This window comes from Molossus molossus, unplaced genomic scaffold (assembly GCF_014108415.1).
Source record: "Molossus molossus isolate mMolMol1 unplaced genomic scaffold, mMolMol1.p scaffold_m16_p_19, whole genome shotgun sequence".
Taxonomy (NCBI): Eukaryota; Metazoa; Chordata; class Mammalia; order Chiroptera; family Molossidae; genus Molossus; species Molossus molossus.
Window position 1 is genome coordinate 28,905,399 of NW_023425354.1, and position 251,860 is coordinate 29,157,258.

General features: G+C 46.8%; 8 protein-coding genes, 1 long non-coding RNA gene and 2 pseudogenes across 21 annotated transcripts; 8 read left to right on the forward strand and 3 right to left on the reverse strand.

Annotated features, from left to right (window-relative positions):
- The first annotated feature begins 12,779 nt into the window (after window positions 1–12,779).
- LOC118633952 lies at window positions 12,780–20,537 on the forward strand. Its single transcript, XR_004960316.1, has 3 exons — window positions 12,780–12,912; window positions 17,072–17,099; window positions 20,443–20,537. It is a non-coding gene; the product is annotated as an uncharacterized LOC118633952 (long non-coding RNA).
- MED1 (mediator complex subunit 1) lies at window positions 15,896–47,286 on the reverse strand. 4 transcript variants are annotated; one of them, XM_036268231.1, is made up of 17 exons: window positions 46,980–47,282; window positions 44,149–44,255; window positions 39,723–39,801; window positions 36,420–36,474; window positions 36,181–36,313; window positions 35,465–35,493; window positions 33,829–33,900; window positions 32,712–32,786; window positions 31,896–31,969; window positions 30,930–31,019; window positions 29,001–29,112; window positions 28,155–28,279; window positions 27,800–27,918; window positions 26,735–26,936; window positions 24,594–24,689; window positions 24,370–24,475; window positions 15,896–22,262 (listed from the first exon to the last, which is right to left on the reverse strand). In XM_036268231.1, the coding sequence occupies exons 1-17, from the start codon at window positions 47,002–47,004 to the stop codon at window positions 19,025–19,027; spliced, it is 4,737 nt and encodes a 1,578-aa protein (XP_036124124.1). In that variant the 5' UTR covers window positions 47,005–47,282; the 3' UTR covers window positions 15,896–19,024. The 4 variants fall into 4 exon arrangements, with proteins under 4 accessions (XP_036124124.1, XP_036124125.1, XP_036124126.1 ...); XM_036268232.1 differs by having other exon boundaries at window positions 18,776–22,262; window positions 28,155–28,252; window positions 46,980–47,283; XM_036268233.1 differs by lacking the exon at window positions 36,181–36,313 and having other exon boundaries at window positions 18,776–22,262; window positions 46,980–47,286.
- A 9,959-nt stretch (window positions 47,287–57,245) lies between these two features.
- On the forward strand, window positions 57,246–150,761 carry CDK12 (cyclin dependent kinase 12). Of its 7 annotated transcripts, XR_004960277.1 has the most exons (20): window positions 57,246–58,340; window positions 64,744–65,628; window positions 74,126–74,302; window positions 75,100–75,239; window positions 77,005–77,175; window positions 84,139–84,328; window positions 88,916–88,972; window positions 89,299–89,400; window positions 92,822–92,899; window positions 93,828–93,944; window positions 94,414–94,545; window positions 98,674–98,885; window positions 100,301–100,753; window positions 117,400–117,508; window positions 117,988–118,133; window positions 121,595–121,693; window positions 126,463–126,510; window positions 137,795–137,885; window positions 144,006–144,106; window positions 150,179–150,761. XR_004960277.1 is itself a non-coding variant. In XM_036267993.1 (14 exons), exons 1-14 carry the CDS (start codon window positions 57,292–57,294, stop codon window positions 105,609–105,611), a joined length of 4,473 nt encoding a protein of 1,490 aa, XP_036123886.1. In that variant the 5' UTR covers window positions 57,246–57,291; the 3' UTR covers window positions 105,612–109,093. The 7 variants fall into 7 exon arrangements, 2 of the variants coding, with proteins under 2 accessions (XP_036123886.1, XP_036123887.1); XR_004960275.1 differs by lacking the exon at window positions 126,463–126,510 and having other exon boundaries at window positions 150,179–150,759; XR_004960278.1 differs by lacking the exons at window positions 121,595–121,693; window positions 126,463–126,510 and having other exon boundaries at window positions 150,179–150,760.
- On the forward strand, window positions 147,372–155,376 carry LOC118634100 (annotated as a pseudogene).
- A 2,769-nt stretch (window positions 155,377–158,145) lies between these two features.
- LOC118634102 lies at window positions 158,146–163,062 on the forward strand (annotated as a pseudogene).
- An 8,945-nt stretch (window positions 163,063–172,007) lies between these two features.
- On the reverse strand, window positions 172,008–175,175 carry NEUROD2 (neuronal differentiation 2). The gene is made up of 2 exons (XM_036269336.1): window positions 174,984–175,175; window positions 172,008–173,832 (listed from the first exon to the last, which is right to left on the reverse strand). The coding sequence occupies exon 2, from the start codon at window positions 173,825–173,827 to the stop codon at window positions 172,679–172,681; it is 1,149 nt and encodes a 382-aa protein (XP_036125229.1). The 5' UTR covers window positions 173,828–173,832; window positions 174,984–175,175; the 3' UTR covers window positions 172,008–172,678.
- Window positions 175,176–194,383: 19,208 nt separating this feature from the next.
- PPP1R1B (protein phosphatase 1 regulatory inhibitor subunit 1B) lies at window positions 194,384–203,410 on the forward strand. Of its 2 annotated transcripts, XM_036268956.1 has the most exons (8): window positions 194,384–194,497; window positions 194,856–195,025; window positions 196,774–196,834; window positions 197,146–197,168; window positions 197,600–197,675; window positions 200,911–201,111; window positions 202,444–202,563; window positions 202,651–203,410. In XM_036268956.1, the coding sequence occupies exons 2-8, from the start codon at window positions 194,945–194,947 to the stop codon at window positions 202,698–202,700; spliced, it is 612 nt and encodes a 203-aa protein (XP_036124849.1). In that variant the 5' UTR covers window positions 194,384–194,497; window positions 194,856–194,944; the 3' UTR covers window positions 202,701–203,410. The 2 variants fall into 2 exon arrangements, with proteins under 2 accessions (XP_036124849.1, XP_036124851.1); XM_036268958.1 differs by lacking the exons at window positions 194,384–194,497; window positions 202,444–202,563 and having other exon boundaries at window positions 194,786–195,025.
- A 549-nt stretch (window positions 203,411–203,959) lies between these two features.
- STARD3 (StAR related lipid transfer domain containing 3) lies at window positions 203,960–227,205 on the forward strand. 3 transcript variants are annotated; one of them, XM_036268662.1, is made up of 15 exons: window positions 203,960–204,058; window positions 216,732–217,004; window positions 219,921–219,998; window positions 220,359–220,436; window positions 220,556–220,609; window positions 220,997–221,114; window positions 221,314–221,412; window positions 221,629–221,684; window positions 222,053–222,145; window positions 223,306–223,368; window positions 223,496–223,591; window positions 223,914–223,993; window positions 224,085–224,189; window positions 225,193–225,286; window positions 225,710–227,205. In XM_036268662.1, exons 2-15 carry the CDS (start codon window positions 216,783–216,785, stop codon window positions 225,812–225,814), a joined length of 1,341 nt encoding a protein of 446 aa, XP_036124555.1. In that variant the 5' UTR covers window positions 203,960–204,058; window positions 216,732–216,782; the 3' UTR covers window positions 225,815–227,205. The 3 variants fall into 3 exon arrangements, with proteins under 3 accessions (XP_036124555.1, XP_036124556.1, XP_036124557.1); XM_036268663.1 differs by having other exon boundaries at window positions 203,979–204,058; window positions 216,873–217,004; XM_036268664.1 differs by lacking the exons at window positions 225,193–225,286; window positions 225,710–227,205 and adding an exon at window positions 224,346–224,580 and having other exon boundaries at window positions 203,980–204,058.
- Window positions 227,206–229,024: 1,819 nt separating this feature from the next.
- On the forward strand, window positions 229,025–230,217 carry LOC118634400 (titin-cap). Its single transcript, XM_036268896.1, has 2 exons — window positions 229,025–229,165; window positions 229,386–230,217. Exons 1-2 carry the CDS (start codon window positions 229,056–229,058, stop codon window positions 229,777–229,779), a joined length of 504 nt encoding a protein of 167 aa, XP_036124789.1. The 5' UTR covers window positions 229,025–229,055; the 3' UTR covers window positions 229,780–230,217.
- A 1,770-nt stretch (window positions 230,218–231,987) lies between these two features.
- On the forward strand, window positions 231,988–233,610 carry PNMT (phenylethanolamine N-methyltransferase). Its single transcript, XM_036269346.1, has 3 exons — window positions 231,988–232,219; window positions 232,755–232,962; window positions 233,090–233,610. The coding sequence occupies exons 1-3, from the start codon at window positions 232,018–232,020 to the stop codon at window positions 233,529–233,531; spliced, it is 852 nt and encodes a 283-aa protein (XP_036125239.1). The 5' UTR covers window positions 231,988–232,017; the 3' UTR covers window positions 233,532–233,610.
- Window positions 233,611–236,539: 2,929 nt separating this feature from the next.
- PGAP3 (post-GPI attachment to proteins phospholipase 3) lies at window positions 236,540–246,954 on the reverse strand. Its single transcript, XM_036268775.1, has 8 exons — window positions 246,769–246,954; window positions 245,445–245,542; window positions 244,518–244,670; window positions 238,484–238,546; window positions 237,796–237,857; window positions 237,382–237,518; window positions 236,935–237,139; window positions 236,540–236,763 (listed from the first exon to the last, which is right to left on the reverse strand). The coding sequence occupies exons 1-8, from the start codon at window positions 246,947–246,949 to the stop codon at window positions 236,700–236,702; spliced, it is 963 nt and encodes a 320-aa protein (XP_036124668.1). The 5' UTR covers window positions 246,950–246,954; the 3' UTR covers window positions 236,540–236,699.
- Window positions 246,955–251,860: the final 4,906 nt, after the last annotated feature.

Genomic DNA, 251,860 nt, shown 5'->3' on the forward strand with positions numbered 1-251,860 from the left:
TCTTTCTCTAACCTTGTTTAATGTCTGCTTAAATCTCTGAGGGATGTTGCTTTAAAGAGGCGCAGTTCCTCTGATTAGCTCTATCATTAATAGTGCTACTGTTTCACTTCCCTAAAGATATAGCAGTAGAACCAAAGAATTACTAATAAAAACCTTGGTCCTTCCTTGTAAACTTGTTGAGAATGTCACAAAGGATAATTCATATTCATATGTTTAAAAATAAATCCTTACACCTGAGAGTAAAGTACTAATATGTATTTTTTTAAAATATGGTTTTATTGATTTTTTGAGAGGGAGAGAGAAAAAACATTGATTGGCTGCCTCCTGCACGCCCCCTACTGGTGATTGAGACCTTGTGCATGTACCCTGACCAGGAATCAAACGAGGACCTCTCAGTCCATGGGACAGCGCTCAATCCACTAAACCACACTGGCCAGGTAGCATCACATTTTATAGATGAACAAACTGAGGCTTGATCACTTGCCTGAGGAACACAGCTAGTAAGTGCTGAAACTAAGATTTCAATCCTGTTCTGATTCCAAAAACTGTATTCTTTTCTACTTTTTGGGGGTAAAATATTTAGTTTTCAAATTCATGGTATATAAATTATTTCCCCATGGAATTCAGATTGTAAATATAAGTTACCTGTGTATTCCTTACCCAGAAATTCCTTGACTGAAATTTACATCACTCTTTTAGGAAACTTGCATGCCCACATCTATTCCCATTCAGTGAACGCCAATTGTTTCAAGGGATTAGTACTGTGCAAAAACTTCACTAGTGATTCTGATAGCCATTCAGATTGCTACTTACTTATCTCTACTACAGAATTCAGTTGCCATAAATAAAATTTAGTTTCATTTATTCCTCCTTAATAATTTCCATTTAACTCAGGGGGAGTATTGTTAAAAAGTAAGAGAAGAGAGTTCTGGGTTTAATCTTTTTTTCATATATGTGTGTGTGTATCTCTATCTATCTATCTATCTATCTACATTTTTTTTTAAATCCTCACCCAAGGATACTTTTTTCCATTTATCTTCATGGGGGTAGAAAGAGAGGGAGAAAGAGAAACATCGACATGAGAAAGACACGTAATTGTCTGCTTCCCATACAACCCCCGGACCAGAACCAGGACTGAACCACAATCAAGGTACGTGTCTTTGACGGGAACCAAACCCTCGACTCTATGGTCCACGGGCCGATGCTCTAACCACTGAGCGAAACTGGCCAGGGCCTTTTATTCTTTTAACTGAGGTACAACTAACACACATTATATTAAGTTTAATCTTTAACATTAATCCAGTTTGTATTAAGATAAATAGACACCAGAAATCTTATTTTAGAGCTATAAAGATAAAGAGAGGTAAATGGTTTTCCTCAGTAGTGCCAACATTAGGTCCGTGTAGGTCTTGATTCCTATATTTAAGAGAATCTTTTCTGTCTGGACCAGAGACTGATGAGCGCAGATGAAATTTATGTCACTTAGGGCCTACAATCCACCTTTTGAGGATTTTGTTATGTTAATCCTCAACTGAAGATAATTTTCCATTGATTTCTAGATAGAGTGGAAGGAAGAGAGAGAGAGTGGAAGGAAGAGAGAGGGAGAAACAACAATGTGAGAGAGACACATCAAGTGGTTGCCACCCAAACAACTACAACCAGGGCCAGGGACAAACTGCAACCCAGGTACATGCCCTTAGCAGGAACCGAACCCGGGACACTCTGGTCCATGGGCCAACGCTCTAACCGCTGAGTCAAACTGACCAGGGCCATATTTTGAAGATTTTAATCTAAATATAATTATTTTTTTCTAAGTGTATTGACCTCAGTAAAACTGCATTTGTTGTTGTATAGATCTAGATTTCGGAAAGCTTTAGTATAAATCAAGTCAGCTTACTGACAAAGAATACTGAGTATCAAGTCCCTTACTTTTCTCAAGTTATCATTCATGATGTTAGAAAAAGTTTTAGTATTAAATAGATGTTTTAACTTATGCACAGAGAATTCCAAAACATATCTTGTTTCTTCCCTGCAAATGGGTTGCATAAATAAGTTATGATGTGATTTTTTTCAACATAAGCTTTTTTGTTTTTTATAATCCTCACCTGAGGATATTTTTCCATTTACCTTCAAATAGAGTGGGGGAGAGGGAGAGAGGGAAACATCGATGTGAGAAAGACACATCAACTGGTTGCCTCTTGCACGACCCTGATGGGGCTGGGGACCAAACCGCAACTGAGGTATGTTCCCTTGACTGGAGCCCACGACTCTTTGGTCTGCGTGCAGACACTCTAACCACTGAGCAAAACGAGCCAGGGCAACATAAATTTCTTTACATGAAGAACATATAAACCATTTTCAAAAACCCGATAAAGGATGCATGTGGAAAAAGGAAAAATGCAGTGCTTTAAAAAAAAAAAAAATGCCTCTCTACTTGTGTGTGTTTAGTCATATCATAGCTTAATTTTCTACAAATCAGAGAATGAAGTTTCTGGGCTAAAAGCTGACTGACCTAAGTGTTTTAAATGTCAATTTATAATTTGGTGCCAGATTCTCATCTTAGGAGAGATTTATCCACATCTGCCTACCAATGAATACAATAATGGCTGCAGTATTAACTCCGATTAAAACACTGCTAAATTATTAGCATTTAACTAGCATTTAATTAGATTTAACTAGATTGATTAAAATTCATGGATATTTCTGTTTAATAAACCCAATATATGAAACAGAATCAGATGAATAGAGATAATTAGTTACATTCTTTCCTTTAGAACAGAAATTTCCCTTTAAACAGTAAAATTCTCTAAAGCATTTATTTATTTTTTTATTTTTTTATCCTCACCCGAGGACATTTTTCCATTTTTTGTTCAGCTAGAGCAGGAGGGAGAGAGAGGAAGGGAGAGAGAGAGAGAGAAACATCGATGTGAAAGGGACACATCGAGTGGCTGCCACCCGCACGACCAACCAGGTCCGGGGACAAACTGCAACCCAGGTATGTGCCCTTGGCGGGAACCGAACCCGGGTCTCTGTGTACCGCAGGCCGATGCTCCAACCGCTGAGCCAAACCGGCCAGGGCAAGCATTTAAAATGATTTACAAAAAATCTACTTAAAAACATTTCTACTCGCCCGGCTGGTATGGCGCAGTAGTTGAGTGTCGACCCATACACCAAGAGGTTGCAGGTTCATTTTCCCGGTCAGGGCACATGCCTAGGTTGTGGGCCCAATCCCCAGTGGGGGGGGGGGGGCATGCAGGAGGTAGCCAATCATTGTTCTCTCTCACTGATATTTCTATCTCTTTCTCCCTCTCCCTTCCTCTCTCTCTGAAATCAATACAGGAAAGAAGAAAAAAAAATTTTTACTTGACAACGTAATATAATAATAGTCATTATTTATTCAGCCCTATTGTACAGTAGACAAATTTGCTAAATGCTACACAAACATTACAGAATTGAATTCTCACAATCCGGTGCAGTAGGTAGAATACCTATTTTGGATGGAACATTTGAGACTTGGAGAAATTAAATACCTTGTCTAAGGTCACACAGACGGTAAATGGCAAAGACAGGGTTCACACTGACTTCAAAGCTAATGCATTTAAACTGGTTCTATATATAAAACTCCAGAAATCCTAAGAAATTCAACCACAGCACACTATAAAATGCAGGATATCACACAGCCATTATATTCATTCCTCACTCCCTTGGCGAAGGTGTTCATTTAGACAGGTATACCGTAATTGTTTTTTCTTCCAGTGTTCACCTCCATTTTTATTAGAATTCAAGGCAAAAAAAAATAAGCAGGAATCTAAAGCAAAATACAGGTTAAGATCAAAAAGGTTGCCCTGGCCAGTTTGGCTCAGCGGTTAGAGCATCGGCCTGCGGTCCGGAGAGACCCGGGTTCGGTTCCCGCTAAGGGCACGTACTTCGGTTGCAGTTTGTCCCCGGCCCTGGTTGGTCGTGCGGGTGGCAGCCACTTGATGTGTCCCTTCACGTCGATGTTTCTCTCTCTCTCTCCCACTCTATCTGTACAAAAAATGGAAAAATATCCTCGGGTGAGGATAAAAAAAAAAAAAAAAGGTTAACTGTTTTGTGTTTACTAGCAGTTGTATGCAAAGAAATATTAAGAACACTAGCAATAAACTGAGTACCTAATTGCTCACCTACAGAAAATCGGGGGACTTATTTACAGAGAAGCACAGAATTTTCATGCTGGAAGGAACCTCAGAGTTGAGAAGAGGTCCAAAGAGGTAACTTACCAAAGGTCACGTAGATACCAGTACACATATACCCATATGTATTAAAAAATATAAATATATATGGGACTACTTATTTCTTAGTTCAGAACTGATTTCCCTTTGTAAAATCCTTAAGACAAGGCACTTTCATTCTCTCCTCAAATTATTGTCAAAATTAGAATATTAAAATATACAAATAATCTGTTCAAAAAATAAGATGATGAAGGATGACATCTTCTAAAAGAGAACTCTGGAAAACCTTACAGTTAACATTTATAGTTAACATTAAATTGTTAACTTTGCAGGGAATTGCAAATCCCTTTTTTTCTTTTTTTCCTCCCCATCTACTTCCAAATAGGAAAACAAATAACAAAACAGGCTCTTTGTTGGTAACTGCAATTCAGGATATAGTGAGTTGGCAATGACCTTCCCTGGGCCTAAACTGAACCAAGAATGACACATGCATAAGAACAGGTACTCCTCTACATTTAAAAACCTGCCCTAATCTAAAATTTTAGTATTTTCTTTTTGCCTGTCCCTCCTGCCATATAAATTCCCTCACTCTGTAGACAGTAAAACAAATTCAAAGCACCCAGAATAGCTATACCTATGGCATCTTCTCCTTATTGAAAAATATAACAAAAACTGGTAACGCTTTTCCATTTTTTTTACTTTGCTGTTGTTGTTGTTAATCCTCACCCAAAGATCTTTTTCCATTGATTTTTTTGAGACTGGAAGGGAGGAAGGGAGAGGAAGGAGGGGAGAGGGGTTGGGGGAGGAGTAGAGGGAAAGGGGGAGACAGAGAGAGAGAGAGAGAGAGAGAGAGAGAGAGAGAGAGAGAGAGAAAATGAATATGAAAAATTAATATGAGAGACACACACAGATTGGTCGCCTCTCAAAAAGATCCCAACTGGGGCTGGGGATCAAACACAAAATGCAGGTACTCACCTTTGGCCCTCGGGCTAACACTCTAACTATTGATCCAAACTGGCCAGGGCACCATTTTTTTTTTTTTTCTTTTAATTGATCATGAAATTTTTATCTGCCTGCATCCTACAGTTCATCAGAAAGCCACACTCACCAATAAATATCATAATAGTTGTACATCTGATTACATAAGGAATTTGATATATTGCCAACCTTCACCTCCATGTTGTTAGATATGATTTCTGTCTTAGTACCAGAGTAATGCATGAGAGCAATTTACTACTTACTTTCATGGTGTTTCCCGTTTTTAGTTTTTATTATAAATTCCAGAGATCAAAGACAGAATGACAGAAGACATTGCTAATATTTGTTTCAAACCTGATTAGCCTGGCCAGTATGGCTCAGTGCTTGAATGTCAACCCAAGAGGTCGCCTGTTCAATTCCCAGGCAGGACACATGCTCTGGTTGTGGGCCTTATCCTCAGTTGGGAGCATGCAGAAAGTGGCCAATCAATGTTCTCTCTCATCAGTGTTTCTATCTCTCTCCCTCTCCTTTCCTCTCTCTCTAACATCAATAAAGAAAAAAAATTTTTTTTAACTGACTAAATCCTTACCTACCATGATTTATTTTGTTTTATTATTTATTTATATTGTTGACAGTATTACAGATTTCCCCTCCCTTTGCCCCCTCCATCCAACCCCCACCCCATCCCTGGACTTCCCCACACTATATTATCCGTGTCCATGGGTTATGCATATATATCCTTTGGTGTTAATAGGTGACTTTAACCTCACAGCAACTTAAATTGAGCAAGAGTGTATTAAATTAATTACATTTCCACCTGATTACAACTGTCAGATATGAGGCCTATTAAAGCCAACAGAATATCATAAAATCAAAGTGGAGTAAATATGATTAGGGATTAAAGAAAGTTCCTTACCTATACCTATAACTCACATGTCTGCTAAATAGTTATTTGATATGTACTGAAAATAACTGCCCAGCAAAGCCATTCTTTGAACAGAAACAGTCTTCAAAAGCTAGTGCATATTTGTTTTCAGTTTATTACACTTGAATACATATCTTTGTTTTTTAAAGTTATATAATTAAGTAAGATGACGCACAACTACTTTTGCATAGTTCAATATCACCACCTATTGTTAGTTGCTATTAAGTTAACATTTTCAAATTAGTCCATGTTCATTAAGACATAAATCTGTAAAACCACAGTTGATCCAAGAATTCACTAAGTCTGGAAGATAAAACAGGAAAACAGTGTAAAGACAACTATGTGCAAGCAGCTACATTTGGTCAATTTAAGGGCACTCTTTCTTCTTCCTCCCTCCCTTGGATTTTCCTGGTAAAATGGAATATTTTCAACATCTAAAAATACCCTTCCAAAACTGCAGTAGTAGTTAGATTACTGAAAATTTTAATTTAGTTTCCAATCTGTCAACTGTTGGGAAACGGTAATCTAAGGGCTAGGAAAGGAATATTTGCCCTGTAAAAGAAAAAGTACTTACTAATTTGTAAAAATGTTTTTAAATTATAAAAAGAGACCAAGATTTGAAAAGAGACAACTCTGGATGTGAAAATAGAAGAATTTTAAAATTTATGAATTAAAAAGCAATACAGACAATAACAGCTTAAAACTAATGACCTAAAACATAAAATATAAAACTTTAGCCCTAGTCGGTGTAGCTCAGTGGTTAGAGTGTAATCCAATTCACCAAAGGGTCGCTGGTTTGATTCCCAGTTAAGCGCTCGTACCTGGGTTGCAGATTCAATTCCTGGCCCAGGTAGGGGCACGTGTAGGAGGCAACCAATCAATATTTCTCTCTCACATTGATTTCCTCTCTCTCTCTCTCTCTCCCCCCCTCCCTCCTTTCTTCCACTCTCTCTGAATATCAATGAAAAAAATATCCTTAGGTGTAACTACTTCTTACATAAAGTGATTTAATGAATGAAAACCTTCAATGTAGAAATAGATTACATCTAAGAATGTAGGACTTAGATATCAAGAATACTTTTTAGCCCTGGCCAGTTTGGCTCAGAGGTTAGAGTATCAGCCTCACACAGAAGGGTCTCAGGCTGGATTACAGGTCCAATGGCAGGGTCAGGGTGCATGTGGGAGGCAACCAATCAATGTATCTCCCATCATGTTTCTCTCCCTCCCTTTCCACTCTATCTAAAAATCAATGGGAAATATCCTAAGGTGAGGATTAACCAAAACAATAATAATAATACTTTTTATAGCCCAGGCTGGGTGGCTCAGTTGATTGGAACATCAGCCTGTATACCAAAAGGCTACGGGTTCAAGTCCCAGTTAGGGCATATACCTAGGTTGTGGGTTCAATCCCTGGTGGGGTATGCACGGAAGACAAACAACCGATGTTTCTCTCTCATGTTGATACCCCTCCTCTAATCAATAAACATATCCTTGGTTGAGGATAAAATAAAAAAAATGTTTTGTAAAGTTTTTGCCAAACTAAAATATTTTAACAACTTAATGGAAAACATAATTTTCAGTGCACAATGGTTCATCTCTGTAATGTCTACAAAGATACAAACATGTTGATTTTTAAATAATGAATGACTACTATATAAATACATGACATACTATATCGTGCTTCAAAAGTAAAAAAGGACCCATGATTATACAAGAAACATCAGTAACACTATTTAAAAAGGACAGATTGTCTGAATGTGTCTAAAAAGTGTAGACCTCTAATTTATATTTTCTATAATATTAGACTGCTTTCAAACCAATCTCTGAAGTGTTAAAAACAAAAGTCCTTAGTATTACTAATACTCTTTCTCATGGCAAGGCCTTTCAAACAGAGTGAACAAATGACTCTCACCCACTAGAAAAATATAACATTTTCCCCATGTACCAAACTGGAAAATATGGTGATTTACTATGCAAAAATGCTCTTTTGTTTGTTTGTTAATCCTCACTCAGGGATATTTTCCCATTGATTTTCAGATAGTGTGGAAGGGAGGGAGGGAGAGAGAAACACTGATGTGAGACAGATACATCAACTGGTTGCCTCCCCACACTACCTGGATCAGGGCCGGGATCAAACAGAAACCCAGGCACATGCCCTTGACCAGGAATCGAACCCTCAACCCTTCAGTTTGCAGGCCAACACTCTAACTGCTGAGCCAAACTGGCCAGGGCACAAAATGTTCTTTAGATAAGAAGATAAAACTTTAAGGGGGGAAAAGGTCATTATTGCAGCCTTAATAATACTGTGCAACGCAGCCTACAAATGTTAACAAAATACCACAGTGGCCATTTGTTTCAGAAGAAAGGGCCAAAGAAATATGGTACTCTGCTTTTAATAAAAAAATTATAGATTCATAGGATTCTGGAACAAAGGAACCTTAATAATTGATTCTAACGCCCTCGTTTTGCAAAGGAGGGAAATGATCAAATCAGAGAAAAGAATGACTAGGCCATGGCTGGGTAGCTCAGCTATTTAGAGTGTTGGCAAATGCCAAGGCTGTAGTTTAATTCCCAGTCTGAGCACATACAAGAGTCAACCAATCAATGCACAAATAAATGGAATAATAAATTGATCTCTCTCAAGTCAATTTTTTAATATTGATTTTTAGAGAGAGAGGAAGGGAGAGGGAGAGAGAGATAGAAACATTGATGAGAGAGAACAGTGACTGGCCACCTTCTGCACGTCCCCCACTGGGGATTTGGCCTACAATCTGGGCATGTGCCCTGACCTGGAATTGAACTGGCGACCTCTTGGGGCATGGATTGATGCTCAACCACTGAGCCACACTGGCCGGGCTCTCTCAATTCAATTTAAAAAATAACCAAAATTAGCCCTAGCCAGTTTTGCTCAGAGGCTAGAGCATCGGCCAACAGAGTTATGGGTTCAATTCCAGTCAAGGGCACATACCTCAGGTGCAGTTCGGTCTCTGGCCTGGTCCAGGGCGTGCGGGAGGCAGCCAATCAATGTGTCGCTCTCACATTAATGTTTCTCTCCCCACCCCCACCCCCGTCTGAAAATAAATGAAAAAATATCCTCAGGTGAGGATTAAAAAAAAAGACCAAAATTATAGTTAGTTGGTGGCAAAATCACGACCAATATCTAGTTCTCTTACCTCCCAATGTAATATATTCTTTTTGCCATACTGCACTTCAAGATTTTTCTTATTTTGGACAAATTTGCATTAATAAAATAAAGCAGGCTGCCCTGACCAGTTTGGCTCAGCGGTTAGAGCGTCGGCCTGCGGTCCGGAGAGACCCGGGTTCGGTTCCCGCTAAGGGCACGTACTTCGGTTGCAGTTTGTCCCCGGCCCTGGTTGGTCGTGCGGGTGGTAGCCACTCGATGTGTCCCTTCACGTCGATGTTTCTCACTCTCTCTCCCTTCCTCTCTCTCCCTCCCATTCTATCTGTACAAAAAATGGAAAAATATCCTCGGGTGAGGATTAAAAATAAATAAATAAATAAAGCAGGCTATAATATTAAAGATTTATCAGACAGAGTAGCAGTGAGGTATAATGAAAAAAAATAATAAACAATACTTCAAAATACCCAAATTAGAGCTTATTAATTCCAAACTGTATGAGTCTTAACATCTCCAGGTAATAAATAAACTGTAAAATGATATCTGAATGTCAGTTAGTTATCATTATAACTATTTATTTATTTATTTTTATCCTCACGCAAGGACATTTTTCCATTTTTTGTTCAGACAGAGTGGGAGGAAGAGGGAGGGAGAGAAACATCAACGTGAAAGGGACACATCGAGTGGCTGCCACCTGCACGACCCAACCAGGGCCAGGGACAAACTGCAACCCAGGTACATGCCCTTAGTGGGAACCGAACCCGGGTCTCTCCGGACCGCAGGCCAACACTCTAACCTCTGAGCCAAAACGGCCAGGGCTCATTATAACTTTTTAAATCTTGGACTTTTTAATAAACTAAAATAACATGGAATTTTTCCTCCAAAAGTACTGCGTTCTCATAATGGAGCTAGCAAAGAGCATGCCAAAGTAGAGAGGTTTAACTTAAAAACAAAATCTAAATTTACACGTCTGTCACTAATCTCACTGAGTGTTAAGATAACATTGGCTATAGAACTTAAGATGGGTAGCTTCATTCTCTTGATAGCAAAGACAAAATAAAATATACTAGCTAAAGAACTTTAGGAAGCTCTTCTCCACATATTTTATGAGATTTTATGCTGCATTATGCTAAAAACAGAGCAGAATGATAGAGTGGAGTCAAAAAATGCAGAATGGAATCTTGGCTCCCCTACTTACTAGCTGTGCGACTTGAATGCTCCTCATGCCCTAGCTTTCCTCAACTGTAAAACAGAACTGTGAGAATTAGAAGTAACTGAGGTAAAACACCTCGTTTAGCCCAGCCGGTGTGGCTCAGTGGCTGAGCGTCAACCCATGTACCAAGAGGTCGCAGGTTAGAGTGCGTGCCCAGGTTGTGGACCAAATCCCCAGTGCGGGGCATGCAGGAGGCAGCCAATCGACGTTCTCTCTCACTGATGTTTCTGTCTCTCTCTTCCTCGCCCTTCCTCTCTGTCTAAAATCAATAAAGAAAAAAAAATTTTAAAAGCAACAACACCTAGCTTAGTGTCTGGATATATAGGAAGCATTCAATAACTATTATTAAACTTGAAATTATCAAAATTTGCTGAAAAACAAAGTTTACTATAAGTAATAAAGTATTTGAATGATGAATTTCATTAAGAGAGCAAAACAATGGGCACACATTATGTTAACTTTTTTTTTCTTTCCTTTACTGAGTAGAGAGAGAGGAAGGGAGAGGGAAAGAGAGAAAGAAACATCGATGAGAGAGAACATCCACTGGCAGCCTCCTGCATGAACCACTGGGGATCGGACCCACAACCTGGGCACGTGTCCTGACTAGGAATCGAACCGGCAACCTCTTGGTGCATAGGTAGAAGCTCAACCACTGAGCCACAATGGCCGGACTATGTTAACTCTCAAGGGTTATTATTGTATAGATTTAATGCCAAAGTGATACAACAATGAACAACAATAATTTTCAAATCTATGTATCTTTTTAACTCTTTTATCCAACAGTCATCTACTTTGGCTATTTATTTACGGGATACTACATATCTGGCTAACAGGTACTCTTTTGTTTTGATTTTTAACCTTAAATTTTTTTCTGTAACTCTCTACCCTTGAGTGTGGGATTTAAAGTGTGTGGCCTCCAGTCACAACATCCTAAAACATAATAAACGAGATATTCCTTACAAAAAGATTTTAATGAATCAACTATAAAAAGATAAGCTTAGGTTATCTTCCCTCTCTCAGAAAAATATGTAACCAAGAAAAAGAAAACAATCTTTCACATTTTGTATTAATCAACACTAATTTGAAATTAGTTATTTGCTATAAAATGTTCCTGCACTCACAAAAATTCTGAGAGATCAGCTCTCTATTTACAATTATAAAATTATCAGTCCTTTAAAAAGCATTAATAAAATAAAAAGCATTCTGAGTATTTTGAGAATTTAAAAAATTTTGATGTAAATGTTTTAAATTTGAAAAGCCTGCTTTATCTTATCTACATCTTCTACCTACTGAAACTAAATATTTAAAATGTTTTCAATAAATTAGCAGTAAGTTTATTACTTCATGAAAAATCAAATAGTTTATTGTTTTACTACTTATAAATTAGGACAGTAAAGAAGTAAATGACTTTAAGAAATACTCAGATGAAAAAAAAAGAAAAGAAAAAGAAGGCAAAAAGGAAAAAACAAAGGAACAAAAGTAAAGAAATACTCAGATAATGAAGCTCATTAACACACATCATTTCCAGCCCTTCTCATTTGTATTCTAGCATGGAACATTTCACATAATAAAAGATTAGCTTTTGGTTTATAAACACTTAAAGCATGAACACTGTACAAAGAGGGTCCCCCCCCCCCGCCCCTTACTCTTTTTTTAATCTTCTAAGAAACGTTTAGAAAGCTGTAACTGCCAGTTACATACCAATCACAGTAAACAGACATGCTTAATAAAGCAAAAGTCTTATTATTTTAGTACCACTACTAGAGATAAACTACAAATTGAAAATAAATTATAAAAATAGGATATAACAATGCAATCTTAAAGCACATACTACAAAAGAACTCTTTCCAACAGTTACTGGCACAATCTAAAAGTGAATAGCACAGTGATAAAGAGCTGTCCCCCACTCAAATCTTATTTGAGTACTTTCAAGATTCCTGTTAACTGCTAAATGTCTGCTCAGTAAGTATAACTACAGTCCCAACTTTTACAGCAGTACTAAATATGAAAACACCAAAAATTAAGCTCACTGCATCTCTCTACGCTAGGACAACATAATGTTCTATTAAAGTAAAAACAAATGATACCCAGTATGCTTTCTTCCTGTGATGAAGTTAAATATGAAAACCTTAAGGAGACCAATTTCATAATTTTTCTCCACTACTCTCCTGCAACAACACTAGTTTTTAATTTAAACTCCCCCCAAACACTTCCTATCTTGATATTTTCCCCATAAGCATAAAAAGAAATCAAGGAATAGACTAAACTGAAGACTTTCAGGTAACAATTTCACCCTCTGCACCTAGCTGGCAAGTTTCCTGAAACTTCTGTCTCACCGTCTTACAATTTCATCCTTCAAATGGAAATGAAGAAAAACACCGAGTGAGATGTACACTGAGCTGTGAGAGATCCCAGGTCAGCCCAATCCTCTGCCAGAAAAGGCCAGGTAACATTTTCTCTAATTGTTGTTTTGGAGAAGTTTTTCTCTCACCCCCTTGATAAACCTTCTTGTAAATTACTCTACTACTGTAATTCGTTTGTAGTTACAATACTTCTTTCCAAAGGAATCATTTCCCCACACGGTGACTACTCTCTGAAGACGCTTTTCAGATGTTTCCTTATTTCCTCATCCATTTCTCAATTTCATGACCATAAATAAACCTCTCTTGTTAGAGTAGTTCTTAGAGACGAACAGACTTGAATGGATTTTCTGAAATGTCTCAGATCTTCGTCCCAATCTCAAAACCTGTACACGTCTAAGAGTTCCCCAAAACAATGAGCTACAAAAGTACAAACTAAACGGGAAAGAAGAGGAAGTATCAGAACAATACCCAACCAAACACGGCACCGAAAACCCCTAGCCGTCTCTCTCATCCCACCCTACCACCCACTTCCCCCGTTTAACCAAGGTCTCTCAAACTCGGACAAATGGCCCCCTGGCCCATAACTTCCCCCTCGCTCCATGAACAAGGTGGCAGAAAGAAAAGCAAGTTCCGGTCAATCCGAGCTGTGATGCTTTTTCTGCCGGGTTGAGGGGAAGCAAGCCAAGGGTTGTGTAAAGAATGAAAAGCCGAGAGATACTGGGGGGAGGGGGGAATTAGGGCGCCAGAACTAATCCCCTGCCGGGGTCCGCGAATGGAAGACGCAGGAAGCGACCAGCGAGGAGGACTGGGGAAGCCGAGCTGCACTAGGCTTTCGGGTCGCGAGGATGGGGGAAGAAGTCTGGTAGCTCCAGCGGCGGGTGGGTGTCGGCGCCAGGCAAGGGAGGAGGCTCCGAGCGGAGGGAATTTTCGGGGCACGAGAGCGGGAATTGCCTTCCTCACGCCGCCCTAGCCCCACCAAGCTCACACCTCAAACCTGCTCTTGGTCACTCCGTTCACGTCCCTCCTCATGAGGCCGGCGGGTGCGGCCCGGAGCGGGCGCTGCGGCGAGCGGAGTGCAAAGACGCGGGGCCCCGGGCAGGCCCGGGAGTTCCGGGACAGGGAGGAGGCAGAGGAGCGGCGGGCAAGGGCCGTCAGCGGGGAGGAAAGACCTCTCAACTCCGGCTGGGCCTCCTCCTCCTCCCCCCGCGGCGCCGTCGGCGGCGACTGCTCGTCGCTAGCTCTTCTCTCTCCTCAGCCTCAACTTCAACCCAAAACAAAAACACTCTCCACCTGCCAGCAACGCCGCTCCTCATTGGGCAGAGCCGCCCGGGCCTCGGAACAGCGTGGGGAGGGGAAGGAGGAGCGCGCGGCGGCGCGGGACCACCCCTCCCCCACTCTCGGCGCAGCCGAGGCCGGTCGGCCTGGGAGCGGCCGGAGTGCGGCTGAGGCACAAGCCCCCTCTCGCCTCCCAGGCAGGCGAGCCCACCGCGAACTGGAGAGGCAGGGAAGTGTCTATGTGTCTGTGTGTATTTGTGTATGGGAGGGGCTGTGGGGCGGGTGCTAGTGCGCGTGTGCTCGCGGACCCGGGAGAGAGAGGAAAGCAGGACAACTGCACGCAGCACCGGAGCCCCCTGTTCCCCTCCCGCGGGCATGGAGCACGCATCAACCCACCAAGCACTTGAGCTTTCTGTCTAGTTGCCCCCAACCCGCTAAGTCTAGTCGCTTCTTCCCAGATTGCCTGTGCTGCCACACACGTCCTTCCCGGCCACCCAACTCCCTTCCCCTATCACTCACTGTCGCCTTGAACCCAAAGTGCAGCAGGCGGTCCCTGCTCGGAGCCATTTTCCTCTTTCTGGTTGCCTCTAGACTGGGGCAGTGCTGCTGTTGCTGCCGTCGCCGCCGCCGCCCCCGTGGATTGCATTACCAGGTGTTGCAGGGAGGCCTGGAGGGCCGCTGCGGGGCGTGGGTCTCCCTGTGCATGGATCAGGCCAGGGAGATAATTGCGCTGCCCACTGCTCCGGGGATATGCAGCGAAGCTGCGCCTCGCGCCTTGGTGTCAGGGGGTGCAGTGCTGGAGCTGGGCGACTATTCTTTTAGCTGGGGGAGGGGTGCGTTTAGGTGGAAGTGGGGGCGGGCGAGGCAGAATGGCCTTTGGCTTCCCCCCGCCTCTCCGCCACCGGACCGCCTCTGGCGTCCAATGGGCTCTACTGCCTGCCTGTCCTCCAATCAGGGTTCTGGTTGGTGAGGACCTGATCCTGACGCCACTTTGGCGGGAGAAACAAGCGTGTCTGGACGAGTAGGCGGGGGTGTTTGTGGCAAGGAAACTATGACGTTTATCTGACTCAGGTTGTCATCACGTTATTATTCTTTAGCAACTCCAGTCCACAAGGTCTTGAAATTTGTGATCGAATTTACATGAATTAGGAATAAGAGTTTACCCTTAAAACAGAGACAAACTACATAATCACGTCCCAAAAATAAATTAGAAATTATCATAAATTCCAGCAGATATGAGTGTCTTGGTACCTCGTTTAATTCGCAGTTGTAGTGGCTAGCTTGTTATGAATCTCATTATGAGCTTAAGAACAAATAGTACTGGAGAGCTTTAAAAATGGGTATATTTTAGCTATAAGGCTTATTATCCCACCCCCACCCCGCATTATCCTAGACAAGAAACCTAAGCTTCGTAAAATTTTCAGGCCCACAAACCCAGGTCTAGATGTTATATTCTTTCCCTTTGCAGATACTTTTAATGTTATTGCTTCATTTCAACCATATAAAAACAGTTTTTTTGTTATGTATCACCTAAGAGCAGTTTTCTCCAAGCAAGAACTAATGAATTTGGTGACTAGGGCCTGCAGAAAATAGTAAAACTGGCTGGAGTAGGTACATCAAATGAAACTTTCATAGTTGTTTATTTCAATTATCTTTCCCAGTCAACCTATTTTGAATACTTACTGGAGGGAGACTTTTACTTTTTGATAAAATTTTAATCGACCAGATTTTTTAAAAAGCTGAATAAGTGAAAATTATTCAAAGGTTATAAACTTATTACACATAGGCATATTACTTTTTATCAAAGTTTATTTGCATGTAAATAATCAGGTTCTTTTGTAATGTTATGGGGGGGAAAAAATCCCAGATTTTGTCTCCTTTCAAAAAAATGAAAAACCCCAAAGTATTTACAGAATGGCCATACACACAGAAAATCAAATTTCAAAGATTTTAGAAAAGACCCTCCCCAGCTGCTCCTGATGTACATTTTTAAAACTCAAAATTTAAATCCCAGTTTTTACAGCTGAACATGTTTCCCAACCTAGTTTCTGAGATGTTAAGTACTTCCTACCCTTCAAAAAACTAACTTAAGGGTAGAAATCAGGGAGAAGAATTTAAAAGAAGGAAAAAAATATAAGGTAAAAGAAAATGAGATTGCTCGGGGGTTGTGAATGTTTCCTATACTGGCATCTGCTTTCAGTAATTTAACTTAATACTGTGTGACTCAGGCTCCCTAAAAGGTGGTTATTGTTTTTCTGAGAATTCATGATACTGCTGCACTAAATTTTTAGATCTAGGCCTTAAGGAAAATCTTTCCAAGAGCTATCAACCTCAAGCCTGGTTTTGGCAATTATATCCTGCTTCATTCCCCCACCCCCATACTTATTTTAAAACACACTGATTTTGAACCTGAAATCTTCATGTACATCAGAGCAGGTTTTAACCAAGAACCCCTAACATGAAGCCAAAAGACAGAAGAGGAATCAAGTCAAACAAAGAATACATAAGACACCAGCAGCAGAAGATAGGTAGAAGTTGACTTCATGTCCTTGCCGTCTTTTGAAACAGGAGAATGAGTACACCTAGACAGGAGGGAGGTGTCCCAGGCTTGGTTTAACTCTGCCTCTTCTCCTCCACCCTGTGGAGAAATGCAGTGCTCCCTGGTTCTCAGGCAGGGTGAAGCAGTTTAGCCCCGGCTCCCTGTTAAGCAAGTTCAGATGCTGGGTCAGTGTGTGGGGTGTGCCCATCGACAATTCAGGGGCTTATCCTTCATCCAGATCCTAACTCGGGATCCTTTGATCTGGGATGAAGACAGAAAGAGAGAAAAAGCTTCCCAGTTTACTCATTTTGGTATTTGTTGGCTCTGCTTGGGGGAGCTGAGCCCCTGATACTATGCAGTACATTCCCCATAAGATATCCCCACCCAGAACAAACTTAAACACCACATAACTTTTTTTTTTCCTGCAGAAACCAATGGGATAGGATTCAAAACTAGGTGAGAAACTTGTGAGAAATCCAACCTGGTTGTATGTCTGAGAGGCTGCTACTGTATCAGCATCACAAGATAAAGCACTCTGGTATCACCTTGCCCATGTCCTCCTTAGTGTCACCCAAGACATTTGACTCTGATACGGTAACCGATAACTTTTCTTGCTCCACTTTGCAATGTTTCGTTTCCTACTTCTTATTACCTTGGGACACAAAAGTGGCAGAGTTGTCGAGAGCTGATGACCAGAAAAGGGAGAACACTAGAGGAAATCAGAGACAGTCAGGAAAGAAGCCAAAGCTGATTTTTCCAACTCTATACTAACTCCACCTGCAGAAAGAGCTGAATATAGAAATCTTCTTCAATATCTGATGAAGTCACTCCATTTATCACACACATATACAAATGAATCACCTGGCTTTTTTTTTTTTTAATCCAGAAGAGTTGTGCTGGGGACTGTGCCCCGTCCTGCTGATACAGATCCTGAATGGAATCATCAGGAATGGCACAGTGCAGGTGTCAAAAATCAAAGTAAGGCCGCAGAATTTTGAGAGGACCCTCCGAATACTGAGAACTTGTGTTGCACTCAAATGGTCTCCTGGATTTTTATATTTATGAGAAGGGCTTCTTATTGATGTCCCCCAGAATCCAGACTCAGACCTATTCCTCCAAAAAGGTCCAATTTTGTTGCTACACAGTAGCAAGGGTTTATCTTCATGCCCACCTAGCATTCCAGGCCCCTTTATTTCAAGTGAGCTTGAAATTGTTTTAAGTGAACTATGGCTGAAATTTTTTTACTGTTTTATCTAAGGGAGCATGAGTGATTAAAGTCTGGACTCCTCCTTGTGAAGAAAAAGGAGCCCAGCTCTCAGGAATGGCATTTGTTCTCCTACAAACAAAATGTTGGGGTGTGGACTTTTGGCACATTGTGGAAATAGGAGAACAATTAATTCTGCAATGGTTTTCATGCCACTGGGTCAGGAAGGTTGTCCCACATTAAACCTTACTGCATCTGAAAACATGTTTACATCCCAAAAAGCCAGCCCAGCTTTTTTGTAAAGGAAAGAAAGATTATAAATCAATACCTCCACAGGGAGGTAACTCCTAATATTCCTATGTCTGAAACCTATGAAAAACCTCCTAAAACAAAAAATACCATTTTGGTTTCTTCTTAACTTCAAAGGTGGGCTCTGACTAATTTGCTTGGGCTTGATGCTATAGTACCAGCACAAGCTACAAGCTCCCTATAACCAAATAAACCTTGTTCTTCTACCTCCCATCATGTTGAACCCTGAACCTCATAGAATTAGAAAGAAATACTGTATAAAAACAGATAAAGGGTTAAAATATTACAAATAAATAGCTAAAATGATCTTCCCTCCCCAAAACACTCCTAAGAACAGACACCAAACATTACTTAAGTGTCCAAAATAACCCAAGTCCTTCATTTGTCCATGCCTCAAATGGACAACTACCCAAACAAAGGTCAACAACCTTCATGCAAATGCATCAAGGAATGTATTGCTTTTTCACTTTCAACCCAGCCCTTCACATACATGCACTAAAATTGAGTTTAAATCATGGCCTAAAAATGGAAAAAGGGAGAAAAAAAATATATGAATATTTCCCACAAAACTGATTCCCACCCTTCCCTCGCCCTATGCCCCTCCCACCCACTCCCTTTCATAAGCAAGTATTTTAACTTTTTTTTCTGGCAAAGGAGCAGTGATTCTTAGTAACCAAACCCTAGAATCAAACCTCTGGTCTCTTTAGTAGGGTCTGGCTATGTCTTTCTAAATTCACCCAGCTCAGTGTCAAAGACATGCCATTTAACATTCTTAAACACAACCTGTCCGACTCACCCCTTATGGTGGTTTGCCTCTAAGCTTATTAGTTTTTCTCTGCCCATGTTTTTTTCTTAAAAAGTAAGGTTCCTAATTGCCAATCAGGGCCACATCCATAAGATCATCATCTTCCTCCCCAATCATAAAGTCAGGGCTGAGCCTTGAGGGCCTATCTGTAGATAAGATTGTGTTACTTGTCATAGACAAGGACTGATCTGAAGAGATGGGTGATTTAGACCAACTCTCTGGCTTGATGCTATGAGACTTTTTCTTGTCTCGTTCTTTGTCCCGATCCCGGTCCCGATCTTTATCTTTTACTTTCTTCTTTTCTTTTTTGTGCTTCTTATGCTTTTCTGTGCTGTATTCTGGAAGTGGTCGGATGCCATCATCTGAGCTGGGACTGTTCTGATAAGATTTCTCTGCTATGGAGGAGCCTGACTCACTTTCACTGTCCAGATTCTGGGGGGTATATGCTGGTGACTTACTATGGCTGGGAGAGCCACGCTCATGCTTTGGAGTGGAACCACTGATGAGTGGAGAGCCATAGTTTTTGGAAGAGGCCATCTGAGGCCTAAGCCCTTCTCCACTACTTTCCCCAGGTTTCTGCAAAGTCACTTTGGCTTTAATGCTGGGGGATCCCCCATCATGCTTACTGATAATAATTTTTGCCACACCCGTGCTCCCCACATTTTTTGACTCTGAAGTCTTCTTAGATGAATCCACTGAGCCACCTGAGGTGGAAACCTTTGATTTATCTTTATCACTTTTCTCACGCTTGCCCTGAAACTCTCCTCCTGACATGTTATGTTTGGAGGACATAGGATGGCTAGAAGAATTTGTGCTCACCCCCATCTGGCCATCCATTGGGTCTTCACCTCCAGGGCCACTGGTGACAACCCCATGCTTCAGTTTATCTATGACAGCTGTTAAGGACGGCTTCTTATTTCTGCTGGGAGATTTCCCTTTGGAACTCCCATGCTGGTTCTGAGAGGATGACATGGAAGAGCCACTTGAGGAAAAGGAAGATGATGATGCTGTACAAGAATTAGATGATGGGGGAGTTTTCAATGAGCCTGAGGATCCTAACCCTGAAGATGACTTCATACCAGTGCTTGAACCAGTTCCAGACATATGAGAACCACCAGAACCTGAACTGATAGGGGACTTGGCTTTAGAGGCTGGTGGAGTCCCAGGAACAGGTTTCATTGGAGAGGCAAGCTTATCAGAGCCTCCAGGTGGCCTTGAATGAGAAGGGGATATGTTTGGTTTACTTAAAGGATTCATAAGTGATGATGGCTTCCCTTGAAGTTTCATCTTGGTGCTGCTGGAGCCACTGCTCAGTCCATGCTTGGTAATGGGAGAGGAGCCTGGCTTCCCCCCAGACTGGGATGAGTTTTTGGACTGGCTAGACCCAGAAGACCCTTGGCTAGAATATATACTGCTACTTAACTTAGAACTTGATGAACCTTCTGATTTACTGTTTTTCATCTTGCCTGAGTTGGAAGCAGATGAGGAAGAAGAGGAGGAAGAATGGCTATGGTGGCTTTTACTGCCTGAGGAAGACACAGAACCACTGCTGGTATACTGACTATGAGAAGAGGGCTTGCCCACCATCACAGTTCCCTTAGGAATCTGAATAGTGATTTTGGGAATGGGTGGTGTGGCAACACCTGGGGGAGTCTGAGACCTTCCTGAACTGCCTGGAGATTTGGATCCACCTGTACTGGTAGGTGGGGTGAAAGGTCGGTTAGAACTGTGAGATGGAGACTTTCCTTCAGTGTCTGCCTTTTTCCGCTTTGGGGGCTTATCTTTGCTTTTGCCATCATTAGAAGGGGTCCGACTGCGCTTTCCTGGTTTGCTATCTAATCCTGGCCCTGACAAACTACTATTACTGGTGCCATTGCCTTCTTTTACTCTCTTTTGAGTCTTTTCTTTTGCTAAGTCCCCAGTGGTCAATAAAGGACTCTGGCTACCACTGTGATGCTCCATAAGATCTGCAGAACCCAGAGCCTTACCAGCCACTGCTATAATACTGAAATCAACCGTGTCAGCTTGGCTATTGCCTTTAAACTTAGTCTCCCCATTATCACCTCCAAGCATTGGCACCCCCAAAGTATTTAGTGCCTGAGATGCAAATCCTTTGAAATCATCATTATCTCCACTTTGGCTGCTTTCATCAAAGTATTCTTCTACAAAATCACTTTGGCTCTGGCTATTCAACAAATCAGGATTGAAATCTACTCCATCAGAAAAAAAATGATTGGTAGGAGAGTCACTACTGGGGCTTCCAGCAGCATCTGCAATAAGATCTGCCGGATCAGTGTATGGATTTTCATTATTATTGGTTTGAAAGACATCAGGGTCAAAGAGGGCACTCTGAGAATGCCCAGAGCTTGAAGAATCTCGAACAGGGGTGCCAATGGGTGGGCAATCATCACTAGTGCTGGGAAGTTTAGAGGCTTCTTCTGCAATGTCTGAAAGGATATCGGTTACATCTGGGCCAATGCTGTCTGAACTGGATAGTCGGACCATCCTTTGAATACTGGGTTGGGGGTGAGGTACTGGTTGTGGGTAAGTTGTTGGGGGAGTGCTACACTGGCTTGGAGCTGGAGTGATGTGTGGTGTATCCAGCGTGTCAGCTGTCATATTGACATCAAATATAGGGTTCTGTGAGTCAACATCCATTGAAAACAGCTCCCTCTGAAAGTCATCTTCAGTCTGATGCTTGGGTTTGTCAGGTAGTAATCTTGATGACTTCTTCTTCTTTGTCTTGTTGCTTCCCGAGCACATTTCCATCCGGGGTGAGCCGGAAGAGGAGTTCTGCCTTTCTAAAGGACTGCATCCATAAAGGGTTGAAAAATCCTGGGCAGGATTATCTTTAAGAAGGTTCATGAGCATCGGGTGATTCTTGGTGTTGCCGGCCATCGAAGAGACAGGTGGCGGCGTGTGATGAGGAGGGGTCGGACTCGAGCCAATGGTAGACCCCCCGTTCCCTGTGATTTGCAACAAACTGGTAAGAATTGGGTTCTGAGACACCTTGCTGAAGTCCTCCCCATGGCCCACCGACTCATGCCGATCTTTGATGCTCATGCTCATATTAAACAAGGTGGTAATGGGACCCCCCGGAAAGGTGTTGGTTGGTGTAGTGGTACCACTCATTGGGTTGTTGCCTGTGGTCATGCCATACCCTGGGCTGCTAGCCGGGGGCAGGTTCTTTTTCACCATGTCTTCAACTGTCTCTGCAATGAGGGACAGTGCTGGGGTGTCGGCCTGAATGGTTTCAGCCTTCCTCCGAATAGCCCTCATCGTCACAGGGATGGACATACATCTGTAAGATAAGATGGAAAAAACAAAGTTAACATTGCAGGAGCTACTGAATGAAACCAAGTTTTCATCAGAGAAAACAGGCTTTAATTTTTCCTGTGATTTAGATATGTCCTTAGAGGTTTACAGTAATGCAGTTTTCAGGGAAGGCAAATAACCCCAAATGAAATGCCAGAGCTTTGGGTCAATTTATTCTAAAAAGAATCTGGACGGGGCCTAGCTGGTGTGACTCAGTGGTTGAGCATCAGCCCATGCATCAAGAGGTTGTGGGTTTGATTCACGGTCAGGGCACATGCCCAGGTTGTGGGCCAAATCCCCAAGTGGGGGCATGCATGAGGCAGCCAATCGATGTTCTCTCTCACTGATGTTTCTCTCTCTCTCTCTCCATCTCCCTCTCTCTCTAAAATCAATAAAGAAAAAAAATTTTTTTTTAAATCTGGACTGGTAGACTATTGTCAACCTCTTTGGAAGCACCACCAAAAACAAACCATAAACAAGAGTCCAAATAATTAGATATTATAATGCATTAAAATAAAACTGGTAAAACTTAACTCAGTAACTAAATGCCCTCCTCTTTTGGAACCTGACATGTGATTAATGGGATATATGATTTTATCTTAACTAATGAATCACTAGAAAAATATCTTGACCCATCAAGTTCTAAACCTTAATGGTTTAGATCACCCCAAAGTTATACCATGAAAAGTGGTACTACTAGTATGAAATCTTGTTTATTTAAAGCAAAGCACTTTCGCCCTGGCCAGTTTGGCTCAGTGGTTGGAGCATCAGCTTGCTGTCTGGAGAGACCTGGGTTCGGTTCCCGCTAGGGGCACGTACCTTGGTTGCAGTTTGTCCCCAGCCCTGGTTGGGTCATGTGGGTGGCAACCAACCGATGTGTCCCTTTCACGTCGATGTTTCTCTCTCTCTCTCCCTACCACTCTATCTGAACCAAACACTGGAAAATGTCCTCAGGTGAGGATAATAAATAAATAAATAAATAAAGCAAAGCACTTTCTATCTTGTACATATATATTTATAAACCCGTGTCTGAAAACATTTTGCTCTAGAACATGTCAGCAACCTTTCTTAAAGGGCCAATTAGTAACAGTTTAGGCTCTTGAAGATCATATGGCTTCTGTCAAACTACTCTGCCATCATAGCTTAAAAACCACCACAGACAATATGTAAACAAACACGGCGTTCCAATAAAATTTATTTACAAAACAGTTCACTAGTACCTTCTTAAGAAAACCTCGCCCTGGCCTGTCTGGCTTAGTGGTTAGAGCGTCGGCCTGCGGTCCAGAGATACCTGGGTTCGGTTCCCGCTAAGGGCGCGTACCTTGGTTGCAGTTTGGCCCCGGCCCTGGCTGGGTTGTGCAGGTGGCAACCACTTGATGTGTCTCTTTCATGTCGATGTTTCTCTCTCTCTCTCTTCCTCTCTCTCCCTCCCACTCTATCTGAACAAAAAACGAAAAAAAAAAAAAGAAAGAAAACCTCAAAATTACATTTAATGTTTCTGGAAAGCTGACTGGCTTAAGTATCTTCCCACATACTGCCACTGACATGATACATATATTAAAAAGTGACAGGATAAGCCTGGCCAGTGTGGCTCGTTGGCTGAGCATTGCCCCATGTATCAAGAGGTTGCCGGTTCGATTCCCGGTCAGGGCACAAGCCCAGGTTGTGGGCCAAATCCCCAGTAAGGGGCATGCAAGAGGTGGCCAATTGATGTTCTCTCTCATCGATGTTTCTCTTATCGATGTTTCTCTCTCTCTCTCCCTCTCCCTTCCTCTCTAAAAATCAATCAAGAAAAAAATAAATAAAAAAGTGGCAAGATAAGTGAAAAAAAAATCTACATCTTATTTCAGCTTTCCCTCCTACAAGAACCCTAATGCTGGGCCTGAAGTTACGTACCTTACTTCCTATTACTCTCATAATGATACTTTAAAGGCCAAAGCTCATACTGTTTTTTAATCCGAAAGCAGAGAAGAGTGAATTCAAAGCAGTGAGTAAATGCTTTCCTCCTCAATTTCCAATTCACTCTAATACTGAAAAAAAACATTACTTATACACCTGTTACTGGGACTCTGATGAAAAAGGGCTAGTGCTACCTTTGAACAACTTTGGCAATGAAGTCATCTGTGCAGATGAGTGCATCTGACAGCCCCTTGTAGAGTTTACAGCTCACATGTGTTGAGTCCTGCACATCCATGACCACTGAAAGACAAAATATATAGGAGGTATTTGAGTTAGATTCAGCTTCTGACTTTTCAAAATGAAATAAAGGAACCAAACTGCTGCCCTGAGAGAGGTGATAATCACCCATACAACTCACCACACACCAGGGAGTCATTCACAGGGTGTTGAAAAGATACACTGAAACGGGACTCTGAGAGGGGACACACTTCAAATTGGAGGAGCCCGGGAGAATCTAAAAGGCAAAGAAAACATCAACCAAATATAAGACTTGAAAACATCAACCAAATATAAATATTATTATAAATAATAATCCCTAAACGTAGAGAATGAAATTTTCTTTCCCTTAGAAACTAAATCCCACACCTACTATATCATCCACAGGTGAATCTGCCAGTTTATGTTATAAATACTCTAAAACAAAGATCTAAATTTCAGTTTTCTAAACTGAAGACATTTAATCCCTAAATTGTTAAAGACTTCAACAGTGAATTCTGAATATAAATGTGGCCAAGAGGAGTTTCTCATTCTGTTTGATAAGCAGACATCCAGAAGCACTGCCATAAACCCTGCTTTCTATCAGTGTTTGCAGCTGTTAGCTGTGCAACCTATAATCTGATGAGCAAGGATATAGGGCTACAATCTAAAATGATATATACACATAAATACAAACATATCTATCATATGTTCCTAAGCCAAACATGCTGGCAGCCCAGAAACAAGGATTACATACTTTCTTGGCAGAAAGCATCTCTGAAGGACTAAATTCAAACTACCTCACAAAAACTCATTTTTGGACGCCCTGAAGCTATTTGGAAAATTCTAGGATTCAAATACATGAAATAAAAGGACCATGAGCATACTTACTTATGCGCTCTAAAATGTCTCAATTCAAAAGCAATTCTTATTCTCATAAAAGTATCTCCTGATTTACCTTCCCTGTTTCTTCTTGCCTACCATTTGCACTGGTCTATCTCTATCACTGAAGTGCTTTACAACTAGGGTAAAAAGTAAGCATAGTTAACTACAGCAGCCAAAATTCACATCAAAACATCTAATAGCAAACGGCATTTGAAAAATACCAGCATCCCAGAATCCTGGGAGAAAAAGAAAAGGGCACAGTTCTCGCCCCTTTTTATTTTTAAAATGTTTTTATTGTTTTTGTTTTTTTCCTCACCCAAGGGCATTTTTCCATTTTTTGTTCAGATAGAGTGGGAGGGACAGAGGGGAAGAGAGAGAGAGAGAGAAACATCAACATGGAAAGGACACATCGAGTAGCTGCCCCCCACACCATCCAACCAGGGTCAGGGACAAACTGCAACCAAGGTACGTGCCCTTAGCGGGAACCGAACCTGGGTCTCTCTGGACCGCAGGCCGACACTGTAACTGCTGGGCCAAAACTGCCAGGGCTTTATTGGTTTTTTAAAGAGAGAGAAACATCAAGCAGCTGCCTCCTGCACACCCCTCCACTGGGGATCAAGTCTGCAACCCTGGCATGTGGCCTGACTGGAAATTGAACTGGGACCTCTCAGTCTATGGATGACACTAAATCCACCTAGCCACACAGGTAGGGCTCACTCCTTTTTAAACTGTATGATTAAGTTCTCTAAAGAATGAGGAGAGGAAATATACTCAGGACTAAAAACACTGTCCTAACAACCTAAAACTTATTTGTTTATTGTTAATCCTCACGTGAGGATAATTTCCATTGATTTTTAGATAAAGTGGAAGGGCGGGAGGGTAGGAGGGAGGGAGGGAGGGAGGGAGAGGAAGAGGGAGAAGGAGGGGGGAAAAGAGAGAAAGAGAGAAGCATCGATGTGAGAGAGACACATCAATTGGCTGCCTCCCACACGACCCCATCCAGGGTTGGGGATCAAACCCCCAGGTACATGCCCTTGACCAGTAATTGAACCCAAGTGGTCCAAGTACAGACACTAACCGCTGAGCCAAAATGGCCAGAGCCCAAATATCTGTATTTTTTAAAGTTCCATAGGTACTATGATGGGCTACCAAATTAGAAAACCACTGAAGTTATGAGTTTCCATTTACTAGTAAGTATATCAAAAGGAAAGACAGGCCTGGCCTGTGTGGCTCAGTGGATTGAGCATCATCCCATATAGACTGAGAGGTCCCAGTTCAAGTCCCAGTCAGGGAACATGCTCAGGTTGGGGGCTCAATCCCAGTGGGAGGCATGCAGGAGGCAGCCCATCGATGTATCTCTCTCTCCCTTCCTCTCTAAAAAATCAATAAAAACATTAAAAAAAAAGGGAAAGACAGTACCTTCTTTCAGAATAGTTCTTTTGACACAGCTTCCAATTAGGGTATTATAGGCCACTTGGTGTCTGATCAGATTTAGGATAAGAGGAACACGGCCAGGGTGCTGAAAGGTGATTTTGCTAACAAGGGTTCCCTGTAGACTTTTGCCATCTGGAAGAGGAGCATCCTTGTTGAGGAAATAGCAGTGCTGCTGACCTGGAAGAGCCTAGGCAAAAAGAACAAAGGAAATGAATGTTATTTACTCACCCTCTGTACTCCAACCACAAACTATCCTAAAAACCTATACCTCAAAACTCAGCAGCAATTTCTTGGTGAATAATAGAACTCCACTGTGAAGTCTTTGGTCAGCTGATGTTATAAATGTCAGTTCCTCACTAGGCTGAAAAGACACCCCCCCTTTTTTTGGTAAATGTTCTGCTAGTGGTTTCTTAACCTAGCTAACATAAAAATTACCTCAGAAATCTATATACAAGAGGTTGCTGAAAAATAAGTGAAAAATCTATATTTTTACTAAAATACTCTATATATGACTATAATGCAGCCAGAATTTAGAAACTACTACTTTAGACTATCATCAAACATTCCAGTAAGTTCAAATGCAGATGAGGTTTTGGAACATTCTTTAATATATTCATTCCAACACTTTCTTCTCTGTATGTACCTGAACGAAGGATCTTTCCAGATTATAAGCTCATGGCACTTGAAAAAATTAAATAATAAGGATACTTAACTAAACCTACTTATAAGCTTGTAAAAGTTCAAGATACTACTAAGAGACTATCATCTGAAATTTCAACAATGAAAATGTATGTTGTTTCCTGACTTAGAAGCTCATGCTCTCTCTTCAGTATGTCCAAGATTTCTGTAATTTCCTGTCTGACTGAGGAAATAGGATATGATCCAGCACTCCAAAAGAATGTTAACGTAAACCTGCGGAAGGATCATTAAATAATTTAAATTAAAAAAAAAAAAGAATGTCACCTGACCTCAGACCTCAGTAATCCTATAAAGAAAGATTCTCATTTTGGGTCCAAATATAACCTACAGTAATCCATAGGCCTTACTTACAGCATAAAATCGCATGTTGTGATTCAAAGGTATGGAGTCAGGGTCCTTTGACAGCTCAAACTGAGTGATCAGTTCATAGAGGGGTACATAAGTTGGTTGAGTTTCAAACAGTGGAATTCCTGGGGGGGAAATATAATGATCACAATAAGATTAAAACATTGACAGCTCAGTTTTCCCTTCATGACTTCTACTTTGTTTTTCTATTTATTCAAAAAGTACTTTAGTACAAAGCACCATAACATCTATACCCATCAGTACTTTTCTGAGGAAGACCAAAAGAGGTCTAAGATGATCTGAATTTATAGTTTGTTTTTCACATTTATAACAAGATTAGCTCCTGATACTTAAAACTCACCTGTGCAATTCTGAAGTTTCTGAACAAATGCTCTAGATACTGGGATTGGCTGGGGAAATTTCAAGAAGAAACAGGCAGGAAGATCAACACTGTTGGCACTGGTGATTGAAGAGAAAGAGGGGGTCCTTCAAACAAAAGAAGGGGGAGGGTTGGATTTTGACTTGATATGAAAATGGAAAATCTAAACACCCATTCTTAGACATGTCTGTATTGTATAAACACATACTCCCAAAGCCTATCAAAACTCTTAGAACTTGCTTCCCCCAATTCTGAAACATCCTATTTGTTAACCCTAAAGTATTTAATCGAACATCTGTCCTAAGGCATGTTCTCTAGTTATCACTCCAGTGTAACTCCAGATCAACATAAGTCCCATGAGAAAAAAGGAGCAATCTTTAAACCAGAGGTATTAGCACAGTTCTCTTCTTTCTCTCTCAAGACAGAGAATGTGTTCTATGAGCAGACTTCAGAGAGGAATATTAAAATAGACATTGAAAAAAGAAATTAGCCCAGCTGGTGTGGCTAAGTAAATTGAACATCGTCCCATGCATTAAGAGGTCACCAGTTCATTCCTGGTCAGGGCACATGACCTTGTTTTCGGCTCAATCCCCAGTAGGGATCATGCAGAAGGTAGCCAACTGATGTTTCTCTCTCATCAATATTTCTATCTTTCCCTTCCTCTTCTATCTAAAAATCAATAAAAACATATTTTAAAAAATTAAATGGATAAAAGAAAAAGCCAATCTCTAGAAAGCCAAGTGAGGGAAAAGCCAAGTGAAAATAATAAACGGCTTGAAGGTGAAAAACTGGACTTTGCTACCCTAGAATTAATTATATATAACTTACCATTTGTTGTCAACTGGATGTGACCCCATAATTAATGGTGCAATTGGGAGTTTATACATAGCAGATGTTCCTTCGATTGTCACTGATGCATTCATGCCCAAAGATCGAGGAACTGGGAATAGGAAAGAAAAGGGATATTCTCCAAAGCAACACAAATTATAAGGATCTTGACATTTTTTTTAAAAAGCCGTGGCCGATTTGGCTCAGCAGTTGGAGCATCAGCCCAAAAACCGAAGGGTCAAGAGTCTGATTCCCAGTCAAGGGCATCCCCAGCTCCGGTCGGGATCTCTCTCACATCAATAATTCTCTCTCTCTCCCTCTCTCCCTCCCTTCTACTCTATCTAGAAGATGATTGGAAAAATATCCTCAGGTGAGGATTAACAACAACAAAAAACAACAGGCTAACTTCTGCATGATTTGTCAGCCCTGTTTTGTCAGATACTGTAATATATATATAACTTAGAAATGCTAGAAGTCGCCTGGCCTATGTGGCTCACTGGTTGAGGGTCGACCCACGCACCAAGAAGTCGCTGGTTCAATTTCCAGTCAGGACACATCCCCAGGTTGTGGGCCAGATCCCCAGTGGCGGGCATAGGGGAGGTGGCCAGTCAATGTTCTCTCTCATCGATGTTTCTCTCTCTCTCAAATCAATAAAGAAAAAGAAAAAAAAGGAAATGCTAGAAGTTACCTTGCTAACCAACCACTATTTCTGTCTGTAAATAAAACAAAATAAAAATTTTTTAAGCCCTGGCCAGTTTGGCTCAGTGGTTGGAGCGATGGCCTGCGGACCAGAGAGTCCCGGGTTCGGTTCCCGCTAGGGGCACATACCAAAAAAAAAAAAAATTTTTTAAAGGCTCATTACTGATATTTACTTATTTTTTCAAACTTCAAAATGTATTTAAATAGAATTACGATTATAGGATAATCAACAATTGAAGTTATAAGGGGACCAAATGAGGTATTAGGACATTTTTCATTTTGTATATTAAAGTGCAAATAGAAAATAACATCACCTAATACATGGTTATAACAAAAGATAAATTGACTTTGGATGGTAGGCACACACTGCAATATACAGATCTTGAAATATAGAAATCCACACCTAAAACCTATATGATCCTATTAACCATGTCACCCCAATAAATTTAATTTTAAAAAGATTTAAGTCCGCCCCCGGCCGGTGTGGCTCAGTAGTTGAGTGTCAATCCATGCACCAAGAGGTCGCTGGTTCGATTCCCAATCAGGGCACATGCCCAGGTTGTAGGCCAAATCCCCAGTGGAGGACATGCAGGAGGTGGCCAATCGATGTTCTCATCTCTCTTTCCCTCTCCTTTCCTCTCTCTCTAAAATCAATAAAGAAAAAATATTAAAAACAAAAACAAAAAAAACCCTTGCCGGTGTGGCTCAGCAGTTAGAGCATCAACCTGCAGTCCAGAGAGACCCAGGTTCGGTTTCCGCTAAGGGCACGTACCCCGGTTGCAATTTGTCCCCAACCCCAGTTGGGGTCGTGTGTGTGGCAACCACTCGATGTGTCTCTCTCACACCGATGTTTCTTTCTCTCTCTTCGTCCCTCTCTCCCTCCTGCTCTATCTGAAGATAAATGCAAAAAAGGTCCTTGGGTAAGGATAAAAAAAGAAAAGTAATTATTAAAGGGTATTATTTCAAGTCAGGGTTTTTATATCTTTACATTCACTCATTTACTCATTCAGCAGTACTCATTAAGCTTTTATTATGTATGTATATGGAGATATGTATGCATATGTGTGTGTGTGTATGTGTGACTTTATCAGGTGTAAACTTTAATAGGGATGGCAAAGTTATTAGGGAGTAGCAAACCAGAAAATATGAGCAGGCCCAGGCATCAAATTTTTAAAAATATTTTTAAAACAATGAACAAAACCTTGAGTTGCTTTACAGTTAAAGTCTTACCATTATTCTCATGCAAAATGATTGGAGATGTAGTCTTATCATCTAGCAGGTCAGAAGGAGAGGCATAGTACTTCAAGTTCATTAAATGACCTATGAAAAATAAAATGTATCACTACATCTTTATCAGGTGAATTAAAAATAAAGAAAAACATTCCCATTTCTATAAAAGTATATAGAAGGATATAGTTTTATTTTATTTTTTTTTCCCTCACCCGAGGACATTTTTCCATTTTTTGTTCAGATAGAGCGGGAGGGAGAGAGAGGAAGAGAGAGAGAGAAACATCGATGTGAAGGGACACATCGAGTGGCTGCCACCCTCACGACCAACCAGGGCCGGGGACAAACTGCAACCGAGGTACGTGCCCTTAGCGGGAACCGAACCCGGGTCTCTCTGTACCGCAGGCTGACGCTCCAACCGCTGAGCCAAACCGGCCAGGGCAAAGGATATAGTTTTAGAGATATGAAGACTCATGCTCCAAAGCAGCTTATGAAATATGACAGAAACATAAATATTGATTCTAGTGGCACCAATTTACTGCACAATTAAATAAAATGCAGAGAAGGCAGGTGCTAATATCTTAGAAATCATTAAAAATACATAAATGACTGGTAATTTTCTCCCTCTGCTTATAAACCCAAGGTGAAATTTTAAGTAATAACCCCTCAACTAAAATTAACCATTTTTCTTTTTTGTTGTTGTTAATCCTCACCCAAGGATATTTTTCCATTGATTTTTCAGAGAGAGTGGGAGGGAAGGAGGGGTAGAAAGAGAGAAACATTGTGAGAGAGACACATCAACTGGTTGCCTCCCACACACGACCTGTTATACAAACTGCAACCCAGGTATGTGCCCTTGACCGGGAATTGAACCTGCAATCCTTTGGTTCATGGGCTGACGCTCTAACCACTGAATAATATTGGCCAGGGCTGGATATTTTTCCAAATAAGCAAAGTAGGATCACATACCCCCACTTCTTGGAGTGAGATAGCCAACACTTCCATGAAGAATCTTATCTAAGGGACCAGCATTGGTTGCTTTCCTGCAAGATAAATGATCTATGTTTGCTTGTATTTAAGCCCTGAAGGTATTAGTGCACAATGTGAAAATGAGTTCAGTCCTTAAAAGAATTATAATAATGACTCTGTCCTATAACTGGGCATATAACAACTGTATTTCAGCTTCAAAGTGAAGGGATCATTTCCAAGTATATAATGTGGCAGCCAAATATTACAACTAGGCTATTAATTTACTAGGTTTGATAAGAGTTCAGATGGGAGGCCAGGTTTGACAAGACTTCAGATAAAATCTAGGGAATACCAACAAACAACTTATGGATATTGACACTCAAAAATAGGAATGCAATCATCATTTGGGAAGTGAAAGGAGATGGACAAGATGTATAACATAGGTAAAATATAGATTTATAATAATATACATCTATCATATAGATATATACAGGGTATGGCAAAAGTAGATTTACAGTTGTGAGTATGTGAAACACAGCGTTTATTCTTTGTTTTTGTGTTTTTAAGTGCCCTGACTGGGAATCAAACCTGGACCTCAAGGTCCATGAACCAACGCTCAATCCACTGAGCCACACCAGGTGGGCCACAGCATCTATTCTTATTTATTAATTATATTATTATTTTCCATATGAACAACTGTAAATCTACTTTCATCCAACTCTGTATAATAGGGCCCTGGTAACACCCTATATAAAAAACTTTAAGAACAAGGTACTCAGAAGGGTCATATAGAATTGACACCTTAGTAAGTCTTACCAATACATGACTGCCATTTTAGATAGATCCTGTTCTAAGGATTGGAGAGCCAAGTACATTTTAGTCTTCAGTTTGCTAGAAAGCAGATGAAGAGAACAAGAGTTAAATAGTTAAAATACACACACACACACACTTAATACAGAAAGCCTAGAGGGCAAATCTATATTGGAGGCAACTAAAATATCCATTGAAAAGAAAACAAAGTTTTAAAATGTTTTTTATTTAAATCTAGTGATATTCCCAGTGCCAAAGGTTCAACTCAATGTCCAGTGGTTCTCAACCTTCCTAATGCCACAACCCTTTAATACTATTCCTCATGTTGCGGTGACCCCCAACCATAAAATTATTTTCATTGCTACTTCATAACTGTAATTTTGCTACTGTTATGTCTTAGGCAACCCCTGTGAAAGGGTCGTTCGACCCTCAAAGGGGTCACGACCCACAGGTTGAGAACTGCTGGTATATATCCAAAAACCCATACATTTGTGCTCTTTTTTTAATGGTGCTTGAGGTAAAACAGCCCATCCTCTGCAAGTCTATCTGTGTTGTTCCTAGGTATTCTATCTTTGCTCAAATTGTTGAAGGATGGTGGTTTGTCTCATGGTTGTTGTATTTGAGTATAATGCACATTCTAACATGATAGAGGCAAAACATTATTGTGTAGCCATGGTTTCCTGGAGAAGTCGATATTGTAGGAATTGTATTTCAGATCTTAAGGAAAATGTGTTTCTACATTTAAAAGCAAAAAAAAATCTATAGTGATCTATCAAACAAATGTTTATCTCTATTTAAAAAGAGCCAAGCAGATTAGCAGAATCCCAAGTAGGATAAAAGTAAAAATGACAAGCCAGTTCTATAACTAATTTCTTTCAGCCCAGAAATCAGTATGTTGAAGACATCTCAAGGATTATAGTCTCTTTTAGCATGATAATGCATTAATGCAGATATTATTTAAAATGCATTTAAAAAACACAGAATTGAAAGCTGAGCCATAGATTGTCAGTAGTATTAGAAACCACAAATGAGATAGGGCAAAAGGCTTGGCAAATTTCTAAGCACAAAATAGTTTATAGAATTATATTGGTTTTTCCAACAAAAGCAAAATAAAAATACTTACTTGTCTCCTGGAAGGTTATAAAGATTAACAAGACCCTTAAGATGCTTAGAAAATTCATCAAAGTTTTTTTCCCTATAAGGAATTCAGGGAAGAGGGGAGAGGGAGGAAAATAAAACATAAAATTACTACTCAATCTTAAGAGCAACATGCCAAAAGACATGGCTATATAAAATTAATTTTCATAATTTGCTCTACTATTTTCTCCCCCAGTCAGTTTTCTAGATCAATCAAAAGTAGCAAATGAGGCCCTGGCCAGTTTGGCTTAGGGGTTAAAGCATTGACCCAAAGACCGAAGGGTCTCTTGAGTTCGATTCCTGGTCAAGGGCTTAAATACAAGCTAAATGTCCACCTTTCTGGACAAAGGTGATAATACAGCTTTGCTAAAATTAATGATTTAATTAAATCATAAAAAGGCTATTTTTATGTTACACTGCTGTTCAAATGTGGTGTATTTGGCTGTTAAGCACACTAAAGTGATCACTGAGAAATTGGAGTGTAAAATTTAGTTCCTCAATATTACCAGCCTTTTTAGAACATCTCCATGTAGCACCTGAGAACTTCACTTTATCTATTTTCATTGATGAGAGAGACAGAGAGACAGATAGAGAGACAATGATTTGTTGTTCCACTTATTTATGCATTCATTGATTGATTTTTTTTTTTTATGTGCTCTGACTGGGGATTGAACCCACAACTGTCAAGGCAACTTCACTATATTTAAAACTGATGTAATGACTTTCTCAAATTCCCAGAAAGTTAATTCTGGGTTTAAATTTAAGTATGGAAATTTCTACTCAATTCAAAGGGAAAAGATAAGCCAGGAGGGAAAAAACCATCAACTGCTAAAAGAGATTCTTCAAGCCTAGCACTATACTATGATGGGAGTTTATCACACATATGCCTTAAATGTAAAACAATTTTTCTCAAAATTAAAGTGAAAAAGGTTATTATTATTATAGTCTGGACTCAATTTTATCAAGCCTTCTCTGATTCAATAATTAGATGCTATTTATTTTCGTACCATACAGAATTCCAAAGGCTAGATCAGTAGTTCTCAAGCAAGAGTGACTTTTGCCCTCAGAGGGGGCCATGTGACAATATCTGGAGATATTTTTTATTGTCACAACTCAGAGATACTACTGGCAACTAGTGGAGAGACACCAAGGATGCTGTTAAACATCCACAACACACAGGGCAGCTCTTTAGAGCAAATAATTTTCCAATCCAAATTGTCAACAATGCCAAAGCTGAGAAACCCTGAGCTAGACTGAATAGGGTTAAGAAATCAAGCTAAGTCGCCCTGGCCAGTGTGACTCAGTTGGTTGGGTGTCATCCCATTCACCCAAAGGTTGCCAGTTCGATTCCTGGTTAGGGCACAAGCCCAGTCTGTGGGCTCAATCGATGTTTCATACTTTCACAAAGATGTTTCTCTCTCCCTCTCTCTCTAAATATCAATAAAAATAAAAAACAGAAATCAAGCTACATCAATTCTGAAAGTGAACAAGTATAGACTATGAAAAATCTTGACCCAAGAAAATAAATTTGTTTTTTAGAAAGATAACTTTGACCCGCCTCAAAACCTAAGTAGAAATAACAGCATTGTCTGCCAATATCAGGGACTATGTTATGTGCTTACCTTAGCTGCTGTACAAGCTCTGGACAGCTCTGAAATTAAAGAAAGTATGTTAAAACTTGAAACTACTTTAAGATCTTTGAAGACACCAAGAATACTTCCCTTATTAGCAGCACATGCTTTATAATAAAAACATTAAAATTATAGAAGGTCCTTATTATTAAGGACCTTTTTCCTACTTGGTAAACCATGGGTTTGGGGTAGGAAATTAAAGATAAAAATATATGAAATAGTTAATAAAAGAATCAACTTTCTGTAGTTTGTTTAATACATTACAACCTCTCTTTAATGCCATCCTTGGAATCCATATCCAATTGTTTGGTTACACATATTTTAGATTAATCTCTTTTACGGCATTTTTCAGAGACATTGGCTATATAGAAGATTATCTGTCCATCTTGATAATAAGTTCTTTGAGGATAAGAATTTTCTTATTTATTTCTGAATCCCCAGTACCTACTGTTCAATTTCGGCTCATATTGGTTTATATGAAATAGAAAGGGTTCCTCTGGTGTTTCCACTTGTCAAGCTTTTGGATGATGTTAGAGATGGACCCATGTTACTCTAAATTCCATTCTATAGCTATTGATGTTGTAGCCCATCACATCACCTCTATAAGTGGCTCATGAAAAAATCTAAACCCAAGCTATTTCAAACCCCAACAATTCGTTTTAAAATTAATGTCCCACAGATTCCAGTGAAATATCGACAACACATACCACAGGATTCTCCCCATGGTGAGCCACTTTTACATCACAAAGCTGTCCTGCAGGATCTAACTGTACTTCCACATAGAACATATCTGACGTGATGTAACATTCAGTGCCACTGGCACTGAGATGAGAGCCCAGTCTAGCAGGAACAAATCAAAACAAAAATTAATAGAAGACATAAATAAAGCCACCCAAAGTCAACACTAAGTTAAACATTTCTGCCTGCAGATAATCTGTATACTTACCCATTCTGTCTTGCTATAGACTCCAAACGATCAGTCATTGCAGGTAAAGATGTTACTATGAAAGGGTAAAAAAAAGAAAATCACAAAGGATGCACCAAATAAATTATATTCTTCTAAGACAGAAATATCCTGAGGGGCATATCCATCCATTCAAAGCAATAAATACAATCAGTAGTTCAAATGGCCTGGGTGGTTTTCTCAGTGGTTAGAGCAAGGGCACATACCTCTGTTGCGGTTCAGTCCCCAGCTCCGGTTGGGGTCATGTGGGAGGAAACCAATTCATGTGTCTCTCTCATTGATGTTTCCCCCACCCCCACCCCCACACCCCCTCTGTCTGAAGATAAATGTAAAATATCCTCAGGTGAGGATTAAAAAAAAAAAGTTCAAATGTTTATAATTTGCACAAAAGTCGATTGTAAAGGTTAGCTGTGGCCTACACAGTAATAAGGGTCAAAACAATCTATTTGAGCCCTGACCAGTGTAGCTCAGTTGGTTGGAATGTTGTTCAGTACACCAAAAGGTGGAGGGTTAGATTCCCAGTCGGGACACATACCCAGATTGTGGGTTAGATCCCCAGTCAGGTGCATATGGAAGGCATCCTATCAATGTTTACTGATGTTTCTCTCTCTAAAATCAATTTTTAAAAATTTATTTGAAAGCCTAGCCAGTGTGACTCAAAAAACTATTGGACCTTACTCTTCTCTCTTTTTCATTACTCATTTGGGACAAGTTAACTTTATCTTAAGAAAGACATGCCCTGGCCGGTTTTGCTCAGTGGTTAGAGCGTTGGCCCATAGACCAAAGAGTCTTGGGTGCGATTCTGGTCAAGGGCATGCACCTTGGTTGCGGTTCATCCCCAGTCCTGGTTGGGGTCATTCGGGAGGCAACCAGTCAATGTGTCTCTCTCATATTGAGGTTTCTCTCTCTCCCTCTTTCCCTCCCTCTCCTTCCCTCCCACTCTATCAGAAGATAAACAGAAAAATATCTGTGGTGAGGATTAAAAAAAAAAATAAGACAGTTATCTGCTAATGCTTTAATAAGGAAGAATAACATCAAAACTAACATCAAAACTAAAAACAGGCACTGTCCCTCAGGTGGGCATCTCCTAAAATCTTAGGGTCCCTCAAGACTTGCAACTGGCCCTGGCTGGTTTGGCTCAGCAGTTAGAGTGTCAGCCTGCGGTCGGTCCAGTGAGACCCGGGTTCGGTTTCCACTAAGGGCACGTACCTCAGTTGTAGTTTGTCCCTTTCACGGCAATGTTTCTCTCTCTCTTTTCCTCTCTCTCCCTCCCACTCTATGTGAACAAAAAATGAAAAAATTTTTCCTCGGGTGAGGATTAAAAAAAAAAGACTGTAACCAGGGGAGCAATAGCAACAGCAGCTTGTCCTGAACTAACCCCCTGAACCTGTCTCCAAGGCCCCTTTTCTCTGATTTCCCAGTGAACCAAAGTAGCCCCGCCTAGGCTGATTTCTTTCCTATAACATTTCTAGAGCATAAAAGCAGCCCCACCTAGGCTGTCTCCTGTTCCTTCTTCTATCCTAAGTCCTTCCTTGTTTCACTGTCCCCAGCCTTAACAAACACACTCTCAAAATAAATAAAATAAGCAACATAAAAACAAACACTCAAGTATTTATAGCAGCATTATTGCAATAGCCAAAAGGTAGAAATAAGCCTTGAATCCATCGATGGATGAATCAATAAACAAAATGTGGTATACACATAAAATATTATTCAGCTTTCTTAAACAGGAAGTAAAATCTGATACATGCTACAAAATGGATGAACCATGAAGACATGCTAAGTGAAATAAACCAGTTACAAAAGGACAAATAATTTATGATTCCACTAATATGAGTAGTCAAATTCTTACAGACAGAAATTAGGATGGTAGTTGGCTAGAAGCTGGAAAGAGGGAGAAATGAGAAGTTATTGTTCAATGGGTACACAGTTTCAATTTTGGAAGGTGAAAAAGTTCTGGAGCTGGATGGTGATATTGGTTGCACAATAATGTGAACATAGTTAATGCCAATGAACTGTACATTTAAAAAACATTAAAATGGCCCTGGCCGGTTTGGCTCAGCAGTTAGAACATCGACCCACAGACCAGAGAGGCCTGGGTTTGGTTCCCACTAAAGGTACGTACCTCAGTTGCAGTTGTCCCCAGCCCCGACTGGGGTTGTGTAGGTGGCGACCACTCTATGTGTCTCTCTCACATCGATGTTTCTTTCTCTCTCTCTCTCTCTCTCTCTTCCTCTCTCTCCCTCCACTCTATCTGAACAAAAAATGAAAAAAATGTCCTCAGATGAGGATAATAAAAAATAGCTAAAATAAGTTTTATGTTATATATATTTTACCACAATGATAAAAAGAAACAATATTCAGCTAAGTTTCATTGGTGGTGCAGCAGAGTAAAATCTGTTTTTACTTTCATTTCTCACAAAAATCTGAAGAGGCCCAGCGGGTGTGGCTCAGTGGTTGAGCGTTGACCCATGCACCAAGAGATCGCCGGTTCAATTCCCAGTCAGGGCACATGCCCAGGTTGTGGGCCTGATCCCCAGTGGGGGGCATGTAGGAGGCGGCCAATCAATGTTCTCTCTCATTGATATTTCTATCTCTCTGTCCCTCTCCCTTCCTCTCTCTCTAAAAATCAATAAAAAGAAAAAAAATCAGAAGAGGTCATTATAAGCATGAATAATCAAGCTCACAATTTAAAATTTATGTTTGCTTTCTTGAAAACACTGTCCACAAACACAGTAAAAATCTTTTAGCATTAAAATGTCCACGTTGCCCACCAGTGTGGCTCAGTGGTTGAGCTTCAACCCATGCACCAAGAGATCGCCGGTTCAATTCCTGGTCAGGGCACATGCCCAGGTTGTGGGTCCAATCCCCAGTGGGAGGCATGCAGGAGGCGGACAATCGATGTTCTCTCTCATCAATGTTTCTATCTCTCTCTCCTTCTCCCTACCTCTCTCTCTAAAATCAATAAAGAAGAAAAATTAAAGAAAAAAAAGTCCATCTTTTTATTGAGAATTAGAAGAAAACATGTAAACAAAGAAAAAAGAACTTGCCCCTACTATCTATAGTTACACTTCATCAATTATCTTTTGAGTCTCTACCAGCCTCTAAAATAAGATCAAAATAAATGTTTCAAAAGTTCAGGTAAAAGCTCATCTCAATTCCACAATGAAAGCAAAACAAACACCTAGCATAGAAAGTTTACCATACTTCTAGTGTAAGTGAAAAATAGCCTTTCTTAAACAGGGGGTTTTCAGAAATCAGCATATTTCAAAGATGATCACAAACCTTTGAGAGCTTTTTGCAGTGTCTCCAAACAGCTGACCAAATGTTGGTGCCCTCCAGAACTCATCACAACCCTCTTCTCCTATATTAGGTGGAAAACATTTGCGGTAAAAAATTAACAAGCCAACAGCGTTTCAGATCAATATATACATTATCCTAATAGTAATATTTCAGGATACTCTATAGACTATATCCTATAGTCTTTATACTCTATATTCTCTATATACTGTAGATAGTCTAGAAATTTTTTAAAAAAACATTCTTGCCCTGGCTAGTCTGGCTCAATGGTTAGAGTGCTGGCCCTTGAATCAAAGGGGCACAGGTTCAATTGCCAGTCAAGGGCACATACCCAGGTTGCAGGTTTGATCCCCAGCCCTGGTTGGGGTCATGTGGGAGGCAACCAATTGATGTATCTCTCACATTGATGTTTCTCTCTCTCTCCACTCTCTTCCCTCCCTTCCACTCTATCAATGGAAAAATATTCTGGGGTGAGTATTAACCAAAAAAAAAATCCTTAACTGTTACTCTGTTCATCCAGCCAAAGGAGGAAAGTTCATATCGTACGTGGATATATCCATATCCATATATATGAAGGTAGGAAAAGGTATCCCCGGATCTAAAATAAGATAACCTTGTCCTGGCTGGGTGGATCAGTTGGTTGGAGCATTGTCTTATAAACCAAAGGTTGCGAGCTCGATTTCCAGTCAGGGAACATACCTAGGTTTCAGGTTTGGTCCTTGGTCAAGGCACGTACAGGATGCAACCAATCAATGTTTTTCTCTCTCTCACGCTCTCTCAAAATCAATAAAAACATATGCTCAGGTGAGGATTAAAAAAAATAATAAGCCCTGGCCAGTTTGGCTCAGCAGTTAGAGCACTGGCCTGCAAACCAAGGAGTTGCAAGTTCCATTCTGGTCAAAGGCACATACCTTGGTTGTGGTTCAGTCCCCGGCCCTGGTTGGGTTGCGTGGGAAGCAACCGATCAGTGTCACTCTCTCACATCAATGTTTCTCTCTTTCTCTCTCTCCCCCCCTCATACTCTATCTGAAGATACATGGAAAAATATAGTTAGGTGAGGATTTAAATAATAATAATAACAACTTTTTTAAAAAAGATAAACTTCAGGGAAAAATTAGGAAGAATCAAAATGTAATAAATGAGATCAGCCTCCTGTACAAGTAACTGCATCCTAAGATTTACTCAGTTAAATGGGGTGGTTCACAAGATTTGGCAATTCCCAAATTAATGTAAGAAATACAACCACACAGTAGACAAAGTAGGTTGACTCTGAGAAACAGATTATACAGTCCAGAAAAGGGATTCCCAAAGAGAAAAAAATTTAGCATAGATTTTTCTAATCCCATCCAGGGAAGAAGCTTTTCTCTGCACAACATTCTAATCCCCAGAAATGTGAACACTTTTATGATATAAGGATAGTTTTTCAGGCTTTTCCATGCTGTAAATCCATCTCTCCTTAATCTAATTCCAACCTCACAAAACAAACATCTGATTAATTAATAATCTAGCTTCCCTTGTACTTTGAATAGGTAAGGGGGTGCTCTAGACAATGGATACCAATATTTCGGTAACTGGAAAGACAGACTCTCTGTTGTAAATGAATAAACTGGCATTCTGATTTACATGTTAATCTATTGAGATTTTGTTAGTATGTCAGTTGTTGAAAGCAATTCAAAGTCTTGATATGACAATAAAATTACATTTCTGAATCTGCAAAAGTAAAAAGTAGGCAATAGAAATTATGGTGACCAAACCAAGGCACTGGTACCCAAAACAAAAGGGTGTTAGTAGCCACTTGAAATTCTTCTATTTAATGATGTCTCTCTAATAACAACATCATTTATAGAACAAATTTCAAACTATAGAACATGGCTGCCTTGTAGGATAAAATGACAATCTCTAAGTTCCCAGACTGTAAAAATTCCCATTCTTTTATTTAAAACATTTTTAAAATATTTTTACTGATTTTAAGAGAGAGAGGGAGGGAGAGAGAAACGATGTAATATCAATTGGCTGCCTCCTGCATGCCCCCAACCAGAAATCAGGAATCGAGCAGGCAACCAGACATGTGCCCTGACCAGGAATCAAATCAGCAATCTTTTGGTGCATGGGACAAGGCCTAACAGAGTCACACTGACCAATTTAAAACATTTTTAGTACCTTTTATGTATACAACCCTGAGCCAAAAGATGCACATACATTTGTAGAACTTAGTTACGAAAATATTTTAGCAACGCAACACTTTAACATCCATTACCTGATCTGATCCTTACAATAGAACTACAGCAGGTCCTCGAATAATTTCATCTCATTATAATGATGAGAAAACAGAAATCGATTCCTGGCTGGGGCCACTGTCTGTGTGGGGTTTTCATATTCTACCCATATGTCGATGTAGGTTTTCTCTGAGTTTCCTCCCATGTCCCAAAGACATGCACATTAGGTTAACTACTATGTCTAAATTGTCCCAATCTGAGTGTGAGTGTGTGTGTGTGTGTGTGTGTGTGTGTGAGTGCACCCTGCAATGTAATGGTGTGTTGTCCAGGGTGGGTTCCTACTTTGAGCCCTGAGCTGCCAGGATAGGCTCTGGCCACCCAAGACCCTGAACTGGAATAAGCAGGTTGGTAAATAATTATCTTACTTGTCGTGGTTGTTGTTTTAATTTTTTTCCTTTTATTGATTTTAGAGAGAGAGGAAGTGAGGAAAGAGAGAAACATCGATGAGAATATCAACTGGCTACTTCCCACATGCTCCCCACTGGGTTGGGCCCACAACCTGGGCATGTGCCGACCAGAAGTCAAACTGGCGACCTCTTGGTGTATGGGTCAATGCTCAACCACTGAGCCACACCAGCCGGACTATCTTACTTGCTTTTATTACTATTTCTTAAATGTATGCATAGGTTACATTTATTTCAATGTTTAATATCAGAACTTTTTTATTCAGAAGGTCAGTAATGTTTTTGTGACCAGACTATGCCACAGGAACTTAACTCTTGTGTATATCAATTAGCCTATGGTAATATTGGTTTTGCTATACATTATTTTGCTTAAAGTTGCAGTTTCCAAGAACCTACAAACATTAAGTAAGGACTTAATGTATGTAGAAAAGCAAATTGGTATTGTGTGCCTCTACTTTCCAAATGAGAAAACAAACTCAGAGATATTAAATATTTTGTCCAAGGTCATCTAAGTAGTAAGCACTGGTGTCAAGCCTAAAATGCTGGTCTTTTGACAACAAATTCAATCTTTTCCTAGTGCTATACTGATATAATTTTAAATGCTAATAAATCTATTAAACTAAACTTACTCTGGACCAAATTAAGATTTGGTAGGGAAGTATAACATATATAAAGAGAAGTATACAAATCTGAAGAGATCCATGAATTATCACAAAGTAAACAAACCCATATAACTATTGCTCAGGTGAACTCACAGACATAGTTTTCCTTCATCACTTGACTACCACTGGAATCATATGGATGAACTTTTAACATCCAGCCCCCCATCCTCCCCAACTCCCTGTCTTCCATTCAACTAAGGGCTCGACATACTGATGAATGACTCAGGAAGGAGTAGTGCTACTTTAGAAAAAGAAGTTGACGGGCCCTGGCCGGTTTGGCTCAGCAGTTAGAGCGTCGGCCTGCGGTCCAGAGAGACCTGGGTTCGGTTCCCGCTAAGGGCACGTACTTCGGTTGCAGTTTGTCCCCAGCCCTGGTTGGTCGTGCGGGTGGCAGCCACTCGATGTGTCCCTTCACGTCGATGTTTCTCTCTCTCTCTCCCTTCCTCTCTCTCCCTCCCACTCTATAAAAAAAAAAGAAAAGAAAAGAAAAAGAAGTCGACGGAATGAACACATGAAACTAATTAAGAACGAATTGCAAATTCAACTCCTAGTATAGATACAGGATATGAAGAATAAATGTCTCTATCCCAATCTATTACGTGTGTCTCTTACTGGTATATTTCTTAGAACTTCTGCCTGAAGTGTCACAGTATACTATAACTCATGATTAATACAATTTTATAAATATATCTACTTCTTAGATACACTCTTAAAACACCTGGCTATCAACTTTACGATAAATAAAACTAAAGACATACTACAATAGCTGGTTTGAAAAATGTGACACAGGGAGCTTAGCTTATAAAATAATTATCACGCCCTGCCAGTGTGGCTCAGTTGGTTGAGCATCAACCTATGCACTGAGCAGTCACAGGTTTGATTCCCAGTGAGGACACATGCTCAGGTTGTGGGCTCAATCCCCAGTATGGGGCACACAGGAGGCAGCCGATCTATGTTTCTCTCTTATTGATGTTTCTATCTTTTTCCCCTCTTCCTTCCTCTCTATCTAAAAAAATCAATTAAAAAATATATTTTAAATAATTATCACAGCACACACCACAATCCTCACCATGACTTGACGCACAAGCTTAATGGTTTCACTCCAAGGCCTATTTTGGTTAAATTTTGCATGGAGCCGTTCCAAGAGAGAACTCATCTTACTCAGTTTTTCCGACTCTATGATATAAATCAGAAGACATCGTTAGAAACTCTTCTTTCAAGATCTTACAGTTTTTCTTGCAAACAAACACCCCCCTCCCATACGTCATCCTGGTAAGAATTCAAATAAAATAGTTTTCAATATCATTTACTTCAAAACACACAAAGCATTTATTTTTAACAACAAGAAGACATACAAATTATGGATCTAATCTAATGAACACCACAGAAAGATACTGCTTTCTATTGAACCTTTTAATGAGAACCAGAGAGAACCATCTCTAATCATGTTTCAAGATCAAAATCATTTCATAATATGTAAGAAATCCCTTAATGAAATATATAGAGCACACATTTGAACATGGCCTTACTTTGGATAGCTGGTTTTTGATGTGAAAATATGGACTTTCTTAATCTTTTTACATAATTTTAAGAAATCAATTTATAAGTATTATCAAGAAAACAGGCTTTATTTGTCATTCAGATTTCTATTTGAATTCAAACTAAAACTATATAGATAGGGAAGATGTCAATATCTAAAGGATTAGTTTCCAGCAGAGGTTAAGAGAAAGGCAGAAAATACTGGTTCCTGAACTGTGTGAACAAATCTCCTATGCCCTTAAACCTTCCCTCTCATTCTTGTACTGCTTAGTATGAGCAAGGACCTGTGCCAGAGACCACTGGCAATGCAAAAACACAATATGCCTGAGATGACATCTGTGAAAGGGTATGGATAAGTTATTGTGGAAATAACCATCACACAAAGCAAAATGAGATATGCTTTTAAAAACAGAGACACAGCCCTGTCAGTGGCTCACTGATTAGAGCATTGTCCCTCAGTTTCAATTACAGTCAAGGGCATGTACCTGGGTTGCAGGTTCAATCCCAGGCCCGATCAGGATCATGTGGGAAACGACCAATCGATGTGTCTCTCTCACATCCATGTCTCTCTCTCCCCCTCCCTCCCTTCCACTCTATCTAAAAATTAATGGAAAAATATCCTCAGGTGAGGATTAACAAAGAAAACAAAAAGAGAGAGACCACAACTGATTTCCTTCTGGGGAGAAGGCCCTCAACTTTCTCTTCTCCTTTTTCTCCCCCCAGGCCCATTATCTTTGCCTTTCCCGCTCCTAAGCTCCAAGGACCCTTCTTTGGCTTCTGTAACTTGTTTCTTAAGCCTAGCAGCCCAGCTGGCTCACTTTTATTACTTCTGTAACTTTCTAAATAAAATTTCTCTCATTAAAAAAAAAAAGGCAGCCCTGACCAGTTTGGCTCAGTGGTTGGAGCGTCAGCCGAAGGACCAAAGAGTCTTGGGTTTGATTCCTGATCGAGGGCACATACCTGGGTTGCAGGTTCAATACCCACCTCCAGTAGGGGCTCATGCATGGGGCAACCAATCAATGTGTCTCTCTCACATGAATGTCGATGTCTCTCTCTCTCCCTCTCTCCCTCTCTCCCTCCCTCCCTCCCTCCCTTCCACTCTATCTAGAAGTCAGTGGAAAGTGTCCTCTGGTGAGGATTAACAACAACAAAAAAGTAAAAACACACAGACACACATTACTAATTGAAATTCAAAGGAGGAAAGTTAATTAATTGCAGGAATGTTACAGAAAAGGTATTATTGAAAAATGAATAGAATGTCAGCAGAGTTGAGGTAGTGACATCTTCTAAATCAAGATTCAAACTCCTTCCTCCAATGCTCTCATGTTCTGGAAAACTAGTTTTGGGATATTTCAGCCAATTTATAGTTCTGGACACACTTCTGAGATTTCCTACTTTCAAGACTCATTCATTCAAGCACTATTGTATGTGCTGGGGGATAAGGCAGTGGGCAAACTAGACAAAATTCCTGGCTCGTTTTACACTTGTTATTCCTCTGCACCCACGGAGTCAACCTTTCTTCGTCCTCTCCTTCAAAACGCACCCCTCTTCTTTTTCTTGAGAAGCCTGATGATAAATAACTTTATTATGAATGCTCAAAACAAACATATTTTGAGTAACTATTTATGTCCCAGGAACTATACAACGGTTAGTAAGGCAAGGTCCCTGATCTACAAAGCTCAGAATAAAGTGGAGAACACAAGTAAAAAATAATATGGTGAGCTGCATTAGTAATAGAAAACTATGACCAAAATACTAAGGAAGCATTTAAACTGGAGTGTATAACTTTAGAGAATCAAAGTAAGGTTCCACAGAAAAGTTGTTTTTCAGTTCTGAGTTAGTCCAGTCATCTAAGGATAAAATTCAATGCATTTTAAAAATATATACAATAGTACAAGATCTGAACACGGTGACGTTCTAGGGAGCTGCTGGCTTTTAATATCACAAGCACATAATAATTTCAGTTATGCCCAAACATCCTCCAGTACTTTGACACACAGCTCTGTATTACTGTTCTTATGCCACTATTCAGCCGTCTCTTCTGGAACAAGTGTAAACAAGGTTTTAGATTCACTCGCCTGGTCTTCCATAACTTTAAGATAAAAGTGCCCTGAGGCCCAACTGATTGCCCCTAGCTAAGCAGGAAACCTTCAAAGAAGTTGGGAGCCCCCGTCACCCCAAAGTCGGAGCTGTCCACCACCAGAGAAGGCACACTCAGAATCAAAAACTCACACAAATCCCGCCTCCTAGGCTCTGCGCCCGCGGGTGAGTGGCCTCTGCTACAGCATCGGACCCCCAGCTTCTCTCAGATTGGCTCCCCCCAGGTGTGTCGCGCCCCGCTGCTTTCCCCTTGTCACTCACCCTCTGTTTCCCCCTGAGCCTTCATCCTGACAGTGGGGTAGGCCTAAGTCCTACACAAGAGGATAAGCCCTTCCCCACCACTAATGGGGGAATCAAATTAGGTCGGGCTCCCACGACGCACAGCACCAGCAGTCCCCACTCTTCACAGGAAGGCTCAGTCTGATGTCCCTGGCGGCAAGAAGAGAAGGGTGCTCGCGGCCGCCGCCATCTTCCCCAACGGAACTTCCCAAAGATCGCGAGATTAGCCGTGATCCTGCGAGAGAAAGAGAGAGACTGAGAGGGAGACAGGGAGACAGGGAGACAGGGAGGGACACTAAACTATCGCGAACAAGTGTTAATACCGTGCTTCTCGCGAGATTTATCCAACCCAGCCTTTTCTTAGTTTTCGTTTGTCTCAGATTTACCAACGTCAGGTGTGGTACTTGGCAGGTGGTAGCAATTGGTTCCTCGTTTGAGACCCACATTTCGTTTTGGCATTTAAGCAGTTCGCAAATTAAAATCTCCGGCTCTCTTTACTGAAAGACTAGTTTTTCGAAGAATATTGGTATCAGGAATATTTAAATAATACGCTTTCTTGAGATACTAAATGGAATAATTATGCAATAAAAAAAGATGATGGTTCTTTGTGACACGACGTTACGAGCCAGCCCAGTACACTTAATTCCCATTTCCCCCCCCCTTTTTTTTTTAATTTTATAAATATTTCTTGACTAATTCCAATATTTTTGAAGATCTAGGAGATTTTTGATTAAAGTAACGTTTGCAGCAGCAGTCAGAGCATACGATACTATTAATTATATTTAGGGTCCCTAGAGACGTGGAAGTAGGGTACAGACTGACAACCCTCAGAAGAGGGAGTGGGGAGAGAGGGAAGAGATAAACCACAGAACTTATATGCATGTACGCATAACTGATGGACATGGACAATAAAGCTGGGGATGGGGCGGCGGGGGTGGGGAGGTGGGTGTCAATGGGAAAAAAAGGAGAAACATCTGTAACAAAAATAAATAAATAAAATAAAAAGAATTATCACAGGGGAAAAAATTACTATATTTAGGGTCCCAAAGATGTTTGATTGTGTCCCTTTTTTGTAATCATAGTGAAAAAAAGGAGTTTAGCTTGTACTTTACACTACAAGTCACAAGGAATGAACAGTGTATCTCATATCAGTAAATCCTCACAAAGAGAAATTTGGAGTAATGCTGAAGATGTTAGTTCATGGCCACTGGAATTGAAGAACCAGGCAAAAACACAACAGTACTAGCTAGCATTGGGTGTACGTTCTTAACATAATTAAGGCTTCTTTTTCTTTCAGTGTTCTTTTTCCATACACATCCTTGAAAATAACCAGTGAAAAGTTTGTTTTTATCTAGTTTGCGGTAGGGATCTTAAGCAATGGATTTTTTCTGGCTCTAAAGTCTCAGACTTTCCCCACTTTTTTTTGTTTGTTTGTTTTTTTATCCTCATCTGAGTACATTTCTTCATTTTTTGTTCAGATAGAGTGGGAGGGAGAGAAAGAGAGAAACATCGCCTTGAAAGGGACACATTGAGTGGCCGCCACCCACACGACCAACTAGGGCCGGGGACAAACTGCAACCGAGGTACATGCCCTTAGCGGGAATCGAACCCGGTCTCTCTGGACCTCAGGCCAGTGCTCTAACTGCTGAGCCAAACCGGCCAGGGCCAGACTTTCCCCACGTCTTAAAAATGCTGTTCACGAAGCCATTTCAGTAAATAACGATGGTTCAGGTGAGCAGGCATAGCAGCATAAATGAAATAAGAACAAGTCTTTGAAAATGTCTGGAAATACGTTTTTGTTTTGTTTTGTTTTGTTTTAGTAAGTTTTTGGTTTTATTAATTTTAAGGAGAGGGAGGGAAGGAGAGGGAGAGCGAGAGAAACATCGATCTGAGAGAAGAAACATTGATCAGTTTCACCTATAGCACCTGACCTGAGATGGCACCCAAACCTGGGCATGTGCCCTAATCAGGAATTGAACCTTCGACTTTTTTTTTTTTTTTTTTATCCTCACTTGAGGACATTTTACCATTTTTTGTTCAGACAGAGTGGGAGGGAGAGAGAGGAAGAGAGAGAGAGAAACATCGATGTGAAAGGGACACATCAAGTGGCTACCTCCCGCACGACCAACCAGGGCCAGGGACAAACTGCAACCGAGGTATGCGCCCTTAGTGGGAACCGAACCCTGGTCTCTCTGGACCGCAGGCCGACGCTCTAACCGCTGAGCCAAACCGGCCAGGGCTGAACCTTTGACTTTTAGGTGCACAGGATGAGGCTTAACCAACTGAGCCATACCAGCCAGGGCTAGGAATATGTTTATTGCCACAAAGTCGTCTTTAACCATACTCCTTGAAAGTAGAGTTCAAACTTTATTTCTTGTCTATCCTTCTGATTTTCACTCCTTTCAGTCACTACTTAGTGAGTTTCTTGGGGCAGGAATTGCCCCTCATTTTTGCCACTATTTTACACTGTACCTGGGCTTAGTAGTCAAATCTTGTCCTGGGCTTACAAAGCCTTGTGAGACTCAGCAATTCTCCCTTGGCCAATCCCCATCTACACTGGCCTTTTTTTTTTTCTTCCTTTATTGATTTTAGAGAGAGTGGAAGGGAGAGGGGGCCCCCTCCCCGGACTTGGCCCCCAACCTGGGCATGTGCCCTGACTGGGAACTAAACCAGCGACCTTTTGGTGCATGAGTCCACACTCAACCACAACCACACTGGGTGGGCCACACTGGCCTTTTTTTAAATTATTATTTATTATTTATTTTTTATCCTCACCCGAGGACATTTTTCCATTTTTTGTTCAGATGGAGTGGGAGGGAGAGAGAGGAAGACAGAAAGAGAAACATCGACGTGAAAGGGACACATCAAATGGCTGCCTCCTGAACGGCCCTGTTGGCCCTGGATAAGTCAGGGTCGGGGAAAAACTGCAACAAAGGTATGTGCCCCCTGCGGGAACCGAACCCCAGTCTCTCTGAACCACAGGCCGATGCTCTAACCACTGAGCAAAACTGGCCAGGGCTGGCCTTCTTTTATGTGCAGAAAATGCCTGCACTCCTTTCTCTCCCAAGATCCTTGAACAGGTTTTTTTTGTTTTGTTTGTTTTTTTTTTATCTTCACCCGAGGATATTTTTCCATTTTTTGTACAGATAGAGTGGGAGGGAGAGAGAGGAAGGGAGAGAAACATCGACGTGAAGGGACACATCGAGTGGCTGCCACCCGCACGACCAACCAGGGCCGGGGACAAACTGCAACCGAAGTACGTGCCCTTAGCGGGAACCGAACCCGAGTCTCTCCAGACTGCAGGCCGACGCTCTAACCGCTGAGCCAAACTGGCCAGGGCGAACAGGTCTTTTTTTAACTGGTAGGAGGCCTTTCTCTGCCCACTCTCTTCACCTCACTAAGGCCCTCTCATTCAGATTTCAACCTAAATGTTTTTTCCTCTAGACTACAGAAGCAAGCCTTCTCTAACCTCTGACTTGATCAGGTCTTCTGTTATATTATCATCTCTTTAAAAACAATTTGAACATAAAAATTAATTAAGTCCATGGTGATGTGTTCAATGCCTGTCTTCCCTGCTAGACTGTCAACTCCAGAAGGGCTGTATTGGGTCTTTCACTACTGTCTAGTGACATAACCTAGCCCAACTCCTGACACATGTCATAGATTCAGTGCATATTGTTGGGATAAATGGATGGGTTGCCAGATAAAATATACAGAACACTCAGTTAAATGTGAACTTCAGAAAGTCAGTGAATATTTTTAGTATAAAAGTATGTTCCAAATATTATATAATATAAATCTAGCAATCTTAAAATTGATGAAATACAGAGAGCATTTATCCAAGTGAGAATTTTCAAAGATAATTTTATTTTTGAGAGTGCCTTTGTTAAAGCTGGGGACAGTGAAACAAGGAAGGGCTTAGGATAGAAGAAGCAACTGGAGAGAACCTAGGTGGGGCTGCTTTTGCTCTCTAGAAATGTTATAGGAAATAAATGAACCTAAGCAGGGCTGGTTTGGCTTACTGGGAAGTCAGAGAAAAGGGGCCGTTGGAGAAGGTTCAGGGGGTTAGCTCAGGGCAAGCCGCTGCTGCCCATTGCTCCCCTTGTTGAAAGTCTCATGGGGTCCCTGAGAGGGGAAAAAGGCATGGGTGTGCCTCCAGGAGGGACAGCGCCAATAATTCATATTTTCAATGCTGATTCCTTTTCTGTTGTCAAAGTGCCCTTCATTCAACAAGCATCTATAGAGCCCTAATACTTGTGTAGTAGAAACTGGCAATATAAACATGAAAAACCAGCTCTTGCCTTTGATGGGCTCATCTGATTTAGAGTTCTGAAAATACCATTAGTCACAATAATCATAGGTACGCAAAAAATTTTTTATTTATTATTATTCCAAAAATATCAATGTTAGATACACAGCTATGCTTCCTCATGGAAGCTCTCTGTACAGATGAACAATAATGTTTGTACTAAATATAAGAAAATTTTAAACCTTACAAAGCTTGAAAATAGAGTAAACTTTACCAAATTTTGTTCACAGAATATAACTTTATAATTTCTCATCTAAAAATGCAAATGAAATGACATTGTTGAAAATCTGTACTCAAGAAGATCAGAGAGATCTTCTTGTTTAATGGCATCATTAAACAAGAAAAGCATAGGAATAGCCTTCCTATCTGGCAAGAAGGGGACAATGGGCAATTTTTATTTTATTTTATTTTATTTTATTTTATTTATTTATTTTTTTGGTGGTACGGGCCCCTAGCGGAAACCTAACCTGGGACTCTGGTCCGCAGGCTGACGCTTAACTGCTGAGCCAAACTGGCCAGGGCAATGGGCAACTTTTAAATGACTAAGCTTTGAGGGTGATCTCAGAGACCTCTTTAAACCTAAAATCTAAACTAACAAATTGGTTTGTGGGGGATAAGAAATTATTGTAACTTTATTTTTTAAATGTGTCATTCTGGCATATTATTTTATTTTTTATTTTTATTTATTTTTTAGAGAGAAAGAAAGGAAGAGCTAGAAACATCAATGTGAGAGAGAAACATCAATCAACTGCCTCCTGCATGCCCCCTACCAGAGATCGAGCCCACAACCTGGGTATGTACCCTGATTGGGAATCAAACCGGGTACCTCTTAGTCCATAGGACAACTCTGAATCCACTGAGCCTCACTGGCTGGGCAAAATTTTTGTAACGTTAGTTATATATTTCCTCTGTGTACAGCATAAAGAAGCTTTCTGACCTGCTTTGGGGATTTACAAGGAAAGTATAGTCATCACCTGACTGATCATCTTGGGGTTCATAGAACTGCCCTGACTCCCAGACCTGGGAGGTGATGCCAATAAACTAAATCATGCAGTCTTGGAATTTCTGAGTTTAAGTTTTTCTGTACAGTGAAGCAACCTTTATTTAACAAAAGCACTAGTCTCCAGCTGTTGGGCCAAACCATGCAGTTTATTTTTATTTGTTTGTTAATCCTCACTGGAGGATATTTTTTCCATTGATTTTTTTTCCTTTATTGATTTCAGAGAGAGAGGGAGAGAGAGATAGAAACATCAGTGAAAGAGAAAATCAATTGGCCCCCTACAGGGGATTGGCCCCACAACCTGGGCATGTGCCCTAACCAGGAATCGAACTGGCAAACTCTTGGTGCATGGGTTGATGCTCAACCACTGAGCCACACCAGTCAGACTTTCCATTGATTTTTAGAGAGAGTGGGAGGGAGGGAGGAAAAAGGGAGAGTGAGGAACATTCATGTGAAGGAGACACTCTAACCACTAAGCTTCACCGACCAGGGCCAAACCATGCAGTTTAGAGTAGATTTTGTATTTTTAAATGTGGACACAATCTGAGATTTCCTAGAATAGACTTTTCTCCACTTTATTCAGATATAATTGATAATAGAGTAGAATTTTATCCATCAAAAACAGAAAGTGTAGTACAATAGAAAGAGTGCTGGCCTAGGCTTGCAGAGTGTCCTTGCTCTTGATGCTAACTATATTTAGTGTAAACATGCTCCAACTCCTTCTGAGTGTCAATTTCACCCTTAAGTAGATGCATATAATAATACCTTACCAGGCCACTACACCAGGTAATTTATTTGTTCAGTTGATGGGCTTAAAAACTTCTATAGAAAACTAAGAAGTGCTATAAAAATATGAGGCCTGGCTGGGTAGCTTAGTTAGTTGGAGAGTTGTCCACATACAATCTCTGGTGGGGGCGTATAAAGAAGTCAGTCAATGAATGCATAAATAAGTGGAACAACAAATTGATCTCACTCTCTGTCTTCCCCCCTTTCTCTCTGTCCCTTAATAAATAAGTGGTTAGAGCGTTGGCCCACGGACAGAAGGGTCAAGGGTTTGATTCCCGATCAGGGGTACATACCCGGGTTGCAGGTTCGATTCCAGGCCCTGTTTGGGGTGTGTGTGGGAGGCAACCAATCGATGTGTCTCTCTCCCATTGATATTTCTCTCTCTATCTGTCTCCCCCTCCCTCCCTTTTACTATCTCTAAAAAACTAAAACTAAAAAATATATAAGGTATAAAAATTTATTATTATTTTTGTATCCCCACCTGAGGACACTTTTGCATTTTATCTTCAGGTACAGTGGGAGGGAGAGAGGGAACTAGAGAGAGGGAGGAAGAGAGAAACATCAACATGAGAGAGACACATGAAGTGGCTGCCACCTGCACGACCCAGCCAAGGCCAGGGACAAACCGCAACTGAGGTACATGCCCTTAGCGGGAACCGAACCTGGGACTCTCGGGTCTGCGGGCCAACGCTCTAACTGCTGAGCCAAACCAGCCAGGGCAAGCTATAAAAATTTAGTGCAAAGCTTCATTCATCCATTTATTTATTCATTCATTGCGGGGGGGGGGGGTGTCTCTATTTTGCTTCAAGAGGTAACAAACAAATAATTAGTAATTATAAATATAATTAATGCTGTTTAATTTGGATAAGGAATTTTATTTTTTAAGATTTTATTTGACACATTGCCATAATTCCTTCTGCCATCCCCACTTTTCCATTTTACTGGGGGTGTGGGTGTGTCTGGACAAAAATTTGATCTCAAAAGAAAAACATCTGAGTAATTTTGCTGAACTCATGCCAGTGTTTAATAAGGTAGGCCAGTCACTTCACCTAATTGGCCTATTAAATCTCATGCCATCTGCTATCATGTCAGACACTGGTGGGGGTCTTTATATCCAGGACCTCTTGCAGCAATGATGGGAAGTTACCACACCTGAGTTCCAGTACCTAATTCTATTCTTTTTCTTGATAGCATTAATTTGACTACTTTCATAGGTGATTAAAAAGTTGTCATGAAAAGCTTGGTCTTTTTCATTTGTGGTGAAGATTTATAGACTCAAAACATTTAAGTAAAAAAATAGTTTTAGCCCTGGCCGGTTTGGCTCAGCTGTTAGAACGTCAGCCCTCAGACCAGAGGGTCCAGGGTTTGTTTCCCTACTTTGGTTACAGTTTGTCCCCGGCCCTGGTTGGGGTCGTGTGGGTGACAACCACTTGATATGTCTCTCTCACATCACTGTTTCCCTCTCTATTCCTCCCTCTCTCCCTTCCACTCTATCTGAAGATAAATGCAGAAGTGTCCTTGGGTGACGATAAAAATTTTTTTTTTTTTTTTTTTTTTTAGTATCCATGTGGCTGAAAGCAACAAGACCACTTTCAGGGAGTAATTTTGAGAGTGGATCCTTCTATCTTCATTTAGAATGTTTTCTGGCTCCTAATTTACTGGTTGATCTTCTCATCTTTGCATAAAGAAGTCATATCTACTCTTCTTGGCCCAACTCAAATGCCCTTCATAAAGCTTTCTCTTTATTTTATTTTTTTTTAAATATTTTTTCTTTATTGATTCTAGAGAGAGAAAAGGATGGGGGGGGGGACATCCGATGAGAGAACATCGACTGGTCGCCTCCCGCATGCCCTCCACTGGGGATCGGGCCCACAACCTGGGCATGTGCCCTCGTCAAGAATCAAACCAGCAACCTCTTGGTGCCTGATGGGTCGACACCCAATCAGTGAGCCACACTGGCCAGGCCATAAAATTTTCTCTTAACACTCCCAACCTCCTTTTGAACCTAGGCGGTACACTATATCCTTCTTATGACATTTATCACCTTATATCTTGTGGTATGAATATATTGTCTGCATCCTCTTTAAGGATCCTGAGTGGGCACTATTCCAAAGAGAAAGGCCTTAAAACCTCACAGATGAATTTATTGAACAAAAGAATGAATAAGTTTGAAAAAGTCATTTCTCTGTGCCTTAATTTCCTATGGTATACAACCCTATTTCAGAGGGTTGTTGTGAAAATGGAATGAATGATCTAATGTGTGCAAAGGAGTTTCAAAAAGTAAAAAATTAGAGGCAGTGTGAGATACTATTTTTTCTTGTGCATAAATATTATGCTTTTCTCATTCATAATTATAATCTTCTGTATGAAGATCAAAGGCTAAATAACTCCAGAAGAGCCATAGATGATCCCAAGAGGTAATGAGCTTTCAGGTTCTTAGGTTTTAAGTAAACTGGAGAGAGTGCCACACAATGAAAGAATTGTTCTTCAGTGTCAGACATGAATGTGAATCTCATCCTTAGCATTTCCTGGACTAGCTTTGATACCCCGAGTAAGTTAACCTCTCTGAGTCTGGGTTTCCTTATCTGTAAAACAAAGACGAGGATATTGTATTTTGCAGGATAGTATGAGAATTAGAGATAATGCATGTATTATACACCATATAAATTGTAAGCATTGCTAATACTAGGGACATTTGCTCTTTATCCTGTTGACAATATTTTTATCCTTTTACCAAACTCAACAGGCTCAGGTTTGGCTTGAAGTGGTCTTCAAGAAGAGAGGTGGTGCCCTGGCTGGTTTGGCTTAGCAGTTAGAGCGTTGACCTGCGGTCCAGAGAGACCCGGGTTCGGTTCCTGCTAAGGGCATGTACTGCAGTTGCAGTTTGTTCTCGGCCCTGGTTGGATCGTGCACGAGGCAGCCACTCGATGTGTCCCTTTCACAGCGATGTTTCTCTCTCTTTCTCTCTATCCCTCCGACTCTGTCTGAACAAAAAATAGAAAAATGTATTCTGGTGAGGATATAAAAAAAGAAGAGAGGAGGTTTTCCCAAGGTGGTTTTATTTATTTACTTCCAGCAAGTAAAGAAGACTTTTGGGATTCATATCCCAAAGCTCCTGCCTCCCCCAAGGGAGACTTAGCCATAGTTTATATTCACTATTTTGTCAATTACACTGTTGATTTCTTTTCAGTTAGCTGGTTGAGTTCCTGTCAAGCTCACCCTGTTTACAGCTGGTTTGCAAAATACTGTGTTACATTTTAACAGCAAGAATAGCATTTAGTAAGAACCACCCAAACCTTGAGGCCCTTGTCTTATCTAACACTCCAGGTAGTTGAAAAAACAAAAAAGTTTGCGAGGGAGCCTGAGATTTGTTCAGTTATCAATAAAGTTTTGAATAAAAAAAAAAATTCCCCTAGCTCCTTAGCCATAAAGCTTTGACCAAATGGTGGCAGTGGGGAGCTTATCGCGAGAATATGGAGGATCGCGATTGGTGCTCGGGAGCTGTTCTCGCGTTGTTGATCCAGCGGTAGAGAGAAGTAAAAGGGAAGCACGAAATACCGCGAGTTTAGTATTCTCGCGACATTTCCTGGGATTGCCCCCTCCCCCTCCTCCAAGTGCCGTTTCGGTTTAACCTAGTGTGGGACTGAGTCTGTGTGAGGGAGCGAGTGAGTGTGTGGGGTATTGAGGTGAGGCGGAGGCAAGAAAAAGAGCTCCCTCAGGAGCGAGGGACAAAGAGGGTGTGAGGCACCTAGGCCGCGGTACCCGAGCGACAGGAAGCCACCCCGAGCCAGGCAACCGGGTAGGGGAAAGGCCCGCGCAGTCTTCACAGGGCTCCAGAGCCGGAGTCGGCCCCACAACCCCGGCCGTCGGCTTCCTACTTCCTCGACCTCCCCGGCCCTCGGGCCCTCGGATTGGCTCCGCGAGGGGAGGAGAGCAAACAGACTTGAGCGGCTGCCCGTTGTCTCGCAACTCCACAGCTGAGGAACTCTCAATTTCTCCCTGGCTCCTTCACCCCCACCTCATGTAGGAGGGTGCCGAGGAGTCGGGAGGGAGGAGGAGCCTGCGCTACGGTCCCTTCCCTCCCCACCCCCTTCTAGGGGCGCTTTGGTAGGCGTGGGGCTGGGGTTGGGGGGAGGGTGGGGGTTACTTTTTGGAGTGCTGGGGAACTTTTTTCCCTTTCTGAGGCCAGGGGAAAGGGGATGCCCAATCCAGAGAGACATGGGGGCAAGAAGGACGGGAGTGGAGGAGCTTCTGGAACTTTGCAGCCGTCATCGGGAGGTGGCAGCTCCAACAGCAGAGAGCGTCACCGCTTGGTGTCGAAGCACAAGCGGCACAAGTCCAAGCACTCCAAAGACATGGGGTTGGTGACCCCCGAAGCCGCACCTTTGGGTACAGTTATCAAACCTTTGGTGGAGTATGATGACATCAGCTCTGATTCAGATACCTTCTCTGACGACATGGCCTTCAAACTAGACAGGAGGGAGAATGATGAACGTCGTGGAACTGATCGGAGTGACCGCCTGCACAAACATCGTCACCACCAGCACAGACGTTCCCGGGACTTACTAAAAAGTAAACAGACGGAAAAGGAAAAAAATCAGGAAGTTTCCAGCAAGTCGGGATCGATGAAGGACCGGATATCAGGAAGTTCAAAGCGTTCAAACGAGGAGAATGATGACTATGGGAAGGCACAGATTTCCAAAAGCAGCAGCAACAAGGAATCCAGGTCGTCCAAACTCCACAAGGAGAAGGCTCGGAAAGAACGTGAGTTGAAGTCTGGGCACAAAGACCGGAGTAAAAGTCATCGGAAAAGGGAAACACCCAAAAGTTACAAAACAGTGGACAGCCCCAAACGGAGATCCAGGAGTCCCCACAGGAAATGGTCTGATAGCCCCAAGCAAGATGATAGCCCCTCAGGAGCTTCTTATGGCCAAGATTATGACCTTAGTCCCCCAAGATCTCACACCTCCAGCAATTACGACTCCTACAAGAAGAGTCCTGGAAGTACCTCAAGAAGGCAGTCAATTAGCCCACCTTACAAGGAGCCTTCAGCCTACCAGTCCAGCACCCGGTCACCCAGCCCCTACAGTAGACGACAGAGGTCTGTGAGTCCCTATAGCCGGAGACGGTCATCCAGCTATGAAAGGAGTGGCTCTTACAGTGGGAGGTCACCCAGTCCCTATGTTCGAAGGCGATCCAGCAGCCCTTTCACCAGCAAACGGTCTCTGAGTCGGAGTCCACCCCCCAGGTGAGCTATTTGTCTAACAGTCATTTCTTTCTTAGGATGGGTTATGAAGAACTGGCAATTAGGAATGTTTTGTTAAAGTTCCCATTATTCATTGACTAGAACACTTTACTATTGGCTAGTCATTCAAATGAGTGAATCTGGTTTCCTCTTAACCCAGAATTTGAAAAATGGAGAGTTACATACCTAAAACTGCTAAAGGTAGGTACAGGACTTCCAGTGGCAGGATCTTCAGCTGTAAGGTCCTGTGTGAGAAAAATCATGCATACAGTTGATACTGGTTTCCAAAGCTTATGTACCTGTTCCTGTTGCTTTGTTTTAAATTTTTTAAAAAATCCCCTTGGTATTAGTGCTTGAGATCTCATTGAACCTGATTAGATATGTAAGGAATTACAAATTTTCATTTGTTATCTTGAGGCTATTTGTCTAGGTCTTTTACCATTTGTTCTGCCCACTCACTGAGTCTTCAAACTTTGCCAAGTTTACTTATTTCCTAATGACAGCATTTTGATAACTTACAAAAGACGTCTGTCTTTTCATAGATATCTCTAATGGAAATTTTCCTTTTGATGGTAGAGCCTAGCAGAAATTGGTTCCAGTGATACTTTGATTTTCTTTACAGCACCATCAATGACCTACCCTGTGACCACTGGCAATTTTTAAAATCTCTAAAAAAAATGGTAATAGTGCCTTTACTGTGTTATTTTGGCAAGAAAGGCATGTTAGTTTGAAATTTAATTGTGGGAGTGAATTATCTACTGGGAACCGAGTTCTTGTTCGTAGATGATGAGATATACCTCTTTTTTGGTGGACTCTCCTTTGTCCACAAAAGCAGAACATGGGCTTTGGAGTTATACCTGAGGGGAATCCTGATCTTGCTTTATGTCCTTTGGCAAATAATTTCTCCATGCCTGAGTTTTTTCAAGTGTAAATGGGAATTAATAACTACCAACTTCTGGAGTTGTTGTGAGGATTAAATGAATAAATATGAAGAGCATAGCACAGTGCCTGGTACCTGAAGCCACTCAGTAAATTATATGAGTAAGGAAAATGTTGTTGTTGAATTCTAGTAGAAAAATTACTCTAATTTGAAAAAAACCTATGCATGTCTTCTGTATGTCAATGTAATTTTTGTTGACTTAAAGTTATAATTATTCATAAAGTATTTTGAATTGATCAAGCTGCCAAATTCCTAGTTGTCAGGGTCCAACGTTCCTTAGTCTTTTCCTCCATTTTATTACAATTTTTCACACACAGAAAAGTTGAAAGAATTGTAGTGAGGATCCATACACATACCACCTACATTCTACAACTAACATTTGCTATATATTTTATCTCTGTCCATAGATTCATCTTTTGTTTTGATTTATCTCAAAGTAAGTTGCTGACATCAGTGTACTTCACTATAAACGATTAACTAGAATTCATCAGCTAATGAGGGATGAAATTTATATACAGGGAAATGCATAAGTCTAAGTGTGCCATTTGTAAAGTTGCTTAGTGTTTTAGAGAACCCTAAGAAATACTCTGAGGGTATTTGTTTTCTTTCCTTTTTCTTAAAAAAGTTTTTTTTTGTTGTTGTTGTTTAAAAAAAATATTTTTTTCTTTATTGATGTCAGAGACAGAGGAAGGGAGAGGGAAGGAGAGAGAGATATCAATTGGCCACCTTCTGCATGCCCTCCACTGGGGGTCAGGCCCACATCCTGGGCATGTGCCCTGAATGGGAATCAAACCAGTGACCTCTTGGTGCAGGGGTTGATGCTCAACCACTGAGCCACAGTGGCCGGGCTCTTTATTGATTTTTGAGAGAGAGGAAGGGGGAGAGAGAGAGAGAAACATCAATGACAGAGAACATCAATTGGCTACCTCCTTCAGGCCCCCCACTGAGGATTTGGCCCACAACCTGGGCATGTGCCCTGACTGGGAATTGAACCGGCAACCTCTTGGTGCATGGGTTGATGCTCAACCACTGGGTCACACTGGCCAGGTCTTTTTTTTTCGTTTTTTTTTTTTTTTTTTTTATCATCCAGGATATTTTTCCATTTTTGTTCAGATAGAATTGGGGGGGAGAAACATCAACATGAAAGGGACACATCGAGTGGCTGCCTCACCCACGACCCCAGCCAGCAATCAGGACAAACTGCAGCCGAGGTACGTGCCCTTAGTGGGAACCGAACCCAGGTCTCTGGACTGCGGGCCGACGCTCTAACCGCTGAGCCAAACCGGCCAGGGCTCTTTTTTTTAAGTGAAAGAGTTTATTAGTGAAACAGGGAGACAAAGTGGCTACTCCACAGAGCAGCTAAATATTTGTTTCCTTGAGGGAGTAGTTTAATAAGGCTGTTCTGAGAATTTTTATTGTTATGGAGTTTGGGACTATAGAAGTGCATTGAGGTTAAAAACACTAACACAAGTTTCAGTGAGAACTTAGCCTTTGCAGTGATTCCTTTTGGATTTATATTTCAAGTTCTCTCTTCCTCTACTCACTTAATTGGAACTACTGCAGAAATGGTAAAAATAAATCAAGACAGAATTGGAGACATGCTATGATAGTATAGGACACAAATATAAGCACTACATAATAATCTTAGAGTAACATGCACATTTTCAATTGGTTTGTAGTTGTATGTTTGTATTGTGCATTATATATTTTTTCTTATTTGTTGGAATTCCAAACATTAAGTACAAACATTTTTTAGAGTTAGAGTAGAGGAGCATACAGATTCCTTCTGTGGTGTTCTCTGTGTTTTTTCCTTGGAAAAGAGTCAAAATTAAACAAGCAACGTTGTTGGTTTTTGTTTTTTATTTATTTATTTATTTTTTATCCTCACCCAAGGACATTTTTTCATTTTTTGTTCAGATAGAGCGGGAGGGAGAGAGAAACATCATCATTAAAGGTACACATCGAATGGCTGCCACCCACACTACCCAACCAAGACCAGGGACAAACTGCAACCGAGGTACATACCCTTAGCGGGAACCGAACCCGGGTCTCTCTGGATCGCAGGCCGACACTCCAACTGCTGAGTCAAACCAGCCAGGGCTGTTTGTTTGTTTGTTTTAATCTGACTAGGGCTGGGGATTGAACCTGCAACGCAGGTATGTGCCCTTAATGGGAATTGAACTCGTAACCCTTCAGTCCTCAGGACGATGCTCTAATCGATGCTCTAACTGCTGAGCCAAACCGGTCAGGGCGCAACATTGTTTTAAAAGACAAAATGTTGCCCTGGCCAGTTTGGCTCAGTGGTTAGAAAGTCCACTTGGCTCGCGGACCAGAGTGTCCCGGTTTCGGTTCCCGCTAGGGGCACGTACCTTAGTTGCAGTTTGTTCCCAGCCCGGTTGGGGTCATGTGGGTGGCGACCACTTGTTGTGTCTCTCTCACATAGATGGTTCTCTCTCTCTCTCTTCCTCCCTCTCTCTCTCCTGCTCTATCTGAAGATAAATGCAAAAATGTCCTCTGGTGAGGAAAAAAGAAAAGAAAAGAAAATGCTTTGGCAGAAATGTAAGGTCTTTACAATTACCAAATTAGTAGTGTTTAATAGTAGCAATTTCATTTCACATGGGTGGGACCTAACTTAATTCAGGGGGAAAGTACATTTGTTTTTTAAGACAAATTTTTTTTTTTTAATGTTTGTAAATTTTTTTTAGAGAAAGGAAGGGGGAGAGAGAGAAACATCAGTTTGCATGCCCCGCATTGGGGCTCAAGCCCACAACCCAGGCATGTGCCCATGACCTGGAATTGAACCAGGACCTCTCAGTCCTTGGTACGACACTCACTCTACTGAGCCACATGGGCTAGGCTGAAGACATATATATATATTTTTATCCTCACCTGAGGACTTTTTTTTTTTTTTTTTTTGCATTTATTTTCAGACAGAGCAGGAGAGGGGTGGGGAGGAGAAAGACAGGAAACATTGCTGTGAGAGAGACACATCGACTGGTTGCCACCCACACGACCCCAACCAGGGCCGGGGACAAACTGCAACCAAGGTACGTGCCCTTAGCGGGAACCAAACCCAGGAGTCTGGTCTACAGACCGATGATCTAAGCGCTGAGCAAAACCGGCCAGGGCTGAAGACATATTTTTTATTATTGCTTGAATTTATCTATTTTTAGTTTCCTCCTCTTTTTTGCCCTTGAAAAATAGGTCTGGATCTCAAATATAACATTTGTATCATAAAAACACCTTATGTATTTGGCTATGCAAGTATGCCATTAACAATAGGCTTCTGTTCAGAAATTCAAGGGTTTTTAACAAAGTTCTTCAGGAAGATTTAGTCATGCTGAAAGATCATAGAAACGATGCTTTGTATAGCATGGTCTCTGACTTTACTTAGTGTTTGGACTTTTAGATATTTTTCCCTGGGATAGAGGTGTTAGTTTTATACTAGCTATAATTCAATCAGCCATTTTTTTTTTTACAAGAGAAGTATTAATTTTCTTAAGGGTAAGTGGATAGTTGGTATATCCACTTAACTACATTCAATAGTTTATATATACAGAGATGTTGTTATTGTTGTTTTGAGTACTTTGATTCTAATAATGACTTTATATTTTAACTAAGTTTTTGGAGCGAATTTCCAAAAGCAGTATAGGTATAAGAAAACTATGGCTAACATCACGTGAGTTATTTCCCTACACATATGTGCTATTTGTTTTGAAACGTTTGAGTCATGTCATTGTTATCCGTGATCACAGATAAAAGAAGATATTGAAGATCTCGAATAAAAACAGTTTGTTTTAGGATATCGGGCAAATTATGTTTTTTTTTTTTTTATTTTATTTTTATTTTTTTTTTATTTTTTATTTTTTTTATCCTCACCCGAGGACATTTTTCCATTTTTTGTTCAGGTAGAGTGGGAGGGAGAGAGAGGAACAGAGAGAGAGAGAGAGAGAAACATCGATGTGAAAGGGACACATCGTGTGGCCGCCACCCGCACGACCAACCAGGGCCGGGGACAAACTGCAACCGAGGTACGCGCCCTTAGCGGGAACCGAACCCGGGTCTCTCCGGACCGCAGGCCGACGCTCTAACCGCTGAGCCAAACCGGCCAGGGCTCGGGCAAATTATGTTTAATCCGGTTACACTTTTGCTGCTAATTCCATGCCCCTCCCCCCCCAAAGCCTAAGCACATTAGGCTTTATTAAAAATCAAAAATAATTAAGGAGGGTTGGGTTTCATTTTAGAATAATCTGCCACACAGATTCTAAAATTTTACTTCCGAATCCTTAATAATGAAAAGAAACCGAACATCACTAATACTGTGCTTTACGAATTCCTAAAAAGTTGACTAGAAATTCTTATTTCTTTATATATATGTGTGTGTGTGTGTATGTATATATATGTATGTATACACACACACACACACACACACACATACATATATATATGTTTGTTTGTTTTTTCTCACCCGAGGACATTTTTCCTTTTTTTGTATAGATAGAGTGGGAGGGAGAGAGAGAGAGAAACATCGATGTGAAAGAGACACATCAAGTGGCTGCCTCCCGCAAGACTCAACCAGGGCCGAGGACAAACTGCAACCTAGGTACATGCCCTTAGCGTGAACTGAACCTGGGTCTCTCTGGACCTCAGGCCTACACTCTAACCGCTGAGCCAAACCAGCCAGGGTTCATTTGATATTTGAAAGTACCAGAAGCCGTTATAGTTTTGAGAACTTCTAATAAATTATTTTGGTAAGACAGTTTCTTCAGTGTATACATTTTGTTAAGTCCTAACTCTTGTTTATCTTTGGGGTTTGTTTAGTGTAGGCACAACTTAATTACAGACTGAGGATACAAGGAACAAGATCTTTTCCTGGACTTTGTCAATTAAATAGTTCTTCAGTTAAACACTTAGATTTTGGTGAAGCCCGCTAATTACATTTAATGTCTTGTATGATATAACCCACCTTTAGTATAAAGTATGACTTTTCATGTCATGTTTTCACTTTGTCAGAAATTTAAGCCAAAATTCTAAAAGTAAATATTGTGAATATATAGGTATTTTCAAACATGGGGGAGAGTATTGATCTGTCTTCCTTGAGTTAAATAAATTTTAGTGCTCTATGATTGAAATGTATTGTCATACAGGATTTAGTTCTAACCTATTTTTTAAACTTTTTTAGAGTAGTTTTAGATTTACAGGAAAATTATGAAGATAGTGCATAGAGTTCTTATATGTCCTGATACCCAGTTTCCCCATTATTAACATCTTACATTAGTATGGTACATTTGTTACAATTAAACCAATTAATGAACCAATATTGATTTATTATTATTTGATACCTAATTTTAAAATTGCTAACTTAAAGTGTTTTCTTTTTAAGTTACAGTTCTTCATAGTTTAACTGATCTCTTTTCCTTTATATTGCTATAGCCTATTTATTAAATTGCCTTTTTTTTCCATTAGGAAATCCATGAAGTCTAGAAGTAGAAGTCCTGCATATTCAAGACACTCATCTTCTCATAGTAAAAAGAAGAGATCCGGGTCACGCAGTCGACATTCCAGTATCTCACCAGTCAGGCTTCCATTGAACTCCAGCTTGGGAGCTGAACTCAGTAGGAAAAAGAAGGAAAGAGCAGCTGCTGCTGCTGCAGCAAAAATGGATGGAAAGGAATCCAAGGGTTCACCTATTATTTTGGCTAGAAAAGAGAATAGTTCAGTAGAGGCTAAGGATTCAGGTTTGGAGTCTAAAAGGTTACCCAGAGGTTTAAAATTGGAAAAATCTGCCCCAGATACTGAACTGGTGAATGTAACACATTTAAATACAGAGGCCAAAAATTCTTTAGATACAGGGAAAATAAAGATGGATGAAAACTCTGAGAAGCATCCTGTTCTTAAAGATTTGAAAGTACAGGGAACAAGAGACTCTAAAGCCATGGCATTGAAGGAGGAGATTGTTACTCCAAAAGAGACAGACGTATCAGAAAAGGAGACCCTTCCACCTCTCCCCACAGTTACTTCTCCTCCACCTCCTTTACCAACTACTACTCCTCCACCTCAGACACCCCCTTTGCCACCTTTACCTCCACTACCAGCTGTTCCACAGCAACCACCTCTGCCTCCTCCCCAACCAGCATTTAGTCAGGTTCCTGCTTCTAGTACTTCAAGTTTGCCCCCTTCTACTCACTCAAGGACATCTACTCTGTCCTCTCAGGCAAATTCTCAGCCCCTTGTACAGGTTTCTATGAAGACTCAAGTATCTGTAACAGCTGCTATTCCACACCTGAAAACGTCAACATTGCCTCCTCTGCCCCTCCCACCTTTATTACTTGGAGAAGATGACATGGATAGGTAAGTCCCATGTTAACAGAAAACGTACCCTCTTGATCTAAGTGGAAAACATTTTTCTCAAACTTTGTTAAAACTGCTCTAATGCATGCTATTTAGAATACGTTTGTGAATAGGAAATGAAGCATTATGAAGAATTACAATTTCAGGCCTGGTAACCCTTTTTCTCATAAGTTTGTTTACTGACAAGGCTAATTTTTTTTAAATTAATTTATTTTTGTTAACAGATGTTTCTCCTTTCCCCCACTGATACTCCCCTTCCCCTCCCTCCCTGCCCTGTCTCCAGCTTTGTTGTCCATGTCCATGTCCATGCATATAAGTTCTGTGGTTTATCTCTCCCCCCCAACCCCCTCTTCTGGGGATTGTCAGTCTGTACCCCACTTCCACTGGGACTACTTCATTCCTCAGACTGTTATGTTCATTATATCCACAAATAAGTGAGATCATGTGATATTTGTCTTTCTCTGCTTGGCTTGTTTCGCTTAGGATAATACTTTCAGGTTCCTCCATGTCGTCTCAAAGGATAAGAGATCTTTCTTACAGCTGCATAGTACTCCATTGTGTATATGTATCACAGCTTTTTTATCCATTTGTCTACTGATGGACATTTGGGCTGTTTCCAGATCTTAGCTATTGTAAATAGTGCTGCTATGAACATGGGGGTACATATATTCTGTCTGATTGGTGTTTCAGGCTTCTTAGGGTATATTCCTAGAAGTGGGTTCACTGGGTCAAATGGCAGTTCAATTTCTAATATTTTGAGGTAACACCATATTGTTTTCCATAGTGACTGCACCAGTCTGCATTCCCGCCAGCAGTGTATTAGAGTCCCCTTTTCTCCACAGCCTCCCCAACATTTGTTGTTTGATGATTTGTTGATGGTGGCCATTATGACGGGTGTGAGGTGACACCTCATGACAAGGCTAATTTTGATTCAAATTTTAAAAAAATCAATAGCATTTTTCTTTAAAAAAATTTTTTTTTTTAATCCTCATCCGAGGACATTTTTCCATTTTTTGTACACACAGAGTGGGAGGGAGAGAGAGGAAGAGAGAGAGAGGGAAACATCGATGTGAAAGGGACACATCGAGTGGCTGCCACCCGCACGACCAACCAGTACCAGGGACAAACTGCAACCGAGGTACATGCCCTTAGCGGGAACTGAACCCGGGTCTCTCCGGACCGCAGACGGACGCTCCAACCGCTGAGCCAAACTGGCCAGGGCTTCTTTCAAATTTTTATGTTGAAAATTTTAATAGCTATAGAAAACTTAAAAGAATGATACAATGAACATCCTTAATACTCTTCACCTGGATCCATCAATGGTTAACTTTTGGCCACATTTGCTTTAACTGTAGATATTGACACTTTTGAGTACTTTAGTATGTCTCTAATAATATCAATAACACAATGTAAGTAACAATAATAATATTGGATATCTTCAATGATCCCCAAGATGTTTTTTATAGCAATTGTTATTATTTTTTCTCCTGATCCAAAAGAAAAATAAACCAGGTTTATTTTTTTAAAGTTCTGCTTTAAAAAAAATCAATTATTGCCTTGGCCAGTGTGGCTTAGCAGATAGAGTGTCGGCACACAGTCCAGAGAGACTCGGGTTCAGTTCCCGCTAAGGGCACATACCTCGGTTGCAGTTTGTCCCCGGCCCCGGTTGGGTTTGTGTGAGAGACAGCTACTCGATGTGTCCCTTTCATGTAGAAGTTTTCTCTTTCACTCTCCCCACCCCTCCCCCTCTCTCCCTCCCTCCCACTCTATCTGAACAAAATGGAAAAATGTCCTCAGGTGAGGATAAAAAATGAAAGAAAGAAGAAAGATTATTCTGTGGGAAGCAAAAGAACAATATGTAAAATCTTTACTAATTAGAATATAAATTGACAATGAGATGATGGGAAAAAGTAATTTTAATGAGTCCTCTGAGTATTGAGAACTGATTAAATAATTAGGAAGCATGAATATGGTTTTATGGAAGACATTAGGAAATATATTTAATTTGTTGGCAGGACTAGCTAGGCAAATACAACCAAACATGATTTAGCAGTAACATATACCATGACAATATTTATGATACTATTTTTTCTACTGAGATACCCTCTTATTCTCTAGGTTATGAGTTTAGTTTACTGCACTGAATTTTTGTTGTAAACACAAAAATAAGTACCACTGATTTTTGCATCCTAGACCAATTCTCAACCCGCCATTACTTTCTAAAGTGACATAGGTAATTCGAACAGTGATACATTTTAGCCCTTTAGGTCTATATATTTCCAGACTACACTCTTTGCCTTTGGGAATGTGGAAGTACGATCAATGGAGGGGTTGGGGGAGGAGAAACTATTTATTTATGTATTATTATTATTATTAATCCTCTCCCCAGGATGTTTTTTCCATTGATTTTTTTTTTTTTTTTTTTTTTTTTTTAGAGAAAGTAGAAGGGAGGGTTTGGGTTGGGGAGAGAGAATCATCGATGTGAAAGAGACACGTTGATTGGTTGCCTCCACACATGCCCCACTGGGGCTGGGAGTGAACCTGCAACCGAGGTCCGTGCCCTAGACTCGGAATCGAAGCCGAGACCCTTTGGTCTGCAGGCTGACCAAACCGGCCAAGGCTGTTTTGTTTTGTTTTGTTTTGTTTTTATCCTCAGTGGAGGACACTTTTGCATTTATCTTCAGGTAGAGTGGAAAGGAGTTGGGGGAAGAGAGAGAGAAACATTGATGTGAGAGAGACACATCGAGTGGTTGCTACCCACACAACACCAACTGGGGCCGGGACAAACTACAACCGAGGTACATGCCCTTAGCAGGAACCAAACCGGGGACTCTCTGGTGTGCAGGCCAATGCACTAACCACCGAGCAAAATTGACCAGGGCAGGCCAGGGCTGTTTTTATAGTTTTTGTTGGAAAAGGAGCATAGTCAGTTGAACATCATCTAAAGGGACCCTAGGCCATTATCTACCCACAAGAACCTCAATTAAATATTAGTTTATATAGTGGCTAGAACACTATCAGTGTGGCCAAGAATTTTTATTTTGAAATGTTTATTTAGATATCCAAATAACTGTTGAATCTATCTACCATGGGTCATATAGAGTACAGATTTTCAGAGGTGGAATGATGTTGATAGATGGCACATAGGGATTTTTATATTTCAGATTGGGGATGAAGGGTAAAGTAAGACCATTCAGTGCTTATTTAATTAAGTATGTGTGGCTATCTTTAAGAATGTGTGTGAGAGCCTGGCCAGTGTGGCTTAGTGGTTGAATATCAACCCATGCACCAAGAGGTTGCCGTTTTGATTCCCGGTCAGGGCACATGCCCAGATTGTGGACCTGATCCCCAGCGGGGGACATGCAGGAGGCAGCCAATCAATGTTCTCTCTCATCGATGTTTCTATCTCTTTCTCCCTCTCCCTTCCTCTCTCTCTAAAAATCAATTAAAAAAAGAAAGTTAAAAAAAAAAAATTAAAAAAAAGAATGTGTGTGAGAGTCCTGGCTGGTTTGGCTCTGTGGTTAGAGCATTGGTCCGCTGACCGAAGGGTCATGGGTTCAATTTCCGGTCAAGGGCATGTACCTTGGGTGCAGGTTCCATCCCCAGCCCTGTTCGATGTGCCTCTCTCACATCAGTATCTCTATTTATTTATTTTATTTACTTATTTTTAAAAAATTTTTTATTGATTTTTAGAGAGAGAGGAAGGGAGAGGGAGAGATAGGAACATTGATGAGCCCTGGCCGGTTTGGCTCAGCGGGTAGAGTGTCGGCCTGTGGTCCAGAGAGACCTGGGTTCGGTCCTGCTAAGGGCGCATACCTGGATTGCTGTTTGTCCCCAGCCCTGGTTGGTCATGCAGGTGGCAGCCACTCGATGTGTCCCTTTCACATCGATGTTTCTCTCTCTCTCTCTCCCTCCCTCCTTCCCTCCCACTCTATCTTTCCAAAAAAAATGGAAAAATGTCCTCGGGTGAGGATAAAAAAAAAAACATTGATGAGAGAGAACATCAATTGGCCTCCTGCTGCATGCCCCCCCCCCCCCACTGGGGATTTGGCTCACAACCTGGGCATGTGCCCTGACTGGGAATGGAATTGGCAACCTCTTGGTGCCTGGGTCAACGATCAACCACTGAGCCACACCAGCCAGGCTCCCACTCTATTTAAAAATCAATGGAAAAATATCCTTTGGTGATAATTTAAAAAAAAACAAGTGTATGAAAGAATGAAATGAGCAAATTATTTTTGTTAAATATCAATTCTGATTCTGAAAGTACAACTACTTTTATTTCATAGTCCAATGTAATTATTACTTTTTTTTTTTTTTTAATCCTCACCTGAGGACATTTTTCAATTTCTTGTTCAGATAGAGTAGGAGGGAGAGAGAGAGAAAGAGAGAAACATCAACGTGAAAGGGACACATTGAGTGGTTGCTACCTGCACAACCCATCCAGATCCGGGGACAAACTGCAACCAAGGTACGTGTCCCTAGCGGGAACCGAACCCAGGTCTCTCTGGACTGCAAGCCGATGCTCTAACCTCTGAGCCAAACCAGCCAGTGCTAATGTAATTATTTTTATTTTTATTTTGTTTTAATCCTCACCCGAGGATAGGGAGGGAGAGAGAGAGAAAAACATTGACGTGAGAGAGACACATCAACTGGTTGCCTCCTACACGACCCCGTCCAGGGCTGGGGGACGAACTGCAACTAAGGTAGGTGCCCTAGATCAGAATCTAACCCACAACTCATTGGTCTGTGGGCTGACGCTCTAATCACTGAGCAAAACCAGCCAGGGCAATGTAATTATTTTTTAAAGTATGATTATTATCAATTATTTTTCACACATAATACAAGTAAATTAGCGAAGGTAGAAAAATAGAAATGAAGATTTCTTTTACTATCAGTTTTATTTTTTCACTATGAACTTTAAATTCAAGATGACTGTTTTGGTCACATGTAAATACACACACGCACCAATGCGCGCACATCACTCTACCCATGTACCAACTATACCTATTTTTCACATGTAAAATAATTTAAAAAAATTTTTTTTTTTTAATTTTTTTCTTAATTGATTTTAGAGAGAGAGGAAGCGAGGGGGAGAGAGAAAGAGAAACATCGATGAAGGAGAACATTGATTGGCTGGCTCTTGTATGCCCCCCCACAGGGGAAATGGCCCACAACCTGGACATGTGCCCTGACTGGGAATCAAACCCGCGACCTCTTGGTGCATGGGTCGACGTTCAACCACTGAGCCACACCAGCCGGGCAAAAATTTAGATATTTTGATTCTAGTGAAGCAGAACCAAGAAGTAATAATATATTTCTGAATCATGAGGAATTGAAATTTATAAAGAGTATTTTGCTCACCATTATGTTGTACACCTGAAACTAATACACAATAATATTGAATGGAAGCTGTAATTGAAAAATAAAATTAAAAAAATAATTTCTCACGAATAAAATAGATTTTCTGACATTAGTTGAGAAATGAAGACTTTTCTTTACCTTAATGTCTTAAGAATTGGGAAATTAAAAAAAAAAAAAAAGTCTGTATTGTATCATGACTCAAGGGAGTGTCCTTGGTAATAAGCTTTGTTCCCAAGGTAGAAAAATGGTAGTGCAAATTGTAATGTCATAAGTTCACCTCTATCAATAATTTAACGGAATGTTTTATGTGACCACTTTGCACACAATTTCTAGGTGTTATGAGTACAAACTAATCTAGATTTGTATTCTGATTTACAAGAGATTAAAATGATGAAAATTGGTAAGAAGTAGTGGCTTTTGAGGTTGTTTCATACGTAGTGGGCGGCAATATGCTTCAAAAAGTACATTGCAAGAGATAGAACTGTTCTTTACTGTTCTGTAGAAGTGTTCATGAAAGAATATGTTTCATCTTCTAAGATCTATTTTTAAGATTTCCATCTCCAGTAGTTATCAACTCCATGTACGTGACCTCTAGAAATTAGTATGTTAAACTGAGCCAGCTTAATGGGAATAACTATCCATAGGACTTGTTTTCCAAAGAGAAGTATTATTTGAAGTAGCAAAATTATAAGCCTGTTTAAGCATGTTGTCAAGCTATTTAAAAGTAACTCAGAGCAAGTTTCGTGAGTGGAAATGTAGTGCTCAAGTCACAAACTGCTTTAAAAAGAAAAAGTATGTTTTTTATAGTCACTTGTGGCTGCTTCTACTCTGGTTAGGATTCTCAGATCCTTTTCAACCTTCTGATATTGTGATGGAATAGAAAAAATGGCTTGCCCTGGCTGGTTTGGCTCAGAGGTTAGAGCGTCCGCCTGCGGTTCCGAGACACCCGGGTTCGGTTCCCGCTAAGGGCATGTACCTCGGTTGCAGTTTGTCCCCGGCCCTGGTTGGTCGTGCGGGTGGCAGCCACTCGATGTGTCCCTTTCACATCGATGTTTCCCTCTCTCTCTCTTCCTCTCTCTCCCTCCCACTCTGTCTGTACAAAAAATGGAAAAATGTCCTCGGGTGAGGATAAAAAAAAAAGAAAAAAAGGCTTACTATCTAACATGGTTTTATTTGTAGGCAAGAAATAGTATGCTGCACTGTCTTTTTTGAGGACATGCATGACACAAAATTCTTCCTTTACTCATAAATTAAATTGATATAGTTAAAAATTTGGATCTCACCCTGGCCGGTTTGGCTCAGCGATTGGAGTGTCGGCCTGCGAACCAGAGAGTCCTGGGTTCGGTTCCTGCTAGGGACACGTACCAAAAAAAAAAAAAAATTTGGATCTCAAAACAGATTTCTTATCTATTCCATAAAAGACAACCCCCCTCCCCCCCCCGGTAATTTGTTGATTAACACGAGAGACCTGCTTCACCTATTTTAAGATTCTGAAATAGTTGCTTGGATTCATTCTTCTTAGATTTTTAGTTTGAGGGTTGTTTATTTTGGCAGGTCAAATATGGTTTCCTTTTGCTTCCAAACCAATAGAATAAGTCAGTATATTTTTCACTAGTTTTGATTTCCAGCTTAGCTTTCTTTCTTTTCCAAGTTCTAAAATACTGCTTCCTTTGTCCAAGTTCTTTCCACGTCTTTAGCAATATAGTAGTGTTTTGTTGTTGAGCTTTCGTTTGTTACTTAAATCTTTGCTGGTTAAAATATAGAATAGATTTGATGATTCCATGAGTTGTAGTGATACTTTGCAAATTTAAGATGATTACTTTTTGCATTTTATTTACTCTCAGTAAAAACCCAAATAGAATATTGGAAAGGACTTTAAAGAAAGAATTTGTTAAAAGGACTACAAGTAATATTTCAACATTTTTATTGTTTCCTTATTTCTATTTATTTAAGTATATTTATTGCTATTGATTTTTAGAGAGAGAGGAGGGGAGAGGGGAAAAGAGAAACAGATCAGTTGCCTCCCGTATGCACCTGGCCTGGAGATAAAACCCCCAACCTGGTTATGTGCCCTGACTGGAAATCAAATCATTGACCATTTTGGTGGCACAGGACGACACTCAACCAACTGAGCCACACTGGCCAGAGTTATTGTTTCTTTAATATGCTATAGATTTCTCTTCTCAAAATGCAAGTATCTAACTTTGATAAACTTTTCTTAACTTACATTATGGGGTTTTTCCTTTAAAAGTAAAATCTTTTTAATTTTTTATTATTTTTATTTATTTACTTATTTTTTAAATCCTCACCAGAGGACATTTTCCCATTTATCTGCAGATAGAGTGGGAGGGAGGGAGAGAGGGAGAGAAACAGCAATGCGAGAGAGACACATCGACTGGTTGCCTCCCACATGACTCCGACCAGGGCCGGAATGGACTGCAACCGAGGTACATGCTCTTGACCTGAATCAGACACACAACTCTTTGGTCCAGGGGCTGACACTCTAACCACTGAGCCAGACCAGCCAAGGCTTTATTATTTTTTTATTTTTTAGTATGTTTTTATTGATTTCAGAGAGAGGAAGGGAGAGAGAGAGAGAGACATAAAAATATCATTGAGAGAGAAACATCAACATCGATCTGTTGCCTCCTGCACTCCCCTTCTGGGGATCAAGCCCGAAATTGGGGCATGTGCCCTGATCAGAAATCGAACCAGTGACCTCTTGGTGCATGGGTCAACACTCAACTACTGAACCACATGGGCCTGGGCAAATCTATGCAATCTTTAATAGCCAGACATTACACTCTTTGAAAGTTTTATTTGAGCCCTGGCCAGTTTGGCTCAGCGGTTAGAGCGTCGGCCTGCGGTCTGGAGAGACCCGGGTTCGGTTCCCGCTAAGGGCACGTACTTCGGTTGCAGTTTGTCCCCGGCCCTGGTTGGTCGTGCGGGTGGCAGCCACTCGATGTGTCCCTTCACGTCGATGTTTCTCTCTCTCTCTCCCTCCCACTCTATCTGTACGAAAAATGGAAAAATATCCTCGGGTGAGGATAAAAAAAAAAGAAAGAAAGAAAGTTTTATTTGAATATATTTTAAGTAATTGTGATCTTTTTTTCTCTTCATCTTGATTGTTTAGTCCAAAAGAAACTCTACCTTCAAAACCTATAAAGAAAGAGAAGGAACAAAGGCCACGTCACTTACTCACGGACCTCCCTCTTCCTCCAGAGCTCCCTGGTGGGGATCCATCTCCCCCAGATTCTCCAGAACCAAAGGCAATCACACCACCTCAGCAACCATATAAAAAAAGACCAAAGTGAGTTTTTGGAGGGACCTATTCTTAATTACAGCTTTTATTACAGTGAAGAACCTTGGGGGTTAAATCTCACATTTTCTTCTACAAGTCACACCAGTAGGATCATAGAAGATTGGGCCTAAAGTATATTTGTTTTATTTTAATGGATAAAAGTCTGCGTAGAACATCTATTCATTTGCATCCACAAATACTTAACTGGTTTTGTTTTTAGAAAAGTATAATTTCCTCCATTCAAATATACCATGAACATTGATCCCACTGTATCGTTTTAGTCCACAATATTTAGAGTATTGAAGATAAAAAAAAATATGGCCATTTACTCAGGGTGTGTCAACCATGTACACATTAATGAAAGTTAATTTATATAGAGTTTTTTCTTTAACCACATACATTTTCATGCCATAAATGGAGTAGAATCTGGATTTGATCTTCTGATTGTTAGCATTCCTCCCTTAATAAAATGTTACCTCTATTGAGCAAAATTATCGCCAAAGTTTTATATTTGTATTGTACCCTATGATGTAGGGATTCTTTTCCCATTCTATAGTTGAGGAAGCAAATACTCAGAGGTCAGAAATTAAGCAGCAAATCTCTTACTTTATTTTATGTGTTCCTGAATGAAGTAAAAAAAAAAATCTGTCTTTAGCCATTGTGAGAGACCACTTAAACTATTTTATATTATTTAATTCCTGCCTTTTTAATAAAAAAAAATTCATAAAAGATTCAGGAGTTAGAGAAATCATAAAATAATTGTTTTCTTTGAATAGACGTAATATTTTTTGTTTTGCCGTTTTTAGAATTTGTTGTCCTCGTTATGGAGAAAGAAGACAAACAGAAAGTGATTGGGGGAAACGCTGTGTGGACAAGTTTGACATTATTGGGATTATTGGAGAGGGAACCTATGGCCAGGTATATAAAGCCAAGGACAAAGACACAGGTAAATATTGCCATGGAATTCTAGATAGGTTAAAAAGTTGGCAATACTGATGTCTTAAGTGGATTTAGCAAAAGTAAATTTTGAGTTCTGATTTGGTCTCTAAAAGTTACTAAAGAGACTAAAATTTTCCAAAAGAATAGTATAATTACTACAATTTAAAAACCCTCCTTTTTTTTTTTGTTTTTTGTAAATGTTTTTTAATAAGTTTACTTGAAATTTATGAGAGGGTAAAAATAAAATGTGTAAGTTGCTGTTTGTTTGGTAAGGGGCTTAGTCCTTGAAGATAAAATGATAGTTGAATTATTGGTGTATAAGATATATTGTTGTTGTTGATGTTAATCCAGACCTGAGAATATTTTTCCATTGCTTTTTATTTTTATTAAAAAAATTTTTTTTTTTAAATTTATTTTAGAGAGAGAAGAAGGGAGAGGGAGAGAGATAGAAACAAAAATGAGAAAGAACATCAATTACCTGCCTCTTGCATGCCCCCCCACTGGGGATTTGCCCCACAACATGGGCATGTGCCCTCACTGGGAATCGAACCGGCGACCTCTTGGTGCATGAGTCACACCGGCCAGGTTCCATTGCTTTTTAAGTAGAAGGGAGAGAGAGAGGGAGAAAGAGAATGAAATATCGATGTGAGAGAGAGACAGTGATTGGTTGCTTCCCACACTACCCAGATTACAGCCAGGGTACATGCATGCTCTTGATCAGGAATCAAACCCGCAACCCTTCAGTTTGCGGGCAGACGCTCTAACCTCTGAGCCAAACCAGTCGGGGCAGAATTACTGGTATATTTTAGTTTAGTTTAGTTTATTTAGAGAGAGAGAGAGAGAGAGAGAGAGAGAGAGAAACATTGATGTGACAGAGACACATCGATTGGTTGCCACCTGCACAACCCCAGCCGGGGCTGGGGACAAACTGCAACCAAGGTACGTGCCCTTAGTGGTAATCGAACCCGGAACTCCTGGGTCCGCAGGCCGATGCTCTAACTGCTGAGCCAAACTGGCCAGGGCAATTATTGGTATATTTTGACAACCAAAATTTTTAGGCCTAACTAAATATGGAATTTAAAATTCAAGTCTTAAAACCCTAGCTGGTTTGGCTCAGCGGTTGGAGTGTTGGCCTGCGGTCCAGAGACCCGGGTTCGGTTCCCGCTAATGGCATGTACTTAGGTTGCAGTTTGTCCCCGTCCCTGGTTGGGTCGTGTGGGTGGTAGCCACTTGATGTGTCCCTTTCACATCGATGTTTCTCTTTCTTCCTCTCTCTCCCTCCCGCTTTATCTGAACAAAAAATGAAAAAATGTTCTCAGGTGAGTATAAAAATAAATAAATAACTAAAATAAAATTCAAGTGTTAAAGACAAGAAAGGGAACTTAGGATTTACTTATTTTTTAAAAATATTTTATTGTATTTTTTTTTTAAGAAAGAGAGGAAGGGAGAGAGAGAGAAAGAAACGTTGATGAGAGAGAAATATCAATCAGCTGCCTCCTGCACGTCCCCTACTGGGGATTGGGCCCACAACCTGGACATGTGCCCTGCCTGGGAATTGACCCAGTGACCTCTTGGTGCATGAGTCGATGCTCAAGCAACTGAACCACACAGGCTGGGCTGGGATTTATTTGTTTTAAGATATTAAAATATCTGGCATAAAGCATTAAAATAGGCATTAAATCTGTCTTTCAGAGCAAAGGCATATATTGGCTGGTTCATGATGGCCAAAAAATGTTAATTGATACTATAACAGTTTTAATTTATTGTGACAGGAGAGCTAGTGGCTCTGAAGAAGGTGAGACTAGATAATGAAAAGGAAGGCTTCCCAATCACAGCTATTCGTGAGATCAAAATCCTTCGTCAGCTAATCCACCGAAGTGTTGTTAACATGAAGGAAATTGTCACAGATAAACAAGATGCACTGGATTTCAAGAAGGACAAAGGTAAGGTACAAGCAAAGAACTATGTACAAAGTAGATTAGTATATCTTATTTTTTTTCCTTAGCATATTTGCCTGTTTGCATTGTTTAACAGTTTGTGGGTTAACTCTAGCTTCTTTCTTGACACTATACTGGAATTAAGATATTAGTTAGCAGATTGCTCTTGTGCTGAATAGTGCTTATTTGATCAAATGTTCATTCTTCATCAGTGTACTCTTATACTTTTAGAAATCATTGTTAGTTATTAAAATTAGAGTTTGCTATATCACCTAATATGGCCAGCATATAAACAGTTACAAGATTCTCTTCCAACCAGTGTTTTAAAGTTTTGTGTGTTTTTTTTTTTTTTTTACAAATTATAACCACAAAAATTAAAACCCAGATATAGCAATTGCTTTCATTTAAAAAATTTATTTATTTTTAAAATGTTTTTACTGCTTTTTTGCTAATTCTGACCCGAGGATATTTTTCCATTTATCTTCAGGTAGAGTGGGTGGGAGGTTCGGGGAGAAAGAAAGAAAGAGAGTAAGAGAAACATTGACGTGAGAGAGACATATCCACTGGTTGCTTCCTGCACGACACCGACCAGGGCAAGGACCTACCAACAATGAGGTATGTACCCTTGACCGGAATCGAACCTGCAACTCTTTGGTCTGCAGGCTAACGCTCTAACTGCTGAGCCAAACTGGCCAGGGTTATTTTATTTTATTTATTTATTTATATTTTTCAATTTTTATTTTTTAGCCTCACCTGAGGACATTTTTGTATTTATCTTCAGATAGAGCAGGAGGGAGAGGGAGGAAGAGAGAGAAACATCGAGTGGTTGCTACCCACATGACCACAGCCGGGTCTGGGGACAAACTGCATCTGAGGTACATGCCCTTAGTGGGAACTGAACCTGGGGCTCTCTGGTCCACAGGCCAACGCTGTAACCGCTGAGCCAAACCTACCAGGGCCGGCCAGGGTTGTTTTTATTGATTTTTTAGAGAGAGGAAGGGAGAGATAGCTAGAAACATCAATGTGAGAGAGAAATTGATCGGCTGCCTCCTGCATGCCACCAACTGGGGATGGAGCCCACAACCCTGGCATGTGCCCTGACCGGGAATCTCAGTCCATGGGACAATGCTCAATACACTGATCCACGCTGGCTGGGCTAAAATTTATTTTTAATTGTAGTTTACAAACAATATTGTATTACTTTCAGTTGTACAACATAGTGATTAGACATTCATAACCCTTATGAAGTGATCAACACAAGTTTAGTAACCATCTGTCACCATACATAGTTATTACAATATTACTAGCTATATTCCTTATGCTGTACGTTATATCTCCGTGACTAATTTTATAACTGGCAGTTTGTATTTATTTATTTATTTATTCATTTTTTTAAAACATTTAAAAATTTAATTTATTTTTATTATTTTATTCCTCACCTGAGAATATTTTTCTATTTATCATTAGATAGAGTGGGAGGGAGGGAGGGAGAGAGACAGAGAGGAACATCGATGTGATAGAGCCACATCGACTGGGATGAATCGCAACTGAGGTATGTGCCCTTGACTGGAATTGAACCTGTGACTCATTGGTCTGTGGGCCAACTTTCTAACCGCTGAGCCAAACCGACCAGGGCCAGTTTATACTTATGAATCTCCTTCCCTTCACCCCTCTCCTATCTAGCACCATTAAGCTTTATATCTATGAGTTTGTTCCCTTTTTTTTTTGCAATTTTTATTAACTTATTTTTGTTACAGACGTTTCTCCTTCCCCGCCCCCCCCCCCCAGACACCCTCCTCTTGATCCCGCCTCACCCCCATGAGTTTGTTTCTTACTCTCATTTTAACATCATCCCTTGTGGTTATTGTTTATGTGCCTCCATATTTACATCGTTTTGCACTGGTACAATTTAGAATTCAAAGCAGGTATTTCTAATTTTTCAGGTTTGTTATCCTGGATTTGTAACCCTTGTCTTTATTTGGGGGATAAAATTGTTTTCGTACTTATGATTGAAGTAGTCTATATATGACATCTAATTTACTTTTATTGAAATAAATCTGAAGGTTTAGAGATGGGCAGCTATGAAGAGATGGCATTTGTGATTATAATCTGGAATATTAAGAAAGAATATGATTGCCCTGGCCGGTTTGGCTCAGCGGTTGGAGCATTGACCTGCAGACCAGAGAGTCCCTGGTTTGGTTCCCGCTAGAGGCACGTACCAAAAAAAAGAAAAAGAAAGAAAGAATATGATTGGGGGGAAAGGGGAGGAGAATTAAGAGTATATAAACTTCCAATTATAAAATAAGTCAGGGGGTTGTAACGTGCGGCATAGGGAATATAGTTAATGATAATGTAATAACTGTGTAGTGACCAATGATTACTAGATCTACTGTGGTGATCACTTCATAAACTATAAAAGTTGACTTTCACTGTATTGTTTAACAAAAACTAATATAATATTGTATGTTGACTATAATTAGAAACAAATTTTACAAATAGAATATGACTGAAGTACATCAATTTAGAATGTAATGGTAAATTAAGCTGGATTTATTTACAGAGCCTTAAAAATAGCACTAGGGGAGTAGCACATCTTGAGTTTGGTAGTAGTTTTAAAGCAAATAAAAGAAAATTTTGCTTAAGTCACTATTTAGATAAATTCATGAAAGTTAGATCTAATACTAGGTTTATTTCCTGGCATGTCTTAATTGTTTCTGATTATAAATATAATACAACAACATGTAGCTAGTTTCTGTAAGGATGCACATGAAAATCATGGTTGCTTCTCAAGAGACTTTTCATCTGTGCCATTATGTACTACTGTTTAAATAATTTACCATGTACTATTTAAATTCTTTTTTTTTTTAACAATAAAGTGATGGATCTGATGCATGCCCATTGTGAAAAAATTGAAAATCTAGAGGAATAAGAAAAAGAAAATGGCAATCACTTCTCTCATATCATCCCAGTATACCATCATCCATAGAACCACTGTAGTATTAGAATTCTCTCTAGTACTTTATAGTAAATATATTTTAACATTACTGAGATCAAAGTATAGTTAGTATTTTATAACTTGTAATAGAGCAATTTATTATATTATTAACATGTCTTAATGACTGTGCATAAAGATAGATGAATTTACTTCACCAGTCCCCGTTGAGCAATTACTTGCCAGTTTAAAAATATGTATAATAGCACTGCATTGAGCATCTTTGTGCTTAAATCTTTACATTTAGATTTATTTCTTAATATAGTTTCTGAGAAGTAGAATTATTTAGTCAAAGGGATTTTCATATTTAATATTAGATTGTTTTTAAGAGAGTAATAATTTATGTCCCACCAGTGAGTATCCCATTTTATATTAACATTGAGTACATATTTTTTTTTAATTGTCATCTTGATAGGTGAAGTATATTATTATTTTGAATTGCATTTCTTATATTACATCTGAGTTTTTTGCATAAGTTTCACATGTTTTTTTATTGATATTTTAGAGAGAGAGGAAGGGCGAGAGAGATAGAAACATTGATGTGCGAGAGATACATCAATCGGCTGCTTCCTGCACGCTCCCCACTGGGGATCGAGCCCAAAACCCAGGCATGTGCCCTGACCGGGAATTGAACCAGGACCTCTCAGTCCATGGGATGACGCTCAATCCACTGTGCCACACCAGTAGGGCTTATTTTATCTTTTTTGAGTTGTCCTTTTATGTCCTTTGTTTCTTTACCTTTTGCAATTTTTGTGCTTTTTTTAAAATTAATTTGTATGAAGTTATAGCTAAATCTCTCTAAGATGTTCCTTTATAAATTTTTTAAAATATACTTTTATTAATTTTTTTTTTTTTTTAAAGAGGACGGGAGAGCCCTGGCTGATTTGGCTCAGCAATTAGAGCATCAGCCCACGAACCAGAGAGTCCCGATTTCGGTTCCCACTAAGGGCATGTACCTTGGTTGCAGTTTTCCCCCAGGCCCAGTTGGGGTCGTGTGGGTGGCAACCACTCGATGTATGTCTCTCACATTGATGTTTCTCTCTCTTGCTCCCTCCCTCCCTCCCGCTCTGTCTGAAGATACGTGCAAAAATGTCCTTGGGTAAGGATCAAAAAAAAAATGAGGAAGGGAGAGATAGCAATATCAATGTGAGAGGCGAGAGATACATCCATTGGCTGCCTCCTGCATGTCCCCCTCTGGGTATAGAGCCCAAAACCCAAGGCATATGCTCTGACTGGAAGTTGCACCAGGAACTCTCTGTCCATGGGACAACAATCCACTGAGGCACACTGGCTGGGCTGATACTCCTTTAATGCAGTAGTTATTAACTTTTTGGAGGTCATGCACCTCTTTAAATATGGATCTATTTTTCTTTTCTTTTTTATTTTTATTTACTTTTTTAATCCTCGAGGATATTTTTCCATTTATCTCAGATTGGGGGTGAGGGTGGAGAGAAACATAGACGGGAGAGCAACACATCAACTAATTGCCTCCTGCACAACCTCGACCAGGGCCAGGGACAAACCACAACTGATGTATGATCCCTTGACTGGAATTCAACCTGTGATTCTGGTCTGTGGGCTGATGCTCGAACTGCTGAGCCAAAATGACCAGGACTGGATCCATTTAAAAAAAAAAAAAAAAAAGCTTTTAAAATGTTGCATACTTCCCTGCTGGTGTGACTCAGTGCTTGAGTATCAAGCCATGCACCAGGAGGTTGCTGGTTCGATTCCTGGTCAGGGCACATGCCCAGGTTGTGAGCTTGAACCCCAGTAGGGGGCGTGTCGGAGGCAGAGGATTGATGGTTCTCTCTCACATTGATGTTTCTATCTCTTTCTCCTCTTCCTTCCTCTGTCTCTAAAAATGAGTAAAAATATATTTAAAAAAAATAAATAGCCCTGGCCGGTTTGGCTCAGTGGTTAGAGCGTCGGCCCGTGGTCCAGAGAGTCCTGGGTTCGGTTCCCGCTAAGGGCACGTACCTCGGTTGCGGTTTGTCCCCGGCCCTGGCTGGGTCGTGCGGGTGGCAACCACTCAGTGTGGTTTTTACGTTGATGTTTCTGTCTCTCTCCCTCCCTCTCACTCTATCTGAACAAAAAATGGAAAAATGTCCTCAGGTGAGGATAAAAATTAAAAATAAATAAATAAAATAAAATGTTGCATACTGCCTTGGCCAGTTTGGCTCAGCAGTTAGAGCATGGATCCATTCACTGAAGGGTTGAGGGTTCAGTTCCCCATCAATAGCTTCTACCTCGGTTGTAGGTTTGATCCCTGGCCCCAGTCAGGGTCATGTGGAAGGTGACCAATCAATGTGTCTTTCTCACATCAATTTTTCTCTCTCTATCTCCTTCCCTCCCTTCTATTCTATCTAAAAATGGAAACATATCCTTGGGTAAGGATTATTAAAAAAAAATTGTTGCATACTATTTCAGAGAGTTCAAAGAATGCTTGAAGCCTATCCCCTAGATTGAGAATCATTGACTTTATGTTACTAGGAGACAGACTTTTAGACTGGATGGCTCATTGTTTAGTTCGCTAGTATTTCTTTTTTCTTTTTTTAATTAATTAATTAATTAATATTGAAAAAGCCTCACCTGAGGATATTTTCAATTTATCTTCAGATAGAGTGGGAGGGAAACAGAGAGAGGATCATGGATGTGAGAGAGACACATTGATTGGTTGCCTCCCACATGACCCCAGCCAGGGCTAGGGACCGAATTGCAACTGAGGTATATGCCCTTGACCCAAAACTCTTTGGTCCTCGGGCTGATGCTCTAACCACCTAGCAAAACCAGCCTGGGCTAGTATTTCTTTCTTTCTTTCTTTCTTTCTTTTTTTTTTAAATCCTCTCCCGAGGACATTTTTTCATTTTTTGTTCAGATAGCGTAGGAGGGGGAGAGAGAGAGAGAGAGAGAAAGAGAGAGAGAAACATAAACATGAAAGGGACACATTGAGTGGCTGCCACCCGCACAACCCAACCAGGGCCTGGGACAAACTGCAACCGAGGTATATGCCCTTAGTGGGAACTGAACCCGGGTCTCTCTGGACCGCAGGCCAACGCTCTAACCACTGAGCCAAACTGGCCAGGGCTGGGCTAGTATTTCTTATGTTATATTTGTCTCCATCATGCACTCTGTTGAAAGTGGCATGATAGCCCTGGCGGATTTGGCTCAGTGGTTAGAGCGTTGGCCTGCAGTCCAGAGAGACCCGGGTTTGGTTCCCACTAAGGGCACATATCTTGGTTGGGCAGTTTGTCCCTGGCCCTGGTTGGGTCCTGCGGGTGGCAGCCACTCGATGTGTACCTTTCACATCAATGTTTCTCTCTCTCTCTCTCTTTCTATCTTTCCCTCCCACTCTAGCCGAACAACAACAACAAAAAAGTGGCATGATAGCATGGATTTCAAATCTTTTACAGTTCTCTTAAAGTACTTTAAAAAATATACCTCTAAATTTAGGGAATTTAATTAGATTCACCTTTCTTTCAATTCTTAAATTCTATGACTTTTACTTACAATTTATATGAAATAGACCGTGCTGCCTCCCCACCCTTGAGCATATTATGAGTCCTATTAACCAAATAGTCATAGACAATGTGTAACAAATAGGCATGGTTGTGTATTACAAATAAAACTTTATTTACAACAGACAAGCAGATTGGATTTGGACTAAGCTCTATATAGCCAATAGAATTAGATCATAAAAGGCTAGTAATACACCATAATCAGGGCATTTGTCCTCAAGACATATTATTCTAAAGAGTAGTGGACTAAGAGTCAGATGATTAATTCAAATAATAGTTCTGTTAATTATTATTAGAAAGGACAAGTTAATTGAACTACTCTTAAGTTTCAGTTTCTTCATCTATAAAATAAAGCAGTTGTTCCAGAGAGCCTTATGGTCAACTCCAAAATTATATAAAATTTGAAGCATTGTCATTTCATAATCCTTTTTTTAATGTTCTTTTTTTTTTCATTCTATGTAGGTGCCTTTTACCTTGTATTTGAGTATATGGACCATGACTTAATGGGACTGCTAGAATCTGGTTTGGTGCACTTTTCTGAGGATCATATCAAGTCATTCATGAAACAGCTAATGGAAGGATTGGATTACTGTCACAAAAAAAATTTCCTGCATCGGGATATTAAGTGTTCTAACATTTTGCTAAACAACAGGTAATATAGTAAAATCAAATGAGGTTAAGCATTGTCTCTCTTCTGAGCTCTTTAATTTCAGTTAGCTAATTTGGGTTATAAGTAGACCCAATAATACAATTTTTTACATTTACATACACATCTGATATTTGTACCTTAGGAACAACTTATGTTAGGGGTATGCTGATCAGCATCTCCAGACTCAGTGTTGATTGGAATTAATAGAGGTAGGTTGTAAATGGCAAACATTTTATAGAATCAGCTCACATCCTACAGGAATATTCAGAGAGCTTTTGCCATAATTAGTAAATAATCTTGTTGTGGTCCTAGGCAAATTCAAACATACTTTGAGTTCTTAGCAAAATTCTCCCTTGTTTAGTGGGAAGAAACATGCTTGTTCTTTTAGCCTCTCTTGAGACTTTCTCAGTTACTGAATTTCAGAGTAAACAAAGGTGTGTAGTTGGTGATTAACCTTTCTGACCAGCACTTACTTCCATGTTTTAATTGTAGGCAGATACAAATTTGGTGATGAACAGTGCTAATTCTTCAGAAATTTTTGTCATCTGCTTTCTTCCTCTTTGACTATTTGCCTAAACCTAATTGGTAATATCAGATATGTTATGCACAGTGGCAGTAGTCTTTGGTGATGGCGCTATCTGCTGAGGAATAAAAAGCAAGTTTGGTACTACTGAAATCAGGCCAGTGTTTGGTTCTTTAAGAATTTGGGCTGTTTACAGCCGTCTTTGTCTGAGTCACCCATTGTTTTAAACATTTCTGGTCAATTATATTTGACAAACATTATCTAGATAGGTATATGAAATTATCATGACATATTTTCTGTCTTTGTGGCATGAGGTGACCAACCATCCAGGGTTACCCAGGACTGTCTTGGTTTTAGTAATGAAAGTCCCACATGGGATGATTGGTTAGTCACTGGGGAGTTTCTGAGTTTAGTAGGGGAGCTAAACAAATACATTGCTCAATTCAGTAAATATTAAGCCTAATTTTTCCTTTGAATTTGGGAGCAGGTGGGAACATGCAGCTATAGTAATGAATAGGAATTTATCAAAAAAACTGACAACAGAGGGCTGAGTTTCAAGGCAAAAGAAATTGCATGGACAAAAGCACATAAATGTGAAAATAATATGTCTGGAAAAGTAAAAAGTCAGTATTGCTAGTACAAGAAGGATAAAGTTGGACAGTTGCAAGAACCAATTTAAGGACCTTGTAGAATTCACTAAGGAGCTTAAACTTCATAGGTGACAGCAACTGAAAAATGTTGGTTCAGTTAATTCTTTGTTTTTGTACATTTTTTTTCTTTATTGATTTTAGAGAGATAGGAAGGGAGAGGGAGAGAGAGATAGAAACATCAGTGAGAGAGAACATCTATTGGCCACCTCCTGCATACCCCCTACTGGGGATTAGGCCCACAATCTGGGCATGTGCCCTGACCAGGAGTCGAATCTGCAACCTCTTGGTGCATGGGTCAACACTGGCTGGGCTAATTCTTTGTGGGTTTTTTTATTTGTTTTTTTGGCGGGGGAGAGGGAGAGAGAGAGAGAGAAACATCAACGTGAAAGGGACACATCAAGTGGTCACCACCCACATGACCCATCCAGGGCCAGGGACAAACTGCAACCAAGGTACATGCCCTTAGCGGGAACCAAACCCGGGTCTCTCTGGACCACAGGCCGATGCTCTAACCACTGAGAAAACCAGCCAGGGCTCTTTGTTTTTAAATTAATGCATTATTTTAAGTTAAAACATATATAAACTGTATTTTTATGAGACAAAACATGGTTTTAAGAGATTACTCATTTCTGTTGCTATCTTGATGACTGACAATACTCATTAAAGCTGGGCTTGATTAATCTACATCCATTGTAGTAATGCTTCAAGAACTTGGTGATGGCTATCAGCTTACAGCTTTCTGGACCATAGTATTATCATTCTTTTTTTTCATACATTTTTTTTTCCCCTTTTGCTCCTTCATGGGAGATGTCTCAGGCCAGGGAGTAGCTGCAGTCCTGCTCAGTGTTCTTTCTGGCTGGTGGGTCAAGCCCCTCCCTGTTTCTGACTTCCCACATTCAGGAAATTCACAAAGCTGGGCAGGACATAGGTGTCTCATGGTCTCATCTCATCCATCTAGTTTTTGCTCTTGCCCATTTAAATCTGTCTACACAGAGACTTTTGGGTGAGATGACTTGGAGGGAATGGTAAGGAGTCCTCAGCTGGACAAAAAAGAGAAAGCAGTTGTAAGAGAGGGAGAAGAACAGGGCTAATAGGTCACTTGGGAGTTCCAAACTAGCAGTATTCATAGATTCAGGAATTGTCAAGCATAGAAAAGATGTCAGAAGATGCAACCTAAGGGAATGGTCAGAGAAAGAGGAAGAAAATAAAGAATATCTTGAATGCAAAATAGGCAAGTTAAGAAGTGAGTGGTCATAGATGTCAGATGATATAGACAGAGTATAAGACAAGAATATGAAAATTAAAAGGTCAGTAGGCACCCTGGCTTGTTTGACTCAGTGGTTAGAGAGTTGGGCCCCTGGACTGAAGGGTCCCGGGTTCAATTTCCAGTCAAGGGCACATACCTGGGTTTGATCCCCAGCCCTGGTTGGGGCACGTGGGGGAGGCAATCAGTCGATGTGTCTCTATCCCTCTCCTTCCCTCTCTTTCTCTCCCCTCCTCCACCCTCCTTTCACTCTTTAAAAATCAATGGAAAAAATATTCTCAGGTGAGGATTAACAACAACAAAGTCAGTGATGACAGTGTGGGGTAGGTGGGTGGGTAGCACAATTAATAGGAAGGTGATTGTAGGTATGTCTTTAATTTTTTTTTATCCTCACCCGAGGACATTTTCCCATTTTTTGTTCAGATAGGGTGGGAGGGAGAGAGAGGAAGAGAGAGAGAGAGAAACATTGACGTGAAAGGGACACATCGAGTGGCTGCCACCCACATGACTCTAACCAGGGCCCTGGACAAACTGCAACCGAGGTACGCGCCCTTAGTGGGAACCGAACCCGGGTCTCTCTGGACCGCAGGCCAACGCTCTAACCGCTGAACCAAACCAGCCAGGGCTAATTTTAAATTTTTATTTAAGGATGCAGAGATTTGAGCATATTTAAATGCTAGTAGGGGGGAAAATCAATGAAAGTTGAAGATTCAGGAAAGAGCCAAAACAGTTTAAAGGACCAAGGTTCTAGAGAAGTTGGAATCAAGGCCACAGGTAGTAGTAGCCAACAAGTGTAGTTTTGATTATTCTTGAACAAGAAGAGATTGACACACTTATTCTGTAATTGAAGGAAAAGAAGCAAGGATGATTATAGATGCAAAATGTGTATAGGTAACCTGATGATGTCTGTTTTCACTGAAGGTCATTTACTGAGAGTGAGCAAGAAGGGTATGGATTAGGATATATGCTAGGTGCTAGTGGTACATAAAAATTAGTCTAGCCTATTTTTCCATAACTATGTTTTATTGCCATTTTAACTTTCAGTCTGCTATGTGCCTTGAGTCTTGGATCATCTCAGGCTCTCAGAGTAAGGATGCCAAGAAATTTGAGGAATCCTTTTTGTCTCAATATGAAAGCTCAAGTCAGCTATTCCTTTCCATTTTGCTTTTCTCAGAATTTGCTTATAAATTGAACTTTAAAATATAATGATGTTTGGAGCAAGTAGGTAAGATGCCCATAATCTTTACTAGGAGTGATTAGAGTTGATTTAATGTGAAATTTTGTTGTTACAGGTGTACTTTGGAAATATTGCTAGTTTGGTACCAGACCACCACAATAAAGCAAATATCGCAATAAAGCGAGTCATACAAATTTTTTAGTTTCCCAGTGCATATAAAAGTTATGTTTGCACTATACTGTGGTCTGTTGAGAGTGCACTAGCGTTATGTCTAAAAAAATGTACATACCTGAATTTAAAAATTAATTTGTTGCTAAAAAATGCTAACCATCATGAGCCTTAAGTGGGTCCTAATTTTTTTTTTTTTTTTGCTGGTGAAGGTATTGCTTCTATGTTGATAAAGGGCAATAAAGAAAACAGCAGTAAAACACAGGATGCCTGTAGTAGTTACTTTTGATCCTAAATATCCTGACAAATTTATTGCCTAGTCTCATACTCAGTTCATGTATTGTATTTTTTCAGTTATGTCAAAAATGTCTTGTGTATACCTAGTTTGTTCAAACCAGAATCAGTTAAGGATTATGAATTGGATTTGATTGTTAGGCCTCTTAAATCTCTCTTAAACTAGAATAACCATTTTCCCCCTAATAATAAGTATTTAAATCTTGCAGGTTCTAGCCATTGTTGTTTGCCAGGAAATGAAGGAAATATTTAGTTGAGTCAAATCCAAAAATACAGTAGTTCCCCCTCTCCCCCCAATAAAAAACCCTAAGGCTTGGTAAACCTTAAACCTTTGTAAACTGGAGTAGTCAAAAGAGGCTTAACCTGGGAGGATGACCATTAAGAGGAGAACTAAGAGCAGAGATTAAAATTAATTTTTGTAATTCTTTTAACTCCTAAAGTAATGCTTGACTTTTTCGGTATAATTTGGAGGTTACTACTGTTACTTATGAAAATAATTGTTTTTGTTTTACAGTGGGCAAATCAAACTAGCAGATTTTGGACTTGCTCGGCTCTATAACTCTGAAGAGAGGTGAGACATCAAAATTATATGGGACTAAGAAAAAATGCTTTTCTTCTTGGATATCCTAGTATCCTGCCTTATTTTCTAAATGTGTTACCACCTAGATTATAGGCTAATTCTTTCTGAATTCTTGGATCAGCTTTATATTGAAATAAATCAGCCCAAATTAGAATGGAACACCTACTTTTAAACTATTAGGTTGCCACAGAGCTGTTTTGATAGTTCCATCTTCAATTGGCAGCCATTTCTATTTGCATTTAATTGTACAAGTATTTTGTATCAGAAGCCATTGTAAATTTATGTCATGTTTGTTTTTTGTTTTTTTAATATTTTAGTCGCCCTTATACAAACAAAGTCATTACTCTGTGGTACCGACCTCCAGAACTTCTGCTGGGAGAGGAGCGTTATACACCAGCCATAGATGTTTGGAGTTGTGGGTAAGGCTCCCTTCACTTTTTCTTTTCTTGTAACTCACAAAGAACTTGTCTCCTGCTCTCTCTACATTGATTTTTGCAGCTTTTTTTTTTTTTTTTAAGTTTAAAAGAATGGGGATAAACTTTTAGCAAGATTTCAGAGAAATTTGTTGAATATTTCTTAATATCTGAGATACTTTCTTAACATTCATCAATTGTCTTTTTTTTTAAATATGTTTTTATTGATTTTTTTAGGGGGAGAGAGCTAAAAACATCAATATGAGAGAGAAACATTAATCGGCTGCCCCCTACACACTCCCTACTGGGGATCGAGCCCAAAACCCAGGCATGTGCCCTGATTGGGAATTGAACTGAGACCTTTCAGTTCTTGGGACGATGCTCCATCCACCGAGCCACCCCAGCCGGCGGGTCTAATGCTATTTTCAAGATAAAGAGGTGGTTTTCTAGCATTCTCTAAAGATGACCAAAGAGAAAGATTGGGGGACTTGTTTTTTAGTTTCATTACCAACTCATGGAATTAAACATTTGATGTGTTTTAATCCATTATGGTTATCATTCTTATTCCTGTTCAAACTGTCCAGTTTTTGGCCAGTATGAGTTTATTTAGGTTAATTCTTTTTTTTTTTTTTTTTTTTTTTATCCTCGCCCGAGGACATTTTTCCATTTTTTGTACAGATAGAGTGGGAGGGAGAGAGAGGAAGAGAGAGAGAGGGAAACATCGATGTGAAAGGGACACATCGAGTGGCTGCCACCCGCACAACCAACCAGGGCCGGGGACAAACTGCAACCGAGGTACATGCCCTTAGCGGGAACCGAACCCGGGTCTCTCCGGACCGCAGGCGGATGCTCTAACCGCTGAGCCAAACCGGCCAGGGCTATTTAGGTTAATTCTTGAGTCTTTTTGATACATTCATAGTAGTCTTTGATAGCCTTCCTTGTTTTTTCTGGTCGCAGGCTCATCCTGTTCATTTCCTGCCTCAGACTTGTATCAGCCATTTCTCTAAGTAGTTTAAGTTCCATTGCATTGAAAATGATATTTACAATTTGTTTGTTAGGGGAATAGATGTTTTAATTAATTAATTAATTAATTTACTTATTTATTTATTTATTTTAATCCTCACCCGAGGATATTTTTCCATTGCTTTTTCAGATAGAGGGAGGGAGAGAGGGAGGGAGGGAGAGAGAGACAGAGAAACACCAATGTGAGAGAGACACATCCACATCGACTGGTTGCTTCCTACACCACCCTACCAGGGCCGGGGATTGAACTGCAACCAAGGTATGTGCCCTTGACTGGAATCGAACCCAAGACGCTTTGGTCACGGGCTGACACTCTAACTGCTGAGCCAAACCAGCCAGGGCAGGGAATAGATATTTTAAAAGGTCCATGGTTCATTAATTGTTTCTTATGCTATATGACTTATGCATACATACACTGTCGTCCTTGACCTGAATGCTTTAGGACTCTGACATAACATACTTGCCAGTGGAGCATGTCAATTTCCCCCGTTCTTTTTTTTAAATTAATTTCTTTCTTTAAAAAGAGCACTGCAGGAGTTTTATTTAAAAATTCAAAAGGGTGAGGGAGATAGCATAGTTTCTGTGGTAGCTTACCCAACTCAAATGAAACTTTAGTTAAATATTACTGACTCAGACTGGGTGTGTTTGTGTTCTGGACTATTTGCTTTAACAGTATTAGCATTTAAATAGTCACAACTAGACTCTAAAGTTAATGCCCCATTAAGATGCAGAGGGTGGGTGGGGGGAGTTCATAGCTCTGTTGGTACTATTATTTCAGTCTCTGCAACCTGCTACCTTAGTGTAACAGCAAATTGTTGAATACATAGTGATGTCTTCCCCACCAAAGAACTGGTAACTGGAATTAAAAACACAGCCCTGGCCGTTTTGGCTCAGCGGTTAGAGCGGCGGCCCGCGGACCGTAGAGTCCCAGGTTCAGTTCCCACTAAGGGCACATATTTCACTTGCAGTTTTTCCGGGGCCCCAGTGGGGTCATGTGGGTGGCGACCACTTGATGTGTCTAGGAATATAACATTGATACACTATCTTTATTTAATAGAGTACTTTAGCTTACATTTTATATTCTCATTTTGTCAGTACCCTAATAATGTCCTGGAAACAATACCTCACCTGATAGAAGATCCAATCCAGTATCATGTATTACATTTAGTTGCCATTCTTTAATCTGGAACAGTTCATTAATATTTCTGTGTCTTTCATGACATTTACATTTTTTAAGAGTACAGACCCGTTATCAGTAGGTTCAGGCTATGAATTTTTGGCTGGAATGCTCCATGAGTGTTCAAGTATCATGTTTGTTTGCCTCTTATTAGTGATGTTAATTTTGGTCATTTGGTTAAAGTGTTGTCTTTCCCTTTACTAAATAGTTACTAATTTTTTTTTTTTTATCCTCACCCGAGGACATTTTTTTGCATTTATCTTTAGATAGAGCGAGAGGGAGAGAGGGAGGAAGAGAGAGAGAGAAACATCAATGTGAGAAAGACACATTGACTGGCTGCCACCCACACGACCCCAACTGGGGCCAGGGACAAACTGTAACCGAGGTACGTGCCCTTAGTGGGAACCGAACCTGGGTCTCTCTGGTCCGCGGGCTGATGCTCTAACTGCCGAGCCAAACCGGCCAGGGTACTAGTTTTGCTTTTGTAATTAACAAGCAATTTTTGGAGAGAAATTTGGAGACTATGTAAATATGTCAGTATAGGTTTTTTTTTTTTGAGAAACATCAACTTGTTGTTCCACTTATTTATGTATTCATTGATTTATTCTTGTACATGCCTTGAGTGGGGATCAAACCCTCAACCTTGGTATATTGGGATGATGCTAACCAAGTGAGCTGTCAGGCCAGGGCCTGTCAATATAGTTTTGAAAGGTCTTTTCAAAATGATAAAAGTGTGTTAGCATAATGTATCTGAAAGTCCTATTGAAACTGATCTTGGCTGATGGCAATGCATTTTTTTTTTCACGAATAGTGCCAAAGGGACTATAGTATAGTGCACATTCCATAGAGCAGATAAATGAACAATGCTAATATGTATTCTCTTTATAGGAACAATTGAGCATCCTTGTAAAATTGAAGTGTGGGTTTTTTAGTTTTTAGTTATTTTCTTAATTTACGATGGAAATGTTAGAAAAGGACTCTTGACTCCCTTTCTTTGCTTATAGATAGACTGTCCTTGACAGGTGGCAAAGATTTGATCTGCTGGTAAATTTAAATATTTTATATTGTCCATTTTCACTGCAAGAAATATTTTCTTTTATGAAGTTCAGACACTGCAGTTTTGGGCTAATTTACAACATAATATATATACTATAAAAGTTTATTGAGACACACTATAAATAGGCTTCAGGGATTTCTCTTCTGACCTCTCAATTTTACTCTTTCTAGATGTATCCTTGGGGAACTATTCACAAAGAAGCCTATTTTTCAAGCCAATCTGGAACTGGCTCAGCTAGAATTGATCAGGTACAGCTGTGTGTTCTCTTTGTGCTCTGGTGTGATAGGTAATCACATCCTCTAATTTCTAACACTTTTCAGTCCTTCTCCTAAATGATTTTATGCTCCTTTTATGTCCAAATAAGTTTCTCTTCTCTCAATCAGGTTTACCATATATTTTGTCATGTGCTATATATATGTAAAGAAGTTGTATTCCATTTTCAGAATAGTTATTCCATTCTTAGGTTGGATTAAGACCAATTTATTCAGCACACATTTTATTGAACCTGTTTTGTAACATTTCTTTCTCTGTTAAACTTTAGGATTCAGAGATAAATAAGATAGGTCCCTGGCTTCAAAGAGCTCAGAGTTTAGTAAGTGATACAACTGGTAAACAGATAATTATAAAATGGAACCTGTAATAGAGGGTTACAGGAAGGCCTGGGGTTGGGATGGGATTTGGATTATTTTATTCAGTAAGATTAAAGGAAAGAATACAGCAGTCTGTCTAATGTAGAATTTTTAAAACATGGTATATAACTCATTTGTTATTGCAGTAAACTCAATCTGCCATCAAAAATTTCAATCTTAGGCTCTCTGCTGCCAGTTTTTCCTATAGGGACATTATAGGACCAGCTCAGCCATTTGTAATTAACACTAATTGAACTGAACAAAATTGGTAATGAAAACCTTTGTGGAGGATTAAAAACATGTTTTACAAAACCAAATACATGGATCATTTTAGACTATTGTGCCAGTATTTTTGCTTCATTATCTTGTAACCAGTCTTTTTGTCCTATTCCTTCTGTCCTTAGAGCAGTGAGGTCAGGTTTTCCTTTCTGCATGCCCTCTAATTTAATAAGCTCTCAGGAGGTAATGATTTCTGCTTCTAAAATCTCCAGAATTCATGATGCTGACTCACTCACTTACTTGTTCTTGCTTTCTTCTTTGGTTTCAGTCGACTCTGTGGTAGCCCTTGTCCAGCTGTGTGGCCTGATGTTATCAAGCTGCCCTACTTCAATACCATGAAACCGAAGAAGCAATATAGAAGACGTCTACGAGAAGAATTCTCTTTGTGAGTTTGGCAAAATGTACATCTGTTTTCTTTGTTTGACTGGTGTTTGATTTGGACTTGGCTTTTTCCTGGCCTAGGGAGTTAATGTTGTCCCGGTTTATTATGGCAACACACCATAGGAAAACATTTTGTTTTTGAACAAAGTTCTGTCTCAGCCTTTTGGTAATTTTCTCTTGAAGGCTTTAGATGATAGAAAACGATTTTATTTTGAACAGTATATAAATTTTCTCAGTCTTTTTGATCTTCCAAGACAGAAAGAGAATGTAATTGCTGGCTTTATATTTTCTGCCTGCTCTAAGTACTTCTTAAATCCTGTGTGGAAGAAAATCTCTTTGCTTGTTTAGCTAGCTACCAACTCCCTTTCTACATTTTTATGTAACTGGAAATTCAGAGACCTTTGACACAAGGTTACAAGTTTAAGAACGATGCAATCATTGTGAACTTGTTCTTTATCTCTTCCCTTCCACAGCATTCCTTCAGCAGCACTTGATTTACTGGACCACATGCTAACACTAGATCCTAGCAAACGTTGCACAGCTGAGCAGACCCTACAGAGTGACTTCCTTAAAGATGTTGACCCCAGCAAAATGGATCCTCCAGAGTAAGTGCTGGTGGCCATGTAGTGACCCTAAACCTCACCCTCCAGGCCTAGGAGATGAGAAACTCAAAATAGATTTTAAAGAGGAACTGCAAATGGCCATGTCTTAAATGGAGAGATATCTTCAAATAGTATGATGATTGCTAAGAGGTTTTATTGCTTTATGGGTTTTTTTTTTTAAACAAGGAATAGTTAGATACGATAATTTGTTCTAATTTGACTCAAGCTATCTTTTGTTCCTGGATTCCCAATATATTGCCCTATAGAACCTCTTGGTTTTTGTTTTGTTTTTTTAAATATTTTATTTATATGTGCATAATTATTTATACTAGCTTGAGTTTTTTTGTTTTTTTTTTGAAATCCTCAACTGAGGACATTTTTCCATTTTTTTGTTCAGATAGAGTGGGAGGGAGAGGGAGAGAGAGAGAAACATTGACATGAAAGGGACACATCGAGTGGTTGCCTCCCGCATGACCCAACCAGGGCTGGGGACAAACCTCAACTGAGGTGCATGCCCTTAGCAGGAACTGAACCTGGGTCTTTCCTGACCACAAACTGATGCTCTAACCACTGAGAAAACCGGCCAGGGCTATAGAACCTCTTTGAAGGCGTTTCTTCTAGTTTTTGTTCTTTTTTTTTTAAATCCTCACCCAAGGACATTTTTGCATTTATCTTCAGATAGAGTGGGAGGGAGAGAGGGAAGAAGAGAGAGAGAGAAACATCGATGTGAGAGAGACACATCGACTAGCTGCCACCCACACAACCCCAACCGGGGCCGGGGACAAACTGCAATTGAGGTACGTGCCCTTAGCGGAAACCGAATGTGGGTCTCTCTGGTCCATGGGCCAATGCTCTAACTGCTGAGCCAAACCGGCCAGGGCTAGTTTTTGTTCTTAATTATTCCATCTGCTTGAATCCTTTATGTCTGTGGTGACCATGTATAGCCCACACTTGCCAGAAGGGCAGTCCTAATTTTATTTATTTATTTATTTTTGTTAATCCTCACCTGAGGATGTTTTTCCATTGATTTTTTTTTTAGAGAGAATGGAAGAGAGGGTGGGAGGGAGAGGGAGAAACATTGATGTGAGAGAGACACATCTATTGGTTGCCTCTCGCACAACCTTCACTGGGGGCAGGGATCAAACCTGCAACCCAAGTATGTGCCTTTGACTAGAATTGAACCTGCGACCTTTCAGTCCATGGGCTGATGCTCTAACTGCTGAGCCAAACCTGCCAGGGCAATAGTCCTAATTTTAAATAGTTTGCATTACTGTCAGGTCATATGTCCTGAATTGTTGTTGTTGTTTCTTAATACTCACCTGAGGACACTTTTTTTGCATTTATCTTCAGATAGAGCAGGAGGGAGAGAAGGAGGAAGTGAGAGAGAGAAACATTGATGTGAGAGAGACACATCGAGTGGTTGCTACCCATACTACCCTAACCGGGGCTAGGGACAAACTGCAACTGAGGTATGTGCCCTTAGCGGGAACTGAACCTAGGACTCTCTGATCTGTGGGCCGAAGCTCTAACCACTGAGCAAAACCAGCAGGGCCTGAGTTTTGATATAGAAAATGCAGTCTTTGAATGTGTGTCTCTTTCTTCAGAGTTTTATGAATTTCCTGTATTTAAGATCCTCGGATTCTACACTCCTTACATTCCGGCAAATAACTCTTTTATCTTCGTATTTATCATTGACAGCATTATAGGTTTCATGTCAGAGTTTTTGGGTATTTCTTTCTTACAGAAAGACTGTATCTTAGGCCCTGGTTGGTTTGGGTCAGCGGTAGAGGGTCAGCCCGCATACCAAAGAGTCGGGTTTGATTCCAGTCAAGGACGCATACCTTGGTTGTGGTTCAGTCCCCAGCCCTGGTTGGGGTTGTGCAACCAATTGATGCCCCCCCCCCCCCCCCGTCAGGAGATGATAAATGGGAAAATATCCTCAGGTGAAGATTTAAAAAAAAGAAATGAATATGATGTTAGTACATGAGTAGGTAGTAACTACAAATCTGATTTTTCTAAAGAAATTTACTGCACTGAAATTTTGGTACATTGAATGTGGCTTAAAATACATAAAGCTTTTTGTATTTTTGAATTTTTGGGAATTTTGAAATTTGGGAATTTTGAAATTTGGGAATTTTTATAATAGATTTTTGGTTATGGTAATCTTTATTGTATTAAGATTTGACCTACTGGGACTGTTTGCATTATTATGGGAAAGTCTGGAAATATATTTTAAAATATTCTAATAAACCCCACAAATGAAGATATCCAGTTATGGAAATTCAGTGGGCAGAAAGAAGGATGAACCAGATTTTTGGTCTTCATAGACTAAATAATACATAAATTGATTTTACACAGATGGGATTTAATCATGATATACTTATGTTGTTCCGAAATTTAAATCACCACTTTGCCCGGATTTTTTATAGCTACTAACAAGCCAGTCATCTCTGTGCTGTTTATTCCCAACTGAAACTTGACCAATACAGTTCTCTTTTATTCTTGTTATACCAAGTAAGAACAGTTACAAGACTTAACTATTTGGCAGGAATATGAGCATTTATATAGCAGGTGCGTCTCGTATTAGATCCTCATTTCTCACTGTAGTAAATCTTTTGGGTTTTTGAACTTTTATTTCCTCAGACTATTATATGCCATGATTCCTTTTATTTTTATTTTTTTAAAAAAAATCCTCACCCAAGGATACTTTTTCCCCATTTATCTTCCGATAAAGTGGGGGAGAGAGAAAAACATTGATGTGAGAGATACACATCGACTGGTTGCCTCCTGCACAACCCAACCAGGGCTGGGGACGAACCGCAACTGAGATACGTGCCCTTGACCAGAATCGAACCCGCGAAAGTTTGGTCCACAGAACGATGCTCTTAACCACTGAGCAAAACTGGCCAGGGCCCATGACTCCTTTTATACTGCTACTATTTATTTACTAACTTCTCTGGTTATCTATTTTTTAAAAATGATTTTTCGCCCTGGCCAGTTTGGCTCAGTGGTTAGAGCGTTGGCCTGTGGTCCGGAGAGACCCGGGTTCGGTTCCCGCTAAGGGCATATACCTCGGTTTCAGTTTGTCCCCGGCCCTGGTTGGGTCGTGTGGGTGGCAGCCACTCGATGTGTCCCTTTCACGTTGATGTTTCTCTCTCTCTCCCTCCCACTCTATCTGAACCAAAAAAATGGAAAAATGTCCTTGGGTAAGGATTTAAAAAAAAAAAATGGCCCTGGCCGGTTTGACTCAGCGGTGAGAGCGTCAGCCTGCGGTCCAGAGAGACCCGGGTTCAGTTCCCGCTAAGGGCGCGTACCTCGGTTGCAGTTTGTCCCCGGCCCTGATTGGTCATGCGGGTGGCAGCCACTCAATGTGTCCCTTTCACATCAATGTCTCTCTCTCTCTCTCTCTCTCTCTTCCCCTCTCTCCCTCCCACTCTATCTGAACAAAGAAATGGAAAAATGTCCTCAGGTGAGGATAAAAATAAATAAATAAATAAAATGTTTCTTTCTTTTACTCATATTAGAGAGAGGAAGGGAGAGGGAGAGAGAGAGAGACATTAATGAGAGATAACATTGAATGGCCACCTCATGCATGCCCCCCATGGGGACCAGGCCCACAACTGGGCATGTGCCTTGATCGGGAGCTGAACCAACGACCTGTTGGTGCATTGGTCCATGCATAACCACTGAGCCACGCTGGCCGGGCTTCTCTGGTTATTTTTATGTTTTCTTTATCCTTTCCATTTCCCACTGCTCTTTGCCTCACACCCACCCCCCTTTTTTTGTTTGGTTAATACTCACCTGAGGATATTTTTCCCATTGATTTTTTTCTTTTTTTTTTAGATAGAGTGGAAGATAGGGTGGGGGAGAGGGAGAGAAATATTCACGCAAGAGAGACACATTAATTAGTTGCCTCCAGCACCACCTCGACTGGGACTGGAGACAAACTTGCAACCCAGGCATATGCCCTTGACTGGGAATTGAACCTGAGACCCTTCAGTCTGAGGGCTGACGTTCTTAACTTTTGAGCTAAACCAGCTAGTGTTGCCTTCCCATTTTAATCTCTTGTTCCTCTGTTCACTCACTACCACATTCTCACACACATTTCCCCTTTGCTTTGTCTTTTTTCAGCCTCCCTCACTGGCAGGATTGCCATGAATTATGGAGTAAGAAACGGCGACGGCAGCGACAAAGTGGTGTTGTGGTAGAAGAGCCACCTCCATCCAAAGCCTCTCGAAAAGAAACTACCTCAGGGACAAGTGCTGAGCCTGTGAAGAATAGCAGTCCAGCACCACCTCAGCCTGCTCCTGGCAAGGTGGAGCCTGGGGCTGGGGATGCAATAGGTCAGTGCTGGGATAGAGACTTTGTGCTTCTTTAAGCACACTTTGGTAGGTTTTGAAGGTTAAGTGCAAGGACATATGTGTTTTTTAATTTTTAGCCACTGAAGCATTAATAAAGAGGTTGGTGTTCTTTTGCCCTGGCCGGTTTGGCTCCGCGGTTAGAGCGTCGGCCTGCGGTCCTGAGAGACCCGGGTTCGGTTCCCACTAAGGGCATGTACCTCGGTTGCAGCTTGTCCCCAGCCCTGGTTGGTCGTGCGGGTGGCAGCCACTAGATGTGTCGATGTTTCTCTCTCTCTCTCTGTTCCTCTCTCTCCCTCCCACTCTACCTGAACAAAAAAATGGGAAAATGTCCTCAGGTGAGGATAGGAAAAAAAAAAAAGAAAAAAGAGGTTGGTGTTCTCATTATAGGGAAAAGGAGATAAACCGAGTTTTGTACATGTGGTCTAGAAAGCCTACAATAGATTATTTTCATTCCTGAAATAAAGAATAGTATATCTCAATTCGTTGAGTGGCATAAGTCAATGAATTAGGTAAGCCAAGTTTAATTTAAGGCTAGTTCACCCATGGATCCCTAACACATAATTTGGAGCCCTGTATATGTTAGATTTGATAAGACCTTAGAATCCAATCATGTTAAATCATAATTGCTAAATGTAGTTAGTTCTATAGACTGTTATCTGATCTAAATATATCCAAAATTATATAATAACCAACTGTTAAAACAAAGTAATTATCCTCTGGTAACACCAATTCTGAACTACAGATATTCTTTCCTTGGCTTACTTTCCCATCCCTGTTCCCCTACAACAGTGGTTTTCAATGCTGGCTGCACATTAGAGTCACCCAGGAAGCTTTAAAAATAAACACCCCCCGGACAATTGCCAGATCTCTAGGGATGAGGCCTAAGCCTAGTAATTCTAATATACAGTAAGGGTTGAAAATTACTGACCTTGAAAAATAAGGGTAAAATGAAATTACTTTTACTCACAATACAGAGATGTTTGAGTTAGTCCATGTATTTTTAAACAATAATACAAAGAATAACAAATTGTGGCCCTGGCTAGGTAGTTCTGTTGTTTGGAGTGTCATCCTGGTACACCAAGGTTTTTATTTCGATCCTTGATTTGGGGGCACATGCAGGAGTCAACCAATGAATGCAAAGATGGGTGGAGCAGCAGATTGATGTTTCTCTCCCTCTCTCCCCCCTTCCCTCTCTCTCCTTCCTCTCTCTGTTAAATCAATAAATTAAAGTAAAATAAAGAACAACACATTGTGTCATGACGATTTGAGGCATGAGAAATGAGACAATCAAAATGAAAATTCATTCACTGGATATTATAAGTTGCTATTGCCAGTTGAAGAATGCAAAGGTCTTTGCCCTGCCTCATCCTCTTATGTTGGCTTCACTCTCTCCACAGGCCTCGGTGACATCACACAACAATTGAATCAAAGTGAATTGGCAGTATTATTAAACCTGCTGCAGAGCCAAACCGACCTGAGCATCCCTCAAATGGTACAGCTGCTGAATATCCACTCCAACCCCGAGATACAGCAGCAGCTGGAGGCCCTCAACCAATCTATCAGTGCCCTAACAGAAGCCACTTCTCAGCAGCAGGACTCAGAGCCCATGGCTCCAGATGAGTCTGTGAAGGAGGCAACCCCTGTTCCAGTGGTTCAGCCTTTAGCAGAACAGAAGTCCCCTGAAGCTTCAAGCACACCAGCTGACATGCAGAATATGTTGGCAGTTCTCTTGAGTCAGCTGATGAAAACCCAGGAGCCAGCAGGCAACCTGGAGGAAAACAACAGTGACAAGAACAGTGGGCCACAGGGGCCCCGAAGAACTCCCACAATGCCACTGGAGGAGGCAGCAGGTAAACAGACCGGTCATGAATCTCATTGAGCTCAGGTGCTGTTGATCCTCTTAAAAATCTTTAACATTTTCTTTTTCACATCAATGGCCTCAGTTTCAGTTTTTCTGTAACCTAGTCTACAGGAGAACATACCAACAAGTGATTTATTTCTTGCCTGGCTTCTTTTATTTAAGTCTCAAAGCTTCTCAAAGCACCTTTCATGTACTGATTGTTTTTCCATTCCTTAGGAGATAGGTAAGTAGAGTCCCTGTGTTCTAACCCACAGAAACACCAACCATAGCTAGTGATGTATTCGAAATACTGTGTGTATAGTGGCCAACCTAGTCCTAGCACTTGAAAATCTTCCTTCCAAACAAACCATCATCAGATTGTGCAAATAGTCAATGGTACTCCAGTGTAGTGGATGTTGGATACCAGAGTCTTACCTGAAAGATACATTCAAGAAAACCCTAATAAACTATCATTGTTAGTCTCCTGAAGAATAATTTGGGAATATTTCTAAGTAGGTAATGAACACCATACATTTTCTTTTCAAAAACTAATAGCGTATAAAAGTGATCTATTTAAAATATGTGTTCATGAACGAGACAGTTGAATGGATTTTAGGTTAGGAAATGAGCATTATATAAAGAATGAAAATCTTAAAGGAAATATGTTTGTTATATCTCATCTCACATAACCACAGGATGGAATTTATTAGAAGGAGAAGAAGTTTTTCTAATCAATTCTGAGTCACAGTCTGTTTAAAAAATATTTATTTATCAAAAAGTGTTTTCAGCTCCTTGGAAATTTTTGCTGCCCATGAAGACCCCATGAATTGGGGAATGAGAAGAGGTACAAGGGTTGAAGACATTCACTAACCTTCAACTTTAGAGTCCTGTATTCACATTTCATATGAGATGTTGCAGAAAGTGTATACCTTATTTCCACTTTTTCATATGTAAATCTTTTTAAAACTGGACCATAACATAAATAGAATTAACCCCCATACTTTACAGATAGGGAAACTGAAATCCAGGGAGTTTAAATTAGCCTGCCTATTTAAAAAAAAAAATAGCCTGTCTGTGATCCCACTACTGGAACCATATTATTGGGAGAGCCAAAATTTAGAACTCATGTACCCTTTTAATGTATTTCTTAATTCACTTTGCTATTCTGTCATCTGATTTCAGTTGACTCCAGGACATGGAATAACAGAGAAAGCTAATCTAGAATTAAAGCAGGCCTCTTTATATCATCTCTCATCCCCCACGCCCCCCGCACTTACACAAACTCAGCTATAATCAAAATATCTGAAAGAAGTGGTTCAAATTAAATAGCATAGTGATTGAAAGAAATTCACTCAATAATTGAGCCTACAAGCTATCAACCAAATGATGAAGTTGAACTAAAATTAGGGTCTGGCCTATGGTCAGAAATTGTCGGATTTACTTTTCAGAGGAGAATAAAAATGCCACTCCTAATTATTATAGTCAACCCTGGATTAACCAGTTGGTGTCTCCTGTCATTTCTCCCCTGCTGCCTCTTTTGACCATTTTACTGTTCATTAGCACTTCCACCAGAGGGCAGACTAAATAAGCCAGAGAAGGTGAAAATCTCTTGCTTTGGCTACTGTTTAGCTACTCTATACTTGTTGGGAACGGGCTATGGTTGAAATATGATGAGTCAAATAAAGTTTTTTAAGTTATTTGTACATTTTATTAACACCTCCCTCTATTAGTACAGACTGTTAAAGATCGGCAATATTGTTAACACTAAATCTTACAACAGTATGATGTCTTAAATGTGATCTTTATTTTAAATTCCTTTAAGAAGTTTTATGAGCCCTGGCCGGGTGGCTTAGTTTGTTGAAGCGTCGTCCCATACACAAAAAGATTGCAGGTTCGATTCCTGGTCAGGGCACATACCTAGGTTGCAGGTTCAATCCCCCATAGGGGCATGTACGGGAGGCAACCAATCGATATTTCTCTCCCATATTGATATTTCTCTCTCTCTCTTTCTTTCTCACACTCTTTCTTCCTCTCCCCTCTCTCCACCCTTTCCCCCTGCCTCCCCTTTTCTCTCTAAAATCAATGAAAACATGTCCTCCAGTGAGGATTAAAAAAAAGTTTTATTAACCTTACTTTAATAGTTTTTTATAGTCCATCTGCTTTTGCCACTTTGAAATAGTTTTCATACTCATACATGTGAAAGAATTTGAGCTCAAGAATTAGTTCTATTGAAACAACTAGGCCAGTTATATAAAAGACAATTTAAATATGAAAGGTAGTATACCTGGAAGAGTATAAGTTTAGTTTTGCCCACTTTTGCATTTGGGTATTTTTAAAGTTTTCCCTCAGTGTTAAAACACAACAACAACCTGGTGTTCTGTTTCATGTATTAACCAAAAAAATACTTTTGAAAATAATTGGTACTGTGATGTTTTTATGGAGTGAGATATGTAGCATTGACACTCTGAAGTCTATGACATTAGTATGTAGTTCAGTTAGCTCTCCTGTTTTCAGGATGTCTCCTTTTCAGGTTGTGAGTTTTCCAAAGCTAATTTTTTGTTCTTAAATTCATTTTCCCCAACCACCTAGTTAACCAGCCAGTCTGTCAACAAGTTACTTGGGCAGGTACTATATATAGGGTAACCAACTTGTCCCTGTACAATTCTGGTTTTAAAAGTGAAAGTTGGCAGTTTAGGAATCCTCTCAGTCCTGGTTAAATTGGGACTATTGGTCGCCCTACTTGTATGTTATTACAGCATCTGACTTCATCCTTCCACTGCATAAAACTTGACAATTTTATAGTGTTTTCAGAGTGCTTTCATCTGCACACTAAGGGAATGCATACTTAGTTATCTTTGCAAGATGTAATTGTGGTAAATATGCTACCAAAATATCTAATTATAACTAAAAACTACTTTTTGCTTGTCTGAGTAATGACTTTATATTACTAGCTCAGATAATAAGAATTGACTATATGGATATTTTAAAATATGCTTCCATAGGGGACGGAAGATATCATAGGGGACAATCATTTGAAAGATATCCCAAAATATTAAGCATTTCTTCAGCAGTGTGACCTCCAACTAAATGCACTGTTTTGACTGTACTTGGTTCTGTATGTTCTCAAACTCATGCCATTTTACATCTCTACTCTGCTGTCTTGGCAGGAGTTCATTTTCAGACAATGATTGGCATGCTTGGGCAAATTTAGCCAGCAGTGGGGGAAAAAATCTGGGGAGTAGTTTGGAAAAGACAAAAATCTTTGGAAAGACAGAGTGTAGTATAAGTGTAATACAATTCTGAATACTCAGTTCTTGTCACTGTCTCCAGGACAAACAGATGTTTATCAACAGCCCATTCTGCATGACATTGCTATAGTAATTTTTCTCATAGCATGGAAAAAATACAGGAAGTTGGAAAAAAATTATAGAAGATTATTTTAGTCTTTAATTATTGTAATATAGGAAGCTAAATGACCGTGTGGTGGTTAATATTCCTTTTTTCAGATTGTGGTTATGGGGAGAGGGACTGAAGTTTGGAGAATCAAGTGTATATTTATACATGATGGTAATGAAAGGTTGTTTGCTTTATTTCATCTCTCCTGTATGTTGTTTTAAGTTCTATTTCAGGTGTTAACCTTATATTATTAAACATTCTGTAAAATGTGTTAGCTAAGTCCATGCAGGGTCTCCTATTGTACAGGAAGATTATGTCCTAAAAATGTGACCACAGCATGTGTATTATTCCCTCTCATCTTCCTTCTTTCTACTTTATTTTTATTACTATTTCAATCCAACAGCAAAAAGGTGCAGGAAGGCTGCCAACAGCCTACATATTAGAACAGTTCCTTAAGGAAGGAAATGGAGGAAATCTCAGACAAAAATCAGAACAATATTTGAAACATATGATCTTTTTACACCAGCTGTTAGATCCAGAATGCAACTGTTTTACTTTTAATCACTTGATTTTATTTATAAATTGAAATTTCCTGATCCCAAGATTTTATTCTTTATATATATATATTTGGTTACTTGTATTGATATATGTTTATGTTGGGCAGTGCGTGTGTGTGTGTATGTGTGTGTGTGTGTGTGAGTTTGTGTTTATAATCACTTGTGATTTTTAAGATGGTGTTTAAAAGAAGTAACCCTTCCACAGCATGTCCTCCTCACATTCTTCCACCAGAGAAGAGGCCCCCTGAGCCCCCCGGACCTCCACCGCCGCCACCTCCACCCCCTCTGGTTGAAGGCGATCTTTCCAGCGCCCCCCAGGAGTTGAACCCAGCCGTGACAGCCGCCTTGCTGCAACTTTTATCCCAGCCTGAAGCAGAGCCTCCTGGCCACCTGCCACATGAGCACCAGGCCTTGAGACCAATGGAATACTCCACCCGACCCCATCCCAACAGGACTTACGGAAACACTGATGGGCCTGAAACAGGGTTCAGTGCCACTGACACTGATGAACGCAACTCTGGTCCAGCCTTGACAGAATCCTTGGCCCAGACCCTGGTGAAGAACAGGACCTTCTCAGGCTCTGTGAGCCACCTTGGGGAGTCCAGCAGTTACCAGGGTACAGGGTCAGTGCAGTTTCCAGGGGACCAGGACCTCCGTTTTGCCAGGGTCCCCTTAGCATTACACTCAGTGGTCGGGCAACCATTCCTGAAGGCTGAGGGAAGCAGCAACTCTGTGGCACATACAGAGACCAAATTGCAAAACTATGGGGAGCTGGGGCCAGGAACCAGTGGAGCCAGCAGCTCAGGAGCAGGCCTTAACTGGGGGGCCCCAGCTCAGTCTTCTTATGGAAAACTCTATCGGGGGCCTACAAGAGTCCCGCCAAGAGGGGGAAGAGGGAGAGGAGTTCCTTACTAACCCAGAGACTTCAGTGTCCTGAAAGATTCCTTCCCTGTCCATCTTCCAGTCCTCTGAACCTTTAATGAAATCATTTGCCAGAGCAAGGTAATCATCTGCATTTAGCTACTTCAAAGCTATCCATTGTATTCCTTGCTCACTTGCTACTAAGCAGGCGACTTATAAAGATGTTGGCAGCATTTCCCCTTGGATGGGTTATAGCCAGAACATTTACTTCAACTCTACCTAGTAAATATAAGTAGAGAATATGGAGAGGGTCATTAAATTGAAAAGTAAATGCTTTATTAGTTCATTGCCTGCACTTCTTGAGCAGAAGAAAAAGAGAACAGTTTCAGTTTTGAGATGGCTCAGGAGAAGCTCTCTTTAGGTTTTTAAAGTTTTGGGGTTATTTTTTTATGTTTTTTTCTTTTGAATTTATTTTTTGGGTTTTTGTTTGTTTGTTTGTTTTTTGTTTTATTTTAAAGAGAATAGTGTTCACAAAATTTGAGCTGCTCTTAGGCTTTTGCTGTAAGGGGAAAAGAGTGACTGGCTGATTTAAATAAATGTGTTCTCCACCACCTCACATTTTGCTTTCAAGTAAACTCTTTTTTTCCCCATTGAGCATCTTAAACATTCCTTTTTTCCAAATAAATTACTCATCCTTAAAGTTTGCTCTTCTGTGGCAGAAGACATGCCTCCTCTCCCTGCATATGAAGCAGGTTGTAGAAAGTGGCATTCTTGGGCAAGTAGGTAGACTTTGCCCCATCTTTTCCCTTTTTCACCCCATCTTTATAGAGTTTTTCTTTTTGTCTCTTTTTGAGGCATTTGTTTGGAAAAAATTAATTGTTGAGATGTCCAAGAACCTGGGATAATTCTTTACCTTTTTTGAAATAAAAGAAAGGAAATTGAAACTCTTATATTGTTCTCTGTAACTTCAATTCTAAAAAAAATTTTTTTTAAACCATGTTCTGATGGTGAAGTTGATTTATAAATGCAGACAGCCTGGGCCATTGCTGCTGAGCTGGGATTAGAGGTGATGCCTTCTACCTAGAGGGCTGGTAAGAGCAGTTAGCATACTGTTTACACATATATTTTTATGTCAGGAAAAAAAACAACAAGCTTTGAAACAGAGCATTGTGATATTGTCAAAGAGAAAAGAAACATCCTGAAAATACATGGGAATGTAACTTAGTTTAGGGTGGATATTTTTCTGAAGATATATCAATATGCAAGACCTTTTTAAAAAATAATTTTAAAAGAGCAGACCATAAGAAAGAGCAGTATTGACATATACACATCTTAGCATGTATATTCTGCCAATTGTTTTAGGGATTTTCCTCTAGATAGATTTGGTTTTGGTTTTGGTTAAAGGGGTTAAATTACAATTTCTTGGAAAGAATTCTTATTATGAACAGGAAATGGAAAAGGGAAAGGCTTTCAGGGTGGGATAACTTGGGAGGCTTCTCATTCTGGCTTCCATTTCTGTGAGTACCAGCATATAATGTGTTTTTAAAAATATACACATTTATATAAGTTATCTGCACAGACTTAGACATTTGTGAAACATAGGTTAGCTCCCCTTTTTACGAAGAAAAGGCAAATATGCTTCAGCATCTTGAATAGTTTTCAGAACTCAAGTGAAGTTTCATGTTTCAATGCCAAGTTCTTATATTAAAAAATTAAAAACTACTTGTAAGAGAAAGATGCACTAATAAACTTTAGAGAAATGAAAGAAGAACCCTTTTCAGATACTTACATGAAAATTATTTTTCCCTGTCACTGAAATAGGTAGATTTCTGGTGTGTGTATTTCTTTATTATTCTTTGGGTTTGGTCTGGCCTTGCCCTCAGGGCAAAACGTTAATTAGAAAGAACCTAGCCATTTTGGCATTGATGGCTTTTTATACCAGTATGTTCAATTAGATTTGTTAGGCTCACTGACATGGTGTTGGTAAATTGCACTAAAGTTCATCTGAACCCTTTTTTTTTTTTTTTAAATGATTTTTATTGATTTTTAGAGAAGAAGGGAGAGGGAGAGAGAAACATCAGTGTGAGAGTGAAACATTGCTTGGCTGCCTCTTGCAGGCCCCCGATCTAGCCTGCACCTGGACACATGTCCTGACCGGGAATCGAACCGTCAACCCTTGGTGCATGGGACGACGCCCAACCAACTGTGCCACACTGGCCTGGGCATCTGGACTTTTTGTCTGTTGACATCTTAGTCCTTAGGCATGGGCCTTTGTATTTTAGAATATTTGAACTTAAGGCATTGGGCCCCACTTTCCTGTTTTTGATTCAAGATCTTAAAAGAATCTATTCAGTGAAAAAAATTGGTTTTCCCATCAAATATAAATAAAATTTTTTATATATTTTAATTGTATTTTGGTTATCAGCAGTCATCAATAATTTTTTTCTTCCCCTTCCCACACCTTATTTTTAATTATGCCAAATATTCTACATGGTATATTTATGTCTCCATTCATCCCTGCTACTAGGGAAGGGGGTGTGTGTGTGTGTGTGTGTGTGTATGTGTATGTACGATCCCATCTCACCCCCAGATCCCCATTTTGGGAGTCTAACCTTTAAAATGGAAAAAAAAAAAGTGTGGTAACTTTTACTGTTTCTAAAAGCAGAGGAAAAAAGGAACTCACTTAAATATCCTGGAATCTGTGTGGAGGAAGAAAAGGTATTTTTTAATTTTTCAGCTGTGTTATCTATAAACGTGATGGGAGTAAAGGTTTGGCAGACTTTCAATTTGACTATTAGAAAACTACAAATTCAAATAATCATATTAAAAAGTGGTTTTGTTTCATGTATTGTACCATGGGAAATATTAAGTCCATTAAATACATTATTTTGAACAGATGAGAAATCTGATTCTGTTCATGAATGAGAGGCAAAACTAGTTTGACCATGGTTATTTTTGTGGTTTTGAAGACAACTTTGCTTGATGAGTTTCCTTAGTTTTTTCTTCAACTGTCCATAGGAATGATAAGGATTTGAAAATGACATCAGAGCTGTATGTTTAAAAACAGGGCAGTTAGCACAAATTTGTAAGTAGGACTTCTCTTAGCTTATGCCATAGACATCACCCAACCACTTTGTGTGTGTGAGTGCGTGTGTGTATGTATATAAATATATACATACACAGAAAATATGCATATATAGTTACAGTACTAAGATGGTTACTAACAGATTTTGAGAGAGAATGCTACATCAGAAAAGTGTCAGTTGCCACCTCATTCTTCCTGATTTAGATTCCTGACACTGTATTCCTTTCTCTCTCTTGTTTTTGCCCCCCATCGGGTGTACCTTGTCTATGTACAGATATTTTGTAATATATTAAATTTTTTCTTTGACTTTATAAAAATGGAAAGTGGAGATTGGAAAATTAAATATTTCCTGTTATTATACCACTTTTGCTCCATTGCATTTACTTCTTAATCTGTAACCTCTGAGCAAATCCAATTATGTATAAAAGGCATTTTTTTTTCCTCCACTTTATTTTAGGGGGTCTTTGTCTCAGAATTGCTGTAGATTCATAAACTACAAAAAAATAAGTCCTCAGTATTTGAAGACACTAGACTAGGAACGAGAGAATTTAAAAAGTTGGGGAAAACCATAAGATGTGATTTTTTTTTTTTTTTTTAAGTAGAATACAGTTACACAAATAATGGTAGTCCTAGGCCATCAAGAGTTGAGCTTCATGTACCCTGACTCCTCCTGAAAGGAGAGGTAAGTGGGTTTGAGCTCAACTGTCATCAAGGGAAGTTGGTAAGAAGGTGTTTAGACCGAAGAATAGTCTCTTAAACCAGGACCACTACTACCTCTGACCACTCCTATGTTACCATGAGTAAGGTCAACAAGGGAATTAGTCTCCTAGCTCTGTTGAGATTTCCTGATACATTGCCAGTCCAGAAAGTGAGTCCCAAGTTGTTTATATGGCTAAAATTCCTGTTATCTCCAAAAGCTTTACTTTTTCCACCTGAGGAGATAATTGTGTTCCCTTCTCTTTCATGGTTTAGGACACTGAGAACTAATTTTCTTTTCCTTGTAGTATGGGTTGCATTCTTGCTAGTTATGATACAAATAGGCAGAGAACAGATAAAACCCATAAAAAAAGAGACAAAGCAAGAGTGGAGATAGATATCAGGAAATTATGAATGGGGTGAGCACTTATACAGAGTTAAACGGGTACACCAGAACAAGGAAATTAGGAAGAAGTTGCATTTTCAAAAACGTAATGATGAGGGTTGCCAGCTTGCTTTTGAATCCTCAAAGTTTATGTTCCCTTGCCTATGGGCTGTCACATGTTTATCCATGGAGAGCTCAAGATTGTTCCAATTCCTGGAATTCTGTGTTCCTGGTTACTGTGTTCATGACTTAAGAGTGTGAACTTCAACCTACTAGAGAATTTTGTTTCCACTTCATAGCAGTGGCTACCTTTTCAGTTTGGGGCCTAAAGGCTGAGGACCTAATTAACTGGACTCTTTTCTTTTCTTTTCTTTTCTTTTCTTTTCTTTTCTTTTCTTTTCTTTTCTTTTCTTTTCTTTTCTTTTCTTTTCTCTTCTTTCTTTCTCTCTTTCTTTCTTTCTTTCTTTCTCTCTTTCTCTCTTTCTTTCTCTCTTTCTCTTTCTTTTTCTTTCTCTTTCTTTCTTTTATTTCTTTCTTTCACACCCAAGGCCCTTTCTAACTAGAATCCATACAGTTTAGTATCTAAATTTCTTAGGCACTATCTTTTCCCAGACAGGCATCCATAAATGTATGGTAAGGTTAATGCCTCAAAAAGTCAACATTCTTGGTGCTGAACTGGGATTTCCATTGTTACTAAAGATTTCCCCATAGCTTGACTTTTTTAGATCATGAGTTACTTCTCTATTCACAACTTAGTCACCTAAGGGCTAGGTGGAGTGGAAGTTGAGCGTCTCTCAAGTAAATAGTCAACTATTCCAAGGCAGAGATGGAACTGCTAAGTCTTCTGGTTGTCCTGAGAGGCAAGGTGAACATTCCTGGACACTTGGATTAATTTTACTGTCCAGGTGTAGCATTTCTTAACAGCCTTAGGAATACTCAAGTTAGTTTACTCCAAGCTAGGGTTGAGACTGAGGGAAGTGTGATACCTGAAGGAATTACTAGTGATGGTCTACCACTCCTCACTATATGTAGCTGTCTCTCCATATCCTGCCCACCTACTTCTTTTCATTTACTATTTTTCTCTCTCCTCCCTACTCACTACCCAGCTCCCATGCTTCAGGCCTTACCAGAGGTATTGATTGCTTAACTTGACAGAGTATTTAGAGTGATTGCCACTTCACTCTAAATGTAATGAAGGGTAATGAGAGGCAGTTCCAAAGACAAATGTCTCTTCCGGATCCTCAACTTTTGGGGTGGAAGGTGAAGGAGAAAGCAAAATAACCATGCATTTTGATTGCGAAGAGCTGTTAAAGGAGCTTTTAATTTATGTTATGTGGGGTACAAGAGATTTTTTTTACTAGTCTGAGAAAGACGGAATCTCAAACTTCACTTCATCCTCTTTCCTCATATCCTGAGACTTGCTTTTGCTGATGACATTTCTAAGCTCAGTTGCAGAAGGTGTCTGTGGGAAGTAAAGTTGAGAAGAGGGCCCTGCTATCCAGGAGAATGCAAATGAGGGCTGCCTTGATGCCCTGGTGGGTTAATCACTAGGGTGCCAAAAATGCTTTGGCCACTGGGTTGTCTCATATCTGTATTTCAAAAAATTAGTAGTCCAAGGTTGAGAGAAAGAGACTGATAGGAAATTAGTCTTAAATACTCTCTACATGGTTAGTTGTCAGCAAAGCTTTCTCAATATACAGCCCTCAGCTGCCGTATACCTTTCTGGAATAAGAGGGGATAGCCATGATGTAAATTAACTTAGACATAGTTTCCCTAGGACCTAGAAGTAGATGGATTTCGGGATGTTTTGTTCTGCCATGGTTGTAAACTGAAGATAATGTTGATAGTTTAAAGGGCTGAAGGACATATTTTATCCAAGCCAAACAATCCCTGAGGAGGCAGCACGAAGTGTAACAGTCATGAAGAACAGAACTACAACACTGCCTAATGAGGGATACCCTTGATAAGGATCAGTTTGTAGATAGACAACCCTCCCCCCAAGGTTAATGCAATTTTTAATGCTTTTGGCTCTGGAGAAAAGAGACTGAATTCAAAGACAGAGAAAGCTTAGGAGGCTGATCCCTTTTATAAATTCAGGAACTTCTGAGTTTGGCCTTGTACCAGTATTTGCAATTTCTGTTTGGGGACCAGAGGTCTCATATAAAATGAAGCAATATGAGAAGGAGATGGAAAGAAGGGGGAAACTAGACCAGTCTCCTGGTCAAGCTGTAGAAAGAGACTTAGGATATAATTGCTTATGAAGAAAAGATAGGGATATAGGTAGAAGGAAAAATTACAGCTGAGCTAGTGCAAATTTGGGACTAATGCCCTAAAGTTTCACAATTCATTTCAGGGAGGCCCCATTAAAGCACCACTGTGAGCAACAGTAGTGTTACCTTTGTGGTTGGAGGTTGGGCCTAGAACCCTTAGTCTGGGGGATGTTATGGAGACATTTTCCCTAGGGAAGCTAGATTATATTAAGCAAATAACATAATAGGGATGTTTTGCTCAGCACTGCTATCTACGTAGTTCAAAAGAATAATTCTGGAATAAGGAGGGAATGATATGGATGCATCACATTGTATTTGGGGGGTTTTAAAACTCCTGCAAGTGGTTTTGTGTATTTTAGGTCAACCTGGAAACTAGTATTATTCCTCTCCCCTTCATTTTAGATCCAAGTGAAGGTAGTGCATAAAAGAGCAAACTAATCAGAATGTTAGAGTTACAAAAGAACATTAGTTTGTTTAGTTCAGTGCCATCTTTAGCCAGTGAACAAAACAGGCACAGAAAAGAGAAACCTAATGTATTGGGAGGAAGAAGGGAAAGCCAACAGGACTTACATTGTCAGGAAACTATGTTAGGTACTGTGCTAAGAGCTTTGCTTTTATTACTTTGATTCTTAAGCACCCGAGGCTAAGGGATGGAAAGATTAAAAGGCAAATTTATCTTATTATCCTGAGCATATGTAGGAGAAAAAAGGGAGTGGCAGATCACTTTTTCCTGTGTAACCACATGGAGCTTAACTAGAGGAAGTGAAGAGTCAGGTTTGAAAGTGAGGTTAATTTAAGGAAGCACTCACTGAATAGTTGAAAGAGACTCTTGAATAACTTCTCTATTCCTAGAGACCTTTGCAAAAAATGTGATGGTCAGAAGTAGGCTAGAGGCAGGGCTGGTAGGAAACAAGATTACTATTGGCTCTTGGATTGATTTACATTCTAGAAAATTAGGTCATGACCTGAGAATATAGGATTAATTTTAGAAATAGGGAACAAAATGGGGCTTCTCATCCTAAGGGGTCTTCAAAGAAAATGGTGTCTATGTAGTATGAATCAAGGAGATAACCAAATTCATTTGGTGGTTGTGCTTTTTTGTTTGTTTTGCAATACACTTTGAAGTCATGAGATAATTTGTAATTTTGGAAAGACTCAGTGCCAAATTCAGTATTGGTAGGAGCAGATGACAGCCTGAAAATTGACATTGAGAATAAGATTGTATTCCTTATAGTTGTTTATATATACCCCAAGAATTATATACCATGAGGGCTGTTTCAATGGGAAGTAGTAATATCAGCAGGTGAGTCATGTCCTAAGTAGAAGGCAACTTCTGGGGGGCGGGGAGGTTAGGGAAGGGGGCCCCACCTTTAGGAAGCTTCTGGGTCTAGTGTGAGATAAGTCTCATACCTGAGTGGGAAGTGGGGAATTGGTATTAAGTCAGATTATAAAATAAATTAGTAACAGGGAGCCAAAGTAAAGGAATAATCAGGAAAAAATTGAGTTAACCAGAAAAGATTCTTTGAAGGTAATAAAGATAGCATGGAACAGAAGAGAAGAATGTGATTCGAGGGGAAAAATTAATGGAAGAAGTTTTATGTGTGTTTTGTGCAGAGGGCTGTGAATGGACTAGTCAGGGTGGTACGGGAAAGGAATATTAGGAAATGAAGTCAGAGGAACAATCTTGTTGGCTGAATGAGGAATTTAAATTTGGTTTGGTAAGCAGTAACAGCAGAGCATGATGAGATGAATATGATGTTGAAGACTTTTGCAGCTGTATTGGGTGAAGGAAGCAGGAAAGCTTGCCTAGAATATAATTTTTCTGGTTCAGTTGTGAAGCCCTGAGGGCCTGCACTAGAGTAAGGCTGGAATGAGAAGAAAGGAAGTTGGGTCCATAGGAATTAGCAAGGCTTGATGATAGTTTGGATGTGAGGGGAGGCGTAAAAGATAGCCTGAAGATGATGACCCCAGTACATATTTATGCTGTTGATGATGAGAGCTTGGAAAGTGGTAGCTGCTTTGTTTTTAAGAAGTAGGAAGTGTTTACTTTATTAACCACTTGATGGGATGTGTCTGTGTTCAGTATTGCAGAGTCTAGGAGGGGGCTCTCTCCCTGGAAAATAGTTGTGTGTGTGATGTCTGCCTAGAGGATCACCTGCACTCTTCCCTTTTTAGGTTGGAAACGAGGTAAAAGAGAGTTGCTGGGATGTGCCTATAGACTTGAAGAGTGCTGCCCCACTCTGCATCTGGGAAAGAAAATGCAGTTGTTGTTTTCCAGTTTCTTCCCCTTTAATGCTCTGAAAATGGGATATGACTAGCCTGTGGCAGCATGTGCCTGTGGATGCACAATTCTCTGGCTTGATTCTTGGAAGGCCTTTTCCTGCCCCTCCCTGGGGGTCATTTGTATCTCTGGTTCCTGCTCCCAGAGCCATAAAGTGAGAGCCCCCATTTATTAATTGGGTTGGGACTGGGGAGGGGGTCGGCGGGGGACTCTTTAGTAAGGCAGGCGGGGGTCTTCCCGAATGAGCCCATTAGCCAGCCCCAATGGCAGCTGAAACGGGGCTGTAGCCAAGTACTCTCCGTTTCAAAAACCCTCCATCGCCTGCAGCAGATCAGAACAAGGCCTGCGGGAGCCCTTAGCTTCTGATTGCAGCTGTGAGGAAGGACAAAACAATTTATAGGAAGCCAAGTAGCTCCTGTCTCACTGTCTCTTCCTTTCTGACTTTGGGGAGGGGGAAGACTGGGATGTGGTGTTTCCTCCCACTATAGCTTCTTACAAGGCATATATAGGCCTAGAGTAGGAGAGAACAGGAGTTGAGTCTGCATTGATTGGACATTTATGTCAATCCTCTGCATGTGTTTACACACGTCCACACAAAGTTGTATTGGATAAGCAGCCACTACTTATATGGGGCTGTCTAGCACAAAGCCAAATGTGTGCTCAGACTCTTAAATAGTTTTGGGTGTGTTTTGTGAGGGGGGCACACTCATCATACTCTTTCCTGCCCATTATACATGCCTTGTCTCACATCTGCTTTGTCAAGATTCATGGTTAGAGTTAGATCACTGTCTTAATATCTTTTCTTCATAATAGAAGGAGTTTCGCACTTAAATGAAGACCTCAAAACTCACTTGTTTGTCCCTTAGTTAAGCCAGCATGAGAGACAGGCATCTATAGGGAAGCTTATTACTGCATTGGCCCAGAGAGAAGGTGCTAACAGCAGGAATGTCTCACTTCATGATGGAAAGACACTTGTATCTTCTCCTTTATAGAATTATAAATGGCTAGAGCTGGAAAGGGACCCTAGAGATCACCTAATCCAACCTCTCAGTTTACAGAGTAGGAAACTGAGGTATAGGGAAGGGAAGTGCCTTGCTCACAGGTTCATAGTGAGGTAGTTAGTGGCAGCCAGCCAAGATTAGAATTCAAGAGACCAGAATGTTAACTAGAATCTTAATCTGGGTATAGAGCCCCCAAACTTTAAGATCCACCAACTCCTGAGGTCCGTGAGCTTCCTTAGGAAAGGAAGGTAGGTAGGGCTGTGAGATTTTGAGGGGGGAGGGACAGATTGAGAGGGAAAGGTAAATATGAAAATTACCTTTAATTAGTAAAAAACTAGTAGAAAAACTAAGAAGAAGCTTGATATATTTTTACCTCAAAAACCAACTTTTCAATGACATGCAAATTATACAAGTGTAATTTTTATTTAGAGTCAAGGGTTCTGGTTTATTGGGAAGCAAGTAGCAGCCACGGCCAAAGATCATAATGCTGTCAGAGACCCCAAAGTTCAAATTTTGCCACCATCGCTGGGGGTTGGATAGCCATGAAAAGGTCCTCAGAGACAATGTGAGGAATTTACTCTAAATCTCAATTAGGCTTCTTTGCATTACAGTGCAGCTGTATTAAAAAGCAAAATTAGATGGAAGGGGGAAACAACACATCTCACCTGCTGGGAAACTAAGGGGCGTCTCTGAATGAGAGAAGGAGGGATTATAGAATTGAGTAAAATGGGATAATTTCTGATATTGAAGGGAAATTAGGGGTGGGGAACTCTACTCCTCTCTCATTTTTCCTTTTGTAGTTTTGAGTTGTTGATTTTCTCCTTTGATGGGGCAGAAGGAAGATGGTGTGGTGCTCCACAGTACTTAAACCCTAAAGAGTGTGCTCAGTGGGCTGACAGGCACAGCAGGTTCTAAAGTCATCTTACTCTGGTGTTGAGACTCCCTTCCCTCTTTGGACCTCCCCAGGTGTATCTACAAGTCCCTTCCAGTGCTCATGCACATGAGTCTGTGAGCCACTAATGATCAGAGAGGGGAGTGTGGAAGAGTCCCTAAGCGGGAAGCAGAATCTTAGAGGGAGAAAGGCACCACTTGGTTGCTTAGAGATAGAGTTATGGATCCAGGTCAGAGGGGCAACGGGTCTGCAAAATGAACATTGCTGATGACAAAGAAATAGATCCTAGTACAAAGCCTTTACATTTCTCCATCACACCCTAACTGACAGCATAGGAGGAATGTGGAGTTGGTCCCCGTGCAAATTTCTCTTTACCTAGGGCAGCAATTTTCAACCAGTGTGCTAGAGGCTCACTATTGTGCTGCAAGAATTTTTAAAACATGCAGTACCTGACTAGTCAAGGGCACTAACCTCTTTCCCCTTAGATTGTCAAATTAAAAAAAAAAAATGACAACAGCCAACACAACAGAAAGTCTGGTGTGAATGAATCAAAAGTATACCTTTTTAAAATTTGCTCAGATTGGCAAAAAAATATATTTTTGGTGTGCCACAGAATTTTAGCAATTACTTTGTGTCCCATGAGATGAAAAGGCTTAAAAATCAGTTACCTAGGGAATGTATGATAGATCTATGTGCTCAAATTCCATCATGTCTGCTGTCCTGCAAACATCTTTTCTGTCTCACAGAACTTCTTTTTTCATTGCCTCCGAGCCCTTGAAGAAGCTGTTTTGGACAAGAGAGCCTTGAGTTCAAGCTGGTGATCTGATCTAAAACTAAATGGTCTTTTTCAGTCACCTTCTTGTATTAACTTTGCTTTCACCTTGAATCTTCGTTGCCCTTTATAATTCTGAGTTTCACCACTTCTGTTTCTCTTCAATTCTTACCTCTTAAGTATAGGAACCGTGGTTTTTACTTTTTCAGACTGAGAACTAATTCCCTAGAGGTAGGACTCTTGGAACAGATAAAACTCTCTTTAGGGGCATACTTAAGGCTCATGAATCCTTTTGGGCTTCATGTTCAGGTTGGAGGGAATTGGAAGAATGGTGACCATCACCATCACTGTTACCTACCAAGGCCATGCTCCTGGGTAAAAGATCAAAGACTTTCTTTGCTGTCTAGTCCCTTGTCTCATGTCTATTATAACCTGTTATTATTATCATTATTTTTTACAGGTGGCAGTAGCAGCAGGAGGGATGGCCCCTGAGGAATTTGGTGATGTCCATCAGTCACCTGATATACGGAGCCCTAGCAAATTCAGTGTCTTTCCCAGACTCAAGCCAGGTAGGGACCTAATGTCAATCAGAGGCCACAGGCCTACTTTTGTAAGGGTCTCTGTCTGTCTCTCTGACACACACACACACACACACACACACACACACACACTTTTTCTTATTTCCAAAGATCTCCAAAGGTTTTTCCTTAACTTTTTATTTGACCCTATTATGGTATCTTACCTTCTGATTAACAATTTCTCCCTCCTGGCTAGAGTGGGTAACCCCCTTTATTAGCATCAGCAATCATTTCATTCCCTTTCCTTCCTCTTGGCCAGCTGTGCTAATGGATATTCCTCTATGGTGGGAAGCTGATGTTGGTACTCTCAGCCTCACCTCTGCAACACCTGCCCCACTCACCCATCACCTCACACACACAGATAACTCTTCTTCCCAAGAAGCTATTTTCTCTCTCTTTATTCTAAGTCAGGATAGAGCAGTGCTGTTTCTTCTTACTACTTCTCATCAGCTTCTCCGCCTCCTTTCCAGGTTAGATGGAAGATCCACCTATCCAAATACTTTGCTAGACACCAGAAGTAGAGGCCTACAGGCTGCTTCTCTCCATCCTCAATGCCCAGAACTGGGCAGGTCACCTGCCTCCTGTACTCACCTCCACCCTTGTTGCTGCCACGTAGGTGAGTTCCTCTTCCTGACCACCAAATCCAAGTAGGATCATGTTTCTCTCTGAGAGTATTTCTGTCTGTTATTAAATATCTTCAATGAGAGGAAGGCCTTAGTGACTCAGTTCTCTGCCTTCGTGACTTCTAGCCCTAATCTCTAGTGAGAACTTCCTGATGTTAAATTTCCATTCCCTTTTCTGTAGTTCAGAACCCTTTCCCCCATTTAGTAGGTGTGGGAAGAAGTGACCAGTAAACAGATGGTATTTGACACGGGAGGTATTTGAGTCTGTCCCTATTCATTCCCACACCTCACCAGGGAGTGGAGAATGGATTGCTGTAGGGCAGAACCCACCACTAGGTGATACTCTGTTTTGAGCTCAGGTGGCAGCTCTTGTCTGGCGCCTGTAGAGAGTTGGCAGGGGTGCCAGAGCCTCTCCTGCCATTGGAGGTGACATCAGCTTACCCTTTTGATCTAAGGCCTCCTCTCTCAGCAGTGCCTCTTTCATGCTTACAATCCAGACAGTATGAGCAGTGGTCTAACATAAGTGCCAGCTCTGGGTAAGGTGCTCACTCCCCTGATAGGTACTTACCTTGAGTTGTAGTTCAGATGGGATGGATGGAGGACAGGGCAGGCGTTAGAAGGCAGGAAATGCCCCTAGAAGTGGTCAAGCAGTAAGTATGCATGGGGTGCCTTGATGGCACTGAGAGCACCAATATTTATAACCCTGCCCACCTGTCTGTCAACCTGGCTGATGCTCCAAAGCTGCTGGGCCACTTGGGCAGCTGCAATCTTGGTTTCTGCCACACGAGGGTGCTGCTGACCAATTAAAACTCCTGCCCCATAGCAGATAGGGTTAGGGCAACAGGGGCACCCTTTCCCCAAAACAGAGGTCAGAAAGACCCCAAAAGACCCTGAGACTGGGGTCTAAGAAACCAAAAAAATTATAAGTACCACTTCTTCTTTATTAAAAATGGCCCGAGACCCTGAACACTGCCCTAGTGGCCTGATATCTCAGTGTGTTCCCAGCTGAGCTTGGGAAGCCCCCTGGCTCTAGGCGCTGAACACCTTGCACAGGTACTTTTCTCCTTCAAGGTGTAGCAGCCTCCAGCTGTCCGCTCTACTGTCTCCCTGCCTCTAAGACAGTCACTTTTTAACCCAGAGGGTGGGGATACCTGTGCTTTTCAGAGAAAAAATCTCCTACAGTTGTTTTAAGAGAAGCATCTTTGTTAGTGAGAGAGTGTTGGAGAGAGGACTGAGAGGACAAAGAGTGGAAAGTTCAGCGTTCTGTAGCCCCTGTGCAAACCTGCAGAACTCAAGATGGTCTAGTAGAAGTTTGCAGCCTGAATAATTTGGAGGATACCCCAGGACACCCTAGAGCTCTGAACCAAAAAAGGTGTCAGAAAGCAGGATGGGAAGGGAGGCAGTTTTAGCCCATGAGCCTTATACTGACCTCACACTGTGTAATGGCTCTGCTAGGGATTCAAGTGGCCATGGGTCCCTTATGGGATGAGGTACCCCACAAATTGATCCTCAGTCTCCATGAAGCCCTTCCAGGCTGAATAGGCTAAGGGGGATGACAGAGGTTCTCCTCCTCCCTCCTACCCCCATGCCCAAGAGCCCCTCCCCAGGAGGACAGCTTGATTAAACAGTCGGTGCTGCTGGAATTACTGCACAGCTGGCGCTCCCCCCAGCACCCCGAGCAGAGCAGCAGCGCAGATTAAAATCTCCAATTAGCGTTAAAGTGAAGTGAGGAGGTACTGAGGCTGCCAAGGAGGCCAGGCGGGGGCCCTGGGTCTGCAAACCACCCCCATTTCTGCCTGGATTCCGAGTGCCCCCTTTGTCATCCCTTCATTCCTAGCTCTTCTCCCAACAGCTCTCAGTGCCCATTAGCTTGCATTGCCTGGGGCCAGAGGACTTTACCACGGGTGGTTGGCGCAGGGGCAGGTGCTGACAAAATGCTGGGGACATAGTAAGTGTGGAGGAGAACAAGAGTTATCAGTGCTCAGCAAGGGAGATATCCTACTCACAGCCTGCCAGGCAGCCAGGTCAATGTGACTTCACACTACTGCTGTTTCTTTTTGCCTAGAGAAAGGGGAAACAGAACAAGTCTTTCCAGACACTCTTACCTATAAGGTTCTGGGGGTTATAGTACCAACACAAGTGTTCATCCTTGTATATTTTATCCCATCTGACCCATTTGCTCCCACCCAAATTATGGCTTCTTCCTCCTTTCCTCCCTCCATTCTTTTCTCAGTTTTCCTGTGGGCAGGGGTAGGCACAGCCTGGCTTGGGAACATTGCCATGCCCTGCCACCTGGGTCCCAGCCGCCTCATCTTTATCTTCTTTGCCGTGTAAGGAAGAGCAGAGATATGCCAAGAATGGAGGCCTCAGACTCTCCCAACCCCTGAACCTCTCACCTCCACCTAAGGGTCCTCTCTCATGTACACGTCTGCCCTTCATCCACCAAGCCCAGAAAGTTGACAGCACAGCTAGCCATGCCCTTTGACTTCTCTCTGCCCCTTTAAGGGAAATGGAAGTGGGTACCCAGCTGACTAAACCTACTCACACCTCCAGAAATTAGACACCAGGGCACAGTGCCACCCTCCCAGGCTGGCACATGCTACCCTGGCAGAGATTCAAATAGCAGCCCCCTACACACCACCATACCCCACCCCTATGTCTTCCTCTTCTCTCTCCCTCATTCTTCCTCTCTCTCTCTCTCTGTCTTTTTTTTTTTTTTTTTTCTCAGCTCAAAGCACAGCTGAGCCTTAAGGGGGGCAGGGGGACCAAGCTGGGGCAAGGGGGGTGGAAAGCTCCAATAGCACGTTTTCACCTGCCATTTAATTGGATGTATTTTTAATTAATGGGACCTCAGGGACCAACATGAGACAATCTGATCTCTGAATAGGGACAGGGGAGGGATTGGGTAAAGGAGGAGGATTGGGCCACTGGGTGCGGTTACCGGGAACCCAGGCCCATCAATCACTGGCCACTTTGCGTTCTGGCATGGAGAATAGTGAGGTGGAGGAAGAGGGGAGACACTGAGGAGAGGTGCCAGGATTACCCCCAACTGCCAGGAGCTTCAAAAAGGATGGAACTCTACCGGTTGACTCAGGTCTGGGGCCCAAAATTGCAGCCAGAATATTAGGTAAGGCTGTTTTCTTGCTCCTAGGGTTTTGTCCAGTTGGGCTTGTCCCAGTGAGTGCTATAACATGAAGTGAAAGGAAGGTGGGGACAGAGCTTTGAAGAGAGAGGACAAGAGCTAGGGGGACCACAGAACCAGACACTGGTGAGAGAGAGGAGGAGGGCAGGGTTCAGAGATATTTCTGTACATTAGACATAAAATAAGTGCCATGGAGACCACATGTAGAACAGCATGCAAATGAGGCCTGGTGCCTTTGGGGTATGAATCAGAACCTTACTGTTGCAAGGAAGAGAACCTGGATCTCATCTTGCTGAACTCTTCATTTTATAGATGTGGAAACGGAACCCAGAGATGGGTAATCAGGTGAATCCTGTCCTGGTGTTGCTTTGTATTCCTGGATTTGGAGAGTTCCTGGGAACACAGGGAAAGGTAGGTAGGTAGAGTGTGGGGAGGAAAATCAAGGAAAGAATGTTGGTAGGACATTATTCTGTACTGCTTGGAGTCTCTTGTCTCTGGCCCATGAGTCTTGGAAGCAACTCAGGGGAGTCAGGCAGGTGCACTACTTGGGGACATTTCCTTTATGCAGCCTATTCCAAAGATTGTCTCATGCATTCCCTTGCTTCCAGGCAGACAGATCCCACCGTGTAATGGCTCTGCTAGGGATTCATGGGATTTTACCATATTTTATAAGGTCCACAGAGAAAGAAATGCACCAACTACCCCAGTTCCTTAACCTAGAAATAAATCCCCCAGCACTAACTAAATATTGAGCTTTTTTTGAGATTTTATCACAAGTTTCCTTGATGCAATATAAGCTGCTAGAGAGAATTAAAGAGTGGTCTTATACCTTTTGTGCATGTCTAAGCTGAGAACAGAGATAGAAACGAAACTCCAGGCTCTGAAGGCTGAGTCAGAAATGCCCCTGTATTCATGTGGTTCCACGGCTCCAGAGCTCTCAGTTGGGCCCCATCTGGTTCTGTGTGGTGTTGGCGCACACTGGAGAGAAGGGTACATTTCCTGCTGTCTCCATCCCCACCCCCTGCTTCCTTCACTGTTCAGACACTAAGGTTAAGCAGGGAGAGAAGGAAGGAGAAGAGAGATTTTCCCGCCAGGTTACCAACGGTAGCATTTCCTGGCATTTTCCTTCAAAAAATTTAACCTTGTTTGTTCTGTGCTTCATGAGACTAAGTTGGGGTTAGGGAGAGCATGGGCAGAGAACTTGGAAAGCAGTGTTGGTAGAAACTTTGTCACACTCTCCGAGCTCCCAACACCTTTCGCCCACTCCCAGAATTATCTTCACCTCTGTCTTAGTACCCCATCTTATATCTTCAAAGGCCCTGGTAAGAGCAGGATGTGCATCTAAGTGTCCCCAGCCTCACCCTGCCCTGTCCTAGACGCTTGGGGTCATCTTGGCTGTCTTGATTCTCTGCCTTCTCTACTGCCAACAAGATAAGAAGGGCCCTCTCACATCCCCCTTAACAGTCTGGAAAGAATCCTTCTAGCTCCCCCACTACTTCTGAGGGCCTGCATGGGTGGGGGTAGGGTAGGAGAGCTGTGCTAGGGAGTTGAAAAGGAAGGAAGTTTCTCTTGTCAAGGGAGATCAGGAAGAAGCCTGAAAGTGGGGAGAAGATAGGGAAAAATTAGGAACTGAGAGTCCTGTCGTCCTGCCTGTGGGGCTGGCTGCCTAATGTAGGGCAGGCTGTTCATAGTGAATATTTTTCAGGGGATTTATTAGGTGCCTCCTGTTTACAGAGCCTCTATTTCTCCTCTGAAACAGAGCAGTGGAGAAGATCCTGCTGTGAAGAAGGAGGGGAGAGGACGTTAGGCATTCATAGGCCCTCTTTCTCACTCCTTATCTACCCCTACTCCAGCCAGGAGGCACATTGGAGGAGCTGAAAGACCCTTAAAGCATCTTTCTCTAAGATCTTTCTCTAAGGATCTTTCTCTAAGGAACAGGGCCTCTCTTCCCCCAAGCTCCACCCTCCCTGCCTCACATCACCCAGGTTTAGCCAAGGGTGCCAGATCTTCAACCCTGGAGTCTAAGCCTAGAGCCTGCTCTGGAGTCCAGAAGGAACCCTAAGCTTTTGCAGGGAAAAGGGAATAGACTTGAAATAAGTGGAACACAGACATAGCAGTACCCAGAATCCCCTGTACTCTGGAGAAAAGCGAATCATTGAGGAGCTCAGTATTGGCCCAGGGTTTAGCTTTTACTCTGGTAAGACCCCTCTCCTCCTTCTCCCTCCATGTGACCCACTGGATGGAGTGAGACCTGGATATCTGAACCTCCCACTTTTTTTTTTTATCCTCACCTGAGGACATTTTTCCATTCTTTGTTCAGATAGAGTGGGAGGGAGAGAGAGAGAGAAACATCGACGTGAAAGGGACATATCGAGTGGTTGCCACCCGCACGACCCAACCAGGGCCAGGACAAACTGCAACCAAGGTCCGTGCCCTTAGAGGGAACCAAACCTGGGTCTCTCTGGACAGCAGGCCGACGCTCTAACTGCTAAGCCAAACCGGCCAGGGCTGAACCTCCCACTTTAACACCTTGAAGATTGTCATGCAGATCCCCTCTCTAGCTCCTAAAGCCATGTAGGGGGGGAAGGAAAGCATCCCAGAGGTGGCAGTGCCATGATGTCCATCAGCACCCAGGAGAAAGGTCAAGGAGAAGAAACTGACCAGAGAGGGATCCAGGAGGAGATACCTGCTTCTGAAACAGCCTCCTTGCCCCATTCCTTCCTGTGCCCCCTCTCACATGCTCACAAAGTGTGCCAGCTCTCCCGGCTGGCGGTCCTGCTCTCTGTGCAGGCAGCTGCTGTCTGCTGCAGCGCAGAGCACATGCTGGGGTCTCTTGCACTCTTTTGCTCACTCATCTCAACGTATATGTGTGTTGCAGATTCCTAGAGATAAAGGAGGGGGCTCTGACCCTACAAGTAGGAAGATGGTGGGCTCTGGGGCCCTATAGGTACATATCTGCTTGGCTGGAGGAGGCGGGAGGGAGAAGACTGCTGGCAGCTCAGCTGAGCTCAAGGTTTTGGTGACTCATAGCAGTGGGGGCGGCTCCTGAAAACAACAGAGGGGAAGGGGGCCCAAGCCTGTTAGACTCTCATTTGCCCATTTCTACCCCACTCTGAGCTCTGTGGATAAAGGTCTCTTATCTGGATTGTGGGGCAAGGAAAGGCCCTAGCTATGAAGGAAGAGGGAGAAATGGGAAAGAGAACAGGGAGGCTGAGCATCCCAGAGGGAGGCTGAGCATCCCAGTGAGAGGCTTCCCAGTGAGGAAAAGGTAGGAGGGGCTAGTTATTCTTGCTCTTACTGTAATAGTTGGCTACACAGAAGGTACTGGGCATCCACATGAGCTGGGGCAGCTCAGTGCTCCTGGGCACCTTCCAGAAGACAGGCTTTCCAGGTAGATACAGTGCCTTGTTCCTGCCCTCACTTGCCTGCTCAGAGCTCTGGGTACCCAGCTGACATCACATGACTTAGGAATTAAAAAAAAACAAAACATTATTATAAGACTACTTGGTTTCTGTACTCTCTTCCTTGGAAATAGGCACCATAGGTCCTCAAAGGTGCTGATTCTCTCTTCCTTACAGGCCAGAATGGCAGTGTGCATCTTCTCCATCCTTTCTGAATTGAGGGGATGTATTTGAGATCACACCAGCAGGAAGGGGTCAGAAGATAGACCATGAGAACTAGCCACGCCTTTTACCACAGTCCTAGGGGCATCCTTGTTTCAGCAAAGGGAAGTAGGGATCTTGGATACCAGTGAATCCAGATATATAATAATGCCCAGCCGGTGTGGCTCAGTGGTTGAGTGTTGACCCACGTACCAGGAGGTCGCTGGTTCGATTCCCGGTCAGGGCACATGCCCAGGTTGTGGGCCCAATCCCCAGTGGGGGGCATGCAGGAGGCGGCCAGTCGATGTTCTCTCTCATCTATGTTTCTATCTCTCTTTCCCTCTTCCTTCCTCTCTCTCTAAAATCAATAAAGAAAAAAATATTTTTAATGAAAATAAATACCCTCCCTCTAAACTCAGAAGGATGGGCTAAGAGGAGGGGATTTCTCCAATAGAGTCCAAATACTCATTTGCCTTTTTCTGTTGCATTCATTGCTGGTGGCTTTGCTTTCCAGCTGGAGAGAAGGGCCCTCTGCTGAGATGCTCCTGGAGATCCAGAGATGGATTTGCTTGGAGAAAGGGACAGACCAGCTGCCCTTCATGTAGGAACATGGGATCAGCTTCACTCCCCCACTCTCCCTGACAGCATCAGGAGCCCAGGCCCCATAATAAAGCTCAGTCCTGAACTAAGCCAGTAATCACCTGGCTCTGGTATAAAAGTGGTGCTGTGAGGGGGTGCACTAGGTGTGGTGAGATGTAAGAGAGAATGAGTGAGAAATATAAAAATCACTCCTCAAGCCCTGGCTAGTTTGGCTCAGCAGTTAGAGGGTTGGCCCACAGACCAAAGAGTCGTGGGTTCAGTTCCGGTCAAGGGCAAGTCGTTGGCCCTGGTTGGTGTCAGGCCGGGAGGCAACCAGTCGATGTGTCCTCCTCACGTCAGTGTTTCTTTCTTTCTCTCTCTCCCCCTCCCATACTCCCTCCCACTCTATCAACAGATAAATGGACAAATGTCCTCGAGTGAGGATTTAAAAAAACAAAAAATCACTCCTTGTCCAGCCAGTGTGGCTTAGCAGTTGAGCGTCGACCCATGCACCAAGAGGTCACCGATTGGATTCCTGGTCAGGGCATATGCCCAGGTTGTGGGCCAGATCCCCAGTGGGGGACATGCAGAAGGCGGCCAGTCAATGTTCTCTCTCATCAATGTTTCCACCTCTCTCTCCCTCTCCCTTCCTCTCTCTCCCTCTCCCTTCCTCTCTCTAAAATCAATAAAAAGAAAAAAATATATTTAAAAAAAATCACTGCTCAATACCACATGCTTCTCTCTTTTTTTTCCCTTTATTGAAGGGAGAGGGAGAGAGAGAGAGAAACATCGATGAGAGAGAACATTGATTGGCCTCCTCCTGCATGCCCCCCTAATGGGGATCAGGCCCACAACCTGGGCATGTGCCCTGACTGGGAATTGAACCAGCGACCTCTTGGTGCATGGGTCGACGCTCAACCACTGAGCCGCACCGGCTGGGCTGCTTCTCTCTTTTTCAAACCTTATCTTGGCCCCCCCTTTTCTTCTACCTCTTTTCAGCCAGCTCCACTCCTGGCCATTTCATCCCCTCCGATCTGAGAAGACATGGTAAGTGGTTGTCTGTTCCCTATACTTTTCTCCCTTTCGCTCTCCTTCTCTCCTCTCAATGCCCAGCTAAGAGTTATCCCATTTGAACTCTTTCCACCAGTGAATGCATCAGGATCTGAACCCAGAATCCCCAGCCTCTGCCACTCCCCTGACTCTGAGACTATCACTCTGAGTGAGACTGACTCATCAACCCTTATCCTCCCCACAAGTATATCTAGGCCAAGACTGGTATGTCCACTGGTACCAAGGCCCTGACCCAAAGCAGAGGGCAGGCCTAGGGGTGCTATGGAGCCCAGCGCGAAGTGCGTGTGTGCCTGTGCATTGGGCTCACTGGTTTATTAGTGTTATTTCAGCATTGTGATGCAGAGAGAGTAAGTGTAACAGCTGCTCCTTGCTTGCAGTGTTTATTGTTACCTAGAGACAACCTCCTGGCTTTTTCCCAGTTCCCCCTCCCCCCCCCCCAGCCCAGCCCCCTCCCTGCCAACAGTCCTATTCTCCCTACACTGATGGGAAATTTATAGCTTGCCCATACCATGCCTTTAACCCTTTCCTGTCCATAGGGTGGGTGGTGAAGGAAGCCAAAGTGAGCAGCGGGCATGCTTGGGCCCCAGCAGGCTAGAATAGTGTATGGAAGAGGGAAGGATGAAGGGAGGGAGGGACAAGAATTCCCCTCCCCAATCTATGTGTTCAGACTCAGGCCTCAGTTGTCCTCCTGGGTCTCATGTTGAGAAAAAGAGCTTTGGACCTAGCCTTGGGATCCCAGCATCCTCCACACATGACTATTCTCTTCCCCGGGCATTGCTAAGGCCCCCAGTTGGTCTGCCTGATCCTGACCAAGTCCAGTGAGGTAGTACTGAAACAGGGGAATAAATACTGAGTGGCAGAGCCCCCAGCCCTGTCCTTTCTATAGAGATTTTATATCAAGACAGACAAGAGGCTCTCGCATGAGGGATGCTGGCCAGACTTCTACAACTAGGTAGATGTCAAACATCAAGCTGGCTGCTGAGCCTGGTAGGGAAAACTGCCCACCTGAACTTCACCCTGGAGCTGGCACTAAGGTCCCAAGGGACTCCCAGGCCATCTTCCAAGTTGGTCTCCTTGGTCTGGTTAAGCTACTTCTTTCTGCTTTTATTCCTGGACCATTTTCTCCTGCTTATCTTTGGTTTGCTCTCTTGGGGCAGATCCAAGAGAAAAAAGGAACCAAAGTGTCCTAGTCATGGCCTCAGCAGAACTAGGGGAGGAGAAGCTCCTTTATCCCCTTCTGAATTGGACTTTTTGTGGAGGTTCATATATTCACCATCTCCACTGATAACAAGAGGAAAAAGGAGCACATTTTAGCAGAAAGGATAGAGATTAGACATAGGGAAAAACTCATAGGATGTAAGACTTCAGAATGGTCCTGTTTTTCTTCAGAGATTTTCCTTCTGCATGGATAGATTTAAGCCTGTGCCTACGCAAGGGGCATTGGAACAACAGGTTACTTTTCTGGGGCTCCTCCAGATGTGGGCCTCAGTGCAGTCTTCACACAGTGTACCCCTCCTCAGTCCTTCTAAATGTAGCATGTGTTAAGCAGATAGATGTCTTGGGTTCCAGTGCTAGTACTGCCATTTATCAGCTGTGCTACCTTGGTAAGTCACTTAACCTCTTTGAGTCCTACTTTCCTCTTCTGAAATACAGAAGAAAAACCTCTTAAGGTTGTTGAGAGAATGTAGTGAAATAATGTATGTAAAGCACCTAAGACAGTCCCTGATACTCAGTACGTACTCAGTCAACAGGGGTTGATACAATAGAATCTATTACTTTTATGGAGTCAGCAGGGCTGATATTGCTTCAAAGATTCCATGAATCCCCAGAAATTATAGTACAAATATGTGTATATGCATATGAGGGGAGAATGGTGTGGAGCCAGGGGTGGCAGTCTCCTGGAAAGGAAATAGACCCAATCCCTTGATTCAGACTCCCCAGTAAGTCAGTTCCCCCCATTCCCATCCATCTCAAGCCAGGAGCACCTTAGGCAGTGTTCTGCCTGGAAGTACATCTTCATCTAGGGTGGAGCCAGAAGAGACGGCCATTAGGATAGCAACACCTAGTGTTTGCCAGGCACTTTACAGTTTGTTAAGTACATTTACCTATAATTATCTCTTCTGATACCTGGAACATCCCAGTAAAGTAAAGTGAACTACCATTTATTGAGTGCCTACATTGTGCTGGGTATATATATGTGTGTGTGTATGTGTGTGTATATATATAGATACATATATTTTTTTTCTTTATTGATTTTAGAGAGAGAAGAAGGGAGAGTGAGAGAGAGATAGGAGCATTGGTAAGAGAGAATATCAATGACTGCCTCCTGCATGTCCCCCACTGGGGATTTGGCCCACAACCTGGGCATGTGCCCTGACTGGGAATCGAACTGGTGATCTCTCGGTGCATGGGTCAACGCTCAAACACTGAGCCTCACTAGCTGGGCTGGGTGTATATTTTTAAAGTGTGTTTCAAGTCTATAGAATATTTTATTACCTAGATATGCCATGATTTATAAGTCTCATTTATTTTTTTAAAATATGTTTTTATTGATTTTTTAGAGGAAGGGAGAAAGAGAAACATTGATATGAGACAGAAACACGGATCGGCTGCCTCCTGCACGCTCCCCACTGGGGATGAAGCCCGCAACCCAGGCATGTGCCCTGACCAGGAATCAAACCAGGACCTCTCAGTCCATGGGTGATGCTCAATCCACTGAGCCACACTGGTCAGGCAAGTCTCATCTATTTTTTTTTTATCCTCACCCAGGACATTTTTGCATGTATCTTCAGATAGAGCGGGAGGGAGAGAGGGAGAAAGAGAGAGAGAGAGAGAGAAACATTGATGTGAGAGAGAGACATCAAGTGGTTGCCACCCACACGACCCCAACTGGGCTGGGGACAAACTGCAACCGAGGTACGTGCCCTTAGGGGAAACTGAAGCCAGGACTCTGGTCTGCTGGCCGACGCTCTAACCGTTGAGCCATAACTGGAAATCAAACCGGCAACCTCCTGGTCCATGGGATGAGACCCAACCAACTGAGCCACATTGGCCAGGACAAGGTTCATGTTTTTGTTTTTTGTTAATCCTCACCTGAGGATATTTTTCCATTAATTTTTAGATAGAGTGGAAGGAAGGAAGCAGGGGAGAGAGAGAAAAACATCAATGTGAGAGAGACATCAATTGGTTGCCTCCCACATGACCCTGAGGGGGCTGGGGATCAAAACTGCAACCTGTTGGTCCAAGGGCTGACACTCTAACTGCTGAGCCAAATCTCATCTATTTTTAATCATTTAGATATTTTTTGCAGTTCTAAATAATACCACAACAAACATCCTAATATACATAACTTCATGCACTTTTTATAGTAAATTCCAAGAAGTGAAATTATTGGGTCAACAGATACAAATATCACCCCCATAGTTTTGATCATTTTATTGATGTACTCTAATGAGAATAATTTTTATTTTATTTTATTTTATTTTTTTATCCTCACCCGAGGACATTTTTCCATTTTTTTTTTTTTGTTCAGGTAGAGTGGGAGGGAGAGAGAGGAACAGAGAGAGAGAGAAACATCGACGTGAAAGGGACACATCGAGTAGCTGCCACCCACACGACCAACCAGGGCCGGGGACAAACTGCAACCGAGGTACATGCCCTTAGCGGGAACCGAACCCGGGTCCCTCTGGACCGCAGGCTGACGCTCTAACCGCTGAGCCAAACTGGCCAGGGCGAGAATAATTTTTAAAATCTTTCTCTTTGGAATTCTGCAATGGAAACACAAGGGCAGCCCCTTCTCCCTTCTATACCCAGCAGAGACATTACTAATCTATCATAGCTTTTTAAAAATTGAGGTAATTATAGATTCACATGCAGTTGTAAGAAATAGTACAGAGATCCCTTGTACATTTTTCCTACTTTCACCCTGTAGTAACATTTTGCAGTACTACAGTATATCACAACCAGAATATTGACATTAATACAATCCAGCAAGCTTATTTAGATTTCCTCAGTTGTGTGTGTGTGTGTGTGTGTTATATGCAATTTTATTACCTGTATAAATGTGTATCTCTACCACTTCAGTCAAGATACCGAAGAGTTTGCCTGGCTGGTTGGCTCAGTGGATTGAACAACATCCCATGGACTGAGAGGTCCCGGTTCAATTCCTGGTCAGGACACATGCCCGGGTTGTGGGCTCAATCCTCAGTGGGGGATGTGCAGGAGGCAGCCAATCGATGTTTCTCTCTCATTGAGGTTTCTATCTCTCTCTCCCTTCTTCTATCTCTAAAAATTAATAAAAACATTTTTTTAAAAAGATACTGAGCCCTGGCTGGTTTGGCTCAGCAGTTAGAGCATCGGCATGTGGTCCAGAGAGACCCAAGTTCGGTTGCCGCTAAGGGCACATACCTCAGTTGCAGTTTGTCCGTGGCCCTGGTTGGAATCATGCGGGAAGCGGCCACTCAATGTGTCCCTTTCACATCGATGTTTCTCTCTCTCTCTCTCTTCCTCTCTCTCCCTCCCACTCTACCTGAACAAAAATGGAAAAATGTCCTTGGGTGAGGATTAGAAAAAAAAAGATACTGAACAGTTTTAATACTACAAGAATTCCTCATGCTACCCTACTATAATCATGCCCACCTCACCCCCTCCTCAATCCCTGGCAACCACTAATCTATCCTTCACTACTAAAATGTTGTCATTTCAAAAATGGAGTGATACACTAGGCAACTTTTTAGGATCAGCTTTTTTCACTCAGCATAATTCCAAGTTTCTGTATGTGTCAATAGTTTGGTCCTTTTATTTATTCCATGGTGTGGATGTACCACAGTTTAACCATTCACCCGTTAAAGAATACTTTAGCCCAGCTGAAGTAGTTTGGTTGGAGCATCAGCCCATGCACTGAAAGGTTGCTGGTTTGATTCCTGATTAGGGCGCATACCTAGGTTGCAGTTTTGATCCCTGGCTGGGGCACATATGGAAGGCAACTGATCATGTTTCTCTCTCACATCAATGTTTCTTTCTCTCTCTCTATTTCTCTCTTCCTCCCCACCTCTCTAAGCATGTTCTCAGGTAAGGATTAAAAAATATATATATACGCTCTCACTTTGTACTCACTACGAATTAGTGAAGTGGCTTATTTTACTTGGTGTGCTGAGTGTTTTATATTCACAATTATTAAGCTTCTTAACTTTTTAGTCATGGCACTATTATTATTTCCATTTCATAGATGAGGAAAATTGAGGCTCATAGTAAATTATTTTCCCACTATCACATTCTGTTAAATGGCAAAGAAGAGCCTAGAACCCAAGATAATAGGGCTCTTTCACTACACTAGGACATCCTCAGAACTTGACTAAGGTTGCTGGGAAAAGGCTATGTTGGAAGAGAGATGTTGGAGGTGGGAAAAACACTGGGGCAGCCTGAGTCACTTCAGGTCATCATTGCTAACTGTGGTTCATAGGTTAGAAGAGCAGCAGTGTCATGGAGCAGGGATGATAATGCATGTGTCCTTGAAATCGCTTCCCCTTTGCCAGGGAAGAACAAGGCTGAAGTGGATGGAGCCCACAGGCAGTCTGCCCACATGGAATGGGAAAGGGAGGATCTAGCCTTTGGTTGTCCATCAGAGACTGAGTGGGCAAGATCCTCCTTGGAACTATGAAGTTGAATATATTTCTGACAGGTCTGAGGATATTGAGGCCCATGATGAACAATGAGCTCTCTATTTTGGAGGGATAAGGGAGACGTAGCACTTTTTTCTTTTTGGTTGATGTGAGGAGAACTACAGTTCATTTGCACATGTACTACACCTTGGGCAGTCTCAGTACCTGGAACATGTAACAGGGGGAAAACATAGTGGAAACTAAAATGTCAGTCCAGTGTTTAGTCCTGATTTTACCACCACTCTTTCCCTCCAACTAAATCAGAAGGAGTTGTAGAAATCATTTGGTCTGTCCTTCAGTCTCTGGGCACTGGTTGAAGCTGACAGGTGGAAACCTAGAGTCGGCCCAGACATGATGGATGGTAGAGATGCCAACTTGCAGGAGAGGCTTGGCTCTTCTCTTGGGAGCTGTCTCTGGCCAAAGGCTGCCTCCTACCTCTTGCTGGAAATGGATTTTTTATAGTTGATGTTACCATTGCTCCCTTGGCCTAGTCCAGTGACTATGGACTCATAACAATTTTCCCTATCTACTTACGGTTCCAGAACCAGGCTGACTGCACATGTTACTCTTCTCCAACTCCCTCGGCCCATCAGAAATGGCACATGTTCTCCCATTGGCACCCACCATCCTTACCAAGTAATTCCAGCCATAGGAGGAAAACACTGAGGCCTTCAGGATTTATAGGGACTACACTGCATTGTTGGAACAACCAGAAATATCCTTTCTGCATCTCTGACTTTTGTTTGGAAGTCCTTAGACACAAGGGAGACTACTCTTTACCAGCTCTTATCCCCACTGAGATTTCCTGACTGTCAAAGGTCCTGAGTGTGGTAGGAGACAGCTATCTTCCCTTGGAGCCAAGATGACTCCTAACCAGGAAATCTCAGGACCCCTGCTTACTCCCTTTCCATGGCTGCTCCAGGTGCCCTTCTCTCCTGCCACCACTCCCTTCGCATTCCTTCTTTCTTTCCTCTTCTCTCTCTCTCTCTCAGCAAGTTTTTTATGTGATTACAGGCACTGCATGGTAATTAGTGCTAAACTCATTTGCACAACTACAGTTAATTGGCTACAACAATTAATTAATGTGTTGGAAATTTGGCACTGGAAAAAAAAGTTTGTCATCAAAATAAGGGCAAAAAATTGTAGAGTAAGGTACCCATAAAAATTGAGGGCAGGCTTCAAAAGCCCAGCTGGGCCTCAAACTTCAGGCTGGCCTCAGATGCCTTCCCAGTCTCAACTTCAACACATTTTCCTTCTTCCTCTTTCATTTTTTTCTCTTCCTCCTCCTCCTCTATTTTTCTTTTTCTTCTTCTCCTCCTCCTCCTCCTCTCCTCCTCCTCCTCCTCCTCCTCCTCTTCTTCTTCTACTTCTTCTCCTCCTCCTCCTCTTCCTCTTCTTCCTTCTCCTCCTTCTCCTTCTTCTCTCTCTCTCTCTCTTTCTCTCTCTCTCTCTTTACAACTTAAGCAAACTCATTTCCCTGATAAAATATAGCATGACTAATGGCTAGAGCATGTAAAAATCATTGGGAAAATGTCCTTGGAAGACGAATGCATTTTCAGCAGAATAATTAACTTAATTAACAAATTCACATGCATATTCATCAGGCTATTAATGTCTTCTCGGCTCAGCTTGATGAACATTGCGGTAATAACCATCTCATTTACATACTGCATTCTACTGCGGTCCAAAACAGACAACATACAGGCGTATACACACACACATACACTTGCACAAATACACAACATGCCTGGGCCGCTTTGATTTCCAGGTTGGCTGGGAGTGTGTGTGTGTGTGTGTGTGTGTGTGTGTGTGTGTGTGTAGGAACCCTGACTGGGTGGTGTGATCTACTGAGGTGGGATAGGGGTGTTCATATGTGGATGTCTGAGAGAAGTTTAATTCATTCTCTCTCTCTCTCTCTCTCTCTGCCTCTTTTTCCTTGTTTCCTTTCCTCAGTGTCATTTTCTTCTTTTCTCGCCCCCCCCCCCCCCAGTCTCTCTAGGGAAAAACTTGGTATCTGTGCCAACTTTTCCCCCCCTTCCCCTCCTCCCTCTCTCTCCTCCTTCCCTTCTTCCAACTGCTGCCAGCCGGCATCAGCACTGAATTGCCATCTCCTTGAGCTCTCTGTGGAGCAATCTCAGAGAGCAGTAAGGTGTGACGCGGGGCTCTGCCGGCTTCGCAGCACCGCCTGCGGAAAGAGCGCAGGATGGCGGAGGAAGATTAAGAGAAATCTCGAGCAGGGCTCTGCTGCCATTGGTGTGTGCAAACGCCGAGGAGGAAGGGAGAGGGAGAGCGAGGGGGGTGTGTGTGGGGGGGGGACCAGCAGCTGTCGGCCTAATTCTTCTAACACTCTGCTTGTGGTCATATTAGAAAAACAGATTATGCCCCTCGGTGCCACTCACTTATACTTGACATACGTTAATGTGCTATATCTCCATTCTTGGGTCTTGACAACAGTGGACTTCAGGTCAAGGAGGATGGGGGTCTGGGTGACCAAGGGGTACAAAAGACCTACCCCCTCATTCTCTCCTGACCTCCAGTCCCAGTCTGTACTAGCCCTGAAGAAAGCAAGCCTGGACCTAGAATTTGCATCCTATGCTACCATTTGGCCCTGCTTTTGCAGCCCTGGAGATCAGAGGTCAGAGGACACCTGGAGGCCCTTTCCCTTGAAAAGCCACTGCCCTTTTAGTCTTAATAGATCACATTAGGGTGAAGTAAGACCAGATTTGTGGCACCCCCTCCTGTAAACTTTTTATGGGTCCTCCCCCTCAAATCAGAAGTTGGGGGTCAGAGAAAGGAGTCCATGATAGTGCTCAATGAGAGGGCTTCAGAAGAGCTATAAGCAAAACAAGGCCAGGATTGTTTCTGGGTTGCTATGGAAACCAGGTTCCCTCCTCCTGGCAGGGAGGGAGGGCTGCCTGAGGCCTTCCTCTGTCCACCAATCCTGAAGGCTGTGAAGGCGGAGTTTGCTAAGGCCTAGGGAATAGGGCTGGTCTTGGAGGACACACTAACCATTCCCAGCAGCCCTGCCTGCCTGACCACAGCCCTTGACTTCCACCTTCCCTACCCTCTCACCCCAAAATCCAGTCAAAGGAGGCTTTTCCTCTCAGTGCCTTGTCCTCTATGGAGACCTGTTGCTTAGCAACCACTAGTGCCTTCTTCCTAATAACTTGCAGCGACTGAGAGATATAATATCTATCTCTATATTCAGTTCCCCTCCCTTGTCTATTTTTATTTAATAACTGATGCCCTGTCTTGGGTTCCCTTGGCACCTGTTTTAGAGTACTTTTAAAGAAAGTAAGCCGCAGCCTGAAGAAATAGTTATACCTGAGGAAGAATTTCCAAACAGAAGAGTGGGAAAAAAGACTAAAGTAGATAGGGAAGCAGTGGAATCATATTTTTTAAGGGGGGGGGGGGGAGGCGAGTATTTAGAACTTGGAATGTGGCCTGGCTAGTATGGCTCAGTGAATTGAGCATTGTCCCATGGACTGAGAGGTCCCAGTTCCATTCTTGGTCAGGGCACATTCCCCTATTTGCAGGCTTGATCCCCAGTAGGGGGCGTGCAGGAGGCAGCTGATCAATGTTTCTCTCTTACATAGATGTCTCTCTCTCTCTTTCTCCCTCTCTAAAAAAAATCAATAAAAAAAAAAAAATAGAACTTGGAATGTGGGAGAAGCTATCTACAGGGATTCCCAAGGGTCTGTTCCAGGACCTGGAGTAAACCCAAACAGCTGCTTCATGGACTGGCATTTTCCACTCCCCATACCCTGTCCTGCCTCTCTTTCCTAACAACTTTCAGTCTAGTTTCTGTATGTGGGAGGCCCATCCCTCTGGGGATGTACAGTTTACTAGTGTCTGTATGTTGGTGTACAGCAGAAGGGGTTGTGTTGATGATGTATATTCAACAAGGCCTGGTAACTCCCAAAGTTTTTTTGTCAGTCAGGAAACCTGGGTCTGAGCCCCCTGTTCTTATTCTTCTGCAATCCTGGTTATTCACTTAATCTATCCCTTGTTGCTTCATCTGCAGATCAGTAATACTACTACTAATAATGTTTCTCTCCTTGGACTTTAGTGGGATTAATTTGAAGTAATATGTAAAAGGAAACGCTCTGAAAACTGTCAGATTTAACTAAAATATTATTTTAAGGTCCAGAAAAGGTCTGACTGCTGGGAAGACGGAGGCATCATGAATATAGCTTAACCCTGGGCTTAGGCATGCCACATTTTTTTGGCCAGAGGGGTATGATTCTTTGCCCTCTGGTTGGTGGGGTAGGGAGCTATAAAGCAAAATCAAACACGAAGATGTCTAGAGAGAGTAGCACACAGTGTCCTCATCATCTTCCCACCTCCAGACCCAAACTCTGACCTCTAGTCCTCAGTAGCCAAGACAAAAGCCCTGCTGATACCTTACCCTGAACCTTTCATCCTTCTGGGTCAGCACCTTCACTGCATTTGTGCTAGCTCGCAGACTGTACAATTTCACCCTTCATACCCCCCTTCTCAGCACTTCCTCCAACCCGAGCCTTCTGTGGGAGACAGATGGGGTGTCTGCGATGGAGAAGGCTCTGGGCGCTACGCCGCCTTGGGTGGGCAGCCCCCCTCCCCATCTCCCCACTACTCCCCCTCTCCCTACCTAAGACACTCAGATTCACCCTGGGCAGCTTTGGGAGCTGCTGAGGATTCCAACTCTCTTCCTTTCTCAGACAGCCCCAGAAGCAAAGCCAGAATGGCATCTTTCTCTGAGACCTAGACTTCAGCCCCTCCTTGTGGAAGACCAATGTGAAGGAGGAATTAGGTTAGGGAATGATAGGGCTCCATGTGAAGGGACTAATGTGGAGAGGCAGGGAGAGGCCCAGAGCCCCTCACTGAGGACTGGATGGTTGGAGTTTGGGGCCTGAGTTGACAGCGGAGGCTAAGTCTAAATAGTTCCTTTGTTCCAGAAATCAGGGGGTCCCTGGAGGGAGGCTTAGCTTGGGGAGGGGGAGAAAGGGAGCTAACATTAGAGAGTACCAACTGTGAGCCAGGCATGATGCCAGAGGCTTTCCATACCTGTAGTCACAACTAGCAGGTGAGGAGTCAGGACGAATAGGTGTCTCATGAGCTCTCAGCATCTCTCAGCACAGTTGACCACCTCATGTTTTCTTTTTTTAATCCTCACCCGAGGACATTTTTTTTTGATGGTTTGTTCAGATAGAGTGGGAGGGAGAGAGAGAAAGAGAAACATCGACGTGAAAGGGACACATCGAGTGGTTGCCACCCACACGACCCAACCAGGGCCGAGGACAAACTGCAACTGAGGCATGTGCCCTTAGCAGGAACCGAACCTGGGTCTCTCCAGACCGCAGGCCAATGCTCTAACCGCTGAACCAAACCGGCAGGGCAACCACCTCCTTTGATTCTATGATGTCACTGCCAATTCTCCTACCACTCTGGCTGCTCTTCCTCTGTCTCCTTTACAAGCTCCTCCTCAAATCCTTAGACTCAGCCAAGTCCCCCAACTGTATACTTTCATGGTACTATATATCCTTTTCAGAGCACTTAGCACAGTTATTTCACGCTTATTTGTGTAGCTATTTGAATAATGATCCTCTTTCCCCCACCAGATGGAAAGTTCCACGAAGACAATGACCATGGCTGTGTTCACCAGTGTGCTCCCAGTGCCTAGCACAGTGCCTAGCATAAAGCAGCTGTTTGGTAAATATTTGTCAAATGAATGAATAAATGACAAAATTGTATCTCTTTGGCCTAACATCAGCTTCTTAGCCACTCCCTCACCCAAGAGCTAACTCACCCCCAATGTGTGGGCCAGGAAACAGGGTGCCTGGAAGGTCATCTCATTCTCCTTGGAAAAAACCATCAGGACAGGACTAGTCACAGTTCCAGGATACAGGGCTTCTGCCACCTTAAAACCTGGCCCTGCCTATCTTCTCCAGCTTCTCCAGAGACAGAGAATTCAAAGTCCCAACAACTTCTCCCCATATTGGGGCCTGAAATCACTCATGAGCTGGAAGGGAGGAGTTCCATCAGAGAAGGGTGTCCCTCTACCTTAGCTGAAACTGCAGTGACCATATGCTGTCACCCCTCTGTTTGTTTCTGTCCTCTTTCCCTGGACTTCAGGGGATGGTTTGACCAAGTGGGAGGGATAGATGGTAAGAGCGGGACAGACTGCTTGTTTTTGACAGGGCTGGTGATGAGCCTCAGCCAGGTGATTGGAGTAGAGGAACACAGGATCCAGCAGCATCAAGTCCTTTGGGGCTGTACTCTCTAGACCCTGAGAAGCAGGGACTAGATAAAACCACCTCTGGGAAGTAGTCAGCCTTCAGCCCAGGCTTTCATCTGACCTTTCTGCTGCCCTTGCCATCTGACCTCAAACAATATTCCTGAGTGTACAGGAAGTCAAAGTTAGGCCAGCCCCTTGCTCTCCCTGGCCACTCCCCATTCTAGCCAACCACCAAACCCAGAGCATCTCAGCATCAATATTCAGTTCTCACAGCTGCCTCTCATCCAGTCCGCTTATCCTGACAGTGCCCCTCAGCACCCAGGTATCTGGGGCCATAGATCTGAAATCCACTCTAGACAGTGTTGCTATCTCTGACCCTACCTGTTCTCTGGGCCCCTAATGATGTAGGTCAACTCAGGCTGTGGGCCAAGTCCTTGTGTCCTCATCAAAGGCAACATCTGCCGGTGGGGAAGGGGATGAGATAGACACAGGGGAGAAACCCCAATCCTGCCTGGGCCCTCACCCCAGATTCCACTGCAGGTACAGATTAAGGTTGGGGGCCAAGACAGAGATGGAGACCTACACTCATACATGCCCCTGCACAGGCCTTCAGTTCTCTGAGCCCCAAGTATATGGGCCCTTCCTGGGCTCACCCAGCTACCTGTGCTGCTGCTGCTGCTGCTGCCAAGCCGGCCTTCTTTTATTCATGCGTTGTTTTATTGCTGGCAAATGCTGCTGCTTGCCGCTGTTAGAGGCGTTCCTGCCAAATCCATCCTAACATCTTGGCCTGGCATCAGGGCAGCATGCTAATGTGGAAATTTAAAGAGCCGCTCAGCTTTAAATCGGAATTTTAAATGAGCAGCAGTGCTCCTGAGGGACCTGGGCAAAATCGAACAGTATCTGATCCACCCTTCCTACTCCCACTCCCATAGAATCACCCTACTTCCTCCCACCTCTTCCCTTGACTTGAACACTAGATGAGGGAGTGGCATGGGACACACTGTAGGGAAGAAGGAGCTACCAGAGCAGAGGAATTGGTGCAAGATGGAGTTATCTAGGCCAGTAATGGGCTGGGATTCCCCTAACTGAGGACCAAGGAGGGATCCACTTCTTGCTATTATGAGAAAATGGAGGCAGGGACTCTCTACTCAAGGGAGCAGAGCTGGGGATGGTGAAACTGATGTGCCTACCTCACTTCCCATTTTACCAGGAAGCAAGAAGAGAAGGTCGAGGGCTGAGAAGAGGGGAGGTAGAATTCCATGAAGACACTCACATACAATGTACAGTTCTGTGGACTGGGATATGTGCACAGGGTTGTGCATGCAGGTCAGGATGCTTGCTGAGGTGCTCTCAAGGAGACAGTGTGCTTAGTTTAGCACAGTGCCTCACAATGTTCTGGGCTGGGTTGATGACAGCCCCAAGAGTCTGGATGTGCCCATTGGCGGATCCACAATAACTTGCATGGTAACCTCAGCCTAACCAACGTTAGGCTGCCATGTCCAAAAATGCTCCCCGACCTTCCCCAGGATTCCCCCTCTCTCAAAGAAGGAACCAGCTCCTTCATGGGCTGGTGTGGCTGCCAGCCAAGACGCTTGGGGCAGGCCTGGGGCATGCAGCTGGCACCTGCCCACCAGATCCCCAAGGAGCACCTTCCTCCCCAACCCCATAGCCCCATTCATATGGCCTCTGGGCTGCAGGGAGTCAGAGCTCACTGCTCCCCATTCCCAAAGTAAACCTTAAGCTGGAAAGCCCATCATCTTTCTCTCCCTGTAACCTGCTCCAAGACCCGCCACCCAGGTACTTTTTCCAAGCAGGACCAAACACTTAATACAGTAGGGGTTGGGCTGGAAGTAGGTAAGTGGCCTTGAGGGATGAGGCCTGACCAGGAATTATGGGAAAAGTTGCTGAGGTCAAGAGATGGATGAGGAAGAACTCAATGGGAGTGAGATAGGATGGGGGGGTGGAAGTGGGGACATGAAGTGAAGGGACTGAGTGACTCTGCCTTTCATCTAATTAGCAACATGTAAATAATATGCAAATAACTCCCTCTTTGTTTAGAGACCACAGGGTCTGTGCTTTTTGGAAGTAGGTTAAAGAGGGACCACCAGGCAGTATCTCTGAGACCCTTAGACATGGGACACACAGACTCAACAGAGAGGCCATGGTGCAGCCATCTGTTTCTACCTTATTCCCTGGATGGACTCACTTTCTATAGGCCTCAATTGCCCTATGTGTGAGATGGCAGGACTGGACTGGATGGACTCCAAGGCTTCTGTCCAGTACTGACAGTCTAGGGTTCTTGGATCAGGGGCTCAGTGCCAACACAGGGTGGAGGGATTAATTCCATTCAAGGGTGGAAGCTACTTGGCTCTCTTGTCCCTGCTGCCCATCTCAGCAGTTCTGTCATGATACCCCCCCCCCCATTTCTGTGCACCTGCCACCCCAAACACGTGACCAGTTTCCTGAAGGCAGTGTTCTCTCCTGCTTGGTGCCTTTACCCCCATTGTTTCCTCTGCTTGGAATGCTCTTCCTGCTTTAGTCCCTTACCTGGCTAACTCCTTCTCTAACTCCAACAGCTTTAATTACCTTACCCTTCCACCTCCTGGACATTGTATCCTTGTTTGCACTGTATCCTTCTTTTACTTCTAACTATACTTTGAACTCCTCAAGAGCAGGTACTAGGTTTTGTAAAATGGAATCTCCCCCCTGGCCAGGTAGCTCAGATGGTTAGAGCATCATCCCAATACACCAAGGTTGTGGGTTCAATTCCTGGTCAGGGCACATACAAGAGTCAACCAATGAATGCAAAAATAACAACAAATCTCTCTCTCTCTCTGAGCCTCTCCTCTCTCTAAAAATCAATAATAATAATAACAATAATAAAATAAGACAGAATAATAAAATAATGTGAATGTATTAATTTCCCAAGGCTGCTGTAATAAATTACCACAACCTTGACGGCTTAAAACAACAAATTTATTCTCTCACTTTTCTGGAGGCCAGTAGTTCAACATCAGTTTCACTGAGCCAAAATCAAAATGTCGGCAGGACTCTGTGTGCTCTCTCTGGAGGCTCTAAGGGGGAATCAATTCTTTCAGCTTCTAGTGGCTGCTGGCATTCCTTTGCTTGTAGCCCCATCACTCCAATTTCTGCCTCTGTCTTCACTTCTATTCTGTGTGTGTATGATGTCCCTCTGCCCCTCTCTTACAATGACACTTGTGGCATTTAGAGCTCAGCCAAATGATCCAGGCAAGGTAATCTCCCATCTCAACATTCTTAGCTTAATCACGTCTGCAAAAACCTTTTTCCCAGATAAGGTGACATTCACAGGTCTTGGGGATTATTAGGATGTGGACATATTTTTGGGAACCATTCATTATTAGACTACCAAAATAAACAAAGACATCTTTAAATGTGTTAAGCATCTACATGTGCCAGACACCATACATACATTTTTCTCACTACATGTAAGTCTCCCATAACTATGAAAGGTAGATAATAATGCCTCTAACTCTACAGATGAGGAAACTGAATGAGGCTCAGGGAGATTGAGTCACCTGCTCAAGATAACAGCTGATAAGTGACAGAGCCAGGATTTGAAACCAGATGGGCTTGACTCCAAAGCCAGCATGATTTTTGCCTCACCAATAACTTCCAAGCCTACCCCAGGCCTGGCACAAATTTCTTACCTGCATGAATATGCAGAAACAGAAAGAGAGGTGGACAAGAGAAGGAAAGATGAGGCCCAGCCTTCCTAATGATATTGACTCAGGCTTTCTTTTGCCAAAGCCCTCTTACCGTCCCCCCACCCTCCCCACCAACCCTGACCCCTTGTTGAAGAAGCCTGGAATCTCCCCCAGATTGCAGCCCCATGCCAACTACTGCTGCCCAGAAGCATGGCACAGTGCCTGGACTTTAGGCAGAAGATATCAAATCACAGAACCAGAGGGATCTCTGGAGGTCACCTCTTCTACCGTTCTGCCTAATACAGGCCTGCCGGACAGGGCAGACAGGGTCAGGGTAGTAGGAAGCAGAAGGGAAAATTAGCCATCTCTTCCATTAGCTACCCTTTCTCCTCACTTCTTACACAATTTGTATTGGGAAGTCCTCACTCAGGTCTAACCTTGCAGACATCATGCTGTAATGAAAGCTGGCTGACCAGAGTCAGATTGTCCAAGACTGCCCGAAACATAAAAGGAGATTTTTGGCTAAGTACATTTACCTCTCTGGGCCTCTAATTCTTCATCTTTAAAATGGGATTGATAATAATAATGCCCATCTCACAGGGCTGTTGGGATAACAACACAGTCCAGGAAACAAGCGTCTTAACTCACGACCTAGAGCAAGGGAGGCGCTGCATTTTGTAACAGCCCCTCCAGGCCGAAGCCCCTTTATCCTGGGTAACACAGGGCTTTGCTCACCTCAGCCAATCTGGTCTGCCTTGCGCGCTAGACTGTGAACTCCTCTTGGCAGGACCTTGTTCATTTTTTAATCACCGCCCGTTCTCCTCCCCATTGTCTAGTCCGTGCTTGGGCACGTAGGCTCGATCTACATTTGACAAACAAGTGAAGGTGTCAGTCGGACCCCCAGGTCCCAAGAGGCACAGAGCCTGACTCCCGTCAACCCTTCTGGGCACGACCCTTTCCCCTGGGGTCCAGGAGACGGCGTCCGCCGGCGAGAAAAGGATGCTCTGCAGCTTTAAGATTCCTCTCGGGCGTCCCGGTTGCCAAGGCGCGGTTGCCAGGGGCCTGCGCGGAGCTGCGTCCGGCCTCCGTGCACCGGCTCCGTGCTTACGCCGCCGCCGCCGCCGCCGCCGCCGCCGCCGGGCCGCACCGGGCTCCGCTCTTCCGAACCGTCTGGCGGACTTGGCACCGGCCCCGACTCCTCAGTGCCCCCGCGGTGCGTGGCAGGCTGCGGCTTCATTATCCTGATTGATTCCTCCTGCTCCCCGACACCGTGGGGGCCCCGGCCAAGGAAGGGGGGCAGAGTCGGCATCTGCGGGCCCCTTTCTGGGCCCTCACCCTCAGCCGCTCTTCAGGCTGCCGGCCCCTCAGTGCTCTGCTTCTAGTGGCTGGGTAGGGCAGGGAGGAAGGGCCATCCCGGCCTTTGCCTCCCACCCCCACCCGATGGGCAGAGGGGGCGCCAAGAAGGAGCGGAGCCGCCTGGAGCTTATATTTGGTACCAAGGTGCCAGCCCTGGGCCACAAATACTGCGCTCGGGTTTTTGTCTCAGGGCCTGCCCTCTGCAAAGGTTTTGGACCTTCCCCAGGAGGATATGGAGGGTTTGGGGTGTGGAGAGAGCACAGTGATAGACCGAGAACTTCGGGAGAATAAGCCTCGGCCAAATGGGAAAGGTGACAACTTCGAGGAGCTGATTGCGTGGGCCAAGGCCCGATGGCACGTGTCTTAACATACTTCCCAGGTCACCTTAAGTTCTTAGGGGAAGCAGGGACAGGGTCTGTCAAAACAAAACAGGACACAGCAAGGATTTGAGCTTAAAGGAAGGCCAGAGGCCTCTCCGAGTCAGAGAACCTGCCCCTGTCTAGCAGGGGGTGGTCTGGCCACAAAATCGTGCCCTCCCCCCCGCCCCCGCAGGAAACCAAGTACTGAGGTGAGGCCTCACTGGAAAGAGCATCTGGGAACCAGGCCTGAAATAGGAGCATCTTCCTAGTGCTGCCATTTGGTTTCTGACTTGGGTAAGCACTCTACCATTCTTAGCCTTGGTTTATTCTTCTGTAAAATGGGGTTAAGACCTTTCTGACAGTTGTCAATGGCTAAATGGGATAACATTTAGGGCCCTATCTAAGTTATCTGGCAAGAATGAGAAAGGGAGATGAGAAGCAGGCTTCCATCTCTGCTACTGTGTTGGGTAGATCCCTCCTCTCTCCTTGAAGGAGGCAAGTCTCTTTTCCTTATGCTTAAATCTCTTTAACTAGAAGATGACATGGAGCCATCCAGCCAGAGCTGCTTCCTTGTCAGGGTAGAGGGGCAAAACTGCTTTTCACCTCATTGGCATGGCACAGATTTAATTTCTTCACATCAGACTCTCTATCACCCCTATCTCTCTGTCTCTCTGTGGGGCCTTTCTTTTTGTAGTCCTGACAGTCTCCCTCTGGTGCCTCAGCCCTGTCCTGTTCAAGGGCCAGATCTGGAAAATTTCTTATACAGGCTTGGCCCTTTTGGCTAACTCCAATCTTTAGCCGCTGTCAGTCCTGGGAAAGAGGGAGCTGGTAGAGAATTTGAGGCCAGTTTTTCCAGGCCTGTGGCAATAGTTTGTGAACATGATCTGAGCCACTCAGACAACTAAATGTCTATCTCTAGGTCTATGTCCTCATCTATGAGTTCATTCATTTGTTCTTCCAACCCCTATTTCCTGGATGACCACACTGGGGCAGCATGGTGCACCCAGCAGGTGGGAGTGCAGGAACAACTGAGTCGGTGGGAAGAACTGCACTCTGAAGCCGCTGGTCCTCTGGGGAGAAAACAGACAGACACACATCAGCTTCTTCAACACAAGAGGACCTTCCAGATTCCAGAACATTCCATAGTGTTACCATGCTTTCCCCCTTTCTCCTGAACACAGCAGACCCTTGCCTTGGACTCTTCAGCCAGAGGCTAATTGTTTTCTTGGGGGAAAAAGCAGATTATAAGATTTGAGTTGGGAGCTTTTGTTCATTCCGATTTGTTGGAATTATCTATGTTTATTAAATTGCGCATTGCATTTATAGTCAAGGTAAAGACAATAAAAAATATTACCAGTTTGTGGGAAAAAATGTCAGGGAGGACTTTTTTTCTCTGGTGACCAAAGGAAGGTCAGCACCAGTGACCTAGGCATGTATCTAGGCATGTGGCCCTGTGAGCAACTTCCTCAGTCTACCCACTGGCTTGCTGCCCGCCCACCCCTGGCTGGCCTGCTCTGTTGTCACCACCTAGCAGTATAGGCCTGGGCTCCACTTCCTATTAATACAAACCACATGGGATCCTCCTTGTGGCGTCTCTAGGCAGAAGAGGGAGCCACAGCCGCCTAGTGGCTGCCAGGGAGGCTGACAGGAAGGGGCATCTCCACCAGGCGTCTCCTGGGAAACTGAGCTCCCCAGAGAAGAGACATTTGGAAATAAATATCCTGCCACTGTGTGTGTATACGTGTGTTGGGGCGGGAGAGGGAGTTAAGAAATCTCCCCAGCCCCTTCTGCTCTTCTCTCTTCAGGGAAAGCCTCTCTCAGCAGCTCTTCTCACTCCCCAAAACTCCAGCCCCCTCCCCAGAAACAGCACAGGGTCTGCTGGGACAGAGTAATATCCCTTCAGATTTATGATGCAGGTGGAGAAGAGCACTGGACTGAGAGCAGAGGCCAAAGTCCTTGGCTGCCCTGCCTCACCCTGTGTCGCTGGGCAATATACCCCCTTTCTGAGTTCTGGGTTCCTCCTCTGTAAAATGAGGGTACTGGATGAGATTTCCCCATTCTTTTTTTTTTTTTTTAAATACGTTTCTTTATTGATCTTAGAGAGGAAGGGAGAGGGAGAGAGTGATGGAAACAATGAGCGAAAACATTGATTGGCTGCCTCCTGCACACCCCCACTGGGGATTTGGCCCACAACCTGGGCATGTGCCCTGACTGGGCTATGAACTGTGACCTCTTAGTGCATGGGTTGACGCTCAACCACTGAACCACACCGGCTGGGCAATTTTCCCATTTTTCTTAGCATATTGGGGTTCCTCCACAAGGTCCAAGAATACAGTGGGGGCATTTTAGGTTATTTTCTGCACTTGGAGCAGATACCTAATAGGAGCTAATGATTGCTTGTGTGACCTTGACTGGTCACTTAAACCAGTCTCAGCCCTTCACCTGAACAGTGGGTGCTTATGGAGAGTGAAGTCTACACTTAGAGGGTCAGAGACTGCCCGGATTTCCATGAAAGAGGCACCTCAGCCCTCCCCATGCTGTCCTGTGCCAGAGGCCACCTGCATGCCACATTCCTTCCAAGATGACTCTTTCACATGAACCTGGAGGGCCCTGGAAACTTCTCATAGTTCCCAAAGCCAATCCAAGAGAGAAGCCATTGTACCTCCTGGGGAACAGAGGTGGGGCCCCTGCCTCCTCCCCTCTCACATCCACTTGGTTCCCTTTGCTCTCATTTGTTCTTGAGGAACCAAGCCCCCGCTCCCAGCCTAATCCACCTTTCCCCTGTAAAATGTGTGCTGTATGAGTGAAAGCAAGTAGCTCTCTTCCAGCTGGAGTGCCCTTCCTTCTGACTTCACTTCCTAGATTAATCCTTTCTCAAGAGATCCCACCTTCCAGGCAGAGTGCGATTTGCTGAGAGAGATCTCCATGTAGAAGATGATCCCCGCAATTTTTGGAAGAGATACAGGAGCCCCAGGAAGAAAGCGGGAGAGGGACGGGGTGCTGCAGAAAGCCAGGAGGCCCAGGCCTCCTTCAGGTGTCCTTTTAGGAGGAGACATTGGCCCTCATGGCCTGATTTGACCTTGTGGCTTCTCAGCTCTATCTCTGCCCTGGAAAATGGGCCAGGGAAGTGGAGGTGGGAGAGAAGGTAAAGGGGGGAGCAAGGGGAGGGAGAAGTAGCAGATGTAGGGAGGGGAGTAACTGTCACCTTTATTGGGCACCTACTGTGTGCCAGGCCATAGGTTCTGTCTGTTTTACCTGGATTATCTCATCCAGTTCTCACTCCAGCCTTGTGCCAGTGTTATTACCTATCCTTCTCTGACAGAGAAGGAAACTGAGACTCAGAGGTGTTATGTAACGCGCCCAAGGTCACGGTTTGTCAGGAGAGAAGCCAGGATCCCAGGCCAGGTCTGTCTGCCTCCAGTGGGTTTTCTCAGCTGCCAGAAAGTCCTCCTCTTGGAAAAGCAGGTCTGGGGTTGGGGTTTTCAGTCAGAGCTCATCAGGCTCCCTAGAGGCAAATCTATTGTCATCTGCCCTCCTCCTCCTCACCCATCTGCCAGGCATGTCGCAGGTGAGCCCCCTGCCAAGGCCCCTGCCCCAGCCCCAGGTGCTACCTCTGCTTTGCCTGGCTCCCTGCCTCTCTCTGGTGCCCCCAAGGTGGCTCTGAGGTCACCCCACACCCCAACGCCTTCAATTCTGCATTTCCAGGTTGCAGAATGCATAGGAAAAAGCAGGAAGAGAGAAGAGGTCACTTGAAGGTTGGAAGCAGGGGCTCCAGTCTTAGGCAGAAGATTGGGGGTCCTGGTTATCTCCTTCAATTAAAATGAACCCTTTCCCTAACTCCCACCCCTCACCCCAGAGACAGGCAGAGCTTTGCTTAGTTAATGAAATACAAAAGAAGGAATCGGGGTGGGGGTGGCTGGAGAGCTCTGGAAAGCAAGGGAGAGAGGAAAAGTTGGGTCTCTTCCAAAGAGTTAATGTTCCACAGTATGATCGATTAGGTGTCAGATGTAATTTCAAACCAATACAAGATGAATGGCATAATTTTCCCTCTCTCATTTTAGACAGAATTAAGAATCCATTAGCTAACACAAATTTTTGGCAAGTTTAATAGGAGCTCAAATCTACATTCAGAGGAAATGCTCCCCAAAGCATGTTTCAAGCTTTTACTCCTCAAGCCCCTGGACTCCAACGTCCTTCCGACCCTCACAAGCCCTCTGTTGCCCGTCCCCTCTCCTTCCCCTGTTCCCCTACAAGCTCCTCATCAACCCAGCCCAAGATTAACTGGCCTGACCCCTCTCACAAAGGCCGGGCCTGCCCACCATTGTCTTCCAGTGGCAATGGGTGGGGGAAGGGGGCGGAGGGGCTGGCAGTGGGCCCAGGAAAGGGGAGAGGTTGCTGAATTGGCCCCAGGCTCCAGACAAACCCTAGGGAGAGGGGTGAATTGACTGGGGCTTTGGGGCTGTTTGAGTCTCAGCCATGACTCAGTTTCACCCCCAGAATAGTTCTTGTTCTTAGACAAAGTATTATCTAGTTCATAAGGGAGACTAAACCCCCTTCTTTCTCTTACATTTACATATATTCACACAGTAAACCTGAGAGAGGGGAAGAACAGCTATCAATCCATTTTATAGATGAGGAAATTGAGGCTGGGGGAGTTGACTGGAGTCAGCTGGGTCCAGTAGTAGACCTTGGCTCTGCTACTTGCATGCTTACTAGGGCTCTAAGGCATTAACCTCCAGGTCTCAGTTTTCTCATCTGTAAAATGGGGAAAACATTAGTACCAGCTCATAGGATTATCCTAAGGGACAAATGACAAAGCTCTTGATAAAGGAGAACCTTCATGACTGTTCATCCAGGCAGAGGTGCCAAATGTCCACTCTGAACCAGCCTTGTGAATCAGCATCAGCCCCTACCCTCCAAGCTCACAGCCTGTGGGGGAGACAAATGTAAACTGAGCCCTACCCTGGAAGGAAGAGAAGCTAGAGTAATAATTATGGCAGTTTACCCTACTGGGCACTTACTCTGCCAAGTGTGGGAGCAAATTTCTTACATATAGTTACTCATTTACTCCTCACACCCTTATCAGGCAGGTACTATTATTTTCACCTCACTTTCCACATCAGGAAACTGAGGCACAGACAGATGAAGTAGCTTGCCTGTCGCCCAGCTAGGTAGGGAGTGGCAGAGTTAGAACTCCAAACCAGGCAGCCTGGGCCTGTGGTTTTTAACCCAATGCTAAGCAGAGGTAAAGGCTGGGATGGTGGAACACCAGGATGTGATCGACCCTGCTCTGGGGTCTGGGAAGGCTTTGCCAAGGACAGAGGCTTGAATAAGGTCTTCACTGATGAGTAAGAGTTTGCCAGGTGGGCAGGGAGAGAAAACATTCTAAGCAGTGAGAAGAGCATGTGCAAAGGCACCAGTAGAAGTCTCAGGCCCTGCCTGGTGTGCCTTAGTTGGTTGGACGGCATCTCATGCACCAAAAGGTCCTGGTCAGGGAACATGCCGGGGTTGTGGGCTTGATCCCCAGTAGAGGGCGTGCAGGAGGCAGTTTCCATCACTGGTGTTTCTCTCTCTAAAAATCAATAAAAACATTTTAAAAAATAAGTCTCAGCATAGGGGATGATAAGTGATGCACTGTGCCAACCAAAACATGGGGTTCATGTGGAGGATAGCAGGAAACAAGACTGGACGGGCAGGCTGGGTGCTTCATTCTGATATTCTGCTCTAAAAATCGGTAAGTCTAACTCCTGTAGACAGCCTTGCTTGCCATGTTCAGGAGTTTGACTTTTTGTTATGTTGTCATACTAATAGGTAGAGCTATTGCCTTGTTTCTCCATTACAATAACCACACAAAGAAGGTACTATGATCCTGTTTTTCAGATGAGTAAACTGAGGCTCAGGGATATTAAGGAACTTGCCTAAAAGACACAACTAGAAAGTAACAGAGCTTAGCATCAAACCCATGTCTGACCCCAGAGCCCAGACTCTTAATCACTATGCGTTCTGTGTCCTGGTATGCAGTGGGGAATTTTGGAAGAATTTTCAGCAGAGGGTGACGGGTTTGGATTGAATTGTAGGAAAAGAATTTTGATGGGGTATAGAGGTTAGAGCAGAGTGAGACTGGAGGCAAAGAAGCCAGTAAGGAAACCATTGCTCTGGTCCAGATGGAAGTTCCAGATGGAGAACCATAGGGGAAAAGGTCCTCTCTCATCCATGAGGATGAAAGAAAGGGCCTCCTGGAGCCTAAGTAATAATTGTTATAATAGCCCTGGCCAGTCTGGTCCTGATCCGGGTCATGCGGGAGGCAACCAATCGATGTGTGTCTCTCTCACATTGATGTTTCTCTCTCTCTCTTTCTCCCCGCAGCTCCCCACTCTATCTGAAGATAAATGAAAAAATATCCTTGGGTGAAGATTATTTTTAAAAATTGTCATAATGATACAAACTATTAAATGCCTACCAACTATTAAGTTGTGTGCCAAGAACTTAACCTGAGGCATTACCAAATTGTACAGAGTTGTAGGACAGATATCATTAGCTCCATTTTACAGACGAGAAAGCTGAGGCTCGGAAAAGTTGACCAACTTCTCTGGACCAGACAGCTGTGATTCAGCAGAGCTGGGACTGGCCTGAAGCCCTAGTCTTTTCTCTCACCTCATTGCCAGAAGGTGGCTAGACCACACATCAGAGGTCAGCTCTTCTTTTTGACATGGCTTAATATTCCCTGGCATACATATTATAGAGCTGGCCTCTCTGCTTGGGCCCCAGCAAGTGGCCTTGAACTGGAGGAGGTGGGAAAGGGAATGAAGAGGAGTAGAGGAGAAGAGCTGGAGAGGGATGAGCTCTGGAGCTCTGAGCCAGCAGTCGGGCGGACGCGTTACTTAGACCATTCCAGAGAAGGTACGGGGCCAGACATTCAGGAAGGTGAGTGAATTTGACTCTCATAGTCCTTAAGTAGGGAAGAAGCCTCATACCTTTACTTCATTTCCTAACATTTGGGAAGTCCTTCCTGTTAGCTAATTCCCATCCCTCCTAATGGAGTCATGAACAACCACAGTTGCCAATTTCAAGGAAGAGCCCCTGCCCCTGCATCCCACCAAGAGGACATGTCTCTGCCACCTTCCTCATGGGGTGGGAGTTGGGCTGGGGGAGTCTTCAGTTGCCTTGCCTTGTTGTCACTGCATACCCAGAAGTGGGGTGGGGAGGTTTTCAGGTCATTCCACTGTCAGGAGGCAATGGCCAGCCCTCCTCAGCAGAGAGGGAGAGGAACAATCCTGAGCGGGGACATGGAGGACACCTGACCAGGCCACAGTCTGAAAACAGATCCCAGGCTCCTGCTTTGAAGGAATGAGGGTCTCTGAGTTTTAGTCAAATTCTTTGGCATCAGAGTTGAGGGTATATAAAGGAACCCATATCCCTGCCTGGACTAAACATTTCAGGAACAGGGAACTCCTGGGTCAGCCCAGGGTCACCCTAAGGGACAGAACTTGGGGAAGGGACTGGAGAGAATACTTAAGAGAAAATAGCTTTGAGGGAATGAACTCGGGCTTTGGAAGCTGAGGGGCTCAAGTCAGAATCCGAGCCCTCCTGATGCAAAGGCAGAAGTAGCTGGGTCAGGTTTGTTCCTTTTTTGACATATTTCCATTGATGTTCTACTATGTGCCAGGCACTGGGACATTTCACAGATCCTTGACTTCAAGGAACTTATATTCTAGCTGGGGAGACAGACATAATACATCAGTAGATTATTTTATGTTAGAAGGTAGAGAGTGCTGTGAGAGGGAGTAGTTCATGAAGAGCTGATTTAGATTGGGGGGGGGTTGGAATTGGCATTTTAAGTAAGAGGTAGGGTCGGCCTCATTTGAAAGGACAGCATTTAATCTAAGACCTGCATGGGTGAAGAAATTGGCAGGAAGCAGCATCAGACAGGCTGTAAAGCAGGCCCACCCTTGGGCAAAGAGGGCCGGTGGACTGGAGAGAGGGAGGGAGAGAAGATGAGGGCTGAGTGGAAACAATGGAGGGAGGCACAGACTGTACAGGGCCCCGTGGGCCTCTGGATAGATTTTAGTTTTCTCTGGGAGTAAAATGGGGAACCCTGGCCAAATGTCCATAGAGGGAAAACATGACCAGACAAACATTTTAAAGGCTCGCTGTAGCTCCAGTGGGGAGACTGGGCTGGGGCTCAGGAGGGGGGTTGGGAAAGGGAAAGGGAAGAAGCAGGGAGATCAGGTATTCGCTGAATCTAGCTGTCTCAATGTTCTCATCTGTCAAATGGGAATAAAAATGTGTCCCAGAAGATATTCAATAAAATATTTGTTTGTCTATCCCCAGCCTTTAGCAGATGAAGTTCAATGAAGTCTTGTTGGGTGAAAAAAAAGAATAACTGTTATTCATGCCCTCCTCACATACATAACTCCTACCCTAAGCCCCAAAACAGCTCCTTGGAAGGGTCCAGAAACCAACAAACTAGAATTCTCGTTTTGATTAGCCACTCTTCTTCATCTGTGAAATGGGGATAACCACACCTACTCCCCAAGATAATTGTAAAGATTAAATAAAATAATGTGTCTAAACGTGCACCCTCCCTCAAACTGGAAGATACTAGCCATATGTGGCTATTTAAATTTAAATTTAAATTTAAATCTGCCCTGACACTGGCCGGTTTGGCTCAGTGGTTGGAGCATCAGCCCATGGACCCAGGTGTCAAGGGTTCGATTCCCAGTCAAGGGCACGTACCTGGGTTGCCAATTTGATCCCCGCCCGGTGGGGGTTGTGTGGGAGGCAGCCAATTGATGTGTCTCTCTCACATGGATGTTTCTCTTTCTCTCCCTCTCTCCCTTCTACTCTGTCTAAAAATCAGTGGAAGATATCCTTGGGTGAGGATTAACAACAACAACAAAATAAAATAAAATACCATAAATTCAATCATTAAAAAAAGAAAAAGCCCTGGCTAGTTTGGCTCAGCAGTTAGAGTGTCGGCCCGCAGACCAGAGTTGTGGGTTCAATTCCGGTCAAGGGTACATACCCTGGTTGCGGTTCATCCCCGGCCCTGGTTGGGATTGTGTGGGAAGCAACTGGTCGATGTGTCCCTCTCACATGGATGTTTTTCTCTGTCTCTCCCTCTTCCTCTCTCTCCCTCCCTCCTACTCTGTCTGAAGATAAATAGAAAAAAATATATATCCTCAAGTGAGGATTTAAAAAAAAATCCACCCTGGCTAGCATGGGTCAGTGGTTGGAGTGTCAGCCGCACACCAGAGAGTGAGGATTAACAACAACAAAAATGGCCCTGGCCGGTTCGGCTCAGCAGCTAGAGCATTAGCCTGCGGTCCAGAGAGACCCGGGTTCGGTTTCCGCTAAGGGTGTATACCTCGGTTGCAGTTTGTCCCCAGCCCTGGTTGGTCGTGCGGGTGGCAGCCACTCGATGTGTCCCTTTCACATCAATTTTTCTCTCTCTCTGTTCCTCTCTCCCTTCCACTCTATCTGAACAAAAAATGGAGAAATGTCCTCGGGGGGGGATAAAAAACAAAACAAAACAACAAAAATGTATAGGAGTGACATTGGTTAATAAAATTAGAGAGGTTTTAGTTGTACTATTCTATAATACATCATCTGTATATTGTATAGGAGTGACATTGGTTAATAAAATTAGAGAGGTTTTAGTTGTACTATTCTATAATACCTCATCTGTATATTGTATCGTGTTTTCAGAATTATATCTTTTTTTTTAATCCTCACCTGAGGATATTTTTCCATTGATTTTTCAGATAGAGTGGGAGGGAGTGAGGAAGGAAGGAGAGAGAGAGAGACATCAACTGGTTGCCTCCCTCATAACCTAGGTACATGCCCTTGAGTGGAATTGAACCCATGACTCTGGTTGGTGGGCCAGTGCTCTAATCGGTGAGCCAAACTGGCCAGGGCCAAAATTATATCTTAATCAAGCTGTTATTTTGCCTTTTGGCTCTCTGAGTAGCATCATGGTGGTGAGCAAGAACAAGTGGCCTATGAAAGGCAGCAAAAAGGGAGCTGAGCCCGGCCAGTGTGGCTCAGTGGTTGAGCGTCGACCCATGCAGCAAGAGGTGGTCAGTTCGATTCCTGGTCAGGGCACATGCCCAGGTTGTGGGCCCGGTCCCCAGTGGAGGGCATGCAGGAGGCGGCCAATCAGTGTTCTCTCTCATCGATGTTTCTTTTTCTTTTTTTTTGATTTATCTTCAGACTGAAAAGGAGGGAGAAAGGGGGGAAGAGAGAGAAAGATCAATGTGAGAGAGACACATTGAGTGGTTGCCACCCACACAACCCCCAACCGGGGCCGGGGACAAACTGCAACCGAGGTATGTGCCCTTAGCAGGAACCAAACCTGGGACTCTCTGGTCCGTGGGCCAATGCTCTAACCGCTGAGCCAAACTGGCCAGGACTCCTCAGTGTTTCTAGCTCTCTCTCCCTCTACCTTCCTCTCTCTCTAAAAATCAATAAAAAAAAAAAAAAAATTAAAAAAAAACGGATCCAAGAAGAAAGTGGTTGATCCATTTTCTAAGAAAGGTTTGTATGATGTGAAAGCACCGGCTATGTTCCATATAAGAAATATCGGGCTTGGCCGGTGTGGCTCAGTGGATTGAGCGTTGTCCCATGGACTGAGAGGTCCCGGTTTGATGCCCAGGTTGATGTTCATCCCCAGTAGGAGGCATGCAGGATGCAGCCGATCAATGTTTCTCTCTCACATCGATGTTTCTATCGTTCTCTCCCTTCTTTCTCTCTCAATAAAAACACATTTGAAGAAAGAAATATTGGACCCTGGCTGGCATTGCTCAGTGGTTACTATGTCAGTCCTCAGACTGAAGGGTCACAGCTTCAATTCCCGGTCAAGGGCACTTACCTGGGTTGCAGGTTCATCCCTGGCACGTGTGGGGTCCTGTGTTTGAAGTGAGCCTAGCTGATCCGCAGAATGAAGTTGCATTTAGAAAATTCAAACGAATTACTGAGGATGTTCAGGGCAAAAGCTGCCTAATTTCCATGGCAAAATGTGCTCCATGGTCAAAAACTGGCAGATCCTGCCTGAAGTTCATGTTGATGTCAAGACTACTGATGGTTGCCTTGGCTGGTTTGGCTCAGCGGTTGGAGCGTTGGCCTGTGAACCAGAGAGTCCCGGGTTTAGTTCCCGCTAGGGGCACATACCAAAAAAAAAAAAAAAAAAAAAAAAGACTACTGATGGTTATTTGCTTTGTCTATTCTGTGTTGGTTTAATAAAAAACACAACAATCAGATTTGGAAGGACTCTTACGTTCAGCATCACCAGGTCAACCAAATCTGGAAGGAGATGAAGGAAATTGTGGCCGAGAGGGGCAGACAAATGACTTGAAAGAAGGGGTCAGTGCACTGATTCCAGCTAGCACTGGAAAGGCATAGGAAAGCCTTGCCAGTCTGTTCATCCACTTCATGATGCCTTTGTTAGAAAAGTCAAAATGCTGAAGAAACCCGGGTTTGAACTGGGAAAACTCATGGAGCTTCATGGTGAAAGTCGCAGTTCTGGGAAAGCTCCTGGGGATGAGACAGCTTCTAAAGTTGAATGAGCTGCCCTGGCAGGTTTGGCTCAGCCGTTAGAGCGTCGGCCTGCAAGCCGGAGAGACCCGGGTTCGGCCCCTGCTAAGGGCATGCACCTCGGTTGCGGTTTTTTCCCAGAACAAAATATTGAAAAATGTCCTCGGGTGAGGATAAAATAAATAAAGTTGAATGAGCTAATAGACATGAGCCCCCAGTCCAAGAATCTGTTTGAAATCGGATATTTGCCCTGACTGCTATGCCTCAGCTCGTTGAGCATCTCATGCACCAAAGGATCAATTTCCAGTCAGGGCACATGCCTGGGTTGCAGGCTTGATCCCCAGTGGGGGGCATACAGGAGGCAGCCAACAGATGTCTCTCTCTCTCTCTCTCTCTCTCAAATCAATAAAAACATATTTTTAAAAATTCAGACATTTGATGGTAACAAATAAAATATCCTATGTGTGATTTTTAACAACAACAACAATAAACCTGTTATTTTTTTTTTATATAAATTTTTTTCTTTATTGACTTTAGAGAGAGAGGAAGGGAGAGGGAGACAGAGATAGAAACATCGAGGAGAGAGAACATCGACTGGTTGCCTTGTGCATGCCCCCCACTGGGGATCGGGCCCACAACCTGGGCATGTGCCCTGACCAGGAATCGAACTGGGGACCTCTTGGTGCATGGGTTGATGTTCAACCACTGAGCCACACCGGCCAGGCATAAACCTGTTATTTTTTAAAAATCACCCTGGCCTGGCTGGTGTTGCTCAGTGGTCAGCGTCATCCCGTGAACAGAGAGGTCACTGGCACACGCCCAGGTTGCGGGCTTGATTCCCAGTATGGGGCATGCAGGAGGCAGCCAATTGATGTTTCTATCTCTCTCCCCCTCTCCCTTCCTCTCTATCTAAAAAATCAAAATATATTTAAAAAATAAAAATAAGAAATTACTCTGGCCGCTGTACCAAAAATAGACTGAGGGGGACCAACAGAACCTGTGGCCTCCAGGAGAGAGTCCTGGGAGCTTGGACTAGGATGGTAGCAGTGGGGTGATGAGCAGTACTCAGATGCTGCATTTATTTTGAAGGCAGAGCAGACAGATTTGCTTTTGAATCCGGTGTGTGGTGTAAAAGAGCATTGTTGAGACGACTCCAGAGTTGTGGGCTTAGGAAACCAGAGGAGTTGCGGAACTGCAGTCCTGGAAAAGGAGAGGGGCTGGCCTGAGAGCACCGGCCACCAAAGGCAGCACTGGGACTCTGAAAGGAGGCCGATGTTATTAGTCAGGTTCTAACACATCAGCCTTTTGATTTGAATTCTAACCCTGAAGACTTCTCACAGCATAGGTTTCCTCGGCCTGTCTTCTGGGAGCTGCGAAGACTGATGGGGGCAGATCTGACTCACTGAAGGTGCTAAGAAAGCATTTGTTCCTCCTCTTTCCCCTTCCTTCTGACCTCTGAGCCAGGGGCCCAGGGAGGGAATATTGCAGACTCTAGGCCAGAAGGAGTGCTGGGCTGGGGCTGGAAATTGCTCCCAGCTGTCTGAGTCCTGCAGTGGGGAGAGAAGATGGGGAGCATGCTAAGCGCCGGAGCCTGAACTGTGGGCAACCTGGGTTTTGTGCCTCCACCTTCTCTGGGGGCAAGAGGACTGATGCCTGCACATTTGGGGTTGGCAGAGGATGATCTCTAAGCCAGTTCTCCCCAAACCAGTGGGAGATTCTAGGAAGTCTTTAATTACTGCCTCAGAGTGGATGCTAGGTTAATGCGATGATTTGAAAGGTATGTTTTTCAATTACATTTAACGGAAAGATTTATAGTCAAGTAAAATATAATTAGGAGGCTGCCAGCAGACAGGCCTCCTGAGAGGAAGAAAGAGAGATGAGACAGACCCCTAATGGGGCAGGTTGGAGCCCAGGCTACAGGACCGGCTTACCCCACCCCCCTTCGAAGATGTCAAAGCACTCATCACTTCAGCATTCACACACATGGACTAAGTAGCTACTCCATATTGGGCCCAGCGTGGTCTAAGGGAGCAGATCAAATACTGTGGTCCCTACCCTCAGAGAACTTACAGACCAGCAGGAGAGGCAGGCAAATAACAAGTCAACAGTTAAGTAAAATGCTGCAAAGGAAATAACAAACTGAACTAGAGAATAACCGGAAGCCCTCTTTGGCTAAAGGCATTAGAAAGTTTTCTTGGGGGGGGGGGACAAACTGAGAACAGAGGGATGAAAAGGAGACAGTCAAGAAAAGAATGGGAGGGAGGTATGGGAATTGTCCGGGGCAAGAAAGCAGCTCAGTCCCTGGGTCGGGGGTGGTCTTAGTGCTTGCAGGGTGGAAAGGTCCGTGAGGCTGGGGCACAGAGAGAGGAAGGCAGAACATGACACTGGAGAGGGAGGCAGGGACCGGATCCAGCTGGTAAGGTGTTTAGGTTTTATTCTATGTGCTAAGGAAGCCAGTACAGAGTTTAAACCAGAGAGTGAAAGGCCCAGCTTATATTTTTAAAAGCTTACCCTAGATGCTGTGGGAGAATGAATGAGAGGGGGACATGGTGGGAGGTTAGAGAGGAGACTCAGATGAGAGGTAATTGACCTGGCTTAGGGGGGCAGCATTGAGAAAGGAGAGAAGAGCCTGCACTTGGGGTGCCTGGAGAGAGAATCAGTGGTTCTTGGTGAGAGTTGTTTTGGAGAGTGAGAGGTAGGGAGAACTCCAGGCCGATGCCCAGGTTTTCTGCTCGAGCAACTAACTTGGTGCTGCCATCTATCGAAATGGAGAAGCCAAGAGAAGAAACAGGTGGGGAGACATGTGGAAAAGTGTTCAGACTTGGGCCCCATCCGGACTTGCTGGAGAAGTAGGCACCATCAGGGGAGTCCACATCCTCCACAACGAAGACTGAAGGGTTCAGCGCGAGGAGCCCAAGAGCCAGGACGACTACCTAAGGCCGTTGGTCAATCTGTACAGGTTTCTGGCCAAACAGACCAACTCCACCTTCAACCAAGTGGTGGGTTGTTCACAAGTTGCACCAACCGGCCGCCTCTGTCCTTTTCCAAGGTGATCCGAAGACGAAGCTTCTGGGCCAGGCGGGCAAAACCGCTGTGGTGGAGGGGACTGTAACAGATGACGAGTGTGTGCAGGAAGTGTCCAAACTGAAGGTGTGTGCACTGTGTGTGAGCAGCCGCCCCTGAGCCGCATCCTCAAGGCCAGGGGGCAAGATCCTCGCTTTCGACCAGCTGGCCCTGGGCTCCCCTAGGGGCTGTGGCACTGTCTGCTTCCTGGTCCTCGAAAGGGCTGAGAGGTGGGGCATTTTGGCAGAACCCCTCACAGCCACACCTGTGCCCCAAGGGCTGGAGGTTCAAGCCCACAAGATGCTGAGGGACCAGCTGCGGCTACAACAACTAACCCCAGATCCTACCTTATTATTTACAAAATTTTGGATGTTGAAAAATAAAAGGAGTTCAGACTTGGAATGGAGACCCTCCAGGGGCTTCCCTGGCCTGGAAGGATGGAGAGCTGGATGTCCCACCACAAGAGGGTGCCCTCTCACCACCACAGTCGTATTTCTTATTTCCCAGTTTGTCTTTCAGCTATTTTATTTTGAAAGAGAGATAGAAACATCGATGAGAATCATTGATCGGCTGCCTCCTGCATGCCCCAGCCACTGGGGATTGAGCCCACAACCTGGGCATGTGCCCTGACCGGGGATCGAACCAGCGACCTCTTGGTCCGTGGGTCGATGCTCAACCACTGAGCCACACCAGCTGGGCTGTGCTTCAGCTTTTTTACGTGTCTAACTTCCATTCCTCCAGCCACAGGTGGGAGCACATGCCTCTCAAGTTTGGAGAGGGAATTCTGTCATTCTCAGCTCCCTTTAACTTTCTAAATCCTCAAAATTCTACATCTGCCTTCACTCACTGAGCACACACTATGGGTCAGATACTGTGCTGGAAACTTTGGCTGTTATTTCATCTAATCCTGCTAATCGCTCTTTCCACAGTATTAATGTAACAATACTAATAGAGCCCACTTAATGACAACTCTCTTCAGCTGGGCCCTTTACATAAATCGTCCTATTTAAGTCTCACTGAGAAATAACATTAGCATTGAGATGGGATGAGAAATCTGATATCTCCAGTCCTTGAGACTCTCTGAAGGCAAGAGGGCTGCATGGGTGTTGGAAGGGAGGAGCCAATTGGACACCCCCACCCCCCGCCCCGTCTTTCCCAGATGAAGCACACAGGCAATATCTTCCCAGGGTGCTGGCCAGGCACTCCGGATGACAACCCCAGGGCCTGCTGGAGAAATCTGCCCATTTGTTGGGGAGGGATCGGTTGTCGTAGAAGCTACCAGTCCCTTAGACTGGTTGCCTGGTATCACTGGAGGGAAGTGCCCCCCCATGAAATGAGTGAGGGGTCCTGATCTGTGGCACAAAGGGGTGATTCTTGCCTCCCCATCCTCTGAAAATGGCTTAGATGTTTTCGTATATGTATGTGCGTTTGTGCAGGAACTGGCATGCAAAAGGTGATTTGTACGCGTGTGCGAGCCAGAACAGACCTGCCTCCTGCGCCTTTCCCTCAGGATGTGTGTGTGAGAGGTGATGGTTATTTGGTTGGCTGGGCCTCACAAAGGCAAGTGACTTGTACATTTCTTCACGCATGTGCCTGTGAGTGGAGTTCACGCAGGATGGAAAGGGCCTGGCCCCAGAGTTGAGTTGTGAGCTCAGCTCCCCACCTCTCCTTGCCTGTCTCCAGCTCCCTGCATCCCCCCCCTCCTCCCATGCCGGGCAGAATGCCCTCAGCCTGTGCCGGCTGGCACACATGCCACATGGTGCCTGGCGCGTCTGGGCAAGGATGACGCCCCCAGGCCCGGCTGGGATACTGAGCCACCCGCTGCCTTCCCCACCTCCAGAACGGAGCGTCCCCATCCTGTCCCCTTTCTCAGCCAGGGACACAGGGAGCAGGCAGGGACACAGCACAGACAGATACAAACACACAGATGCAACTGGAGACACCCACAGGCTGTGCTCCAGAGAGACACAGACATAGGCGTTCACACAGGCTCCGGTACACTCACATACACATGCACACAAATATTAACACGCGCTCAAAGTAACTCATGGGCAGTCACCACTTGCACAGATCCCAGCAGAGGTAGACCTGTTAGGCTCCCACCCAACTGGCTAGGCAAACCCACCAGGTATACCTGTTCGTGGTGCTTAAACCAGACCGTACTCCTTACAGAAGATTGAGAGCTGGGATAGGTGGTGGATAAGAAAGAAGGAATGGAGGAGAGAAAAGAGAAGGGAGGGATAAATTTACATATAAAGAAGAGAGAGAGAGAGAGAGAGAGAGAGAGAGAGAGAGAGAGAAGAGAAGAGAGGATACCAAGGGGAACTAAAGAATGCCTGAACACTGGGAGGTGAGGATGGAAGGTAATCTCAGCACCACATCCCAGCCAAAGAACAGGCTCAGGCTCAAGGACTTATTCATCTTTGTCCTTCAGGGACAAAAATGGGAAGAGTTTGGTAAGGGTGCCATGCAGGTAAGGGCGCTGGATGTGTGGTTCCTATTGACCTCCAGTTGTCCCTTTTTGGGTGCCCCCTTAAGATCCTGAAGGGCCTTAAAATAGTAGAGGAAGAAGACAGACACCAGGAAAGCCCTGTCATGACCCTGCAAATAGCTCCCCATCTGATTTCTCATCCCAATTTGTGTTGGACAAGGATACAACAATGTTGATCTGGATTTGTTCTGGGGATTTCAAGGATTTAGTGACTGCTTAATACTTATCCACAAGATTGGATTATGGGTTCCTCTCCCTCTCTTGAGATGAAAACTTCCCTTAGGTGAGGTTGCCTAGGAGGAATAGCTCTCCCACCATCAGCCCCTTAGTTGTGAAATTTATGGAACATGGGTAATGCCTACTTTTCTGATGGAGGGGGGTCAAGGACCAAAGGACTTATCATATAGCTGGGCAAGAGGGGATAAAGGGGAAGATGAGGGAGAGCAAAAAGAGGAAAGATGAGGAGAAAGAATTGTGAAGATGGATGGAAGAAGGAAGGGAAGAGGAAAGACTTTGGAGAAAGAGAAAGGAGAGTGGAGATGCAGATGGCAGGAGCAAGAGAGGGCATGAGTGACCCAGACTCCAGTGTCCAGGGAAAGGTCGGGAGAAATATGCCAGGGGGAGCAAATTGCTTCCCTTGATCTTTATAAGGGTCCAGATTAGACTGGAAGTCCAGCCTGGTCCTGCAGCTATTCAGAACAACACCCTCCACCCAGAGCTCCAGGCAGAAAGACCTCGTGGACCAGCAGCTGCCCTAGCAAAGAAGAGGGAGGGTCAGATATAGTCAAGTCTGTGCATTTGGGTTCCTCACGGGTGGGATGGGAAGACTGAGTGCCTTTTGGGGATGTTTCCACCTGTTTGTATGTGGGCAGTGGCAGGAAGAGAAACCCACATGTGTGGGTGTTCACTGGAGAGTAGATACTGGGTTGATTTGAGGGTGAGGAGCAGGCATAGGAAGAAGAGAGGCCGGAGTGGAGTAAATGGAAAAGATGGAATACTGGATCTCTAAATATTTGGGTCTCTTGCCTGGCTGGTTTGGCTCAGTGGTTAGAGCGTCGGCCCACAGACCGGAGAGCCCTGGGTTCGGTTCCCACCAAGGGCATGTACCTCAGTTGCAGTTTGTCCCCAGCCACAGTTGGGGTCATGTAGGTGGCAACCACTCATGTTCCTCTCTCTTCCTCCCTCTCTCCCTCCTGCTAAACAATAAATAAACAAACAAATAAATAAGTAAATGAATGAATGAATAAATAAATAAATATTTGGGTCTCCTAATTATTCTCTCTTTTTTTCCTACCAAGAGAGAAGAAACCAAGCCTAGGATACAAGCTGGGTATATGTGCCCCAGTGTCCTTGTCTGTAGTCTAATGAAGGTCCTAACTTTATAGGGTGGTCAAGATGATTATCAACTCATATAAAATGCTCAAGTCAGTTACTGATAACTAATGAGCTCCAAATATATGTTAGCGTCCACGTTGTTGCATCTTGGCTTTGCTCTGGGATCAGTTAGGAACTGTTTCTTCATGTTTAACTAGACCTTCTTTTCTGGAGTACAGAGGGGAACCCCGTGGTAAGGAAAACACTAGGGTCTAGGGAACAAGGTACCCACCAGGGGCCATCAAACATGTTTTTCTGGATTTCTGAAAAAGCAGTACCCTGGACCTACATGCGTGCCTCCCTGCCCAGACTGGAGCCTCAGTACTCCACCTAGTCAGGGCGGGTGTGGGCATGTGGGTCATTTCTTCTACACTGTCCTCCCAACAACCATCCCTTCCCCTTTTCTACCTATCCTTCTGTTCCTTTCTTGTTCTCTTCCTTCTCAGGAATCTAGTTGGGAGGAAAGGAATTTCCTCACTACTTAGAGAGGTGGGATTGCCCCACCCTGCATAGGCATAAGGAATGGTCTCAATCTGGAGGTCAAGGAAGCATGTGGGGGCTGGCACAGGAGGGGTGAAGAGTGGCAGGGCAGCCCCCATGTCCTCCCATTCCCCCCAGCTCCTGTCTCATCACTGTCACCATTCAATCATAGCAGATGGGCTGCAGCTGTGAGCGCCAGCCCGGCACACAGGCTGGTCCGTGCCACTTGGGAGAGAAGGAAGAGGAAGGGAGGGAGGGAAGGAGGAATGAAGGGAGGAGGGAGAGAGGAAAGGGAAGAAGAGGACGAGGAGGAAAAGGAAGAGAGTGGAGGAAGAGAGAAATGGCTTGAAGAGAAAGGAGACTTGGTACCTTTTATGCCTCTCACTTCCCAGCAGGAGAGCAGAGGCCAGGGCTGGGCTCACAAGCTGGGCAGTGCCAGGCGAGATGGGCATATGCCCTTGATTACTACCAGGACCGCAGGCCAAGCCTCCGCAGCCGCCACGGCCTCATAAATCAGTTTTTAAGTAGCAACCACATGGACATTTCCCAGCTGAGAGGCCTGGCCTCTGTCGGTCCAGCTAGGGCAGCCCTGGTGGTGGGGCAGGTGGCCAAGGCAGGGCACAGAAAAGAGAGGTGGTCATCAAGACTTGGGAAGTGGGGTTGGCCAAGCCTGGGGACAGGGGCTCCTGTCAATAAGGAGTAGTTAAGAAGGTAACAAGTAGCTGGCAATGGGTTCAGAGTCCTCTGTTGGGGCTCCTAGACCTTGTCCATTTCCCTGGGAAAGCTGCTTATAGATGTGGAAGGTTGGTGTTGCTAGTGGAACTCTCTCCCTGCAGGCCCCCTCCTATAAGAACAGAGTCTGTGCGACTGTGAGGGCAGGGTGTGCTCCTGTGCACTTGGGCATCGGAATGTGCTCTCAGCTTCTGGTGGGGAGGAGAGAATCTTCCCAGTACATAGCTCAGGCCCAGCACAGACCAAGCATCCAGTAAAACTGTTTGAATGAATAAGTGATTGAATGTGAAGGGGGCCAGTTATGTGTGTTCACAGGAATGGGAGGATTCATATCTGAGAGTGTATGATCGTGGAGTCTGTGTGTGTACATGTGCAGGGGTTGTCTGTGGGCGCTCTGGGAAGATTTATTTAATAGACATCCCTCCATACCCTCCTTTTTAGGGTGTCCACTCTACACATCCCTCCTCTGAGCTCTGATTCCCCCTTCTGAGAATCCTCCAGTAGGACAGCAATTCCGAAATTCCACACCCCAAGTCCGAGCCCACGCTTGGCGCCCCTCCTCCTGCTCTGCCCGCCAGCGTTGGTGGCTGAGGGAAGGGAAATTGGGGGGGGGGGGTGCGGGAGTCCCGCCCCTCGAACTGCGGGCAGAGCCAGCGGGGTGGGGGCGCCCAGCCTTCTTGCGCCCGGTATCTTCTCCCTGGGTGAACAGATGTCTCGGAATTTTAGATGTGCTCTCCGCCCCTCCTCGCAATATCCCCCTCCCCGCCCCAGCTGGCACTGGCTGTGGCAGGGCGCCCTCCCCCTCCCCCATCTCCGAGAGCGGAACCAGCTGATGGATCAGGGAGCGCGCCTGGGCCGAGAGGCGGGGGAGGCCCGCGGGGTGGGCCGAATCCCGGAGGCTCCCGGTGCCAAGGGAACCGGGTCGGCGGCGCTGCCCTGGCCTCTAGCCTTTTTCTCTGGTTCCTTGCCTTCCGCATCTCCTCAGCCCTGTCTCGCTTGCACGTCCGAGATCTCCAGTGTCCGTCCACCTCGGGCTCTGCCCCAGCCCCACAACCCTGCCGGCCCACCGCGTCTATGCAAACCCTCCGCACAGACCCTCACACTTCGCCACAGAAACTCCTCCTGGCAACTTCGGCGGAATCCTTCCCTCCAGAGACCCCTTTCCCTGCATTCCGTGAGCCACCACCCGCCCCCCCCCCCCCAACTGGCCGGCCGCCTGCCTTCTCTCGGTAGAAACCCGGAGTTAATCCAGAAAATGGGGCGGGGCAGGAGAGGAGAGGGGATCGAGATTAGGGAGGCCGAGGATACCGGGTCTCCCGGGCTGAGAGACACCCAAATTTTCTAATCACTGCTAATTAATGAACAATCCAATTCCGTGGACCCCCAACTCGGGGAAGGGGGCTGAGGGCAGGAGGGGGACTTGGCAGGGCTTGGCAGCAGGGGTGGTGCCAGGAGCCCTCCCCCACCCCACCCCCACCCGCCAGCATTCCGAGGTAACAGGCATTTGTTACCCAGCGCGTGCCAGGAGCGATTGGCAGGTTCGAGTAGGCACAGTCATTCCGAACACAGATGTCCCTGCGTTCACTCTTCTGATATGAATTCTGTCAGCTCCGAATCTGAGGGAGATGAGCAGACAGCCACACAGACAGACACAGACACAGACTGAGCAATTGTCTGGAGGACACAGAACTCCACAGATATTTCTTTTTCTTTCCTGGGAAAAAAAAAAATTAATGAAAGAAAAATAAGAAAGGCTGCCATTAATTTAGGGGGATATGTCTGAACCCCCAGGAGTGGCCCTTACTCCTCGGCCTTCCCCCGGTTGCCTGCCAAGACCTTTACAGTCTCCCCCACAGCCCCAGAACATCATCCCTGAACTTGAAGTTTGAGTCTTTGCAACCAGAGCCACCCAAGTCTGGGAGGTCTGCTCCCTCTCAGGGGACCCAGGATCCCCAAACCCCTACAAGTTCCAGACTGCCACCAAGGTTCAGGTTCATGAATTCTAGAATCTCTAAAAGTACAAATTCCAGAACTCCCACACCTGGGCAAATTGTGCCCAGTGCCCAATCATTGTATCACCCTCTCCATTAGAGGGGAGAGTGGGTGCTGCCTGGTACCCCAGAATGGAGAGCCCCACATGCTTGGTCCTCACCAGCTATCCCCAGCCTTGGCAACCAGCCAAAAAAAAAAAAAAAATGCAGCCTGCCCTTTGAATTAGGAATGCAAAAAGGTCAAGCTGCCTGACCCCTGACCCTTTCTGGTGCTTCCTCCCAGCTGCTTTCCCATCCTGACCCTCACATCCAACCTGGTCACAGTGCTTCTGCCTGCCCTCGTGGCTGTGGAGCAAGCTGGTTGGTCACTGGGCATCTGTGAGCAGGCTGGGCGTGAAGAGCCACTGGGGTTTGGTTCTCCCTGGGTAGCCCTGCTGGTGGAAGAAACGAGGCGGGCAAAGGGGGCAAAGACACTCGATAATGTTGGAGGAGAAGGGCACAGAGGGGTTTGGGTTGTGGATTGTTGGGCTGAGTTTTAAAATCTTTCTTTCTTTCTTTTTTTAAGAAAAAGCCCCCATCCTGTGTCATCATTTTTATGGGATCTGCAATTCTGGCAAAAATCTGTCTTTAATTTAGCTGTCCATATAAAAATCCTCACTGTATAATAATGAACAGATGCCATGGAATTTAAGCTGGAGCTTCGACTCCTCCCCGCCTTCCCCCCGCGCCTGGCACCGGGCACCGGGCACCGGCTGAGTGGCACAGACTGGCACCAACGCGCAAGCAAAGGGTGGGCTGGGGGCGACCTGGGCTCGAAGCCAGGGCGCTGAGGTGGTGAAGGGGTGTTCAGGCACCAGGCTTGGCCAGGCAGGAGCTGTTTCGTGGCGGCACCAAGGGAGAAGTCTGAAAGATTTTTCTGATTTTCAACAAAATGATCAGTAGTTAAGGGTTTGGGTTTGGTTTTGCTTAGGGGTTTAGTGGTTCTTCCCAGATATTTTTTAAAAGCACCGCCCTCCCCTCAATATAAACCCAAATGTTTTCGATGTTTTAATTGAGTTGTTTTTAACCCTCGCCCTGCGCGGCGCCCGGGCCTCGGCTTCAGAGCCCAGCGAGCGCGAGTTCGCTGCAAGCGGGATCCGTTCCTCCTCCCGCCGGCCTGCTGCCGCCGCGGATCCCAGGCGCCGGCGCCTCCAGGGGCTCCGAGGCAGCTCCCGCGGGGCAGGGGCACACTGTGTGGCATCTGATTTGGGGAGCGGGAGAGATGAAGTCTACAGAGAAAACCCCACTTGCCCCACACCTATTCTCTCTTTTCCCAAGGGGAAAGAAAAACTATTCGAGTCCGCTGTCCCTTGCTGCCTCCGCCTGCGGTCGAGAGGGGAGACATCCGCTCGAGATTGAGGGGCTGGTTCTGAGCCCCCACCCCCATCCCTCTCCTTTAATGCGACTCTGGCGAGAACAGATGTCCCAAGCCGGGCGGACTGCCCAGACCCCGCCCAGCTGTGCCCTTGGCGAAGACTTGGCTGAGGGTACAAACTGGCATGCGGGTCCCCAAAAGGACTTGGGGGCTCCCTCGGCCCTGGCGGGACCTGACCTCACAGCCTTGGCCTCCTGGCCAGCGCAGCCTCAGGCGGGAGGCGGAATCGTCCCGGAAAGAGCCGTTCCTAGCATTAATTCCGAAAAGAGAATGAGACGCAGGCAGAGGTGGAGAGAGGCCAAGAGAAAGGTTCGAATAACCGAACTCCAGGCACACACTCCGGGTATGGAACCTGCAGCCCCAGTCAGTCCAGGGAGACCGAGCTGCTTTTCTGCGCTGGCGCTGGCAGGCGAGTTGGCAGCACCAGAACCACACCCGAGCGCACATCTGGGCAGCTTCTCCACCCGACCCAATGCCCCAGCTCCTCTGGCACAGCCAGCGTCTAGGGGCTCCTCACCCTCTCCCACCAGCGCCCCAGTTCCCCCACCCGCACTGGGGGGCTGAGGCCCCCAGCCCCTGGAATTTCCCCCCAGAAACCCATTGCCCTCCGGCTTGTGTCGGGGTTCTCCTGCTGGCACTCCGGGTGCCTAGGGCGCTCCCATCCAACCCAGTGCTTTAGGATGGAGAAAGTTTACAAGAGCAGAACAGCTCTCCTGAGGTGTCCGTGTCCTTTCTTACCACTTTGCAGTCAGGAAAACTGTCCAGAATTTTAAAAAACGCAGGACAGACCCTGCTTCAGGATTGGGAAGGGGAGCAGGGTTTTAAGGTTTCTCACAGTCCAGGTGGTTACCTCCCCTCTGGGCTTGTGGCTGGGGTGCCTAAAGAAATAGAAGTGACAGTAAGCTGGGAAGTCTGTTATCAGCCAGGGCCTTTCTGCCCCTTCCCACACCTGGAAAAAAGAAGTTTCCTTCTTTGAGCACATAGAGGCAGGTCAGGTAGGAGTCCTGGGCTGACCCTTATACACAGGGGAACTGGGAGCAGAGGTCAAGTCTAAGGCTGGTCAGGCGTGGCTTGCACAGTTTCCTTCTTCCCACTTTCCTTGAGAACTAAACTATGGAATCTAGAACTATCCTTCAGTTTCAATATCCCCTCAAATCAACAGATTCCTCTGAAGAGCAGGCAACTTTTGGGTTACAGATTCTGAGGAAGAGGAGAAAACAAAGGTCACCCAAGAGGGAATAAAACCTCTCCACCCACAGGTTTGTGGACTTTCCCATTAAATGGGGCGGGGGTGGCAAACACAACCCAGTAGAGTCTAGGGAGTGTCAGAGTTTCCATGCTGCTGACTGCAATGGGGTTCAGTTTACCTGCATCGTACTCACTGGTTTCTTTATTGGGCTGTCTCTCTGGGTGATGCAATCAGAGCTGGGAGTCAGGGGCGTACCTTGGAATTCAGTGCTGGAATAGGGTTACATGGAGAGGGTAGAAGCAGGCCTTTCCTCCCTTTCTCTCCATGGACAAATGGCTTAGACTCAGGGACATCTCAGCTTCTCTGTCATTTCCAAACACTGGACTTTAGATGGGGGCGGGAAAATAAAGGGAAAGGTGCCTTCTTGATTGATCCCAGCTCCAGCCATCAAATTTGGCAGCCCGGGGGTTGGAGCCCAGCCAGTTGGTGCATGCTTGGAGGTCCCTGCTGCTCAGGCTAGGGCAAGGAGGGAGTCCGTTCTGTGACTTCTCCCCAGCCCTCTCCCTTCCACCATTCTGGCCTCTTTTCGCCACCCCCCCCCCACTCCTTCTGTTCCTGGAGCTTCTCCTGTGTCTGCACACAAGCAGGAGAGCTAGCAAGAGAAAGAGACCTACAAGGGGGAGTTTGGGGCCTTGTGTCCACACACATCTTCTTCTCCTGCTCATCTCACCATCTCACCAGGGAAGTTAAGTGTTAGGGAGGAGGGCAATGGGAGGATAGAGTGCAGCCAGAGTGCAGAGAGTGTGGGGGAAGGGTCAGGAATTGGGGGGAAATGCCAGGCACTCAGGATTCCCACCCTAAAAGGGGCCCACGCACCCCACCCACCTGAAGTGACCACAAACACAATGACCCAAGAGTCATCAATATCCCTCAAAAAGGGCTGAAATCGGGCTTTGGAAACAGAATGAGCCGCAAGAAGTAGCTGGAAGAGTGAAACTTAGGAGTCTGTGATCTGAGCAGGGGAGCTACATAGAGGGGCCTTTTACTTCCAGTCCCAAGCCACTTGGATGCTGCCCAGCCCAGGACTTCAGAGAGGGTTATGAGAAATCGGCTAAGAGGAGGGCAGCTCAATTAACCTTGCTCCCAGGACAGGTTAAGACTCAGGCCTCAGGATGGGTGCTGAGTTACTTTTTTCTCGTTACCCCTGCCTGGCCTTGCCCCATGACACGAGCAGACCGGACTCCTTCAGATTTGGCCTAAGATGTGCTCCTTGTTCCATATTCCACGCAATAAGTGATGGAGAAAGAAGGTGGGTTAACTCCTTTCTCCCAAGAATAGGGGTGATTCTGAGGTCGATAAGACCCCCCTCAGACTACCGACAGCGACAGATTTTGGGGATGGTGGCCCAGTTCTTAATCTCACTCTATAGAGGTGATTTTATAAGAATTCCAGAGAAGGCGGTGAATTTTTTAAAGAATTACAGTGAAATTTTCGGAAAAATGGGGAGAATTCAGCCCAGAATTCCGACAGGTCCTTGGGAAGGGCCTCACGCGGTTCAGTGCTCCGGGGGTTGGGCTGGTGCGGCCTCCCTCTGCGGAGAGAAGGAGCGAGGCTGCACGAAGAGTCAGCACCCGTGATCATCGGACAGCTCCCGGTTCGGGGCCCTGCTCCAAAAGCAACCGTCCAGAGGTGGAGGAGGGAGGGCATCCTCTCTACTGAGACTGAGAGAGTTTGGTCATTTAGGGGAGCCGCCCAGCTGAAGGTCAGTATAATCTGATCCACCCCTTTAGGGTTTCCTTCTTCAGCTACCTTTTCTTTCCCACTTTTGTCAGGAAACTGTCATTTTGGGATTTTGGATACAATCTTTAAAAGCCTGAGCACGCCTGACCTCAACCCCAAACCCACGCTACAGCCCCTATTGCAGACCCAAACCGAGCAACAATATTTTTTAAAAAATAATTTAAGTAAGCTGCGTTAGAAACAGCAGGGTTCCAGTACTCCTAAGTGTATTTAAGCTTTGGAATGGGGGTCTTTAGGACTAAGCTCCCTTTCCAAATATTCCAGGGATCCAGTGGGCACTGGAATGGGGGGGGGGTCTTTCAGGGAAGTCAATTCAGAGATGTCTCTGCCCCTGAGGCTCAGAGAAAGAGAATGGTGAGGCTACCTTGTCTGAGGTGGGGAAGCGGCTCGGGCAGGACAGGCTCCTCTTCGGTGTCCTTCCTCTGCCTTCCTAGGTTGAGGACTTCCCTCTGTGAGAAGCTTCATCAGGCCAGAAGGAGGCTGTGTACCAGCGGCATTCCCACTGCCCTGTTAAGGGAAGCTCGTGGCTAGGTCAAGCTCCACTCTACCTGGTGGGTGCCTAGACTTAGACACCCTCATAGAGTTCTGGAATGTTCTGTCGACCTCAACACCCTAACAAATTTCAACATTCCTGAAGCTAAAAAATGACCCATTTCTCTGAGTCCATCGAAACACATATTTAAGATGGAAAAGACTTCCTCCATTAATATTTTATCTTCATGACCTTATACTTTTAAATTTTAAAAATATCCGTCTGACTTAAATGATTGTCTCTTTATCCTTGCACACTTGTTTTTTGTGACTGTGAGCAGAGGGTTGTAAAATAACTGGCTGCTCCTAATCTTGTCATTTTTCAATGATGAAAAGATATATTTTTTTCAATGGAGGTGCGTGTGCATGTTTGGGAGCGGGAGTGTAAGGAGATTAGTGCAATTCTTTGTACTGGGGGCGTGTGTGTCTGTGTAAGGTCTGGGAGGGGCAGCAAGTGTAGCTGTTTTGGAGCCCAGTGGGTGGGTGTGAGGGGATTTGGAGGGTGGGAATCCTACCCAGTTATGTCCAGGGTCCCTGTACCTGGCCTCTGCACAGTCACTTGACTGTCTCCATCACCCAGAGCCCCAGCTCAATCTCTGGCATGAAATGAGGTCACCCTGAGAAACCGGTCCGGCTTTGCATCTCATTTACATAAATATTTATTAATCGTCATTAAACTGAACAGAAACACGCAATGCACTTCGGGTGTCCGACGGGAGTTTAATCTTCGCTACAAGAGGAAGGTAAAATTGCGTGTGAGTGTGTGGGTGAATGTGTGGGTGTGTCGCCTGTGGGTTTGCATTTTGCACCATGCGTTTGGATGCCTGATCTCCTGCCTCCGGTGGGGAAAGGTTCTTCTTTTATCCTTCTTGGGAAGCCTCCAGAAGGAGCCCTCCTGCCAGCCCGAGCCAAGAGGACAACTCGGACAAAATCCCCTACTCCAGCCACCGGAAATCGCTGGGTGTCTGGTGCCCACCGTGGGCACAGTCGGGCTGGGGCGGGGCTGCCCCCAGATCTTGGCCTCCACCCTCACCACGGGAAGGGGTACAGGTGCCTGCGGAAAGGGGAGCTCTGGAGCCCTCCTCCCTAGCCCCCGGACGCCCGCGCCCGGCCTGTGTGTGCGTGCGGTGTGGTGTGCGTGTGTGTCTCTCATGCAAACCCTCCCTCCCCAACCGACCCCCCCCAACAGTTTGCCATTCCATACAAATTTGGAAACAGGTTTTTAAAAAACAGCATGACGCACAACGGGGACGGGGCGGGGGGAGGGCAGTTGCACTGGGGCCCCAAATCTCCGAGTCACTGATTGTAAGAACCTGGGGAGAAGGAGCTGGCGGCGCCGGCCCCCACATCACCAAAGTGCACAGATCCGCGCCTGGGCGGCGCAGCCCGCGGGCCGGGAGGGGTATCCCGGGGCCGGGCCAGGCCGATAGGCTCAGTCAGAACCTCCTTGCATAGATATTTGTGTCTTTTTATTATTGGTAGTAGTATTTTTTGCCTTTTATTGCTTCTAAAAGTTCTTACTGCGTTTTCTCTCCGATCCGGACTTTGCGTTCGGCCTCCGTCGCCTCTCAGCTTTTTTTTTTTTTTTTTTTTTTTTAATGTTTGTTTGTTTTAAAAAAGGGAAAGGGAAAAATGGATACTAGTTACAAATTGTCTTGGCTTCTCTCTTTCCTTTCAATCCACATTCCCTCCCATCAAATTAAAATCACAAAATGCTGAGACTAAGGATTGGGGGTGAGGGCGGTCCAGGTCCAGGCTTGGGCACCCTGACTAATGCCCTCTTCAGGAAAGAGGGGACGCCCGGCTCCCTTCTGCTTCGGCAGCTCGGTGTCTGTTTTAAAAGCAGTAATAATCATGAGGTGGGGAAAACTCTCCCACAGCTCAGCTGCCCCCTTACCAATTCCTCGGGGTCTGCAGGGGAAAAGGGAAAAGGAAGCCTAAGAGTAGTGAATGGGGATTGGGGGGAGGTCACCAGGGAGTGCCCAAAGAAGGATCCCTGGAGAAGAACTCCGTGGGAAAGAGGAGGAGGGAGCCCCTTGGGGGGGGAGAGAGAGAGAGAGAGAGAGAAGGCGAGTCCCCTGGGGGAAACGAGGCCCCTGGGAGGGCCACCCACTGTTAAGAGGACCTCGCTGCCCAAGAGAGCGGCGGGATCGGCGGTCCGCACCCCGCGCCCGGCGCCAGGGTAGGTGGGGGTGCCCCTGCGCTCGGGGGGCTGGGGACAGGGGTGCGGGCAAAGGCAAAAGAAAAAGAAAGGGGCGGGCTCGAGGTCTCAGTTATGGAAAAACGCGTTGAGCTCCTCGTACATGGGGCCCCGGTCGTGGTGAAGGTGCATATCGTAAGACAAGAGATTCTCGGAGTGGACGCCCCCGCGCACCGCGGACGAGCCGAAGACCAGCCCGTGACCCGTGGGCCGCGAACCCGGCAGCGCTGAGTAGTGCATAGAGTAATGGTAGTTCTTCTCGTGGTCGGGTGACGAGTCCTGCTTGAGCGAGAAGTTGCCGTTAAGACAGAGCGGGGGACTGAGAGGGCCCTCGTACTCGGAGCTGTTGTAGTCCGGGCTCGCACCGCCACCGCCCGCCGCCGCATACAGCGTCTCGTAGGCGGCACAGTAGCCATGGGTCCGCAGGGCGTGCGCCGCGCCGCCGCCCAGGCCGCCCGCCGCCTGGCACTGTGCGCTCGCCAAGCGCGAGCACGGGTACGGGTAGGGGTGCATGGCGAACGGGCCTCCAGAGCCATGGAAGCGGCCCGCGCCGTCAGCGCCCTGCTCGGTGAGGAAGTTGCGCGAGTTGAGCTGCAGGCAGCCGGCCACCAGGTTGGTGGTGGGCTGCGACAGACCCTTACACAGCGTCTGCACGTAGGACACCAGGTCCGGGCGTTTGCCCGAACGTAAGATCTCCGAGAGCGCCCAAATGTAGTTCTTGGCTAGGCGCAGCGTCTCGATCTTGGACAGCTTCTGTGTCTTGGAGTAGCAAGGCACCACCTTCCGCAGGTTGTCCAGCGCCGCGTTCAGGTCGTGCATTCGGTTCCGCTCCCGCGCGTTCGCCTTCTGCCGCCGCAGCTTGGAGCGCTCCAGGCGCGCCTTGGTCATCTTGCGCTTCTTGGGCCCGCGCTTCTTGGGCCGCTCACCCTCTGCCTCGTCCAGTCCTTCCTCCTCCTCCTCTTCCTCCTCTTCCTCGCCTCCCAGCTCGCCTTCCTCTTTGACCTCGGCCAGCGCGGCTTCGGGCACCTCTTCTGCACGGAGAGGGACTGGCTTGGCTGCCCGGGCGGGCCCCGGAGCCCCGGGCCCCGGCGGCGGCGGGGGCGGCGGCGGAGCGTCGCCCTTGTCGCTCCTCGGCTCGTCGTCGTCGCCGTCGCCCCAGCTGGCGAACTTGGGCACGTCCGAGAGGAGACCGGGTTCGTTGAACAGGCGGGTCAGCATGGTGCCTGAGGGCGCCCCGCGGGCGGGAAGGGGAGACATAGCACATAGTGAGGGGCACACTGGGGTCTTAACGCCTTCCCTCACCCACCTCCCCCCACCCAAGTCCAGTGCCGGTTCCCTTCCAGGGGGCCCTGGATGCCCACCTCCTCTGCCTGCCCCGCCCAGAGCCGACCCAACCTCGGCGCGGCCGCCCGCCCGCCCCGGTTCTAGCCACAGGCCCTCTCCCCCGCGCTGGGCCCCGGCTCCGCCCCGCGCCCGAATGATGGGCCGCTCCCCACGCTTGGGTCTTGCCGGGGTCAAGACAAGGACCGAACAGGGGCTTTAAGGGACAGATATCTTCGCCGGGGGAGACGGCGCACTCTCCCTGAAAGCCTCTTCTCTCCTGCCGGTGAGGAAGGCTGGGCGACTGCCGGTGGGGACAGCTGCCCCGCTCTGCGGCTCTGGCGGCCCCGGCCCCTCGGCCGGGCTCCCCACCCCTCCCGTGGCTCTCACCCCTACGCTCCCTAATCCAATTTGCAACTTGGCCGCGCGCCGCCCTCAGCTCGGCCCCCACCCCCGCAGCCCCAGTTCCAGAGGCGGGAGGATCGTCTCCTCTAGCGGTGCGTCCCCAGCTCTCGGAGCCGGCTCCGGGCGGCGAGGACTGAGGAACCCGGGCGTGGGGAGGAGACTGAAAGAAGCGAGCCCCGTCCGTCTCCCCTGCGGTCAGGGACCCCCTGCCCCCCTTCAAATTGCCTCCCTCCCACATAGCTTTTCTGATCTCGTTGTATTTCGGGATTGATGGGAAAAAATCCAAATTTGTTTGCTTCTCTCTCTCTCTCTCTCTCTCTCTCTCTCTCTCGCTCGCTCTCTTTTTGGTAGTGGGGAAAGGTCGCAGGTTCCTCCGGGACAACCATGGGGGTGGTCCCATCTTAGCCTCTTCACGGCCCCTCCATGGTCCTGTTTCCCACCCCAGCCCATCGCAGGCAGAGACGCCTCCCTCAATAGCCCCCTGAGCTGCAGTCCCTAGGGGAGAGGGACCCCGGGGCGCCTCCGATGCCCACCCCATGAGGGGGCATCTCCCAGGAAGGGGAGATTTGGGGACCCTCCTGTCGGCTGGAGCAGCCGCCCTCCCCCCTCAACCGGCGGGTCAAATCTAGCTCCCTCTCGGACAACTTACCTCGGAGAGGAGTCAAGGGGAGAGGGGAGGGGTGGGGGAGGGGGGCAAGAGAGAGAGGGGGGAGAAGAGGAATCTTCTCGCTTAGTTCATTGTTCCCCCATCTTCAGGGAGCGGGGGCAGCGGCTCCTCAAGGCGGCGGGCACCGGCGTCTTCAGAGCGCCATGCGAACCGCGGAGCGAGTGTGGCATCTCTACCAGGCGGGGTACCAGCCTCTATGCCAGGCCATATGGGCTTGGCACGTCACGGGCAGCAGCTATCACATGAGAGACGGTGATTGGCATGCGTCTGCATTGGGGGAGAGCCGGCTCCCCCGGGACCCGCCGCCATCTGTCACTCTCTACTCCAAAAAAAAAAAAAAAAAAATTAAATAAATAAAGGAAATAAATAAATATCTCTGCCGCCCTCCCCTCCCCGCCCAACGCAGGGAAAGCAGGGATTGAGAGGGAGGTGGGAGGAGTTGCCCCCCTTGAATATAGAGCCCCCCACATGGGAACAATGGGGTGGCAAGACTGAAAATTGGGGGGTTGTGGTGGCCCCCAGTTTTTTGTTCCCTTCGGGGGTTCTGCTCTGTCCATTTTTTCCCTTGCAGGCCCCCAAAGGTGGGTCAGGGGCCAGACCCTCAAGTCTGGAAAAGGGACCTCTATGCTTGCCCCCCCCCCCAGGAGAATCCCCTTGGCCACAAAAGGACAGCTGAGGCCCCCTCCCAGGGTGGGTGTGGGGGGCGTCCCTGGCCCAAGCCCCATAGGTAGATGTTGGCACCATGCCATCCCTCATCCCTGTCTGCCCCTCCCCCATCCACCCTCATGCACACACAACATATGTGGCTGAACGAAATTCAAACCAAGGGAAAGGCAGAGAAAAGGAGAGACTTGCCTGGATGTCTGTGCCTCTGCATGGGCGTGTGTGTGTCTGTGGGGACATGCGTATATATCTGTGGAGTCAGCCGATGGGAGAGGTTTCCTTGTGTGTATGGGGGTATATTATGTTAGGGTGGAGTAGAAAGGAATCCCTGGGATGAGCCTCTGCACCTACCATCTGGGGATGGAGGAGAGGGTCTCAGTCTGGATTCCTAACCCAGAAACCTCTCACTCCTCACCTGCCAACATCCCCTCCCCCTGCTGGACAAGTGACCATCCCACCAGCATCTTTCTTTCCTGACCTTCTGACTCCATTATTTGAAGGGGGAGGGGCTGGGCTGGGAATTGCCTAAAGTTCTGGGAGAAGCCTCAAACATTCTCCTCCCCCTGCACAAAATATACTGAAAATACTGAAGCCAAGTCCAGCAGTCCTAAGAGTGACCAAAGGGAGGTGGGTCAGACAGGTGTCTTGATAAGAAAGGTAGGAAATCGCTGTCTTATCTTACAGCTCACCTTTCAACCAACTATCACTGGCTGTCACTGGGCCAGACACAGATACGAATGGCATGAGTTGAGGGAGGTAACTTTAGATACACACACACACACACACACACACCTGTTCCTCACCCTGTGGTGCAGAAAATGGATACACATCCCTACTCAGATATATACCTGTGTGTGAGCAGGTAATCATAGCCAGGTGTAGAAAGACCCTTGCCCACACCCTGATTCAGGCATTTGTGTGTTTCAGACCCACATTACCTGTCCCTCTTCCCACCCTCCAGAATACATATGTACAGACAACTTCCATTATACCTTAAGCACACACACACTTTGATGTCAACCATGTGCCAAGCATTGTAGTGCTGCAAAGATGGGGACTTTACCCTCAGTCTGTTCAGATTCAGTTTTCTCCCTCTAGAAGCCTCCGGAGAGGTTCTTGGGCTGGTAGGACACTGATCTGATGTGTGGTAGAATGAATTTAGTTCAAATAAGAGGCACATGCAATGGCTAAGAAGGCCTTGGAGAAGGGGGGCTGGTGCTGTCTGAAGTTCTCGGAGGCACTTGGTGGGAACCAGGAGACTCAGAAAGAATCCCAACTCCTTTCCCAGAGGCCCACAGAGGGGAACTGACTTGCCTAGGACACACAAGTGGGGAGCAGAAGCCTGGGACTTTACTCCCAGCCCTGTACTCCTTCTATATACAGCCCCACAATCTGCCTCAGTGGCCTTCCAGTATGAGAAGCTGATAGTGAGTTTTCCTCCATTCATGGATCCTGAGTCTGCCTAAGGCATTCGAGCCATGGCAGAGAGAGTGCCCAAAGGATAGGCCTCTGGGGGGGGCAGAGACTCAAGTATGCTGGCGAGGACCCTATTCAAGTTAAAGAGCTTTACTGTCCCTTTACTGAGGGTAGAGTCTTCAGTCCTGACATGTGGCCCTTCTTGAGCTCCCCAGTTGTATGACATTTGGTTACCTGCACATGCTTTCCTGGCCAACCCCACTTACCAGCTTTAAAGAATGCTGAATACCTTGAGCAAGTTCCTAATGTCTTATCGTCTTGATTTTCCCATCTATAAAATGGGGATAATTATGCTACACCTCATAGAGCTGTCGTTAGTACTAAATGGGATAACACATGTAATGAGTTTAGCACAGGGCCAACAATATAGTGAGCCTTCAGTAAATGCCAGCTCTCATTTTTATTAAAGCACCTTGTAAATGGTAACATGCTTTACAATATTAATTTCATGCACATACTGCCCCCACCCCCACAACATTTAGAATGCTTTGCCTATATAGGAAGTGAATTTTTGTTGAATGAATGGGTGAATGAATGGATATGTCAGGAATGAATGCTGCCTTAGGGTAGAAAGCATTGTTTGCCCCCTCCTTTGGACACAGGTTCAGGTCAAGCCCCCAGACAGGAGACAGGAGGCAGAACCTTGCTTAGGATAGAACCCTTGGGAGGTCCTTCCATCCCTCCTGTCTCCTGTCAGGGATGACCTCGGCTTTGTGGGTCTGAGAAGGCCCCCTCAGAGTAGGAGGCCTGAGGGGGTGGGCTGGGAGTATGCCTGGGAGTATGGGGACCTTCGTCCCTATCAGTCTGCTTCCTGCCCCCGTCTTTTCTTTCTTCAGAAAAATGGAACAAGTTTTTCTCACTCAACACATTTCAACTTTTTTTTAGAAGATACAATAAAAAAAAACAAAAACGGGAAAATTGGAACAGAGGGAGGTGTGGGATGGGCCCGCCTCAGACATGAGCTTGAAAGAGGTACCACACACGTGGCGGCCACGAGCAGGCACGACCGCCCAGGGACGTGCTCCTCTCCGTACCCAGAGATGCAGAGATGCAGTGACAGACAGACAGAAAGAGCCAGAAATGGAAGGAAGGAGACGGAGGAGAAGGACACCCAGAGATGCCATCTGTTCCTCCCCCTGGCACTGGGGGAAGGGAGTTGGTGAGGGGCCTAGTCCCCGGTTCTGAGAGGGAAAGGGGAATGGCGGCACCTCCGCCAGGCCAGGGAGGCGCCCACTTCGGCTGCCCACCCCCACCCCACCCCACCCCCGGGGACTGGGAGCTCGGGCCCAGGTTCCCATGGAGACCGCCGAGGCCACAGTCCGGCCCCCAGATGGCTGCTGGGAGGGCGGCGGCCATCTTGTGCAGCCAGGCCCGCGGGCCTTCCGAGCAGCCTGGGCCCGACTTGCTCCGGGGATCGGGTGACCCTTCCGCAAAGCCGCTCTCATGACACCCCTGCTCCCCCAAAATAAACACATACACGCGTAACTCTGCAGAGGCTCCGCTCCATTCTGATGCCCAGGACACCTCGCCAGAGCCGCGGCCGCCACCCTGCCCCAAATAAGATGGGTGGGGGCAAGTGTGCCGGAGAAGGAGCCCCGCTTTCCCACCCAGGTGCCAAGGCGTGGGGAGCAGGTGGATTAGAAGCCAGGTGTCCACTCCGGGGCCACGGCCATAAATCCACCCTCTGGGGCCTCCGGGCCTAGGTGGGCCGGCGGCAGTGAGAGCGGGAGCCCGAGGAGGGGCGGCCTCACCCCCACTGGCCGTTGGAGGCGAAGGGCAGGGGTTGCGAGGTCCTCCGAGGGCCTGTGTCCTGGCACTAGCTGTGCTGTGGGGGGAGGAGGAAGGAGAGGGGGCAGGCTGGCACTACCCGGGCGGTGCCTGTTCCATCAGTTGGGGATGCTCGAAGCTTCCTCCTGAAGCATAAGAGCACCTGCCACCTCCTTCCCCAGCCCCCTGCCCCGTCTCAAGTCCTAAAGGATCTTGGGGGAGGGGGACCTGCCGCTTCCGGCTGGCTCTGGGGTGGGCACCTGCCCCGCTGCCCCCTCCCCCGCCCGCTGCAGTGTTCTGGGGAGCGGCGGGCATGCCAGATGGCGTGGCTGAGAATGCGGCGACGTTGCCGGGAGGTGAGGGCTGGCACGGGTGATATGCGGCTGCGTGCCTCGTGGTGCCACGGGGGAGGGGGCGGGAGGACCAGTGAGGTGTAGCCCCTCCTCCCTGCTGACCTCCTGTCCTGACCTCAGGCACCAGACCAGGATTCTCTGACTTCCTTTGCTGTGCCCTGGGCTCTCACTCTGGTCTGGGCCCCACCCAGAGATGGGTGGGCACATGCCCATGGAGCCCGGTGTGATGCTGAGATTCCTCAGTCAGACTCCTGCCGCACCCTTGACCTTCTCCCCCAAACACAGGACAAAGGGCGATGGAGCAGACCTGCCAGTCCTTCAGCAAAGCCAGGCCCTTCCGGATTATTCCTTTGCTCCAAGAGAGAAGAGTAACCTTTGCCTCCTAACCTTTGACTTCTGGCTTCTGAGCCCATTTTTTCGATAGAATTCTCCTTTCCTGATCAGCGCCGGTCCCTGAGTCTCTCTTTTGTCATATGGTTCCTGGATGGACACCTCCTCCTGGGAGCTTTCACTGACCTCCCCAGGCAGGGCAGCTTTAGCATTGGTACCCTTTAAGACGATCCATTTAGCCATGTGTCTTCCTGAGTTGACTATGGTGGTGAATATATCTCAATAGTCCAGTGTTTCACACAGGCCTTATTGAGTTGGTGCTCAATAAATGCTTGTTGCATTAATGCCTGACTGGCTTCGAGGGTATGGGGTACTTCCCTGGAGAGTCTCCTAAAGCAGTAAGGCCCAGGGTCCCAGGTCAACCCTAGAGCCCCCTCTCCTCTTGTCTTTTGCACAAATTTCAGTTTGGGGAGGTGGACTTGGATTAGGGGGTGGTGTCACAGATTTCTCCCAAAGTGGCCCTCAGAGAAAGGGCTTGGGGCATGGAGGCTGAGCCTGGGATTGCTCCACCCCCATTCCCTGGGCACCAAGCTCTGGTTCTGAGACCACATGAGGCCCCACAGTGCCTCTGCCACCTAGGTGGTTCTTGCCCAGCTGGCGATCCCCCTGTTTGGGCTCCATATGTCTCAGCAGACTCAGAGCCCCTCTCCTTCCCACCCCACCCCACTCCTACTCTGCATGGGATAAAAGAAGCTGCCTTTTTTCTTTGCTGATGCTACTCCCCAAAGCCATCCTCCAATATTTCAGAACTCCTCTGTCTTATGGGCCTGGCTCACCCTCCTCCTCTGGGAAGTCCTGACTTCCCATAGTCCCCACCCCACCCCCACCCCCACTCCTCTAGTCTTGCACAAAATCAAGGCTGCCCATCCTACCCTCCTATCTGAAATGCAAATATGAACGTGGTATTCTCCTATTCAGGTACCTTCAGTGGCTCCCCATAATCCCTAGGATCAAGCCATGCTCCTTAGGGACTCCTCTGATCTGGCTGGACACTTATTCCTGTCTTGAACTCTGCCCCTCAGATGATCTAAACTGTTTCTACTTCCACAAGCCTCATGACTATGAGCCTTTGTTCAGACTGTCCCCTCTGCCCGAGCTATGCCCTCTCCCCTTTTCTCACCATTTCATCACCTCCTCTAGGAAGTCTCTCTGGGTTAGATGCCCCTCCTTCGCACACCTCTGCAGAGGCACAGGACATGATCTTTGACTCATGGATCTCTCCAACCCGACAGCACGTTCCTGGAAGGCAGGAAGTGGGCCCAGAGCCTGGCACACAGAATATCTTCAACAAGTGGTTATGGCACCAAAGTCCTTTCCTGCCACTACTGGAGGAGGTGCCAGTTCTACCCCAGAAATTGAAGGCTGTGGGAAGAGATAAACCAAAGAACTTATATGCATAACCAGTGGCCACAGACAATCGAGTGGTGAAGCGGGGATGGGGAGGTCAGTGGGAGGGGAAAAAAGGAGGGATATCTGTAGTACTTTCAACAATAAAGCTAAGTTTTTTAAAAAAGAAAGAAATTGGAGGCCACAGACAGGGCAGGACACCCACCCACAGGAAGCTTCTCCTCTGCCATCAGCCTCCCCCAAAATCCCATTGCTGATGTGGAAGTCAGGCTTCCCTTCTGTAAAATGGGCCTGCCTGCTAAGACTGTCATTGTGTTTAAGGAACTAAAGATACTGCCTTAGCCCACAGCCCTGTCCAGATATGGCTGATATCACTTAATGCTCCCGATCAACTGTATTTTAAAATTTGTTTCCTGGAGCTATGTTCAACACCACATCTTTGTTCTGCCTTTTTTGTCAGTTTTCCAAGTGAGCAGTTGGGATGTGCTGCCCCTGCCCTTCCAAGGGTCCACATCAGAGGCAGGCAGACCAAGAGAGCACTCAAGATGGCCAAAAGAGCTCTGGACTTAGCAGTGTCTTGACCTTGTTCTAATCACATGACCCTCTGCTTCCTCATCTGTAAAATGGGAACAGTGACAACTGCCTACCTGCTCATCTCCCTCAGCAGTGACAGGAAGACCAAAAGGACATCCAGTTATGGAGTGTGCTTAGGTTACACCCTGAGGAATGGGGGATGGTGGGCACCTGATGGAGCACTGAAAGGCAGGGGGAAGAGCACAGGACAGGCATGTGCCCTGGGCTCTCTTTCCGCAGGTGGCTCTGCTGTAAACTTCCCTGAAACCTGGTCAACTCCTGGTTTCCTCCCCTGGAAATCAGAGCCAGGAATCTGGGCTAGGGACTTTTTGGGGCCTGATACTGGGCAGTTTTCTGATGCTTCCCTTGAGGTGGGCACAGGTGCAGGGGACACCTGGGTCTGGCAGTGAACACAGATGACTCACAGCTGCAGTGGTGCTGGTGTTCATAGGAGAACAACCCCAAAGGGCCATACGGGTGTGTATATGGAGGGGACCACCAGGACAGGAGGTCACAATTTAACCAGAGACCTCTTGGCTTTGCCCCTATGAGACTGGAGCCCAGGATGGTGTGAATGAGACTCCGCAATTACTTCCCGGTTTCACTAGCCTGAGGGGCCAAGGTGAGTATGGGAAAGAAAGGGAACAGTCTAGGGGTGAGAACATCAGGGACCGATGGCCCGTTTTACAGAAACAAGAGCACAGCCCAATTGGTGTGGCTCAGTGGTTGAGTGTAAACCCATGCACCCCCATGCACCAAGAGATCACTAGTTTGATTCCCAGTCAGGGCACATGCCCAGATTGTGGGCCAAATACCCAGTGGGGGTTATGCAGGAGACAATTGATGTTCTCTCTCATTGATGTTTCTTTCTTTCTTTTTTTCCCCTTATTCTCACCCGAGGACATTTTTCCATTTTTTTATTCAGATAGAGTGGGAGGGAGAGAGAGAAACATCGATGTGAAAGGGATACATCGAGTGGCTGCCTCCCAAACAACCCAACCAGGGCTGGGGACAAACTGCAACTGAGGTACATGCCCTTAGCGGGAACTGAACCCGGGTCTCTCTGGACCGCAGGCTGATGCTCTAACCGCCGAGCCAAACTGGCTAGGGCTCTTTCTTTTTTTCTTAATTTCCTTCTTTACTGATGTTAGAGAGAGAGAGGAAGGGAGAGGGAGAGAGAAACATTGGTGAGATAGAACATTGATTGGCCACCTCCTGCATGGCCCCCACTGGGGATCAGGCCCACAGCTTGGGCATGTGCCCTGACTGAGAATCAAACCAGCAACCTCTTGGTGCATGGGTCGACGTTCAACCACTAAGCCACACCAGCTGGGCTTTCTCATGGATGCTTCTATCTCTCTCCCTCTCCCTTGTTCTCTCTCTAAAATCAATAAAGAAAAAAATTTAAAAGAAAGAAAGGAAGGAAGGAAGGAAGGAAGGAAGGAAGGAAGGAAGGAAGGAAGGAAGGGAGAGAGCACCGAGACAGGAAGCAACTTGCCTACTGTCACAGAAAAATGAGCTGGGACTAGAAATTAGGAGCCTGATTCCTGCTTTGGGGTCCTCCTGTACCTGGGGCTGCAGAGCTCTCTGTGATAATGTAGTATGTAATCCATAATGACAATGGTGAGCATAATCTGTGCCAGGCACTGAGCTTCACAGGTATCATTTTATTCATTCTCACCACGACCTTGAAGGTGGATTACTATTTCCTCTACCTAAAGACAAGGACTTTGAAGCACAGAGAAGTTGAGGTTAAGTTTAAGGCCAAGGTCACACAGCTAGTAAATGGCAGAGCCTAATTTGAACTAAGCTGTGACGCTGAGTCTGTATGCTCATATTCATCATTACAACTGTGTTCCTTTCTCTAAAACCCCCATGATCCCCACACTATGGGACCAGCACACTCTGCAAAAGAGGGTGAAGGAGTGTGCCTGGGAAGGACTGGTATACAAGGTTTGCCCTCTGTCCAGGTTCCCAAGTCTCGGGAGCCAGTGCCCTAGTCTCTGCAGTTCTACTGATGGATGGGCGGGAGAATCCCTCCAAACAGGGGGGAGGGGCAGTCACATTAAACATGGGGGTTCTCCGCTCTGCATCCCTCTTCCCTCAGCTTCTTCAGGTGTCCTCAATATTGGAGGCTCAGTGAGGTGCTTCCTCTACCAGGAAGTCCTCCCTGATGTCCCCTAAGGAAATGTCACTTTCTCCTCTGGCCCTTGGCACCACGTTGAGCACTTGGGGCTGGGCGGGCCAGCTGGGACCCCAGCTTTACCACCTGATCACTAGCCACCTGCCACACGGTTCTGTTCTTCTGTCTGTGGAATGGGAACAAGGAGGCCTACCTCACAGAATCTTTGTGAGGGTTACAAGCGAACCTTGTCCTGTGAGGAAGTACCCGGCACCAAGTGGGACCCTGCCACTCGCTCCTCCTTTTCCTTGTCCTTCTCCTCCTGGCTTTCTCCCGGTTTCCTCCTCACCACCCCTGCCGCGGGGCTGGCACGGAGCCCGGCGTGTCCCAGACGCCCAAGCCCGGCTAGCAGCCTGACTTCCTGCCCGCCGGGCTCCCTCGGCACGTGCCCCACGCCCCCCGGGGCCGCGCCACCTCCTGGCCGGACTCCGAGCGCGCCCTCTCTCCCGGAGCCCGGCTGGAGCGACGGCCGCGTCCAGAGGACGGCTCGGAGGTGGGAGCGGGCGGACGGGGGCGGGCCGGCGGCGGCAGGAAGAGAACGCTGCCCCTTTAAGGTGCCACCGCCGCGTGGCAGGGAAACAGCTTGTGCCAGCCCCATTCCGCCGGCTCCGCTCGCGACAAGAAACACAATGCATAACAATCAGGCGCACGTTTGGAGCCGTGCCACGCGGCAGGGGCGGGGCGGGCCGCGGCGGGGCGGGGCGCCGGGGTCGCGACCCCCGACCAGCGTCCCGCGGCCGCCGGCCGGCCCCAGGCTGGCGCTACCCGCACCCGGAGCCCTCGCCCTGCTCCCGCTCGCCTCCCCTCCCTCTCCGCCTTCGCGCTCCCTACAAAGTTCATTCCCACTAACTCTTTTCCAGGCCACTTCCCCCTCACATCTGACAATCCGGGGCCCCTCATTCTCCCAGTAATCACTCCACTGCACTAATTGCACATGCAAATATGCAAATGCGTATTAATTAATTACTATACTAATTAGTTCTGTGGTATTTGCGAGTAATAAATCATTGGATGGGAGCGAGGAAGCTGGAGACCTGGCCCATTTTCATTCTGCATAAAATTTTAATGGTCTCTCTGGCTGATCCGGGACGGCAGCGCGCGGAGAGGCTCTTAAAGGGCCAGTGGCGGCGCGAAGGGGCAGGGGCGGGGAGCGCGGGGCGACTCCAGCGGGGCGGCGCCCTGGGCGGGCTTGGAGAGGCAGCCCCAAATCCTGCAGAGGCCGTCTCCAGCGTGGGGTTGGCTTTTACCCCGCCGCTCCTGGGCTAAGTGTCCTGTGTGGCTTCTAAGGAGAGAATCCGGTGGGGAGGAGAAGGGTAAGCTCGGCTTCTTTAAGAAAGGAAAGAGGGCAAGGAGCCGTGAGAGGCCAATGCCAAGGCCTTGGGGAAGAGGGGAGGCTGGGAAACCGAGATGAAGACTCCACCTGCAGGATGGCTGAGTAAACTGAGGCACTGGACAGGCCAAGCTTAGCTCTCACCCCTGCCTGTCCCAAGGGGAAGGAAGTTACTAGGATGTCCTGGGTGCTCCAGTCTTTTCTAGTCTCTGGTGGGGGCCACCAAGGCTGGGGGTGCCTCCAGCTTTCCCTTTCCACATGATCAAACTGCTGCCCCGCCCCCATGGGCACCAGCTGGCACCCTGGCAGAGCAGTCCTGGGCTTGAGTGGGCCCCCGGGACCCTGCTTTATTTCCAGGAGGTAGTCAGGACCTGGGTAGAGGGAGGAGCCTGGCTGCTTTGCAGGACCATTGACTCAAAGAGGCAGAAGGTTGTGTCTCTTGATTGTGCCCAAACCAGAAATCTAAGGGGATGCCAGAGGTAGGAACACTGAGGAAGGGGAGGCTGCGGGCCTGCCCTGAGCCAAGATCCCCAATACCAGGGTCTCCGGTCTGGTTCTGCTCACTTCTGCCAACCTTCTGCCATCAACAAGCCCTGGGTGGCGCCAAGCCTAAAGGGTGGCAGTTCTCTAGGGGGTGCAGATAATAGTAACAGCAATGAACAATACTATGAATTCGGGCGAATATTTATTTAGCTGGAGAAGTATTTGGAGACTTCCCGCTGTCTCACAGCCACCCAGTGCCTTAAGTTCTGTTCCAGTCCTCATTTTAGGGACGAACAAACAGGAGCACAGAAAGGTTCAACCCAAGGTCACTCAGCTGGGAGTAGTGGAGTGGGCTTTGAACCCACACAGTCCAGCTCTGGCATCTTTCCACCACACTCTGCCACCTCTCTTTCCACCATCATGTCCTCAGCACCTGCTGAGAGCCAGGCCTGATGCTTCATGGGCAATGTCCATTCAACCCTCACAGCAACCCAGGAGAGGGCTTTTGGGAGGGATTCTCCCCGTTATAGAGCTGGGGAACCCAAGGACAAAAGAGGTTGGCTAAGTTGCTCTGGACACACAGGGAGGATGTGGAAAGGCCAGGCTTACACTGGCCCATGTGACAGAAGAGCCCAGCAGGCTCTCTGATGCCTCCCCATCCTGTTGAGGGTGGAAGGGCATCACAGCCCCTGTTGACTAGAGAACAAGAGAAGTGGAAGGATTTCAATTAGACAGACAGTGGGAAGAACTAAATTCTTAAGAGGTGGGGGCTCCAGGAGCTCCAATATGTGTGAACTTTTCCTTCTTTCCCAAGAAACAGGCTGGGGGAAAGCATGGCTACCAAAGTAGGGAGGGGGAGGGGATGAAGAACGACCCAGAATGAAAAAGTCCAGTCAGAACCATATAATTCAGGAATCCTGGTTGGTTTTCTTCACAATTTTTTCCTCAAGACTCCTACCTACCCCTCTGAAAAATCTGAGCACCCCCCCCCCCAATTTGCTACTTGGGAGACCCAGGAGATCCAGCAAGGGGATGAGAAGATTATATTCTGTCACTTTGTAAGCACCTGCTATGTACCAGGCACTATAAATGCATACATATAATTCTCACAATTCTTTAATTATATCTTTAGTTTATAAATGGAGACAGAGATGCCCGACTTGTGTGGCTCTGGTTCAGCATCAACCCATGCACCGAGAGGTTGCTGGTTTGATTCCCGGTCAGGGCACATACCCAGGTTGTGGGCCCGATCCCAAGTAGGAGGCAGCCAATAGATGTTCTTTCATCGATGTTTCTATCTCTCTCCCTCTCCCTTCCTCTCTCTCTCAAATCAATAAAAGAAAAATCATTAAAAAAAAAAAAAAAAAAAGGAGTCCTGGTTGGTTATGCTAAGTGGTTAGAGCTTCAGGAGAGTCCTGGGTTTGGTTCCTGCTAAGGGCACGTACCTCAGTTGCAGTTCGTCCCCAACCCCGGTTGGGGTCCTGTGGGTGGCAGCCAGTCGATGTATCTCTCTCACATTGATGTTTCTCTCTTTCTCTCTCTCTCTTCCTCCCTCTCTCCCTCCTGCTCTATCTGAAGAAAAATGCAGCCCTGGCCGGTTTGGCTCAGCAGTTAGAGCATCAACCTGCGGTCCTGAGAGACCTGGGTTCGGTTCCCACTAAGGGCATGTACCTTGGTTGCAGTTTGTCCCCGGCCCTGGTAGGTCGTGCGGGTGGCAGCCACTCGATGTGTCCCTTTCACATCGATGTTTCTCTCTCTCTCTCTCTGTTCCTCTCTCTCCCTCCCACTCTACCTGAACAACAACAACAACAAAAAGATAAATGCAAAAATATCCTCTAATGAGGATAAAAATAATAATAATAATAAATGGAGACAGAGGAAAGAAAGAGAGGTTAAGTTACTTGCCCAGCTAGTAAGTGGTAAGTGGGAGACTGGGATTTGAACTCACGACCTGGTGTGCTTTACCATCCTGCTCCCCCTTTTCTATGGAGCTCCTTGTGGCTACAGGGGCATGGCAGAGGAGTCAGGGATCACAGTACCGGCAGGCCTTTCACCCTGGGTGCCTTTGGAATTTGCAGGTGCAAAGAGAAAGAATGCCTATGCCCGCTGTTCAAATAGCCACCACCCTGAGTGAATTTTCATGATGTCATCTACATGTGGGAGTTGGGTAAGGTGACTGTTCAGGAGGCCCAAGTCCCTCCTCTCATTATCCTGTGGATGGGTGTGTGTGGGCATCTCCCTGGCATTCCTTGCTCCCTCCCAGCCCACCCTTGAGAGAACAGCAGGGTCAGGGAGTCGGTTAGCATCTGTCAGGTGGACCACCCTGATATGGGAATTGAGATTTCAGTGCTCTCAGGGATGAGCCCAGAGTCCCTGTACCTCCCAGTGGCTCAGGGAAACTTCTCTAGGGAATCTGGACACCCTCATCTCCCAGAACTAAGGAAATCTTTGACACCTGCCTTTTGGGTTTGGGAGTCCTGGTGGTTTTTTTTGGTGGGGGGGGTGTTGTAGGGCATTGGGAGGGATGGCCTTTGGGCTGCAGCTCACTAGGTAAGAAAACCCATCCTCATCTCTCCACTCCACTGAAGCCCAAAGAAACTGGGTTCATCAGGGTTTCCCCCACACCCACCTACTTTCTGGGAAAATGGGGGCAAGTTGGGGAGTTGGGGGAAGGAGGCAGGAGGGGAGGCTGGCGGCTCGGAGCTTTTCCATGCAGCCCTCGGGGCCAGGTGCCTGGGCAGGAGGAGGGGGCAGAGCAGCTGCTGGCGATTTATTAAGCAGTCACGGAAAAATTGGTTTATAAATTAACAGCTGTTTTAACTTTAGGGCCTCTTCTTCAGGGAATGGAAGCAGCCGACTGGACCGGGATTGGAGTGTGTGTGAGGCTGGTGGAGGGGGTGGGAGGCGGCAGACTCCGGCAGCTGGCATTCTTCGGGGGCAGCCTCAGCTGGCACCTCGGGGGGCACCAGGCAGTGGCCAGAGCAGGGGGTCTCCAGGTGCCCGGGGCTGAGGCTGCCCCCGCTGTGGGCTGCTGGCTTGGTCGCTCTTCTCAACAACACTCCACCTGGGGGCGCCAGAGGGCACAGATACCGCTGTACTCATGTCTGCCACCAGAGGGCAGCTTCGGCACATTGATGTCTGCTCCCGGCCACCAACCTGACGCCAAACCCAGATCGGTCCAAACTAGGCTGGGTGAGAGAGAAACCCGGTCCAGTGCTGAACAAGAGAGAAGGTCGGTTCAGTACATGCAAGCGATCTTCTACTTGCCCATCCTGAATGTACTAAAGGCAGCAGTAAAGAGTGATAGCTCTGGCCCGGCTGCTGTGGCTCAGTGGTTGGGCATCGACCCTCCACCAAGAGATCACCAGTTGGATTCCCAGTCAGGGCACATGCCCAGGTTGAGGGCCCAATCCCCAGTGGGGGCCTGCAGGAGGCAGCCAATTGATGTTCTCTCTAGTCGATGTCTCCATCTCTCTCTCCCTTCCTCTCTCTCTCAAATTAATAAAGAAAAAATATTAAAAAAAAAAAAAAAGATATCTCTGGGGTCAGACTGCGTTTGAACCCAGGCTCTAGGCAAAAGGTTCTGCACCTCGTTTGCCTCATCTATAAAATGGAATGATACTAATGAAGATTAAATGGGGTTATACAAAAGACCTTGTGCTCAGCAGAGAGTAGATGCTCCGTATATGTCACCGGTAGTCAAATTTTTTGACTTATGTATTCACCCATTCATTCATTTCTCAATTCATCCCTTCTACAGCATGTAGTGCCTACTGTATTCTGGGCACTATGGCAGGCAGATGATGATGCAAAGACAGATGGTGGGAAGGATACGTCTCAAAATAGTGTGCTACGACTAATGATACACCAAGCGAGGGGAGAGGGGAGGTTGATTTGCATGGGGCAAAAGAGAATGTTTTTGGGTGATGAAAATGTTCTATATATGTGTTGTGATAGTGGTCATATGTTATAAAAATTTCAAAAACTCATAAAAATGTGTATTTAAAATTGGTACATTTTATTGTATATAAATCCTAACTCAATAAAGTTGATTTTTTTTTTTTAAAGCACCCAATGGGAATTTATTGAATGAGCTAAGGGATGCATAATGGATGAATGAATGTGTGAATGAATGTCTCTGATGAATGCCCGCCTGTCTTTGTGTCACCACTGTCCCTGCTGAAAGTGTCCCCTGCCCACTCCTCCCCAGAGGCATGCCCCACCCTAACCCCACCCTGTCACCCAATCACCGCCATCAGGGACAAGGGTGCCCAGCTAATACTCCTCAGCTTCTCTAAGTTTGCTTCTGGGGCTTCCTGGGGCCTCCCTTCCAGCTGCCACATGCCAACCCAGCCAGCTGCCAAGGTCATGGGTGTGATGCCTCACTACAGACTCAAAGTGCCTGCTGCATAGCCCAAATCCTAGCCAACTCCGCCACCTGCTGGCCCTTTTCAGACTGTACCCCTAGAGCTCCAGGGTAATCAGACCATTTCTTGAAGACCTACCAGGAGCCCTGCACTGGGCCAGCGTGCGTGAGTGCGTGCGTGCGTGTGTGCGTGCGTGTGTGCGTGAGTGTGTGTGTTCTTGCAATTGAGTCAGCTCTGACTCCTGGCGACCCTGTGGATGAGTGATGTCCACAATGTCCTGTCCTCAACAGCCCTGCTCAGCTCCTGTAGACTCATGTCTGTGGCTTCTTTTATAGAGTCTATCCATCTCATATTTTCTCTCTCTTTTCCTGATGCCTTCTATTCACTTCTTATTGAGTTCTCACTGCTACATATGAGTTGGACTTTGAAACACAGGGAAACTGAGGCCTAGAGAAGCTAAGAAATTTGTCTAAGGTCACACAGTAAGTTATAGACCCAAGGTTCTTCCTCAGGTCTGCCCAGCTCCCCAGTTTATATTCTGTCCATGAGACTATACCTTGCTTGGAGGAAGGAATGGACTATTCCTGATTGTCCACTCTCCCTACCTCCCAGAAAAAGGGCAAAGGCCTCATACCACCCTCCCCAATTCACCTTCCAGAGGCTGTGAATGTAGTCCCTCTTGTATGCTGGGCACTGTGGCAAGCACCAGGCAATGATGTGAAGAGAAATTGTGTGCTCAAAATGATGTGCTCAGGCCCTGGCTGGTGGGGTTCAGCTGGCTGGGTGTCATCAGTGCATCAACTGCAGCTGGATGTTTCTCTCTCCCTCTCCCTTCCTCTCTCTCTAAAAAAATATATATATTTTTATCCTCACCCGAGGACAGTTTTGCATTTATCATCAGATAGAGCTGGAGGAAGAGAGAGAAACATCGACATGAGAGAGACACATCGAGTGTTCACCACCCACACGACCCCACCCGGGGCCAGGGACAAACTGCAACTGAAGCACATGCCCTTAGCTGGAACCGAACCTGGGACTCTCTGGTCCACAGGCCAATGCTCTAACCGCTGAGCCAAACTGGCCAGGGCTCTCTAAAAAATCTTTTTAAAAAATATAGTGCTGCCCAGCCAGTATGGTTCAGTGGTTGAGCATCGACCCATGCACCAAGAGGTCACCGATTCGATTCCCGGTCAGGACACATGCCCAGGTTGTTGGCCCAATCCCCAGTGGGGAGCATGCAGGAGGCAGCCAATTGATATTCTCTGTCATCAATGTTTTTATCTCTCTCCCTTCCTCTCTCTCTAAAATCAATAGAGATAAATTATTTAAAAATACAATTGTGCTTAGCCCAGCCGGTGTGGCTCAGAGTCGTCCCATGGACTGAGAGGTCCTGGTTCAATTCTCAGGGCACATGCCCAGGCTGTGGGCTCGATCCCCAGTAGGGGACATGTTTCTGTCTCTCTCCCTCTCCCTTCCTCTCTCTCTAAAAAAATCAATAAAAACATATTTTTAAATTACCAGGCTTAAACCTATTGTACATTAATAGTCTGTGATAAAGCTTCTTTTGTCAGTCCAAGTAGAAAGACCCAAAGTTCAATTGGAGTTATGTCAAACAAAGTCTTGAATTTGTTCCTTGGACCCAACTGCCTGTGCTTCTAACTCAAGAATAATATGTGAAGAGTGGCATATTATTTTTACATCTCATTTGCATATGATTAGTTCTCAGTCAAAGAGAATGGAGGTCACCCTGGCCCCTTGCTTCTCAGCCTCTCTGGGTTGTGCCTGACACGGGCTGCTTCCCCCTGCTGGCTCCCTCATCCTCACCAGCACCTCCCCACTCCTTTCCCCTCCCACAGCTCTTCCAGCTCCCAGAAATCCTGTTCTCTTCCTCTGTCACCCACGCAGCCCCCGCTACCTGGCCACCCACCTGAAAAACTTTTCCCTAAGTTCTTGAGAAGTCGCGTAGGATCCAGGAAAGAAAAATCAAAGTAATAAAACCTAATTTAATTCCTAACGGAGGGCAGAACTGTGAGCTGCAATTATCTTAATGCTGAGCTATTTTTGTTCTCTCTCCATCTCTGTCTCCTGCCTCTCTCCTTCGTGACGCTTTCTCTTTCTCCCTTTGTCTCTCCATCTCTCACGTGCCTTTTCTGTCTCTTTTCACTCTTTCTACCTCTTTCCTTTCTCTCTCTCACCTCCTGTCTCTGTCATCCTTCCTTCCCTCCTTCCTCCTTCCTCTCTGTCTGCCCCTTGTACCTCTGTCAGCCAGGCTTGCCCACCCCTCTTTTTCTTTTAATTTTTTTTAAATTGATTTTTAGAGAGAGGAAGGGAGAAGGAGAGAGAGATACAAACATCAATGAGAGAGAACATCGATTGGCCGCCTCCTGCATGCCCCCCCTGGGGACTGGGTTCATAACCTGGGCATGTGCCCTGAATGGGAATGGAACCGGCGACCCCGTGGTGCATGAGTGCTCAACCACTGAGCTACACCAGCTGGGCTTGTCCACCCCTCTTAATCCCAGGGTTTAGCAGCCAGAGTTGTAGGTTCCAGAAAGGCTGGGGGAGGAGGGTATAGCCCCTCCCCCTCCATCCTTGAACACTCCATCTTCCAGGCCTGGCTTAGAGGGAACAGTTTCCCTTCCCAGCTGCCCCAGCCTTGGTCAGGGGCATTTTTCCTGATTTAGGGCTTCCCAGAGCTCTAATCCTTTTGGCAGAACTTCCATAAACAAATGAGCCTCAGCCGCCGTGGTCCCCAGGGCCACCTCAGGTCGCATGGGCTTCAAGGTGCAACTGGTGGTGATGCCTCCTTGTCCCTGGCCTCTCATTACCTACCCAACTGTCCTCTGTCCTCTTTATCCCACTGCAGGACCCTCCTATCCTCCAGCACTGGAAGCCACAGCCCCTCACCCTCAGCACAGCCCAGAGGCCACTCAGATTACTGCCTGAGCGGTCATGCTCCTTCTGACTTTCAGAACCTCCTTATTTACCCTCCCAAGGCACTGCCAAACTGGTCTTTGCCACTCCCCACCACACCCCATCTGGAAGAGGGGTCTGGGCCAAGCCAGGGGCTGCCAGAGATGCCCACACCCCTGGGCCAACAACCTGGCATCCGGCTATTTCCCAACAAGCATATAAGTCAACAAACATAGCTGGACTTGAGCCAGGCCTGGGGGATGTGGAGCTGAGTAGCCAGGGCTTTCATCTCCCATAGGCAAGGCTCTGTCCTCCTGCCACCCTCTTCCTCACCCCCAGAGTGAACACTGACTCTGGGGCACAACATCACAGCCCTGACCCCATTTCCACAGGACTCCTCTGGCCTCCTGCTGCCCCTTGCTCTGCCAAGGACCTAGCATGCTGGGCTGGAGTGGAAAAGTTGCTGGAGATGGGGGAGGGCTTCTGACTGATCCAGGCTTGAGTGTGACCAGGGGAGAACAGCCAACACAGAGCCCCAGGAAGACACGCAATGTACACATCTACGCACACACCCTGTCAGTGCTACAGAGAGGCATTCAGACCCTCACCCACAGGTCTGCAGAGGGAAACATGGGCTCCTGCAAAGTTGCCCAGGGCCTGGACAGATTAAACAGGGGCAATCTAACCCGGCACCTCCCCTTTCCCTTCTCCAGAGACACACACAAACACCTCTAGAGAGAGAGGCTCACACCTCAGAAATGAGCACACACCTCTCCCCTCAGCTCTGTTCCTGAATGCACCAAACTCACGCATGTGATGGCACTGCACGTGTACTGGTACAGGCAGCCCCCAACACCCCCAACTCTGTCCCCCTGGGCTGGTTCTGTCTCCCTCCCATTAGATCTTGGGAGAAAAGGCAGGAGACACATGAATCCAGTGTACATCATACAGAATCACAATCTCATCCCCCTCTGCTGCACAGGCTAAAGCTGTGGATACAGTACCCCCACCCAATGCAAGCTGGCACACCCATGCCCATCACCTTGACAGCCTCTGACAACCTCCCTCACACCCACACCCTCCCTCACACACGTAGTCCTCCCACACCCTGCCACTCACACTGCATCCTTGACACTCTGACACACTTACTCACAAACATGTACTCATAGCACACCGACACCCCCCACATTCACATACACACATACACACTCCCCAGCTATAGGCACCACAGGGCTGCTGGCACTCACACTCCCTGCCATGATGACTGACACGTGTCCTCCCACGCACAACCCGGTCTTTCACACTCACTCGACTTCCAGGACACCCCCATTCACAGCGTGACATGCTGGTGGCACTCTCTTCGTGACCTCACAGCCTCCCCGTGAAACTCCAAGTACCCAGGCCATGAAGGGGTTAAAGCCAGAGTCCCCGCTGCCCCTCCCTCCCCCCAGCCTCCCCACATTATTCTCTCCGCTGGACTCCATCAATAATGCAGCTTCAAGTTCTGGGGAGACGGCAGGGGGCCCCCAGCCTGCTCCCCGGGTCCTGGTCACACTCCTACCCTCCCCCGGCCCGGGGAGGACGCGCTTCTCGGTGCTCATTGGCCACTTTCTCCTGAGCCCTCCCATCAAGCCCCCGGGCGCCAGTCCCAGGTGAGAGGACGGGCTGGGGACCCCAAGGCTGGGGCCAGAGGGGTGAGGCCGGGAGAGAGGGAGGGAGGCCGAGACTGGGAGACACGGAGAAGAGGAGAGGGAGACAGAGGAGGCGCCGAGAGTCAGAAGACAGAGACACTCAGAAGGAGGGGAGCGGCAGAGACACAGCCCGGCGAGCCGGGCAGCCCACGGGTGGACGCAAGGGGACCGAAGCGGACCGAGCGGCGGGCGAGCCGGGGCGGGCAGGGCGGGCGGGACGGGCGGGGCGGCGACCCCTCCTCCGCGCTCCCCTCACCGCCGGTATTTTTATCGGTGCGCGCACAGCCCTCCTCCTCCCCCCGCTCCCCGCCTCGCACAGCCGCGTAGCCCGCAGCAGCGCGGGCGAGCCGAGCGGGAGCGCCGCCCGGGACCCGGAGTCTCGCACCGACCACCGACCACACGCCTGCCATGGACCCCAAGGACCGCAAGAAGATCCAGTTCTCGGTGCCCGCGCCCCCCAGCCAGCTGGACCCCCGCCAGGTGGAGATGGTAAGGGGCCGCGTCCCACCCCCCAGTGCCCGCGGGGTTCCCCTGCGCTCCGAGCGCTGCCGGGTCCTGCTGGCCTGGGGGACGATGGCGACGGGGAGTCCCGAGCCGTCTCGACCCGGCGGGACCGCCGGAAAGCGCCTGAAGTTCGCTGGAGACTCGTGCAACTTTTTCCCGGGGCCTCCACCCTGATCCCCGCGCCTGAGAATTCCGGGAGATGAGCGCCTGAGAGTCCGGCAGGCCACTCCAGGCCACACTGGGAGGGGGCACTGCTCTCCGGACCCTACAGTGTCCTCCTAACCCAGCTACCACTGGGACCGCTGTGGCCGGGTCCCAGCCAGTGCGGGTCAGATAAGAGAAACGTCGTCTCCTAACCCATTAGGTAGAGCGGGGCGGGGGGCGCACGGGAGCGGGGGCAACTCCGCCGCCCCATGGCCCTCCTCCTCTAGTCCCACCCTGTCTACCTGGGCTGGGGTTGCCAGAGCCTTGTTCTGACCCTCTTCTGCTGTCAGGCCCTAGACAGCCACAGCATGGGAAGTCGTGGGGGGAGGGAGGGTGCGGGCAGGAGGGGGTCGGGGAGGCGGTGACCAATCATCATTGAAGCCAGACAACTGAGGTCTCTAGGAGAGAGCCTTCCTCGTGGCTGGGTAGCCTCCAAAGGTGGGGAAGGGGTGGAAGGAGGGAGAGAAGAGGGCCAAGGCCCCCCCCCAAACCTAGCCCAATTCACTTGTTGCTGAGTCGATGGGCTCCCAACTGAGCAATGAGAGTGGGCCAAGTCGTTTTAGGGGGGAAATAGGGGACCGTGGGGGGGTGGTTGGGTCCTAGGCCTAAGCAGCTTTTGGTCTGCAGGGCAGTGTTGGTAACTTGGCAAGGGAGGTGGCAGTTTCAGCTTAATTCACCTGGTTCTCTTTGTGGTGCATTTCCCTGGAGCTTAGAGGGGACCTAATTAACTGACGATTTGATTGCCAAGCTGGAGGGGGGTCAGTTACTGGGAGTGCTCTGTGCCCCCTCCACCCCACACCCTTACTATTCAGCTAGGCTCATGTACCAGGGAGGGCAACTTTTCATGTTTTTGTTGTTTAGTTGTTTATGAGGATTGGGTTAAGAGTTCCACAGCCTGAGAGAGACTGCTAGAGGGGCCCAGATCCAGGCCCCCAGAGATACCCCCCAGGCCCCTGTGGGTCTATGACTCAGGCCCACACCTGAGCTTCTGTGTGAGGTTGGAGGTGCCTGCAGTGCCCTGGCTCAGCCTCCCTCTGCAGCTGGATCCAGTTTCTTTGGAGCCCTTGAGCTGACCTTAGGTGGGCAGGGCCACGTGGGTGCCATGGCCCATGGGGCACTTTCCACAGCCAGCTTTAGCTCCTGAAGTCTGATGTTTCCAAACAAAGGGAGAGGACGGGCCTTATAGGGGATGATAGAGAAGGCAATGCCCTTTGTGGAGTAGTCATAGAGTAGGATGGGCATGGGTTGAGAGTCAATGACAGGTCTTTCTCTCCTTTCTCTGTCTTGGTGTGCTGTGTGGCCTTGAGCACCTTGCTGAACCTCTCTGAGCCTTGAGTTTTCACCTGAGTAAAATGAGGGGGTTGGGTGAGCTATAGAGTTCCTTTCAGCTCTGACAGTCTTTGGTTCAACAGTTCCCTGGGGACTCCAAAGCAGTTTGTTCCCTCTCATCTGGGGGAGGGCGGTGGAGGGTGAGCTGCAGGTATCTGTCCTGCCCTCCCTCTTCCCCAACTTTTTTTTCATCTCCTTAGATCCGACGCAGGAGACCAACCCCTGCCATGCTGTTCAGGCTCTCTGAGCACTCCTCACCAGGTAGGTCCCTTCCTTGCCCCTGCTCAGCCCTGGCCCCACCCTCTGATGCCTTCTGGGGGCCCTTGCCAAAGTCCCATGAGTAGGAGATGGAACAGAAGGGGGATGGGGAGTGGGTAAAGTCTGGGAGCCCAATTCTTCCTGGGTTCATTTATTGACAGGCACTTCCCAACACTGGGAAGGAAAGGCATATTTACCCTTTCCCCAGAGACAGACCTTTTGGGGAAAGTAATTCGGATTCTCTTTCTCTCTTCCCCCTCTTTCTCCCTCTTCTCTGTTCCTCTTCCCTGCGGTTCACTGATGGCCTCCCTCAGAGGAGGAGGCCTCCCCCCACCAGGTGAGTTTTCTGGGGTAGCTGGAAAGAGGGATGTGTTGGGATGGCTGAGATTACTTCCCAACTAACACAGGGTACCATCCAGGAGGACATATTAACATATCACTCAGCATATCCTTGGCACCTCTGGTGAGAGTGCTTGGTGCCCCAGTGTCACTGCAGATCCTCCTCTGCCCTTGTGTTTGCTCAGACTGGGGTGAGGCCTCCAGAACATAGGGTCCCCGCCCTGAGCCAGGCCATAGCTTATGGAGGCCCTTCCACAGCAACGGGTGGCTTCAGCCTGGTGCAGGACCTGAGGAGCAGCAGCACCTAGTAGAACCCATTAGTAGAGTCTAGACCAGCCTGCCCAGGTTGCTATGGGTGGGGTGGAATGGAGGAAGGGGGGATACAGGGGCCAGTGCTGAGCCTATTTAACCCGGCACTTTCTCTGGCAGAGAACCTCAGGAGAAGGGCACCACCTCAAATCGAAGAGACCCAACCCCTGTGCCTACACACCCCCCTCGCTGAAAGGTACTATCCCCCCCACCCATCCATCATTCAGGCTGTCCCTTTGACCCCTAGAACTGGGCTGACATTGGGGGAGGGGGGTAAAGTGTTGAGCTTTTGTCAGTGGAGAGGGATTGTCTTGTTTTCTCCCAACCCCTACTTAGAGACCAATTCAGTCCTAATTTGATCTTGTAAAAAAGAAGGCACCCAGAGGCTTGGAAGGGTGGCTGTGGAGTTGAAAGAAAAGAGGTGACTGGCCTAAAATAACAAGTAGGCATCAACATAGGAGACTCAGCTGTGCACTGCCGCTTTGCAAGTGCAGCCCCCCACCTCCCACTCCCCACTCCCCAAGGGGCACCTCCTTCTCTGGGCTGCACCCCTTGCTCCTCTCTCCCATTCACATAACATTTGCACAGATCTGCACACTTGGTGCTTCTCTCTCCTTTCTGTATTAAAAGGCAAGTCATTTCTCTAGCACAAACCTAGTGTGTGCCAGGCTCACTGGTGGGCATTGGGCAAAATGAGAGAATGAGATTGGGTCCCTCCGCTCCTGGGGCCCTGACCTCAAAGGGTCAGTGAGAGTTACTGAGGAGAGGGTGTTTGAGCCTGGATTTGAAGAATGAATAGGAATTCATCTGGCAGGCAAGGCACAGACCGGCATTCCTGGAAGAGGGAAAAGAGTGTGCAAAGGGGAGTGGTGTGAAATCACTGGGGTCTGCAGGGCCAGCCTGGAGACTTGGCTTGAAGTGGGAGCTGTGGGAGATTCACCTGGAAGAGACTGAGGGGCAGATTAGAGTGTGGGGCAGGTTTCTTCCTTACTAAACCTTCAAATGTCTTCCCACCCCCACCTCAACTGCTGCCTCAGGCTCTTCCTGCCTGGCCAGCCCCCTTCTCCTACAGACAGACAGAGGGAGGGAGGGAGGCTGGGGGGTGTGCGGAGAGCTCTCTCCAGGTGGGTTTAATGAGTTTCCAGCACTAGCCAAGGTCAACAGGTGCACCTGTCAGCCTGCTTGCCGGAGTTGGGAGCAGAGAGGAGAGGCTGGGGGGAGAGGAGAGGTGGGCAGGGCCCCTTTCTCTTTTCTCAGGACAGGAGGATGAAAGGACAGCAAGCAGGCAATGTGGTTCAGCACCTGGAAGGACTTCCCACCTGTAGGGATGTGGGGGAGGCTGACCCCTGAAACGGCATTGGGGGGGGGTGGCATCTTCTGAAAAGAGAATATAAGCAGTGTCTCTTTCCTACCCTGGGCTGTGGGGCGGTAAGTGGATGTGAGGAGACACCATCCCTGTGCTGCTGACTGAGCAGGAGGCAGAGGGCTGGGTGAAGAGGATGGGGTCAAGGCTCTCTGGGCACCCTGCAATGGCCAGAAGTGTGCACCACCTCCACTGCCCTTTGGGCTGCGCCTTAGGAGAGTCTGAGTAGGGAGAAGTAGGGTAGTTGAAGGGGGTCAAGACAGGGGTGGGCAGTTGGGGAATTGGGGTCTGTGCTGGGGACCTTTGAGTTTAACAAGGGAGACCTGGTGGTGGGGGGTTCAGGGCCCCAGAGCTGGAGACAGAGAAAGAAGGAGACAGCGGGGAGGGTGACAGGAGACCCAAGAGAGCTCTGAGAGGCACGAGGCGCTGTGCACGCAGGAGGCCCACTCACGGGGTGCCAGATTGGCTCTGCACACACCTATTGTTTTCACTGTGGCTCACGAACTGAACTCTCCTCCTCCAGCTGGGGGAGAGGGCGGCTGCTGGAGCTGCCACCTCCTCTCCTCCCTTCTTCCCTCCCTCCAACCCTCAGAGGACCCTTCTGTACCTGAAGGGCACTGTTTTGTAGGCTTCGACCCCTTTCTGGGCAAGGGAAAGCAGCTGGCAAGGTCAGGATTTGTAGGGGAGAAGCCAAGGGCCCTTAGGGGAGGGTGGACAACACTGAGTCTTGGCTTGAAGAGGTCTCTCCAAGGCTGGGTTCTCACACTGGGCTCAAGGTGAAGCTTTGCCGCGTCCCCAAGGCCAGGGCAGGGCGATTTATTGTGCTTTTATTGCCTGGGTAGCTTGCCCAGAGCCAGCAGGAGGCACCGGGCTGGGAGTTGGGGGCCGGGCGGGGCAGCAGGCACACACAATGCACCCTCTGTGCCTGTCCTCGAGTTGGCAGGAGTGCGGTGCCCTGCTCACTGCACTGGAGGTTTCCAGCCTGGATCTACCCCTCTCAGGCGTTCTGAGGGAGAGGCTGCCTGCAGACCAAGAAGGAACTGCAGCAACCCCAGCCCTAAGCTCGTCAGCATCTTGTCTGTGGGCTGTGAGTTTAGTGACCCAGATGCTCTGAAATCCCACCAGATCCTGGCCCCCTGCTGCCTGTGCCCAGCCACTCCTCAGTGTCCCCTTAACCCCTGCCATTCTCCCAGAATACCCCAGCCCTGGCACCTTTCTCTGAGATGCCTGGTCCTTTCCATCTTTTGGAAATTGTCTCCAGCTGCCCACACAGTTCCCTTCCTAGGCCCTATCCCAGCAGGCCTTGGTGGTGTTGGGGGGGTGGGTGGTGTTTGCTGCTTTCTAGGTCACCACAGAGGGAGCTGGAAGCTTGGGGATGTGGGTCAAGATTGTGGGGGCCGCACTGAGCACGCCACATCCCCAGGCACAGACTTCACTGGCTGCAGACTATTATGTCCTTGTCTCAGAGTTGTTCCTACCTCTTAGAGGCTGGGGCAGAGGTGCATGGAGTGGCATCTATGATGGGGCAGTGCCAGGGGGTGTCGACCAAGCCCAGCAATAGGTGTGGGCAGTATTGGGGTGAGTAGTGAGCTCTTAGCCAGCTAGGCACTCCCCCAGAAATTAAAAGGGACTAATCCCCTGGGCCCTGGCCTAGGGGCTCTGTGCCTTTTGCGTTGGGCTGTAGCTGGTGGACACTATGTTCACTACCAGGTCCTTAGAGAAGCAGCACCCCAGCCAGGGAATGTTAAGCTGCTGATGTGCCTGCCTGGTCTTGTCCAGCTTGGTACCCTATGGCCTGGTGCTAGCCTCTGGGGGTGGGAAGGGGCAGCATTTTTGGACAGCTTAAAAGCCAAATATGATCAAGAGTCTGCCCCCTGCTGCTTTGGCCCTAGTCTGGCCCCCAGCAGGCTGACCTGTAGCCTTCAGCTTTTGAATTATACCACTGAAGGGATTAGCTCTGCCTTAGGCCCATGGAAGGAGGCTGGGTGCTGGGCCACACGCCTCTCCAACTGTAGAGGCTGTTTCTTGGGCCTTGCTGACCCTGCCTTCCTGGGTGCCCCTGTGGCAGCCGTGCAGCGCATTGCCGAGTCTCACCTGCAGTCCATCAGCAACCTGAGCGAGAACCAGGCCTCAGAGGAGGAGGATGAGCTCGGGGAGCTGCGGGAGCTGGGCTACCCAAGAGAGGATGAAGAGGAGGAGGAGGATGAAGAAGAGGAAGAAGAGGAGGAGGACAGCCAGGCTGAAGTCCTGAAGGGCAGCAGGGGCTCTGGTAAGCTGCAGGGACTGTGAAGCCTGAGTCCCACCACCATAGGTCAGGTGAAGTCCTCCTGGAGTGGCCTGGGACACACCTTCCCAGTTCACAGTTTCTCACACATGTAAACTGCAATCACACTACAAGGGCCTCCTCATTCTCTCACCCCACAGGATGCCTCCCACTCAGCTTTACCTGAAAGCTGGGCTGCTCACATCCTTGCCTCAGCCATCTCCCAATCAGCTTTTCCCTAATAATTCCTCTCTTCTCTAAGAATTAAGGCAAGGCCACATGAATTTTGCAGCTGGACCCAAGGAAGGACTTCCTATCCATGGTGGTGAGGGGGTGCAAGGAGATGCAAAGATTGTCCAATGACCCCATCACTTGCATTTCTAAACGTAGGATGTGGTCTCTGTTGGGAGGCAGAGGGGACTCGCTGCTAAGTCCTCTTCAAGACTCTGCAACTGTTTTTCTTTTATTTCCTAGGCTGGGGTAAGAGGGTGCCCTCTAGTGTCTAGACAGAGAATCTAGGATTCAAGAGCCATCTGATCCTCAGCACCTCCCACCCCAGCTACCTGGGAAAAGAGGGATAAGGGAGGGGTCTAAGACCTACACAGAGAGCCTCAGAGCCAGAGGCCCCAAATCCAACAGTCTCCACAGAGGTTTGCAAGGTCCAGAGAATTTCTAGGCAGAAAGATCTCAGACCTCCATGGTTGTTTGTCCCATGCCTGGCCATGGAAGGCTGCGTGTCTATTCCTCCTAGTGCACACGAAACATTTTGGTCCCATTATTTATGGGGGTGAAAACAGTTGACCACTCCTGCTTGATGTGTCCAGCCTTTATACCCAAATGGAATGTCTTGGGCCTCCTCTCTGCACCTCTTGCCATCAGGACGTCAGCCATGGGAGCAGAAGCTCTAGCTAGAGGAATTAAGTCGACTCCTGCTGAGACCCCCCAGAACAGGTAGAGAGGAGGTGAGAGGAGACTATTTCCTCCAGAAAAGCAACAGGGCAGTGGATTGAATGACAAGACTACTAAGGAGCTATATCAGTTGCCACCACTCCCAGAGTGGCTCCTGGGTACAAGCACTGGACTAGGCAGGGTATTAACTGTCACATTACTTAAGGTAATTTGCACAACTTCCCTCTTACCATCCCCTTCAGAGAGGTAATAAACTGAATTATCTAAGTAATACGGCTAGTCATTGGCAGAGCTGTTCATCAGGTACTCTCTGCTATACCATGATGGCCTCAGAAAGCTTAGCCTCAGCTACCGGAGACTCAGCTCATGATCCAGGACAGTCAGATGGACACCGAGCCTGTGGTTTTATCCATTTTCTCCCATCCCCAGTTGGGCAGAAGACAACTTGTGGCCAGGGTCTGGAGGGACCCTGGGAGCGTCCGCCCCCTCTGGATGAGCCCCAGAGAGATGGAAGCTCTGAGGACCAAGTGAAAGACCCCACACTAAGTGGTGAGGCTTGGAATTGGGGTACAGGGAGGCAGAGCTGGGATCTTGGTAGACATGTTCAGGCCCTGAGTCTCTCTGCTTGTCTTGCAGAGCCTGGGGAGGACCCACAGCGCCCTGCCCACCCTGTGCCTGGCACATAGGCACTCAGCCCTGCATCTCCCAGAAGGAAGCGGAGGGGGCATCACTGTTCTCCAGAAACCCATTCTGTCCCCACCCTATTTTCTTCCCTTCCCCTCACTCGCTAGGGCTGCAGCTTCTAACTTCTAGAAGACTAAATTTGGTCTGTGTTTGCTTGTTTGCCCACCTTTGGCTGATGCCCAGAGTCCTGGGCACTTGCTGCCTGATGCCTACCCCTGCCATTCATTCCCCTATTCACCCAGTGGGAGGCAGGATGTGAGAGAGCTTGCTTGGAAAATCCAGTAATTGAGGGACAAAGGTTCATCCTTCACAATTCTACTCCCAGACCCTCTCCCTTGGGCACAGGAAAACCACAGGGCAGGACCCTAAGATCTGAGGAAAGGGTATACAGAAAATCTGTAGGTGCCCTAGACCCATCTCCATCCCCTCTCCTCCTGAGGGAGTCCCAATTACCACCCCTCTTACTGGCTTCTACCAGGGAGGAGGATTCAAGCATCCTTCAACAGTCTCTTCATTTTGGAAATCTTCCCTTATCACCCCTGCTCCCCAGCCTGGGTGCCTAGAAAATGGACTGGCAGAGGCCGCTTTGTTGCGTTTGTGTGTGTGTGTGTGTGTGCTTTGATGCCAGGAATGCCACCTAGTATACATCCTTGGGGTGGGGGGCACTTGTTGAGGGGAAGCCAGGTTCTTCTTGTCTTCCAGCTGCTCTGCCCCCTTCCCCTCTTCCCTGACTCCAGACCTGAACCGCTCCTGTGCTGTAATAAATCTTTGTAAATAAAGGTGCCGAGGCTCTTTTTTTCAGGGAAAAGGAAAGGGAGGAGGAAGTGACAGGTTGCTCTCCCCCCACACCATGGGGAAGACCTGGTTAGTGTTCATCGAGTCAGGGCCTGAGGAAAACAAGCTTGGGGCACTCTTAGGAAAGACCACAAAAGTTCTAGATCCTGCTAGGGATGGCCGAAAGAGGCAGGGGAGGAAAGAGAACAGAAGTGCTTCAAGAGTCATTGTGGATTCCTCCGAATCCCGTCCCCCTGGCACCACAGGCCTCCTTTCAGGAAGTTCCCCTATTTTGCACTGTACCCCGGAACTTCTTTCCCTTTCCCACAATCCTAGGAAGTCCCTCTTGAAGTCTAACTTAAGCAGCAGCCCCCATTTCCGGCTCTCGGGGCCGGGGTTGGGGCGGAGGCCCGGGCGAAGGGGCGGGGCCGCAGTCAGACGCACGCCCCCGTTCGCGCTCCGGGGCGGACTCAGCGGCGGAAGTGGTGCCGCCGCGAGATCCCCTTCCGCTCGGAGGCGCTGCAGGGGCCGCGGAGCTGACTGCGGCCGGGGCAGGAGAGCCCGGCCGAGGGCTGACATGCAGCAGGTGGGTCCAGCAGAGGTCACTGGGGCTGGGTAGTGCCACGAGAGTTGTGTAGAGGATCCCGCCTTCCTGCCCGGTGTCCGTTCTTGGTTCCGTCCGACCCCTCCCACACCCCTTCCGTCCCGGGTTCCGCCCCCTTCCTCTGCGCGGCCTCGCTTGGTCTAGCGAGGGTCGGGCACCTCTCACGCCCAGCGGCCAGCCCACGCGAGAGGTGTCCCGGGTCACCCTCCAGAGCTTCCCTGTTCACTGTGAAGGCAGAGGCGAGGGGGGCGGTATCTGGGTATTAAGGGCAGGAGTTGGATACGGGGAGGGGTCAGGGTTTCCTAATGAGGAGGATAACTACGCGTTTCGTAAATCTGAGTCTCACTGATATCCGGTCTCCCTCGACTTCCTTCGGAATGACTTTCGAATTGACATATAAAGGGCCCTTAAAGTATCTTTCTTGAGTTTTTAGAGGTGCATAACACCGGTGACATTCATTCCTAACTGCATAATTGACACATGCCCTCCTCCCATTATTTGGGGTTCCTCCGCCGTCAGCATCTCCTTATTTTCTTCCTATTACTCTGACAGTGGGAGTGCCGTTTCACATTGTCCTCTGCTCCAGCCCCTCACTCTGTACACTGAATCTGGATGGTCTCATCTACTTTCAGGGCTTCAGCTTCACACCACTTAAATACCCGAAACACGCCCAGATCTACAATTTAAGGGCAGCCCCTCTCAGGAGCCCCAGACTTGGCCATCCAGCTACCTACCAATTGGACAGCTCCACTTCAGCTGAACTCACTGTTTGAATTTGAAGGGGTCTTTCCCCCTGCAGACTCATTCTTCTCCAGCCACCCTGTTCCAGCAAAAAACCTAGGCATTATCTTAGTTTCTCTTCTCCCTCAACCCCCACATCTAAGAGGTGATGTAGCCCAGCTAACTTCCTTCTTTTCTGTTACCACCTTTGTTGATGCATTTCTCACCAGATGATTGCATTGGCTTCCCAGCAACTTCCAATCCTGGCTGCCTGCACCCATTCTCCAAACTGTAACTCTTGTGATTTATTTATTTATTAAATATGTTTTTATTGATGTTTTTAGAGAGAGAGAGAGAAACATCAATCGGTTCCCTCCTGCACTCCCCCTAATGGAGATGGAGCCTGAAACCGGAGCATGTGCCCTGACCAGGAATGGAACCAGGACCTCTCAGTCCATGGGATGACACTCAATCCACTGAGCCACACTGGCCAGGTTCTTGTGATCCTTTTAAAACACAAGTCTTACTGTGTCACTACCTTGCTTAAAACTCTTTGATGGCTTGCATGGCAAGCATTAATCCCATTACTTGTGGGAAAGGCTGAATTGCTAGCACAATTTACAGAGCTCTCTATGATCTGAGACTCTTATTTACACTCTGAGGTACAGTAATGTGGTACTTGCAGGATGCACTTGCTCACATTTTGCTATTCTGTGTTTTGGTCTTTGCGCACACCAGTCCCTCTACCTAGAAAGCCCCTTTTCTTCTTACCTGCCAGGCTACCCTCTATTTGTCCTTCAGAGTGCTCTGTTCAGGCAGCTTGGCCTCTGGATCACCTTTCCCCAACCTCCAAGCTATGTCCCTGAAGCACCCTGTCTCAATAGCATAGTGGTTGAGAATGCAGACTCCCGAATCCGGCTTCCTGGGTTCTGATACTGTTTTGTGTCCTTGATGAAGTCAGTGCTTGTTTCCTCCTTTGTAAAACGGAGATAGCAATGTGCCCACCTTACAGAATTATTGTGAGGATTAAATAAAATAATGTGTATATAGGGCTTAAAACAGTGAGCACATGAGTGCTCAATAAGTGTTATCTATTATTGTTTATATAAGAACAATATAGAGCAGTGGTTATGACTTTTCATTAAGCCTGGCTTTTTGTCAATAAGTAAAATGCTGTGGTGGAGGGCATTAGGGGTAGGAGCTGGATTTATCGAGTGAGGATTTAAGAATGAGAAAACCCAGGCCCGACGTCTCTGCTCAGTAAATGAATTTGGAAATGGACAAATGTTACATGGCAAGCATTAATCCCAGAGAAATGTGCACAAAGCTCTGAGAACCCAAGGCAGAGAAAGGTCAAGGATGGCTTCCCAGAATTGCCAACAATTAATGAGGGGGCCTTAGTGCAAGAGGATGAGTTTGCCAAAAGGAGGTGGAAACTCTGGTGGGCTCACAGAATGGAGAGCTGGTTCCTCTGAACTGAGGTCTTGGGGGAGTGGGGCTTAGCTGGGCAGGAGGGCAAAGGCAGCCTCCTTTGCTGAGATTGGGGATTCCTTTTCTTGATGGGCTATGAGGAGGTGCCACTTGGATTAGGAGCCTGCAGGTACCATGCCCTGGGGTGGTCCAGGGACCTGGTGCTAGGTCTTTGGAGGCAAGCCCCTTGGGGTAGGCTCAGTCTGTGGGCTGGGTCTGTGCTTTAGACCAGAAGCTGGACCTTTGCTCATGCTGTTTTGCCCACCTGGAATGCTCATCCTCCTTGCCTCCAGGGATAGATGCATAGATTCTTCAAGGCCTAGGTCAGATGGCTCCTCCTCCCTGTGGCTTTCCCAACCTCGTGTCCTCCAGCCTGGGTCAGATCCTCCTTTCTCTGGGAGCCCATGGTCCTTTTTGTTTGTACCTCCCTAAAAGCACTGATCACACTGTAGAGTCATTTATTATTCATCTCCCTTACCAGACCAGGGATTAGCAGTGCCTGACACATTGTAGGCTCTAGCATATGTGTGCTGCATTAATTTGGGCTCTTGCCCACCTAGACTTTTGCAGGTGAGACCAAAAATCCTGTACATTTGACCACTCATACTTGTTCCTTTGAGTGGCAGAGATTGTTAGCTCCATTTTACAGATGAGGAAGCTGAGACTTGGCAGGTGAGGTCAAGATCGCTCAGCAGGAACTTAAGAACTGTCTCCTTACTGTGGGTCAATAGCTGTGTCCTGAAACTGCCTCAGAGTCCTAGCCCCCAAAGGGGGCAGCTGCCACATCAGTGGGACAAGGGACAAGGAGGCCATCCCATCTGACCAGTTGTGTATCACAGTTGTGAACTTAATCTGGCTGGGAAGTGACTGATCCAGACTTCTGTCTCATTAGGGCTGGTACTGGGAGGAGTCTGAGTTGAACCACTACTACTCCTGCAGGGGACTTCCCTTGAGTGGGCTGATAGGACTGAGATCTTTCCCGGAAAATGACTGGCCCTTTCCAGACTGACCTTGAGAACTTCATCTCATTAGCCCCAGATTTTACCAATAAGGAGTGGGGTGGGGCCTGACTCACCAGTCCCTGAGTAGGCCAGGGTCATAGAATCACAGACCTTGGGGCATCCCGACATATAACAGGGTCTGGAGTGCAGAGGGGGCAGGAGGGCTGAGCGGATCTCAGTTTGTTAGGGTTTTCCAGTAAACTACGGTCACAAGAGGGTACAGTGATGAATGTAGTTTCTGTTTTGGCTTGACTCGTCCCTTTTCACTTCCCCAGAAGGAAGGCAGAAACGAGTCTGGCTTCGGCTTTGCAATCTCATTTGTTACTGCTGCAAGTGTCCTCTCTTTGAACTCCTTCTTGTCCAGGAAACTTCTCAAACCTTCTGTGGGTGGGGCAGAGTAGGGGCCAGTCAGCCATCTGTGCCAAGGCTGATGGCATGGGCCACTGAGACTTGAATTACAGGAGAGCCTAATATGTGCCATCCTAGGTCAGCTCCCTCAGGCCAGAGCCCGTCCTTCCATCCAGAAGTAATGTTGGGACCCTCAGTTTGGTGAGAAGTGCCATGTACTGGACATGCCTGGCCCAGGGCCCTGCCTCTAACACTGTACCTCATGGCCCCTAATAGTAATAATAGCTACTGTTAATTAGGCATAGGCACTTTGCATGTGTTATTTCTAATCCTTTTTAAAAAATATGTTTTTATAATTGATTTTTTTTAGAGAGAGAGAAACATCGATGTGAGAGAGAAGCATAGTAGGGTAGACCCAGAGACGTGGAAGTAGGACACAGACTGACAACCCTCAGAAGAGAGGGTGCTGGGGGGAGGGAAGAGATAAACCACAGAACTTAAATGCATGTACGCATAACCAATGGACATGGACAACAAAGGCGGGGATGGGGTGGGGGGGATGGGGAGGAGGATGTCAATGGGGTAAAAAAAGAGAAATATCTGTAACAAAAAAAAATATATATATATATATATATTATATATAATTCGGCCCTGGCTGGTTTGGCTCAGCGGTTGGAGCGTCGGCCTGCGGTACAGAGAGACCCGGGTTCGGTTCCCGCTAAGGGCACATACCTCGGTTGCAGTTTGTCCCCGGCCCTGGTTGGTTGTGCGGGTGGCAGCCACTCGATGTGTCCCTTCACATCGACGTTTCTCTCTCTCTCTCTTCCTCTCTCCCTCCCGCTCTATCTGAACAAAAAATGGAAAAATGTCCTCGGGTGAGGATTAAAAAAAAAAAAAAAAAAAATTTTGATTGGTTGCCTACTACATGCCTCCTACTGGGGATCAAGCCTGCAACCAGGGCATGTGCCCTGACTGGAGATTGAACCTGATTTCTGTCCATGGGATGACCCTCAATCCACTGAGCCAGTACAGCTGGGCTCTAATCCCTTTTAATAGTTTTGCGAAGTGGGCACTATACTGCTCTATCCCCATTTTATAGATGAAGAGGCTGATGTTCAGAGAGTGATTTGGTGAAGGGCACACAGCCTAATAAAGAAGGCCTTGTGCCCTGGCCAGTTTGGCTCAGTGGTTAGAGCACTGGCCCGTGGACCCAAGGGCTGTGGGTTCGATTCCCAGTGTCTCTCTCACATTGATGTTTCTCTCTCTCTCTCTCTCCTTCCCTCTCTTCTACTCTATTACAAAAAAAAAAAAAAATCAATGGAAAAATATACTCAGATGAGGATTAACAAAAAAAAAAAGGAATGTCCTTGGGTTTTTGACTCATGCCCTTTCCCCTGTTACAGGGTGGACATTACAGACACCAGTGAACTTACTGGACAAGTACATGGCCAGTGTGACCTGGTCCTCAAGTGCTTGAGGAGCAATGACTTTGAGTCTCAAGTCTGTATGTAAGGGAAATGCTGAGCCAGAGTCCTGAGCTCTGGAGTTGGGGAAGCCTGGAGGGCGAGGGAAAGCTTTGTTGAGGAGGTGACATTTGAACTGTTCTTGTCAGTCAGAATTTTTCCCCAGGAGGAGGCGGTCGGTCCAGAATGAGGGGAGTAGAGGCACTGAAGGAAGACCAGCTGTGGTATCCTGGGAGCAGTTAGTGCTCAGGAGAGATCCGGGGTAGAGGTAATACTCTCCTTCATAAGAGAGGAATTTTGGAGGTCTTGCTGAGTCCTTGACCTTTTCTCTCCAAAGAATTGAACTCACCTCCAGTCCTCTCTTTGCAAGTCCCAGGTCATGGAAGGGGAGGGGAGCAGCCACCCTGCCTGAGGGTATCCAGGAAACCAGTTTCCCTTGCCAGCTAGTGGAGGGGGTGTCTGGGCTCTGGACAGGGCAAGACAGCAGCTGGGGGTGAAATTCAGCTCCAGGAGAGGTGGATTGGACTTGGCAGGGTGTTAGTGTGTGCATGTGCACTTGTAGGGAAGGGTGTAAATAGGCCTCCAACACATTTCCTGAATACCTGCTACGAGCCTGGTACCGTTCTGGGTCCTGGGCACTCAGCGGTGGGCAGAGCACTGGGAGTCTGTTCTCATGAAGTTTGCATTCCAGTGGGAGTAGACAGGCAGCAAACACCGACCACTGAACACGTATGTCGGGTGATAAGTGCTGTGGAGAGAGAATAAGCAGGGGAAGTGGACGAAGGGTGGGACTACATAGGGAGTTTAGGGAAGGCCTCTCCAAGGGAACTTTTAAAGAGAGACCATGTGGAGGAAGGGAACGATGCAGAGTCCTAGGGAGAGGCTCCAGACGGGACAGTAGGTACAAGGACCCTCGGGTGGGAGCATGCTTGATGTGTCCAAGGAACAAAGAGGGACTCTTGTGGCTGCAGCAGAGGTTCAAGGGGAAGAGACCAGGGAAAGAGGGGGCTTGGAGGCCAGGGTGGGTTCTTTGGCCTTTCCTCTGGGTGAGCTGGAAGTTTGGGGCATTGTGGAGGTGTGGTCAGACTTTTCCTGGATTGCTCTGGCTGCTTAGTTCAGAATAGACTTGGGACAAGGACAAGGAGGTAGTCAGGAAGCTGTAGCCGGGGAGGGATGAGGTCTCAGACACGGTGATGGCGGTGGTAGTGCTGAGCAGTGGGGCAGGTGCTGGCTGGATTTTGAAGGAAGAGCCAACAGGATTTGTGCATGGTTTGGATGTAGAAGGTCCTGGCTGGGTGCTGTTAACCTCTTTGGAGTCTTTTAACATCTGCTCTCTGGCCAGCAGATTCTCTGGAGGCAGCAGCTACCTTTGGGTTTAGTGGGTCCCAGTCTAGCACAGAGGGAAGCCTGTGAGCCTTTGGGGTCAGCTCTGCCCCCATCCTGGCTGGGAGAGTGGGCAGGCCTCTTCCAGCTTCAGTCTGCTCCACTCCTCATCTTCACAGCTCCTGGTGGGGGTATGATGGGTAAAGAGGAGGTTGTCTGCAGGGTGCCACACAGGCTACTGCCAGCTGGACTTGTTTCTTCTGTGCTGGCCTGTCTGAATGGTCTGTAGGCCCCTGTAGTCTGCTGTCCTTCCTCCCTGAACCAGCTCCCTCCCAGACTGGCCAGTGGCGGGACAGGGCCAAGACCAACCTCTTCCACACTCAGAGCCTCTGCCTCTACCCACCTGTGGATTCACCATTAACCTGGGCATTTATAGGGGCAGCTTGACCCAGAAAAAACTCCAGTCCAGGCCTGAAGTCATCTCAGAGAGACAGAGCTTAGGACAATGTCTTCCTCGAGAGAAGAGACAGGATGTCGTGCTAGCTAACCCTTCCTCAGCGATCATTCTGTGTCAGGGACTTGCTTAGGCCATTATGTTTCAAAGTCATCAGTCCTGGGTCGGCTTTAGCTCAAGCGGTTACTTTATCATGGCAGACATTAAAAGTCATCAATCCTTCCCAGCTGGTGTGGCTCAGTGGTTGAGCGTTGACCCATGCACTAAGAGGTCATCGGTTTGATTCCCGGTCAGGGCACATGCCCGGGTTGTGGGCCTGATCCCCAGTGGGGGGCATGTAGGCGGTGGCCAGTCGACGTTTTCTCTCATTGATGTTTCTGTCTGTCTTTCCCTCTCCCCTCCTCTCTCTCTCTAAAATCAATAAAGAAAAAAAAAAGTCATCAGTCCTTCTAATACCTGTACGTGCTGTTGTCGTCCCCATTTTATAGGGGAGAAAACTGAGGCACAGCAAGGTTCACTAACTGTAGGTGGGAATCCAGGGTTTGAACCATCTCCTGGCTTGGAGTCTAGTTCTTTCTTCACTTATTTCTCCAGGTTTTGTGCTGAGGTAGGGACCCCACTGAGAAGCCTCTCTGGCAGTTTGGCACTAGTGCTAGTGTTTCCTGAGGGTGCAGAGCAGGGGAGGTATTGAGGGCCTGTGTCTACTGACCCAGGAGAGTGTTTGAAGAAGCCACACTGCCCAGGATGTGGGTTATTTCTGGATATAGATGAGACTTGTTCCCCTACCCCAGTGTCACAGAGCACAGCTCCGTGAAACAAAGGAGCTGGAACTTGTACAGCTCGGCCTTTCAGAGGAGATTGGAGGTGGGAAAGGGCGAGAAGACTCAGAGGTAGCAGTGGTGAATGCCTTTTGAGCACCTACTCTAGTGCTGGGGCACTGTGCCACACACTTCCCATGCATTGCTGTCTCCTCTCTTGCCCCAGACAGCCCAGGATGGAGACACGTATCCCCAACTTCCATATGTAGCCTCTGAGGCTCACACAGTGAGTGAGAGGCATTGTTGAAATTGCAGACTTGCCCTGGCCAGGAAATGCCAGCCGGGAGCTACAAGCAACTGGGTGTTGAGCTCCAGATGGCTGGAGCTTCTGACCTGGGGTGTGACTGAGGCCTGGCAAGGACCCCTTCTGTACCTCTGCTCCTTCAGAACTGCGGACATCGGGACCTGCGGGTGGCTGGGAGCTTGGAACTGCATTGGGGCCAGGTACCAGTGGGAGGGAGTAGAATCAGAGAGCAGCCCCCGCGCTCTCCCTGCTAGCCTGTGAGGGAGCCGGACAGTGCCCCCTGCCTTCCCCTTCCCCCATGTGGGAATTCACTTTGTCCTGGAGCTGGAATACCTTGGCCTTTTTATTTATTTTTATTTTATTATATTATTATTTTTTAATTTGATGAAACTTTATTTTTTAAAACATTTTTTAAAATTAATTTATTTTTATTTATTTATTTTATCCTCATTCGAGGACATTTTTCCATTTTTTTGTTCAGATAGAGTGGGAGGGAGAAAGAAAGAGAGAAACATCAACGTGAAAGGGACACATCAAGTGGCCGCCACCCGCACAACCCAACCAGGGCCAGGGACAAACTGCAACCAAGGCACGTGCCCTTAGTGAGAACCGAACCCGGGTCTCTCTGGACTGCAGGCCGATGCTCTAACCGCTGAGCCAAACCGGCCAGGGCTTTCTTTCTTTTCTTCTTCTTTTTTTTTACGCTTGTTCCATCTCAAAGCACTTGCCATATATATGTCAGCCCTAGGAGGTAGCAATTATTGTTGCCCTTTTTTTGTGGTAAAATATATGTTTAGCATTTTAACCATTTTTAAGTGTACAGTTCTGTGGCATTAAGTATAGCAGGTCCTCAAATAAATGTTGTTTGATTCAACATTGTTTCATCATAATGTTGCCCTAGGAACTTAACTCTTGTTTATATTAATTAGCCTGTGGTAAAATTAGTTTCATTATGCACAGAACCTTAAAGTCACAGAACCTTTCTAGGATGTTAAGTCTTTTATTGTTACCTTTATTTAATGCTTCTGAGGAAACCAAAGTTCAGAGTGGTGATATTTGGCCCAGATCACAGATCACACAGCTAGTTAAGGGCGGACTAAGATTTGAACCCTGATATCAGAGTCCAGTTCTCTTTCCGGGATATCAGCTGCCTGCTGTCCTCTGTGAGACCTGAGCCCCACCCAAGGCTCCTGCTGCACTGGCAGCGCTAGTGTTTCCCGGGGCCCTGGGTGGGAGGTGGGAGGGCCCTCTGCTTAGCTTTCCACCTTGCTCAGAGACCTGACCTGCCTCTTCCTCCCACCCCTCTTTCCCTTCCAACCAACGATGATAAAACTTCCAGTTTCCTCCTTCCCTCCCTCCTTCTCTCCTTCCCTCCTCTCCCTAAGCCTTAGCAGCTCGTCTTCCGCAAACACACGTTGAATGTAAAGTCTGCAGCCAACCCAGGCAGACTTCTTCACGCCACACGTGCTGCTCTACTCCTGACACCTCTGAAGGCGATCAGGAGGAGCCGTGACAGCAGGTGGTGGGCTTGGGAGGGAGGTGCTGCCCCCAGGGGGCTGGGTGGCAGCCCTGCTATCTCCAGCCTCACAGCACTTATGCCTGCCTTCCCCTCACAGGAGGGTGGGCATGGTGGCACGGAGGCCAAGCCTTGCTGTTGTACCGACCCTGCCACCATCCACCCTCCAGGGCCAGGGGCCAGAGAACAAGTGCTTTGGGGACTGCTAAGGGCAGTTTCAGGCCAAGGTGGTTTTCACCTCATAATGACAGGTGATCTGAGAGGCCTTTTGAAGTCATCTGAGTGAACTTGCCAAGGAGGTACCTCAGGGGTGACCCCAGAGTATGTAGAAAGTCTGACTTGTGGGGCTCTCTGTGGCCACCTTCTGGGGCAGAACCCATACAGTCCCATTTTTATCTGTTTTATATATTGAGGTTTCAAGTAGTTTTTTGTTTTTCTTGCTTAAAAAAGGGGGGTTTAAAAAAAAAAAAAACCACTGACCTTTTTCTTTGGTGAGGACTTGTCCACAAGTTACTAGGGATTAGTGGCTGCCCCAAGACTGGGGCTCATTCTACTACAGGCTCTCACTTATTTGCTCTCTACTTTCATGGGGGAGGGAGAGATAGAAACCCCCCTTCGACTCTGGCCAGCCCCCCCCCCCTTAAGAGCACCCATGTGCAGCTCCCACACACCCTTGCATCTGCAGCTCACAGGCTCCCCAACACCTCTGATCTCAGCCCTCCTCTGTGTCTCTCGCTTCATCAGGGATGTCTGGGTGTGTGAGTGTCAGTGCTGTTACCACTCTGTGTGCATCTCACACTCAGGCTACTGCTACCTCAGCCCTGTCCCCAGGGAGGAAGGGGGAAAGCCAGGGGAAAGACAGACAGACACAGGAGCAGGGAAGTAGGGCAGCCATAGTGCTATGCAGTGAGATAGGGAAGTGGGAGAAAGAGACAGGGTGAAGGCAGGCAGAGAAGACAAGGAGAGAGAAACAAGAGAAAACCAGAGAGAGGGAGGGAGAGACTGGTCTGATGGGGATGGAGATGGGAGGAAGACCCAGAGAGGGGGCGATGACATATGGGCAAGGAGAGGGGGTACAAAGACACAAAGAAAAGATAGAAAGGTAGTTTGTGAGACAGACAGGAAAGGGGAGAGATGGAGACAGGTCTGACAGGAGACAAGAGGGCTATTAGCGACAAGGAAATGTCAGCAGCCCTGGAGCTACGGCCGTCACAGAGAGGGATGCAGGGATGCGCTGCATGCAGTCTGGCACCAGATCTGGCTGATAGATGCTGGGGGTCCCATTGCCAGCAGCCTGTCTCCTTCTAGAGCTGGGCCCAGCTTTCCTTCAAAGGAAAGTAATACCCTCCAGATGGGCTTGCTAGGGGGACCCCAGGGTTGTGGTATTGGAGGTGGCCTTGGGCTTAGGGCTTGCGCAGAGGCCGAGGAATGGATGAGCTGGCTTGCTCAGAACCTTCTGCCGGCCACAACTGAGGGCTTGTTTTGGACCTAGTAGATGGAGGGGACTCCGGCAGGTAGTAGATACAGCAAACGTTGGAGGAAACAGCAAGTCAAGAGGAGAACTGGTTCGATCTTGCCCTCCCAGGGTCAGGGACAAATAATTAGGGCTCCCATTGCACTGGCCCCAAATCTGTCCCCTGGTGCTGGCTGGTGAGAAGACTCAGGACAACTCTTCAAGTCCTAGACACTTAGGCCCCACCACACTGAGTCAGCTCCTCTCTGGCTCTAGACTGAACCTTTTCTTCCCCTAGTCAGGAGACAGGGCCTCTTAGGGCCCCTTGCAGCAAATTGTGGAGCAGAGATCTTAGGCCTGGGGGCTACAAGGGGGTGCCCTAGGGAGGGAGTGCCCGGGCCCCTTTTGTCTCTGGGTTCATGAGATTTTCGGCCACGCAGTTACACAGGCAGGTGAGGAATGGGGAAGTCCACTCACCTCTAGGCCTTTGCTGTCGTATCTGCAGAACAGGAAGAACCATCCCGCCCCGTGTGAGCATGAAGCTCGGCCATGGCCACGGTGTTCTCTGGGCAGTGGAGCGCTGGGCCAGCCTTGGGCTTGCCCTGGGCCCGTCTGCTGCGCAGCATGTTGCTGAGGGCCAGGAGACCCTCTGGAGCATTCATTTATTCACAGTCAATTATGAAGCACCTGTTAGGTGTCAGGCATTGTGCTAGGCGCTAGGAGACAGCAGTGACCAAGTCAGGTCAAGGCCCTGCCCCCATGGAGGTTGAAGGGCTATGAACAACATCAGTTCAGATGGCGATGAGCCCACTGAAGAATGTACATACACGACACTGACTCGGGGCAGGCGGTGGGAGGCTCTGAGGAGGGCTTTTGCGCTGTCATTTGAAAGGGCTGGAAAAAACATTCCACATGGCAGTGGACAGCTTGGTCCAAGGCCCGAGGTGGGACTGGGCTGCGTGTTAAGGGACCTGAAAGAAGGCCGGGGTGGCAGTGGTAGTGAGGCGGAGGAGGTCTCAGAGGGGCATGGCAGGACCTCACCCCCAGGCCTGGACTGCAAGGGCTCGGGAGGAGGGCACTGTTCTCTTAGGACCAGTGGGAGCCCATGGAGGGTTGTAAGTGGGGAAGAGCAGGATCTGACTGTTGTGTTTAAAGGCTTTCTCTGGCTGTTGTGTGCAGCTGCGGTCGTTGCAGGGAGAGAGAGGCCCATGAGGAGCAAGTCGTAGTGCCCAGTTGAGGGACATGGTGGTGGGGCCTCAGGTGGGGGGTGGGGGTGGAGCAGAAGGGACCAAGATGTCCTCCCTCCATACCTGCAGAGCACTGAGAGACTGCTCTGGGAAGTCCCTCCCAGTTGCCATGGATTAGGGGTGGGAGGGCAGGACTGGCTACTGGGAGGGAATGTGGCTTTGTGCTTGGAAAACAAAGAACAGAGCTTGGTGCCCTCTTCTCCTGGGGGTGGGGCAGGCCAGAGGAGAGGCTGTTGACTGGACCAGAGGCTGAACCACAGGGCTGGTCTGGGCAGGAGCAAGCTGTGCCCCCAGGCACTGGGGAGGACCCCAGAGCCCTCCAAGAGTGAACAGTGGGGCTCCCGCAGGGTGGTGAGGAAGGAAGACAGAGAGAGAGGGATGCTCAAACCCCTCCAGCCTGGAAGTCAGGCTGCTGGCTGCAGGGGATTTGGGCAGAGAGGGCCCTGGGCCGCGGCTTGGGAAGAGGTGTGTGTAACCGATGTGTCTGGGAGTGAATGGGGCTCCTGGGGGCTCTGTGTGAAGGGATGAAAGAGGTTAACCAGACCCTCTGGACTCTAACATGCTTGACTTGACTGAGCCACCCTGCCTCCTCCCCCAGCTGTGCTGCTGAAGCCCCACCCTCCCTGCCTTGAGGTGGGGGCCCACCAGGATGAACAAACTGTCCAGGGATTTGGCCTGTGACTTGGAACGCAGCCTGCCAGCTGTGGCCTCCCTCAGCTCATCTCTGTCCCACAACCAGAGCCTGTCCTCACACTTCCTCCTGCCACCTCCTGAGAAGCGCCAGGCCATCTCTGATGTCCGCCGCACCTTCTGTCTTTTCGTCACCTTCGACTTGCTCTTCATCTCCCTGCTCTGGATCATTGAGCTGAACGTGAGTGTGCTCGAGGCTGTGCTGGGGGGACACCTGGGCCTCAGTTACCCCACCTGCCACACAGGAGTGTTGATTTCCAGGTAAAATGAAGAATAGGAAGAAGAGTTGTTCCCACCTTCCAGAGAAAGAATGTGGTGCTCAGAGGGGTTGAGTTACTTGCCTCAGGTCTCTCAGCAAGCGTGGAGGCAGGATTTGAACCTACCTCCTGCTCCAGAGTTCACACTCTCAATTTCTGTAAAAGGAGGAGAGACCCCAAACAGCTCTGGTTGAGCTATTGAAACCTTTGTTTTCTTTCGGCCCTACATTGCTCTCTGGTTTCACTCACTCACTCACTCATTCATTCAACAAACGTTTTTTGAGCCCCTACTGTGTTCCAGGCACTGTGCTAAAAGCAGAGGGTACAGTGGGGAGCAAACCAGTAAAAACTCCCAGTTCTCAGGGGCTCCCAGCTCTCCCTCTCCATTTTGTTCATTCTTTTTTTTAAATTATTATTTTTTAATTAATTTTTGTTACAGATGTTTCTCCTTTTTACCCCTTAGACACCCTCCTCCCAATTGGACACTCTTCTAGAACCCCCCAGTTCGGCCTCTGGGTTTGGTGAGATGCCACCTAGCAGCCTGGAGACGAAGCTGCCTGTCAGTGTCGGGGTGCACAGCCCTCCCGCTGTGTAGTGCTTGGCCAGCTGGCAGGGAGGCCTGACCTCTAGGCACTGACAGGGCAGAGCGGGGCCTGACCATGGAGGCAGGAGCTGTGGGACCAGGGCATCCCGGACTTGGTCCTGTCCCAGCTCCTCCTTTGTTTTTCTTCTGTAAGTGGGTCCGAGTTCTGGATGGCAGGTGCCCTTCCTCTAGGTTTTCAAGCTCTGGTGACAGGAAAATGATGACTTGGTGGATAGAAGCGAGGAGTCTGGAGCAGGGGCTTGCTTGAGGGTGAAGAGGACAAGTTGGTTCTGGGCATGCTGACTGGAGGGCACCTAGGGCTCTGAGGGTGGCTCTCCTTTGTGCACAGAGAGGAGCTGGCACCTTCAGCTAGATAGAGCCACAGTCACGGGGGACCTTGGGGACCATCTTACCAATAAATTGAGACCCAGCAAGGTTCAGGGCGGTTCAAAGAGTTTCCAAGGTCTTAGTATTCTCCCTTTGTAAGGTCGCATCCAACACCAAAGCAAGCACTGAATTTCATCTACATCCTTCATTCAACATATATTTTCTTGCCAGAAAAGAGTTGAAAATATTTTGATAATTTTACTTTTGAAATTACCTGGTTGTGTTGGCTGTAACCGCCCAGCAGTCATCAGGCATACGTGGGAATTCTCGCAAAGTGAGAAAACCTAACCTCCAAATTGTTTTCCTTTTTAAATTTTTTTTCTTTATTGATTTTTTAGAAAGAGAGGAAGGGAGAGGGGGAGAGAGAGAAACATCGATGAGAGAGAACATCGACTGGCTGCCTCCTGCATACCCCCCACTGGGGATCAGGCCCACAACCTGGGCATGTGCCCTGACTGGGAATCGAACCCACGACCTCTGGGTGCATGGGTCGACGCTCAACCACTGAGCCACACCAGCCGGGCCAAATTGTTTTCAGATGTAATGAAAAATTTCAGAATGCTGGATTTTAGTAATTATAACATAATTGTATAACATAATGCTTCACTTGGTAGACACTTAAAGTTTTATTAATTTTCAGTTTCGCAGTTTTATTTTTGTATTTTGGAGCGTGTATATTTTTAGTTTTCTAATAGACTGTGTATTGCCCAGTGGCTGTAAGGATCCCAGCAGGGTCTTGGGTCTTGTTGCCAGAGACTGGCAAAGCGGGGACTGGAGCCCAGCGCTCCTGAGTCCTGATGCAGTCAGCGCGGGCAGGTGCCTGGGCTGGGGGAGAGTTCTCTGTGAAGAGAAAAGGTGGAGGGCAGAGCTGTGAGGCACAGCGACTGTTAGGAGTGTGAGGGGCTGTGGAGCCCAAGAAGGAGCAGTCTGAGGAGGAAGAGAAAGGCCTGGGTGGGGTGGGGTGTCAGGCCAGGGCACGGGAGTGCCAGACTTCTTGGGGATCAGGGTAGTCTGGAGGTAGAGGCGTGTGGTGACGTGTAGGGGAGTTGAGGGGCGGATTCTAGTGTCAGTAGGGGTGCTATCCAGACTGCTGGCTCCCTGTCTCAGCCCCAGAATCACCAGGAAGCTTTATAAAGATTCCAGATGTTCAGCTTATCCTAAGATTCAGACTCAAGTGGTCTGAACATCTCTATCTTTAACCAGCCCTGCCACCCCCAAACTCAGATTATCTGCCAGAGATTAGAAGCCCTGGTCTAGGTGGTGTTGACGGGTCTTCCCCCTCAGGCTGCATTCTGGCTCTCCACACCCATCCAGGCCGCATCTCTCCTTAGCCAAGGTCTTAGGGGTCCCATCGAAGTGTGTGGGTGGCTAGGGCAGGTCTGCTTACTCTCCATGCTGTCCTCTCCAGCATTGTGATGGATTTTGCCCATTAAGCACAAACCTAATCAATTGATTCGCCACCTGGGGCTCTGTCTGACACCACTGCCCACCCTGGCCCCCGTCACCCCCAGTGGATGGTTGACTGGGAAGATGGAGCACCGAAGCGCTGGGAGGGAGATGAAATTATGTGGGGCAGGCTCCCAGCATCCTGTCTGTGAGTCCTACCCACTGATACGGGCCCAGTGCCTCCCTTGCATGGCCCTGAGGCCTCCGTGTGCTCCTGACAGGGCGGTGTGCCCACAGTCATCAGTGCTGAGCCCTGCTGGCCTGGGCTGCCTGGACGCTTGGAGGGATGGTGTTCATGCTGGGGTCCCTTGGCTGGTGGCTTAGCATCTACAGCCTGTTCCAGACCCCACCCTCCCCCTGCCTGCTCCCCATTCTGGAAGGTGAGGGGCAGCCCCAGGGACTGGTTTGCATCTTCCTCTTCCAGACCAACACAGGCATTCGGAAGAGCCTGGAGCAGGAGATCATCCACTACAACTTTAAAACTTCCTTCTTTGACATCTTTGTGAGTGACCTTAGGGTTCTGGGAGCGAAGAGGGAGCAGGGACATGACTGACTAGACTCTTTTTAACTGCAACACATATTCTAACCTAGCAGGGCGACTCTGCTCCCATCCTCAGGGAGCCCTCAGTCTTGATAAAGGTTCCTAAATGAGGTCCCACCTTCAGAGAGCCCCCAGTGGGAGGGGGAAGACAAGATTTGGGTCCAGGAAGGTCACATCCCCAAACACTGACTCAGCTGTTCTCTCCCAAGGTGTGCACACCATGTGAAGGGAACCTGGGGGCGCGGGACTGGCAGGGGAGGTCAACCTTGAGCAGGGATCGGGGCATTAGCTTGCCTGTGATGGCTCCCCCACCCCCCTCAGGTCCTGGCCTTCTTCCGCTTCTCTGGACTGCTCCTGGGTTATGCGGTACTGCGGCTCCGGCACTGGTGGGTGATTGCGGTAAGATGCCACTTTCCGGCAGCTCTGGGGCCCTGGCGGGGCTGGTGCAGGGGGTCAGATGGAGAGGACTGACTCCCCAACCTGTTTTCCCTCTCTTCTTCCTCCCTTCCCCTGGGTAGGTCACCACGCTGGTGTCCAGCGCCTTCCTCATTGTCAAGGTCATCCTCTCTCAGGTCAGTGGCTCAGGGTCTGGCTGTTCTGGTGGGCATCTGGCCTAAGAGATGGGCTTCTCCTAAGAAGGAATAATTTCTCTGATTTGGGGTGTCTGGGTTGGGGTGAGGGGGTAACCTCTCCTTTGATATTCTAAGGAATCATCTTCACTGGCTTCCCCCACTCGTCCCCCTGCAATTCCAAGAACAGAAAGTTCTTCCTCCAGCCTAACCTCAGTTTGTCCTGCTACAGAATTCATTAATCCTTCTCAGAGGCATGTGCCGCAGAGAGTCCCCGAGCAGCTGGTACCAGGAGTGGGCTATATGCCAGAGTTGGTGGTCCCAGGAGGGGGCCCTGCTCTGGGTTCGTGGTGACCTCCTGTCACCGAGCTCAGCCCCCTCTCTCCACAGCTGCTCAGCAAAGGGGCATTCGGCTACCTGCTCCCCATTGTCTCCTTTGTCCTTGCCTGGTTGGAGACCTGGTTCCTTGACTTCAAAGTCCTACCCCAGGAGGCTGAGGAGAAGCGATGTGAGTCTAGGGGTCAGGGGAGGCGGTGAGGGTCATTTCAGCCCTAAGAGAGGAGAATTTCAGGCATGAGAGCCATTTCTGAGCTGTCTGCCAACCCGAGTAGCTTCCAGGAACCTAAGAGTGAGCCCAGGGCAGGGGGACCTCAGGCTGCTGGACTGTCCTCAGTGTGGGATCGTGACTGCCATGTTTGCTCTCCCAGGGTATCTTGCTGCCCAGACCGCTGTCGCCCGAGGACCCCTACTCTTTTCTGGAGCTCTGTCCGAGGGCCAGTTCTATTCACCCCCAGAATCGTTTGCAGGTGAGGGCTGGTGGGTGGGGAACTGTCTTCAAAGAGGGGCTTTGTGAGGAGTGGGGTAGGCTGGGTCTGTTCTTTCTGCTCCTCCTGTGTTCTCCCTGGGGAACGCCAGCACCCTCTCCCACACACACTTCCATCCATATCCCCACATCCTGATTTGTACCTGACCCCACTGCCTCCCCACCTCTTCCCATTGCCACCTGTGTGTGTTTCCTGCAGGGTCTGATAATGAATCGGATGAAGAAGTTGTTGGGAAGAAAAGCCTCTCTGCCCAGGTATTTGGCTGCCCACCTTCACCCTACCTTTGGAGTGGGCACCCCAGAGAAGGGCCAGCGCTGGGCTGAGTCACGGTGGGCAGGGGCTTCCCAGCAGAGGGTAGACCTCAGCAGCTTGAATGCCAGCCAGCGCTCATTTGAGTGTCAAGCCCACTGTCTGTCAGACCCACGGGTCTGCCTCGTGCCTGGGAGCCAGGGGGCGGAAGCCCCAGCTCCTGGCCCCAGAACCTCTCAGGGCCTGGGAGACCAGCCCACACCCCATGTCTGGCTGGGTCAGGCTTCCATGGCAGATGTGTGGAGTGTCTCCAGAAGGACAAAGTGGGGTGAGGTCCCAGGCTGACCCGCTCCTGCCTTTCATCCCTGACCAGGAGCGGGAGTACATCCGCCAGGGGAGGGAGGCCACGGCTGTGGTGGACCAGATCTTGGCCCAAGAGGAGAACTGGAAATTCGAGAAGAATAATGTAAGAAACCTCTCTGCCACCTGACCCACCCATGTGTGTTGGAAGTTTTTGCTCCCTTTTCTGAGGCCTGAGAAATAAGCCCAAAGATTACATGGGTTGGAACCATATTCCTGCTCCAGGAGAGGGGGCTGGGCTGGGGTTAGCCTCTTGGCAGGAGGTCAGACTGGATTGGATGTTTCCACTGCCCCCCCACCCCCCATTATACCGCCTTCCCTCTCATCTCCCTGCTGCTCTGATTCCTAGGCTCAGCTTTGAAGGGGAAACTAGGCTTCTGCCATGTCCAGTGTTTTGTTTCATGATCAAAACAATATTAATCTAAAAAGATGGCAGAGAGCTTGGAAAACAGAGGGGAAACATCCCTGTCCCTTCCTCTGGCCAGTTCCTCTGGCAGCCGTTGTCACCTGGACAACTGTGCTCCTGTCTTTTAACTTGATATCAGAGCCCTTTCTCTCCTTATTGCTGGACATTTGTCAGAACCACTGGTTTTGGTTTTTGTTTTTTTTAATTTTCCCCCCTTTATTGATTTTAGAGATAGAGGAAGTGAGAGGGAGAGAGAGAGAAACATCAAAGTGAAAGAACATGGATTGGCCGCCTCCTGCGTGCTCCCCACTAGGGATCGGGCCCACAACCTGGGCATGTGTCCTGACGGGGAATTGAACTGGCAACCTCTTGGTGCATGGGTCGATACTCAACCACTGAGCCACACCAGCTGGGAAAGAACCACTGTTTCTTTTTGTTTGTTTGTTTGTTTGTTTTTTTATCCTCACCCAAGGACACTTTTTTTTTTGCATTTATCTTCAGACAGAGCGGGAGGGAGAGAGGGAGGAAGAGAGAGAAACATCAATGTGAGAGAGACACATCGAGTGGTTGCCATCCACACAACCCCAACAGGGGCTGGGGACAAGCTGCAACCGAGGTATGTGCCCCCAGCGGGAACCGAACCCGGGACCCTCTGGTTTGTGGGCCGACCGCTGAGCCAAACTGGCCAGGGCAGGAACCACTGATTTTTAATGGCTGATCAGATATCCCCAGACTCCTGGAGTTTTCTTCCCTGAGCTGTTAGAAACCTGAAGGACCTGTCACCTATTTCTGAGCCACCAGCCCACCCCCATGCCCTCCCTGCCCACCCACCTCCCTCCACTCTTCTGTTCCTCCCGCAGGAATATGGAGACACTGTGTACACCATTGAGGTTCCCTTTCATGGCAAGACATTCATCTTGAAGGTGAGTGAGGGATTTGGGTGTTCTGGAGTGTCCTGGAGCCTCCTGCCTCATCTGGGACTCCAGAGAGGGACTGAGGGACACTCTGGCAGATTTCTCCCCACCCAGCCCTCTGCCTGCCCTGCCCCAGACCTTCCTGCCCTGCCCTGCGGAGCTGGTGTACCAGGAGGTGATCCTGCAGCCCGAGAGGATGGTGCTATGGAACAAGACGGTGACCGCCTGCCAGGTGAGCCTAGCTAGGAGGCCTGGCCTGGCCACTCCTCAAGTGACATGGCAGGTCAGCGCAGTTGTGCCCTAGCATGAGCAGTTACCCCAGGCAGGGGACGTAGGTCATATCACTGAACTGCTCTGTGCCTCAGGTTCCCCATCTGTAAAGGGGTGATGGCAGCAGTGTTTCCTGGAGAAGGTTGAGGAAAGGGACAGAGCGCCTGGCCCAGCCCCATGACTGGGAATGCCTGTTAGTAAAGGGACCTGAGCAGGGATAGAGCAGGCTGGGCTGTGGGTTCCCCTGGCTGCACCTGCCTCACGTCTCCCCTAACGGCCCACAGATACTGCATCGAGTGGAAGACAACACCCTCATTTCCTATGACGTGTCTGCTGGGGCTGCGGGCGGCGTGGTCTCCCCCAGGTGAGTAGCCACCACATCCCTCCTCTCAGGCAGGCCTCCTGCTCCTGCATCTTGGGCTTGGAACCCCCTGACCAAACCCTTCCTCCCCCAGGGACTTTGTGAATGTCCGACGCATCGAGCGACGAAGAGACAAATACCTGTCATCAGGCATCGCTACCACCCACTGCACCAAGCCCCCAACACACAAATACGTCAGGTGAGCCTTGCCTTGCCCATGGTCATCCCAGCCAGCCCCTTCCTGGGTGGCTGTGAGGACAGGGCAGGGTACAGTATGTACAGCTGGGGACTTTCTCCTGCTGAGGTTGCCTTCCGGTCCCCTGTCCCACTGGGCTTTGCCCTTCCCGGCCCCTAGCCCTGCTAAACAGCTGCTCTGCGTGCTGAGACTGGGGGTAATGTCTGGACCCACTGGACCCTCTGTGGAGAGCAGCTCCAGGGTAGACCGGGGATGGGGCCAGCCCTGGGTGACCTGAGCAGGAGTTCCTTTCCCTGTCCTGTCCCTGTCCCACTACCTTGCCGCTCTGGAGTGCTCGGAAGGCCCGCTGAGGAAGTGGAGTCACACTGTCCCTGCAGCCTGTTGCAAGCCTGCTGCAGTTCTCCTTCTGTCTAATCTTAGCCTCTGCCCAGGTACCCCACCCTTCCCCTTCCTTCCTGGGTGCTTTGGATCAGACTGGGGCTCTGGTCCTGGCACTACCACAGACTTGCTGGGTGACAGGCAAACACATTTCCTCTCGGGCCAACTTCCTACCTATGGAGTGGGTTAAGAGTGCTCCATGGGCTGTGGGGAGATTTAATGGGGTTGGGATGTGAATAGAGCCCAGGCTCTGCCCACCTCCTGAAAGGGCACCCCCTCCTGGAAGCCACTAGCACTGCACTGCACGGCTCCCTGAATTGGGCAGGGGTGAGAAGTACCCGCCCAGCCCACCCCTCACAGCTAGAGTTGACCTAGAATCACTGGACAGGCTAGCTGAGGGCGGGAGAGTGGGCTGTGCAGCCATCTGCAAGCTGTTGTAGGAGTGTTCCAGCGTCACAGGGTGGGTGAGGGTGGACAGCTCTGGCCTCTGGTCCGGCAGGGTAGCGGTTGCTAGACCAGCAGGTCCCTTCCCTCTTCCACCCTTGTCCAGATGGGCCAAGAATGGAAGGGGGCAGGTCAGGGGCCCTGCCTGGCTCCACAGTCCCCCCAGTGGTGCCTCTCTTCTTAGGGGAGAGAATGGTCCTGGGGGCTTCATCGTGCTCAAGTCGCCTAGTAACCCCCGTGTCTGCACCTTCATCTGGATCCTGAATACAGATCTCAAGGTGAGGGTGCTGGGGCTGCAGGGCAGGCTGGGGGCGTGGAGGGGCTCTGCTGTGTGATTCCGGGGGCTCCCTGCCCTGCCTTCCACCTCCTTTCTTTCTCTCAAATTTGGGGCAGGTCTGGAGGGTTCTGTTGCCCTCACTTACTGGAGGGCCTGAGCTTCTCGTTTCATCCCTCTGACTCCAGAGGCCCTATGGAGGTTTGGCTGACTGCCAGCCTAGCCCCTCCCGGGTCTGTTTGTGTGGACGGTGCCAAGACCTGGGCACAGTATGTTCTTCCTGCCAGGGGGAGGGGGGAGGTGGGCCGAGGCTGCATTCCAGAGCTGCACCTGCATTCTGGCCCGGAGCACTCCTTGCACGCGTGTGGTTGGGGGAGGAGCCCTGCTGAGAGCGGGCTGCCCTGGAACTAATTCCTGCCTTCCCCAGGGCCGCCTGCCTCGGTACCTCATCCACCAGAGCCTCGCAGCCACCATGTTTGAATTTGCCTTTCACCTTCGGCAGCGCATCGCAGAGCTGGGGGCCCGGGCATAGCCGTGCCCCCTCGCCACCCTGAGGGCCAGGGTTCTGTCGACATAGCCTCCAGAGCCAGAGGGGCTGTGGGGCTGCCCACAGAGGACCTGGCCTCAAGCGTAGGAGGACGTTTCCTCCCATAGCAGCCCCTGGCTCCAAGCTACCATGCTTCGCTGAGCCTGAGCCGCAGCCATGAGCAGGTCGTGGGGTCAAGCGTCTGGACTCCGGGGCTCTGCCACTTAGGCAAGTGGAGTCCGTCCTGATGTTTACATGGCGTCTCTGCCTCGTGGAAGGGGAGCTCCCCTGTCCCCTGCCTAGCGAGGGGCAGGGTCTGGAATGGGAGCCTCAGGCTCAGTGGGTGAGGACCAGGGCCCTGGGCAGGATGGAGGCCAGAGCAGCCTTGTCACCAGTGTTACGGTGCGGGAGCCCCTTCACCTGCCTGCTCTCTCATCACAGTTTTTTGGAATTATTTAAAGGGTCTGGGACCTTTTCCACATGTACTTGCAGGTGGGGATGGTGGGTGCTGTCAGTGAATCCCTACCTCTCCCAGATCCTCTCCCTCCCCCCAGGGCCTCCTTGGGGACCTTTTCATTTGAGCCAGTTAAAAACAAACAAAAAAGAAAAAAGCATCCCTTCCAGCCTGACCTCTTGAGGGAAGGGGAGGCTAGCACTGTGCTGGTGGGGAAGGAGTGAGCCACCACTGTGGCCAGATACATGGCACATTCACACCCTGGAGCCAGTGGGGACTCAGTTCCTGGGACCTGCCCCCCCAACACACACACACCCTCCTAATATACACACACTTTCCAGAATGGTTCAGCTGGGCAGATGACTGGTCAGAAAAAATTGCCCCACCCCCTGCCAGACTTCCTGTGAGAGAAGGTCAAGTTAAGGTCTCCAGTCCAGGATTTGGGAGGAAGTAGGAGAGACCCAGCAGTGCCCAGAGCAGGCCCTGGCTATTTCTGGGGTCCCGTGATCAGCAGGGGGCCCGGAGGTGGGGCCTGGCCTTCCTGGTCACTGAGGCACCTCTGGGGTCTCTGCTCTGCTCACATGCCCCCTCTGCCCTGCCACACTCACCTAAGTCAGATCCTAGGCAAGAGCCAGGGTGGTGCCCCCCTCCCTCCCTGCCTGAGGCTCCCAAAGGAGCCAACTCACTCAAAGCCGGAGGGGCCCATCTTGGTCCTGGCTGCAGTGTGACCCTGAGCAAATCTGTGTCTCGGTCTCTAGTTCCTGCTTCGTGGAAATGAGATTTATTATGTCATAGGGTTATTATAAGATTAAAAGATACCGAGACTCAGGTATAGTGCCTCAGTAATCAAGAGTATGCAGTTCAGCCCTGGCCAGTTTGGCACAGCAGTTAAAGTGTCGGCCCGTGGACTGAAGGATCCTGGGTTTGATTCCTGGTCAAGGGCACATACCTGTGTTGCAGGTTCAATCCCCAGCCCTGGTCAGGGTCGGGGGGGAGGCAACCAATTGTGTCTCTCTCGCATCGATGTTTCTCTCTCTCTCACTCTCCCTTCCTTCCACTCTATCTTAAAAAAAAAAAATCAATGGAAAAATATCCTCAGGTGAGGATTAACAAAATAACTAACTAAATAAAGAGTATGTAGTTCAGCCCAGCCAGTGTGGCTCAGTGAGTTAAACGTTGTCTATGCACCAAGAGGTCACCAGTTTGATTCCCAGCCAGAGCACATGCCCAGGTTTCAAGCTCAACCGCCACTGGAGGGCATGCAAAAGGCATCTGTTCTCTCATCAGTGTTTCTCTCTCCCTCTCCCTCTCCCTCTTCCTCTAAAAACACACCAAAAAATCAATAAAAATATATTTTTAGCCCAGCCGGTTTGGCTCAGTGGTTGAGTGTCGACCCATACATCAAGAGGTCCTGGTCAGGGCACATGCCCAAGTTGTGGGCCAAATCCCCCGTGGGGGGGCATGCAGGAGGTGGCTGATCAATGTTCTCATCGATGTTTCTATCTCTCCTCCTGTCCTCTCTCTCTCTAACATCAATAAAGAAAAAAAGAAAAAAAAATATATATAAAGAGTATGCAGCCCTGGTCGGTTTGCCTCAGTGGTTGGAGTGTCGGCCTGTGGACCTGGGTTCAGTTCCTGCTAGGGGCACATGCCAAAAAAAAAAAAAAAGTATGCAGTTCTGCCCCAGGTGGGTACCAGCTGTCCCCACAAGCTCCTGGTACTCTTTGCATTGTCCACCCACATTCCTCATCACCCCCCCTCCCGTGCCCACCACCCTGTGTGCCATCTTCTTGCACCATGAGTTGCTGCTCTTGGGTGCTGGGCTGTCCCAGCAGCCATCCTGCCATCCTGCTCCCCGTGAACGAGGGCCAAGCCCTGCCCAGGTAGCACATTGGAGCTGGCAGGCCCCAGATCTCTGGTCAGCCTGTTGTGACCAGAAAGTGGGGAAAATTAAGCCCAGAAGGGGGCAGGGACTGCTCCAATGTCACATCCATTAATGGCTGATTTGAGACCCGAGCCAGATCTGCTGACTGCCACTCATCAGAGCCCCTGGATTGCCACCTCACCCCACTTCACCCCACTTGGGTACTGGAATAGAGCTGGGGGCCACTCTCACACCTACTTGCTCCACCTTGGCTGCAGGGTTTGGGAGACCACTTCTCTGACACTGGCCATAGGGAAGGAAAACACCTGGCAAGGGTTCGTGCCCAGGCCCCCAGGGGTGTTGTGGTGGCAGTGGAGAACTGGGCCTTTAGATGCAGACACCTGAGGGTGTGGCCACATTGCACTGTTCCTTCCTGTGGAGGGGCACGGTTGGGGGATGTGCCCTTGAACCCAGGCAGAGGAGAGCCATGGGGGAGGAGGGGGTTGACTGCCTGGTACAGAGCTGAGAGGGGCCTCAGTGCCTGCACTTTCCTGCTGTTTACAGACAAGCCTCTGTCCCTGGGTGAGGGGAAAGGGGTGGGGCAGAGAGTAAGTGCCAAGGTGGCACGAGGCTGGGCATGTGCCTGGTCTCACAAAGTGTCTGAGGAGTGTCAGACACCTGGAGGTGTGCTCTGAAGACCCCTGCCCCCACCAGAATGTCTTGATCTCTTCGGAAGCTGACCTTCGACTTGGGGCCAGCCAAAATCCAGGTACCCCAGCCCCCACCCTGGGCCCAACGTCCCCTATCAGAGTCTTGGCTCTTCTTATGGCATTTGACACCAGAGGGGCTGAAAATAGCCCCTGGAGGAGGAGGAGGAAGGGCTATTTAAAGGGCCTGGGAGGAGCAGAGCTGAGGGAGTGAGGCTGATCATGGCCACTTCTGAGCTGAGCTGCCAGGTGTCTGAGCAGAACTGTGAGCGCCGAGAGGCCTTCTGGGCTGAATGGAAGGATCTAACACTGTCCACACGGCCTGAGGAGGGGTGAGTGCTGGCCAGCTGGGGGTCCCTCCTCTCCTCCCCTACAGCACCCTTCCAGAGCCTTAGGAGGCCAGAGCACAAAGTTTATGGGGGTGGGGCAAGGAGAGTGCCCACCAGGCAGAGTGAGGTGGGGGTCACTCCTGCACCCAGGGGGTCCCCTTCCCAGCCTGTGAGTGGAGGGCAACAGCCCTTAGGATCTCAGTGCCCCGTCCCTTTCCCTTAGGTGCTCCCTGCATGAGGAGGATGCCCAGCGGCATGAGACCTACCACCGGCAGGGCCAGTGCCAGGTGCTGGTGCAGCGTTCCCCCTGGTTGGTGATGCGTATGGGCATCCTCGGCCAAGGGCTGCAGGAGTACCTGCTGCCTTACCAGCGGGTACTGCCACTGCCCATCTTCACCCCAACCAAGATGGGTGCAGCCAAGGAGGAGCGTGAGGATACCCCCATCCAGCTGCGGGAGCTGCTGGCACTGGAGACGGTCCTAGGTGGCCAGTGTATGGAGCGCCAGGACATGGCGGAGATCACCAAGCAGCTGCCCCCTGTGGTACCTGTCAGCAAGCCAGGCACCCTTCGTCGCTCTCTGTCCCGCTCCATGTCCCAGGAAGCACAGAGAGGCTGAAAGGGACTATGACTTCACTGTGCCCGCCCTGGGCTGGGCCCTTCCTGGCTAGGACCATGGAGGGGAGCTGCTGGCCATGGATGCTTCGTAGTTTGCCCAGAGTTGGGGGCTAGGGGAGGAGGGAGCCAGAGGCCAGGATGCCTGGGTCCCCTGAGTTCCCAAAGGGTAGGGAGCAAAGACAGTGGGCATGAAGTGTGGAGAGCTAGGGGCCAACACAGCTGAATACCCTGGCCCCAAGAGAAGGGACAACAGATGCTGATGAGGGAAAGAGGTGCCTGAGGGGCCATCCAGCTTCAGAGGACGAGAAGTGTAAGGAGATCTGGAATGCTCTGGGAAAGAGGCTCGGAGAAGACTGGAGGGAGGGGATGTGAAGAGGGCAGAGGCAGCGTAGAGCCCCCAGCACCCTGTTAGTGCTGCAATAAATGCTCAGTCATGTTCGTTTCATGTCTCTCCTTGCGGTTGTGGGGGCCAGCGCATGGGTGTCACCCTGACCCCCATGCTAACTTCTGGAAACAGGCTCTGCACCTGGACTAAATATGGCAGAGCTAGGGGTACACCCCATATTGGGGGGGTGAACAGAGCTGTAAACAGGGACTGTCTGTCCAGTTCCCCTTTGTTACTCTGACTGCTGTGCAGTCCTGGCCTCCATGGCCAGTCCCCTGGCACAGGGCAGTGCCCAGGAGGCCAGCTGGCATCAGGGTTGTTTGATCTGTTGGCAAATATGGAGGGAGCTGGCACTAGGACTGTCCTTGGATGTGCCTCAGTGTGTGGATAGGGTCAGTGACCCCCCTCGCCCTCAAGGCTGACCTGCCTCAGTTCTGAATCCAGACAAAAGCAATCCTTGGCTGGGGTCAGGTGCTCCACCCTCCCTCTCCTGGGAGCCCAGGGTGGGTTGTCGAGGGTGGAGTGGGGGGTCAGGTTCCTGTCTGTGACTCCTGCAGCTGTTATGGTGACTCATGTTCCAACCTGGCCGCCTCCACCAACAAGGAGACACTTTCCCCTTAGGACAAGGGGGGGGGGGGGTGGAGGTGCACGGAGCAGGGCAGGGGATGGTGGCCTGCCCAGGGCAGAGGAGAGCTGGACTGACCCAGAGGGGTTTCACTGGAGGAAAAGCGTGTACATGGCCCTGCAGCATCCACTTCCTGTTGGGAGTTTAAGAGGAGACCTTGGCCTCTTGACAGCCTGGTCTCTGGAACCCCCAGGAGGACCTGCAGGCCTGGCCTAGCCCATTTCCCCAGAGGGGGCAGGAGTGTGGGCTGGGAGAGGAGAGGGGTTAGAAATCCAAGACCCACGGGACCCCAAATCCCTTGGCGCCGGAAGGCTGAGACTGCGCCCCCTGGTGGCCCTGGCAGCCTGGAGAACGGTCCTGTGCCCTTCCGTCCTCACCTGGGTCCCGCGCCCGCGACGTGGCTGGAATGTCCCGAGCCTTTCGGCAGCCCCTCCCGCCCCCCCTAATTGGCTCTGAGCCCGCAGGGCCGGTAGGGGAGATCCGGCTGTTCCACCCGCTAAGTACATTAGTCCCTGTCGCCTTCTCTATCGCTGCTGCCATCGGACGGGTGGGGCCTCGGGGCGACTTTTGGTGGAAGCCAGAACGGACTGTCCTTTCTGCAGTGGGGTGAGTGGGGGTGCTGGAGGACGAAGGTGGGGTAGGAAAGTACGAAAAAGAGGTCTGGAGGAGGGGCGGGGAAGGGGAGTTGGGGTGACTTCACTGCGGAAAGGGGTGGATGTTGGACGGGGTGTCCCGGAGAAGGGAGTGTGAAGAGGGCGGGGCCCTCGGGAGGGGGGCTCTGAGAGGTGGGCCCTGGGGCCTGGGCACTGGACCTCTGGCAAGAGGAGGAATGGCAGGCCGGCTAAAAGGGGTGCGTGGCTGTGGGAGCTGCGGAAGAGCAACGGGAGTTCCCGGGGGCCGGCGGGGGTCGGGGGTCTAAGGATTTGGGGGGCGGGCAGCTGAGGTGCGGGACTTCGAGCAGGCCAGGTGAGGCAAAGGATGGAGGGCAGCGGGACTAAGTGTGAGCAGGGACAGGAACAGATGTTCCCGCGGCGGCCGCCGCCCACACCCCCGTGTGTCTCCGCCGGGACACTAAAGGAGATGGATGGGGTGCCAGAGACGCAGCGCGCGTGGCCCGGGGCTGCTCCGAGCTCCAGCGCCCCCGCTGCAGCGGAGGGGTCGCGCGGGGGCTCAGCCGCAGATAAAAGGGCTGTGAGGCAAGCCCGGCACAGGTGAGTCACGGCAGCAGCATGAGCACGGCAGACCCAAGTCACGCTGCGAGAGCAGCCCAAGACTCGCACCCGGGCCAGGCGGCGGTCGCCTTGGCTTACCAGCGCTTCGAGCCCCGCGCCTACCTCCGAAACAATTATGCGCCCCCGCGGGGGGACCTGAGCATCGCTGATGGCGTTGGACCTTGGAAGCTGCGCTGCTTGGCGCAGACCTTCGCCACCGGTGAGCGTGGGGAAACTGAGGCACAGAAGGCATCAAAGAGCTAAGGGGCCACACGAGAGAGCCAGATGGGGACCAAGGAAGGAGCAAGTAGTTAGGAGGTGAAAATAGAAGAGGAACAAGAGCAATATGAGAGAAACCAATGGGCAGGGGTGAGGAGGTGAGAGGAGTAACGATGCAGGAAAGAGATCAGGATCAAGAGAGATGCAGAGAAAGAAATGGAGACAGAGATGGGGAGAGAAGAGAGACCACTGGGAGAAACTGCCAGGCACCTCAGGGTTTCCCCACTTAACCCTCACTGGTAGGTGTCCTTTTGCAGTTGAGTTCCTTTCTCAAGGTAAGTTTGTAGATGTTGAAGCCAAGACTCAGACTCTGGTTAGCCCTACTCCAGGCCAATGCTTTTTCCAGACAGAGACACACAGAGGGAGAAAGAAGAGAGGGAGGAAGGGAGGGGGAAGCAGGTAAGGGAGGAGTAACGGAGGCAGGGGGCCACCTGGACAGGCCTGGCACCAGGACCCTCTTCCTGTGCCCTGTCCAGGTGAAGTGTCTGGGCACACCCTCATCGACATTGGTTCAGGCCCCACCATATACCAGCTGCTCAGTGCCTGCACCCACTTCAAGGACATCACCATGACAGACTTCCTGGAGGTGAACCGCCAGGAGCTGGGGCTCTGGCTGCGCAAAGAGCCCCAGGCCTTCGATTGGAGCACTTACAGCCAACACGTCTGCCTCATTGAGGGCAAGGGGTAAGGGCTAGGGGATGAGGGTCCAGCAGGGGCTTCCCATGGAGTGGCTGATGGGGACAGCAACAGAGGACTGAGCCTGGGGCAGCCCTGAGCCCTGGCCCTAATGCCATCTTCTGTCCCTGAACAGTGAGTCCTGGCAGGAGAAGGAGCACCAGCTGAGAGCTAGAGTGAAGCGGGTCCTCCCCATCGACGTGCACCAGCCCCAGCCCCTTGGTGCTGGGAACCTGGCTCCTCTGCCTGCTGATGCCCTGGTCTCTGCCTTCTGCCTGGAGGCAGTGAGCCCCGACTTTGCCAGCTTCCAGCGGGCCCTGGACCACATCACCACACTGCTAAGGCCTGGGGGGCACCTCCTCCTCATCGGGGCCCTGGAGGAGTCGTGGTACATGGCTGGGGAGGCCAAGCTAATGGTGGTGTCCCTGTGTGAGGAGGAGGTGAGGGAGGCCCTGGTGTGTAGCGGCTACAAGGTGCGGGACTTGCGCACCTACACCATGCCTGCCCACCTTCTAACAGGTGTAGATGATGTCAAGGGCATCTTCTTTGCCTGGGCCGAGAAGAAGGTCGGGGTGTGAGGCCCCAGCACCAGCGGCCCTCAGACACCCAGGCTCCCTATTCTGAGGTGGCTCCTAATAAAGAGATGTTGCTCCTGCCAAGTGTCAGTGCTGTCTGTGGCTCTCCTGGGAAGCAGCAAGGGCCCCGAGCTCTCTCTGGTGTTGTGGGGGTGTGGGAGGCACCAACCCTAGCCTTCTTTTCCGGAAGCCTTCACGAAAGTAGGTTTCTGTATCACTCATTTTTCCCAAACTAAGGAAAACTTAGGTCAGAGGGACCTCGATCAGCATCTGCTGTGTGCCAGGCACCTACTAGATCCACCAGTCCTCACACTCAGCAGCAGGTCCTGTTGTCCTGTTCACAGGTGAAGCTCAGAAAGGGTCGGACCATAGAGGAGGAGGGGGGCAGGGAATTGGGAGACTGAAGTGGAAATTGCAGGGGGCAGGGTTACAGTCCAGGGACAAACCAAGGCCCAGGGAAGTGAGAGAGCAAGAATAAGCTCCAGCTTCCTCCCCCAACTCCCCCACAAGCTCGCTGCTGCTCTGTATCTTGTCCCTGCCATTCCCGCCCCGCACCCCTAGGCAGAGACCCCACCTGTCTACTGCCTCCAGCCAGCAGTTTCCTCCTTCCCTCTAGCCCACCCTACTCACACAAATGCGCTGAACAAGGGGAGGTGAGGCTGAAAATTGGTTTATTAAGAAAGTCCCTTGATACCCTCCAACCTTAAAATAGTTCTCAGAATCAAAATAAATTAACATGGGCCACCCAAGTCCCTGCTGTTGGAGTCTAGCATAGTGCCCCTACCCCAGGGAGGGACAAGGCAGCAGGGAAAGAGCAAGAATCCAGACTTCCTGCTCCAATCAGAGAGACTGCCTTTGGATGGAAAGTTTCTGGAGCTCCACGTTCTATCCTTGTAGAGCAGGAATGGACAGGGACTGCCAGCAACCATCAGGGGTCACCTTTACCAGGGTACAGGCACAGCATGGCCCCTGCCAGCCACAGCCTTTCCCCTCCCCCCTCAGATTGCCTCTCCCCCTGCCCAGGATCCAGGCTCTGGCAAAGGGGCTTAGCAGGAAGGGCACTGGGGTGGGGGAGGAGACAGGGAGGCTGGAGGGACCTAGAGGAGCCCCATTTCCCTCCTCCCTCTGCCTACCAAAGGGCTGGTTCTAGAGGGTGATCTTGAATTGTGTGGGGTCCCTACATGGTTTGCAAGGGGGTGGGGCACAACAGACAAACAAATACACACACACACACACACACACACACACACATGCAACATGCAACCTGGACATCCATACCCCTAGCCAGATCTTGGGGATATCCTGGCTTTCTGCTAAGGCCAGGGCAGGGTGCAGAGTAAATGGTGCTCAGTAAATGGTTACTGATGGTAACTAATTCCCTCATCCTGTTCCAATCTCCCCTCACTGTGTGGCACACTCACCTGCACTCACACTCGTCTCATACTCAGTCCATGTATATTCCCCTAACCCGCACTAACCCGCCAACACACACACACACTTTATTTTTAATTTATTAATTTTGGAGAGAGAAAGATATTTGTTGTTCCACTTACTTATGCATTCATTGGTTGCTTCTTGTTGTATGTGTCCTAACTAGGATCAAACCCACAACCTTGGGGTATCAGGATGATGCTCTACTGGGGGTGGGGAACCTTTTTTCTGCATAAGGTCATTTGGGTATTTATAACATAATTCACGGGCCATACAAAATTATCAACTTAAAAATTAGCCTGCTGTGCCTGGACAGTGTGGCTCAGTGGCTGAGCGTCGACCCATGCACCAGGAGGTCACCAGTTCCATTTCCGGTCAGGACACATACCCAGGTTGTGGACCGAATCCCCAGTGGGGGCATGCAGGAGGTGGCCAACTGATGTTCTCTCTCATCATGTTTCTATCTCTCTCTCCCTCTCCATTCCTCTCTAAAAATCAATAAAGAAAAAAAAATTAGCCTGCAATATTTGGTCAGGCTAATTTGGTGAGGCGTGTGATATTAGCTGTTATTGATTTCGTGGGCCTTATATGGCCTGGCCCACGGGCCGGATGTTCCCCACCCCTGCAAAGCAACTGAACTACGCAGCCAGGGCTTAAGAACACACACACTTTAAAACCACTCACACTGCCCTGGCCAGTTTGGCTCAGTGGTTAGAGTGTTGGCCCTGGGTTATGGTTTGGTCCCTGGCCCTGGTTGGGGTCCTGTGGGAGGCAGCCAATTGTATTGATGTTTCTCATTCTCTCTCTTTTTTCTCCCTCCCTCCCTGCCTCCCTCCCTCCTTTCCTCCCTCCCTCCCACTCTATCTGAAGATAAATGGAAAAATATCTTTGGGTGAGGATTTAAAAAAATAAAAATAAAATAAAAGCACTCATACCCTCCCTTCCACTCTCCACAGTACACCAGTCCAGGGCTCACATACACTGTCCCACCCAGTATCCCATACACCCCAAGCCGGTGGCCACCACGTCACCGACACACTCAGTCTAGTCCACACTGTCTTACACACTTTTGTTCAGGCTCCCAACTGGAAAAGCAACATGGGTCAGGGAGATTTCTGTCCTGGGCTCTCTCGGGTCCAGGCCCCAAAGGGGGAGTGTGGTGAGGTCTCCTGGGGGTCTGGCTGGGGTAACAGTCAGAGTGAGCCTGCACCCCAGTCCCAACAGCTTAGTCTTTCAAGATCCCATTAGGGTGAAATGACACCCACCTTGAAACGTGGGCAGCCAAAGAGCAAGCATGTAGTGCCACCTAGTGGTCCCTGGAGGAGGGCACGGGGTAACAGAGGGGAACCCCACCACATCCAGGAAGGCCCGGTACTTGGCCTTCCAGCTAGCCAGAGGGCTCTGGGAACCACCGGGCAGTGAGGGGACTGAGGAGGTGACTGATGGGGAAGCAGAGGCAGCTCTCTTCTTGGTGGAGCCAAGAACACAGTTCTACCCCAGTTCAGGTCCGGAGCCAGAGGGCTGCCCATCCTCTAGCCTCAGAGCCTCAGAGGCCTGGACAGATGCCAAGACCTGTGCCGGCGATGTGGGACAAGCAGGGCAGTGGGCAAGTTACCTGATTCTGGGCCCACACCCTTCATGTCTTAAGTTCAAAAAATAAATCATCTCAAGGACTGGGAGAAGAGGAGCCAACAGGGAGGGGGCAGAATCTCCAAAAGGGCAGACCAGCTCCCAGGGCCTTCAGTCCAGCTTGCCCGTGGCCTTTGATTCCTTCAGCAGGTACAGGCTGTCCTCTTCCAGGAAGCTGTGAGCAGAGGAAGGCACTGACAACTAGCTCTAAGAGCGCCCCCTGGGGGCGGGGTGGGGTGAGTGCAGGCATGCTGGCAGAGGTGAAGCAGGGGAGAACTGTCTTCCCTACAGAACAGGCGAGGAAGGGCACAAGGAAGGTGAGCCCTGGGCAGGGAGTAGTACTCACCGGAAAAAGAGGACATGGACAGGGATGGTGCTGATGTGCCAGATGGCGTGGGCGTCCAGGATCCAGAAGAGAGGGGGGAAATCCAGCAGTTCGAGCAGGGACAGCCCCTGCAGCAGCAGGACGACTGCCATGCACTTGCGTACGTGAGGCAGCTGCTGCTGGTTCCACAAACACCAAGCCAGCCACCACACCAAGTTCACCAGGCCTGGGGGTGGGTGGAAGTGGGAGAGGCTCATTCCCTGGACCTCCTTCTCCTCCCCTCCCACAAAGCTTCCCCTATCCCCATGCTCTTTGACACCAGGATCACCTCAAATTCTCCTCCTAATCTCCTTTCTCTTATACCCCAAATCTTTTCCCTTCTCCCATCCAAGGATCTCTCCCACCTCCACCCCAAGCCAGCAGTTCTGCAGCTGTCGTCCCTGCCCCAGGGCCTCAGTCCTGACTCACCAATTGCCACATTGGCTGCCAGGTTGTAGCCATAGTCAAAGCGGACGAGGCTCAGGTAGGAGACGTGCGCAGTCAGCATTAGCAGCAGGAGAGCCCGGAAGGCACTGGCCACATTTGGGCGCTGCAGCCCCACAGTCCTGCCCCACAATCCAGAGCTGCTCAGGTGGAGGGTGGCCCATCCCCAACAGCATTCCCTGAGACATCCCCTCACCCCAACGTCAGTACATGGAAGCCACTGTTCCTCTCCCCCACCAACAGGCCAGATGGGCAGGCCTCCAATGCTCCCCGGGGTCTGGGACCAAGGGCTACATCTCCTTGGGAAGAACCAGGGCCCCAAGTCCTATCCCAGGTGGCTGGGTGACCTCTTTCTGCCCCCCGGGCCTGATTTTGCCCCTGCAGCCAAAGTGGGCTCACCTGACACAGCACAGATAGATGGAGTGCAGGATGACAGTGGAGGCACAGAAGTAGTCCATTTTCTGAGGACAGGGAGAGTTGGATGAGGGGCCAGTGGGAGGGGAGTAGGAGGTGGGCAGGCTTTATGGAGAGCAGGGCCCAGAGAGGACCCAGAAGGGATGGGGACCCAGCAGGGATGGGGACAAGGAGGGTGGCAGAGGCACAATGGAGTCTGAGGCCTATGATCAGCAGGGTTGGTGTCTCCTGCTTCTTCTGCCTATTGCTGTTTCACTTCTAAATTGAACAGACTGAACCTCGTATTCACATAATTTTTAAACACTGGGCTCAAACAGTGAAGTTTTAGAGGTATTGGTGGAGGGAGCCTGTCAAGACTCGAGAACATCAAAGCCGGCCCTAGAATTCAGAGCCAGTCAGAGTTCCACAGCTGTGGGCTCCAACCCTCACTGCACCCCTTTACCGGCTGGGTGATCCTGAGCAAGTGATTTCGCCTTTCTAAGGCTCGGCTGCCTCATCAGTCAAGAAGAGCCAAGAACAATCACACCTACCTCACAAGGGGTAAGTGAGGCTCAGGTGCACTAACAGGTTTCCAGGGCCCAGCAGCGCAAGTGCTCCCTAAACAGAGTCAGCACGAGACCCAAGACTGGCTCTGCCCGCCCCTCAGGGAGCAGAAGAGGGAGGGGGTGCTCACCTCTGTGAGGTCCGTGTCCTTGGTGTGGAAGACTGTGGACCAGAACCAAGCATTGAGGGAGACCTGAGGAGGGAGGTGGCTGCTGAGTGTGGCACCCCATGGTGGGAAAGACCCCCGAGGGTTCACACCTGTCTCACTTTTGGGAGGAGGCTCTTCGGAGCAGAGAAACATGCCTCCCCTTGCTCCTGGAGCCCACCAACCAAACAAATCTCTGCCCCTCCACCTCACCCAACCCAGCTCCCTTAGGCTCAGCTTCCCACCACCCTGAACCCTCAAAGTGGGTGGGAGGCTCGAAGCCTCCACAGGTTTCTGGCCTGGGAACCATTTCTGGCCAAGTCAAATTCCCTGATTACTCAATCTTAAGACAACAGTCCCTGGGGGGGCCTCGCCTCCTTCCCCAACTGGCAGGTGATGACAGCCCCACCTGGGCCAGGGGAACCAGTGACCTCAGCCTCTGGGGGCGGGAATGAAGTGGGTGGGGTGGAGGGGCTCGAGCCAGCTTGGGGTGTGTCTGGAACAAGCAAGCAAGAGAGGGAGATCAAGCAGATCCCAACGGGGCCAAGTCTCTGAGGAGGAGGAGGAGGCTCCACTGACTGAGCCCAGCTTCCTCCTGGCTGGGCCGGCCCAACCCGCCAGACCAGTGGCTGCTGCCTGCTCCGAGCTCTGGGAGAAGCAGAGGAGCAGGACTGGAGGGGCTGTGGTGGGCAAGGGCCCAAGGGAGTAGTGGATGCCTTCTTCCCAGAAAATAACTGCAAGAAGAGTACACGTCCTCTTGCAAATGAGCCCTAGATCTTGCAGGGTTGGAGCCCTAGATCTTGCAGGGTTGGTGCTGGCACTTCTTTTACGGACTGCGGTGGTTTTCACACAGAGGCCCACATTACTGTAAGAAGGGTGGACTGGGGTGGAGGCACGTACATGGGCTGGGCGGAAGGGCTGGGAAACCAGTGACAACTAGTAAAAGGAAGAAACTGCCAGCCCGGATGCCCTGGAGGTAGGGAGGGATGTGCTAGGGTGGGACAACCCTGCCAGAGATGGGGAAAGGCCAAGAGCGGCTCACTTGGGTCCAGTACACAAGGAAAACTGGCCAGGCAGGGACCAAGGGGCAGGGAAACAAGCCACTCTCTATCAGGTACTGCAGCAGGAAGCTCAGACAGTAGGGTGAGTCCCTCATGCAGGCCCGAGGGGGCTTCTGAGAGAATGGGAAGGGCACTGGGAAGGGGGCCAGCAAGACTCCCCTTGCAAAGCGAGTCAGCCGGAAGTCTCTGGAGGCTCCTGTGCAAGCTTGTCTGGCCTGGGTCCTGGGCTGAGTCTTGCTGCTTATGCTCCTCAAGACCCGGGCAAAGGTCGAGCTTCCCCCTGGGACAGAGCAGGCTGGCCTAAGTGCTCCCTCATCCCTTTCCAGCCCTGGTGTCAGGCGATCATTCTGGGTCAGGTTGTTTCCCTCTCAGGAAGGCCTCCCTGTCCCTCCCTGTGCTGCCCCTCCCCAGAGCCGGTAATGGAGGCATGGTCTGGAGGCTAGAAAGTGGGGCAGCACAGTGTGGCTTCTTGGACACTGCTCCCGTGCTCAGAGTCAGCACGGGAGAGGAGTGGGCTCAGAGCTGGGGACCCAGGTGATTACACGGGCCGGGTCTCCTAGGCAGGCCTGGAACGGGGACAGCCCTGGGGAGAATAGCCCTGGAACCCGTGTGAGAGGGGGTGGAGGGAAAGACAGAAGGGACTGGAAGCCAGCCAGTCCTCCTTGTCATCTGGCAGGATGGGGGAGGTGACAAAAGACTGAGCTAAGTGGTGGCTGGAACACTGAAGGCAGGGGAGGGGGTTGCACAGGGCCAGGGCTTAGCTGTAGAGGACAGGGGCGAAGGCTCTTGGTCCTCTGTTCAAATGCCTCTGCACCCCTGAAAAGTCCCCTCTCCAGTGGGCAGTATCCCATTATGGGGGCTCCTCTTCTGACCCTCTCCTCAGACCTGGTAGATGTATCATTAAGAATGTAGGCCCTGCCCTGCCAGTTTTGCTCAGTGGTTAGAGCGTCGGCCCGCAGACTGGAGAGTCCTGGGTTCGGTTCCCACTAAGGGCACGTATCTCAGTTGCAGTTTGTCCCCGGCCCCGGCTGGGGTTGTGTGGGTGGCAGCCAGTTGATGTGTGTCTCTCACAATAATGTTTCTCTCTCTCTCTCTTCCTCCTTTTCTCCCTCCTGCTCTATCTGAAGATACATGCAAAAAAGTCCTTGGGTGAGAATAAAAAAAAAAAAAAAAAAAAAAAGAATGTAGGCCCTAGGGCCAGACTGCCAGAGTTCACATTCCAGCTCAGCATTTCCTGTACCTTTGGGCAGGTTATTTAGCCTGGCTGGGCCTCAGTTTTCTCATCTGTAAAATGCAAATAGCCACAGTGTTGATAAGGATTTAAGGAGTAACACAGGTACAGTATAAAGCCCAGTACACAGGACAGGGTAAAACATTAGGGGTTATTTCTCCCCATCCAGTTGACCAGCATGGAACCCTCACACCCCTCCACAGACCTGAGAGGCCAAGTCTGCCTCCCACTCTCCCTACAGGCCAAGGAAGTCTAGGTGGAGAAGAGGCGGTCCCCCCACAGCTGCCCAGGCCCATCCCACAGTCCCAGGCTGGGAACAGAATGTCGGAGCCTTTACAAAAAAATCGTCTCTTGGTTCAAGTTCTGACTTAGCTCCTAAATAGCTGTGTGATCTTGAGCAAATAACAGCTTCTCTGTGCCTTAGATGCCTCACCTAAAAACAGGATTAATAATAGTATTCACTGCCTGAGAGGGTTATGAGGACGATGTTCGAGAAATGCCTGGCATAAAGAAGCCACTCAAGCCCAGCCAGTGTGGCTCAGTGGAGTGAGCATCGTCCCATGGACTGAGAGGTCCCGGTTCGATTCCTGGTCAGGGCACATGCCCCTGTTGTGGGCTCGATTCCCAGTAGGAAGTGTGCAGAAGGCAGCTGATTGATGTTTCTCTCTCACATCAATGTTTTATCTCTCTCTCCGTCTCTAAAAATCAATAAAAACATATTTTAAAAAAAGAAGCCACTCAATAAATGGTTGCTGTTACTACCACCTGGTATACAGCAGGTGCCACATAAATGTCCGTTTCCTTCATCATGTCCAGCAAGCTGACCCCGCACTATTTCTCTTTACCTGACCCCACCTTCCTCCTCCTTAAGGGTCACATCGTACCAGGTCAAACCATGGGTCTCTTGATCCCAGAACACAAGACACCTCTGCTGTAGGAAAAGCCCCCTCCTCCTGGCTCCTGAGCTACTATTCCACCAGGAGGCACTGAAGAGATACTAGTTCCCCTCACTCGGTTTGTAATCAAGACTGAAGAGAAGTGGACAGAAGGACGTTGAAGGAAAAGCCCCCAAGATGCAAGTGAGCTCTGCTCCTGGCCTCCCCGGCCAAGCTTGAGTGGAATGGGGAGGCAGACGGAGTAACTGGCCAATCGGACAGACCAGGAGGATGATAGGCTGGCCCCGCAGGCACCCAGGGCTTCTTGTAAACACTGAGGAAAGGGGGAGGCCAGGGGCAGGGTGCCAGTGAGGGGAGAAATGAAGGGGACAGGGAAGGCTGGGAGGAGGGACAGCAGGAGGCTCTTTCAGTCTGTTGGAAAATAGGAAAATTGAGACAAAAATATCACAGCCGTGAAACTGGTTGGATGCCAACTGAGACAGATCTGTTAGGAATTCGACCCCTGTGCTAAGCCCCAGTACTCGGGGCTGTCACTGACACCGTGGCGGTGGGGACAAGTGGGTCTTTAAATAGCTTGGTGTCTCAGAAGTGGGGGAGGCAGAATGTTAAATATGACGCCTGCTGCCACTCTGCCCCCCCCCCCCCAGGCCATGGTGTATCACCCCCTGCCTCACGCAGGGCAAGTCTGCCCCAGGTCTTGAGAGAGATGGGAGGAGGTGGGATTTTTATACCAGCCAAAGGATTCTTTGATTTCCTGCCATTGCCTGTTTCACTGGCTTTTGTCTGACTAGGGAGTCCTTCCTGAAGTCTCAGCATCATCCTGCAGCCCTTCTTGGGTTTCCTCAGCAGGGGCAGTGCAGGCAGTCCCCACCCCCACAAATGGTCCTGCAGAGATGGCAGGGGCTTTCCTGGCCCCTCACGCTCACTTCCACCCTTGAGGACCTTTCCTCCTGAGTGAAGGGCAGGGAACTGGTTTGGCCTCCTGGCTCTGGCAAAGAGCAGAGGCTCCTAGTTCGTGAAGTCAAAGGTCCATGGTGTACAGAACTGTGGTGGGCACCCCCAAAGCCTGCGTGCTGCCCAGCCCGAGCTCAGACCTAAATCTCACAGCTTCATCAGCCCTGCTGGGGGCAGGGTCTCCTCATTTCCTGAAAGCAGAAACTGAGACCCCCTCCCCCCAAGATCTAACCTGGAGCAGGTGAAGTGCCTTCCTACCCCACCCCAACAGAAATCAGGAGCCCCACTGCTCCAGAACACCCAGCCCAGGACAAAGTCCACTGCCACACCCTCCAAACAGGCAGGATCCTTCCCTCCTGCAAACACACACAGGATGAAAGAGCAAATGTATAATCCAACTGGATCATCTAAGGGAGCATGGATGCTGAGACTCTGTCCCTCAAAGGCCTAGTAGTGACATGAGGGGGTTCCATGTCGCGAACACCACATCCTGTAGGGTGCCCTAAAACACAGGCCCCAGCATCTGCCTCTCCCAACCTAACAGCTCCTGCTCTGTCCCTGAGGGTCCTCGGATACCTCTTGGACACCCACCAAGAAGGAAGCCGAGTGTCAGATGACGGTGACACGAAAGATCCAAGAATCCGGGAGATGAAGACAAGAGTCGTGAAATGACCACTGGCTTCTGACACGTGGCATGAAAACAAGCTGGGACCCTCTGAGGCCCGCTCAGACCCTCAGGTCTATCCATGGAGGCTCTGAGCTCATTCAGAGAGCTCATGCAGGGCTGTCCTGTGCTCTCTGTTAGGGGCGAGGGCCAGGGGGCGGTATAGGAAGTGGGCCCAGACAAGCAGTGTCCCTGGAGGAACACCAAGGGAAAGGGGACAGGTGTACCCTCCTCAATTTCCTTGCTCTTCCTGCTTTCTTAGCCAGGACCATATCCCCCTTTCTTCTAGAGGCCTGTAGAGGAAATGGTGGCACTAGCCCACCAGGGCCTGTGACAGTGTGTGCTGATGCCAGGCCCCTGCCTCCACAACAGCCCCTGCCCTTCAGGCTGGCACCCGGGGGCCCTCTCTGCTCCATCGTCCCTGCCTCTACTCCCATTCACACAGCACGCAGTGGCCAGGCTGCCTGGTGAAGCCCAACACTCTCCAGCTTCTATACCTTTGTTCCTGCTGTGCCCCCAGCCTAGAATGCCGGAACCCAACCTCCTCTTCCCCCGTGTGAACATGTCTAAGCCTGACCAGGCCTGCAAGTCCCAGGTGAAGCCTCTCCTCCCTGGGCTTCCCTGACAGACTTCTTCACATGGCCTCCTCATGGCATGACTCCCAGGCTCTCTACCCGAGCCCTGCTCCGCTCTGCCTGCACTCTGCCTCCCAACCTGGCTGGACCCGCACCTCCCACTGGGCTCAGATGGAACATTTCGGCTTCTCCCTGGATGGTCTAAGACCAGGCTGAGCCCTAGATGGAATGCTGTGGCTGCCTCTGCTCCTAGGCCGGGGCTAGGGCGGAGATTGCTTCAGGTTCTCCGGAGGGGCCCTTGGAAAGACCTGTGGTTTCAGCATGCTCCCTACCACCCATCTCCCTGCTATGTTTGTAAAGTGCCCTATTGGGGCTTTCAGTGACTTCCTCCATTAGGCAAGAACAATGTTTCCTTCCTCTCTCCCTTCTTCCCAAACAGCCTGGCCTAGGACTCTGCTAGAAAGATAAGGCCTGAGTCAGCACCATCCCTTTTGTCTTCCCAGGACTGAAACTGTAATGTTAGTCCTGGAAAACAGGGGGAAGCTCGGTGGGGGGAAGCCCTGTAGCATGCGTGGGGATCTCAGAGCTCCTCTTTTCTAGATAAGGGTGTGAAGTAGGAATCCTGCCAGGTTACCTACCCCGGCAAAGGCCATGCAGGTGGGGTACATAGGAGAAGAGGCTGGCACGAAGGTGCGGTAGCGGCAGAGCATCACCAGGCTGGCCAGGCCATTGAGGAAGGAGGCCACAGCAGAAGCTGGCTCTTGGAAGAACAGGAACCGGGAGAAGGGCCACTGAAAAAGGAACACATAGAGGGCACCTGAGGGGCAAGCAACCCCCAGCTGGCCCAACCTATCTTTTCTTGACTGGCTGCATCAACAGCTCTAGACTTGGCCAAAGCCTCAGGTTCGGTCCCTCTTCGAGTCAGTGAGCTCCCCTCCTGCCCCTGGCTGAGGGTCATCCCTCTATCCTGGTCAGCACTCAGCACTGTAAGCCTGGTCTCTGGGAAGACCAGATGGGCCAGTGTAGATGGTTCAGTGTGGCCTCGTGGAAACAGCACAGACCTGCCATCCAGAAGACAGGTCCTAATCCCTCCTCTGCCACTGACCACAGCACTCTGAGCCTTCGCTTACTCTGTGACAAAGTGGGGAGAATAATTCTTGCCAATAACAGGCTGGAACAAGATCATTATTGGATCAAAAGGCACCAGCAAACTGTTCCTCACTAAGCAATCTGAGGGATATTTCTATTTGAATCCAGACTCCTACTGAAGTAACAACAAAGATGCTGTGGTGGGTCAGGGAATTTGTCCTTGTAGCAGGGTAGGCATCCAATAACCCTAAGCTCAGTACCACTCTCTGAGGAGACCCTAGATCTTACTCCAAATCCAGAGGTAGAACACATTGGTCCCATCTGATCTCCATGTGAAAACCAGCAGGTTTTGAGAAGAACAGGCACCTGTACCAAATACACTCATTACTCTGCACTTCAGACTGTGTGGTCCCGCTGGGGGGTATCTTACTCCTGCCACACTACCACCATCTACCTACCCTGACCCTCCAACTCACCTTGCCATGGAACTGAGGCACTTCTTGACCTTCTTGGAGGTAGAGGCCAACGGTGACCCACATACACTCATACTTACAGTCATCCTGACAGGTCCAGCCTGAAACAGATAAATTGGCCTAGTGAACTACCCAGTATGGGAGGCAGACAGAGAGAGAGCTTGAATGGGGCCTAAACTTGAACACAGGCCAACAGGGCCTGTAGGTTGAAGAGAACCAGAAGAAATCTCAAATTCTAGTTTCTCACTTGGATGAGTAAGAGATGGTAGGACATACACATAAAGGAAAGGTGTATGTGTGTGTTCTAGGGGGTGGATGTGTATAGTGAGCAAACAGAGATGTTTCTTCTCCTTTCACCCAAGGCGAGGATCTTGGCATCTAATGGACTCATCTATGGATATCTGGGTTTGTTTGCCTTTCCTGAACATAGGATTTTTTTTCTCACTCACCAGGGAGGAACACTTGCTATCTTATCCCCCTCCTATAAAGTCCAAATTCTTCAGTCAGACTTTTAAGGCCCTCAGTTGTCTTTCCAACTTTATTTCACAATATTCCTTTTCATGCACCCTGCTCCCTGAGTAAACTAAGCCTCTCGATGTGCCCACATCTTCCCAGGGCCTCCACTCCCTGTTCCCTCTGTCTAGACTGCAAAGGGATAGTAAAGAGAACAAACCTGTAATCAAAAAAGCCAGAACTGGAAACTCTACATTATTATTTACTGGCTGTGTGACTTTGGGCAGGGCACGTAACCTCTCTGAGTTCCTTATCAGTGAAATAGGAATCTAACTCAAAGGGTTATTAAAATGGACTGTTTTGACATATGTCACACAGAAGGTGCCCACTATGGCCGCAGGTCCAAATTTAACGAATCCATCTGGAAGCCTATCTTTCTCAAAATGTTCCAAGATCGCTGCCCCCAAACCCTCAAAACTAGAAACAATTCCTTTCTCCTTTATATGCTCCTATTGCTTAATCTAAGGATCATTTGGGGCTCGAATCTTCCTCCACCTTCACTTAGAAGGTTCATGTCCCCATGGGGACTGAGCACCGAAGGGCAGGACCCTGGTCTGGTTTCAGCGTCATTCTAGGGCCCTGCACCCAGGAGTATTACATAAATTTAACCAACTAAATAAAAAGTAAATGTAAGTTTCTGGGAAAATCAAACTAGCTGATGGGCCTCTCATACCCTGGGACTCCACTCACAATGGATCAGATCCTGGGTGGGAAACTAAGGTTCTGAGATTGTAGAGGTATTTGGGGCGAAAGAGGCGCGGCCAAGACCAGGGGCGGGGCTCCAGAGGGCGGGGCTACTAGGGGTGGGGCTTACCTGCTAGACTCATGTAGATTGGCTGGCGGGAGCGGAAGTGCTTCAGTGCGTCTCCTGAGCAGTTCCGCCCCTCGCACCGGCGTACGCAGTCGCGGTACACCGGCTCGCGGTCGCCCTGGGAACCGCTGGCTAGCGCGGCCGCCCCGGCCAGCAGCACCAGCCGCGCGGTCTGCCCGGCCATCCTTCACGTTGGCCCTCCGCCGGCGGAGAAGCTTAGGAGTCTTCACATCCGGAGTAACCGGAAGTACCTTGGTTTTCGTAGTTTCTCCGCTGACGTCTACTTCGTTTAAATAAAAAGTACCCGGATTTTCGTGGGCGTCAGCCCCGCCCCTTGTTTTACTGTCAGCTCCATATATACAGGCTAAAGGGTTAAGGGAAGGAGAGCACTAGGTGGATTAAGGCGCAAAATAAAGTGGTCTTTTATCAACATCCGTCTTGTTTCTTCCCCAGGGTCTCTATTTGAGGTAGGGCTATTTTTCTGTCAGCAGCCTTGCTGGAGTTACTTCCTAGTATACCTGGAACTGTCCATTCCTCCATCTCCTCTGGCACCACCACCCTGATTACAGACCATCTGTCGCCAAGACAGCTCAGTAGCCTCTTAACGAGTCTCCCTGCCTCTTCTTTCGCTCCCTCCAGTCCGCGCTCCAGTTCCAAAAATTCAAATTTGACCATGTCACTTTCCTTTTTTTAAAAAAAATGTTTTTTTCTTTATTGATTTTAAAGAGAGAGGAAGGGAGAGGGAGAGAGAGGTGGAAACATAGATGAGAGAGAACATCAATTGGCCGCCTCCTGCATGCCCCCCCACTGGGGATCGGGCCCACAACCTGGGCATGTGCCCCGACAGGGAATCCAGGGAATCGATCTGGTGACCTCCTGGTACTTGGGTCCATGCTCAACCACTGAGCCACACCGGCTGGGATCCTTCTTAAAATTCTTTACTGGCCTCCAACTACCTCAGGGTAAAATAACTCCACAAGCCCTGCATGATTTGGCCCCTGCCCCAGACCTACCTCAAGGGGCCATATCTCTCCAGCCTCCTGGCTTTGTCTAGTCTGTATCACTCTTACTCTCCTTTTTATTCTTCTAGTCTCAATTCAAACAGCACTTCTGAGGGTGATAACACGTGAAAGGTGCTATTACATACAGTGGTCTGTTTCCCCAGGCAGGGTGGTGACCTCTGCTGTCCTGTTTACCACTCTACTTCCAACAGTAATACATAATTTGGCTCCTGGTAGGCGCTAAGAACGTGGTGTTGTTTGTTTTTTAAAAGAATGAACAATGTAATTAAACATAAAACTTTAGGTTGTCAAATCACCAGCATGTTTCAGACCATGCTAAAAGTAGAAGTGTAATATTCCAAGGAAAATTAAGAGGAGGACCTTTAGGAATAGAACACTTGCTTTAATATTCCCCCCTCCTGAACTACTGCCAACACACACACACACACACACACACACCCATCTCATTGAAGCATGGAAGCCTCTTAGATGCATAATTAATACATGTAGATTAATGACTTTCCTCCTCCCCCACTCTCTTCACCCCAGTCAACTTTTCCTTTATATCTTGAGAGGTGAAATGAGCAGGAAGTAAAATTGGATTTTGTTCATTTACATATTAAGCAAACATTTCCTGAGCCCTTAGCTCACGTCGATGTTTCTCTCATGAAAGGTAATGCACAACTCCAGAAGGCACCATTCATATTGTATTTGTATAGTGTCTCCTGGAGTCTGAGCACTGGTTGTTACTGGTTGGGAAGCTGAAATAAACAAAACAACCCCTCAGCCCCTCCAGGAGTGGATCAGAAGCAATCAGGTGCTAATTGTACTTTGCATCTTCTAGGTCAGTCCTTTTATAATATATATATATATATATTTTGTCCTTAATATAACTCTAGGATGAATGTTTGTATGAGGATATGTAGGATTAAAGAGGATGAGGTCCTCACAAAGCAAGATTCTCCCTTTGGGAGAACTTCAAGTTAGCTATAAGGCTTTTAAAAACCACTTTCAAATTTCCAATTTTAGAGATATTGTATCATTCTACATTATATCAAACATATTAATATAATGTGGCAATACCCCACATTAAATAAAACATATATAGTTGAGTTGCTGTTAATAGTTGACATATTGTTATATTTTGTATACATTTAATAAAATATTAATTACTTTTTATATTTTTCTTATGTTTTGGAGCTAATATTAAAAATTAGGTCGCCCTGGCTGGTTTGACTCAGCAGTTAGACCATCAGCCTGCAGACCAATGAATCTTGGGTTGAATTCCAGCCAAGAGCATGTTGCCTAGGTTGTGGTTTGTCCCTGGCCCTGGTCAGGGTTGTGCAGGAGGCAACCAGTGGGTGTGTCGCTCACGTCGATTTTTCTCTCTCTCTCCCTCCCTCTGCCTCCCTTCCACTCTATCTGAAGATAAATAGAAAAATATCCTTGGCTGAGGATTAAAAAATAAATTAGGGCCTGCTCTCCCTCCCAGGAGCAGGTCCATGCCTCCTCCCACCCCAACACTCTCTTCCCCCACAGGCATGCATCTCTTAAACTCTAAGCGACCCCACAAGTCTTGCAACCAGGGGAGAAATGGGCAGTGGCAATTCATCCCAAATAAACCCCCTGAACCTGTCCCTAAGGTACCCTTTTCTCTGACTTCTTAGTGAGCCAAAGCAGACCAGCCTAGGCTCATTTCCCCAGCCCTTCCTTGTTTCACTGTCCCCAATTTTAAGAAATGTCCTCTAAAATTAAAAAAAAAAATTAGTTCAGGTCTTAAACATTTCATAGGTTCTTGAAAACTCATGCCTATATGCCTGATGGAGAAAACAATCCAAGGGTCAGATGGAGGGAGATCGTGGAGACTTGTGTCATGTTGTTCTGGTGGGAGATGGGCTATTGTCTCTCTAGGACATCTCTTGTGGGTTTTCCCTCTCAGCATAACCCTACATCTCTAGACAATTACAGGGCCTCTTCCTCTCCCAGCTTTTCAGTCCAGGGCCACCTCTTCCCCACTGAGCCCCCTTAGCTTGTGTTCGGTTTCCTATGTGAGTCACAGCCTTCAAAGTCATGGATTTATTCCTTCAAGTCAGGCATATTGAACCCTACTGGGTGTTAGCCATTGCACACACACACACACACACACACACACACACACACAAAAGAAAGATGAATCATAAATTATTCCCAGTCTAGGGAGGAGAAAGAAAGACAAAGCAAACAGTTTAGTGTGCTGAAGGCTCATAGGCAAACTGACTATATTCTTAGAACAAAAACTGGGAACAGTCTACAATAAGGGTTCTTCTTTTATTTTTTTATCCTCACATGAGGACATTTTTACATTCATCTTCAGAAAGAGCGGGAGGGAGAGAGGGAGGAAGAGAGAGAGAGAGAGAGACATCGATGTGTTTAGACAGACACATCGAGTGGCTGCCACCCACACAACCCCAATCGGGGTTGAGGACAAACTGCAACCGAGGTAAGTGCCCTTAATAGGAACCGAACCCGTGTCTCTCTGGTCCTTGGGCCAATGCTCTAACCGCTGAGCAAACCTGGCCAGGGCTACAATAAGGGTTCTTTGTTAGTCAAATATTTATTGCAGTTTACCATTGTGTGAGGCTCTGAAGACAGAGTGATGAAGAAGGCACTGTCCTCATGGTCAGAGAAGGGAGACAGACAATAAACAAGTATCAAATGAAAGACTAAGATAATTTTACTGCTAATGTAAGAGCACATTGGTATGATCACTATGTAGTATAATTCACCACTATCAGACTATAATTTATACATAACCTTAATCTAGCAATTTGCACAAACCTTCTAACCAGCAATTTTTCTCCTTGGTATATCTACTCAAGTGCAAAATGATGTGAGTAAAAAACTATTCATGGCAACATTGTTATTTTCAATAGAAAAAGAAAAGGAAACAACTAAATGTACATGAATAAAGAATGAATTACATTAATTGAGAGATCCATACAATTACAGTGGAATGCTGAACAAAAATTAGTAGGAATGGAGCAGATTTGTAATGTACTGACATGGAAAACCTTCATATTCTTGGTAAGAATGAAAAGTGGGATGTAGAACTGTGTGTGTGTGTGTGTGTGTGTGTGTGTGTGTAGATGTTACTTCATGTGAAGAAAAATAAGAGTCTATACTATGTTATTTTGGAGAATATATCTAGAAAGACATTAGAAATTGGAAATACTTATTGCATTTGGACACAAGTAAAACTGTCTGGGTGATAGGGAAGTGAGGGACACTTTATTCTTGTACCTTTTAAACATTGTACCATCTGGCCCTGGCCGGTTTGGCTCAGCGGTTCGGTTGCAGTTTGTCCCCGGCCCTGGTTGGTCGTGCGGGTGGCAGCCACTCGATGTGTCCCTTCACGTCGATGTTTCTCTCTCTCTCTCCCTTCCTCTCTCTCCCTCCCACTCTATCTGTACAAAAAATGGAAAAATATCCTCGGGTGAGGATAAAAACAAAACAAATAAACATTGTACCATCTGTATATACCATCAATTAAAAACAAAGAAAAATGTTAAGAGAACAATTTCATATAGTCACAAGTGTTGAGTTATATAACTGGATAAAGTAATAGTGAGGGAGAGGAAGTAAGGGAATGGGGAGGGAAGGAGATGCCTTTTTGAGAAAGTGACATTTGAACTGAAACCTGCATGACCAGAAGGAACTGGCTCTGTGAACACCTCAGGGCAGATTGTTCTAAGCTGAGAGAATGGCCAGTGCAATGGCCCTAAGGCAGAAACAAACTTGGCATCTTTGAAAAACAAAAAAGAAGGTCAAGGTGAAAGTTTTAGGCAAAGGGAAGCCATTGGGAGGTGTTTTAGCACTGGAATAAAGTGATCTTATTTTTATTTAAAACATATACTTTGACTTGTGGCAAAGAGAAGGGGTGGGGAGGACTGAAAGGGGACAAGAGCTGCACTGGGAGTTTTACTTGTGTCCCAGCTCTTGCTTCCCCCAGGGATGACTGAGAGCCCTTTAGACTAGCAGGTGGTGGTGGCCAGAAAGGTGTAGGTGTATTGGAAGAGGAATTGATAGGTCTTAAAGGATTGGCTGTTAAGGGCAAG

What these genes read in the sequence shown, in the direction of transcription:
- MED1 (XM_036268231.1), bottom strand. Translation starts at nt 47,004, where the DNA reads ATGAAGGCTCAGGGGGAAACAGAGG. An exon ending in CATCCAGTTGACAACAAATG is followed by an intron (nt 28,280 to 29,000) that starts GTAAGTTATATA and finishes TTTTGTTTGAAG; the next exon opens with GACCCCCTCTTTCTCTTCAA. An exon ending in GAAACTTCAGAATTGCACAG is followed by an intron (nt 27,919 to 28,154) that starts GTGAGTTTTAAG and finishes TTTCCCCCCCAG; the next exon opens with GAATTCCACTGTTTGAAACT.
- CDK12 (XM_036267993.1), top strand. Translation starts at nt 57,292, where the DNA reads ATGCCCAATCCAGAGAGACATGGGGGCAAGAAGGACGGGAGTGGAGGA. An exon ending in GGATTTCAAGAAGGACAAAG is followed by an intron (nt 77,176 to 84,138) that starts GTAAGGTACAAG and finishes CATTCTATGTAG; the next exon opens with GTGCCTTTTACCTTGTATTT. An exon ending in GCCACTGGAGGAGGCAGCAG is followed by an intron (nt 100,754 to 104,901) that starts GTAAACAGACCG and finishes ACCCTTCCACAG; the next exon opens with CATGTCCTCCTCACATTCTT.
- NEUROD2 (XM_036269336.1), bottom strand. Translation starts at nt 173,827, where the DNA reads ATGCTGACCCGCCTGTTCAACGAACCCGGTCTCCTCTCGGACGTGCCC.
- PPP1R1B (XM_036268956.1), top strand. Translation starts at nt 194,945, where the DNA reads ATGGACCCCAAGGACCGCAAGAAGATCCAGTTCTCGGTGCCCGCGCCC. An exon ending in CTCTGAGCACTCCTCACCAG is followed by an intron (nt 196,835 to 197,145) that starts GTAGGTCCCTTC and finishes GGCCTCCCTCAG; the next exon opens with AGGAGGAGGCCTCCCCCCAC. An exon ending in AGGAGGCCTCCCCCCACCAG is followed by an intron (nt 197,169 to 197,599) that starts GTGAGTTTTCTG and finishes TTTCTCTGGCAG; the next exon opens with AGAACCTCAGGAGAAGGGCA.
- STARD3 (XM_036268662.1), top strand. Translation starts at nt 216,783, where the DNA reads ATGAACAAACTGTCCAGGGATTTGGCCTGTGACTTGGAACGCAGCCTG. An exon ending in GGAAATTCGAGAAGAATAAT is followed by an intron (nt 222,146 to 223,305) that starts GTAAGAAACCTC and finishes TTCCTCCCGCAG; the next exon opens with GAATATGGAGACACTGTGTA. An exon ending in CCAACACACAAATACGTCAG is followed by an intron (nt 224,190 to 225,192) that starts GTGAGCCTTGCC and finishes CTCTCTTCTTAG; the next exon opens with GGGAGAGAATGGTCCTGGGG.
- LOC118634400 (XM_036268896.1), top strand. Translation starts at nt 229,056, where the DNA reads ATGGCCACTTCTGAGCTGAGCTGCCAGGTGTCTGAGCAGAACTGTGAG. An exon ending in TCCACACGGCCTGAGGAGGG is followed by an intron (nt 229,166 to 229,385) that starts GTGAGTGCTGGC and finishes CCTTTCCCTTAG; the next exon opens with GTGCTCCCTGCATGAGGAGG.
- PNMT (XM_036269346.1), top strand. Translation starts at nt 232,018, where the DNA reads ATGAGCACGGCAGACCCAAGTCACGCTGCGAGAGCAGCCCAAGACTCG. An exon ending in GGCGCAGACCTTCGCCACCG is followed by an intron (nt 232,220 to 232,754) that starts GTGAGCGTGGGG and finishes TGCCCTGTCCAG; the next exon opens with GTGAAGTGTCTGGGCACACC. An exon ending in TGCCTCATTGAGGGCAAGGG is followed by an intron (nt 232,963 to 233,089) that starts GTAAGGGCTAGG and finishes GTCCCTGAACAG; the next exon opens with TGAGTCCTGGCAGGAGAAGG.
- PGAP3 (XM_036268775.1), bottom strand. Translation starts at nt 246,949, where the DNA reads ATGGCCGGGCAGACCGCGCGGCTGGTGCTGCTGGCCGGGGCGGCCGCG. An exon ending in AATCTACATGAGTCTAGCAG is followed by an intron (nt 245,543 to 246,768) that starts GTAAGCCCCACC and finishes TATCTGTTTCAG; the next exon opens with GCTGGACCTGTCAGGATGAC. An exon ending in AGGACACGGACCTCACAGAG is followed by an intron (nt 237,858 to 238,483) that starts GTGAGCACCCCC and finishes CCCTGTCCTCAG; the next exon opens with AAAATGGACTACTTCTGTGC.